This window comes from Mus caroli, unplaced genomic scaffold (genome assembly GCF_978045245.1).
Source record: "Mus caroli unplaced genomic scaffold, Mus_caroli_1 scaffold_5, whole genome shotgun sequence".
Taxonomy (NCBI): Eukaryota; Metazoa; Chordata; class Mammalia; order Rodentia; family Muridae; genus Mus; species Mus caroli.
The window spans coordinates 10,742,966-11,005,618 of record NW_028227260.1 but is presented as its reverse complement, the minus strand read 5'-3'; the positions used below and the strand labels follow the sequence as shown (position 1 = coordinate 11,005,618).

General features: G+C 39.4%; 1 protein-coding gene, 1 non-coding gene and 2 pseudogenes across 4 annotated transcripts; 1 reads left to right on the top strand and 3 right to left on the bottom strand.

The window, feature by feature from the left end:
• Positions 1-30,292: 30,292 nt before the first annotated feature.
• On the bottom strand, positions 30,293-30,738 carry LOC110286439 (large ribosomal subunit protein mL42 pseudogene; annotated as a pseudogene).
• A 25,083-nt stretch (positions 30,739-55,821) lies between these two features.
• On the bottom strand, positions 55,822-55,928 carry LOC115030246 (U6 spliceosomal RNA). Its single transcript, XR_003835838.1, has one exon. It is a non-coding gene; the product is annotated as a U6 spliceosomal RNA (small nuclear RNA).
• Positions 55,929-101,506: 45,578 nt separating this feature from the next.
• Positions 101,507-227,941, top strand: LOC110286769 (Scm polycomb group protein like 2). 3 transcript variants are annotated; one of them, XM_085837928.1, is made up of 31 exons: positions 101,507-101,553; positions 112,866-112,943; positions 122,014-122,091; positions 141,290-141,335; positions 146,992-147,062; positions 147,778-148,012; positions 151,224-151,312; positions 154,685-154,928; positions 165,664-165,747; positions 174,365-174,439; positions 174,771-174,845; positions 178,299-178,382; positions 180,201-180,284; positions 186,316-186,399; positions 187,627-187,710; positions 189,065-189,187; positions 190,432-190,515; positions 191,898-192,020; positions 193,260-193,343; positions 194,708-194,791; positions 196,076-196,159; positions 196,626-196,709; positions 197,944-198,027; positions 206,455-206,538; positions 209,321-209,595; positions 211,425-211,539; positions 213,709-213,912; positions 215,090-215,272; positions 217,648-217,758; positions 226,170-226,321; positions 227,693-227,941. In XM_085837928.1, the coding sequence occupies exons 1-31, from the start codon at positions 101,551-101,553 to the stop codon at positions 227,819-227,821; spliced, it is 3,417 nt and encodes a 1,138-aa protein (XP_085694054.1). In that variant the 5' UTR covers positions 101,507-101,550; the 3' UTR covers positions 227,822-227,941. The 3 variants fall into 3 exon arrangements, with proteins under 3 accessions (XP_085694054.1, XP_085694053.1, XP_085694052.1); XM_085837927.1 differs by lacking the exon at positions 226,170-226,321 and having other exon boundaries at positions 227,693-227,770; XM_085837926.1 differs by lacking the exon at positions 226,170-226,321 and having other exon boundaries at positions 194,708-194,830; positions 227,693-227,770.
• Positions 227,942-244,436: 16,495 nt separating this feature from the next.
• On the bottom strand, positions 244,437-245,065 carry LOC110286440 (vitamin K epoxide reductase complex subunit 1-like protein 1; annotated as a pseudogene).
• Between the last annotated feature and the right edge of the window lie 17,588 nt (positions 245,066-262,653).

The following is a 262,653-nucleotide window of genomic DNA, read 5'->3' as shown; positions in this document are numbered from 1 at the left end:
CCCACTCCCTGCCAGAAGTGATCAATTGTGGAGAACTATACTTCAGCATAGTTCTCACAGTTTTTAAGAGTTTTCTTCAGTGGTTTTCTGTCTTGGCTGTTCTTTTCTTGGCAGGGGAGAGGTTGTCACAGAAGCCTTCTAAGTCCCTCTTTCTCAACTGTGAATCTGCCATCATTAATCCCATGGCAAAAGTAGCTTCCTTGCTTTTTACAGCCAGCAAGAGGATAGATCATAGACTTCCACATGGTTTCTGAAGACATCCCAGACCATGAACATCTCAGCATGGTCTATGGTGGCAGTACAGACCACAGACAACACAGTCCTCTGCCACAGTAGGAACATAGACCCAGACATGGCCTTTGGAGTCAGCATGATCCAGACATCAGCATGGCTTCAGATGGTAGTATGGACCATGGACATTTGCATGGCCTTGGTAGTAATATAGGCCAATTAACACAGACCCTGGCTGCAGTAGTACCAAGGACCCAGACATGGCCATCAGTAGCAGCATGGACCCAAGCATCAGTATGGCCTCACCTGCCAGCAAAGGTCACTCACATCAGTGTGGCTCCCAGACACAGCAAAGGCTCACAGACATCAACATGGTTTTAGACTGTAGTACAAAACATGAACACCCACCTGGCCTTAGAGCTAACAAGATGCCAAGGACATCACCATGGCTGCAGTAGGGCCATGGACCAAGACATGGCCTTTGATGGCAGCACAGATCACTGTCATCAACTTGGAATACAGCACAGACCATGGCCTTAAGTGGTAACATGGGTCACAAATATGAACACATATCTCCACTGCAGTAGAACCATAGACATGGCCCTTGGCAGCAGCACACACTCAGATATCAGCATGGCGTCAGGTGGCAGGCCAGACCAAAGACATCTGTATGGCCTTCTTCAGTGGTACCTTGGGCCAGGGACATCAACACTGCTCCTGACTGCTGTAGGACCACAGACAACTATATGAACCTTGGGCTTTAATATGGCTTGGGGCAACAGATGATGGATACCAAAGTGGCCCAGACCATACAGGTCTTTCAAGGAGGTCCAATCTAGAAAATGATCCATGCTTTATCTTGGACATCCAGTCATTGCTCAGAACCAGGACTAGCATGGGGCTGGACAGCATGTTTAGGGGCTGAGTAGGAACATAAGCTACTCAGCAACAACATGTTCCCCTGCCCACTGCAGCCTTCTCTCACACCTATTAGTGTCATTGAGTCTCTAGTTTCACCTCTCTCTACTACTCACTCTCCTCTCCACTCCTCTATTTTTCCCACCTCTCTATCAAATATTTGCTCATCATAGTGGCATTGGAAACTGCACTGAATCACATAGTATATATACACATATGTATATATGCATGTATATATATTTATACACTCACATATATGTAGTATATATGTGTGTGTGTATATATATATATACTAAATTTATCTATATGTATGTGTATATACATATACATAAATACACACACACACACATATCCAGGCCAATTTGCATGCAAATACATTGCAACTAGTCATTGGTCGGATTCAAGGTTTCAGGTTTCTAAAGCACCACAAATACTGGGCCATCTTTGGTTATCCTGCTGAAGTCGGAGTCATGATGACCCTGCAGCTGTGGTTCTGTAGGAATGCCTCCTTCACATGCTCCAGCAGCTCCAAGATGGGTTAGATGTTAGGGTGGACAGACTCAAAAATCACTGGATCTGGGCTCAGATGGTAACTGAGTTGATCAGCTGGTGGCAGGGCTTGGCCCAGCTTTTTACAGAGACCCAGTCTCTTCATATCCCAGAGAATTGGGTCACTCATAGTTGGCAGGTCTTCCTACCTCAGTTAACCTAACTACAATAATCTCCCACAGGCATTCCTAGAACCTAGCCTAACCTAAATAATTCCTTACAGGTGTGCTTGGAGGCTTGCTGTCTAGGTAATTCTAGATCTTGTCCAGCTGACATTAACATTAACTGTCACAATAACTTTCTAATTTCTATAGGTTGATATCTTTTGGTTAGTCTGAAAGACTTTTAAGAATGCCTTTATTCTCAATTTTCTCTTTAGGAAGCTATATTTAAACACATACTAGATTGGCCTGTGGATGTAGCTAATAGAGTATTTACCACATATGCAAAAAGCACTGGGTTCATTACCCAGTAGTAAAAATACATGTATGCGTATATATGTATATATACATGTATATATGTACATACATATTCATATACATACATAAATACACACATACACACGTGCCAGATCTTACCTGACCTTTCACTTTCTTGAAATAATCTTCCATATCTCTTATTGTTCTAGTTAGGTTTTTGTCAACTTGACACAAGCCCAAATCATTTGGGAAGAAAGCATTTCAACTGAGAAAAATGCCTCCAATAAGACTGACCTGTGGGGACTTTTCTTGGTTGATGGGATATGGGAGAGGTCAGCCCATTTTGGGTGGTGCTACCATTGGGCAGCTTGTCCTGGAGTGTATCAGAAAGCAGAAGAACAAGCCCAGAGGAGCAAGCCAGTAATCTGTGTTCCTCCATGGCCTCTGCTTCAGTCTTGCCCTGAGTGCCTGCCTTTTCTTGATGATGGACTGTGATCTTGGAGGTGAAATAAGCCCTTTCCTCCCTAAATTTGCTTTTGCTCATTGTATTTATCACAGCAATAATATCCTAAGAAACCTTAAAGATATATTCAACTCTGGAAAAATTCCTTTATGTGTCTTCTAGTTCAACGGTCAGGTATTTTTTTCCTTCCCCTGCTTGCAAAACTGGACTGGCCTTTGCAAATCATAGGGTCCTGGAGTACTGGTCTGCTTCCTTTTTGACTTTTTCTGTTTTGTTGGAACACTGTTGGCTATCTGGAAGCCTGCTGTTTTCTCAGCTTCTCTGAGCTTTCCTGTGTTCTAATCAGGACATTCACTCAGCAGATTTGGCTGCTTTACCTCTTCACTATGGAGGTAAGTTGAACATTTTTAACGTTACTATAATGTCCTAAGGAGTCTGAAGTATTGTGGGTATGTGGGTCATCTTGAACTTTCTAGGTTTGGGATCACTTTTACCTCAGGCTTGGAAGTGCGTGAGTGTCACTTTCCCCAAAAATTACGTATTACATCTTTGAGACTATTAACTACATTTAAGGCACTAGCCTACCTACTGTGCTTAGTGAATAATTGTGATTTTTTTTTTTTTTTGGTTTTTTCGAGGCAGGGTTTCTCTGTGTAGCCTTGGCTGTCCTGGAACTCACCTTGTAGACCAGGCTGGCCTCGAACTCAGAAATCCGCCTGCCTCTGCCTCCCGAGTGCTGGGATTAAAGGCGTGCGCCACCACGCCCGGCTGAATAATTGTGATTTTGTTGCTTTTTTTCTTATTCATTTTTAGGAAGATGAGGGCATTTCTTCTGTAATTCAGGCTGACTGCCAAAGAACAATGTAACCCAGTAAAGCTTTGAACTTGAGCTGTTGGTCCAGCCTTTCCCATATGAGAATTATAAGCATGATCTACCAGTGAAGAATTTTCTAATTTTCTTCTTTTCCCTTTTATTTTTAATACAAAGACTGGTTATATAGCCCAGGCTGGATTGGAAATTTTCTCTGCATAGCTTTGAACTGGCAATCCTTCTGCCTCTTCATCTGTTCATCGAGTGCTTGGATTTTAGGCATATATCAGCCTAGTGGGGTTCAAAACCCCCTTTTAAAATTCTAACTTTCCTTCCTTCCTTCCTCTCTCTCTCTCTTTCTCTCTCTTTTTTTTAAATAAAAGGTTTATTTTTGTTTTGTGTATGCCTGTGTGTCTCTGTGTGGGTATGTACATGTAAGTTCAGGTGCTGGGCTGGGTAGAGATGGGGAGGCCAGCAGAGTAATTCTTATCCCGTAGGGCTGGAGTTATATAGGTCATAGTGAACCATCCGATGTCGGTGTATAGAACAGAATGTGATTGCCTGGAAGAGCAACATGTCATCTTAACTGCAGACATCTCCCTGCAGCTCCCCTGTTTAAAAAGAAAGAGAATATTTGTTTATGTATGTATACTCGAGTAGATGGTGCTCTTATGACAACTTGCTATAGTTGGTTCTTTTCTTCTACCATGTAGACCCATAGGTCCAACTCAGGTTGTCAGGCTTGGCACCAAGCACCTTTATTGGTTGAGCCATCTTAGCAGCCGTTAGTTTACCTTTTAATTAATAGACACAATGAGGGATTTTCTTAAGGCACCTTTGTAGCTGGTCTTTGCTACATTGTGGGTTCTTCTTTTCCCAGCCTTTATCACTGAATGGCCAACAACCACCCATCCCACCTAGCATTTATAGACACTCTGAAAAATTCCCAGAATTCCAAGCATCACACAATCACAGAAAATAGCTGCAGCTGGCAAAAGAACACCTTTGCTAGAGCACAAGGCAAATCATAGTCAGCTGCTGTGGTCAGTCTGAAGCAGCCCCATAGTCCCACACCTGGGATTAAAATGAAAGCACATTCTTATAACATTTCTGTGTTTTGTTTTCTTTTAAAAAAGAAAACAAAATTCCAGAATTCTGAATACAGCATTTCATATATACTTTGTTTTGGTTGGTGTTTCCAGACCCATGTCTCCCACCTCCTTGTCTCAAAGTAAATGCATATTTATATTTTTGTCAGCACTTGGTATTGTGAGACTTAGACTTTTGGGAGTTAATGAGCTTAAGTAGCATGTTAGTTTGAATTCTGATGATCATTAATAGTGCTGAGTATCTTTTTTTTTTTCTTTTCTTTTTTGTTTTTTTTTTTTTTTTTTTTGGTTTTTCGAGACAGGGTTTCTCTTTATAGCTCTGGCTGTCCTGGAGCTCACTTTGTAGACCAGGCTGGCCTCGAACTCAGAAATCCGCCTGCCTCTGCCTCCCGAGTGCTGGGACTAAAGGCGTGCGCCACCACGCCCGGCTTTTTTTTTTTTTTTTTTTTCTTTTCTTGAGAGCTTGTTTGGACATTCTATCAAGGGAGTGCAGCTCATGAAAAAATGTTCTTCCTTTATGGGGGAACAAGGATCCTCCTATATTGGTAATGTCCTTTTTCTAAAAAAAATTATACTCCAAATTTTATTCACCCACTCCTGTCCACCCCAGTCTGTTCCACATCCCATACCTCCTCCCTGCCTGCCCACCCCACCTGACCTCTAAACTCCCTGGGGCCTCCAGTCCCTTCAGGGTTAGGTGCATCATCTCTGATTGAACAGAGAGACCTGGCAGTCCTCTGCTGTATATGTGTTGGGGACCTCATATCAGCTGGTGTATGCTGCCTGTTTGGTGGTCCAGTGTTTGAGAGATCTCGGGGTTCCAGATTAATTGAGACTGCTGGTCCTCCTACAGGATTGCCCTTCTCCTCAGCTTTGTTTGTTTTGTTTTGTTTTGTTTTGTTTTGTTTTGTTTTTCGAGACAGGGTTTCTCTGTATAGCCCTGGCTGTCCTGGAACTCATTCTGTAGACCAGGCTGGCCTCGATCTCTGAAATCCGCCTGCCTCTGCCTCCCAAGTGCTGAGATTAAAGATATGTGCCACCAATACCCAGCTCTCTTCTCAGCTTCTTTCAGCATTCCCTAATTTAACAACAGGAATAAGTTGCTTCTGTCCAGTGGTTAGGTGCAAATATCTGCATCTGATTCTTTCAGCTGCTCGTTGGGTATTTTGGAGGGCAGCCATGCTAGGTCCCTTTTTGTAAGTGCCTCATAGCCTCAGTAATAGTGTCAGGCCTTGGGACCTCCCCTTGTGCTAGATCCCACTTTGAGCCTGTCACTGGACCTTCTTTTCCTCAGGCTTTGCTCTATTTCCAACTATGTATTTCTTTCAGACAGGAACAATTATGGGTCAGAGTTGTGACTGTGGGATGGCACCCCAATACTTCACTTGATACCTTGTCTTCCTGCTGGAGGTGGGCTCTATAAGTTCCCTCTCCCTACTGTTGGGGCATTTCATCTAAAGTCCTTCCCTTTGAGTTATGAGAGTCTCTGGAGGGTCTTCCCAGCTTCTACCTTGGAGGTTGCCTGTTTCAATTCTTTCTGCTGACCCTCAAGGCTTCAGTCCTTTGCCCTCACCCAATACCAGATCAGGACTTATTTGTGATAGCCAGAAGCTGGAAACAACCCAGATGTCCCATAACAGAAGAATGGATACAGAAAATGTGGTTCATTTACACAATGGAATACTACTCAGCTATTAAGAATGAGGACATTCTGAGGTCTACAGGCAAATGGATGGAACTAGAAAATATCATCCTGAGTGAGGTAACTCAGACCCAAAAGTACATGCATGGTATGTACTCACTAATAAGTGGATATTAGCCCAAAAAAGGTACAGAATACCCAAGATACAGTCCACAGAACTCAAAAAGGTCAAGAAGCTGAAGTGCCCAAGTGAGGATGTTTCAGTCCCACTTTGGAGGGAGAAGAAAGTGATCACAAGTGGGGAGGGAGGGAGGGACCTGGGAGGGAAAGTGGATGGGGTTGGGAGAGGGGAACCTGATCTGGTATTGGGTGAGGGAAAAGGATTGAAGCCCCGAGGGTCAGCAGAAAGAATGGAAACAGGCAACCATCTTCCTAGTATTGGGCATTATTTATACACAAAAACCTGTATCCCTAGTCCCTTTTTGCTTTTTATTTCTCAGTATACTCTCACTAGGCTACCCAGGTTGGCCTCCAAGTAGCTTTGTGTCCAAGGCAGTTCTTGAACTTGTGACCATCATTGTTGCTTCCAGCTCTCAAATGATTGGGTTTGCAGGGATTCTCCATCAGGTCTGGCCAAAATTCAGCTCTTAATTTTAGTTGTTTTTAACTTCTATAGCAGTATATAGCAAGTTGTTTATAAATTTGCACAGAATTATCACTTCTTGATTTGGGTTGCTGTAACTTCTTCATTTTGGTATGAAGTATGCTGTTTATACATATCCTCAGTGTATTAATTCTCTATCCTGTTCATGTTTTTTTTGGTGAATTTTCAGATTTGCATGTGACCTATTATGTACCCATATCTAGGACATACATGTTACAATTTCTCAGGGGTACATTTGTAGTGGAAATAGAGCATTAGAGGCTATGTGAGTGTTGTAGTATATAATAGAGGGAAAGCATTTTCTAAGGTGACTCTAACGATTTCCACTAAGAGCAATATGTAAAGAATTGTGTTCATCTCTATTCAACAGTTGGCATCATCACTCTTCCAAAATTCTGCCGAGTAATAAGCTTGAGTATCATGTTTGTGATATTGATTTGAGTTCCTGCCATTCAGGCTCCTCTTCCCCAACCAGTGATCCTAAGAGAGAAAGCACAGCAGGGAAGCTGGGAGTGGAAGAGACCTCAGGCAATGGGCACAAGAAAAATAGACTCTTGGTTGACAGCTCCAGTGAGACAACTCCTTTAATGGGGAGAAACAAATGCTACTTAAACCTTTAGGGTGTGGGTAGGTAGGGGCTTTTGGAATGAGTGATCATCGTTGGTCAGGTCCAGGGGTCTGGGAATGCCTCCTTTTGTGGAATGAGGAATTCCAGGTGCTGCTAGACAGACATGACCTTATAAGGGGAGAGGAAATTTACCATGTCTACTGGGCTATATGATCTCCTGGCGGGGGGGTGGGGGTGGGGTGGGAATCAAAGATAGGGGCACAGGGCTATATGCACAGGGACATGCAGGCCCAGGACATTGGTTTAGTGTCCTTCTGCCAATCTCAGGATGAGATCTGTGGGGTTTGGATAAGTCTTGACCCTACTCTTACTCCAGCTTTCCATAGTTCCATGCCTCCCCAGCCCCACATTTCTCCTTTTTTTGTTTTATAAAGGGGAGATATCATCATAGTCCTCAGTCTCCAGGTTGGGAATGGTTTGGTATTGAACCAATACCTGGTTGTCAGTGACTTTGGCAATGTTGCTTACTTGCTGTTTTAGAAATTTGATGAAATGGGGCCAGGAGGAGGAAGGTTCAATGTTAAGTATGAAGACAAGGAAAGGAGAAGCCAGGCTACGAGAAGGTTTGAGTATTATGGTGTGGAGGTACTCAGGGCACAGTGGGCTTGGAAATCTCACCAAAGATCCTTAAGCACCTGGATGTTTTGTTTTACTGGCTCAGATTTGTTAACATGGAAACAGCATTCTTTCCCCCAGTAGCACACAAATCCCTCAGCTATCAGCATGTCGAGAGCTCTCCTGTTTAGTAAGGCAACTCTGTGATGGATATTATCTGCTGCTGGAAGAACTTGAGGTTATCTGAGGTGAAGGCCATAGCCTGGTCAAGCTTGTCCTGAAATTTGTCAGCTAGATGTTGTGTCTGTGCAAGGGCAGCACCTGTTGCTCCTGCTGGGAGGGCCAGGCTGAGTCTGAGGAGCAGGGGGATGAAGATCTGGTTCTCTGGTTCTCCCTTAGCTGCTAGGTGATTTCTTCAGACTCATATAGGTAGATATGTGGAATAATAATTGCAGAGTGTGAAAACTTTGGAGAAAGGAGTTAGCACAGGGACTGATGTTATTGCACCAGAGAAGGGTGTGTGTGTGTGTCTGTGTGTGTGTGTAACAGTGACAGTTATGTTATAGAAACATACAGGAGGGAACCTGGAAGAGGCAAAGGGAAAAGGATTAAAAAGAGGAATACTTTATAACTTTCAGGTGGGTATAGACCCACGGGGTTCATGAAGCGAGATGTTAGTGGAAAGAGCTGCCAACAATGGCTAGAATAAATAGGCACAGAAAAAGCACTGGGAGGAGTTGAGATGAGTTGTTAGGGGGAGGAGATCAGTTTTGTACTGGGTGTATTGTAACCAGGAAAGGTTGGCTCGTAACTCCTTGGTGACTTTGATTTCCTGGTCCATTATTTATAGGTAGACTAAGATGGTGGTGGAGCAAGAACAGGTTGTTTAGAAATGTGTATGTCAGCAGTAGGGTATCAAGAAAATGGGTGGGAGTAGAACTTGCCAACTACTTTTGTCCTCCAATGTTCATTCTAGGGGTCTGGGATATATATCTCTGGGGGTTTGGTACTTTGATATATCAGGTATATATCAGATGTATATCAGATCCTGTTATTTCTATTCTGTAATTTCAATAGAGAGAGCTCCCATAGGTTTCAAGGTCTTGGAGACAGAATTTATCCCTGTTTGCTAGCCCATATGGAGAGGAAGGGAAGGGGCAATCAAGGCCAAGAGCATCTGGATATATTGGGATTCTTAAAGGCTCCTGGCACCATTTTGGTTGGCAATTCCCTGTTCCTATAACTTTGTTATGTCCATAAGACATTTCTCTAACAAAAACCTCCAGTAGTGGATATTGGGAAGATTAGGGAGGGGCCAAGTATTACCAGAGTTAGAATGGAGAATAAAAAAAACAGCCATAAGAATGGAGAAGAGAGGCCTTTTGGGGGGCACATGGTCTGTGCAGTGGCCACCAGGTCATGGATGTCCTTCTGGCAGATCTTGTTGTTCCATCAGGGGTGGCATCTCCTTAACCGCCTCCATCTTTGACCTGTCAGTGAGAGGAGGGCCATCTTCTTGGATGGTGGAGGGGTAGTCTTGGATATTTTTGGTTAGGACCCAAATAGATCTGGGCAGGTCCTGTGGAAAGACATGAATAAAACCCCTCCCATCATGAGGAAAGGGTCAGGTCCCATCCATAGTCCATCTAAGGGATCATGCAAGCAATCGTACCAGGATGGAATGAGTTACTCCTGGTGTGAGTATCAGTGAAAATAGGAGGATGACTGGAATTTTTGTATATATTAAGTATTTAGAATGGCTAGGGCCATTGCTAATTGTATGTTAGGGGATAGGTGATTGTTTTAATTTTTATGTAGGGCTTTTAGTGTTTGATATATATTTGTGATTCCTTGGCTCTGGGGATTGTAAGGAATCCCTGTGTGATGGGAAATATCCCATTGTGAGTAGAAGGTCTTGAATTGGGTGCTAATAAAGCAGAGAAATTAAAATGGAAACCTAAGGGTTTTTTGGAAAGTCAGTTATGTAGGATGCTGTTTTGCTAAATCAGACAGGTGAAGGAATGTTTCTCTGAAGCAGACACAGGTGAAAGGATGTTTTCCTAGAGCATGCAAATGAAAGGACATATGATGAAGGATTCTTTGCTAAAAATACGCATGTTTTGGTCCGACTTACATTGCATAATTAAGCTCCATTTGTTGGGATTCCATATAGAAAAATGCACCAAAAAACTTCTCATGGTATGCTATGGCTTCTTCTGTGGACTCAGATTGATTGGCAGAGTGATGTCAGCTGTTTTAGACTCACATGGAGTTTTGCTAAGAAAGACTCATGTGCTGAGGCAAGACCCGTGGAGGGCACGTGATGATTGGAGGGAGCATAGAGAGACCCATCAGACTGTGAGAGGGACTTGATGGTAGAGCTAGCCCTGCAATGCTTCTTGGTCTCAGCATCTTCATTGATTTTTGATTTGCTGAGAGAGGCATGGCAGAGAACTTCTCCTGGTGTCCCTGCTGGTCCTAATCCCTCCTGTTTCCTGTTTCTCCCTTGATAGAGGCATTGTTCAACTCAAGACTCATTGGATAGTCAGGGACAGATAGGGAGTGTTATATTTAACAGCTGTTATATATAACAGTTATATTTAACCCCTTAGAATTGGGGATAAAAAAAAACAAGGGAGTGTTTTTAAGAGTATAAGTATTACTAAGATTATAATAATTTATAATTTAAGATTATAATGATTACTGTCATCTTCTTTCTTGATTAGTGAGAGTATCTTCCAGAACCTCCAGATTGGTGGCAGTGTTGGCCACAAGAGGGCATATCATGCCTGTAGACTGTCAGCGTCCTCCCATTTATAGGCTTGTTTGGTGGTAACGTCTGGAGGGGAGGGGGGGCAACCTCCTATGCCTTGAAGCTGAGGTCTAGAAATCAGTTCCCAGTCTTTTGGGGCCTCTTTGTGTCTTAAAATTGTTTTATCTGATCCAGAATCAGTAAGGCATTTGAATTGTTTGCCACCTGTTTTCAGAGATAACCAGCCTTCTGAGATGCTGGACCCATAAAGCCTCTAGTGGTGCAGTTTTCCCATTTACTGTCTGGGCTGTGGGCTGCCCTGTTTTAAGTTTAAAGGTGCCAGTGGGTTGCTATCCTTGTCATAATGGGAGCAACAAACTCTTTTCCAGTGGAATCCCTTATAGCATTGGGGACAGACTGTTTTGGGGGTGTTGGCATTTCTGGTGGAGGGGACCCCCCCTTATGGCACTCACTCCCCCTTATGGACCTTTCTAGTGTCCCTTTTTGTCACATTTAAAGCAAGACCCCTTCTGTTTTTATTGCTAGTGTGAAAGCTTGGGCAATTGAAGCAGCAAGATGTGATGTTGTCCCAATATCCTGAGAGGCCACAATCCATGTTTCATAGTTTTTATCTTTTGAGGCCTTGGCAGTTGAGCCTGCATTCAGAAGTCATATCCTCCCAAATGATGTTTTTAAGAAGGAGGTCTCTGGCTGCTGGGTCAGGAAGTTTTTTTTCTAAGCTCATTTTAGTCCTAAGAATAAAGTCAGAGTCTCTTTTGGATTTTGGCAGAGGAAAAGCAGGGAGGAGTCAGGGTCTTGTGAGCAGGAAGGCAACATGATTCTGTCCTAGGCTTGAAGTGAGCAGAGACACACCTGGTCGTAATACTCTGCTGGCTCCTATGGAAAAAGCTGCTTGGCCAAAGCCTCGTCATAGCCCCATGTGATATCATTTCAGCCCTAATTCTGCCTGGCATGCTGAAGGCATTTGTCTCTGTAGAGAGCCTCCCATTATATGAAAAGTAGGCCCGGCATAGATCTCTGGCAGATATCTCACAAGTCCTAGTGTGTGTTTAAAGCAGTGACTTGACTTTGGAGGAGAGATTTATCCAATAGGCATGAATTCTGTCTACCTTGACTGCTTGTCTGAGTTCTTAAGTCTCTAGCCAGGTAAGGATACCAATTTAGAGGCTGAGCCCAGGTGGGGGTGGAAATGCCTGGATCTCTGGAACGGTGGCAGAGTCCTGGAGTCCTAGAGAGTTGCCAGGTAGTGGAAGGAGAGACAGAGGGAGGATTGTCCTGCAATGAAACAGGGAGGCAAGAGAGGGTACAGGGCAGATTGGATGGGGCCAGTGTGTGCTGCTGAAACTGAGAAAGCAATTGTTTTTGTGAATCTTCTCTATGGCCCTTTCTACGGTTCCCAGGTCTGCAACAGGATGGTCCTCAGGACATTCATCATCATCAGAGTCTTCTGATGGGAGTGGAGGGTTGAAGTGTTTGGGGGGACCCCAGCTTAGAGGGAACCATACATTAGTGGACAGTTGATATAATGGGCAGAAAACAGGAGGAAACTTTCCTTACTGGCTTTCTTGGAGGTGGGTGAGATAAATGACTTGAGCCCACATATCAGGGTTGTAAGGGTTACCTACCCCCATCCAGGGAGATGTCTCAAGAACCTCTAAGGCCAGAGATGAAAGTTAAGGGGTGGCGAGGCATATGGCTCTGTAGAGAATTTTCCAAAATTCTAGATGCAAGCCTGCCCACAAATTTCAGAGAAACTGACTATCACCCTAAGATCTCTTAACTGGTTGTTGCATTGCCATTTTTTTCCAAGGGTGTTATGGCTACCTAAATGGGCTACTGGGGTTTGGGCTCAGAGATGGGAGCCTTCTACCAATGCCAATGAGTAGCTTTGGCCAGAAGTATCAGTTCCCCCTATACCATACCCATTACTTCACACTGCTGTAAACCAAAAGTAAGAGAAGGAAAAAACCAGATTGTCAGCTGCCACAGACTGAGCTCAGTTGTCTCCCCTCAATCCATGTGGATTCAGGGGTTCTGGCAGGTGGACATGGAGAATTGACAGACAGACAGACACAGACTCAAGGGAGAGCTGAATCAATGTATTTTCAGAAAGCGAACACCAGTCTTATATAATACAGAAAACAAAGGAGTAGGGTGTCACAGCAGGCAAGGTACATTGAAGATATCTGACACAAAACAGAGGAATGGCTTCAAAGGACTGAGAGGAACCAGACAATATTTACAGTAAAGATAAAACAGCCCTGCCTAGAGTCAGCTAATGACAGGTAAGGATTTCACACCCTAGTCACAATTTGTGCTACTCCTTTGAGCCTTGTGAAAGCTATCACCAGGGGGTTCTGCTCTAGCAGACCTTCTCATATAATAATGCAATACCACAGCCCCCCTTTTTCCTAGGCCTTGGTAAATACTTGTATATGAGAGTAACTTGGCAATTCTTTTAAGTTTCTATAGTTTCAGTTCTTTTAATTTTCTGTTCTTTTAAGCTTCTCCATTTGTCAAAAGAATTCACCAACTTTCAATGTTGTCTGCTATACCTGGCTGTACTGAAGATTCTAAGTTTACTTTTGCTAAGCCTGCCCTGAGATTTCTAACTCTTATCCAGTAAAATACTGTCAGAACGCATGCAAGACCCTCCACAATATTGCAGGGACAAATCTGGGACATTCTAGCTATGGAAATGCCAAGGTTCTAGGAGGCTGAGTTTCCTTGAAACTCTTACCTCAGGACTGCTTCTGGGTGAGTCACTACTGGAGTGGATGTAGAAGCCAGCCCTCATCACAGGGAGGCCAGATTAGGTGGTGTTCCCTGGGAGGGATCAATCACCTTCCTCCTGCATGTTGTGGCTTGTGGGGAATTGCAGGCTGGTCTCTAGTCGAGCTGTGGTCTGAACCCCGATGGTCATAATTCACCTACATGACACGGTAGGCGTTCCCTCATGCTCTTGGAACAGCTATATAGGCTGTCAAGCATCTTTATTCATCCAATAGTTTTAAATTACGAAGCAAGGTCACAAACCTTGGTGTAGCCATAAATCTCTCACCTGGCTCAATCCCAGAATCCTTTCTCCTACCAGATGTCCTACCTTCCAATTCTTGCCTAAGTCATAGGCACTAGGCATTTTAAATGCAAAGTAATACATCCATACAATACACAAGATATTCTCTCTACAAGTCCCCTTTTAGTCCAATAAAAGGTTCTTTTTTGTTCAAATAGAAATTGAATAAAATTATAGAACATTGAAAACTATAAGGTATAATATACCTTTAATATATCTAGTTCATAGTATTGGCAATTAAAAACAGATTGCTATTATCTATACTATCTTGGTGTGTTTACAGTTTTGTACTTAACTCAATTTCTATCCTAATTTGCATTATTCTAAAAATGCAAATTTCTTTTCTTTGTCCTGGAACATATTCTTAAATTCTAGACAATTTAAGCTTATAATATGACTACGACTATCTAGTTTTCAACCCCATCAGAGACCTTAGAAGAAATAAATATTACCTGAGTATGTAGGAAGTGCAGGGACACAGCTTCCAAAAATTATAGAAATGACAAGAGACAGCTTACTGCCTGGACAGTCCCCAATATTGTCTCTAGAACATAGGAACATCCATCTTCAGCCTTCTGGCCCAGTATATCTGAGACTTTTTATGAAGCAGAAATTATGAAGGACATGCCTATCCTGTCTTCCACAAGCTTGGCAGTTGACTTCTCCCCATTCATTTCTCCTTTCTGGACAACATTTTGTCTGCAGACGAACTTAGCATTTTCTTTGTCCAGTGGCTAGCTTGCCACAATTGAAACAACTCCATATGGAGATTTTTGATGCTCATCATCCTTTCCCAACTCGAATGTAGTACTACTAGGAGTTGACATGTTTCAATGTCAAAAAGATCGTAATAAAATTGTTTAAATGCCATGTTCTGTGAGTCTCTGAGAGATTTGAATATCATCTATATATTTATAGCATATATGAACAAACATTGCCTGTCTTCAGCTACCTATTATTGTTTCAAACAAGGATGCATATTTCTGTGATAATCTGCACTAGTATCTAACATGACCATGAGTTTGATTGATTGACTATGAATCTGCATTACTTAATTATCTTAAACAGTTTGTAATCCCAACTATTAAAAGGACTAGGGCTAAACCTTATATTTCTAAATGAGTTGCATAATACCTATAGAAGAGTTGAAACATATTATGTTGTAACAAAATTAATCTTAAATTTTATATCAATATACAAAGATTTATACCAATGAAAACCTTAAATGTGTATCAATATACAAAATTCTGTACCAATGTAATAAAATATAACCTCAATTTTGCATCAAAATACATAGATCTCTATAAATGTAACATTATGGGCATAACATATATGGGTATACTCCTATTTGCTAATTGCTTATATTATTTCTATATCCCCTTTTTCCTTTTTTTCTTTTTTTTCACTTTCTTTTTTTTAATTAGGTATTTTCCTCATTTACATTTCCAATGCTATCCCAAAAGTCCTCCATACCCTCCCCCCCCCCACTCCCCTACCCACCCACTCCCAGTTTTTGGCCCTGGCATTCCCCTGTACTGGGGCATATAAAGTTTTCATGACCAATGGGCCTCTCTTTTCCAGTGATGGCCAACTAGGCCATCTTTTGATACATATGCAGCTAGAGACAAGAGCTCTGGGGTACTGGTTAGTTCATATTGTTGTTCCACCTATAGGGTTGCAGATCCCCCCCCCCCAGTTCCTTGGGTACTTTCTCTAGCTCCTCCATTGGAGGCCCTGTGATCCATCCAATAGCTGACTGTGAGCATCCACTTCTGTGTTTGCTAGGCCCTGGCATAGTCTCACAAGAGACAGCTAGCTATATCTGGGTCCTTTCAGCAAAATCTTGCTAGTGTATACAATGGTGTCAGCGTTTGGAGGCTGATTATGGGATGGATCCCTGGATATGGAAGTCTTTATATGGTCGATCCTTTTGTCTCAACTCCAAACTTTGTCTCTGTAACTCCTTCCATGGGTGTTTTGTTCCCAATTCTAAGAAGGGGCAAAGTGTCCACACTTTCATCTTCATTCTTCTTGAGTTTCATGACTTTTGCAAATTGTATCTTATATCTTGGGTATTCTAAGTTTCTGGGCTAATATCCAGAAAATTGGACATAGTACTACCGGAGGATCCCGCAATACCTCTCCTGGGCATATATCCAGAAGATGTTCCAATTGGTAAGAAAGACACATGCTCCACTATGTTCATAGCAGCCTTATTTTTTTTAAAAGATTTATTTATTTATTTATTATATGTAAGTACACTGTAGCTGTCTTCAGACACTTCAGAAGAGGGAGTCAGATCTCGTTACGGATGGTTGTGAGCCACCATGTGGTTGCTGGGATTTGAACTCCGGACCTTCGGAAGAGCAGTCCGGTGCTCTTACCCACTGAGCCATCTCACCAGCCCCCCATAGCAGCCTTATTTATAATAGCCAGAAGCTGGAAAGAACCCAGATGCCCCTCAACAGAGGAATGGATACAAAAAATTTGGTACATTTACACAATGGAGTACTACTCAGCTATTAAAAAGAATGAATTTGGGGCTGGTGAGCTTTGATTTGGCAGGAACAGCCAAAGTGTTAACAGCTCTCCAAAGGGAAGCCTATATAGAGCTGTCAGCCAGGGTCTCTCCTGCTACCATTGGCAGCGAGCTGCTGAGGGAGGCCAAAAGCTATAGCAATAGTCATTAAGCAAGTGGTGGGGAGTGGTTACAACCGAAGACAAACCACAGTGAGTAGCTATCTGCAGGCAGCCAGTAGCTACAGCAGAAAGTGGGGTCTCAAACCTGCTCTGCTGGGTAGATTGGAGGTCCAACCATTTCTGTAGAAGAAAGCTCTTCCCCAGAGTGTTACAGCTCAATTAAACAGCCACCCTCAGACAATGTTTGGTGAAGTAACTTGTGCACTTTATTCCATGTGGATATAGGGGCCCTATAAACCTTTTTAGGGTAAGGCAGGATCCAGGGGTAGATGCTTCCCATTGTCTCAGTCTGAGCACTTAGGGATACTCTATTTGCATTGGGAAGGACTTCAGGTGTCCTTACATGGCTGATTGTCACGGTCCTCTCGATGGGGTGTCGTGGTTCCAGGATAGGTAGAGCCGGGCAGGGAGCTGGTTCCATGTCTACTCTTCTCAATTCTGAGATTCCTCAGGGTTTTGAACTTGTTCAACCTTACCAGTTCTTCTGTCTTGTGGCATGTTCCACTTGCCCCACAACTTAGAACTTCTCTCTCAATATAGCATGCCTTTGGTCTAGCAGTTTGAAGTCATTGAAAATACAGACTGATTCAACCTAGTAGCCCTTTTTCTGTTTAGGTCTGCTTTATTTTGTCATCTCTCAAAGAGGCTGTACTATGTCATCAGAACCACTGAATTTTGAACCATCTTCATTTTGATAATTTAAAACAAATAAAAATATTTAAAACTATTATTATTATTGTTATTATTAATTGAGACAGAGTTTCTCTGTGTAGACCAGACTAACTTGGATTTGCTCTGTAGATTAGGTAGGCCTTGAACTCACAAGGAACCTATCTGATTTGCTTTGGTCTCTCAAGTATTGATATCAAAGGCATGAATTTAATTATTTAATATCTATGTACCCCCCAAATACTTAGATTAATTTTTATTTCTTATCCTTTCTTTGGAGATTATTAACTATATGAATTTCTGACCCTTTTCTCTCTTAATTTTTTTGTTTTTTTTTTTTGTTTTGTTTTTGTTTTTTTTGAGACAGGGTTTCTCTGTGTAGCCCTGGCTGTCCTGGAACTCACTTTGTAGACCAGGCTGGCCTCGAACTCAGAAATCTGCCTGTCTCTGCCTCCCAAGTGCTGGGATTAAAGGCGTGTGCCACCACGCCCAGCACCTCTCTTAATTTGATATCCTGTTCTGTGTTCATTTTCATTCAAATTCCCTTCCATTTAGTGTATGAGCATATTCCCAAGTAACATTGTATCTGTTTAGAGGCTTTGCCTTGGGTTTATGTGTCATGCCCTAGCTGTAACCAGTTCTCCCATGGGAGCCAAGTTTGAAGATACTAGTTGCTCAGAGTAGTGTTGACACCCTATCTACCTTATTGGGGGTAGATAATAAGTATCCAATCTGTGTCATTTTAAATTAGACCATTGTCTGTCAGTGTATCCAATTGGATATTCTGATGACATATCCCTTTTAGTCTTCAATTGGCAATAATTCCTTGTTTTTTTTTAAATTAAAAAAATATTATCTCCATGATATGTGTGTTTATCTTCTCTGACAAAAGCATTTGTATTATGTATTACCAAACTGATAATTATCATGAAATACAGTTAATAAGCTTAACAGTATTATTCTTTATTCTCCTGTCCAGTCGTCTCTGGATTCCTTACATTGACTTGCAGACTATATCTTGCCTAGGGCAAAATGCTTTTTGGCAACAGAGAAAGCATTAGCTTTTAAATAGAAATTATAAACATACCTTGTGTGATATAAATATACCTATATTATACTTTTTCTTAAAATAAATTTATGATTGGTGTGTACTAAGGACATCCCTAATTATTATTAAGCAAAATTTACATAGTACCTTAAAGAAAAAAATGTGTCATTTGAATTTTAGACTGTCCTTTGCCAGTGACTATATCTGTCAGCAGAGGGTCCTGCTCTGACTTTATTGCATACTGTTCTAGAATTCATAGAGATCTGCCTGTCTCTCTGTGTCTTCTGTTTTAGCTCAGATACTGTGCTGTACTTGGCCATGGCCCTGTCCCTTTGTTTACAGGAGGAGGCATGTCAGCCTTCTGTCTAATTCTGGCTGCAGCAGCCAAGTTAAGGCTGCATTTCCACACATCGTAAGTGCAGAGCATTAATTCCCATAGGACAGGTTTGGGCTGATTTGCTATGCCAAGCTTGGGAGAACTTGAAATGGCTTATCCTGTAACTGTGGTCTCCCAGAAGACTGCATAGGTTTTGCCATCCATAGCTATACCAGCTTCATTCAGCCTGTGTGTAACCCAGAGCTGGTTCCTCCCCCTCAGTTACTGCCACTGTGTTTTGCTCTTGAAAGAAACTTCAACTTCTGTGGTTTGTTTTTAAATTTAGTAGAGGCTTCTTTAGAAAGCCTCCTTCCATACTTTCTCTCTGTAGCTTCCTGCTCCCTGACTGGGAAATCTTCCCAGACACTTGTGCTGTTCTGAGAGGAAACTTTGACTTATGGTCTCTCTCCCTCTTCCCCCCCTCCCCTTAAAGAGACCAGACCTCTTATCTGGCTAGTCTAACTATTCCCTGCTTTGTATCTGGGCTCCTTTAGGCTGTAATCTTGGGTTCTAATTGCTATAATTTAAGCACTACTTTGTTGAAGTTATTGTCCAGTTCTTCCTCCCAGAAATAAGACTCAGATTCAAAATATATTTACCTTGGACATATAGCTAGACTCATTTCTGACTAGAATCATCATTTAAGATGATTTAACCCATTTAGCCGGGCGTGGTGGCGCACACCTATAATCCCAGCACTTGGGAGGCAGAGGCAGGCAGATTTTTGAGTTCGAGGGCAGCTTGGTCTACAAAGTGAGTTCCAGGACAGCCAGGGCTATACAGAGAAACCCTGTCTTGAAAAAACCAGAAAAAAAGATAACCCATTTATTTTAATCTACATTCTGCCATGTGGCTGGATACTTGTGCTCAGGTACCACGCATCTGCCTTCTCACATCTTCCCATATGAATCTCTACCCTCAATCTATCCTAGAATCCTTTCTCCTCCAAATGTGTACCACCTTCCATTTCCTGCCTAAACCATAGGCCACTGGCTTTTTAATTGACAGGTGATGCATCTATACAATATACAAGATATTCTCTCTACATCTGGTATCATCCTCAGAAACACTATCTCCTTCTTCAAGACAGGGTTACCTCATTGGCTGGAGCTTACTAAATTAGGCAAGTTAGAGTGACTGCGTGTAAGTGACAGGATTCCTGCTGTCTCTGCCTCTCTAGATTTGGGATTATGACCAAGTACCAATATGCCTGGCATTTTTAAATGGATCCAGAGTCTCAAACTCAAGTTCTCTTGCAAATAAGGCAAGCACTTTATTATGTTATTTCTACAGCCTTACATTCCCATTTTTGCCCACGATCTCTTTTAAGTTACCCAAACTACTCTTTGTAAAAGTATTCTTCTACTTTCCTGTTGGCATTTTCTTTTCTTTTTTTCTTTCTTTTTTTAAGCATTTAGTTTTTTTTTTTTTAAAGATTCATTTATTTATTATATGTAAGTACACTGTAGCTTTCTTCAGACACACCAGAAGAGGGAGTCAGATTTTGTTACGGATGGTTGTGAGCCACATGTGGTTGCTGGGATTTGAAGTCGGGACCTTTGGAAGAGCAGTCGGCGCTCTTAACCACTGAGCCATCTCACCAGCCCAAGCATTTAGTTTTTAATAGGTTAACCTATTGGCATTTTCATCTCTGAGGTTTACTACCTCTGTCTGCTAACCTTAGGGCTAGTCCTGGAAGCTTCTAGTCTCCATACAATCTCATCTAGGCCTAGATGTTTTCAGCCTCTGAGACTTGCTGCTGAATAAGCTCACCCTGTCTAGTTCTTTCTTCCTGAGCTCTAGCTGGCTGGTCCAACTCAGTTGTTTTGGCTCAAACTTCTCTCTAACCTGACTGATTCAAACTGGATTCTTTCTGCTTTTCACTGACTTGCCCTACTTGGCCTTAAACTAACTTTAGCAATCTGTTCTAATTTTTTGGCTCCTTATCATTCTCTGGTTTGTTCTGTCTTTACCAGTATCTAGGTTATTCTCTCTCCAACCTATCTCTGTAAAATTCTCTGAGTAAAACTGTCTACAAATAGAATGAACAGAACTGACTAGAACTTAGAGATCTGCATGCCTCTCACTCCTGAGTGTTTGTATTAAAGGCATGCACCACCAAGCCTAGACCTATACTTTTATTTACCTGAAACTTACTATATAACAGGCTAGCCTTGAACTCAAGAGATTTGCTTGCCTCTGTCTTCTGGAATTAAAGTTGTGTCTATATTCCAGCTCGATCACATAGACCTACAAGGTCCTTGGATGTGATCTCTTCCAGAGCAACCTTGTTCTGAATTAAAATTATACTGCAGTTATGGTTAAAAAAATCTATAATACAAATTTGGCCTAAAACTTATAATCTTAATTTGCTACAACTTACTATATACATTACATATATATATATATATATATATATATATACACATACACATATATATATGATTCAACTCATGTTTAGAATATACTATATATATAACTTAGATTAAACTCTTGTTTAAAAAATAGATAAAAAATTTGATATTTTAAATAGCAACCACATGATTGGCTGCCATCTTTACTAAGGTTAAAAGGTACATGACATGTGACTTCACCATTTTATGTCGACCAAATTGTATAAAACAACTAAGGCATCACTTATAAAACTTCTTAGTCCTAGTGAGCCCTCTGCATATCATTGTATCTCCTCTTTAGACTAAAGAAAGAACCGCAGGTCTCTGGATTTTTTTGTACAATGATAACATTTTAAAATTATAAAGTTCTACTCAGATTAACAGAAGCTAACTTCGAGATATACACCTAACTACTTAAATCTTTTCTAACTGTTTAATACCAGGCTTCTAGAAAATTTAGATAAGTAACAACATATGTTTTATAAATAAGCCATATTTGATAACTATATTTCATAAATGTCTAAGTCTACTAATCAGGTTCACAGTAATGTTTGTCCAGCTTCTCTATCTTTGCTCACTTTGTTAAGCTTTAGCTATTTGGATAAACTCAGTCGTAGATAAAAACTCCTGTGATGCTTTATAATGGTATACTATCAAAGGATCAAAAAGTTCCCAGTCTCCCTATGAAATGTATTTAGAATATAAACTTTACTGCATTCATGGTTTAATGTTTTATTTAGATACTAAAGGATTTTCAATTAAATCTACAACTGAGATTTTTAAGGCTGAAACTTAACAAGGAAATTCTGCAAATCACCAATCTCAGTAAAGCTTAAATTGTTAAAGATAATTAAGACATACAAGTTAATGTGTTTTCAAAGTTAAGTTTAAAGCAAGTAAATCAGGTATACTTAATAGATGGTCCTAAAATTCTTAAGAGATCTATTGAACATGGGATTTAAAATGTTTAATTCAAAATGGTTCCCATTAATATAGAGAAATGCCGCTTCCTAGAGGGAACCCTAGGGTCTCCAAAGAAGACAGATGGGGCAAAATGACTCCACCTGAATTATGACAATACTAAGCACTGGAAAACCTGTCACCAGAGTCTCCTCAAGCTGTGGATACTTAAGGATTGATTGCTCTACTCTGCCTGTTCAAAGTAAGGGCAGTTCTGTGCAAGTTCCTTCTCTCCAGGAAAATCTCTCAGACCCTGGTCTGGCAGCTGATGGCTGATGCTGCTCAATGTGGCAGCTGAAGAATAAAGGCTATTTTGTTTGATAGTCAAAGACCATAGTGGAAACAACTGCTCCCACCCCCCAAGGAAGCCATTGAGGAGGCCACAGTAACCTAGGACAACTGTTTAGGTACTTGGTAAGTATCTGTCATTTTAATTGATACATAGGGCATTTGCATTATACTTCTTACTATAATTCATCCTTTTCAGATCTCTGATGATATTAACTGATTAACTATAGCTTTCTAAGTTTAACAGAAACAAGCAATACTACAGCTGCCTTTCTCTTCATATGTAAAGATCAAGCCTCACCCCTCACTGGCTTTTAAACCCAGAATCATTTTTGGGTTTCTCAGAACCTCTCCTTACACAAAGGTGTGAGTCTACTGCCTTTTCTACAATGTGCATTTCAGTACAGATTACAAACAGTGGTAATAAGAAGACTAGGATGATTCCATGACAGGCTTCAAATTGGCAATTCAGGAGACTATGCCTAAAAACTGGGCAATTCTAGGCAAGTCAGTTACTAGAAAAAAAAAAAACCCAGACTTCAGCTAGCTACTCAGATACTGCCCTGCCATCAGAAGCTGTCCTGCCACCTGGCCTGAGGCAAGGATAATGGGAAAGCAGCAGTTTCCAGACTTCCCCAGCAACAGTTTCCAGCCTCCATGTCCCAATAATGGTTCTGTAATATCCCTAGAGATGGAGTCAACAGATTAAGATAGAAGTCATTTACCATGTAATTCCCATAGTGTGCTTTAAATCAGGCCTGCAAGCTCACTTTGGGGTTTCTCCATCTTGGTAGTAGGAGCCATCAGAGTGCTGGAATTCTGCAGAATAAAATATACTTTGCATTTACATATTATTTGAATCAGGGTATTATCCTTTAGAAAATCATGGACCCTTACAGTAATGCTAACTATACTGGCTGGTTTTGTGTGTCAACTTGACACAGGCTGGAGTTATCACAGAGAAAGGAGCCTCCCTTGAGGAAATGCCTCCATAAGATCCAGCTATGGGGCATTTTCTCAATTAGTGATCAAGAGGGGAGGGCTCCTTGTGGGTAGTGCCATCCCTGGGCTGGCAGTCCTGGGTTCTATAAGAAAACAAGCTGAGCAAGCCAGGGGAAGCAAGCCAGGAAGAAACATCCCTCCATGGCTTCTGCATCAGCTCCTGCTTCTTGACCTGCTTGAGTTCTAGTCCTGACTCCCCTTAGTGATGAACAGTGGATTGGAGGTGAAAGCTGAATAAACCCTTTCCCCCCCAACTTGGTTCTTGGACATGATGTTTGTGCAGGAATAGAAACCCTGACTAAGACACTAACATATCTCAAACTTTTTCTCTTTTTGAATACTTAAGAAAAGATTCTTGTAAGATGGTCCTATAGAGCTCAGGCAGCAATAAAACAGCCTGATCTTCCAGGCAGGCCTTGGTCACCATTTTAGTTGTTTTTTTTTTTTTTTTTTACAGTTTTCTAATGCCCCAAAGTCAGCAAGAAGTAGCCATAGAAAAGACTACATTGCCCGCTATAATTTATTTATTATCAACAAAAGGGCTAGGATGCTAGGTCTCAAACCTGGTACAAATGGCTGAGGTGCCCTGGAACCCTAACATACCAAAGTAGACTCTGACCCCCAGGTTTTCCTAATATCCCTCAGCATCCACAGGTTACAGGCTATGCCTGGCATACCCTGCCCGCTACCCTAAACTTTTCCAGCCCAGGTGCTGGGATTCTGTGTCCCCCATCCCTAGCTCCTCTAGCCCTTACACAACTCAGCCACTTTAGCTATGCCAGTCTCTGTGCTACATCCACTACAGTAGTGACTCGCATTACAGGATTAGAAACCTGAAAGCAGTCCTGAGGCAGAGTTTCAAGGGAACTCAGCCTTCTGGAACTTTGGCATCCCCATACCTAGAATGCCCCAGATTTGTCCCTGCAATATTGTGGAGGGTCTTGCATGCTTTCTTACAGTATTTACTGGATACGAGTTAGAAATCTCAGGGCAAGCTTAGCAAAGTATACTTAGAATCTTCATTATAGCCAGGTATTGCAGACTACATTGCATATTAGAATAAAGTTGGTGAATTCTTCTGACAAATGGAGATTCCCTAGATACTTAAAAGAACAGCCAAGTTACACTCATATGCAAGAATTTATCAAGGCCTAGGAAATAGGAGGTTTTTGGTATTGCATTATTCATGAGAAGGTCTGCTAGAGCAGAACCCCCTGGTGATAGCTTTTACAAGGCTCAAAGGAATAGCATAAATTGTGACTAGGGTGTGAAATCCTTATCTGTCATTGGCTGACCTTAGGCAGAACTGTTTTATCTTTACTGTAAACATTACCTGGTTCTGGCCAGTCCTTTGAAGTCATTCCTTTGTTTTGTATCAGATAACTTCAATGTACCTTGCCTGCTGTGACACCCTACTCCTTTGTTTTCTGTATTTTATATAACTGATGCTAACTTTGACGAAAAATACATTCAGATTCAGCTCTCCCTTGTGTCTACATCTGTTTGTCAATTCTCTCAGACTCTTTGCCCATCTGTCAGAAACCCTGATTCTCACAAATTGAGGGGGGTGTGGCGCAACTGAGCCTGGTCCCTGCCCCTCCTGGCCTAGGCCACTTATCTTTGTCATCAGCTTCTCTTCCCTCACATGCCCTGCAGGGCTCAGAGTCATGTTCCCCCCCGGACTCTCAGATATTACTGCCCTGGTTATGCTCTCCCCTTTATCTACAGTAAATCTTCTCCACCATACCTAGGAGCAGTCATGTCCTTCCTTTTTTACTTCTTTTTTTAAATTCATTTCTCTGATGCTATTGATGGACTTGGAAGTCTCTGTTCTCTTGTGGGCTCTTCTAGCGTGTTGTTGCCCCACGCTTATACTTCTACTGCCTACTTGTAATCCTCCTGCTCTCTCCTCCCTGGTGTTGGTATTACAGGAATGGACCATAGGGTATCATGATTAACATCCTCTACATGTTCATTGTTCACAGGTTTCTATGAGTGCCTTCAGCCCTTTTACCTTTCATTTATATGTGGTTTCTTTGACTTTTCATACTTATTTGTAGATGTATATTCTAGTGTATATATTGGATGGATCTTTTGCAAGTTTATATGTTAACAGGGTAATTTTCTGGAGTTTGGTAGTCTTATTTGGTCACTATATTTGTGTAAGTTTTATGTCCATTTTTATCATTGCTTTGTAGGAATATACAACTGTTATTGTCTATGGGAAGTAGATGGTTTCATCAGCCTTCTCATGTCTTGGGGGAATTTGGCAATGCTTCTTGTCATTTTTGGTTGTTATTGTGGTACAATAGGGTCCCTTGTAGCACCATGCAAGTAGAGGTCCTGATACTGCTAGTTTTTCTATAGCATAAATCACAGTCACTCAGCATAAGAAGTTATGCTGTCTGAAGTACCTATACTGCTCAGAGCACGAAATCCAGAGGGGAAGATAGAATTCAGGACTGGGAATGTAGCTCACTTGGTAGAGTGCTTGTCTAGCATGTCCCGAGTTTGATCTGTAGTACCATAGAAACTGGTTATCTTGGCACTTGTCTGTTATCTAACACTTCAGGATTGACTAAAATTTAAGGACATATTAAAGGGAAACCGCAAGTTGGAGTCTAGCTTACATAGATCTATAACTACATGGATTGTAGCAATTAGTTAGATTTGATAAGCCAACACATTCACAAGCAGATACTTGTACATTGTTTTCCATTTTATGAAAGAGACCTTCTCTGTATGATCTAGACAGAACTATGAACTCTCTAAGTAGCTCAGGCAGAACTGGATGTGGAAATCCTTTTGCCTTAGCTTCTTAAGTCCTGAGATTGCAGATATAGGTCACTAGTGATGAAAAAAAAATCAGTTACTTTCCTACTGTTATTTTTCTTTTTATTTTGCTCATTGCTCGTATATTATTAAATGCTAAGACTGGTCTGATCTTTGCATAGTCTACCTGGTCACCATGTTGCGTTTCTCCTGCCTCAGCCCTTTAAGTATTGGGATTATAGGCCTATACTACTACTTCTGATTGAAAATTTTTTTGGATCAGCATATCATATTGAGATCACTACTATGAACCAACTTGGGGATATATATATATATATATATATATATATATATATATATATAGACTTGGGTCTGAGGCATGAGAATGTGAATTGGATCCCAGTCTGCTTCACATAGTGGAGACTGATAACAAACACACACAAAAAAAACCCTACAACAATTAAAACAATTTGCTTTTCTTGTGTCCTGAGTGGGTTATGATTGCTTGACTTCTATATTTAATTACTTTTTATTATTTAAAACAATATTTACAATAAATATATTTTGATCACAACTAACCTTTCCCCCCCAAGTCTTTCCAGTTCTTCTCCCCATCCCTACACATCCAACTTTAAGTTTTCTCAAAAAAGCAAAGATCCAATACAACAACAAAGCCCTGCAGTGCTAGAAAAAAAGAATGAGATAACAGCCCAAAAAGAAAACAAATACAAAAACCAAAGAACATCAATATGTAACCAAACAAAAGCACCCAAAACATTTCGGAGTCCAATATATGTAGCTCAATTACTCCTGAATATGAAGCCTATCCTAAAGTGGTTGATATACCCAGTATCACTGCTTTGGAGGAAACTGGTTTTCCAGCTTTCAGCAGATATAAATAACAGTTTACTTGGTAACCTTTGCTCTAGTGGCTAGGTATTCATTCATTCATTCATTCATTCATTCAAAAATATAACAAAATTAAATATAATAAGATAAAACAAAAACTATCACAACAACATTGGACAACACAAACAAACAGAAGGAAAAGGGCCCAAGAGAAGGCCTAAGAATCAGAGACCTACTCTTTTGCACATGCAGGAATCCCATAAAAACACCATAACATAATTGCAGAGGACCTGGTACAGACCTGTACAGGTTCTGCGCATGCTGATTTAGTCTCTGTGAATTCATATGAGCTTTGCTCATGTTAATCCGGAGGGCCTTGTCTTCTTGGTGACCTCCATCCTCTCTGGTCTTACACTCTTTCTAACTTCCTCTTCCACAGGGTTTCCTACACCATGAGGAGAGGGATTTGTTGGAGACATCTGTTTAGGGTAGTGTATTCCAAGGTCTCTCACTCTCTGTGTAATGTCTGATTATGGGCCTCTGTATTTGTTTCCATCTGCTACAGGAGGAAGCATCTCTGATGGGGGTTGAACAAGGCACCAGTCTGTGAGTATAGCAGAATATAATTAGGAGTAACTTTTTAATTAACAATTTGAAATTTATTCTTCTCTCATATATTACAGCGTTACAACCCAACCACAATTCCCTTTCTTTCCTCTCCTCCTAGTCCCTCCCCTCTCCCTTAGAGAAACTCCTCTAGAGTCCTTCCTCACACACTTCTCAAGCTCTACCTAATGTTTGGCTGTGAGTTTCTGCATCTTCTCCTGTCAGATGCAGTTGGAAGATTCTCTGATGACATTTGGGCTAGGCAAAAATCTATGTGTATAGCAGAATATCTTTTTAGAATAATTTCATTGATTTTCTTCCCAGTCATGTTTGGTTCTATCCTAGATCTCTGGGATATCCAATCTCTGGGTTCTGACCCTCCAGGCAGTGTCAGGGGTGGTACTTTCTCATGGCAAGTATCTCAAGCTGAACTAGTCAATGGTTGTACACTCCCACAATTTCTGCACTTCCTTTATCCCAGAACACCTTGTAGGCAGGACAAATTTTATGTCAAAAGTTATGTGGCTGGGTAAGTATTTCAATTACTCCATTGAAAGCCTTGCCTGGTTCCAGGAGATGGACAGTTCATGTTCCTTATCCCACATCATTTAAAGTCTTAGCTAGAGTCACTCGTGTAGATTCCTGGGAATTTCCATTGTCCTAGGTTTCTATCTTATCCCCAAGATAAGCCTCCAATTCCAGTTGTCTCTCTCAGTATCCCTCCATCCTTCCTTGAACTTGATCCTTCCTGATCCTGTCCTCACATACCCCAGACCACCCACAATAGCTATTTTAATTTCCCTTCCTAGAAAGATGCATGATTCCCCCACTTGAGCTCTCTTTGTTACTTAGCCTCTCTGGGTCTGTGGATTGTAGTATGGTTATCCTGTACTTTACAGCTAATATCCACTTATAAGTGAGTTCATTCCATGTTTGTCTTTCTGGGTCTGGATTAACTCACTCAGTATGTTTTCCTAGTTCAATTCATTTACAAATATCATGATGTAATTGATTTTAATAGCTGAAGAATATACTCCATTGTGTAAATGTACCATGGTTTCCTTATCAGTTTTTCAGTTGTAGAACATCTACGTTGTTTCCAGTTTTTGGCTGATATGAACATAGTTGAGCAAGTGTTCTTGTAGTAGAATGGAGCAACATTTGGGTATATACACAGGAGTGATGTCACTGGGTCTTGAGGTAGATTGATTATCAATTTTAAGATAAAATGTCATATTGATTTCCAAAGTGGCTGTACAAGATTATACTCCCACCACAAATAGAGGACTGACTGCCCCCCCCCCCGTTTCCTCATCCTCATGTAATGAGCTGTTACTTGTATTTTTGATATTAGCTATTGGGACAGGTGTAAGAATCTGAGAGTCATTTTTATTTGCATTTCCAAGATGGATAAGGATGTTGAAAATTAAGTGCTTCTTGGCCATTTGATACTCTTCTGTAGAGAATTCTGTTTAGATCTCTTCCTCAGTTTTACTTGGATTATTTGATTGTTGATGTGTAGTTTCTTGAGTTCTTTATATATTTTGGTTATTAGTCCTGTGGCAGATGTGGGGTTGGTGAAGATCTTTTCTGATTCTATGGGTTGCTGTTTTGTTCTATTGACAGTGTCCTTTGCCTTCTAGACACTTTTAAGTTTCATCCTTTGCCTTCTAGACACTTTTAAGTTTCATGAGGTCCCACTTAGTAATTTCTGATCTTAGTGTCTGAGCTGTTGGTATTCTGTTCAGGAACTTGTCTCCTGTTACAATGTATCCAAGTCTGTTCCCCACTTTCTCTTTCATCAAGTTTAGTATATCTGTTTTTTTTTCTTCCAAAACAGGGTTTCTCTGTGTAGTCCTGACTGTCTGGAACTCACTCTGTAGACCAGGCTAACCTCGAACTCAGAAATTTGCCTGCCTCTGCCTCCCAAGTGCTGGGATTAAAGGTGTGCGCCACCACGCCCGGCTGTACATCTGCTTTTATATTAAGGTCTTTGATCCACTTGCACTGGAGTTTTATGAAGGGTGATGGATAGGGGTCTATTTGCAGGCTTCTACATGCAGATATGGATATGGGTCTGTTTGCAGGCTTCTACATGTAGATATGAAGTTAGACCAGCACCATTTGTTGAAGATACTTTCTATTTTCCACTGTAAAAATTTGTCTTCATTGTCAAAAATTAAGTATCCATAAGTATGTAGATTTATTTTTGAGTTTTCAACTCCATTCCATTGACATAACTTCTGCTTTTAGGCCGACACCATGTGTTTTTTTAGTACTACTGCTCTGCAGTACAGCTTGAAATCAGGCATACTTATTTAGAGTTCTGTGCTTATTATACCTCCCATGCATAAGTTGTATTTTTATTTCGTTGGCATGATTATATCATGTTTATCTCTTCTTCATCTTTGTCTCCCCTTTCCAGCATGCCTCTGGTTCCTTACTACTTGTTCCTTACTATTTGTTTCCCAGGCTCTATTAGTTATTTGGTTAAATCATGACTCCCTCTCATTCTCCTTCTTTCAAACTAAGCATGTCTTTTCATTTTGCCCATGGGTTTGTTTTGTCTTTTGCTATGTTTTTCTTATTCATAAGTGTACTGTTCTTACCAGAAAAAAAAAAAAAACTGAGGAACTTTGGAAAATTACATTTACATCTGTCTTTGTAAACATTACTATTTTTTTTTGCATGAAAGTGTATTTTTTTTTCCTATATGCCAACCACCTTAATGATGGTACCATGTACATTTTCTCAGCTGGCAAATAAGACACAAAACAAAATTTCCCGATGTTCAGGGAATCACGAGTAGTCGTCTGTCTTTGGGAGGATTCAGTTTCTTACGACGATTGTGATACTGTCCGTGCGGGTACCAGCGATGCTTCCTGGTGTAGAACACTTTGCTCAGTTGTTCTATCATGGGCCCTTGCTCCAGTTGCTTGTGCTTTCTAACTTCTAACTTGCTTTCAGGATCTGCTCGTGGGTTTCCTCATTATTATGCAGAAGATCTGGTTGAGGGATGGGTTTGGTGTGTTCATAGGGGATGTACACAGAAGGGTAGTAGCACACTATTGTCCTGCCTTCAGCTGTCAAGGTGCGGTCCACCTGGTAATTGTAGTCATCCTGAAGAGAAGAGTATGTAGATTTGTGACTAGCACTAGACAAAGCTCCGTTTTGGATTGGAAGTAAATGCTTCCAGATAGTTCTGTTCGATATCACCCATTTTACTGCAGCCGCCATGATCCTTAGCAAGTGATTTGAAAAACGATATTGTGAAATGAAAGCTGTCGCTAGGCAGAACAGATTTTCGTTCCGCGCGCTCGCCATCCTGCTTCCAACATTACTATTTTTGATGCAACTTAATATAATAAATTCTATAAAAATATTCCTTAAATTTCTCCAACACAAAGGACTGGACAGTATTGTTACTTGCAGTCCTAAAATACCAATATAGGTCTACTTTCTAGACCAAAGACTGCTTCACTAAAAAACACACTGTCTACTTAAGGAACAGGGTCCTTTTAAGCCCCGCCTGTAGGGGGCGGTAGAGGAAGTTTCTCACTTCCGGTTCCCAGAAATCCCTGTTGCCTGATTGGCAGCTTGGGCCGTTGGGTCCGAGGCTGAGGCGCCAAAGCACTGAAGCCTTAACGGCTTTCTCCCGTGGCTGGTGGGCTTTCTCGGAGTTGAGGGCCGGCTCCTTCGATTCCAAGTGTGGGCTTCGGCCCAGTGGACCCCTCTGCTCACCATGGCAGTGAGTAGAATGTTTCTCGGGATTCGGCCCAGCAAGTCCTCCTCTCCTCGGCCGTTTCCTCCTCCCCCTTCAATGATGGCCCTCGAGGGCTTCTGGAACCTTCTAGTTCCTTGACTTCTCCCTGAACCCCAGGGGTTCTGGTGGTGGGATGCTGAACCAAGTGCTGGTTTATTACTTACTCGCGATGTTTATAACCAGCCTTCTGCTTTGGAGCAATTTTTAAACATTATTGATTTTTGTTGGAAGATATCGGGAGTGGTTTCCCTCCCTTCTTCCCTCTTTCCATGGTCCATCCTTGTTCCCCTCTCTTTACAAGGGTTTTCACACCTTTTTGTTCTCTCCCACACTCTGCCTCCTCCCAAGGTCTGCCCCCCTTGCCTTTCCCTCCCCTTGTGTCATCATTCACCCAGGCTCCTGGGGAAGTTTATTTGCTTTCCTACTGCTCCACCTTATATCCTCGCTTCCCTCCTGCCTCTGTTCCACTTCTCCCCCTCACTATCCCTATTTTGTTCTGTCTTTCTCACCTCGTTTTTTCCTTCCCTGTCTCTTTAGTTTTTCTCCTGTATCTTTTCGAGGCTTTGTAATACACTTCTCCATCTTTCTCTCTTTCCTATATTGTTTCCTTTCGATCCTGCATTTTTAGACATTAGTTCCCCAATTCTAGGTCTCCAATGTTTTATGTATTGGTATCTTTTTGGAGCATAGGTAGTTTATATAAGGGTATGTTCCTATTGCTATTTATGATCGTGGACTGATCAGGTGTTGATAGTCAGTTTCCAGTGCAAACTTTCTTTAAATGTTTCTTTGGATCTATGTTTTTATGATCATTTCTTACTTGTGCTAGATTTTATGACTTTTGAATCATAGTTATCTGATAGCATTCGAGTGTGGTATTTAATTGAAGTCTGTATTCAGTAGCATCCAATGTCTTATTTAAATTTTGGTTAAAGTAAGTCTCAGTGTCTGCGTGTCTCTCTCTTTGTCTCTTTGTGTGTGTGTCTGTGTGTGTGAGGGGGGGAGGGAATTCCCATCCTTGTCCTTTTGCTTGCATGTCTGGTTGATTGACAGCCATCCTGCCTCTTTGTAGCAAGTGTAAGAGATACTCAGGTTTGCACACAACACAACAGAACACACGTAAAATCACACACACACACACACAAACACACAGAGTTAGAGAGAGCGAGATGATGAGAGTTACAGAGAGAGAGGGAAAGAGAGAGAGAGAGAGAGAGAGAGAGAGAGAGAGAGAGAGAGAGAGAGTCAGACAGACAGAGACAGAGACAGAAACAGAGCTGAAGCAGAGACACATAGATGGAAGGAAGGAGATAGTTACACAGAAAGACTGGAGTATAGTTTGTTGCATGTTTCCTCTTTTTAAGTGTGTCCCTGGGCCCAGTATCCCTTGTGCTTCAGACAAGTATAGAGATTTTCAGAGAGAGCTATCTGAGCTTTCTGGAGTTGACTCTTTCAATGTGCCCTGCTGGTTTTTGGATTGAAAATGTTTGCCATGTTTGGAACCAAGCCACTTATTGGTGTTGTCTCCTTGATTTTGGTGTGTGTTTGTGGTTTTCCCAGGTGCATAGATACCCCTGCATTTTTTTCAGCGTGGATGTCCAGTTTTTACATTGTTATTTTGAAAAAAGTCTTGGTTAATGTCCATGTCCATGAATCAAATTGCCCTGTAGCTAAAACAGGTAGGGGCATTGTCTTAATTGTTTCCTTGCCTGCAGTGAGGGTCCACATGCCCTCTCCACAGCGCCTCAAATGCTGTGATTTCAGAGTATACCACCATGACCAATCTGGATAGTTTTTGTTTTTCATAGGGAACATAACTGTGAGATTAACATCTGTGCTGATCTGTCCTGAGCTCCTGATCCAACTGCTGCCCCCTTTGTAGTAGAGGGATTGCATGGGTGTGCCTTCCTTTGTAGTACTAGAACTTCATATGTGAGCCTCATCACCCTGCACTGTTCATACTCTGCTTATAAGTTGTTTCTTGTGCTGTTATCTGTCCCCTTGTCTGGAAAGCCTGTGAGGAGTATCACAGGTTAGGTTTTTTTATTGAGTTGTTTGAATTTTCTGATGTAGTTGTTTGGCATTGCTTATATATTTTAGTTATGGGTATGTGATTAGTCATCAAAAATATGATATTTGCTGTATGTGTGTAAGTATTTTCTGAGCATAGGCACCATGGGCTTCCTGACTCCCACCTGTATTCTGCTTCGGAACCTTTCTTATAAGAATCCCATCTGTGCTTGCCTTTTAGGGAACAACAACAACTATTAAATACTTATTATGAAACCTCCATATAATGGTGGTGTTTGCCAGTGTGCATGCATTTTGGTTATGAGCAGATAATGAAGTTGTCTCCACTGATGAATAGTAAGAATGCTTTGGGAGGCTGCAAGATAAGTGAGACCAAGGAAGATAGTCCTTTGGAACTGAGAATTATTCCGCCCAAAGTACCAGACCTGCTGAGGGTAGAAGCTTCCAGTAGAAATAGGATTAGTCAGAGTGTTTTCCTTTGTGGACAAACTGTAACCTTGGAATGTCATAGGAATCCCAGGGCTTTTCCAGTTTCTCTGTGACGATCTGGATGGATGTGTGAATGTGTCCTGCTGTTCATTAGAAGCCAGGGATTGTAGAGCTTAGTGGCTTCATCCTGTGGTCCCTGTACATCCTGTCCGTGGAGAGCGCTTCAGATGAGGCTCAATTATGCTCATTTTGGAGCAACCAGCTTTCTACTGAGCCTGTGTCTCCTCCTTGTTTTTAATGTCTCTGACAGTCACAGTACTTTTGAGTGCTTCTTTCTACTCTTCATTTGTTTGTACTGTCTGCATCTTCTGAATTTGACAGAGTCTGCCTATTAGATTCATGTTGGTCTTCCTTCCTCAGCCTGTATTGCCATGCAAGTTATGTAGTGAAGAATAATGGGAGCCATACCTGCGACTTACTTATATTGTGACTTTTTATTCTGAGCACATATTTACTTATTTTCCTTATTCACACCCATATTGCTGTGCTGGTTACCTTTCCCCTCTTTTAGGTTGTTGGTGTTTGTCAGGCTTTTTGAATGCCCTTCTCTTAAAGCCTGTGACTCTGTGTTGCCCATGATTCTGCTCAGTTAGTTTTGTATCTGAATGCACATTTGGAATGAGAATGTTACTCTTGACAACTGAAGCAGTGATTTTTTTTTTATAATTCTCACAGTTCTGATCCTATTTCCATGAAAATCTACGACATTTTACGAAATAGGGAAGACCATGCATATTCATAAGTTTTTGGGTAACTATGGAAAAGCTGTTAGGAGATCAAGGGACTATTTGAGCTAGCTGAATTTAGGATGAGGAGTGTCTGTAGAATGTGGAGCATCACAGTAACCCAGGGGCCTCAAACCATAGTTGCCTTCATGTGTCCGTGACAGGAGGTCTCAGTTTCCCAGGTACTACTTTCATTCCTAGGCTTATCCATTCCTCCTTCATCAGCCTTCCCCATTTCTGGGACAAGGGAATCCTGGGAATTTTGAGGCATAGATATATGCAGAGTGAGCTTAGTTGCTAGTCTAAAACCAGGTACACTTATGCATCCTTGCTTTAAAGACTCTTCATCTGACTTCATTTCATTGTGTGGGAGCTTTGCCTGAAACGGTCCTGTTTTACCTTTCAAGAAAACTCTATATAAGATGCTAAATTTCCTAATAAGTTTTCCTCATCAGCAGTAGCTTTGTATGAGCACCCCTGATCTCAAACTTCCCTGACTCCTCTAACTTCTCCCCTTGTGATGTTTCTCTCAGGAGCCTGCCACTGGAGTGCAACTTGCTGGTTTTGGAGAGCTGGTTGCTGAACCTGGACCCTCCAGTACAGAAGGAAGGGTAATTATGGACCTCATACATTGGAGCCTAAGAGAAGTCATGCCAGACAGACAGAGTGCTGCCTAATAGGGTCAATTGGGTTTCATCCGATGGGTCTGTGCTGTCAGAATTAGATACATGATTGCTTAGACCCAAGGTATGACTGACTAACTTGTGCCTCAGGATGCCACCCAAAACCAGAAAACAAACAAGCATAGAATGGACCAAAAGGGACTGATGGTGAGGAATGGGCATCAGTTCTTGGATTACTTTGTTTGCTGGTGAATCAGAAGACAAGGAAAACAGTTGTTTCACAGTTGACCTTTCTAATTTTATTTTTGATAGTTTTTCATCAAATCCTTTAAAATGTCTATTGCCTATTTAGCATGGGCCTGGTGTTAGAAAAGGAACGGAGGTATTTCTCCATACATCAGGGCTTGTGGAAACACTCCAGACAGTCCTAGCTAGCCCTTAACAACTTGTCTGTAATCCATGGTACTCCCAGGACTGTACCTGAGCAAAAGCATGATCCTTCTCCATGGTTTTCCCTTTAAACCTTGGAGCTCCTTCTGTCAGTCTTCTAGGCAGACTGTATAATTGTTTTGTCCCTAGATAGGTGTGGAAGTTGCGATGTACTTTCTTGAACCTCTGAAGAGGCCAGAGTCCATCCAGTGTCACCAGCTTCAGATCCTGCCTCTCTCCTATTTACTTCTTGTTGTCTTTAAGGAAAGGTAGATTGCTGTTTTAGATAGTTATAATTCATTCACATTCAGGGAGTGTTATCCTGCATAGTATTATCCTTACTTGTTTTCCTGCCTGGTATAAAGACATAAACAATACAGAGAACAGGAGGAATAGGCTGAGGATATGGGTAAAGAAGGAGTAAGAAGGAGTGAACAGAAAAGCTGGGAGAGGAGGCAGCATAGGTCAAAAGATACAGATGTGATTTAAAACAAAAAAACACGAGGGGGATAAAAATAATAGGATGGGAAGGAAAGACATTGTGGAGAAGAATAGGGCAAGGGAGAAAAAAGAGACATCAGGAGACTACTAAATCAGGAGAACATGTAACCACTGCTGCCTGAAGCCACACAGCTCAGTGACCTAAGTGAAAACCCCAAGCTAGACTGCATCTTTCAGTGTACCATCAATGACTAGGCAGGTGTTCTTCAGTTGACACTACATGATCACTAAGGTCTGTGACAGGTTGGTGGCTCCATGTGGAGGCTTTTCTCCTCTTACCCAGTGAGGTTACTGATAAGATGCCCCTGGGCCAGCAAATAATCCCCCACCAGCACACATACAAGCAACCATAAATAAAATAGGTATAGAAGAGAGACAAGATTCCCAACTTAAAGGGCCAGTAAATATCTTTAACCAAATGATAGAAGAAAAACTTCCTTATCCTAAAGAAAGACATGCCCATAAACATAAAAGAAGGCTACAGAACTTATTCTTGGCCAGAAAAGAAATTCCTGCAGTCACATAATAGTTTGTTTTTTGTTCTCTGTATTGTTTATGTCTTTATACCACTTCTTATTGTACTTCTACACTTTGAGTGCCTGGCTTTATCCCTTCGGCCTTCATCGTCTCGCCCTGTTGTTACTGTATTTGTTTTAAAAGTTTTCTTTATTTATTCTCTGTAAGTACACAGTAGCTGTCTTCAGGCACTCCAGAAGAGTGGCCCAAAATCTTGTTACAGATGGTTGTGAGCCACCATGTGGTTGCTGGTATTTGAACTCAAGACCTTCAGAAGAGCAGTCAGGGCTCTTAACCGCTGAGCCATCTCTCCAGCCATGTTCCTGTATTTTTATCTTCCCATTTTCAACTCTGTAAACTATTGTACCTGTACAAGACAATTTTCCTTCATCACTACTTTCCAGATTCCTAAACCCATTTTGCTCTTCTAGAGCCCATTAGTTTTCCACTATTATCTTTTTTTGTTGTTGTATTCCTGTTGCTGTTGTTGCTGCTGCTGGTGGTTTTATTTGTAGTTGTAGAAATTGTCCTTGCAACCATCACAGCACTGTTAGTTGTTTCTTGAGATTGGGTTTCTGTATGACCAGGGTGGACTTGAACTCACAGATGGTCCTATTTCCACTTCAGGAGAAAAAGAATTGAATCTTGCTCAGTCATCGGGGTGAGATGTGTACTTTCAAAGAAATTCCATTTCTCCATTTGACAATATTTTACCTGGTGTCCCCCCCTCTTAGATTTTGTATTATGGAATTTATTCCTCCACTAATCCCCACTTTTTTCCTTTAAGGTGTCTTCTCCTCCAGATTCTTTTTTCTATACCCTTTACCCTTTCTCACCCTTCTGCCATATTTTCCAACATTCCCACACTCTCTCCCCATTGCTCCAAGCCTATTCCCACTCCTCGTTCTAGGCTGATCATGCTTTTCCATATCTTTATCAAGTTCTCACCCACTTTCTCTCCATGAACCATTTGTAAATAAAGGACCTCGTTTTTTCCAGTCTTCTCCACAATGATCTGTTTTTCTGTTCCAGCATCTTCCCTTCTCTCCCCTTCGCTCGTGTTAAATCTTTTCCTGGTGCCTACTTTGCAAGTAGAGTGTTTGTAGTAGAACCCTCAGAAGAGAAGGGATACGGAAATTCCTTCTTGTTCAATCCAAGTTAAAAGTCTGTTCCGTGCTTTACAACTAAAGCTTGCTTATCAGTTACATGTAAGTTCCTCCACTACCTCTGGGATGCAAAAGTCTAGCCTGTGTTGGTGTTTAAGTTTCCAACATCTTGGTAATGGGTGTCGCAGTACTTGGCAGCCGGGAGCCAGCATCCACAAATGGGCATCGGGGTTCCATTTCTGGTGCCACAGGCTGCTTTTAAGCCCCGCCTGTAGGGGGCGGTAGAGGAAGTTTCTCACTTCCGGTTCCCAGAAATCCCTGTTGCCTGATTGGCAGCTTGGGCCATTGGGTCCAAGGCTGTGGCGCCAAAGCGCTGAAGCCTTAACGGCTTTCTCCCGTGGCTGGTGGGCTTTCTCCGAGTTGAGGGCCGGCTCCTTCGATTCCAAGTGTGGGCTTCGGCCCAGTGGACCCCTCTGCTCACCATGGCAGTGAGTAGAATGTTTCTCGGGATTCGGCCCAGCAAGTCCTCCTCTCCTCGGCCGTTTCCTCCTCCCCCTTCAATGATGGCCCTCGAGGGCTTCTGGAACCTTCTAGTTCCTTGACTTCTCCCTGAACCCCAGGGGTTCTGGTGGTGGGATGCTGAACCAAGTGCTGGTTTATTACTTACTCGCGATGTTTATAACCAGCCTTCTGCTTTGGAGCAATTTTTAAACATTATTGATTTTTGTTGGAAGATATCGGGAGTGGTTTCCCTCCCTTCTTCCCCTCCCTTTAAAAGCCTTTTTGCACCTTTTAGTTCTCTCCCATACTCCACCTCCTTCCACGATCTGCTCCTCCTGCCCAGCCCTTTTTCTCCCTTTGTATCAATTTTCCCTGAGGATCCAGATGGTGGGTTTTGAGTATTTGCTTTTGCCATGCCCAGCCTTTCTCTCTCACCATCCTTGTTCCCTTGGTCCCCATACCACTCTTTCTCCCCTGTTGCCTGCCCCCACTGCCCCTATTGTTTTCGGTCCCTCTAAACTCATTTTCTCCTTTCCTGCACTTTAGGTTTTCTCTGTGTCTTTCCCAGGTTTTGTAATACTCTCTCCCATCTCTCTTCATTTCCTATATTGTTCCCTTTCTAACCTCTGCATTTCTCCACATTTGTTCCCATATGTAGGTCTCCAATGTTTTTTTTCTTTTTATTCAGTTTTTTTTCTTAGTCATCTTATTTTTTAAAATAAGGAATTTTTTTCATTTACATTTCCAGTGCTATCCCAAAAGTCCCCCATACCCTCCCCCCACTTCCCTATCCACCCACTCCCACTTCTTGGCCCTGGCATTCCCCTGTACTGAGGCATATAAAGTTTGCAAGACCAATGGGCCTCTCTTCCCAATGATGGCCAACTAGGCCATCTTCTGATACATATGTAGCTAGAGATATGAGCTCTGAGGGTACTGATTAGTTCATATTGTTGTTGTATGGGTTTATTTTTGGAGTATAAGCAGTGTATATAACGGTATATCCCCATTATTTATGATCGTGCATGTATCAGGTGTTAATAGTCACTTTCCAGTGCAAAGTTTATTTAAAGGTTCCTTTTGATCTATGTTTTTGTGATCATCACTTTTTTGTGCTAGATTTTATGACTTTTGAATCATAGCTAAATCATAGCATTTGCCTGTTGTTTAATTGAAGCCTGTTCAATCACATCCATGGTCTTAATTGAATTGTGGCAAAAGTAAGTCTCCCATAAATCTCCCTGTATTTCTCTCTCTCTCTCTCTCTCTCTCTCTCTCTCTCTCTGATTCTGTCTCTCTCTCTCTCTCTCTCTGTGTTTGTGTATCTGTGTCATTGGCTTGTATGTCTGCATGATTGAGAGGTTCAATGACTCTTTTTTATTGAGTGTGTAAAAGATACTTAGGTTTGCACAACACACACACACACACACACACACACACACACAGACGGACTGAGACAGAGAGAGAAAGAGAGAGAGAGAGAGAGAGATAGAGATAGTAGAGAAGAGAACAGGAGAGACACAGAGAGACACAGAAAGACACAAAGAGAGAGACACAAAGACATGTAGAAACTCAGAAATAGTGAGACACACATAAAGAGATAGACAGAGAGAGACAGAGCTGAAGCAGAGACACATAGTGGGTAGGAAGGAGATAGTTACAAAGAAAGACAGGAATAGATTTGTTTTATGTTTCCTCTTTTTAAGTGTGTCCCTGGGGCTGCTAGCACTTGTGCTTCAGACGGGTATAGAGATTTCCAAAGAGAACTATCTGAGCTTTCTGGAGTTGATTCTTTAAATGTGCCCTGCTGGTATTTGGATTGAAAATGTTTGCCATGTATGGAACCAAGCCACTTATTGGTGTTGTCTCCTTGATTTTGGTGTGTGTTTGTGGGTTTCCCAGGTGCATAGATACCCCTGCATTTATTTCAGCGTGCATGTCCAGTTTTTACATTGTTATTTTGAAAAAAGTCTTGGTTAATGTCCAGGTCCATGAATCAAATTGCCCTGTAGCAAAAACAGGTAGTGGTATTGTCTTAATTGTTTCCTTGCCTGCAGTGAGGGTCCAAATGCCCTCTCCACAGCGCCTCAAATGCTGTGATTCCAGAGTATACCACCATGCCCAATCTGGATAGTTTTTGTTTTTCATAGGGAGCATAACTGTGAGATTAACATCTCTGCTGATCTGTCCTGAGCTCCTGATTCAACTGCTGCCCCCTTTGTAGTAGAGGGGTTGCATGGGTGTGCCTTCCTTTGTAGTACTAGAATTTCATATGTGAGCCTCATCACCCTGCACTGTTCATACTCTGCTTATAAGTTGTTTCTTGTGCTGTTATCTGTCCCCTAGTCTGGAAAGCCTGTGAGGAGTATCACAGGTTAGGTTTTTTTATTGAGTTGTTTGAATATTCTGATGTAGTTGTTTGGCATTGCTTATGTATTTTAGTTATGGGTATGTGATTAGTCATCACAAATATGATATTTGCTGTATGTGTGTAAGTATTTTCTGAGCATAGGCACCACGGGCTTCCTTACTCCCAGCTGTATTCTGCTTTGGGACCTTTCTTATAGGAATCCCATCTGTGCTTGCCTTTTAGGGAATAACAACTATTAAATACTTATTATGAAACCTCCATATAATGGTGGTGTTTGCCAGTGTGCATGCATTTTGGTTATAAGCAGATAATGAAGTTGTCTCCACTGATGAATAGTAAGAATGCTTTGGGATGCTGCAAGATAAGTGAGACCAAGGAAGATAGTCCTTTGGAACTGAGAATTATTCCGCCCAAAGTACCAGACCTGCTGAGGGTAGAAGCTTCCAGTAGAAATAGGATTAGTCAGAGTGTTTTCCTTTGTGGACAAACTGTAACCTTGGAATGTCATAGGAATCCCAGGGCTTTTCCAGTTTCTTTGTGACAACCTGGATGGATGTGTGAATCTTTCCTGATGGTCATTAGAAGCCAGGGATTGTAGAGCTTAGTGGTTTCATCCTGTGGTCCCTGTACATCCTGTGTGTGGAGAGCTCCTCAGATGAGGCTCAATTGTGCTCATTTTGGAGCAACCAGTTTTCTACTGAGCCTGTGTCTCCTCCTTGTTTTTAATGTCTCTGACAGTCACAGTGCTTTTGAGTGCTTCTTTCTACTCTTCATTTGTTTGTACTGTCTGCATGTTCTGAATTTGACAGAGTTGGCTTATTAGATTCATGTTGCTCTTCCTTCCTCAGCATCTATTGCCATGCAAGTTATGTTGTGAAGAATTATACAAATGATAACTGCTACCGAGTTTGACTTCTTATTCTGACACAACTTTACTTTTTTCCTCATCCAAAACCCAAGTTGCTGTGCTGGATACCTGTCCCTGTGTCCTTTGTGGACCAGCCTATCAGTTACTGATAGCTGGTTGGTGTTAGGATTTTGCATGCCCTGCTCTCAAAGCTTGTGACTATTATTCATGTCTTATGATCAGTTAGTTTTGTAGCTGAATGTACAGTTGGAATTGGAATGTTACTTTCGAGAACAAAAGCAGAGATCCTTCTTATTATACTGACAGATGTCATCATATTTCCAGAAAAAGCTAGGGCTTGGTAAAATATAGGGCTGACCATGTTCTGGAGTAACTGTGGAAAACCTGTTAGGAGATCAAGGGAATATTTGAGGTAGCTGAATTTAGGATGTGTAGTGTCTGTAGAAAAATGAAGCATCATAGTAAGTCGTGGGCCTCAAAGAATAGATTCCTTCATGTGTCCTTGATAGCAGGTCTCAGTTTCCCAGGTAGGACTTTAATTACTAGGCTTAAACATTCCTCCTTCATCAGTCTTCCACATTTCTGGGACAGGGAAATACTGGGAACTTGGGTAGCCCATGTTTTAAAGTTTTCTCTTAATTTATATATAATGGAGTAAAGAGAGCTTTAGTTGTTTTTCTAAGCCCCAGGTTATATTCAGAGCCATTTTGCTTTTAGCCCTGTGGAAAATTCTATTAACAAGAAGATGCTTTTAAGAGTACTATCATTTATAGCAACCACTATATGCCATTTCGTCATATTATCATCCTAGGAAAATAAAATGGTCTGTCTATGTTTTTGTATGTCTGTATGGACAGAGGAATGTATCTCTTTATTTATCTGTCTAACCATCTCTGTCTCATTGTCTATTTATATCTCTATGTATTTATCTGTGTTTATGTCAATTTTTCTGTCTATCTCTATCTATACTCCTATCTACATTCACAGATCTACACTTCCAATAAACACTCACCCACATACATAAGAATACATTCAGACACTCACCTACCCACCCACCCACCCACCATCCATCCATCCATCCATCCATCCATCCATCCATCCATCCATCCATCTGTCTGTCCCTCCCTCTGTCCATCCATATACCTGCATGCATATATAAATATATGTATCCAAGGATGCATCTACTGTTTTCATGGTACTTGGGAGATAGACACCCCCAAGTGTTTTTCTCCTTCATATTTGTCCCTAGGGTCTTCTTGCTGTTCCCTTGCATTCAGGAATTTCAGGGCCAGCATGCCTTGGTGAATGTTTCTGTTTTATTTCCATCTCTTTCTAGCCTGTCATTGTGCTTGTCCAGTCTTGGATGTTCTTTGAGGCATAGATATATGCAGAGCAAGCTTAGTTGCTAGTCTAAAACCAGGTACACTTATGTATGTGTCTTTGTTCAATAGATTTCTGCCTGACTTTATTTTTGTGTGTGTTAGCTTTGGCTGACACTGTCCCATTTTACCTTTCAAGAAAACTGTATATAAGATGCAGAATTTCCTAATAAATTTTTTAGCATCAGCTGTCAGCTTATGCACACAACCGTTATCCCAAGCTTTCCTGTCTTCTCTAACTTCTTCTCTCTTGGTCATCTATCTCTCAGGAACCTGCAACTGCAGAAGGAACTTCTGGTCTTGGACAACAGGTAACTAAACAGGGACATCCTAGTACAGGGGAAATGGTAAGTATGGACCTCAAATATTGAGGCATAAGAGAAGCCTTATGCCAGATAGACACAGTATTGACTAATATGGTCAATTGGGTTTCATATTGATGGGTTTGTGAGCATTAGATACACACTTGTTCAGAACCAAAGTATGACTTTGATTTATTTTTGTTCCCTTACAATTCCCCCAAACCCCCAAAAAACAAGCAAGAAAGCAAACAAACAACAAAGCAAAAAAGGGCTGAGGATAAGAAATTAGCTTCAGTTCTTAGATTATGTTGTTTTCTGATGAGTTAGAGGCCAAGGGAAATGATTCTCTTTCAGTTTACCAATTTCATTTTATTTTTGATGTTATGGTCCTCAAATCACTTAAAATGTTATTACTTTTTTTTCCACCATGGACCTGGTTTTAGAAAAGGAAATATTTCCCTATATATCAGGGACTCTGGGAATGCTCCAGACAGGCCTAGCTATCCCTTAACTACTTGTCTGTAATCCAAGATACACCCAAGACTGTACCTGAGCAAAATCAAGATTCTTCTCCATTTCTCCCTTTTTAACTTTGGAGCTCCTTCTTGTCCGTCTTCTGGGTAGGGTGCATAATTGTTCTGTCCCTAGATAGGTTTGGAAGATGTGATGTGCTCTCCTGAACCTTGAAGAAACTGGAGTCCATTACAGTGTCACCAACCCCTAGATCATGCCGTTTTTTCCTTTTGGTTGTAGTTTCTTTTTCTTTTTCTTTTTTTCTTTTCCTTTTCCTTTTTCTTTTTTTCTTTTCCTTTTCCTTCTTCCTTTCCTTTTCTTTTCTTTTTCTATTAGATTTTTCTTCAATTACATTTCTTTTTTTTTTTTTTTTTTTTTTTTGGTTTTTCGAGACAGGGTTTCTCTGTGTAGCCCTGGCTGTCCTGGCACTCACTTTGTAGACCAGGCTGGCTTACGAATTCAGAAATCCACCTGCCTCTGCCTCCTGAGTGATGGGATTAAAGGCCTGCGCCACCATGCCCGGCTACATTTGTTTTTTATTAGATATTTTCTTCATTTACTTTTCAAATGCTATCCTGAAAGTCCCCTTTTCCCTCCCCCCACCCTGCTCTCCAACCCACCCACTCCTGCTGCCTGGCCCTGGCATTCCCCTCTACTGGGGCATATAATCGTTACAAGACCAAGGGCCTCTCCTTCCATTGATGGCCGACTAGGCCATCTTCTACATATGCTACATATGCAGCTAGAGACACGAGCTCTGGGGGTACTGGTTAGTTCATATTGTTGTTCCTCCTATAGGGTTGCAGATCCCTTCAGCTCCTTGGGTACTTTCTCTAGCTCCTCCGTTGTTCAAATGCTATCCCCTTTCCTAATTTTCTCTCCAAAAATCCCCTATACTGTCCCCTTCTCCCCCTGCTCCCTAAACTATCCAATTCTTAATCCTGGCCCTGGCACTCCCCTATACTGGTGCGTCTTTTTTTAGGGAAAGATAAAATGGTCTTTCAGATACTTGCATTCATACAAATTCTGGGAGTGTTATCCTATACAGAAACATCTATATTTGGTCTCCTGTCTGTAGTTTGTTTACACTGACAGCATTTGAATCCTACTATCCCTAGAATATATGTAGTCTTGGATTATAAAATTCCTGTTGTGAGGATTTTGATTGTTGCACAGGTTTGTCATTTTGACTTTTACCTGCTTTCCTTGTATAGGCCCCTGAGGGTAAAAGGCCTAGAGTAACAATTCCTCAGAGCTGCATTCAGGAGTGACTGCTGCCCCCTCCCTGTATAGCACAGGCTGAAAATCACTTCTAAGACCAGAACTGATTTTCCCATTGAGGAATATGTAAACATTATTGTTGAAGTGTTGTCTTGTCATCTCTAGTTGGTTTTTCTAAGCTGTGAGTGCTTTGCAAGTAGGTGTTAGTGGTATCATTTTGATTCTGTGACAGTTGCATGCATCTACAGCATAGGTTTTCACCATCTTCACAACTTCACAGACTTTCTCATTCCCATTTTACCCATAAAACACTTCCCATGAAGTTACCCTTTAGGCAGTGATGCATTTTCTCTGATTTTTCTAAATGTCCCACTGAATTTCTTTTGGGTTGCTTGCCTGTGTGCTGGTGGGGGATTATCTGCTGGTCCATGGGCAGCTTCTTACCAGGGAAAAAGAGGAAAGCCTTCTTGAGGAGCCATCAACTTGTCACAGAACTTAGGGAAGGGTTAGTGCCTCCTGAACAGATCTATACATCCATACATCCATTCATTCATAATCCACCCATCCATCCGCATATCCATCTATCTAACCATGCATGCATCCATCCAATTTTGCACCCAAGGAGCTAAAGGGGTCTGCAACCCTATAGGAGGAACAACAATTTGAAATAACCAGTACCTGCCCAGTTGTTGATGGTACATTGAGGGATACAGTGTAGTTTGGTGCTTTGAGGGATACAGTGTAGTTTGGTGCTTTTGCTTAGGTCGCTGATTTGCTGTGAGTTGGTAGATGTCTTTGGCATGCTTTCTTCTTAAAACACCATTTCCCCATATTTCTCTTTGTGTACCTTCCCTGTGTATATATTCCAGGTCACTCCCAGATTCAAGATGTGTTCAGTGATATGGATGTGCCATGCAGTGTAGAGTCATCCAAACATAGCTCCTTTTCTGCTTATTGACCATTTTGGAGCAAGTGATTTATTCTCATTTTTAAATATTGTTTCTCAGAAAAAAGGCTCAAGTTGTGCCAATATGCATGAACAATCATAGGTATCCAGCAGGCAGGACATTGTTTAAAAGTTTTAGGGTCTTCCTTAATAATATCCATACTCTGAACTTGGAATAAGCTTTTGGATCTTCAAAGCCCACTCCACCCATGCTGACACACTTACTCCAACCAGTCCAGATTTTCTAATACTTTGACATCATCCTACTTCCCGGTAACTAATTATCAAAATATTTGATCCTCTGTTGGCCAATCTCATTGAACCCTACATCCTTTCAGTAATTTTCTTCAGCATTTCATGTGTGTCGGGAGAGATGTGTGCCAGTGGGTCTCATGTGAGTGTGCTTTTGCAGGTCCTTCCGTTTTGTTCTTGTGTGTTTGAGTGTACATACTCTGTACTCATGCATGAACAACCCTTTGGTATCTCCCAGGTTTATATGAGAACTTGCAGGATAGGAGGCTATTTCCTCCCACCATGTACGTTTAGGTTTTTAACTCAGCCTTGGTGCCTAGGGTTTTTAATTGCCTCAGCAACGTGTTCTTGCTTCAGGCAGTCTTTTGTTATTCTTCTTAGTAGAGTGGCCAACAATTATCTTGCTTCTTGAATCTAGTTTCTACTCCCTAGGAGGATGGGTCTGCACCATCCTTGTAATTTTCAAACCTAATTTATGTTTTTTGGATATGGGGTACCCAGCCTGTATCAGCCTGTACAAAATTGGATGGATGCATGCATGGTTGGATAGATGGATATATGGGAGGATGGGTAGATGTATGAATTAATGGATGGATGGATCCATGGATGGATTGATGTTGATACTTTAAGTTTCTTCATTCCTCAGTTCATTGCTTAGTTATATCCTTTGTTCTGTGTGGCCAGAACTCATGGATTTCTTTTTTTCCCCTGGTGGCTGCTGCCTACAAAGTGATGGGTGCGGGTGCCATTAGGCAGCAGTGATTAAATTGTTCTCCTGATTTTATACTTTCAGTCAATGTCTTTCTGATTTTCTCCCTTGCCCAATTTTCGTCCACAATATCTTTCCTTACCTTTTTATCCTTTATTCCCCTCCTGTCCTTTCTTTTGACCATTGCCTTGTCCCACACCCTTGTCTTTTGTCCATTGCCACCTCCTCTCGTGCCTTTTCTGTTTACTCCTTCTTTCTCCCTCTTTCTCCATATCCTCAGCATGTTCCTCCTTTCCCCTTTAATGGTTATGTCTTTGTTCCCCTTTTTTATTGCACTTCCCCACTTTGAGTGCCTGCGTTGTCCCTTCTTTTATCATTCCCCTATTGTTAATAATGTATTTTTATCTTCCCATTTAAAACACTCTAAACCATTGTCCCATTTACAAGACCGTGTTCTATCTTCCTGAACGTGTTTTCACTTTCTAGACTACATTAGTTTCCCAGTATTGTTTTTTATTTGTTGTTTTGATGGTGGTGGTTTTGGTAGATGATGTCTTTGCCATCATCCTCATCATTGGTTTTGTTGTTGTTGTTGTTTGTTTGTTTGTATGTATGTATGTTTGTTTGTTTGTGCCACGGTCTGTATCCAGCCAGGATTGTCTGAAACTCTCATATGGTTCTATTTTTTGCTTCCAAAATACTGGGATTAAATCTTTTTCAGTCATCAGAGACAGATGTGCAATTTCAAAGCATTTTCATTTCTCCTTTTGACAATACTTTCCCTGTTGTCTACCCTTTTTATGTCTTCAAAAACGTATTCACCTTCCAGACCTTTTTTTACTCTTGTGTGTCTTTCCCACCAGACCCTATCCCTTCATTTTTTTAACCCTTCCCCATATATTCCCACTCTCTCCCCATTGCTCCAAGCCTATTCCCACTCCTTGTTCTAGGCTGATCATGCTTTTCCATATCTTTATCAAGTTCTCGCCCACTTTTTCTCCATGAACCATTTGTAAATAAAGGACCTCGTTTTTTCCAGTCTTCTCCACAGTGATCTGTTTTTCTTTTGGAGCATCTTCCCTTCTCTCCCCTTCACCCGTGTTAAATCTTTTCCTGGTGCCTACTTTGCAAGTAGAGTATTTGTAGTAGAACCCTCAGAAGAGAAGGGATACGGAAATTCCTTCTTGTTCAATCCAAGTTAAAAGTCTGTTCCGTGCTTTACAACTAACGCTTGCTTATCAGTTACATGTAAGTTCCTCCACTACCTCTGGGATGCAAAAGTCTAGCCTGTGTTGGTGTTTAAGTTTCCAACATCTCGGTAATGGGTGTCGCAGTACTTGGCAGCCGGGAGCCAGCATCCACAAATGGGCATCGGGGTTCCGTTTCTGGTGCCACAGGCTGCTTTTAAGCCCCGCCTGTAGGGGGCGGTAGAGGAAGTTTCTCACTTCCGGTTCCCAGAAATCCCTGTTGTCTGATTGGCAGCTTGGGCCGTTGGGTCCGAGGCTGAGGCGCCAAAGCACTGAAGCCTTAACGGCTTTCTCGCCTGGCTGAGGAAGTTTCTCACTTCCGGTTCCCAGAAATCCCTGTTGCCTGATTGGCAGCTTGGGCCGTTGGGTCCGAGGCTGAGGCGCCAAAGCGCTGAAGCCTTAACGGCTTTCTCCCCGTGGCTGGTGGGCTTTCTCCGAGTTGAGGGCCGGCTCCTTCGATTCCAAGTGTGGGCTTCGGCCCAGTGGACCCCTCTGCTCACCATGGCAGTGAGTAGAATGTTTCTCGGGATTCGGCCCAGCAAGTCCTCCTCTCCTCGGCCGTTTCCTCCTCCCCCTTCAATGATGGCCCTCGAGGGCTTCTGGAACCTTCTAGTTCCTTGACTTCTCCCTGAACCCCAGGGGTTCTGGTGGTGGGATGCTGAACCAAGTGCTGGTTTATTACTTACTCGCGATGTTTATAACCAGCCTTCTGCTTTGGAGCAATTTTTAAACATTATTGATTTTTGTTGGAAGATATCGGGAGTGGTTTCCCTCCCTTCTTCCCTCTTTCCATGGTCCTTCCTTGTTCCCCTCTCTTTACAAGGGTTTTCACACCTTTTTGTTCTCTCCCACACTCTGCCTCCTCCCAAGGTCTGCCCCCCTTGCCTTTCCCTCCCTTTGTGTCATCATTCACCCAGGCTCCGGGGGAAGTTTATTTGCTTTCCTACTGCTCCACCTTACCTTCCTTGCTTCCCTCCTGCCTCTGTTCCACTTCTCCCCCTCACTATCCCTATTTTGTTCTGTCTTTCTCACCTCGTTTTTTCCTTCCCTGTCTCTTTAGTTTTTCTCCTGTATCTTTTCGAGGCTTTGTAATACACTTCTCCATCTTTCTCTCTTTCCTATATTGTTTCCTTTCGATCCTGCATTTTTAGACGTTAGTTCCCAATTCTAGGTCTCCAATATTTTATGTATGGGTATCTTTTTGGAGCATAGGTAGTTTATATAAGGGTATATTCCTCTTGCTATTTATGATCGTGGACTGATCAGGTGTTGATAGTCAGTTTCCAGTGCAAACTTTCTTTAAATGTTTCTTTGGTCTATGTTTTTGTGATCATTTTTTACTTGTACTAAATTTTATGACTTTTGAATCATAGTTATCTGATAGCATTCGAGTTTGGTATTTAACTGAAGTCTGTCTTCAGTAGCATCCAATGTCTTATTTGAATTTTGATTAAAGTAAGTCTCAGTGTCTGCCTGTCTTTCTCTTTGTCTCTCTCTCTCTCTCTCTCTCTCTCTCTCTCTCTCTCTCTCTCTCTCTCTCTGTGTGTGTGTGTGTGTGTGTGAGGGGGGGGGAGGGAGTTCCCATCCTTGTCCTTTTGCTTGCATGTCTGGTTGATTGATAGCCACCCTGCCTCTTTGTAGCAAGTGTAAGAGATAATCAGGTTTGCACACAACACAACAGAGCACAAGTATAATCACACACACACAAACACACAGACAGAGTTAGAGAGAGAGAGATGGTGAGAGTTAGAGAGAGAGAGAGAGAGAGAGAGAGAGAGAGAGAGAGAGAGTCAGACAGACAGAGACAGAGACAGAAACAGAGCTGAAGCAGAGACACATAGATGGAAGGAAGGAGATAGTTACACAGAAAGACTGGAGTATAGTTTGTTGCATGTTTCCTCTTTTTAAGTGTGTCCCTGGGCCCAGTATCCCTTGTGCTTCAGACAAGTATAGAGATTTTCAGAGAGAGCTATCTGAGCTTTCTGGATTTGACTCTTTCAATGTGCCCTGCTGGTTTTTGGATTGAAAATGTTTGCCATGTTTGGAACCAAGCCACTTATTGGTGTTGTCTCCTTGATTTTGGTGTGTGTTTGTGGTTTTCCCAGGTGCAGAGATACCCCTGCATTTATTTCACCGTGGATGTCCAGTTTTTACATTGTTATTTTGAAAAAAGTCTTGGTTAATGTCCAGGTCCATGAATCAAATTGCCCTGTAGCTAAAACAGGTAGGGGCATTGTCTTAATTGTTTCCTTGCCTGCAGTGAGGGTCCAAATGCCCTCTCCACAGCGCCTCAAATGCTGTGATTTCACAGTATACAACCATGCCCAATCTGGATAGTTTTTGTTTTTCATAGGGAGCATAACTGTGAGATTAACATCTCTGCTGATCTGTCCTGAGCTCCTGGTCCAACTGCTGCCCCCTTTGTATTAGAGGGATTGCATGGGTGTGCCTTCCTTTATAGTACTAGAATTTCATATGTGAGCCTCATCACCCTGCACTGTTCATACTCTGCTTATAAGTTGTTTCTTGTGCTGTTATCTGTCCCCTAGTCTGGATAGCCTGTGAGGAGTATCACAGGTTAGGTTTTTTTATTGAGTTGTTTGAATTTTCTGATGTAGTTGTTTGGCATTGCTTATGTATTTTAGTTATGGGTATGTGATTAGTCATCACAAATATGATATTTGCTGTATGTGTGTAAGTATTTTCTGAGCATAGGCACCACGGGCTTCCTGACTCCCAGCTGTATTCTGCTTTGGAACCTTTCTTATAGGAATCCCATCTGTGCTTGCCTTTTAGGGAACAACAATAACTATTAAATATTTATTATGAAACCTCCATATAATGGTGGTGTTTGCCAGTGTGCATGCATTTTGGTTATAAGCAGATAATGTAGTTGTCTCCACTGATGAATAGTAAGAATGCTTTGGGAGGCTGCAAGATAAGTGAGACCAAGGAAGATAGTCCTTTGGAACTGAGAATTATTCCGCCCAAAGTACCAGACCTGCTGAGGGTAGAAGCTTCCAGTAGAAATAGGATTAGTCAGAGTGTTTTCCTTTGTGGACAAACTGTAACCTTGGAATGTCATAGGAATCCCAGGGCTTTTCCAGTTTCTCTGTGACGATCTGGATGGATGTGTGAATGTGTCCTGCTGTTCATTAGAAGCCAGGGATTGTAGAGCTTAGTGGCTTCATCCTGTGGTCCCTGTACATCCTGTCTGTGGAGAGCTCCTCAGATGAGGCTCATTTGTGCTCAGTTTGGAAAAACCAGTTTTCTACTGAGCCTGTGTCTCCTCATTGTTTTTAATGTCTCTGACAGTCACAGTGCTTTTGAGTGCTTCTTTCTACTCTTCATTTGTTTGTACTGTCTGCATGTTCTGAATTTGACAGAGTTGGTTTATTAGATTCATGTTGCTCTTCCTTCCTCAGCATCTATTGCCATGCAAGTTATGTCGTGAAGAATTATAGGAATGATAACTGCTACCGAGTTTGAGTTCATTTTTTGTTTTTTTTTTAGTTTTTTTGTTTTTTTATTGTGTATTTATTTCATTTACATTTCCAATGCTATCCCAAAAGTCCCCCTCATGCTCCCCCACCCACTCCCCCACCCACCCACTCCCACTTCGTGGCCCTGGCGTTCCCCTCTACTGAGACATATAAAATTTGCACGAACATTGGGCCTCTCTTTCCACTGATGGTCAACTAGGCCTCTTCTGATTCATATGCACGAGCTCCGGGGGATGGTGGGGGTATTGGTTAGTTCATAATGTTGTTCCACCTATAGGGTTGCAGATCCCTTTAGCTCCTTGGGTACTTTCTCTAGCTCCTCCATTGGGGGCCCTGTGATCCATCCAATAGCTGACTGTGAGCATCTACTTCTGTGTTTGCTATTCCCCGGCCTAGTCTCACAAGAGACAGCTATATCTGGGTTCTTTCAGCAAAATCTTGCTAGTGTATGCAATGGTGTCAGCGTTTGGAAGCTGATTATGGGATGGATCCCCGGATATGGTAGTCTCTAGATGGTCCATCCTTTCGTCTCAGCTCCAAATTTGTCTCTGTAACTCCTTTCATGGGTGTTTTGTTTCCAATTCTAAGAAGGGGAAAGTGTCCACACTTTCATCTTCGTTCTTTTTCACTTTCATGCGTTTAGCAAATTGTATCTTATATCTTGGGTATTCTAAGTTTCTGGACTAATATCCACTTATCAGTGAGTACATATTGTGTGAGTTCTTTTGTGATTGGTTTACCTCACTCAGGATGATGCCCTCCAGTTCCATCCATTTGCCTAGGAATTTCGTAAATTCATTCTTTTTAATAGCTGAGTAGTACTCCATTGTGTAAATGTACCACATTTTCTGTATCCATTCCACTGTTGAGGGGCATCTGGGTTCTTTCCAGCTCCTGGTTATTATAAATAAGGCTGCTATGAACATAGTGGAGCATGTGTCCTTCTTACTGGTTGGAACATCTGGATATATGCCCAGGAGAGGTATTGCGGGATTCACCAGTAGTACTATGTCCAATTTTCTCAGGAACCGCCAGACTGATTTCCAGAGTGGTTGTACTAGCTTGCTATCCCACCAACAATGGAGGAGTGTTCCTCTTTCTCTACATCCTTGCCAGCATCTGTTGTCACCTGAATTCTTGATCTTAGCCATTCTGACTGGTGTGAGGTCAAATCTCAGGGTTGTTTTGATTTGCATTTCCCTGATGATTAAGGATGCTGAACATTTTTTTCAGGTGCTTCTCAGCCATTAGGTATTACTCAGGTGAGAATTCTTTGTTTAGCTCTGAGCCCCATTTTTTAATGGGGTTATTTGATTTTCTGGAGTCCACCTTCTTCAGTTCTTTATATATATTAGATATTGGTCCCCTATCTGATGTAGGATAGGTAAAGATCCTTTCCCAATCTGTTGGTGGCATTTTTGTCTTATTGACGGTTTCTTTTCCCTTGCAGAAGCTTTGCAGTTTTATTAGGTCCCATTTGTCGATTCTCAATCTTACAGCACAAGCCATTGCTGTTCTATTCAGGATTTTTTCCCCTGTACCCATATCTTCGAGGCTTTTCCCCACTTTCTCCTTTATAAGTTTCAGTGTCTCTGGTTTTATGTGGAGTTCCTTAATTCACTTAGATTTGACCTTAGTACAAGGAGATAGGAATGGATCAATTCACATTCTTCTACATGATAACAACCAGTTGTGCCAGCACCATTTGTTGAAAATGCTGTCTTTTTTCCACTGTATGGTTTTAGCTCCCTTGTCAAAGATCAAGTGACCATAGGTGTGTGGGTTCATTTCTGCGTCTTCAATTATATTCCATTGGTCTACTTGTCTGTCGCTATATCTGTACATTTCAGTTTGTTATTCTGTTACATCTTTACTTTTTTCCTCATTTACAACCCAAGTTACTATGTAGGAAACCTCTCCTCCTGTCCTCTGTGCACCACCCTATCAGTTCCTGAAAAGCAGTTGGTGTTAGTTAGGTTTTTCCATGTTCTTCTCCTAAAGCTGTTGACTGACTGTTACTCATGTCTTTTGATCAGCTCCTTTTGTAAGTGAATGCACAGTTGGAATGAGATTCTTACTCTTGACAGTAAAAGCAGTGATCCTTATTATATTGAAAAATGTCATCATATTTCTAAGAAATTTAATGATAGAAATATGGAATAGGGATAAGGAATAGGAAAATTAATGAGTACTAATATGTATTGGTGCAACTTTGGAACACCTGTGAGGAGATCAAAGAAGTAATTCAGCCAGCTGATTTCAGGGTGAGGAGTGCCTCTGCTGGGTGGGCGCCTTCCTAGCTTCCTTTAAAAATAGATTACTTCACATGTATATTAGGGTATGTCGCAGTATTTTTCTCAGATAGGCTTAAGCAGTCCTCCTTCACAAACCTTCCACATTTTTGAGACTATAAGGGAATACCGAGTCCTTCTAAAGTCCCAATTTTAAAGTTTCCTCTCAATTTATATGGAATAAATAAAGCCTCAGTCGCTTTTCTAAGGTCAGGTTGTATTCAGAGCCATTTTATTTTAGCCCCTTAGAAATTTCTATTACAAAGTAGACTTTTTGGACAGTTCTGTCAGTTACAGCAACCATTTTATGCTATTCTCCCCCATCAGCATCCTGGGAAATTAAAATTGGCTCTCTGTGTCTCTATGTATAGATAATTATATGTGTTTGTCTGTCTAATTATCTTTCTGTCTACATGTCTCACAATCAATACATATGTCATGTATCTAATATTTTTTATCAATCTATGTGCTTATCTTTATTAACACCTCCATCCACAGGCATACATGTAAACATCCATCCATCCGTCAATCCATTCACACACACACACACACACACACACACACACACACACACACTCATTCTCCAACCCACCCGGCCATTCACCTACCCATCCATCCATCCATCCATCCATCCATCCAGATGTGCACACCTACACGCATGCATAAATACATAGATACATCCAGAGATTCTTATAATGTTTTCATGGTGCTGGAGAGATACACATTCACTGGCTCTTTTCTTTCTCACATTTGACCGTCTTCTTGCTGTGCTTATGAACTTGGGGATTACAGGCCCAAAATATCTTGATGAATATTTCTGTTTTATTTCCATGTCTTTGCAGGCTGTTGTTTGGCTTCAGCTGTCTTGGGCTGTCTTTGAGATACAGATACACACACACACACACACACACACAGGTTGTGTTCAGAACTATTTTATTTTAGCCCATTTTACTTTTCTGGAAAACTGTTTATAGGATGATGAATTTACTAAGAAATTTTTTAGCACTAGGAGTCAGCTTGTGTAAGCACCTATGATCCCAAACTTTCCTATCTTCTCTAACTTGTCCCCTTGTGATGTTTCTCTCAGGAGCCTGCCACTGGAGTACAACTTGCTGGTTCTGGAGAGCTGATTGCTGACCAGGGACCCCCTAGTACAGGAGGAAGGGTAATTATGGACCTCATAGATTGGAGCCTAAGAGAAGTCATGCACCTTATTGGGTCAATTGGTTTTTATCTTGTTGGTTTTTTGTGTTGTGAGAATTAGATACATGATTGCTTAGACCCAAGGTGTGACTATGATTTAGTTGTTCTCCAGTACAACTAAACAAAAACCAACCCAAAAAACAAACAATCACAAAAACGTGGCATAAAGGGACTGAGGATAAGGTATGGCCTTCATTTCTTTAATTACTTTTATTTCTTGATGTCTCAGAGGACAACGAAAATGATTCTTTTACTATTTAACTTTTTTGTTTTTAGTTTTATGCTGTAGTCCTCAAACTACTTAAAATGTCTCCCACCTTTTTAGCATGGATCTGATTTTAGAAAAGGAACTGTGAGGTATTTCTCTATACATAAGGGCCTCAGGGATCATTCCAGCCAGGCCTTGCTATCCCTTAACATCTTGTCCCTAGTCAAGGGTGCACCCAGGACTTTACCTGATCAAAATCATGATTCCTCCCCATTTCTTCCCTTTTTAACTTTGAAGCTCCTACTTGTCAGTCTTTTAGGCAGTCTGTATAAATGTTCTGTCCCTAGATAGGTTTGAAATTTGTGATGTGCTTTCCTGAAACTCTGAAGGAGCTGGAGTCTAGGCCATTATCACCAACCACACACAGATCATGCCCAATTTTCTTTTTTTTTTTTTCTTTTTTTCTTTTTTCTTTTTTTTTTGGTTTTTCGAGACAGGGTTTCTCTGTGTAGCCCTGGCTGTCCTGGCACTCACTTCGTAGACCAGGCTGGCCTTGAACTCAGAAATCCGCCTGCCTCTGCCTACCGAGTGCTGGGATTAAAGGCATGCGCCACCACGCCCGGCAAAATATGGAACGCTTCACGAATTTGTGTGTCATCCTTGCGCAGGGGCCATGCTAATCTTCTCTGTATCGTTCCAATTTTAGTATATGTGCTGCCGAAGCGAGCACCCAATTTTCTTAATGGTGGAGTCTTTTAAGGAAAAATTGATTGCTCTTTTTGATATTTGCATTCATTCATGTTCAGTGAGTATCATGTGTAGAATTTTCCTTGTTTGGTCAACTGTTTGTAACTTGTTCACATTGAAAGCATTTGAAACGTACCATCCTGAGAATGCATTCCTACTTGGATTATAAAATTCCTTTTATGAGGATTTTGATAGTTGTACAGGTTTGTTATTTTGACTCTTACATGTTTTGCAGGTATAGGCTCCTGAGCTTAAAAAAAAAAAAAAGCACAGGTAACAATTCCTCAGATTTGCATTCAGGAATGACTCATGCCCCCCCTCCCTGTGTAACACAGGTTGAAAATGCCTTCCAAAACCAGTATTGATTTTCCCTAATGAAAACCATGTAAAAGATATTGTTTAACTATAGTTTTTGATAGAACTATGCAGTGGGTCCCAACAAAATCACACCATACAATGCATGTCTCACGTGGATGTTGGGAGTGGAAATGGAGAAGGGAGGAAAGAACATATGGGGCAGGGAGAATGAAGCTATTATCAGGCCTGTGCCACATGAACACGATGCCTTTGCTACTCGGTCCACTAGAGATGATATCTTTCATCTTTGGTTCCCTATAGATCTGGCTGTAAAGATGCCTGATTGTTGTGAAGTCACCTTTATCCATTTATAGATGTTCCTGATTGCTAACCTTCCCCTCTTTTTCTTTTTATAAAGAGGGGAATTGAAAAGGGGGGGAGGGGTTGGTGAGGCAGGAATAGAGGCATCAGATCTCTTAAATTGCTTTCTACAGGGATGTCATCAGTTTTAGGGTGTAGCTGATCCTCACCATAGGGACTTTTTGATAGTTGTTAGAATCAGGCTCTTCTGTGGACAGTGGTTGGTAATCCTGTAATAGGAACTGATTAATTGGTTGGAAATTTTTTGAATTTGCCATTGGAAGAATGTGGAGAGGAAGTTAGTAAAGCAGGGAGCAAATTATAAAAACAGAAAAATGAGAAGAGGTATTAGGAAGAACAGTATCCATTTCCATATGGGGTTTTTGAAAACCCAGGGATCAGAGGCATCAAGTTGTTCCTTAAATTTTTGGAGGTCTGTTTGTAGTTGCTGGATTTTGTTTTGTACTATACCCCAGTGATATAGAAGCAGCATTCTTCTTCAAGAGAAAGGCAAAGGCCGCTCTCTTTAGCAGTAAGAGGATCTAGTCCTTGTCAGTTTTGAAGTACTACTGCTACCAGGGAATTGATCTGTTCTTGGAGAATGAGTATGGGTTGAGACACCTGTTGAAAATTGGGGATAAACTAGGAGGAAAACTGATTGTACAAGCAAGATTAGAGATGTAGTCAGTTCTGCTCTTCTGGTAGCAACACCTGTATTTATTCCTGCAATCATTAGGAGTGTCAGGATTTGAACTGCCCTTTTGATGTGTTGGTCAGCTATTGAGTCCACAACCAGAATTGGTAGGGTTCTCCATGAATTACCCTTAATTTATGGAAAAGAAACACCAATGTGCAAACTCCTGACCAGCTGGCAGGTAGATGATGATATACTTGAGTACCACAAAGAAATGAAGGGTTTTGGACGGTAGGGCACTGTGGCAGAAATGAGGTATCAAGCCTTATGGTTTTGTTGCAAGTCTAGGGAATTATGTTCTATGGAGCATGTCCCAGGTCCTGATTTCAAATTCCAGCAACCACCTCACAACCACCCATAATGAGATCTGACACCCTCTTCTTGTCTGAAGACAACTATAGTATACTTACAATAGTACACTGTATTTATAATAGTAAATAGTACAGTGTATTTATAATAGAAAATAAATTTTTCTGCATGGAGTGGGGTTGACCAGAGTGAGCAGAGGTCCTAAATTCAATTCCCAACAACCAGATGAAGGCTCACACCCATCTGTAAAGCTACAGTGCATATTCATATACATAATAAATAAATAAATCTTTAAAAAACAAAGTATTTCAGATACATATATTTAAGATATATATATATATATATATATATATATATATATATATATATATATATATACAGTCTTTTATGCCAAAGAGAGTGATAGAGAAAGGGTGTGGTGTCCTAGCGACACCAGAGTCAGGGCACCCAGAAATCTTTAAAGCAACCAGGTTGGGTTACATTAAGGAGTTTGTAGGCTGAGGTCAGGGTTTGAAGCAGAAGACAAAATGATAGGTTAGTGTTATTTATGAGGGGATATCAAGGAAGAAATTACCTTAGAGGAGTATTTAACTACTTTTCCTATTTCTCCAATTTCTGGAGGTTGGGAAATTGAGACACATATAGCTTATCAACAATACCTGTTTCCCACCTGGGATTCTCTGGGTCCTGAATATAGAAGAAGATGGTCTTGCATCATTGATAGAAGAGGTGATTGGTCTGTGATCCTAACATATATATCTGACAAGATCAATGCATTCCCCATATTCATCTGCCAATTTCTTACAATAATCTTTTGTGTGCTCAAAGAGGGAAGCAAAGAGGTCATGATATTTAGATAGAGAGGTAATATAGGGGTGACAGAAATTTTGAGTAGCTCCTGGTATCCAGCAGAGATTGGAGGAAAAGACCATATTTAATCTAGTAGGGTTGAGTGCAGCTGCTGGAATGGAGTCTCATTTTTCTGGGATTGGGGACAAGGTACTGATGTTCTCTGGAGCTTAAGGGGGCAGGGTCCTGTTGGGGTTGATGTTTTTGACAAAGAGTTATTTTGAGGTAGAGGGATAAAATATTTGAGGTGAGACAAGTGGTTCCAATGAGAGAGTCCCTCAAGCTTAGCAGCTGTGTGAGTCATGAGAATTACCTTGAAGGGTCCCTGCCATTTAAGAGAGAGGGGTTGGGGTCAATGGTCTGGAAGGGAGAGAAGGACCTGCCCTCTAAAGTTGACAGGGTGTGGGCAGGAGATAGTATGTGGCTGTGGTAGAAGGTAGTAAGCAAAGTTCCATATGAAGGAGCAGAGATGACTGAGTAATGGGGTGAGTAGGTGATCAGGGCGGGGAGAGTGTATGGGAGTGAAAGACCAGGAGTTAGAACCATTCATCCATACATGACCTCAAAGGTGGGAGAGCTCATAGCCTAAAAAGAGCCAAGGGTAGGAGTTTTACCCAATCAAGGTGAAGTTACTGTGGCAGTTTGGCAAGAGTGGTTTTTAGGGAGTGGCTAGTCCATTCTATCTTTCCTGAAGACCGAGGGTGATAGGGAATTTGAAAATATTATGGGATGTTGAGGGCTTTAGATAGAGTTTGAGAAACTTGGCATGTGAATTCGGGATCATTGTCTGACTAGAAGGAGGCTGGGATTCCAAATCGAGAAATGATCTCTTGAAGGAGATCAGAGACTGAGCCCTTTTGTTGCTGGTGGGGAATGCCTCCACCTACACTGAGAAGGTGTCCACCAAGACCAGGAGGTACTTAGAATGTCTGATGGTAGGCAGGTGGGTAAAGTCAAGTTGCCAGTCAGTCCCAGGGAGGGAACCTCTAGCTTGGTGGGTGGGAAAAGGGGTGCTATGATACCTGGAATTGGGGTCTGACATCTGACATTTTGCAAGACGCAGTGATAGATATTAAGACATATAAGTCCTTGGGAGTATGCCATAGGTGTGTCTTAACAAGATAAGACAATGCTTGGCTATTAGTATGGAAAAGCTGGTGGAGATAGGACAGAGTTTGACGAGTGTTGAGGTTAGAGAAGGGAAGTGGGTAGTAGTGTGAGAATGTCCTGTGGTGAGTGAAACTGCCATGGACCAGGCTCAGTTGCGCCCCCTCCCTCAATCCGTGGGAATCAGGGGTTCAGGCAGGTGGACATGGAGTCCTCAAGAATTGACAGACGGACGCAGACAGGAGAGATTGTGTAGAATCTGAGTGTACACCACAAAGTGAACACCAGTCTTACATAATACAGAAAACAAAGGAGTAGGGTGTCACAGCAGGCAAGGTACATAGAAGGTATCTGATACAAAACAAAGGAATGACTTCAAAGGACTGGCCAGAAGAACCAGGTAATATTTACAGTAAAGATAAAACAGCCCTGCCTAGGGTCAGCTAATGACAGGTAAGGATTTCTCATCCTAGTCACAATTTGTGCCTCCTTTGAGCCTTGTGAAAGCTATCACCAGGGGGTTCTGCTCTAGCAGACCTTCTCATGAATAATGTAATACCACAACCCCCCTATTTCCTAGGCCTTGGTAAATACTTGCATATGAGAGTAACTTGGCAGTTCTTTTAAGTATCTCTAGGGAATTCTCCATTTGTCAGAATTCCACCAACTTGCTTCTAATATGCAATGTAGTCTGCTATACCTGGCTATAATGAAGATTCTAAGTATACTTTGCTAAACTTGTCCTGAGATTTCTAACTCGTATCCAGTAAATACTGTAAGAAAGCATGCAAGACCCTCCACAATATTGCAGGGACAAATCTGGGGCATTCTAGCTATGGGGATGCCAAGGTTCTAGGAGGCTGAGTTCCCTTGAAACTCTTTGCCTCAGGACTGCTCCTAGGCTTCTAATCCTGTAATGCAAGTCACTACTGGAGTGGATGTAGCATGAAACGAGTCTGGACCATGAAAGGGCCACAACTCTAGCTTCCTCCGGAGTTTCCCTTGAACAATTTCAATAGCTTTGGGGAGATGGGAGGCTTTTTAGCATAGCCATAATTTGGTTTTCATTAGTTACTGATCCTCCTTTTGTCATAAGTAACCAGAGCTCCTTTCAGGTAGCAACATGGGGCAGAAGGATATAAAAAGCATATTTGGAGTCTGTTGTAGATGTTTAGTGATTATCCCTGTTCTAGTTGACAGGCTTAAGAGAAGTATTAGTTCAGCCTGTTGATTAGTGGTGTGCGCATGGAGGGCCTGGGCTTCAACCATCTTGGTATCTGACATTATAGCATAGCCTGCTCTTTTGGCTCCTTCATGAAAAAAGGAGCTGTCATCTGTATATCAGGTATAAATGGCCTAAGGCAATGTGCCCTCCTGTATGTGTGAAGGATGGAGTAATAGTTCCTCTAAAGTTTATGTGCAGGAGTGGGATAAGAAGAGGTCAGCATTTGGTCAAGGAAGAAGATTGGAACTATTACAAGGTGGGAATGATTGGAAAGTTAGTGTAGAGTCTTCTATTAATGCTACCTGAAGGAAAGAACCCTGGAGGGAGGTAGTGTTTATAAGCCCTTTTAAGTTAGGAACTGGGGCAGGTTATGAGAAGAGAAGACAGTGATAGGTGACCCAAAGGCTAGCTTTTGAACTCTCAAATAAGGAGTTCAGCAGGTACTGAAGTATGTATACAAGATGCTCCTCCCTGGATTGTCAGGTCTAGTTTTTTTTTTTTTTTGGACAATTATGCTACTGGTACAAAAGAGGGTCCTAGTTTGTGGCCTAGGACTCCAAGGGTATATTCCTATTTTTCTGTTACATAGAGGGAGAAGGGACAGATTAGGTCAAGGAGGTATAAGGCTGGGGTCTGAAGGCAGGCCTGTTGGAGCCTTTGAAAAGGCTTGGTAAAAGGTTTGATAAGAGGTTCATGGGTGAGACCTACTGCTTCATACAAGGGTTAGGAATGTAGGGAAAAGGAAGGAACCCAGCAACTTTAAAAAAAAACTAGTTATTAAAGAACCTAGTGGGGAAACCCCCATTCAGCTCCCGATTCTGCGTGCACCCAAGAATCACGAATAGAACACAACACCTTGATGTAACAACACGAGGTATTTTAATGGCGGAGCTCCGGGTCAAAACGCATCTCACACAGGAGACAGTGGATTTGACCACGAGGCTTGGAAGCTAGGGGGTGTTATAGAAAAGGAGTGGGACTAGGGGAGGAATTGGCGAGGTTTCCCATGATTGGTCCATTTAAACATCAGCAGCCTGTTAACATTTAACTTAGGTCAGAGGGGTGGGAGATAGGGAGGCCACTGGCCTGCCCGGGCATGTCCTGGTCTGTTCTGCTATGTTCTCAGCCCCAGGTTTCAAAGCTCACAAACAACTCTTTGGGCTATTTGACATACATTACATGAATCACAGGTCTCAAGTTTTATTTCCTTTCAGTTATCCCTGGGAATGATCAGATCTCTTCCTTTGTAAAGGGGACTGTTAGAGAATGAATTAGATTTTTTTCCTATCTAAGTAAATACTTTGTGGGTTTCTAGTCCCAAATAGGTGACCTGAGGGGTGGACAAGTAGAGTTTAGAAGGTGATAACTCCATAGCATTGACCGGACAGGAAATTTAGAAGATCATAGTTGTTAATTTTGCTATTTTCTAGAGAGGAACAACAAAGAAGAATATCATCAATGTAATGGATAATCTTAGATTTAGGGAGAGACAGAATAGGTCAGAAGCCAGTTCCTGGTCAAATAGGTGTTGGCTATCCAGATGAGTTGGGTAGGAAAGTGGGTGTCAGTGTTAGTCTAAGTAATGGCAAAGATTTTTTTGTGACTGCATATATAGGGGGATAGAAAAGGATGCATCCTTGAGATCTAGGATCAAGAAATGAGATTTTCTCAAGGGGACAGTAGAAAGAAGTATGTAAGGGTTAGCCACAACAGGGTGGAGAGGAACAACTGCAAAAGTAATGAACCTGAGATCTTAAACCAGGAGATAGGTCCCATTGGGCTTTTTTTAACTGCTAGTATAAGAGTGTTGAAAGGGGAAGAGGTAAGATAGAGGAGATTTTTCTTAGGAGGTTAGAGATGATAGACTTAAGTCCCCTGGGGGGTGGAGAGAGAGAGAGAGAGAGAGAGAGAGAGAGAGAGAGAGAGAGAGAGAGAGAGAGAGAGAGAGAGAGAGAGAGAGAGAGAGAATTCAGCTTGGGTGATGTACCTGGTAGGGTCCTGAAATTGGACAACAACAGGAGAAGAGAATGGTGTTTAGCAACAGAAGGGTCCTGGACATCCCAGACTTGGGAAAATGACATGTTATAGTTAACAGGTTGGGTGGCTAAAAGAAGGAGGAGAGAGGGTGCTGGCAAGTTTGGGTTTAGGCAAATTGTTGGGGGGGTGAGAAATAGAGGTTCCCACTTAAGCTATAAGATCCCTTCCAAATAAGGGGACAGGACACACTGGGAGTACCTAAAAGGAATGGGTGAGAGGAACACCCCTAAAATCTAACTAAGTTGGGTAAGGCAGTCTTACCCCAACAATAGGAAAATGAGGAGAGGTGGGTCCCCAAAATTCTTATCAGGTCCAAGTACAGGGCCCTAATGTCCAAGAGGAAGGTAATGGGCTGTCCAGATACCATAATGACCCCTTGGGGCTCCCTCTGGTGATGGAAGTGGTCAGGTCAATGGAGCTCAGGCCCCTTAAGTCGTCTATGGTCAAGCCTAGAAGATCAGCTAGAATGAAACCTGGGAGTGCTGTCCCTCTGTGGGCATGAGGGCAATCAGCCCAGTGTCCCTCTTGATGGCACTTTAGACATGGCCCTGACAGTTTGTGGGGGATAGGACAAGGCTATGCCCAGTGACCCTGTTGATCACATTTGAAACAGAGTCCTGGTGGTTCCTGAGTCTTAGAAGGCCAGAAAGCCTGCGTAGTGGCTGGAGCTAGTTGTACTGGCTTTGCTGGCATATTTTGTTTGTGGACGTTTCTGTCTCTCTGATGGTATACTTTAAAGGCCAGTGCCAAGACTTCTGCCTGTGGAGTTAGGGGTCCTCTCTCCAAGTGTCTAAATTTGGCCTTAATTTCGAGGTAGCTTTGGCAAAAGAAGTAGGTCACTTGGAGTTATTTACCTTCTGGGTTTTCAGGGTCTAAATTAGTATAACAGGGCCTTTGTAAGGCACTCTAAAAATTCAGACAGGTTTTCTTGTTTATCCTAGAAGACCTCTTGAAGCTTTTCAAAATTTACTGGTTTTAGGGCAGCCTTAAGCTAGGAGGCAGGTTGTGAATCAGTCTCTAGCTAAAATGCCACCTGGGGTGTTCTAATTCCATTGAGGATCCTGGTTAGGCACTGTCTCAGACCTAATTGGGTCAGTTTGGTGTATTTCATCTGCATGCATTCTAGCCTGTTCCCAAATTCACCTGTGCTTCTTGGGGAGTAAATTGTTACTGAGAATCATATGTATATTATGGGAAGTCAAGCTACAAGAATGAGTGATATACTGAAATTCTTTAATAAAGTTAGAGAAGTTAGAGGTATAAGATCCCAGTCTTGTTTGTACTTGAAAAAGTTCATTTAGCAAGAAGGAAACATATACACTAATTATACCATCTGTCCCAGTGACTTCCCTCAAAGGAAAAACTGAAGCTGGGTTAGGATGGGTGGAGGAAGGAAGTTATGTGTGTGTTTGTGTTTTGGGGGGGGGTGGCTGTAAATAGAGAATGAGTGGTTGGAGGGCTGAAAGTAGGTTGCCAATGTAGCGCTTCTAGAGTGGCCTGTAGTTGGGAAGGGAAGGGAAGAGTCTGGTGAATCAGGGTTGAGGAGGTTCTGGAGAAGTCTGGTGAGGAGAGGAAGCTGAGGAGGCCAGGAAAGCAGGAGAGTTTGTAGAAGCAGGTCCTAACCCAGCTTCAGTTTTTCCTTTGAGGGAAGTTACTGGGACAGATGGTATAATTAGTGTATATGTTTCCTTCTTGCTAGCAAGAAGGAGGTTCATTAGCTGGATCAAGGAGAGTAGAAGTTTTCGTCTGGATGAAATTTCATAGCAATAAAAAGTTGAGCTGGGGAACAGGAGAAGCAAAGGGAAGGTTTGAAGTAAAGATAAGTAAAAGAGAACCTCTTTCCATTTTCAGAATCTCTGGTAATAATTATAAAGATCCTTTAAAATAGTAGGGTCAAAAGGGCCATTAAATGGCCACTTAGAGTCATTATCTGATGACTATTGTGGCCAACAGTGATTGCAAAAGTGGCTAAGTTTGGAATTTAAATCAGGCTCTAGTTTTAGATGTTGTCCATGAGGCATCCCACTGGGGAGCCTAGAGATATAGAAGAAGACAAATACCTATTGAGTGAGAGTAGAAGTTATTAATTTTACCACTTGCAGCATTCTGAGGATAAATTTAATAACTAAGAGCAAGCAGCCAGGCTAAATTACCAGGTGTCATATGGCAACTAGGAGCCCAGCTGCAGGCCAGTGCCCAAGGAAGATGGTTTACCTAGGGTTAGGCTTTTCAAGCATTGAGAGAGAGCAAAACCATCTGACGAGAGATATATCTCACCCAAGGGAAGAGTCAATGAGAAGGGTCAGTCCTGAAGACTGTGGATACCTCCATCCCCAGGGACACTACAGGGTGGCCAGCCCTCCCTTGGGACCTGGGGTAATTTATAATGACCGAGGTGGGAAGCATAGCAATTCTCTGGTGATTGCATGGAGAACTATAGTGGTCTGATGGCTAGAATGTGAGCCTTGGTAGCAGCTAGACTTGTAGGGATAGGAGTCCCATTCTGTGGGCTTACCCCACATGGCAATGGTCATCCCATGTGGAAGCAGGACTGTGAAACTGGGCCCCATGTGGCAGTGGAAAAGAGAACACAGGAATCTACAATGGGAGGCTCAGATCCACAGATAGATCTATGCAGCATATCTGAACAAAATCACAACACTCAACACATCTTACTTGGGTGGGATTATCAGGAGAGGAAATGGAGGCAGGCTCTGGGAAAGGGAGGAAAAAAGAAGAGAGGGAAATGGAAGAAGGAGGCTTTTAATGTGGCAGGGTCCATGGTGCATGGGCAAAGGAACATAGTGATGCTGAACCACTTAGACAATTCGAGATGAAATGTATCTTACTGGTTCACTCAATAGCTGGCTGTAAGATATCTGATAGTCATGAAATCACATCTAGATGAACATGGATATCCTGATTGCCACCAGTCTTGTTATCTCTTAGTAGTATCAGAATATTTAGATTGTTTAAAATGTGAGCTTTTTGAAAGTAGGAGTTGGTGGCATTATTGTCTCATTACTTGAAAATTTCATACACGTATAGCCTAGTTTTTATCATTTTTCACAGCCGCATACACTTTCTAGTTCCCCACCTACTACTGTAAAACACTTTGCATAAAGTAACCTGAAGTGAGTAATAAATTTTTCTCTAATTTTCTATGTGTCCTACCTAGCTTATTTAGTTGCTTACATGTGTGCTGGTGGAGGATTACCTGCTGGCCCATGGGCAGCTTCTCAGTAACCACACAAGGGAAGAGGAGAAAAGCTTCCCCGGGGAACCAACAACTTCTCACAGACTTTAGTGAAGGGTTGTGCCTCCTGAAGAACACCTGCTTAGTCCTTGATGGTATACTGAAGGGTGCAGCCTCATTTGGGGTTCTTGCTTAGGTCTCTGAGCTGCTGTACATTGATAGATATGATTGTCTTGCTGTGTTCTTAAAACACCTTTTCCCCATATTTCTCTGCATGTACAGGCTCTGAGCCTATTCCCCAACCCACTCCCAGAGTCCTGATGTGCTCTGGTCTTTGGTAATTAAGGGGTGATATGGATATGTCATGCAGTGTAGAGCCATCTAAACTTAACTCCTAATCACCCTATTGAACTGTTAGGAACAAGTACATTTATTGCCACCCACTGAAACAGCTGCTACTCTGACAGAGGCTCAAGATGTACCAACATGCAGGAGTAATCCAAAGTGTTCAGCAGGGTTGCAGATGTCAATACGATGATGTTTTGAGTTCCCAAAAGGTTCTATAATATAAGCTCCAGTCTATAAATTCAGAATGGGCTTTTGGTAACCTCAAAGCCGACCCTACCTTCACAGACACACTTCCTCTAGCCAGAGAAGACCCTTTAATCCTTTCATAAAGTGCCACTGCCTAGTCTGTGACTATTGAGACCTTTGAGCCTTTGGGGGCCATTATCATTCAAACACCCACATGCTTTCAATTTCTTTAAAAAAACAACATTTCCTGTGTCTAGCACAGGTGGTGTTTGTGTGTCTAGGTGTGAGTGGGCTTTGGCAGGTGTATAAGGTATCTTCCCTATGTGCTTGTGTTTGGTATTGTAAATACAACATACACATGCATGCAGAGCCCTTTAAACCTGCCATCTTTATATGAGAATTTGTAGGAGGGTAGGCTATTTCCTTTCACCATGTGAGTTTCAGGTTTGAACTTAGACTCAGTCCTATTAAGTTTTTGAGGTGTGTAGTACCCCGCCTAGTTTGGACCTTACCGAGAGGGGTGGATATATATATATATACATATATATATATATATATATATATATATATATATATATGGATGAATGTATGTATGTTTGGATTGATGATTAACTAGTTATTTCCTTAATTCCTCAATTCATTGCTTGATTACATCTTTTGTTCTCTGAGGCCAGAGCATATGAATTTCCTCCTTTTCCCTGCTAGCTACTGCCTCCAAAGGGCTGTGTGGCTTCAGGCAGCAGTGGTTACATGTTCTCCTGATTTTGTAGTCTCCTGGTATCTCTTTTTCTCCCTTGCCCTATTCTTCTCAACAATGTCTTTCCTTCCCATCCTATTTATTTTTTATCAACCTTGTGTCCTTTGTTTTAAATCATACCTGTCTGTATCTTTTGACCTATGCTGCCTCAGATTTTCTCAGCTTTTCTGTTTACTCCTCCTTTCTCCCTCTTTACCCATAGCCTCAGACTGTTCCTCTTGTTCCCTTTAGTGGTTATGTCTTTGTCCCCCTTTATGATTGCACTTCCTCACTTTGAGTGCCTGCCCATTGTTCCTTCTGCCTTTATCCTTTCCCACAATGATTACTGTATTTTTATCTTCACATTTCAAACACTAAGCCATTGAGCCATGTGCAAGACATTTTTCCTTTATAGCCAAAATCCAGCTTCCTAAACCCATTTTGCTCTTCCAGAGCCCATTAGTTTTCTACTATTATCTTTTTTTGTTGTTGTATTCCTGTTGCTGTTGTTGCTGCTGCTGGTGGTTTTATTTGTAGTTGTAGAAATTGTCCTTGCAACCATCACAGCACTGTTAGTTGTTTCTTGAGATTGGGTTTCTGTATGACCAGGGTGGACTTGAACTCACAGATGGTCCTATTTCCACTTCAGGAGAAATAGAATTGAATCTTGCTCAGTCATCGGGGTGAGATGTGTACTTTCAAAGAAATTCCATTTCTCCATTTGAGAATAGTTTCCTGGTTGTATCCCCTTTTAATATTTTGTGTTCTGGAATTTATTCCTCCTCTAACCCCCACCCCCTATTTTTCCTTTAGTGTGTCTTCTCCATCAGATTCTTTTTCTTTTACATTTCATCCTTTCTAAATCCTCCCCCATATTTCCCCACATTCCCATACTTTCTCCCCATTGCTCCAAGCCTATTCCTGCTCCTCTTTCTAGGCTGATCTCATGCTTTTCCATATCTTTATCAAGTTTCAGCCACTTTCTCTCCATGACCACTTTGTAAATAAAGGACCTGTTTTTTTCTCTCCTTCTTCTCCACAATGATCTGTTTTTCTTTTCCAGCATATTCCCTTCTCTCCTCTTCGCCCTTGTTAAAACTTTTCCTGGTGCCTACTTTGCAAGTAGAGTGTTTGTAGTAGAACCCTCAAAAGAGAAGGGATACGGAAATTCCTTCTTGTTCAATCCACGTTAAAAGTCTGTTCCGTGCTTTACAACTAACGCTTGCTTATCAGTTACATGTAAGTTCCTCCACTACCTCTGGGATGCAAAAGTCTAGCCTGTGTTGGTGTTTAAGTTTCCAACATCTCGGTAATGGGTGTCACAGTACTTGGCAGCCGGGAGCCAGCATCCACAAATGGGCATCGGGGTTCCATTTCTGGTGCCACAGGCTGCTTTTAAGCCCCGCCTGTAGGGGGCGGTAGAGGAAGTTTCTCACTTCCGGTTCCCAGAAATCCCTGTTGCCTGATTGGCAGCTTGGGCCGTTGGGTCCGAGGCTGAGGCGCCAAAGCGCTGAAGCCTTAACGGCTTTCTCCCGTGGCTGGTGGGCTTTCTCCGAGTTGAGGGCCGGCTCCTTCGATTCCAAGTGTGGGCTTCGGCCCAGTGGACCCCTCTGCTCACCATGGCAGTGAGTAGAATGTTTCTCGGGATTCGGCCCAGCAAGTCCTCCTCTCCTCGGCCGTTTCCTCCTCCCCCTTCAATGATGACCCTTGAGGGCTTCTGGAACCTTCTAGTTCCTTGACTTCTCCCTGAACCCCAGGGGTTCTGGTGGTGGGATGCTGATCCAAGTGCTGGTTTATTACTTACTCGCGATGTTTATAACCAGCCTTATGGTTTGGAGTAATTTTTAAACATTATTGATTTTTGTTGGAAGATATCAGGAGTGGTTTCCCTCCCTTCTTTCCCCTTTCCATGGTCCTTCCTTGTTCCCCTCCCTTTAAAAGCCTTTTTGCAACTTTTAGTTTTCTCCCATACTCCACCTCCTTCCAAGATCTGCTCCTCCTGCCCAGCCCTTTTTCTCCCTTTGTATCAATTTTCCCTGAGGATCCAGATGGTGGGTTTTGAGTATTTGCTTTTGCCATGCCCAGCCTTTCTCTCTCACCATCCTTGTTCCCTTGGTCCCCATACCACTCTTTCTCCCCTGTTGCCTGCCCCCACTGCCCCTATTGTTTTCGGTCCCTCTAAACTCATTTTCTCCTTTCCTGCACTTTAGGTTTTCTCTGTGTCTTTCCCAGGTTTTGTAATACTCTCTCCCATCTCTCTTCCTTTCCTATATTGTTCCCTTTCTAACCTCTGCATTTCTCCACATTTGTTCCCATATGTAGGTCTACAATGTTTTTTTTTCTCTTTATTCAGTTTTTTTTTCCTTAGTCATCTTATTTTTTAAAATAAGGAATTTTTTTCATCTACATTTCCAGTGCTATCCCAAAAGTCCCCCATACCCTCCCCCCACTTCCCTATCCACCCACTCCCACTTCTTGGCCCTGGCATTCCCCTGAACTGAGGTATATAAAGTTTGCAAGACCAATGGGCCTCTCTTCCCAATGATGGCCAACTAGGCCATCTTCTGATACATATGTAGCTAGAGATATGAGCTCTGGGGGTACTGATTAGTTCATATTGTTGTTGTATGGGTTTATTTTTGGAGTATAAGCAGTGTATATAACGGTATATCCCCATTATTTATGATCGTGCATGTATCAGGTGTTAATAGTCACTTTCCAGTGCAAAGTTTATTTAAAGGTTCCTTTTGATCTATGTTTTTATGATCATCACTTTTTTGTGCTAGATTTTATGACTTTTGAATCATAGCTAAATCATAGCATTTCCCTGTTGTTTAATTGAAGCCTGTTCAATCACATCCATGGTCTTAATTGAATTGTGGCAAAAGTAAGTCTCCCATAAATCTCCCTGTATTTCTCTCTCTCTCTCTCTCTCTCTCTCTCTCTCTCTCTCTCTCTCTCTCTCTCTCTGTTTGTGTGTGTGTGTGTGTGTGTTTTTGTGTATCTGTGTCCTTTGGCTTGGATGTCTGCATGATTGAGAGGTTCAATGACTCTTTTTTATTGAGTGTGTAAAAGATACTTAGGTTTGCACAACACACACACACACACACACAGACAGAGAGAGAAAGAGAGAGAGAGAGATAGTAGAGAAGAGAACAGGAGAGACACAGACAGACACAGAAAGACACAAAGAGAGAGACACAAAGACATGTAGAAACTCAGAAATAGTGAGACACATATAAAGAGATAGACAGAGAGAGACAGAGCTGAAACAGAGACACATAGTGGGTAGGAAGGAGATAGTTACACAGAAAGACAGGAAGAGATTTGTTGTATGTTTCCTCTTTTTAAGTGTGTCCCTGGGGCTGCTAGCACTAGTGCTTCAGACGGGTATAGAGATTTCCAAAGAGAGCTATCTGAGCTTTCTGGAGTTGATTCTTTCAATGTGCCCTGCTGGTATTTGGATTGAAAATGTTTGCCATGTATGGAACCAAGCCACTTATTGGTGTTGTCTCCTTGATTTTGGTGTGTGTTTGTGGGTTTCCCAGGTGCATAGATACCCCTACATTTATTTCAGCGTGCATGTCCAGTTTTTATATTGTTATTTTGAAAAAAGTCTTGGTTAATGTCCAGGTCCATGAATCAAATTGCCCTGTAGCTAAAACAGGTAGGGGCATTGTCTTAATTGTTTCCTTGCCTGCAGTGAGGGTCCAAATGCCCTCTCCACAGCGCCTCAAATGCTGTGATTTCACAGTATACAACCATGCCCAATCTGGATAGTTATTGTTTTTCATAGGGAGCATAACTGTGAGATTAACATCTCTGCTGATCTGTCCTGAGCTCCTGATCCAACTGCTGCCCCCTTTGTAGTAGAGGGATTGCATGGGTGTGCCTTCCTTTGTAGTACTAGAATTTCATATGTGAGCCTCATCACCCTGCACTGTTCATACTCTGCTTATAAGTTGTTTCTTGTGCTGTTATCTGTCCCCTTGTCTGGATAGCCTGTGAGGAGTATCACAGGTTAGGTTTTTTTATTGAGTTGTTTGAATTTTCTGATGTAGTTGTTTGGCATTGCTTATATATTTTAGTTATGGGTATGTGATTAGTCATCACAAATATGATATTTGCTGTATGTGTGTAAGTATTTTCTGAGCATAGGCACCACGGGCTTCCTGACTCCCAGCTGTATTCTGCTTTGGAACCTTTCTTATAGGAATCCCATCTGTGCTTGCCTTTTAGGGAACAACAACAACTATTAAATATTTATTATGAAACCTCCATATAATGGTGGTGTTTGCCAGTCTGCATGCATTTTGGTTATAAGCAGATAATGAAGTTGTCTCCACTGATGAATAGTAAGAATGCTTTGGGAGGCTGCAAGATAAGTGAGACCAAGGAAGATAGTTCTTTGGAACTGAGAATATTCTGCCCAAAGTACCAGACCTGCTGAGGGTAGAAGCTTCCAATAGAAATAGTATTAGTCAGAGTGTTTTCCTTTGTGGACAAACTGTAACCTTGGAATGTCATAGGAATCCCAGGGCTTTTCCAGTTTCTCTGTTACAAGCTGGATGGATGTGTGAATCTGTCCTGCTGTTCATTAGAAGCCAGGGATTGTAGAGCTTAGTGGCTTCATCCTGTGGTCCCTGTACATCCTGTCTGTGGAGAGCACCTCAGATGAGGCTCAATTGTGCTCATTTTGGAGCAACCAGCTTTCTACTGAGCCTGTGTCTTCTCCTTGTTTTTAATGTCTCTGACAGTCACAGTGCTTTTGAGTGCTTCTTTCTACTCTTCATTTGTTTGTACTGTCTGCATATTCTGAATTTGACAGAGTTGGCTTATTAGATTCATGTTGCTCTTCCTTCCTCAGCATCTATTGCCATGCAAGTTATGTTGTGAAGAATTATACAAATGATAACTGCTACCGAGTTTGACTTCTTATTCTGACACAACTTTACTTTTTTCCTCATCCAAAACCCAAGTTGCTGTGCTGGATACCTGTCCCTGTGTCCTTTGTGGACCAGCCTATCAGTTACTGATAGCTGGTTGGTGTTAGGATTTTGCATGCCCTGCTCTCAAAGCTTGTGACTGTTATTCATGTCTTATGATCAGTTAGTTTTGTAGCTGAATGTACAGTTGGAATTGGAATGTTACTTTCGAGAACAAAAGCAGAGATCCTTCTTATTATACTGACAGATGTCATCATATTTCCAGAAAAAGCTAGGGCTTGGTAAAATATAGGGCTGACCATGTTCTGGAGTAACTGTGGAAAACCTGTTAGGAGATCAAGGGAATATTTGAGGTAGCTGAATTTAGGATGTGTAGTGTCTGTAGAAAAATGAAGCATCATAGTAAGTCGTGGGCCTCAAAGAATAGATTCCTTCATGTGTCCTTGATAGCAGGTCTCAGTTTCCCAGGTAGGACTTTAATTACTAGGCTTAAACATTCCTCCTTCATCAGTCTTCCACATTTCTGGGACAGGGAAATACTGGGAACTTGGGTAGCCCATGTTTTAAAGTTTTCTCTTAATTTATATGTAATGGAGTAAAGAGAGCTTTAGTTGTTTTTCTAAGCCCCAGGTTATATTCAGAGCCATTTTGCTTTTAGCCCTGTGGAAAATTCTATTAACAAGAAGATGCTTTTAAGAGTACTATCATTTATAGCAACCACTATATGCCATTTCGTCATATTATCATCCTAGGAAAATAAAATGGTCTGTCTATGTTTTTGTATGTCTGTATGGACAGAGGAATATATCTCTTTATTTATCTGTCTAACCATCTCTGTCTCATTGTCTATTTATATCTCTATGTATTTATCTGTGTTTATGTCAATTTTTCTGTCTATCTCTATCTATACTCCTATCTACATTCACAGATCTACACTTCCAATAAACACTCACCCACATACATAAGAATACATTCAGACACTCACCTACCCACCCACCCACCATCCATCCATCCATCCATCCATCCATCCATCCATCCATCCATCCATCCGTCTGTCCCTCCCTCTGTCCATCCATATACCTGCATGCATATATAAATATATGTATCCAAGGATGCATCTACTGTTTTCATGGTACTTGGGAGATAGACACCCCCAAGTGTTTTTCTCCTTCACATTTGTCCCTAGGGTCTTCTTGCTGTTCCCTTGCATTCAGGAATTTCAGGGTCAGCATGCCTTGGTGAATGTTTCTGTTTTATTTCCATCTCTTTCTAGCCTGTCATTTTTGCTTGTCCAGTCTTGGATGTTCTTTGAGGCATAGATATATGCAGAGCAAGCTTAGTTGCTAGTCTAAAACCAGGTACACTTATGTATGTATCTTTGTTCGATAGATTTCTGCCTGACATTATTTTTGTGTGTGTTAGCTTTGGCTGACACTGTCCCATTTTACCTTTCAAGAAAACTGTATATAAGATGCCGAATTTCCTTTTTTTTTTTTTTTTTTTTTTTTTTTTTTGGTTTTTCGAAACAGGGTTTCTCTGTATAGCTCTGGCTGTCCTGGAACTCACTTTGTAGACCAGGCTGGCCCGGAACTCAGAAATCCGCCTGCCTCTGCCTCCCGAGTGCTGGGATTAAAGGTGTGGGCCACCACGCCCGGCTAATATGCTGAATTTCCTAATAAAATTTTTTAGCATCAGCTGTCGGTTTATGCACACAACCGTTATCCCAAGCTTTCCTGTCTTCTCTAACTTCTTCTCTCTTGGTCATCTGTCTCTCAGGAACCTGCAACTGCAGAAGGAACTTCTGGTCTTGGACAACAGGTTACTAAACAGGGACATCCCAGTACAGGGGAAATGGTAAGTATGGACCTCAAATATTGAGGCATAAGAGAAGCCTTATGCCAGATAGACACAGTATTGACTAATATGGTCAATTGGGTTTCATATTGATGGGTTTGTGAGCATTAGATACACACTTGTTCAGAACCAAAGTATGACTTTGATTTATTTTTGTTCCCTTACAATTCCCCCAAACCCCCAAAAAACAAGCAAGAAAGCAAACAAACAACATAGCAAAAAAGGGCTGAGGATAAGAAATTAGCTTCAGTTCTTAGATTATGTTGTTTTCTGATGAGTTAGAGGCCAAGGGAAATGATTCTCTTTCAGTTTACCAATTTCATTTTATTTTTGATCTTATGGTCCTCAAATCACTTAAAATGTTATTACTTTTTTTTTTCCACCATGGACCTGGTTTTAGAAAAGGAAATATTTCCCCATATATCAGGGACTCTGGGAATGCTCCAGACAGGCCTAGCTATCCCTTAACAACTTGTCTGTAATCCAAGATACAACCAAGACTGTACCTGAGCAAAATCAAGATTCTTCTCCATTTCTCCCTTTTTAACTTTGCAGCTCCTTCTTGTCAGTCTTCTGGGTAGGGTGTATACTTGTTCTGTCCCTAGATAGGTTTGGAAGATGTGATGTGCTTTCCTGAACCTTGAAGAAACTGGAGTCCATTCCAGTGTCACCAAACCCTAGTTCATGCCATTTTTTCCTTTTGGTTGTGGTTTTTTTTTTCTTTTTCTTTTTCTTTTTCTTTTTCTTTTTCTTTTTCTTTTTCTTTTTCTTTTTCTTTTTCTTTTTCTTTTTTTTTCTTTTTCTTTTTCTTTTTTTCTTTTCATTTCCTTCTTCCTTTCCTTTTCTTTTTCTATCAGATTTTTCTTAATTTACATTTCTTTTTTATTAGATATTTTCTTCATTTACTTTTCAAATGCTATCCTGAAAGTCCCCTATTCCCTCCCCCACCCTGCTCTCCAACCCACCCACTCCTGCTGCCTGGCCCTGGCATTCCCCTCTACTGGGGCATATAATCGTTACAAGACCAAGGGCCTCTCCTTCCATTGATGGCCGACTAGGCCATCTTCTTCATATGCTACATATGCAGCTAGAGACAGGAGCTCTGGGGGTACTGGTTAGTTCATATTGTTGTTCCTCCTATAGGGTTGCAGATCCCTTCAGCTCCTTGGGTACTTTCTCTAGCTCCTCCGTTGTTCAAATGCTATCCCCTTTCCTAATTTTCTCTCCAAAAATCCCCTATACTGTCCCCTTCTCCCCCTGCTCCCTAAACTACCCAATTCTTCTTCCTGGCGCTGGCACTCCCCTATACTGGGGCGTCTTTTTTTAAGGAAAGATAAAATGGTCTTTCAGATACTTGCATTCATACAAATTCTGGGAGTGTTATCCTATACAGAAACATCTATATTTGGTCTCCTGTCTGTAGTTTGTTTACACTGACAGCATTTGAATCCTACTATCCCTAGAATATATGTAGTCTTGGATTATAAAATTCCTGTTGTGAGGATTTTGATAGTTGCACAGGTTTGTCATTTTGACTTTTACCTGCTTTCCATGTATAGGCCCCTGAGGGTAAAAGGCCTAGAGTAACAATTCCTCAGAGCTGCATTCAGGAGTGACTGCTGCCCCCTCCCTGTATAGCACAGGCTGAAAATCACTTCTAAGACCAGAACTGATTTTCCCATTGAGGAATATGTAAACATTATTGTTGAAGTGTTGTCTTGTCATCTCTAGTTGGTTTTTCTAAGCTGTGAGTGCTTTGCAAGTAGGTGTTAGTGGTATCATTTTGATTCTGTGACAGTTGCATGCATCTACAGCATAGGTTTTCACCATCTTCACAACTTCACAGACTTTCTCATTCCCATTTTACCCATAAAACACTTCCCATGAAGTTACCCTTTAGGCAGTGATGCATTTTCTCTGATTTTTCTAAATGTCCCACTGAATTTCTTTTGGGTTGCTTACCTGTGTGCTGGTGGGGGATTATCTGCTGGTCCATGGGCAGCTTCTTACCAGGGAAAAAGAAGAAAGCCTTCTTGAGGAGCCATCAACTTGTCACAGAACTTAGGGAAGGGTTAGTGCCTCCTGAACAGATCTGTACATCCATACATCCATTCATCCATAATCCACCCATCCATCCGCATATCCATCTATCTAACCATGCATGCATCCATCCAATTTTGCACCCAAGGAGCTAAAGGGGTCTGCAACCCTATAGGAGGAACAACAATTTGAAATAACCAGTACCTGCCCAGTTGTTGATGGTACATTGAGGGATACAGTGTAGTTTGGTGCTTTGAGGGATACAGTGTAGTTTGGTGCTTTTGCTTAGGTCGCTGATTTGCTGTGAGTTGGTAGATTTCTTTGGCATGCTTTCTTCTTAAAACACCATTTCCCCATATTTCTCTTTGTGTACCTTCCCTGTGTATATATTCCAGGTCACTCCCAGATTCAAGATGTGTTCAGTGATATGGATGTGCCATGCAGTGTAGTGCCATCCAAACATAGCTCCTTTTCTGCTTATTGACCATTTTGGAGCAAGTGATTTATTCTCATTTCCAAATATTGTTTCTCAGACAAAAGGCTCAAGTTGTGCCAATATGCATGAACAATCATAGGTATCCAGCAGGCAGGACATTGTTTAAAAGTTTTAGGGTCTTCCTTAATAATATCCATACTCTGAACTTGGAATAAGCTTTTGGATCTTCAAAGCCCACTCCACCCATGCTGACACACTTACTCCAACCAGTCCAGATTTTCTAATACTTTGAAATCATCCTACTCCCCGGTAACTAATTATCAAAATATTTGATCCTCTGTTGGCCAATCTCATTGAACCCTACATCCTTTCAGTAATTTTCTTCAGCATTTCATGTGTGTCGGGAGAGATGTGTGCCAGTGGGTCTCATGTGAGTGTGCTTTTGCAGGTCCTTCCGTTTTGTTCTTGTGTGTTTGAGTGTACATACTCTGTACTCATGCATGAACAACCCTTTGGTATCTCCCAGGTTTATATGAGAACTTGCAGGATAGGAGGCTATTTACTCCCACCATGTACGTTTAGGTTTTGAACTCAGCCTTGGTGCCTAGGGTTTTTAATTGCTTCAGCAACGTGTTCTTGCTTCAGGCAGTCTTTTGTTATTCTTCTTAGTAGAGTGGCCAACAATTATCTTGCTTCTTGAATCTAGTTTCTACTCCCTAGGAGGATGGGTCTGCACCATCCTTGTAATTTTCAAACCTAATTTATGTTTTTTGGATATGGGGTACCCAGCCTGTATCAGCCTGTAAAATTGGATGGATGCATGCATGGTTGGATAGATGGATATATGGGAGGATGGGTAGATGTATGAATTAATGGATGGATGGATCCATGGATGGATTGATGTTGATACTTTAAGTTTCTTCATTCCTCAGTTCATTGCTTAGTTATATCCTTTGTTCTGTGTGGCCAGAACTCATGGATTTCTTTTTTTCCCCTGGTGGCTGCTGCCTACAAAGTGATGGGTGCGGGTGCCATTAGGCAGCAGTGATTAAATTGTTCTCCTGATTTTATACTTTCAGTCAATGTCTTTCTGATTTACTCCCTTGCCCAATTTTCGTCCACAATATCTTTCCTTCCCTTTTTATCCTTTATCCTTTATTCTTTTGACCATTGCCTTGTCCCACACCCTTGTCTTTTGTCCATTGCCACCTCCTCTCATGCCTTTTCTGTTTACTCCTTCTTTCTCCCTCTTTCTCCATATCCTCAGCATGTTCCTCCTTTCCCCTTTAATGGTTATGTCTTTGTTCCACTTTTTTATTGCACTTCCCCACTTTGAGTGCCTGCGTTGTCCCTTCTTTTATCATTCCCCTATTGTTAATAATGTATTTTTATCTTCCCATTTAAAACACTCTAAACCATTGTCCCATTTACATTATAGACCGTGTTCTATCTTCCTGAACGTGTTTTCACTTTCCAGACTACATTAGTTTCCCAGTATTGTTTTTATTTGTTGTTTTGATGGTGGTGGTTTTGGTAGATGATGTCTTTGCCATCATCCTCATCATTGGTTTTTTTTGTTGTTGTTTGTTTGTTTGTTTGTATGTATGTTTGTTTGTTTGTGCCATGGTCTGTATCCAGCCAGGATTGTCTGAAACTCTCATATGGTTCTATTTTTTGCTTCCAAAATACTGGGATTGAATCTTTTTCAGTCATCAGAGACAGATGTGCAATTTCAAAGCATTTCCATTTCTCCTTTTGACAATACTTTCCCTGTTGTCCATCCTTTTTATGTCTTCAAAAACGTATTCACCTTCCAGACCTTTTTTTACTCTTGTGTGTCTTTCCCACCAGACCCTATCCCTTCATTTTTTTAACCCTTCCCCATATATTCCCACTCTCTCCCCATTTCTCCAAGCCTATTCCCACTCCTCGTTCTAGGCTGATCTTACGCTTTTCCATATCTTTATCAAGTTCTCACCCACTTTCTCTCCATGAACCATTTGTAAATAAAGGACCTCGTTTTTCCCAGTCTTCTCCACAGTGATCTGTTTTTCTTTTGGAGCATCTTCCCTTCTCTCCCCTTCGCCCGTGTTAAATCTTTTCCTGGTGCGTACTTTGCAAGTAGAGTGTTTGTAGTAGAACCCTCAGAAGAGAAGGGATACGGAAATTCCTTCTTGTTCAATCCAAGTTAAAAGTCTGTTCCATGCTTTACGACTAAAGCTTGCTTATCAGTTACATGTAAGTTCCTCCACTACCTCTGGGATGCAAAAGTCTAGCCTGTGTTGGTGTTTAAGTTTCCAACATCTCGGTAATGGGTGTCGCAGTACTTGGCAGCCGGGGAGCCAGCATCCACAAATGGGCATCGGGGTTCCGTTTCTGGTGCCACAGGCTGCTTTTAAGCCCCGCCTGTAGGGGGCGGTAGAGGAAGTTGCTCACTTCCGGTTCCCAGAAATCCCTGTTGTCTGATTGGCAGCTTGGGCCGTTGAGTCCTAGGCTGAGGTGCCAAAGCGCTGAAGCCTTAATGGCTTTCTCGCCTGGCTGAGGAAGTTTCTCACTTCCGGTTCCCAGAAATCCCTGTTGCCTGATTGGCAGCTTGGGCCGTTGGGTCCGAGGCTGAGGCGCCAAAGCGCTGAAGCCTTAACGGCTTTCTCCCCGTGGCTGGTGGGCTTTCTCCAAGTTGAGGGCCGCCTCCTTCGATTCCAAGTGTGGGCTTTGGCCCAGTGGACCCCTCTGCTCACCATGGCAGTGAGTAGAATGTTTCTCGGGATTCGGCCCAGCAAGTCCTCCTCTCCTCGGCCGTTTCCTCCTCCCCCTTCAATGATGGCCCTCGAGGGCTTCTGGAACCTTCTAGTTCCTTGACTTCTCCCTGAACCCCAGGGGTTCTGGTGGTGGGATGCTGAACCAAGTGCTGGTTTATTACTTACTCGCGATGTCTATAACCAGCCTTCTGGTTTGGAGTAATTTTTTTTAAAGATTTATTTATTATTATATGTAATTACACTGTAGCTGTCTTCAGACACTCTAGAAGAGGGCGCCAGATCTTGTTATGGATGGTTGTGAGCCACCATGTGGTTGCTGGGATTTGAACTCTGAACCTTCGGAAGAGCAGTCGGGTGCTCTTACCCACTGAGCCATCTCACCAGCCCTGGAGTAATTTTTAAACATTATTGATTTTTGTTGGAAGATATCGGGAGTGGTTTCCCTCCCTTCTTTCCCCTTTCCATGGTCCTTCCTGTTCCCCTCCCTTTAAAAGGGTTTTCACACCTTTTAGTTCTCTCCCACACTCTGCCTCCTCCCAAGGTCTGCCCCCCTTGCCTTTCCCTCCCCTTGTGTCATCATTCACCAGGCTCCTGGGGAAGTTTATTTGCTTTCCTGCCTCTCCACCTTACCTTCCTTGCTTCCCTCCTGCCTCTGTTCCACTTCTTCCCCTCACTATCCCTATTTTGTTCTGCTTTCTCACCTCGTTTTTTCCTTCCCTGTCTCTTTAGTTTTTCTCCTGTATCTTTTCGAGGATTTGTAATACACTTCTCCATCTTTCTCTCTTTCCTATATTGTTTCCTTTCGATCCTGCATTTTTAGATGTTAGTTCCAAATTCTAGGTCTCCAGTGTTTTATGTATTGATATCTTTTTGGAACATAGGTAGTGTATATAAGGGTATATTCCTATCGATATTAGTGATCATAGATGGATCAGGTGTTGATAGTCAGTTTCCAGTGCAAACTTTCTTTAAATGTTTCTTTGGATCTATGTTTTTATGATCATTTCTTCATTGTGTTAGATTTTATGACTTTTGAATCATAGCTCTCTCATAGCATTTGAATGTGGTATTTAATTGAAGTCTGTCTTCAGTAACATCCAATGTCTTATTTGAATTTTGGTTAAAATTAGTTTCAGTGTCTTCCTGTCTCTCTCTCTCTGTCCCTGTGTCTCTCTTTGTGTGAGTGTGTATGGGGAGATGTATCACATCTGTGTCCTTTTGCTCGCATGTCTGCTTGATTGACATGCCTCTTTGTCAAGTGTAAGACATACCCATGTTTGCACACAACAAAATACCACACACGCACAAATACACACACTCAGAGCAAGACAGAGAGAGAGAGAGACAGAGAGAGACAGAGCTGAAATAGAGACATATAGAAGGAAGGAAGGAGAGAGTTACATAGAAAGGCTGGAATAGAGTTTGTTTCATGTTTCCTCTCATTAAGTGTGTCCCTGTGCCTAGTAGCCCCTGTACTTCAGACAGGTATAGAGATTTCTAAAGACAGCTATCTGAGCTTATTGGAGTTGATTCTTTCAACGTACCTTGCTGTTTTTTTTTTCTCCCCGATTGAAAATGTTTGCCATATTTGGAACCAAGCCACTTATGGTATTGTCTCCTTGTTTTCTGTATATGTTTGTGGGTTTTCTAAGGATGATAGATACCCCTGTAATTTTTTCAGAGTAGATGTTGATTTTTTGCATCGTTATTTTGAATCAAGTCTTGATTAAGGTCAGGGCCATGATTCAAATTGCCGTGTAATTAAAGCAGTTTGTGGAATTTTGTTAATTGTTTCCTAGCCAACAGTGAGGGTCCCTATGCCCTCTCCACAGCATCTCTAATGCTGTTATTTCAGAAGTGTATCACCATGCCCAGTCTGGACAGTTTTTGTTTTTCTCATGGAGCATAACTGTGAGATTAACATCTGTGCTGAGCTGTCCTGAGCTCCTGATTCAACTGCTGCCCCCTTTGTAGTAGAGGGATTGTTTGGGTGTAACTTCCTATCTAGTACTAGAATTTCATATGTGAGCCTCATCACCCTGCACTATACATACTCTCCTTACAAGTTGTTTCTCATGCTGTTATCTGTCCTTATCTGGAAAGTCTGTGAGGAGTATCACAAGTTAGGTTTTATTCACTTGTTTGAATTTTCTGATACAGTTGTTTGGCATTGCATATATATTTTAATTATGGGTATTTGATTAGTCATCACAAATATGATATTTGCTGTATGTGTGTAAGTATTTTCTGAGCATAGGCACCACGGGCTTCCTGACTCCCAGCTGTATTCTGCTTTGGAACCTTTCTTATAGGAATCCCATCTGTGCTTGCCTTTTAGGGAACAACAACAATTAAATACTTATTTTAGAACCTCCATATTATATGATGTTTTCCAGTGTGTATGTATTTTGGTTATCTGCAGATAATGAAGTCGTCTCCCGGGAGGCTTAATAAGAATGCATTGGGCTGCTCTAAGATAAGTGAGACCAAGGAAGATAGTCCATTGATATTGAGAATTATTCCACCCAAAGTACCAGACCTGCTGAGGGTAGAAACTCCCAGTAGAAATAGTATTAGTCTGGGTATTTTCCTTTGTGGACAACTGTGACATTGGAATGTCATAGGAATTTTGTGGGTTTTCCAGTTTCTCTGTTAAAAGGTGGATGGGTATGTGAATCAGTTGTGCTGGTCATTAGAAGCCAGGGATTGTAGAGTTTAGTGGCTCCATCCTGTGGTCTGTGTACATCCTGCATGTGGCAAGCTATTCAACTGAGGATCATTTGTGCTTAGCTTGGAGCAACCAATGATTTACCGGGCCCTTGTCTCCTCTGTGTTTTTAATGTCTCTGACAGTCACAGTACTTTTGAGTGCTGCTTTCTACTCTTCATTTATTTGTACTCTCTGCATCTTCTGAGTTTGACAAAGAATTGGTTCATTGGTTTCCTGCTGTCCTTCCCTCCTCAGCATCTATTGCCATGCAAGTTATGTTGTGAAGATTAATGGGAGCTAAAACTGAGACCTACTTCCATTATGACTTCTTATTGTGAGAAATGTTTACATTTTTCCTTATTCCCAACACATATTGCTATGCTGACCCCTTTACTCAGTGGTTGGTGGTTGTCAGACTTCAAATAAACTGATCTTAAAGCTTGTGACTGTGTGTTACCCATGGCTATATAGCATGGGCGTATTTTAGAAAAGGTACTGAGGTGCTGGAGCGATGGCTCAGCACTTGAGAATACTGACTTCTCTTTTGAAGGTCAAATCCTGAGTTCAAATCCCAGCAACCACTTGGTGGCTCACAATTATCCATAATGAGATCTGATGCTCTTTTCTGGTGGTTCTGAAGACAGCTAAAGTGTAGTTAGATATAATGATAAATAATTCTTTAAAATGCAAATACAAGGAAATATCAGGAACTGTGGTATTTACCATATATCTGGGCACCAGGGACACTCTACACAGGCCTTGCTCTCCCTTAAGAACTTGTCTATAAAGAAGGGTACACCCTGTAGTATTCCTGAGCAAAATCATGAGTCTTCCCTATCCTTTCCTTTTTTAACTTGTAGCTCCTAGTTGTTAGTCTTCTAGGTAAAGTGTATGATTGTTCTGTCCCTAGATGGGTTTGGAATTTGTGATGTGCTCTCCTGAACCTCTGAAGGACCTGCAGTCCATTCTAGTGTCACTAGCCCCATGGTGTCTTTTAAGGAAAGGTAAACTGGTCCTTTGGATAATTGCATTCATACAAATTCCAGGAGTGTTTATTTTATACAGAATTATCCATATTTGTCTCCTGTCTGTAATCTGTTTACACTGACAGCATTTGAATCCTACTATCCCTAGAATGCATGTCTTCTTGGGTTATAAAATTCCTGTTGTGAGGATATTGATGGTAGCATAGGCTTGTTATTTTGACTCTCACCTGCTCTGCTGTACTGGTATAGGCCCCTGAGGGTAAAAGGCCTAGGGTAACAATTCCTCAGAGCTGCACTTAGGAGTGACTGCTGCCCCCTTCCTTTATAGCACAGGCTGAAAATCTCTTCTAAAGTCAGAACTGATTTTCCTACAGAGCAGTATGTAAAAGTTATTGTTGTACTGTAGTATTGCCATCTCTTAGCAGTGTCACATTATTCAGATTTGCCAAGGTATGAGACTTTTGTATTTAAGTGTTGGTGGTATTATAGTCTGGTTCTGTGACAGTTGCACATATGTAGAATTTAGCTTTTGGTTATTTTCACAGCCACACACCCATTCTCCTTCCCATCCTACCAATGTTACACCTAGGCAGTAATGCATTTTCTCCCGTTTTCTAAGTGTCCCACCAAGTTAGTATACAGTGCTTGCATGTGTGCTGGTGGGGGATTGCCTGCTGGCCCATTGGCACCTTCTCAGTAACCACACAAGGGAAGAGGAGATAAGCCTTCTTGAGGAGCCACCAACTTGTCACATACTTTAGTTAAGTGGTTGTGCCTCCTGAAGAACTCCTGCCTCATCCTTGATGGTATAGTGAAGGGTGCAGCCACGTTTGGGATTCTTGCTTAGGTCACTGAACTACTGGGAGTTGATAGATGTCATTGCCCTGCTGTGTTCTTAAAATAACTTTTCCCCTTATTTCTGTCCATGTATCAGTCCGGAGCCTATTCCCCAACCCACTCCCAGAGTCCTGATGTGCTCTGGTCTTTGGTAATTAAGGGGTGATATGGATATGTCATGCAGTGTAGAGCCATCTAAACTTAACTCCTAATCACCCTATTGAACTGTTAGGAACAAGTACATTTATTGCCACCCACTGAAACAGCTGCTACTCTGACAGAGGCTCAAGATGTACCAACATGCAGGAGTAATCCAAAGTGTTCAGCAGGGTTGCAGATATAGGTAAGATGCTGTTTTGAGTTCCCAGAAGGTTCTGTAATATAAGGTCCAGACTATAGACATATAATGTAATTTTTGCAAACTCAAAGCCCACCTCATTCCCATAGATGCACTTCCTCCCACCAGTCCAGACTTATTAATTCTTTCAAAAAGTTCCACTCCCTGGTGACAAAATTTAAATCTTTGAATCTTTGGGGACTATTATCATTAAAATCCCACTTCCTTTCAAAACTCTTTTTACAGTAACATTTTCTATGTCCAGGGTTTCTGTGGGTCTAAGTGTGAGTGTGCTTTGGTAGGTACATGAGGTATCTTTTCTATATGTTTCTGTGAGGTACTGTAAATAGAACATACATATGTATGTAGAGTCCTTTTTTTTTTTTTAGGAAAAAAACAACTATCAGTTTATTTGCCTTAGAACTAAGAGGTTGCAGATTCCTTTTCTTTTCTTTTTTTTAATATTTTTATTACATATTTTCCTCAATTACATTTCCAATACTATCCCAAAAGTCCCCCATAGCGCCCCCCACTTCCCTACCCACCCATTCCCATTCTTTTGGCCCTGGCATTCCCCTATATTGGGGCATATAAAGTTTGCAAGTCCAATGGGCCTCTCTTTCCATTGATGGCCGACTAGGCCATCTTTCGATACATATGCAGCTAGAGACAAGAACTCCAGGGTTCTGGTTAGTACATCATGTTGTTCCAACAATAGGGTTGCAGATCCCTTTAGCTCCTTGGGTACTTTCTCTAGCTTCTCCATTGGGAGCCCTGTGATACATCCAATAGCTGACTGTGAACATCCACTCCTGTGTTTGCTAGGCCCCGGCATCGTCTCACAAGAGACAGCTATATTTGGGTCCTTTCAGCAAAATCTTGCTAGTGTATGCAATGGTGTCAGCGTTTAGAAGCTGATTATGGGACGGATCCCTGGATACAGCAGTCTCTAAATGGTCCATCCTTTCATCACAGCTACGAACTTTGTCTCTGTAACTCCTTCCCTGGGTGTTTTGTTCCCAATTCTAAGAAGGTGCACAGTGTCCACACTTTGGTCTTCATTCTTCTTGAGTTTCATGCGTTTAGCAAATTGTATCTTATATCTTGGGTATCCTAAGTTTTGGGCTAATATCCACTTATCAATGAATACATATTGTGTGAGTTCTTTTGTGATTGTGTTACTTCACTCAAGATGATGCCCTCCAGGTCCATCCATTTGGCTAGGAATTTCATAAATTCATTCTTTTTAATAGCTGAGTAGTACTCCATTGTGTAAATGTACCATAATTTCTGTATCCATTCCTCTGTTGAGGGACATCTGGGTTCTTTCCAGCTTCTGGCTATTATAAATAGGGCTGCTATGAACATAGTGGAGCATGTGTCCTTTTTACCGGTTGGGACATCTTCTGGATATATGCCCAGGAGAGGTATTGCTGGATCCTCCGGTAGTACTATGTCCAATTTTCTGAGGAACCGCCAGACTGATTTCCAGAGTGGTTGTACAAGCTTGCAATCCCACCAACAATGGAGGAGTGTTCCTCTTTCTCCACATCCTCACCAGCATCTGCTGTCACCTGAATTTTTGATCTTAGCCATTCTGACTGGTGTGAGGTGGAATCTCAGGGTTGTTTTGATTTGCATTTCCCTGATGATTAAGGATGTTGAACATTTATTTTTTCAGGTGTTTCTCTGCCATTCGGTATTCCTCAGGTGAGAATTCTTTGTTCAGTTCTGAGCCCCATTTTTTAATGGGGTTATTTGACTTTCTGGAGTCCACCTTCTTGAGTTCTTTATATATATTGGATATTAGTCCCTTATCTGATTTAGGATAGGTGAAGATCCTTTCCCAATCTGTTGGTGGTTTTTTTGTCTTATTGATGGTGTCTTTAGCCTTGCAGAAGCTTTGTAGTTTCATGAGGTCCCACTTGTCAATTCTCGATCTTACAGCACAAGCCATTACTGTTCTATTCAGGAATTTTTCCCCTGTGCCCATATCTTCAAGGCTTTTCCCCACTTTCTCCTCTATAAGTTTCAGTGTCTCTGGTTTTATGTGAAGTTCCTTGATCCACTTAGACTTGACCTTAGTACAAGGAGATAGGAATGGATCGATTCGCATTCTTCTACATGTTAACAACCAGTTGTGCCAGCACCATTTGTTGAAAATGCTGTCTTTCTTCCACTGGATGTTTTGAGCTCCCTTGTCGAAGATCAAGTGACCATAGGTGTGTGGGTTCATTTCTGGGTCTTCAATTCTATTCCATTGGTCTATTTGTCTGTCACTATACCAGTACCATGCAGTTTTTATCACAATTGCTCTGTAGTAGAGCTTTAGGTCCGGCATGGTGATTCCACCAGAGGTTCTTTTATCCTTGAGAAGAGTTTTTGCTATCCTAGGTTTTTTGTTATTCCAGATGAATTTGCAGATTGCACTTTCTAATTCGTTGAAGAATTGATTTGGAATTTTGATGGGGATTGCATTGAATCTGTAGATTGCTTTTGGCAAGATAGCCATTTTTACAATGTTGATCCTGCCAATCCATGAGCATGGGAGATCTTTCCATCTTCTGAGATCTTCTATAATTTCTTTCTTCAGAGACTTGAAGTTTTTATTATACAGATCTTTCACTTCCTTAGTTAGAGTCACGCCAAGATATTTTATATTATTTGTGACTATTGAGAAGGGTATTGTTTCCCTAATTTCTTTCTCAGCCTGTTTATTCTTTGTGTAGAGAAAGGCCATTGATTTGTTTGAGTTAATTTTATATCCAGCTACTTCACCGAAGCTGTTTATCAGGCTTAGGAGTTCTCTGGTGGAATTTTTAGGGTCACTTATATATACTATCATATCATCTGCAAAAAGTGATATTTTGACTTCATCTTTTCCAATTTGTATCCCTTTGATCTCCTTTTGTTGTCGAATTGCTCTGGCTAGGACTTCGAGTACAATGTTGAATAGGTATGGAGAAAGTGGACAGCCTTGTCTAGTCCCTGATTTTAGAGGGATTGCTTCAAGCTTCTCACCATTTACTTTGATGTTGGCTACTGGTTTGCTGTAGATTGCTTTTATCATGTTTAGGTATGGGCCTTGAATTCCTGATCTTTCCAAGACTTTTATCATGAATGGGTGTTGGATCTTGTCAAATGCTTTTTCCGCATCTAACGAGATGACCATGTGGTTTTTGTCTTTGAGTTTGTTTATATACTGGATTACGTTGATGGATTTCCGTATATTGAACCATCCCTGCATCCCTGGGATGAAACCTACTTGGTCAGGATGGATGATTGTTTTGATGTGTTCTTGGATTCGGTTAGCAAGAACTTTATTGAGGATTTTTGCATCAATATTCATAAGGGATATTGGTCTGAAGTTTTCTATCTTTGTTGGGTCTTTTTGTGGTTTAGGTATCAGAGTAATTGTGGCTTCATAGAATGAGTTGGGTAGAGTACCTTCTGTTTCTATTTTGTGGAATAGTTTGTGAAGAACTGGGATTAGATCTTCTTTGAAGGTCTGATAGAACTCTGCACTAAACCCATCTGGTCCTGGGCTTTTTTTAGTTGGGAGACTATTAATGACTGCTTCTATTTCTTTGGGGGATATAGGGCTGTTTAGATCATTAACCTGATCTTGATTCAACTTTGGTACCTGGTATCTGTCTAGGAACTTCTCCATTTCATCCAGGTTCTCCAGTTTTGTTGAGTATAGCCTTTGGTAGAAGGATCTGATGGTGTTTTGGATGTCTTCAGGATCTGTTGTTATGTCTCCTTTTTCATTTCTGATTTTGTTAATTAGGATGCTTTCCCTGTGCCCTCTAGTGAGTCTGGCTAAGGGTTTATCTATCTTGTTGATTTTCTCAAAGAACCAGCTCCTTGATTGGTTGATTCTTTGAATAGTTTTTCTTGTTTCCACTTGGTTGATTTCACCCCTGAGTTTGATTATTTCCTGCCGTCTACTCCTCTTGGGTGAATTTGCTTCCTTTTGTTCTAGTGCTTTTAGGTGTGTTGTCAAGCTGCTAATGTGTGCTCTCTCTAGTTTCCTTTTGGAGGCACTCAGAGCTATGAGTTTTCCTCTTAGAAATGCTTTCATTGCATCCCATAAGTTTGGGTATGTTGTGGCTTCATTTTCATTGAACTCTAAAAAGTCCTTAATTTCTTTCTTTATTCCTTCCTTGACCAAGGTATCATTGAGAAGAGTGTTGTTCAGTTTCCACGTGAAGGTTGGCTTTCTATTATTTATTTTGTTATTGAAGATCAGCCTTAGTCCATGGTGATCTGATAGGATGCATGGGACAATTTCAATATTTTTATATCTGTTGAGGCCTGCTTTGTGACCAATTATGTGGTCAATTTTGGAGAAGGTACCATGAGGTGCTGAGAAGAAGGTATATCCTTTTGTTTTAGGATAGAATGTTCTGTAGATATCTGCCAGATCCATTTGATTCATAATTTCTCTTAGTTTCACTGTGTCCCTGTTTAGTTTCTGTTTCCATGATCTGTCCATTGGTGAAAGTGGTGTGTTGAAGTCTCCCACTATTATTGTATGAGGTGCAATGTGTGCTTTGAGCTTTACTAAAGTTTCTTTAATGAATGTGGCTGCCTTTGTATTTGGAGCATAGATATTCAGGATTGATAGTTCCTCTTGGAGGATTTTACCTTTGATGAGTATGAAGTGTCCCTCCCTGTCTTTTTTAATGACTTTGGGTTGGAAGTCAATCTTATCAGATATTAGAATGGCTACTCCAGCTTGTTTCTTCATGCCATTTGCTTGGAAAATTGTTTTCCAGCCTTTCATTCTGAGGTAGTGTCTATCCTTTTCTCTGAGATGAGTTTCCTGTAAGCAGCAAAATGTTGGGTCTTGTTTGTGTAGCCAGTTTGTTAGTCTATGTCTTTTTATCGGGGAGTTGAGTCCATTGATATTAAGAGATATTAAGGAAAAGTAATTGTTGTTTCCTGTTATTTTTGTTGTTAAAGTTGGCATTTTGTTCTTGTGGCTGTCTTCTTTTAGGTTTGTTGAGGGATTACCTTCTTGTTGTTTCTAGGGCGTGGTTCCTGTCCTTGTATTGGTTTTTTTCTGTTATTATCCTTTGAAGGGCTGGATTCGTGGAGAGATAATGTGTGAATTTGGTTTTGTCGTGGAATACTTTGGTTTCTCCATCTATTTTAATTGAGAGTTTGGCTGGGTATAGTAGCCTGGGCTGGAATTTGTGTTCTTTTAGTGTCTGTATAACATCCGTCCAGGATCTTCTGGCTTTCATAGTCTCTGGTGAAAAATCTGGTGTAATTCTGATAGGCTTGCCTTTATATGTTACTTGGCCTTTTTCTCTTACTGCTTTTAGTATTCTATCTTTATTTAGAGCATTTGTTGTTCTGATTATAATGTGTCGGGAGGTATTTCTTTTCTGGTCCAGTCTATTTGGAGTTCTGTAGGCTTCTTGTATGTTCATGGGCATCTCTTTCTTTAGATTTGGGAAGTTTTCTTCTATAATTTTGTTGAAGATGTTTGCTGGTCCTTTGAGTTGAAAATCTTCATTCTCATCCACTCCTATTATCTGTAGGTTTGGTCTTCTCATTGTGTCCTGTATTTCTTGGATGTTTTGAGTTAGGATCTTTTTGCATTTTACATTTTCCTTGATTGTTGTGCCGATGTTCTCTATGGAATCTTCTGCACCTGAGATTCTCTCTTCCATCTCTTGTATTCTGTTGCTGATGCTCGTATCTATGGTTCCAGATTTCTTTCCTAGGGTTTCTATCTCCAGTGTTGCCTCATTTTGGGTTTTCTTTATTGTGTCTACTTCCCTTTTTAGGTCTAGTATGGTTTTGTTCATTTCCATCATCTGTTTGGATGTGTTTTCCTGTTTTTCTGTAAGGACTTCTACCTGTTTGATTATGTTATCCTGTTTTTCTTTAAGGATTTGTAACTCTTTAGCAGTGTTCTCCTGCAATTCTTTAAGGGATTTTTGTGCTTCCTCTTTATTGTCTTCTTCCTGTTTAGCAGTGTTCTCCTGCATTTCTTTAAGTGTGTTATTAAAGTCCTTCTTGAAGTCCTCTATCATCATCAGGAGATATGCTTTTAGATCCGTGTCTAGCTTTTCCGGTGTGTTGGGGTGCCCTGGACTGGGCGAAGTGGGGGTGCTGGGTTCTGATGATGGTGAGTGGTCTTGGTTTCTGTTAGTAAGATTATTACGTTTACCTTTCACCATCTGGTAATCTCTGGGGTTAGTTGTTATCGTTGTCACTGTTTAAAGATTGGAGCAGAAGCTGTGTTCCACTCACCAGCAGTCTCTAAATCCTGCGGCGGGGGTCGTGGGTAGCTGACGGTACCCCGGTGCTGGTCCAGCCGGAAGAGGCCTGTGGTCCTACTCCGGCCGGTTTTCTGCTTCCCTAACTAATGCAGTCTCTGGTCCCGCGTGCAATTGGATTGGAGCAGAAGCTGTGTTCCACTCTCCAGAAGTCTTAAGATCCTGTGGTGGGTGTTGTGGGTAGCTGGTGAGTGTCAGCCGACCCTGCGCCCCAGCTGCCCCGGTGCTTTTCTGACCGGAAGAGGGTTGTGGCCCTATGTAGGCCGGATTTCTCTCTCCCCAACCAGAGCAGTCTCAGGTCCCGCGTGATTGGACTGGAGCAGAAGCTGTGTTCCACTCACCAGCAGTCCCAAAATCCTGCGGCGGGGGTCGTGGGTAGCTGGCGGGTGTCAGGCAACCCTGCGCTCCCGCTACCCCGGCGCTGATCCGGCCGGATCTGTAGAGTCCTTTAAACCTACTATCTTTATATGAGAATTTGTAGGAGTTTAGAATATTTCCTTCCACCAAGTGAGTTAGGTGTTTGAACTTAGCCTTGGTTTCCAGGGTTTCTATCTTCTGCAGCAACTTGCTCTTGCTTTAGCCAGCATTTTGTTATTCATTCCTGCATGCATGGATTCATTTATTTATTTTAACTGTATATTTTATTTACTTATATTTCTTTTTTCTTTTTTTTTTGTTTTTGTTTTTTTTTTTTTGAGACAGGGTTTCTCTTTATAGCTCTGGCTGTCCTGGAGCTCACTTTGTAGACCAGGCTGGCCTCGAACTCAGAAATCCGCCTGCCTCTGCCTCCCGAGTGCTGGGATTAAAGGCGTGCGCCACCACACCCAGCTTACTTATATTTCAAATGTTAAGCCCTTTTCCTGTTTCTCCTCTGTAATTTCCCTATCCCATCCCCCCTACCCTGATTCTATGAAGGTGTTCCCCCATGCCTCCACCTACTCCTTCCCCACTGCCCTAGCATTTCTCTATACTGAGGCATCAAGCCTTCACGGGACCAAGGTCGTCTCCTCCCATTGATGCCAAATAAGGCCCCTTCAGCTCCTTCACTCCTTCTCCTAACTCCTCCATTGAGGTGCATGTGCTCAGTCCAATGGTTGGTTGGGAGCATCTGCATCTGTGTAGGTCAGGATATGGCAGAGCCTCTCAGGAGACAACTGTATATCGCTCCTGTCAGCAAGCACTTCTTGGCATCCACAAAAGTGTCTGGGTTTGGTGTGTGCATGTGGGAAGGATCCCCAGGTGGGGCAGACTCTGGATGGCTTTTTCCTTCAGTCTTTGCTCCACTCTTTGTCCCTGTATTTCCTTTACACAGGAGAAATTCCGGGTTAAAATTTTGGAGATGGGTGGGCGGCCCCATCCCTCAATCATGGGGCCATGCATATGGATATGGCCTTGACAGGTTCTCCCTCCCCATTGTGGGGTATTTCTGCTAATGTCATCCCCCTGGGGTCCTGGGAGGCTCTTCCTTTTCTGGCATCTGGGACTTTCTGGTTGCTGCCCCCAGTTTCCCATTCCCTATGTCTACACACCTCTATTCAATTTCCTGACCCTCTGTACATCTCCTCCATCTCCTTCCAGACCTGATTCTGCTCTTCTTGCCCCCTCCACGTCTTCTCTTCCTCTCATGTTCCTTCTTTCCTCTACTTCCCTTGATTATATTGTGCCCCCTTCTTAGTAAGACTGAAATATCCACTCTTTGGTTTTTCTTCCTGTTGACATTTATGTAGTCTGTGAGTTGTATCATGGGTATTTCACACTCTTTCCCTAATAGCCACTTATCAGTGAATGCATAGCATGTGTGTTCTTAAGTGACTGAGTTACCTCATTCAGCATGATATTTTCTAGATCCATATATTTCGCTGCGAATTTCGTGAAGTCATTGTTTTTAATAGATGAGTAGTATTTCACTGTGTAAATGTACCACAGTATCTATATCCGTTCCTCTGTTGAGGGACATCTGGGTTGTTTCCAGCTTCTGGCTATTACAAATATGGCTGCTATGAACATAGTGGAGCATGTGTCCTTATTACAGGTTGGAGCATCATCTGGGTATATGCCCAGGAGTGGTATAGCTGGGTCCTCAGGTAATACTATGTCCATTTTCTGAGGAACTGTCATGCTGATTTCCAGAGTGGTTGTACTATCTTGCAATCCCAGCAGCAATGGAGGAGTGTTCCTCTTTCTCCACATCCTCGCCAGCATGTCCTGTCACCTGAGTTTTTGAACTTAGCCATTCTGACTGGTGTGCGGTGGAATCTCAGGATTATTTTGATTTGAATTTCCCTGATGACTAAGGATTTTGAACATTTCTTTAGGTGCTTCTAAGCCATTCGAGTTTCCTCAGTTGAGAAGTCTCTTTTTTAGCTCTGTTCCCCATTTTAAATAGTGTTATTTGATTCTCTGTAGTCTCAAGTTCTTTGTACATGTTAGATAGTCACCCTTTATCAAATGTAGGGTTGGTAAAGATCTTTTCTCAATCTCTTGGTTGCTGTTTTGTCCTATTGACAGTGTCTTTTGCCTCTCAAAATTGAGAGTTCATCTTGGCAGATTTTTTTTTCCTTTCATGAGTATGAAGTGTCCTTATCCTTTTAAAAAACATTTCGTGAAAGACGATTTTATTCGATATTAGATTGGCTACTCCAGGTTGTTTCTTGAGACCATTTACTTGGAAAAAATTTTCTAGCCTTTTACTCTGAGGTAGTGTCTGTCTTTGTCACTGAGGTGCATTTCTTGTATGCAGCAAAATGCTGGGTCCTCTTTATGTATCCAGTCTGTTAGCCTCTGTCTTTTTATAGGGGAATTGAGTCCATTGATATTATGAGATACCAAGGAATAGTGATTGTTGCTACCTCTTATTTTTGTTGTTAGAGGTGGAATTATGTTTCTATGGCTATCTTCTTTTGAGTTTGTTGAATGAAGATTATTTTCTTGCTTTGTCTAGGGTATAGTTCCCCTCCTTATGTTGGAGTTTTTGTTATTCATTATCCTTTGTAGGGCTAGATTTGTGAAAATATATTGTGTAATTTTTTTGTTTTTGTTTTTTTAATGAAATATCTTAGTTTTTCCATTTATGGTAATTGAGAGCTTTGGTGGGTGTGGGTATAGTAGCCTGGGCTGGCATTTGTGTTCTTAGGGACTATATGACATCTGTTCAGAATCTTTTAGCTTTCATAGTCTATGTGTTACTTAACCTTTCCCCTTACTGCTTTTAATATTCTTTGTTTTGTACATTTTGTGTTTGGACAATTATATGACTATTATGTGACTGCAGGAATTTCTTTTCTGGCCAAGAATATTTGGAGTTCTGTAGCCTTCTTGTATGTTTATGGGCATGTCTTTCTTTAGGATAAGGAAGTTTTTCTTCTATAATTTGGTTAAAGATATTTACTGGCCCTTTAAGTTGGGAATCTTGGCTCTCTTCTAAACCTATTTTCCTTAGGTTTGGTCTTCTCATTGTGTCCTGGATTTCCTGGATATTTTAGGTTAGGAGCTTTTTGCATTTTGCATTTTTTTAGACTGTTGTATTAATGTTTTTTATGGTATCTTCTACACACGAGATTCTCTCTTCTATCTCTTGTATTCTGTTGGTGATGCTTGTATCTATTACTCTGATCTCTTTCCTAGATTTTCTATCTTCAGTGTTGTCTCTCCTTTGTGATTTCTTTATTGTTTCTATTTCCAGTTTTAGATCCTGGATGGTTTTGCTCAATTCTTTCACCTGTTTGGTTGTGGTTTCCTGTAATTTTTAAAGGGATTTTTATGTTTCCTCTTTAAGGGCTTGTAGCTGTTTACCTCTGCTCTACTGTAAGGGATTTACTTATGTCCTTGTTTAAGTCCTCTATCATCATCATGAGATGTGATTTTAAATTAGAGTCTTGCTTTTCCAGTGTGTTGGGGTATTCAGGGCTTTTTGTGGTGGGAGAACTGCGTTCTGATGATGCCAAGTAGCCTTGGTTTCTGTTGCTTATGTTATTGCCCATACCTTTGTCCATTTGGTTATCTCTGGTGTTAACTGGTCTTGACTTGTCTCTGACTGTGGCTTGTCCCTCCTGTAAGCCTGTGTGTCAGCACTCTTGGGAGACTAGTTCTCTCTGGGAGGTATTTGGGTATAGAGAGATGTGGCACAGCATCAACACAGGGAGCAGATGGAAACCAGAAGAATCCTTTTCCAGGTTGCTCCTCTGTTCCTGTGTCCTGAGGGCTCTGGGCAGGTCCCTTGGAGCAGAAATGGTGGTCTTACTTGTGCTCATAGATGTGTCAGATCTCCTGGGAGACCAGTTCTCTCCTGGAAGTACTTGGGTACGGACTGCTATGGCAAAGGGCCAGCTCTGAGGCGCAGATAGAAATGGGAAGGCCATTTTGTTATTTTTATTAGAGTGGTCTACAATTATCTTTCTTCTTACTTTCTGTTACTCAGTCTAAGGAGGATTGGTCTGCCTGTATTTATGTTTTTCAGATATGGAATACTCAGCCTGTATCTGCCTGTACAGAGAAGGCTGGAAGGATGAATTGAGTGGATGGATGAATGGATCAATATTGTTAGTTTATTTTATTCTTCTGTCCATTCCTTAATTAGATCCGTTGTTCAGTGATACCAGAACTCATGGATTTTCTCCTTATCCCTGCTGGCTGCTACCTCCCAAGATCTGGGTGGCATTGGGCCACAGTGGTTCCATTTTCATCTGATTTTGTACTTTCAATATCTTTCTGGTTTCCTGCCTTCCCCTATTCTCCTCCACAATATCTTTCCTTCTCTTTCTATATTTCATCCCCCTATTGTCCTTTTTTTTGGGGGGGGGGCAATTGCCTTGTCTCACACCTGCGTATTTTGATCTGTGCTAATTCCTCTCCTGACTCTTCTGTTTATTTCTTCTTTCTCCCTCTTTCCTCATACACTCAGCCTATTAATTCTTTCCCCTTTAAGGCTTATGTCTTTGTCCCCATTTCCCCTTTTCTCTTCCCTACTTTGAGTGCATGCCCATGTCCCTTCTGCCTTTATCCTTTCCCCCCATTGTTACTGTATTTTTATCTTCCCATTTAAACACCATAAACCACTGTCCTATTAACAAGACAGTTTTACTTTCTTCCCACTTTCCAGCTTCCTAACTTATTTTGTCCTTCCAGCCTCCATTAGTTTTCCACTATTTTATTTTTTTTTTGTTGTTGTTTTCTTATTGGTGGTGGTGATGTTGATGGTGGTGCTAGTGTTGTTGGTGCTAGTATTGTTGTTGTTGTTTTTGGTGGTAGTGCCAGTAGTAGTGCCGGTCGTAATTATGGTGGTATATGATAGCATTGCCACTATCCATATCACAGTTGTTTCTTGAGACAGGGTCTGTATATAACTAGGCTTGTGTAGAACTCAGATGGCTCTGTTTTGCTTCAGGAGTATTGCTGTTAAATCTTGATCAGTCATCAAGGCCAGATGTACATGAAGTCCAGATGTATAGTTTCAAAGCATTTATACATGTTCCTTTCACAATCTTTTCCCTGTTTTCTTCCCTGTCTTCTGAAACTTATTCCTCTTCAAAACCCTTTTCTTCCTTTAGTGTGCTTTCTCCACCAGACCCTATCTCTTCATATTTTACCCCGTTTCAGCCATTCTCTAAATTTTCACACATTCTAACACTCTCCCCATTGCTCCAAGCCTGTTCCCTGTCCTCCTTCTAGGCTGATCTTATGCTTTTCCATATCTTTATCAAGTTCTCACCCACTTTCTCTCCATGAACCATTTGTAAATAAAGGACCTTGTTTTTTCCAGTCTTCTCCACAGTGATCGGTTTTTCTTTTCCAGCATCTTCCCTTCTCTCCCCTTCGCCCGTGTTAAATCTTTTCCTGGTGCCTACTTTGCAAGTAGAGTGTTTGTAGTAGAACCCTCAGAAGAGAAGGGATACGGAAATTCCTTCTTGTTCAATCCAAGTTAAAAGTCTGTTCCGTGCTTTACAACTAAAGCTTGCTTATCAGTTACATGTAAGTTCCTCCACTACCTCTGGGATGCAAAAGTCTAGCCTGTGTTGGTGTTTAAGTTTCCAACATCTCGGTAATGGGTGTCGCAGTACTTGGCAGCCGGGAGCCAGCATCCACAAATGGGCATCGGGGTTCCTTTTCTGGTGCCACAGGCTGCTTTTAAGCCCCGCCTGTAGGGGGCGGTAGAGGAAGTTGCTCACTTCCGGCTCCCAGAAATCCCTGTTGTCTGATTGGCAGCTTGGGCCGTTGGGTCCGAGGCTGAGGCGCCAAAGCACTGAAGCCTTAACGGCTTTCTCGCCTGGCTGAGGAAGTTTCTCACTTCCGGTTCCCAGAAATCCCTGTTGCCTGATTGGCAGCTTGGGCCGTTGGGTCCGAGGCTGAGGCGCCAAAGCACTGAAGCCTTAACGGCTTTCTCCCGTGGCTGGTGGGCTTTCTCCGAGTTGAGGGCCGGCTCCTTCGATTCCAAGTGTGGGCTTCGGCCCAGTGGACCCCTCTGCTCACCATGGCAGTGAGTAGAATGTTTCTCGGGATTCGGCCCAGCAAGTCCTCCTCTCCTCGGCCGTTTCCTCCTCCCCCTTCAATGATGGCCCTCGAGGGCTTCTGGAACCTTCTAGTTCTTTGACTTCTCCCTGAACCCCAGGGGTTCTGGTGGTGGGATGCTGAACCAAGTGCTGGTTTATTACTTACTCGCGATGTCTATAACCAGCCTTCTGGTTTGGAGTAATTTTTAAACATTATTGATTTTTGTTGGAAGATATCGGGAGTGGTTTCCCTCCCCTCTTCCCCCTGTCCATGGTCCTTCCTTGTTCCCCTCTCTTTACAAGGGTTTTCACACCTTTTTGTTCTCTCCCACACTCTGCCCCCCTTGCCTTTCCCTCCCCTTGTGTCATCATTCACCCAGGCTCCTGGGGAAGTTTATTTGCTTTCCTACTGCTCCACCTTACCTTCCTTGCTTCCCTCCTGCCTCTGTTCCACTTCTCCCCTTCACTATCCCTATTTTGTTCTGTCTTTCTCATCTCGTTTTTTCCTTCCCTGTCTCTTTAGTTTTTCTCCTGTATTTTTTCGAGGATTTGTAATACACTTCTCCATCTTTCTCTCTTTCCTATATTGTTTCCTTTCGATCCTGCATTTTTAGACGTTAGTTCCCAATTCTAGGTCTCCAATATTTTATGTATGGGTATCTTTTTGGAGCATAGGTAGTTTATATAAGGGTATGTTCCTATTGCTATTTATGATCGTGGACTGATCAGGTGTTGATAGTCAGTTTCCAGTGCAAACTTTCTTTAAATGTTTCTTTGGATCTATGTTTTTATGATCATTTCTTACTTGTACTAGATTTTATGACTTTTGAATCATAGTTATCTGATAGCATTCGAGTTTGGTATTTAATTGAAGTCTGTCTTCAGTAGCATCCAATGTCTTATTTGAATTTTGGTTAAAGTAAGTCTCAGTGTCTGCCTGTCTCTCTCTTTGTCTCTTTGTGTGTGTGTGTGTGTGTGTGAGGGGGGAGGGAATTCCCATCCTTGTCCTTTTGCTTCCATGTCTGGTTGATTGACAGCCACCCTGCTTCTTTGTAGCAAGTGTAAGAGATACTCAGGTTTGCACACAACACAACAGAACACATGTACAATCACACACACACAAACACACAGACAGAGTTAGAGAGAGAGAGATGGTGTGAGTTAGAGAGAGAGAGAGCGAAAGAGAGTGAGAAAGAGAGAGAGAGTCAGACAGACAGAGACAGAGACAGAAACAGAGCTGAAGCAGAGACACATAGAGGGAAGGAAGGAGATAGTTACACAGAAAGACTGGAGTAGAGTTTGTTTCATGTTTCCCCTTTTTAAGTGTGTTCCTGGGCCCAGTAGCCCTTGTGCTTCAGACAGGTATAGAGATTTTCAAAGAGAGCTATCTGAGCTTTCTGGATTTGACTCTTTCAATGTGCCCTGCTGGTTTTTGGATTGAAAATGTTTGCCATGTTTGGAACCAAGCCACTTATTGGTGTTGTCTCCTTGATTTTGGTGCGTGTTTGTGGGTTTCCCAGGTGCATAGATACCCCTGCATTTATTTCAGCGTGGATGTCCAGTTTTTACATTGTTATTTTAAAAAAAGTCTTGCTTAATGTCCATGTCCATGAATCAAATTGCCCTGTAGCTAAAACAGGTAGTGGCATTGTCTTAACTGTTTCCTTGCCTGCAGTGAGGGTCCACATGCCCTCTCCACAGCGCCTCAAATGCTGTGATTTCAGAGTATACCACCATGACCAATCTGGACATTTCTTGTTTTTCACTGGGAGCATAACTGTGAGATTAACATCTGTGCTGATCTGTCCTGAGCTCCTGATTCAACTGCTGCCCCCTTTGTAGTAGAGGGTTTGCATGGGTGTGCCTTCCTTTGTAGTACTAGAATTTCATATGTGAGCCTCATCACCCTGCACTGTTCATACTCTGCTTATAAGTTGTTTCTTGTGCTGTTATCTGTCCCCTTGTCTGGATAGCCTGTGAGGAGTATCACAGGTTAGGTTTTTTTATTGAATTGTTTGAATTTTCTGATGTAGTTATTTGGCATTGCTTATGTATTTTAGTTATGGGTATGTGATTAGTCATCACAAATATAATATTTGCTGTATGTGTGTAAGTATTTTCTGAGCATAGGCACCGCAGGCTTCCTGACTCCCAGCTGTATTCTGCTTTGGAACCTTTCTTATAGGAATCCCATCTGTGCTTGCCTTTTAGGGAATAACAACTATTAAATATTTATTATGAAACCTCCATATAATGGTGGTGTTTGCCAGTGTGCATGCATTTTGGTTATAAGCAGATAATGTAGTTGTCTCCACTGATGAATAGTAAGAATGCTTTGGGAGGCTGCAAGATAAGTGAGACCAAGGAAAACAGTTCTTTGGAACTGAGAATTATTCCGCCCAAAGTACCAGACCTGCTGAGGGTAGAAGCTTCCAGTAGAAATAGTATTAGTCAGAGTGTTTTCCTTTGTGGACAAACTGTAACCTTGGAATGTCATAGGAATCCCAAAGCTTTTCCAGTTTCTCTGTGACAAGCTGGATGGATGTGTGAATCTGTCCTGCTGTTCATTAGAAGCCAGGGATTGTAGAGCTTAGTGGCTTCATCCTGTGGTCCCTGTACATCCTGTCCTTGGAGAGCGCCTCAGATGAGGCTCAATTGTGCTCATTTTGGAGCAACCAGTTTTCTACTGAGCCTGTGTCTCCTCCTTGTTTTTAATGTCTCTGACAGTCACAGTGCTTTTGAGTGCTTCTTTCTACTCGTCATTGGTTTGTACTGTCTGCATGTTCTGAATTTGACAGAGTTGGTTTATTAGATTCATGTTGCTCTTCCTTCCTCAGCATCTATTGCCATGCAAGTTATGTTGTGAAGAATTATACAAATGATAACTGCTACCGAGTTTGACTTCTTATTCTGACACAACTCTACTTTTTTCCTCATCCAAAACCCAAGTTGCTGTGCTGGATATCTGTCCCTTTGTCCTTTGTGGACCAGCCTATCAGTTACTGATAGCTGGTTGGTGGTAGGATTTTGCATGCCCTGCTCTCAAAGCTTGTGACTGTTATTCATGTCTTATGATCAGTTAGTTTTGTAGCTGAATGTACAGTTGGAATTGGAATGTTACTTTTGAAAACAAAAGCAGAGATCCTTCTTATTATACTGACAGATGTCATCATATTTCCAGAAAAAGCTAGGGCTTGGTAAAATATAGGGCTGACCATGTTCTGGAGTAACTGTGGAAAACCTGTTAGGAGATCAAGGGAATATTTGAGGTAGCTGAATTTAGGATGTGTAGTGTCTGTAGAAAAATGAAGCATCATAGTAAATCGTGGGCCTCAAAGAATAGATTCCTTCATGTGTCCTTGATAGCAGGTCTCAGTTTCCCAGGTAGGACTTTAATTACTAGGCTTAAACATTCCTCCTTCATCAGTCTTCCACATTTCTGGGACAAGGAAATACTGGGAACTTGGGTAGCCCATGTTTTAACGTTTTCTCTTAATTTATATGTAATGGAGTAAAGAGAGCTTTAGTTGTTTTTCTAAGCCCCAGGTTATATTCAGAGCCATTTTGCTTTTAGCCCTGTGGAAAATTCTATTAACAAGAAGATGCTTTTAAGAGTACTATCATTTATAGCAACCACTATATGCCATTTCGTCATATTATCATCCTAGGAAAATAAAATGGTCTGTCTATGTTTTTGTATGTCTGTATGGACAGAGGAATGTATCTCTTTATTTATCTGTCTAACCATCTCTGTCTCATTGTCTATTTATATCTCTATGTATTTATCTGTGTTTATGTCAATTTTTCTGTCTATCTCTATCTATACTCCTATCTACATTCACAGATCTACACTTCCAATAAACGCTCACCCACATACATAAGAATACATTCAGACACTCAACTACCCACCCACCCACCCACCCATCATCCATCCATCCATCCATCCATCCATCCATCCATCCATCTGTCTGTCCCTCCCTCTGTTCATCCATATACCTGCATGCATATATAAATATATATATCAAAGGATGCATCTACTCTTTTCATGGGACTTGGGAGGTAGACACCCCCAAGTGTTTTTCTCCTTCACATTTGTCCCTAGGGGCTTCTTGCTGTTCCCTTGCATTGAGGAATTTCAGGGCCAGCATGCCTTGGTGAATGTTTCTGTTTTATTTCCATCTCTTTCTAGCCTGTCATTGTGCTTGTCCAGTCTTGGATGTTCTTTGAGGCATAGATATATGCAGAGCAAGCTTAGTTGCTAGTCTAAAACCAGGTACACTTTTGTATGTATCTTTGTTTGATAGATTTCTGCCTGACTTTATTTTTGTGTGTGTTAGCTTTGGCTGACACTGTCCCATTTTACCTTTCAAGAACACTGTGTATAAGATGCCGAATTTCCTAATAAATTTTTTAGCATCAGCTGACAGCTTATGCACACAACCGTTATCCCAAGCTTTCCTGTCTTCTCTAACTTCTTCTCTCTTGGTCATCTGTCTCTCAGGAACCTGCAACTGCAGGAGGAACTTCTGGTCTTGGACAACAGGTTACTAAACAGGGACATCCCAGTACAGGGGAAATGGTTAAGTATGGACCTCAAATATTGAGGCATTAGAGAAGCCTTATGCCAGATAGAAACAGTATTGACTAATATGGTCAATTGGGTTTCATATTGATGGGTTTGTGAGAATTAGATACACACTTGTTCAGAACCAAAGTATGACTTTGATTTATTTTTGTTCCCGTACAATTCCCCCAAACCAAAAAATAAACAAGCAAGAAAGCAAACAAACAACAAAAGCAAAAAAGGGCTGAGGATAAGAAATTAGCTTCAGTTCTTAGATTATGTTGTTTTCTGATGAGTTAGAGGCCAAGGGAAATGATTCTCTTTCAGTTTACCAATTTCATTTTATTTTTGATGTTATGGTCCTCAAATCACATAAAATGTTATTACTTTTTTTTCCATCATGGACCTGGTTTTAGAAAAGGAAATATTTCCCCATATATCAGGGACTCTGGGAATGCTCCAGACAGGCCTAGCTATCCCTTAACAACTTGTCTGTAATCTAAGATACACCCAAGACTGTACCTGAGCAAAATCAAGATTCTTCTACATTTCTCCCTTTTTAACTTTGGAGCTCCTTCTTGTCAGTCTTCTGGGTAAGGTGCATACTTGTTCTGCCCCTAGATAGGTTTGGAAGATGTGATGTGCTCTCCTGAACCTTGAAGAAACTGGAGTCCATTCCAGTGTCACCAACCCCTAGATCATGCCGTTTTTTCCTTTTGGTTGTGGTTTCTTTTTCTTTTTCTTTTTTTCTTTTCCTTTTCCTTTTTCTTTTTTTCTTTTCCTTTTCCTTCTTCCTTTCCTTTTCTTTTCTTTTTCTATTAGATTTTTCTTCATTTACATTTCTTTTTTTTTTTTTTTTTTTTTTGGTTTTTCGAGACAGGGTTTCTCTGTGTAGCCCTGGCTGTCCTGGCACTCACTTTGTAGACCAGGCTGGCCTCGAACTCAGAAATCCGCCTGCCTCTGCCTCCCGAGTGCTGGGATTAATGGCCTGTGCCACCACGCCCGGCTACATTTCTTTTTTATTAGATATTTTCTTCATTTACTTTTCAAATGCTATCCTGAAAGTCCCCTATTCCCTCCCCCCACCCTGCTCTCCAACCCACCCACTCCTGCTGCCTGGCCCTGGCATTCCCCTCTACTGGGGCATATAATCGTTACAAGACCAAGGGCCTCTCCTTCCATTGATGGCCTACTAGGCCATCTTCTACATATGCTACATAAGCAGCTAGAGACACGAGCTCTGGGGGTACTGGTTAGTTCATATTGTTGTTCCTCCTATAGGGTTGCAGATCCCTTCAGCTCCTTGGGTACTTTCTCTAGCTCCTCCGTTGTTCAAATGCTATCCCCTTTCCTAATTTTCTCTCCAAAAAACCCCTATAGTGTCCCCTTCTCCCCCTGCTCCCTAAACTACCCAATTCTTCTTCCTGGCGCTGGCACTCCCCTATACTGGGGCGTCTTTTTTTAAGGAAAGATAAAATGGTCTTTCAGATACTTGCATTCATACAAATTCTGGGAGTGTTATCCTATACTGAATCATCTATATTTGGTCTCCTGTCTGTAGTTTGTTTACACTGACAGCATTTGAATCCTACTATCCCTAGAATATATGTAGTCTTGGATTATAAAATTCCTGTTGTGAGGATTTTGATTGTTGCACAGGTTTGTCATTTTGACTTTTACCTGCTTTCCATGTATAGGCCCCTGAGGGTAAAAGGCCTAGAGTAACAATTCCTCAGAGCTGCATTCAGGAGTGACTGCTGCCCCCTCCCTGTATAGCACAGGCTGAAAATCCCTTCTAAGGCCAGAACTGATTTTCCCATTGAGGAATATGTAAACATTATTGTTGAAGTGTGGTCTTGTCATCTCTAGTTGGTTTTTCTAAGCTGTCAGTGCTTTGCAAGTAGGTGTTAGTGGTATCATTTTGATTCTGTGACAGTTGCATGCATCTACAGCATAGGTTTTCACCATCTTCACAACTTCACAGACTTTCTCATTCCCATTTTACCCATAAAACACTTCCCATGAAGTTACCCTTTAGGCAGTGATGCATTTTCTCTGATTTTTCTAAATGTCCCACTGAATTTCTTTTGGGTTGCTTGCCTGTGTGCTGGTGGGGGATTATCTGCTGGTCCATGGGCAGCTTCTTACCAGGGAAAAAGAGGAAAGCCTTCATGAGGAGCCATCAACTTGTCACAGAACTTAGGGAAGGGTTAGTGCCTCCTGAACAGATCTATACATCCATACATCCATTCATTCATAATCCACCCATCCATCCGCATATCCATCTATCTAACCATGCATGCATCCATCCAATTTTGCACCCAAGGAGCTAAAGGGTTCTGCACACCTATAGGAGGAACAACAATTTTAAATAACCAGTACCTGCCCAGTTGTTGATGGTACATTGAGGGATACCGTGTAGTTTGGTGCTTTGAGGGATACAGTGTAGTTTGGTGCTTTTGCTTAGGTCGCTGATTTGCTGTGAGTTGGTAGATGTCTTTGGCATGCTTTCTTTTAAAAAAACCGTTTCCCCATATTTCTCTTTGTGTACCTTCCCTGTGTATATATTCCAGGTCACTCCCAGATTCAAGATGTGTTCAGTGATATGGATGTGCCATGCAGTGTACAGCCATCCAAACATAGCTCCTTTTCTGCTTATTGACTATTTTGGAGCATGTGATTTATTCTCATTTCCAAATATTGTTTCTCAGACAAAAGGCTCAAGTTGTGCCAATATGCATGAACAATCATAGGTATCCAGCAGGCAGGACATTGTTTAAAAGTTTTAGGGTCTTCCTTAATAATATCCATACTCTGAACTTGGAATAAGCTTTTGGATCTTCAAAGCCCACTCCACCCATGCTGACACACTTACTCCAACCAGTCCAGATTTTCTAATACTTTGAAATCATCCTACTCCCCGGTAACTAATTATCAAAATATTTGATCCTCTGTTGGCCAATCTCATCGAACCCTACATCCTTTCAGTAATTTTCTTCAGCATTTCATGTGTGTCGGGAGAGATGTGTGCCAGTGGGTCTCATGTGAGTGTGCTTTTGCAGGTCCTTCCGTTTTGTTCTTGTGTGTTTGAGTGTACATACTCTGTACTCATGCATGAACAACCCTTTGGTATCTCCCAGGTTTATATGAGAACTTGCAGGATAGGAGGCTATTTCCTCCCACCATGTACGTTTAGGTTTTGAACTCAGCCTTGGTGCCTAGGGTTTTTAATTGCTTCAGCAATGTGTTCTTGCTTCAGGCAGTCTTTTGTTATTCTTCTTAGTAGAGGGGCCAACAATTATCTTGCTTCTTGAATCTAGTTTCTACTCCCTAGGAGGAAGGGTCTGCACCATCCTTGTAATTTTCAAACCTAATTTATGTTTTTTGGATATGGGGTACCCAGCCTGTATCAGCCTATAAAATTGGATGGATGCATGCATGGTTGGATAGATGGATATATGGGAGGATGGGTAGATGTATGAATTAATGGATGGATGGATCCATGGATGGATTGATGTTGATACTTTGTTTCTTCATTCCTCAGTTCATTGCTTAGTTATATCCTTTGTTCTGTGTGGCCAGAACTCATGGATTTCTTTTTTTCCCCTGGTGGCTGCTGCCTACAAAGTGATGGGTGCGGGTGCCATTAGGCAGCAGTGATTAAATTGTTCTCCTGATTTTATACTTTCAGTCAATGTCTTTCTGATTTTCTCCCTTGCCCAATTTTCATCCACAATATCTTTCCTTCCCTTTTTATCCTTTATCCTTTATTTTTTTGACCATTGCCTTGTCCCACACTCTTGTCTTTTGTCCATTGCCACCTCCTCTCGTGCCTTTTCTGTTTACTCCTTCTTTCTCCCTCTTTCTCCATATCCTCAGCATGTTCCTCCTTTCCCCTTTAATGGTTATGTCTTTGTTCCCCTTTTTTATTGCACTTCCCCACTTTGAGTGCCTGCGTTGTCCCTTCTTTTATCATTCCCCCATTGTTAATAATGTATTTTTATCTTCCCATTTAAAACACTCTAAACCATTGTCCCATTTACATTATAGACCGTGTTCTATCTTCCTGAACGTGTTTTCACTTCCAGACTACATTAGTTTCCCAGTATTGTTTTTATTTGTTGTTTTGATGGTGGTGGTTTTGGTAGATGATGTCTTTGCCATCATCCTCATCATTGGTTTTTTTTTTTGTTGTTGTTTGTTTGTTTTTTTGTATGTATGTTTGTTTGTTTGTGCCATGGTCTTTATCCAGCCAGTATTGTCTGATACTCTCATATGGTTCTATTTTTTGCTTTCAAAATACTGGGATTGAATCTTTTTCAGTTATCAGAGACAGATGTGCAATTTCAAAGCATTTTCATTTCTCCTTTTGACAATACTTTCCCTGTTGTCCATCCTTTTTATGTCTTCAAAAACGTATTCACCTTCCAGACCTTTTTTTTACTCTTGTGTGTCTTTCCCACCAGACCCTATCCCTTCATTTTTTTAACCCTTCCCCATATATTCTCACGCTCTCCCCATTGCTCCACGCATATTAACTCTCCTTGTTCTAGGCTGATCTTACGCTTTTCCATATCTTTATCAAGTTCTCACCCACTTTCTCTCCATGAACCATTTGTAAATAAAGGACCTCGTTTTTTCCAGTCTTCTCCACAGTGATCTGTTTTTCTTTTCCAGCATCTTCCCTTCTCTCCCCTTCGCCCGTGTTAAATCTTTTCCTGGTGCCTACTTTGCAAGTAGAGTGTTTGTAGTAGAACCCTCAGAAGAGAAGGGATACGGAAATTCCTTCTTGTTCAATCCAATTTAAAAGTCTGTTCCGTGCTTTACAACTAAAGCTTGCTTATCAGTTACATGTAAGTTCCTCCACTACCTCTGGGTTGCAAAAGTCTAGCCTGTGTTGGTGTTTAAGTTTCCAACATCTTGGTAATGGGTGTCGCAGTACTTGGCAGCCGGGAGCCAGCATCCACAAATGGGCATCGGGGTTCCGTTTCTGGTGCCACAGGCTGCTTTTAAGCCCCGCCTGTAGGGGGCGGTAGAGGAAGTTTCTCACTTCCGGTTCCCAGAAATCCCTGTTGTCTGATTGGCAGCTTGGGCCGTTGGGTCCGAGGCTGAGGCGCCAAAGCACTGAAGCCTTAACGGCTTTCTCGCCTGGCTGAGGAAGTTTCTCACTTCCGGTTCCCAGAAATCCCTGTTGCCTGATTGGCAGCTTGGGCCGTTGGGTCCGAGGCTGAGGCGCCAAAGCGCTGAAGCCTTAACGGCTTTCTCCCGTGGCTGGTGGGCTTTCTCCGAGTTGAGGGCCGGCTCCTTCGATTCCAAGTGTGGGCTTCGGCCCAGTGGACCCCTCTGCTCACCATGGCAGTGAGTAGAATGTTTCTCGGGATTTGGCCCAGCAAGTCTTCCTCTCCTTGGCCGTTTCCTCCTCCCCCTTCAATGATGGCCCTCGAGGGCTTCTGGAACCTTCTAGTTCCTTGACTTCTGCCTGAACCCCAGGGGTTCTGGTGGTGGGATGCTGAACCAAGTGCTGGTTTATTACTTACTCGCGATGTCTATAACCAGCCTTCTGCTTTGGAGTAATTTTTAAACATTATTGATTTTTGTTGGAAGATATCGGGAGTGGTTTCCCTCCCTTCTTCCCTCTTTCCATGGTCCTTCCTTGTTCCCCTCTCTTTACAAGGGTTTTCACACCTTTTTGTTCTCTCCCACACTCTGCCTCCTCCCAAGGTCTGCCCCCCTTGCCTTTCCCTCCCCTTGTGTCATCATTCACCCAGGCTCCTGGGCAAGTTTATTTGCTTTCCTACTGCCCCAACTTTTCTCTCTTACATCTTTGTTCCACTCCCCTGCCCACGCTCTCCCTTCCTCCCCCTCACTATCCCTATTTTTTTTTCTGTTTTTCCCACTCATTTTTTTCCTTTCCTGCACCTTTAGGTTTTCTTTTGTGTCTTTTCCAGGCTTTGTAATACTCTTCCCATATCATTCTCAATTTTCTAACTTATTTCCTTTCTAAATTCTGCTTTTCTTCACATTTTTCCGTTTTCTTTTTTAAACATTTTTTAACATTTATTTTTATTAGATATTTTCTTTATTTACATTTCAAATGCTATCCCAAAAGTTCCCTATACCCTTCCCCCCCCCCCGCCCTGCTTCCCTACCCACTCACTCCCACTTCTTGGCCCCCGCAATCCCCTGTACTGGGGCATATAAAGTTTGTAAGAACAAGGGGCCTTTCTTCCTAATGATGGCCCGACTAGGTCATCATCTGATACATATGCAGCTAGAGACAAGAGCTCCGGGTTTACTGGTTAGTTCATATTGTTGTTCCACCTATAGTGTTGCAGACCCCTTCAGCTCCTTGGGTACTTTGTCTACCTCCTCCATTATGGTCCTGTGTTCCATCCTATAGATGATTGTGAGCATCCACTTCTGTATTTGCCAGGCACTGGCATAGCTTCACACGAGACAGCTATATCAGGGTCCTTGCAGCAAAATCTTGTCGGCATAGGTAATAGTGTCTGCGTTTGGTGGCTGATTATGGGGTGGACCCCTGGGTGGGGTAGTCTCTGGATGGTCCATTCTTTTGTCTTAACTCGAAACTTTGTCTCTGTAACTCCTTCCATGAGTATTTTATTCCCTATTCTAGGGAGGAATAAAGTATCCATGAGTTGGTCTTCCTTCTTGATTTTCTTGTGTTTTGCAAATTGTATCTTGGGTATTCTACGATTCTGGGCTAATATCCACTTATCAATGAGTACATATCAAGTGACTTCTTTTGTGATTGGGTTATCTCACTCAGGATGATATCCTCCAGATACATCCATTTGCCTAAGAAGTTTATAAATTCATTGTGTTTAATAGCTGAGTAGTACTCCATTGTGTAAATGTACCACAGTTTCTGTATCCATTCCTCTGTTGAGGGACATCTGGGTTGTTTCCAGCTTCTGGCTATTATAAATAGGGCTGCTATGAACATAGTGGACCATGTGTTCTTATTACCAGTTGGAACATCTTCTGGGTATATGCCCAGGAGAGGTATTGTGGGATCCTCCGGTTGTACTATGTCCAAATTTCTGAGGAACCACCAGACTGACTTCCAGAGTGGTTGTACCATGTTGCAATCCCAGCAGCAATGGAGGAATGTTCCTTTTTCTCCACATCCTTGCCAGCATCTGCTGCTACCTGAATTTCTGACCTTAGCCATTCTGACTGGTGTGAGTTAGAATCTCAAGGTTGTTTTGATTTGCATTTCTCTGATGATTAAGGATGTTGAACAGTTTTTCAGGTGTTTCTCAGCCATTCGGTATTCCTCAGTTGAGAATTCTTTGTTTAGCTCTGTACCCCATTTTTTAATGGGTTTATTTGAATTTCTGGAGTTCAGCTTCTTGAGCTCTTTGTATATATTGGATATTAGTCCCCTAAGCCTCCATATTTTGGACAGTTTTTTTTTTTTTTTTTTTTTGAGTACAGGTAATATAGCATGGAGTATATCCCGACTGTAATTTATGGTCTTTGGTGGCTCAGTTATTGAGTTTGTCAGTTTCCACTGGCCTTTATTTATAAATGCTGCTCTGGATCTATGTTCTTTTTTTTTTTTTAAGATTTATTTATTTATATGTAAGTACACTGTAGCTGTCTTCAGACACTCCAGAAGAGGGAGTCAGATCTCATTACGGATGGTTGTGAGCCACCATGTGGTTGCTGGGATTTGAACTCCGGACCTTCGGAAGAGCAGTCGGGTGCTCTTACCCATTGAGCCATCTCACCAGTCCCCTGGATCTATGTTCTTATATATTCAGCACTTGATTGTGCTAGATCTTATTAATTTTGAATTACCTATGTCCCTTAGCAATTACTTGTGGTATTAGAGCATTAGAGCTCAACTTTAATAATGTCCAATGTGTTGTTTTCGTTTTGGATATCCAGACTGTTTGTATGTGTGTGTGTGTGTGTGTGGGGTGTGTCCTTTGGACTGAAAGTCTGCATGTTTGAATGCCTGCATGACTGTTTGTTATGTATGTAAGAGACATACACAGAGGTCCGTGTAGTGAGCAGGAGAGAGGCAGATAAAACAGGAAACAAGAATCACAAAGTGAGAGACAGAGAAATAGAAACAGGAATAATTAATTAGATAGAAAAAATTGTATAGAGTTTGTTTCCTGTTTCCTCTTTATGTGTGTCGCTGGGGCTGTAAGCCCTTGTACTTCAGACAGGCAAAGAGATTTCCAAAGAGAGCTTTCTGGAGATGGTTCTTTCAATCTACAATGTAAGTTTTAGGATGGTACATGTGTGCCATGTTTGATACCAAGCCCCCATGGCATTGTACCCTTGATTTTTCTGTGTATAGTTTTTTTTGTTTGTTTGTTTTTGTTTTTTGAGGCCAGAGATATACCTGCAATTATTCCTAAGTAGATGTCCTGCTTTTACATTGTTGGTTTGGATCAAGTCTTTGCAAATATCCGTGGCCATTCTTCACATTCCTCTGTAGCTAAAACAGGTTGTGCTATTGTCTTAATTGTTTCCTTGGCTGGAGTCAGAATCCCTATGCCCTCACCACATCCTCTATAATGCTGTGATTTCAGAATTTGCTACCATTCCCACTCTGGACTCCCTTTTTCCCTTCACAGTAAGCAAAACTTTGAGATTAGCATCTGTGCTGAGCTGTCCTGAACTCCTGATCCAACTGCTGCCTCCTTTGTAGTGGAGAGATAGCATGGGTGTGCATTGCTTTGTAGTACTCGAATTTCGGGGGTGGGTCTTATCCCTCTGAAATACACATATCCTCCTTACAAGTGTTTTTCTTATGATGTTATCCACCGTCATGTCTGGAAAGCCTGTGAAGAGTATCACTCACTAGGTTTTCATTCAGTTGTTTGACTTTCCTTATATATGTTTTGGCATCCCAAATGTGTTATATGGGTCTTAGATGCACTTTCAACAAAATGGTACTGGCTATGTGTGTATATATAGTTCTTGAGCATGGGTGCCAAGGCATCCCTGACACATCAGCAGCATTCTGTTTTGGTCCCTTTTCTATAGGAACCTGGTGTGTGCTTGCCATTGGCGAGGGGCGGGGGGTTGGAGGGACTTTTTTTTTTTTTTTTAGTCTTCCACATCATGGTGGCATTTGCCAGGGTGTGTGTAAGGTTTGATGTTTGTAGATGATGGAGAAATTGTCCCCACTGAAGCATAGTAAGAATGCTTTGGGATGCTGCAAGATAAGTGAGACCAAGGAAGATAGTCCTTTGAAACTGAGAATTATTCCGACCAAAGTACCAGACCTGCTGAGGGTAGAAACTTCCAGTAGAAATAGTATTAGTCAGAGTGTTTTCCTTTGTGGACAAACTGTAACCTTGGAATGTCATAGGAATCCCAGGGCTTTTCTAGTTTCTCTGTGACAAGCTGGATGGATGTGTGAATCTGTCCTGATGGTCATTAGAAGCCAGGGATTGTAGAGCTTAGTGGTTTCATCCTGTGGTCCCTGTACATCCTGTGTGTGGAGAGCTCCTCAGATGAGGCTCAATTGTGCTCATTTTGGAGCAACCAGTTTTCTACTGAGCCTGTGTCTCCTCCTTGTTTTTAATGTCTCTGACAGTCACAGTGCTTTTGAGTGCTTCTTTCTACTCTTCATTTGTTTGTACTGTCTGCATGTTCTGAATTTGACAGAGTTGGCTTATTAGATTCATGTTGCTCTTCCTTCCTCAGCATCTATTGCCATGCAAGTTATGTTGTGAAGAATTATACTAATGATAACTGCTACCGAGTTTGACTTCTTATTCTGACACAACTTTACTTTTTTCCTCATCCAAAACCCAAGTTGCTGTGCTGGATACCTGTCCCTGTGTCCTTTGTGGACAGTTACTGATAGCTGGTTGGTGTTAGGATTTTGCATGCCCTGCTCTCAAAGCTTGTGACTGTTATTCATGTCTTATGATCAGTTAGTTTTGTAGCTGAATGTACAGTTGGAATTGGAATGTTACTTTCGAGAACAAAAGCAGAGATCCTTCTTATTATACTGACAGATGTCATCATATTTCCAGAAAAAGCTAGGGCTTGGTAAAATACAGGGCTGACCATGTTCTGGAGTAACTGTGGAAAACCTGTTAGGAGATCAAGGGAATATTTGAGGTAGCTAAATTTAGGATGTGTAGTGTCTGTAGAAAAATGAAGCATCATAGTAAGTCGTGGGCCTCAAAGAATAGATTCCTTCATGTGTCCTTGATAGCAGGTCTCAGTTTCCCAGGTAGGACTTTAATTACTAGGCTTAAACATTCCTCCTTCATCAGTCTTCCACATTTCTGGGACAAGGAAATACTGGGAACTTGGGTAGCCCATGTTTTAACGTTTTCTCTTAATTTATATGTAATGGAGTAAAGAGAGCTTTAGTTGTTTTTCTAAGCCCCAGGTTATATTCAGAGCCATTTTGCTTTTAGCCCTGTGGAAAATTCTATTAACAAGAAGATGCTTTTAAGAGTACTATCATTTATAGCAACCACTATATGCCATTTCGTCATATTATCATCCTAGGAAAATAAAATGGTCTGTCTATGTTTTTGTATGTCTGTATGGACAGAGGAATGTATCTCTTTATTTATCTGTCTAACCATCTCTGTCTCATTGTCTATTTATATCTCTATGTATTTATCTGTGTTTATGTCAATTTTTCTATCTCTATCTATACTCCTATCTACATTCACAGATCTACACTTCCAATAAACGCTCACCCACATACATAAGAATACATTCAGACACTCACCTACCCACCCACCCACCCATCATCCATCCATCCATCCATCCATCTGTCTGTCCCTCCCTCTGTCCATCCATATACCTGCATGCATATATAAATATATGTATCCAAGGATGCATCTACTGTTTTCATGGGACTTGGGAGGTAGACACCCCCAAGTGTTTTTCTCCTTCACATTTGTCCCTAGGGGCTTCTTGCTGTTCCCTTGCATTGAGGAATTTCAGGGCCAGCATGCCTTGGTGAATGTTTCTGTTTTATTTCCATCTCTTTCTAGCCTGTCATTGTGCTTGTCCAGTCTTGGATGTTCTTTGAGGCATAGATATATGCAGAGCAAGCTTAGTTGCTAGTCTAAAACCAGGTACACTTATGTATGTATCTTTGTTTGATAGATTTCTGCCTGACTTTATTTTTGTGTGTGTTAGCTTTGGCTGACACTGTCCCATTTTACCTTTCAAGAAAATTGTATATAAGATGCCGAATTTCCTAATAAATTTTTTAGCATCAGCTGTCAGCTTATGCACACAACCGTTATCCCAAGCTTTCCTGTCTTTTCTAAGTTCTTCTCTCTTGGTCATCTGTCTCTCAGGAACCTGCAACTGCAGAAGGAACTTCTGGTCTTGGACAACAGGTTACTAAACAGGGACATCCCAGTACAGGGGAAATGGTAAGTATGGACCTCAAATATTGAGGCATAAGAGAAGCCTTATGCCAGATAGACACAGTATTGACTAATATGGTCAATTGGGTTTCATATTGATGGGTTTGTGAGAATTAGATACACACTTGTTCAGAACCAAAGTATGACTTTGATTTATTTTTGTTCCCGTACAATTCCCCCAAACCAAAAAATAAACAAGCAAGAAAGCAAACAAACAACAAAAGCAAAAAAGGGCTGAGGATAAGAAATTAGCTTCAGTTCTTAGATTATGTTGTTTTCTGATGAGTTAGAGGCCAAGGGAAATGATTCTCTTTCAGTTTACCAATTTCATTTTATTTTTGATGTTATGGTCCTCAAATCACTTAAAATGTTATTACTTTTTTTTTTCTACCATGGACCTGGTTTTAGAAAAGGAAATATTTCCCCATATATCAGGGACTCTGGGAATGCTCCAGACAGGCCTAGCTATCCCTTAACAACTTGTCTGTAATCTAAGATACACCCAAGACTGTACCTGAGCAAAATCAAGATTCTTCTACATTTCTCCCTTTTTAACTTTGGAGCTCCTTCTTGTCAGTCTTCTGGGTAAGGTGCATACTTGTTCTGCCCCTAGATAGGTTTGGAAGATGTGATGTGCTCTCCTGAACCTTGAAGAAACTGGAGTCCATTCCAGTGTCACCAACCCCTAGATCATGCCGTTTTTTCCTTTTGGTTGTGGTTTCTTTTTCTTTTTCTTTTTTTCTTTTCCTTTTCCTTTTTCTTTTTTTCTTTTCCTTTTCCTTCTTCCTTTCCTTTTCTTTTTCTATTAGATTTTTCTTCATTTACATTTTTTTTTTTTTTTTGGTTTTTCGAGACAGGGTTTCTCTGTGTAGCCCTGGCTGTCCTGGCACTCACTTTGTAGACCAGGCTGGCCTCTAACTCAGAAATCCGCCTACCTCTGCCTCCCGAGTGCTGGGATTAAAGGCCTGTGCCACCACGCCCGGCTACATTTCTTTTTTATTAGATATTTTCTTCATTTACTTTTCAAATGCTATCCTGAAAGTCCCCTATTCCCTCCCCCCACCCTGCTCTCCAACCCACCCACTCCTGTTGCCTGGCCCTGGCATTCCCCTCTACTGGGGCATATAATCGTTACAAGACCAAGGGCCTCTCCTTCCATTGATGGCCGACTAGGCCATCTTCTACATATGCTACATACGCAGCTAGATTCACGAGCTCTGGGGGTACTGGTTAGTTCATATTGTTGTTCCTCCTATAGGGTTGCAGATCCCTTCAGCTCCTTGGGTACTTTCTCTAGCTCCTCCGTTGTTCAAATGCTATCCCCTTTCCTAATTTTCTCTCCAAAAATCCCCTATACTGTCCCCTTCTCCCCCTGCTCCCTAAACTACCCAATTCTTCTTCCTGGCCCTGGCACTCCCCTATACTGGGGCGTCTTTTTTTAAGGAAAGATAAAATGGTCTTTCAGATACTTGCATTCATACAAATTCTGGGAGTGTTATCCTATACAGAATCATCTATATTTGGTCTCCTGTCTGTAGTTTGTTTACACTGACAGCATTTGAATCCTACTATCCCTAGAATATATGTAGTCTTGGATTATAAAATTCCTGTTGTGAGGATTTTGATTGTTGCACAGGTTTGTCATTTTGACTTTTACCTGCTTTCCATGTATAGGCCCCTGAGGGTAAAAGGCCTAGAGTAACAATTCCTCAGAGCTGCATTCAGGAGTGACTGCTGCCCCCTCCCTGTATAGCACAGGCTGAAAATCCCTTCTAAGGCCAGAACTGATTTTCCCATTAAGGAATATGTAAACATTATTGTTGAAGTGTGGTCTTGTCATCTCTAGTTGGTTTTTCTAAGCTGTCAGTGCTTTGCAAGTAGGTGTTAGTGGTATCATTTTGATTCTGTGACAGTTGCATGCATCTACAGCATAGGTTTTCACCATCTTCACAACTTCACAGACTTTCTCATTCCCATTTTACCCATAAAACACTTCCCATGAAGTTACCCTTTAGGCAGTGATGCATTTTCTCTGATTTTTCTAAATGTCCCACTGAATTTCTTTTGGGTTGCTTGCCTGTGTGCTGGTGGGGGATTATCTGCTGGTCCATGGGCAGCTTCTTACCAGGGAAAAAGAGGAAAGCCTTCTTGAGGAGCCATCAACTTGTCACAGAACTTAGGGAAGGGTTAGTGCCTCCTGAACAGATCTATACATCCATACATCCATTCATTCATAATCCACCCATCCATCCGCATATCCATCTATCTAACCATGCATGCATCCATCCAATTTTGCACCCAAGGAGCAAAAGGGGTCTGCAACCCTATAGGAGGAACAACAATTTTAAATAACCAGTACCTGCCCAGTTGTTGATGGTACATTGAGGGATACCGTGTAGTTTGGTGCTTTGAGGGATACAGTGTAGTTTGGTGCTTTTGCTTAGGTCGCTGATTTGCTGTGAGTTGGTAGATTTCTTTGGCATGCTTTCTTCTTAAAACACCATTTCCCCATATTTCTCTTTGTGTACCTTCCCTGTGTATATATTCCAGGTCACTCCCAGATTCAAGATGTGTTCAGTGATATGGATGTGCCATGCAGTGTAGAGCCATCCAAACATAGCTCCTTTTCTGCTTATTGACTATTTTGGAGCAAGTGATTTATTCTCATTTCCAAATATTGTTTCTCAGACAAAAGGCTCAAGTTGTGCCAATATGCATGAACAATCATAGGTATCCAGCAGGCAGGACATTGTTTAAAAGTTTTAGGGTCTTCCTTAATAATATCCATACTCTGAACTTGGAATAAGCTTTTGGATCTTCAAAGCCCACTCCACCCATGCTGACACACTTACTCCAACCAGTCCAGATTTTCTAATACTTTGAAATCATCCTACTCCCCGGTAACTAATTATCAAAATATTTGATCCTCTGTTGGCTAATCTCATCGAACCCTACATCCTTTCAGTAATTTTCTTCAGCATTTCATGTGTGTCGGGAGAGATGTGTGCCAGTGGGTCTCATGTGAGTGTGCTTTTGCAGGTCCTTCCGTTTTGTTCTTGTGTGTTTGAGTGTACATACTCTGTACTCATGCATGAACAACCCTTTGGTATCTCCCAGGTTTATATGAGAACTTGCAGGATAGGAGGCTATTTCCTCCCACCATGTACGTTTAGGTTTTGAACTCAGCCTTGGTGCCTAGGGTTTTTAATTGCTTCAGCAATGTGTTCTTGCTTCAGGCAGTCTTTTGTTATTCTTCTTAGTAGAGTGGCCAACAATTATCTTGCTTCTTGAATCTAGTTTCTACTCCCTAGGAGGATGGGTCTGCACCATCCTTGTAATTTTCAAACCTAATTTATGTTTTTTGGATATGGGGTACCCAGCCTGTATCAGCCTGTAAAATTGGATGGATGCATGCATGGTTGGATAGATGGATATATGGGAGGATGGGTAGATGTATGAATTAATGGATGGATGGATCCATGGATGGATTGATGTTGATACTTTAAGTTTCTTCATTCCTCAGTTCATTGCTTAGTTATATCCTTTGTTCTGTGTGGCCAGAACTCATGGATTTCTTTTTTTCCCCTGGTGGCTGCTGCCTACAAAGTGATGGGTGCGGGTGCCATTAGGCAGCAGTGATTAAATTGTTCTCCTGATTTTATACTTTCAGTCAATGTCTTTCTGATTTTCTCCCTTGCCCAATTTTCGTCCACAATATCTTTCCTTCCCTTTTTATCCTTTATCCTTTATTCTTTTGACCATTGCCTTGTCCCACACCCTTGTCTTTTGTCCATTGCCACCTCCTCTCATGCCTTTTCTGTTTACTCCTTCTTTCTCCCTCTTTCTCCATATCCTCAGCATGTTCCTCCTTTCCCCTTTAATGGTTATGTCTTTGTTCCCCTTTTTTATTGCACTTCCCCACTTTGAGTGCCTGCGTTGTCCCTTCTTTTATCATTCCCCTATTGTTAATAATGTATTTTTATCTTCCCATTTAAAACACTCTAAACCATTGTCCCGTTTACAAGACCGTGTTCTATCTTCCTGAACGTGTTTTCACTTTCCAGACTACATTAGTTTCCCAGTATTGTTTTTTATTTGTTGTTTTGATGGTGGTGGTTTTGGTAGATGATGTCTTCGCCATCATCCTCATCATTGGTTTTGTTTGTTTGTTGTTTGTTTGTTTGTGTCACGGTCTGTATCCAGCCAGGATTGTCTGAAACTCTCATATGGTTCTATTTTTTGCTTCCAAAATACTGGGATTAAATCTTTTTCAGTCATCAGAGACAGATGTGCAATTTCAAAGCATTTTCATTTCTCCTTTTGACAATACTTTCCCTGTTGTCCATCCTTTTTATGTCTTCAAAAACGTATTCACCTTCCAGACCTTTTTTTACTCTTGTGTGTCTTTCCCACCAGACCCTATCCCTTCATTTTTTTAACCCTTCCCCATATATTCCCACGCTCTCCCCATTGCTCCACGCATATTAACTCTCCTTGTTCTAGGCTGATCTTACGCTTTTCCATATCTTTATCAAGTTCTCACCCACTTTCTCTCCATGAACCATTTGTAAATAATGGACCTCATTTTTCCCAGTCTTCTCCACAGTGGTCTGTTTTTCTTTTGGAGTATCTTCCCTTCTCTCCCCTTCGCCCGTGTTAAATCTTTTCCTGGTGCCTACTTTGCAAGTAGAGTGTTTGTAGTAGAACCCTCAGAAGAGAAGGGATACGGAAATTCCTTCTTTTTCAATCCAAGTTAAAAGTCTGTTCCGTGCTTTACAACTAAAGCTTGCTTATCAGTTACATGTAAGTTCCTCCACTACCTCTGGGATGCAAAAGTCTAGCCTGTGTTGGTGTTTAAGTTTCCAACATCTCGGTAATGGGTGTCGCAGTACTTGGCAGCCGGGGAGCCAGCATCCACAAATGGGCATCGGGGTTCCGTTTCTGGTGCCACAGGCTGCTTTTAAGCCCCGCCTGTAGGGGGCGGTAGAGGAAGTTTCTCACTTCCGGTTCCCAGAAATCCCTGTTGTCTGATTGGCAGCTTGGGCCGTTGGGTCCGAGGCTGAGGCGCCAAAGCACTGAAGCCTTAACGGCTTTCTCGCCTGGCTGAGGAAGTTTCTCACTTCCGGTTCCCAGAAATCCCTGTTGCCTGATTGGCAGCTTGGGCCGTTGGGTCCGAGCGCCAAAGCGCTGAAGCCTTAACGGCTTTCTCCCGTGGCTGGTGGGCTTTCTCCGAGTTGAGGGCCGGCTCCTTTGATTCCAAGTGTGGGCTTCGGCCCAGTGGACCCCTCTGCTCACCATGGCAGTGAGTAGAATGTTTCTCGGGATTCGGCCCAGCAAGTCTTCCTCTCCTCGGCCGTTTCCTCCTCCCCCTTCAATGATGGCCCTCGAGGGCTTCTGGAACCTTCTAGTTCCTTGACTTCTCCCTGAACCCCAGGGGTTCTGGTGGTGGGATGCTGAACCAAGTGCTGGTTTATTACTTACTCGCGATGTTTATAACCAGCCTTCTGCTTTGGAGCAATTTTTAAACATTATTGATTTTTGTTGGAAGATATCGGGAGTGGTTTCCCTCCCTTCTTCCCTCTTTCCATGGTCCTTCCTTGTTCCCCTCTCTTTACAAGGGTTTTCACACCTTTTTGTTCTCTCCCACACTCTGCCTCCTCCCAAGGTCTGCCCCCCTTGCCTTTCCCTCCCTTTGTGTCATCATTCACCCAGGCTCCTGGGGAAGTTTATTTGCTTTCCTACTGCCCCACCTTACCTTCCTTGCTTCCCTCCTGCCTCTGTTCCACTTCTCCCCCTCACTATCCCTATTTTGTTCTGTCTTTCTCACCTCGTTTTTTCCTTCCCTGTCTCTTTAGTTTTTCTCCTGTATTTTTTCGAGGCTTTGTAATACACTTCTCCATCTTTCTCTCTTTCCTATATTGTTTCCTTTCGATCCTGCATTTTTGGACGTTAGTTCCCAATTCTAGGTCTCCAATATTTTATGTATGGGTATCTTTTTGGAGCATAGGTAGTTTATATAAGGGTATGTTCCTATTGCTATTTATGATCGTGGACTGATCAGGTGTTGATAGTCAGTTTCCAGTGCAAACTTTCTTTAAATGTTTCTTTGGATCTATGTTTTTATGATCATTTCTTACTTGTACTAGATTTTATGACTTTTGAATCATAGTTATCTGATAGCATTCGAGTGTGGAATTTAATTGAAGTCTGTCTTCAGTAGCATCCAATGTCTTATTTGAATTTTGGTTAAAGTAAGTCTCAGTGTCTGCGTGTCTCTCTCTTTGTCTCTTTGTGTGTGTGTGTGTGTGTGTGTGTGTGTGAGGGGGGAGGGAATTACCATCCTTGTCCTTTTCCTTGCATGTCTGGTTGATTGACTGCCACCCTGCCTCTTTTTAGGAAGTGTAAGAGATACTCAGGTTTGCACACAACACAACAGAACATATGTACAATCACACACACACACAAACACACTGACAAGAGTTAAAGAGAGTAAGATGATGAGAGTTAGAGAGAGAAAGCAAAAGAGAGTGAGAGAGAGAGTCAGACAGACAGAGACAGATACAGAAACAGAGCTGAAGCAGAGACACATAGATGTAAGGAAGGAGATAGTACCCAGAAAGACTGGAGTAGAGTTTGTTTATTGTTTCCTCTTTTTAAGTGTGTCCCTGGGCCCAGTAGCCCTTGTGCTTCAGACAAGTATAGAGATTTTCAGAGAGAGCTATCTGAGCTTTCTGGATTTGACTCTTTCAATGTGCCCTGCTGGTTTTTGGATTGAAAATGTTTGCCATGTTTGGAACCAAGCCACTTATTGGTGTTGTCTCCTTGATTTTGGTGCGTGTTTGTGGGTTTCCCAGGTGCATAGATACCCCTGCATTTTTTTTTCAGCGTGGATATCCAGTTTTTACATTGTTATTTTGAAAAAAGTCTTGGTTAATGTCCAGGTCCATGAATCAAATTGCCCTGTAGCTAAAATAGGTAGTGGCATTGTCTTAATTGTTTCCTTGCCTGCAGTGAGGGTCCACATGCCCTCTCCACAGCGCCTCAAATGCTGTGATTTCAGAGTATACCACCATGACCAATCTGGATAGTTTTTGTTTTTCATAGGGAGCATAACTGTGAGATTAACATCTCTGCTGATCTGTCCTGAGCTCCTGATCCAACTGCTGCCCTCTTTGTAGTAGAGGGATTGCATGGGTGTGCCTTCCTTTGTAGTACTAGAATTTCATATGTGAGCCTCATCACCCTGCACTGTTCATACTCTGCTTATAAGTTGTTTCTTGTGCTGTTATCTGTCCCCTTGTCTGGATAGCCTGTGAGGAGTATCACAGGTTAGGTTTTTTTATTGAGTTGTTTGAAATTTCTGATGTAGTTGTTTGGCATTGCTTATATATTTTAGTTATAGGTATTTTATTAGTCATCACAAATATGATATTTGCTGTATGTGTGTAAGTATTTTCTGAGCATAGGCACCACGGGCTTCCTGACTCCCAGCTGTATTCTGCTTTGGAACCTTTCTTATAGGAATCCCATCTGTGCTTTCCTTTTAGGGAACAACAACAACTATTAAATACTTATTATGAAACCTCCATATAATGGTGGTGTTTGCCATTCTGCATGCATTTTGGTTATGAGCAGATAATGAAGTTGTCTCCACTGATGAATAGTAAGAATGCTTTGGGAGGCTGCAAGATAAGTGAGACCAACGAAGATAGTCCTTTGGAACTGAGAATTATTCCGCCCAAAGTACCAGACCTGCTGAGGGTAGAAGCTTCCAGTAGAAATAGTATTAGTCAGAGTGTTTTCCTTTGTGGACAAACTGTAACCTTGGAATGTCATAGGAATCCCAGGGCTTTTCCAGTTTCTCTGTGACGATCTGGATGGATGTGTGAATGTGTCCTGCTATTCATTAGAAGCCAGGGATTGTAGAGCTTAGTGGCTTCATCCTGCGGTCCCTGTACATCCTGTCCGTGGATAGAGCTTCAGATGAGGCTCAATTGTGCTCATTTTGGAGCAACCAGCTTTCTACTGAGCCTGTGTCTCCTCCTTGTTTTTAATGTATCTGACAGTCACAGTACTTTTGAGTGCTTCTTTCTACTCTTCATTATTTGTACTGTCTGCATGTTCTGAATTTGACAGAGTTGGCCAATTAGTTTCCTGTTGCCCTTCTTTCCTCAGCCTGTATTGCCATGCAAGTTATGTTGTGAAGAATAATGGGAGCCATACCTGCGACTTACTTATATTGTGACTTTTTATTCTGAGCACATATTTACTTATTTTCCTTATTCACACCCATATTGCTGTGCTGGTTACCTTTCCCCTCTTTTAGGTTGTTGGTGTTTGTCAGGCTTTTCGAATGCCCTTCTCTTAAAGCCTGTGACTCTGTGTTGCCCATGATTCTGCTCAGTTAGTTTTGTATCTGAATGCACATTTGGAATGAGAATGTTACTCTTGACAACTGAAGCAGTGATTTTTTTTTTTTTATAATTCTCACAGTTCTGATCCTATTTCCATGAAAATCTACGACATTTTACGAAATAGGGAAGACCATGCATATTCATAAGTTTTTGGGTAACTATGGAAAAGCTGTTAGGAGATCAAGGGACTATTTGAGCTAGCTGAATTTAGGATGAGGAGTGTCTGTAGAATGTGGAGCATCACAGTAACCCAGGGACCTCAAACCATAGTTGCCTTCATGTGTCCGTGACAGCAGGTCTCAGTTTCCCAGGTACTACTTTCATTCCTAGGCTTATCCATTCCTCCTTCATCAGCCTTCCCCATTACTGGGACAAGGGAATCCTGGGAATTTTGAGGCATAGATATATGCAGAGTGAGCTTAGTTGCTAGTCTAAAACCAGGTACACTTATGCATCCTTGCTTTAAAGACTCTTCATCTGACTTCATTTCATTGTGTGGGAGCTTTGCCTGAAACGGTCCTGTTTTACCTTTCAAGAAAACTCTATATAAGATGCTAAATTTCCTAATAAGTTTTCCTCATCAGCAGTAGCTTTGTATGAGCACCCCTGATCTCAAACTTCCCTGACTCCTCTAACTTCTCCCCTTGTGATGTTTCTCTCAGGAGCCTGCCACTGGAGTGCAACTTGCTGGTTTTGGAGAGCTGGTTGCTGAACCTGGACCCTCCAGTACAGAAGGAAGGGTAATTATGGACCTCATACATTGGAGCCTAAGAGAAGTCATGCCAGACAGACAGAGTGCTGCCTAATAGGGTCAATTGGGTTTCATCCGATGGGTCTGTGCTGTCAGAATTAGATACATGATTGCTTAGACCCAAGGTATGACTGACTAACTTGTGCCTCAGGATGCCACCCAAAACTAGAAAACAAACAAGCATAGAATGGACCAAAAGGGACTGATGGTGAGGAATGGGCATCAGTTCTTGGATTACTTTGTTTGCTGGTGAATCAGAAGACAAGGAAAACAGTTGTTTCACAGTTGACCTTTCTAATTTTATTTTTGATAGTTTTTCATCAAATCCTTTAAAATGTCTATTGCCTATTTAGCATGGGCCTGGTGTTAGAAAAGGAACGGAGGTATTTCTCCATACATCAGGGCTTGTGGAAACACTCCAGACAGTCCTAGCTAGCCCTTAACAACTTGTCTGTAATCCATGGTACTCCCAGGACTGTACCTGAGCAAAAGCATGATCCTTCTCCATGGTTTTCCCTTTAAACCTTGGAGCTCCTTCTGTCAGTCTTCTAGGCAGACTGTATAATTGTTTTGTCCCTAGATAGGTGTGGAAGTTGCGATGTACTTTCTTGAACCTCTGAAGAGGCCAGAGTCCATCCAGTGTCACCAGCTTCAGATCCTGCCTCTCTCCTATTTACTTCTGGTTGTCTTTAAGGAAAGGTAGATTGCTGTTTTAGATAGTTATAATTCATTCACATTCAGGGAGTGTTATCCTGCATAGTATTATCCTTACTTGTTTTCCTGCCTGGTATAAAGACATAAACAATACAGAGAACAGGAGGAATAGGCTGAGGATATGGGTAAAGAAGGAGTAAGAAGGAGTGAACAGAAAAGCTGGGAGAGGAGGCAGCATAGGTCAAAAGATACAGATGTGATTTAAAACAAAAAAACACGAGGGGGATAAAAATAATAGGATGGGAAGGAAAGACATTGTGGAGAAGAATAGGGCAAGGGAGAAAAAAGAGACATCAGGAGACTACTAAATCAGGAGAACATGTAACCACTGCTGCCTGAAGCCACACAGCTCAGTGACCTAAGTGAAAACCCCAAGCTAGACTGCATCTTTCAGTGTACCATCAATGACTTAGGCAGGTGTTCTTCAGTTGACACTACATGATCACTAAGGTCTGTGAAAGGTTGGTGGCTCCATGTGGAGGCTTTTCTCCTCTTACCCAGTGAGGTTACTGATAAGATGCCCCTGGGCCAGCAAATAATCCCCCACCAGCACACATACAAGCAACCATAAATAAAATAGGTATAGAAGAGAGACAAGATTCCCAACTTAAAGGGCCAGTAAATATCTTTAACCAAATGATAGAAGAAAAACTTCCTTATCCTAAAGAAAGACATGCCCATAAACATAAAAGAAGGCTACAGAACTCCAAATATTCTTGGCCACAAAAGAAATTCCTGCAGTCACATAATAGTTTGTTTTTTGTTCTCTGTATTGTTTATGTCTTTATACCACTTCTTATTGTACTTCTACACTTTGAGTGCCTGGCTTTATCCCTTCGGCCTTCATCGTCTCGCCCCGTTGTTACTGTATTTGTTTTAAAAGTTTTCTTTATTTATTCTCTGTAAGTACACAGTAGCTGTCTTCAGGCACTCCAGAAGAGTGGCCCAAAATCTTGTTACAGATGGTTGTGAGCCACCATGTGGTTGCTGTTATTTGAACTCAAGACCTTCAGAAGAGCAGTCAGGGCTCTTAACCGCTGAGCCATCTCTCCAGCCATGTTCCTGTATTTTTATCTTCCCATTTTCAACTCTGTAAACTATTGTACCTGTACAAGACAATTTTCCTTCATCACTACTTTCCAGATTCCTAAACCCATTTTGCTCTTCTAGAACCCATTAGTTTTCCACTATTATCTTTTTTTGTTGTTGTATTCCTGTTGCTGTTGTTGCTGCTGCTGGTGGTTTTATTTGTAGTTGTAGAAATTGTCCTTGCAACCATCACAGCACTGTTAGTTGTTTCTTGAGATTGGGTTTCTGTATGACCAGGGTGGACTTGAACTCACAGATGGTCCTATTTCCACTTCAGGAGAAAAAGAATTGAATCTTGCTCAGTCATCAGGGTGAGATGTGTACTTTCAAAGAAATTCCATTTCTCCATTTGACAATATTTTACCTGGTGTTCCCCCCTTTTAGATTTTGTATTATGGAATTTATTCCTCCACTAATCCCCACTTTTTTCCTTTAAGGTGTCTTCTCCTCCAGATTCTTTTTTCTATACCCTTTACCCTTTCTCACCCCTCTGCCTTATTTTCCAACATTCCCACACTCTCTCCCCATTGCTCCAAGCCTATTCCCACTCCTCGTTCTAGGCTGATCTTACGCTTTTCCATATCTTTATCAAGTTCTCACCCACTTTCTCTCCATGAACCATTTGTAAATAAAGGACCTCGTTTTTCCCAGTCTTCTCCACAGTGATCTGTTTTTCTTTTCCAGCATCTTCCCTTCTCTCCCCTTCGCCTGTGTTAAATCTTTTCCTGGTGCCTACTTTGCAAGTAGAGTGTTTGTAGTAGAACCCTCAGAAGAGAAGGGATACGGAAATTCCTTCTTGTTCAATCCAAGTTAAAAGTCTGTTCCGTGCTTTACAACTAAAGCTTGCTTATCAGTTACATGTAAGTTCCTCCACTACCTCTGGGATGCAAAAGTCTAGCCTGTGTTGGTGTTTAAGTTTCCAACATCTCGGTAATGGGTGTCGCAGTACTTGGCAGCCGGGAGCCAGCATCCACAAATGGGCATCGGGGTTCCGTTTCTGGTGCCACAGGCTGCTTTTAAGCCCCGCCTGTAGGGGGCGGTAGAGGAAGTTTCTCACTTCCGGTTCCCAGAAATCCCTGTTGTCTGATTGGCAGCTTGGGCCGTTGGGTCCGAGGCTGAGGCGCCAAAGCACTGAAGCCTTAACGGCTTTCTCGCCTGGCTGAGGAAGTTTCTCACTTCCGGTTCCCAGAAATCCCTGTTGCCTGATTGGCAGCTTGGGCCGTTGGGTCCGAGGCTGAGGCGCCAAAGCGCTGAAGCCTTAACGGCTTTCTCCCGTGGCTGGTGGGCTTTCTCCGAGTTGAGGGCCGGCTCCTTTGATTCCAAGTGTGGGCTTCGGCCCAGTGGACCCCTCTGCTCACCATGGCAGTGAGTAGAATGTTTCTCGGGATTCGGCCCAGCAAGTCCTCCTCTCCTCGGCCGTTTCCTCCTCCCCCTTCAATGATGGCCCTCGAGGGCTTCTGGAACCTTCTAGTTCCTTGACTTCTCCCTGAACCCCAGGGGTTCTGGTGGTGGGATGCTGAACCAAGTGCTGGTTTATTACTTACTCGCGATGTTTATAACCAGCCTTCTGCTTTGGAGTAATTTTTAAATTTTCTTTTTGCCTGTTGAGTAATTTTAGGTGCCAGTTACTTCTCTTGGTGCTTTTCATAAATAGTTGCGGTTATATACCTTATATGTCTATAAGGTATTTTATGGGATAATCTTTTTGTTAAACAGAATGAATATTTTCATAATGTAGCCCTATGTAGCAATGGTAGGCAACTGAACATCTGTCTACCTAGCTAGACATGCTGAAGACACTTTGGATATCAGTCAAGGTGTGGCTGAAAAGTTATTTTTTGTAATTTTTAACCTAACTAATGGCTATCAAGTTTGTGTGGAATATTTCCATATCTCTGGGTTCATATTTTCTTTATGTTCTAACTTATATGTATTGCTGTAATTCATTAATTCTTTTTATGTACATATAGATTCCTCTTTTGTATCCCATTGATTAACACAGTGTTGTATCAGTGACTATGTTATTAGGCTTTTTATGGTTTTGAGAATGCTTAATGAGTTTATGTATTTGTCACTGGGATAAAATTTGAGGTGTTTTCTAGTGCCTTGTAAAGAGTATAATTAGCGAGAGTGACTTTTATACTTTATGATTTATCATAAAACTAATTTTTATGATTCTTTCACTTGTAGCCAAGAACTGTGTAATAGATTCTGTTTTCTGTATTCTGGAAGCAGCTATCATTACAGATTTAAAGGTTGACAAGAAAATTACTTCAATAACATATGACTATAGAATGTATTTGAATTTCCTGGATAATGTATCTCAGTATCCTTTTTCCTCTTTTTTTCTCCCCTGGTGTGCTTCCTTTGAGAATCTGCCAAATTATAGCTAATTTTGTATAGTGGAAGAAAGGTCTTGTATAGGAAGATTTTTTTTTGTTTTGTTTTGTTTTGTTTTCTTTTGTTTTTTCGAGACAGGGTTTCTCTGTATACTCCTGGCTGTCCTGGAACTCACTTCTTAGACCAGGCTTGCTTTGAACTCAGAAATTCGCCTCCCTCTTTCTTCCAAGTGCTGGGATTCAAGGTGTGTGACACCATGCCCAGCCTATAGGAAGATCTTTATGTTAAATAGAGTAAGTAGCTTCCTGAGGTAGCCCTTTGTAGTAATGGGAGGGAAAGGAACATCTGGCTAACCTAGCTAGATTATCTGAAGGCACTTTGGATATCAGTGCTTAGCAGATGTTATAGGTTGATTATCCTTTTGCGTGTTTAACAGAGATCCTTTTGCATGGGTAGTCTAGGCTAGCTTCTAATTCTTTGTCATTGTGCCTTGACCTCTTCAGTGCTGGGGTTATATGTGTAGACTAGTACCATCTTAAACAAAGAACCTTTAGTTTTTTGTTGTTGTTCATGACAGTATAGTCCTGTAACCCTGAATGTCTAGACGTTGTTATTGCAGGTTGGCTTGTACTTGCATATTTCTCCTGTCTCTTTCGTCATAGTGCTGTGATTGCAATTTTCATTCATATACACTCCATTCTCTTTGATAGATAGTTGCTGCATATAAGCTAACATTAGGAGTGATTTGGATCAATGCTTCTCCAACATTCATAATCCGCCCCCAACTTTTTGCAACTTTGAAAAATGAAATTCTCATTAAGTTTAATCTGGAGTCTGAGATTCTGTCTTTGCAAAAGCCAGTTTCTTGCTAGTAAATCATGATGGTCTATTCTTCAAATAGTAATGATTGGGAATAATTTTATCTAGTATGAAAGACAATGCTTTTCTTTCTCCATTTTAATAGGTACTAACTCTATTTAGCTATAGAGAATTTGAAATGAGACTGCTATGATCAACTGAATAGTTTTTTAATGATTACATTTATTTCACATGTCTTCATGGGAACAAATAGGGTAATTAGTCAAGTTTTTTTGCACTGATATCAAATTATTTTCATACTTATCTTTTATGGGATAATAATAACGTTACTTTGATTTTATTGTTTTCTTACTTTACTGAATTAGTCATTTCATGAGTAATTAATACTAACAAAATCTGGGTTTCTACAGTTTGAATGTTCTTTATGCATAGTACTTAAGAGTAGAGGGTTTTTTTGTATTTAGAAGTTTTATGATAAACACATGTAGATACTTAGGGTATCAGGTCTACATATGAAATTCACTGGTATATATTATATATAGTACAGTATTTTATACAATATTTTTAATAATGTGCATGAAACAGGTTTTCATGATGTGTTTTTTCCTTAAAGCAACATTTTGGCACTGGTTTTTAGATACTGGAACATTTCAGATGGTTGATTTCAAGGTAGAGTTATTCAGCTTAAACTATGCTAAAATAATAATGGAAACATGATATTTTTAAATAATTTTAAAGTTTCTTATGAGCTGCTTTATACTGCAGAACTATTTGGCATTGAGTATTCTTATGCTTGAGTAGTAAACATAATCTTTAGTCTAAATTTATACTCTAAAGTTTTCAAAAAATTTGATGCTATTTATATAATCAACAGTTTTAATAAGTTCTTATCACTGAGATATGTGGTTGTCTTCATTTGGGTTTATCTTGAATCACCTCATGTTGAAGTTCAATATTCCTACCACCACTGGGTTTTCACTTACTTTGTTCATTAGTCTTGACTTACTGTAGTGCTCTGACCTCATAGTCTTTCAAGAGAAGAGAGTTTTTCATTTTAGCTCCAGTTTCTTTTTTTTTTTTTTTCTACTTACTATATTACTTCAGGTTGAAGAGTATTTTTTTCTTGTTTTTCTCCTTTTTGTTGGATGTTAACATTCTGAAAGCATATTTTAAGCCAGGTATCACTAAATTATTTACTTTTCTGTTTGTTGCTATGGTATAGTTTTGTGGTGCCTTTGTCCAAAACCAAGTAAATACCCGCGTATTTGCCCTTCCTTAGTTTCTCTTTTTGTAGTAACCTTCCCAGTTTTCCAATGCTTGGAAAACATCTGCTATAAAACTTTGTCAAAGAAGATGGAAAGATAGATGCATGCATTGTATTGTTACTTGACTTTATCCACCAGTCATTTCTTCAGGTAATACAGACAAAAGAGATGCACGCCTTTAGTCCTAACACTTGGGAGGCAGAGGCAGGCAGATTTCTGAGTTCAAGGACAGCCTGGTCTACAAAGTGAGTTTCAGGACAGCCAGGGCTACACAGAGAATCCCTGTCTTGAAAAAAACAAAAAACAAAAAAACAAAACAAAAGCAAACAAAAAAAGAGAGAGAAAAGAGTGCTAAACCTTAGGTTCAGCCTAGGTCTAACCCTGATCTTTCTTCTCCTGCAGTGGCCTTTGACATCATAGGCTTAATGAGAATTAGGCACAGAGACCAGGTGGGAGCAATAGAAGTGTTTCTGGATCTTGTTGCTGAAATTTTAGTTATATTTGTGTGTGTGTGTGTGTGTGTGTGTGTGTGTGTGTGGTACCAGGGTTTGAACCTAGCGTCTCCTACATGGTAGGCAAATGCTCTACTACTGAACTAACTTTCAACCCAATTAAATTTAATATTAAATATCCACATGTTGGTAGTTCTGTTAGGATAGAAGCCACATTTAGATCTCATGTCAGGATACAGTGTTGAGGGAAAAATATTATTGAATCATTTCAGGTTCATGACGGTAGTTTTTCAGTTCTTCAATTTCAAAATCGGCATCCTCATGTCGTAAAGACTCTGTGTTCTCCCTGGAAGTCCCAATGGTATATTGTCTTTATAGTATGAGTTACAGGAAAGAAAATGTTATATCTCCTTATAAGGGTGAGTATGCTACTGTGCTCTTCTGAAACTCAGATGACAACTCTTAGGAATCCATTCTTTCCTGCTGCCTTGAGTGATTGAGCTCTAGGTCATCAGGCCTATGCACAAGCATCTCCAGTGGCCCAGACATTTATTCAACATTGCTTTCTAGGAAATTTTTATCTCAACTTTTGAAGTTTACATTCTAAAATTTGTTTCTCACTTACAAATTTTCCAAAGCCACCAATGTTTAAAGAGAAAAAGGATAATCCATTTACTTTAATATTTATTATTGAAAAAATCAATACTAAAATAATTTAGAGTATTCAGTTCTGAAATAGTAAAGTATACTTGAGACAGTTGGACACTTTGATTACCCAGGATTTAAACCACTTAAGGCTGTTCACACCAAAATAAAAATGTAGTAATTTTCTTAGAGACTGCTAGAAAACTGGCTTATCCCACAGTACCAAAACATTTTATGAAACTGCACTGCTTGCCTGCTATTTTGGAAATGATGCTAGTAAATAGTAGATGACAAGAACCTGACTGTTTCTGACATTAGACCTTTAATATGGTGTACATTGGAAGTTTGCAGGCTTAGGCTTGGTATGTTTTTGTTCAGTTTAGTAGCTCGTACATCATAATAAAACAGGCTTCATATTGAGCATCCCTTAAAGGTACAAATTTCCATCTTCTTTTCTCAATTGTGTGGGTTGAAAGTCCCCACCATAGGAGGGGAAAAGACAGAATAATGTGGTATTCAAGGCTGCAATTACGAAAATGTAAAATCCTGTTATGTGTTGATCATGATGTAAAAATACTATTTTTGTTAAAAATTAAAAGTCAAGCAAAGGGGTACTATGAAAAGGTCGTTGCCTTGCTCTAGAAAACAAAGAACATTTAAGGTTATCTGTTAATCTGTTTATATTTGTATTTATTAAGTTTATCAGGCTTTTGTGTTTATCTGTTTATTTGTATTTATCAAGTGATTTTCAAATTGTGAAGCAAATCACCAGTAGTAAGTTCACCATGTTTAGATCTTTCTTGAACTAGGTACATTACAGAAATCAAGAATATGTGAATTTGCATGTAGAAATAGGCACTGTATGTCCCAAGTTATCAGCTAATTTACTCCAAGAGAATATTGTATTATTTTCAGGGAGATAGTTTCCCAGTTAGTAGGAAGAGAGAAAGAATTTAATATCACATCATTCTGGAGATCTCTAGGTATTAGGCCTATTCAGTTTCAAAAGAATGAATATATGGGACTACATCCTATTTTACTGTCTTAGGCACTACTGGCTTCTTAGGGAGACCAAAAAGGCTTTCCCTTTTTCTCCTAAAACTATCTTCTAGCAATGCCTATTATATACAATGCTAACATTCTTGAAGGAGTGGCATTTATTTCTTACTGTAAAAGTTGCATATGAAAATTATTTTATATTGGAGGAAATGCATATACTCTTTGTTGCTGTGGATATATGCTTTTAGTTTAATCCATTCTACATTAAGGTAACAGATAGAAAACCTACACTGAGTTTTGGATAGAGGTATAGAGAGGAGAGGAGACTTAACTTTTACTTTTGGCTAACAGAGCATAGCGTGTATTTTTCAAGCAAACCTTTGAAATTGGATTCTTAACTCTGAACTAGTGGTGAATGTTTTCTATGGCATTTTGTGTGATGTATTTTGTATAGCTGGATGCTATATTTTAAGGAATTTTTTTCTTCCTCTCTTCTGAGTGATCTCCACTCATGCTATAGGTTTCTCTCAGGTGAGAAAGCACGTGCAGGGCAAACACAAGTTGAACTATGTATTCAATCCTTCTGGGATCCATCAAATGTGAGCAAACAGGATTTGTCACTAGGCCAATCTCGTGTCTTTAAGATTAAGCATAAATTAAGAACAATAAAATCCAGAAAGTGGGACTGGCAGGGCATTGGTGCCTAAAACCCATGGTGAAGAGGATTTAAGCTGAAGGAGTTGGAACCTCAGAAGGAAGGCGCAGCTCCAGTTCCATAGTAGGAGCTGAGTTTTCCTTGCTCCTTTGACTTGGTTTCTTGTGGAACTATTTTTTTTTTAGGGGGGGGGGGGGTCAGTGGCCAAATTAGGAGTTAGCCAGGGATCTAAAAGTCTAATGGCAGTGAGTACCAGCATGGAACTTGATGCTAGACCCCAGGGGTCTTGGGTACTTAGCCTGTTGCTAGGATTTTTGATCCTGAAGTATAAGGGAAAACTGCCAAAGGCTTTTCAGCATCACCACTTCTCCACGATGGCCATTGCTTAAACTCGTTCATGCAGGTTGCTGGGTCCTGGGCTCAAGCTCCACCCGCGGCAGCAGTCTTAGGGCGTGTTTGCAGCGACCACGGGCACACAGCCTGCTTTGGGAGGGCGGAGTGGCTGTGTCGGTTGTGGGGCATGCGCGGCTCTGCGCGCGGCTTCTCAAAAATGGCGGCTGCAATGTGAAGTCTGGTGCCTGCTCCCGGAGTTAGCATGACAGAAGTGCTTTTGCTCGGGCGGAGAAGACCTGAGGTGCTTGGTGGCCCTGGTCCCCCTTGGGAAGTGGAGATGGAGTCCTGATGTTGGAGTCCTGATGGCTGTCTGCAGGGCAAGGGAGCCTTAGGGGCAAGTCCTGCGCTGGGAACGCCCCCTTACTGCCGCGCCAGCGTCCCGCCTCAGTTTGTCCCAACACCCCTGCCTCACACCCCTGGACGCTTTACCCCAGATGCCAAGGCTGCAGTGTCTAAATTAGTGTTCTCTGTGGGCCATCTCCGCTGCTAGCACTCGCTGCTGACCTTCACACTTATTCGGACCCTCTTCACTGGCTCATCTTGCTAGAGGCGTTCGGGCCCCTGGCCCAGCTCCCCTCAACAGGCCCCCTCTCCAGGAGCACCGACAGCGCCCTCTGCAATTCTCCCCAGGGTAGGTGGGGCCAAGCTGCAGCCTGGGGGCTTTGCGGGAGCTTGGTAGGACTAAGGGTCAGGGATGACTTTGAATGGTTTTGAGACAAGCACTTGGGAAGTAACTTGGATTTTGGGAGGGAATATCAACCTAAAAAGATGTGCCTGTGGCCTGGAGCCCCTTGTGGGTCTGATGCCAGGTATGTGTTTTGGGGATCCTGACAGGTTTAGCCCTCCAGAGGGGATGACTCCTACATAAAGCTGGACAGGAAGGCTAGGACTAACTCCCCCCCCCCAGAGCCTTCAGGCAAGGAGATGTATTAAAGGAGATGATGGTCAGCAGTCATGTAAAACCTGAGTGTAGTGACCATTTGCTTCGAAACAGTTCTGTAAAGGTTCTTCTCCTTTATTGACTTTTTTTTTTAACCTGAATAGTACTTGTACTTCAAGAGTCAGAGAAAGAGATATTAGAATTTTATCGACTGTATTTTTAAGGGGGGAGGGGAGTGCCTTGAGCTATATATGTGGCTTCAAAAGCTGACTAGTAACCACCCATTTCCCCCTTCCCCGATTGTCCTGCCATGTATATATGTGGGCAGCTCACCTTTACTTACAGATTTCTATCTGAGGGTGTTGATGGTTTAAAGAAGGTTGTTAAACACTTGTCATTCATCACAAAGTATGGTTATAATTTGAAATCTGATTCTGTTTTTGAAGAATGAGAATATTAAGCTTTATGACTTGCCATTAGTATGACTTTAGGATGCCTTTTAAAAATAGATTGGTTACTAAGGGGAAACCAAGGCAGGGGAGATAGCTTATGATGCATGATTTTCAACAATATTGGAGATGCTTGTTTCCTTAAAGAGCATCAATTGTTGCAATTTTAATTTTTCCAGGGACAGTATCATTGTTTTCAATTTGAGGGAAGAATATTGTAAGATGTACTTGTGTATAAGCAGTTGTTTTATAGTGTTATTTCATTGGCATAACCTTGATTTTTTTCTAATTGTTTGGAAATGTTCTTTATTCCAAATGTAATGACAATTTTATCTTCTTTGCCCCCTCTTACCATTAAATAACCTATTTGTAATGATGGGTATTCTTCTAATCTGTTTGTGGCTTTCTGTATTTAATGGGAGGGATGTTAAAATGAGCTCTTGAAAGTAAATCTAAGATTTTGAGAAGACAGTGAGTTTATCCATTGTCTTTAGAATAGTTTGAAATTTATAAAAGAACTTAGTCAAACCATTTAAATAGCTTTGAAAAATTTGAATACCATGTATGTCTTCCAAGCAGAGGTAAGTTCCTTATGAGCCTGTTCACCCCAGAGGTCCTGCTCTGCTTTAGAATTGTAATTTGGTGAGGGGGATGTTGATAATGTTACTGGTATTGCACTATCTATAAGAGGATGTTTTAAAACTGATAAACAGTTGCTCCTTAAGCATCTTTTCTTATTTGTCATGATTTGGTCAGATATTTTGTCAGCCTTTTAGATTTATGGCTCAGTTAAGGTATTTATTAACCACCAGTGTGCGTTTATTTTCTAGAATTCACCCAGTTCAAAATATATTTATTCAAAGTCCATTATGCATTTTAGTTTCTGGTGTTTAAGGCAACCAACCCACCAGCATCTTTTCCTTGTATATTTCAAGGTTGCTAAGAACATCATAATTGATAGAGAACAAGCATTTCTTTGACTAATGGTCAAACTCAGTTACTTTTGCCACTGTTCTTTACCCTCTGCTTGTAACCAAAACATATTTCTGACTTCTGTGATTTTTGTGCACTTTGTTATGATTATATGAAGGTATATATTTTATGAGTTTATTTTCTGATTAGGTCTGTGGAAGACAGATATTTTGCAAGTGTTAGTTGAAATCAGTGTGCCCATTGGAAATTGGATATTTTTAATGCCAAGGAATTGCATATTTATTAGTAAGTAACTTAGGTTATAACTAGACTTGCAAAGTACTTTACCTATTTCAAAATATATCTTAAATATCTCTAAAGCCAAAATAATGATTGTGATGGTCAGCTACAGCAACCAATTCTAGCCTTAGACAATTCTAGCCTTAGAATTGTCTCTCGTTTTCTTTTGAGTTTCCTTTTTAGCTGCCTGCCTGTTCCTCCCAGATACTTCCTATCACCCCTTTTCCTGCCCCTGTTCTCTTCTGTTGGTGTCTATTTCTGCATCAGTGAAATGGTTGGATAACCCTGGGCTGTCTCACTAAGAAATAATTGATGATGGTAAAGTGCCTTGAAAAAGGCTGAGTAAATACTAGTCTTTTGGATAAAAATGTTTTATTATAAGTTAGCTTCAGATAATTTTTAGTTTGAATTCTTGGGAGTGGGGTATTTTACTTGAGATTTTTATTGCCCCTGTTCTTTGGGTTAAAGGGAATAGTGGGGTAGATTCAAGAGGATTCTCTGTTTGAATTACTAGTCACCTAAGAAAATTAAAATCATTATTAATATCATAGAAGTTAGTACATGAGATCTTCAGATTTGAAGTGATTGTAGACACAGAACACCTAGAAATCAGAGGACAGATGATGGTAATTGTAAAGGTTTACCTGTTTTAGAAGGTCTTGATATTTTTAACATTTTATCTTAAGGGAAATAGAATGCAAGTTTGATTTATCTTAAGTCCAAACTGCTATAATTTATTCATTTAATTTTTATAAATATAGACATTGTCTTAGTCAGGGTTTCTATTCCTGCACAAACATCATGACCAAGAAGCAAGATGGGGAGGAAAGGGTTTATTGAGCTTACACTTCCATACTGCTGTTCATCACCAAGGAAGTCAGGACTGGAACTCAAGCAGGTCAGGAAGCAGGAGATGATGCAGAGGCCATGGAGGAATGTTCCTTACTGGCTTGCTTCCCCTGGCTTGCTCAGCCTGCTCTCTTATAGAATCAAGACTACCAGCCCAGGGATGTTCCCACCTACAAGGGGCCTTTCCCCCTTGATCACTAATTGAGAAAATGCCTTACAGTTGTATCTCATGTAGGCATTTCCTCAACTGAAGCTCATTTCTCTGTGATAACTCCAGCTGTGTCAAGTTGACACAAAACTAGCCAGTACAGACATAAAATAGCTTAAGTAGCAACACTTAGTAGCTTGTGTTTTTGTTACTTGAGGTATAGAAATGCCTTTACCTGTATTTCATTTGCAAAAATCTAACACAGTTGAATAGTTTTTTTTTTAAAGCAGGATAACTTGAACAAATTTGAGAAACTATGTAAGATTTAAAATGAAATATGTTTGGTTTTCATGAGAAAGACATGATTATTTTGCCTTTGTTATCTGGTATAAGTAAACCTTGGTAGCCATAGAAATAGTAGTAACAGTGTTTATGTTATAATTTCTATTAAACATAATGTCCCTAAAGCTTTATCCTATTTTTGTTTTGAGGCATGTGTTAGGAAGTTTTTTAACAAGAAATGAGCATAACTTTGCACTTAGGTGAGAAATTGAAGAGTTTTCAGGACATATGGCCGCTGACTATGATGAGCCTTTCTAGACTAGAATTCTTTATTTTAAAGAGTTAAATGATAGAGTCAACTTGTTTGATTTTTGTGTAAGTAAGGAGTTGGGACAAATTTGAAGATAAAGACCCCTCAGCTCCCCTACTTGTGACTTGTGTTTATGACTGTGGTTCTGCCCCTTTCTGTTTATAGGACCAAATTGTTCTAAGACTGGAAAGACAGTGCTCACCTTTTGTAGCAATGTGCCATTGTAAACTTACAAAGAGACAGCTACTCTGCGATTCTATGATATACTTGAGAATATGTTCTTTTCTTAGGAAAAGACTTCTGTGAATTGATTGGGTCTTGCCTTCAGAATACATACTAGTTTCCTCAAATTTTGTTTCTCAAAAGGATTACCTAGTACAGAAATCCAGATATAAACAACTTTTTGATATGTACCTTGTAGTCTTGAGAAACTATTTAAGTATGAATATTGTCAAATTCCCTGATTTTAATATTTGTTCACTTTTACCACCTTAAATCAATTTTGGCTAGCTTTTATTTTGACTTATGTATATTTAAATTCAAATACCAATACAAATGTATTTAAGTTCTCTTATGTTTGAGCATAGAAATATACTTCTTGCTGTGAAGCTCTTGTGTTTTTTTTTCTTTGAAAAAATTAAAGTATATTATTTGAAATCTTTTACATTAAACTTTAAAATTACTTAGAAGTAATGTTCAAATTTTAACTAACTTGTTAGAGTTTCATAAATTGGCCCAGATAAAACAGTCTTTGTGGTCACTATTGAGATAAAAATACCTGATGGTGATAAGTGCATTTGTGTATTACTTCGTTTTAAATCACTTTATAATCAGACTTTTTCATTAAAAAATTCAGATTTTATAATCAACGTTTTTCAAAAGTTTTAGATATTTAAATGTGTAATTTATAGATACCTGCTACATGTTTGAATTATTATCAGGGATGGTTAGTTTCCTAGACACTTTAGATGGTAGTTTATTACATATTTTTTTACAGTCTGTTGTTTAGTAGGCACTGTTATCATTCCATTATTTTTTGTAGGACTGGTGTTAGAAACTATAAATCTAGGCTCACTGAAAATAGACGTAGGCTGTAACTTGATCTACTTCTTTTGTCAAAATATAGCACCATGAGCTGCCTATAGTAAATTGACATGCCCTGCCATTAACTCTAGCCCTTCACAAATGTCATTTGACAGCAGGTCTTTGAGCAATTAGCTTATGGATGTGTTTTAAAACCTTAGGAATTTACAATCATAAATTAATATTTTGTCAACCTTTTACTTGTCTTTTATATATTTTCTGAGATGAAATTCCACCATATATGTTTAGAACTTCCCCATAAATAATTTTAAAATGGTAACTTATATATAACTTATGAGTCTTTGTTTTCTTTTTTCTTGTTTTTTTTTTTTCTTTTATATATTTCATTTTTTGATCCAGGGTCTCATGTAGCTCAGGATGGCATTGGGCAGAAATTCAGGGGCCTCCTGTCTCCACTTTTAAGTGCTGTTGGATTTGTATTGATGTAGAAAAAGAGTAACTTCTAATTTGTTGTGGTAGATCTTACTAAAACATTATTAGGAATCTCTCTAGAAATTTTTATTTTATTCTTTTATTTTTGGGAGGATACAATTTGACACAAATCCTTAATACCATCATATTCTAAGTATTTCTGAGTCAACAATAGAATTTTTATATCATTTTATTCATAATATTTTTCTTTTGAGACACAGTTTCCCTGTTTGCCATTGGCTTCATTTAGCTTCTCATGTGTTGGGATTACAGGAGTGTGTTACCATGTTTGTCTACTTGTAAATATAGTTGTGACAATTATGCCTTAGGTTTTTTTTCTGTTTACTTTCATTTGTTTCAAAATGAGACTTTTATTATTTTAATAACCTAGGTGAATAAAATCAATAGCTGTAAATTCATAACATGATGAATCATACCCAATTCAACAAGTAACATTCATTTGCTTGCTTTCTTATAAGGATAGCTATCAACAATGTAAAAACTTAGTTATGTGAGGGTTTTTCTTATAACTTGTTAGAAGCACATTGCTACAATATATTTAAATTAAATGAAAATTTAATTTCAAGTCAAATGAAAAAAATTAGTGCTTTTTAAATGTATTTATTTACTTATTTATTTACATTTCATATTCCATTCCCTATCCACCATCTGACTGCTCCACATCCCACACCTCCTCCCCATCCCACCCATCTCTACGTGGATGCTCCCACCCCCAACCCCACCTGACCTCTAAACTCCCTGGAGCCTCCAGTCTCTTGAGGGTTAGGTGCATCATCTCTGAATGAACACAGACCTGGAAGTCCTCACTTTCCCTCCCCACTTGTGATCACTTTCTTCTCTCTCCCAAGCAGGACTGAGGTGTCCTCACTTGGGCACTTCAGCTTGTTGAAATTTTTGAGTTCTGGGGACTGTATCTTGGGTATTCTGTACTTTAAATTTTTTTTTTAACTTTTGGCTAATATCCAGTTATCAATGAGTACATACCGTGCATGTCCTTTTGGGTTTGAGTTACGTCACTCAGGATAATATTTTCTAGTTCCATTCACTTGCCTGCAAAACTCAAGATACCCTTGTTCTTAATAGCTGAGTAGTATTCCATTGTGTAAATGAACCACATTCTCTGTATCCATTCCTCTCTTGAAGGACATCTGGGTTCTTTCCAGCTTCTAGCAATTACAAATATGGCTGCTATGAACATAGTGGAGCATGTGTCCTTATTACATGTTGGAGCATCTTTTGGGTATGCCCAGGAGTGGTATAGCTGGGTCCTCAGGTAATACTATGCCCGATTATCTCAGGAACCGCCAGACTGTTTGTACCAGCTGGCAATCCCACCAACAGTGAAGTGATCTTTTTTCTACACATCCTTGCCAGCATCTCCTTTCACCTGAGGATTTTCTGCTTTTTTTTTTTTTTTCAAATATGGGTAACATTTCTGTGGCTCTATTTCAGTGGCATTTTTAAAATTTTTTATTAGGTATTTTCCTCATTTACATTTCCAATGCTATCCCAAAAGTCCCCCATACCCTACCCCCCCCACTCCCCTACCCACCCACTCCCACTTTTTGGCCCTGGCGTTCCCCTGTACTGGGGCATATAAAGTTTGCAAGTCCAATGGGCCTCTATTTCCAGTGATGGCCAACTAGGCCATCTTTTGATACATATGCAGCTAGAGACAAGAGCTCCGGGGTACTGGTTAGTTCATAATTTTGTTCCACCTATAGGGTTGCAGATCCCTTTAGCTCCTTGGGAAAGAAGTACCTCTAGCTCCTCCATTGGGGGCCCTGTGATCCATCCAATAGATGACTGTGAGCATCCACTTCTGTGTTTGCTAGGCCCCGGCATTGTCTCACAAGAGACAGCTATATCTGGGTCCTTTCAGCAAAATCTTGCTAGTGTATGCAATGGTATCAGCGTTTGGAAGCTGATTATGGGATGGATCCCTGGATATGGCAGTCTCTAGATGGTCCATCCCTTTGTCTGAGCTCCAAACTTTGTCTCTGTAACTCCTTCCATGGGTGTTTTGTACCCAATTCTAAGAAGGGGCACAGTGTCCACACTTTGGTCTTCCTTCTTCTTGAGTTTCATGTGTTTAGCAAATTGTATCTTATATCTTGAGTATCCTAAGTTTCTGGGCTAATATCCACTTATCAATGAGTACATATTGTGTGAGTTCCTTTGTGATTGGGTTACCTCACTCAGGATGATGCCCTCCAGGTCCATCCATTTGCCTAGGAATTTCATAAATTCATTCTTTTTAATAGCTGAGTAGTACTCCATTGTGCCACTTTTAAAAACATAATTTGTGGGGTTTTTTTTTTGTGTGTGTGTTTGTCTGCTGATTACCATTATGATGTTATGTGCTTATGCTCTTGGATTTCAAAAGGTGTCATCAAGCCCCTTGGAGCTCTAGTTACAGGCAGTATGAGTTCCCTAAAATGTTTGCTGGGAGCTGTACAGCGGTCCACTGTAAGAGCTATTAACCACTGAGCTATCTCTCTGACCCAGATTTCCAGACTTGATATAGTAGATTGTTCATCTCCCGTAACTTCTCCATCCTTTTCTTCTTTAGTCACAGCGTCTTGCTTGCTAGGCAGCAAATCTGGTATCAAATTCCTTGTTTGAGCCTCCTAAGTGCTGAGATTATAGGCATGTTCTCCCCTGCTGACTCTAGAGTATATATCTTCCTTCCATTAACATAGTACCAAGCACATCCTAAGAATTATACCAACATTTGTTAAGCAAACCAGCAACCAAACTGGAATCAGATACTTGTATTGAATAAAGTAAAGCTTTCAGAAAATAGGTTTCATTTATTGATGCTATCAAAGCACTGCTAATATTTCAAGAAGCAAAAGAAGAGGAAATTATATTTCATGTAGTCAAAATAATATGAGGAGTCCTTGAAACAAGAGTCTTTTGGGGTTAGGGTATAGGGTCTGTGTGAGTAAATATATATCTGGTAATTTTGAATTAATGGAGGATCTTAGTGTTACCCTACAGAAAGTCCTGGCTTTTTTCTTAATTGCATAGCCAGTTGTAACAAGAGGGTTATGTAGCACAAAAACAGCCCAGACTGTATCTGACATATAATGTATTATTAAGGTAGAAAAATATACCAATGGCAAAACAAATTAGGCAGCTGTTTTGGTACACTGAATAGAAATGAATGAAAGTGGTAACCAGTAAGTATCAAAGGGAAGGAAAATTATCTGTGTAGTCACCTAAGTAAGTTTTAGCCACTGATTGAATACATGAGTAAAAAGACACCAAATGTAAAGCTAAGTATTGAAAGAAGTATTGGTATTGATGAGGAAAAACTGTCAGAAGAAGCAAAGTTAGAGGAGGTAAGGATTTCAGTACAATTAAGTCTTGGGTTAGAGATAATAGAATTCTTTCTGGGTGAGTTCATGAGTATATTCCTTTACTTACCAAACTACATTTAGTTTACACATCATTATATTTTAACTACAGGAATATAGAGGATATGTTCTGTTACTTTTTTCTATACACCTGACTTTTTTATGTGTATTCATATGTAAATGTTGGCCTGGATTGATAACTTTTTAGGACAGTCCAATATCTTTGTTTTAGAGTATGGAACATGTTAAGGACATGAAAAAAAAAAATCTAATGAACAATAATGCCAGCTTCCTAATGAACAATTTCCCCCTAAAACTAATTTCCTTGAATTTTTGAGACAGAATCTCACTATGTAATCCAGGATCACTTAAAATTCAAGACCCCCTGCTACTGCTTCCTGACTATTGGGATGATAGTTCTATTTTACAGTACTTACTTGGCTCCTAACAAGTAATGTATCTTAGAAGACCTGATTCATGGAATTTTTCATTGTGTTCATGGTTTTTGTACTTCTCAGTCCTATTATGAGGGCTCTAGCATAGGCCTCAATTTGAAGACTAGTGGCTGCCTACTTACGATTACTCTGATTTTTTTCACTTTTGATTTCCTCCTAAAGGGAAGACCTATATTAACCAAGTTCCATTAGTTAACTATTTTTCTAGTTCACAGCTACCTTATTTTTATTCAGGGGGAAGCTATTAAAGTGATCTGACTCTCATTTTTATTACTATTACCTCTTAGAAATGTATAGTGCTTAAACTAAGGTATTATGTGTTTTTCTTTGTAGGAAAATACAGAAGAGGCGAATACCATGGGGCAAACAGCGAATGAAGGTAAGGTTTGCTTATCTAAATGTTGTCTTTTAGCTATTTGTTTGTAACAGGTATGTTATCTTATATTGAACTTTTGAAATAAAGCCTTTAACATGTTTAAAGAAGCCAGGGCAGTGGCGGGGCACACCTTTTTAATCCCAGCACTTGGTAGGCAGAGGCAGGTAAATTTCTGAGTTCCAGGACATTCTGGTCTACAGAGTGAGTTTCAGGACAACCAGGGCTACACAGAGAAACCCTGTCCCCCCCCCAAAAAAAAAAGTTTAAAGAAAACAATATTAAGCAACTACCTGCTCACTCAATTATATCCCCCTTTCCCTATTGAATAGTGTCATTCTGCTTTGTTTCTAGTGTTTTCCTCCTAGAATGATTTCTTATTAAATATTGGAAAGAAGAAATTCTTTATTAGATTTCTCTTTAGACATATTTTATCAGCAACTCAAGGTATTGAATCTCCCAGAGTTGTTGTTTCAGGCAGTTGTGAGCCACCTACTATAGATACTAGGAAATAAACTTAGGTTATCTACAGGAGCAGTAAGTGCTTTTACCAGCTGAGCCTTCTCTCTCACCTCTAAATACACTGTTTGTTTTTTTAGTTATACTAGAGATGTATGCTTAGAATTTTCAGCCTTAATTTTATATGTAAGAAGAGTATAAGTCATAGAGGTAACTGAACAGGTCATACAGTAATCTTTGAAAAAGCCAAGGTAAGAATGAAACTCTCCTACAGCAGCGATGTAAGTTCAGCATGAAGAGTAACTTTACTAGCATGTGAAAAGCAGTTTTTTTCAGGTCACCTCAACAAAAAATAAAATTAAAAATAGTGAAAAATAGAAAATACAAATGGAATAAATGCAATCCCTTTTCTTTTCCTTTTTTTTTTTTAATAATCATTCCATTCATTTACATCTCAAATTATATCCCCCTTCCTGGTTACCCTCCATAACTCTCCTCCCACCAAATCCCATATCTGCCCTGTCCTGATTCCCTTTCTGAACTATAATATGAATAATTTTCATCCTGTCTTTGTGTAGGTAGAAGTGTACTTTTTGACTCATTAATAGGTCATACTGGTTTATACTTTGTTATGCTTTATTTCCCATAATTCATTCTTCACACATTTGCTTCATTGTTTTTTGTTCAAGTCTTAAATATCTTACAACTTTTCTTCTGATTACATGTTCGAATATGCATGTTACCCTTTAATTTTGTTTAATTTGTATATTGACTGTATTACCTTGGTGTAGGATTTATAAATAGATTCTTGGTTTCCTTCCATTTTTTTTTTTTGACATTTTTTCGAGACAGGGTTTCTCTGGATAGCCCTGGCTGTCCTGGAACTCACTTTATAGACCAGGCTGGCCTCGAACTCAGAAAATGCACCTGTCTCTGCCTCCCGAGTGCTAGGATTAAAGGCGTGTGCCAACACCGCCCAGCTGGCTTAGAAATTCTTAATATAGAACTATTTTGTTAAAGTAAGTGTGGGTGATTTCTGTAGAAAATTTAAATAGAAATAAGGCTATATATTCCTCTAAAATTTCTATATTCTATGAATAATTTCTAACTGAAAACCTGAAAGACATACCAGTCATTACTGTATGAGAACTTTGAGTCCTGAGAATTAAGTATTCACACTTAAAATAATGAAAGCAGTTTGAGAAACAGTGATAACTGTTGATTATTTGATGATATTAAGGATTTAGGTTAATTTTTAGCATTATGCATAAGTTTTATATATAATTTTCTTATATATATATATGATAATTTGAGTGACATGATATATTTAGATTTGTGACAACTCAAGGATTTTGAGAACTTGAATTTAGTTTAGCATAGAGGAAAACCTGAGTAGTTTGTTGAAGTATGTTGTATTCTAGATTGCATGAAATGTTTTGAACACTTGAAAACATTTTATTTCTAGGAAATTATTTTAAGTAGTTTAAAGATCTGCCAGTAGTTTATTTAGATATATTGGCACATTTATTTAACAGATTCTTAAGAGCATTCCATATCTTAGGCCCTGGGATATGTTATAAGTGTTAGAAGGTTATAGCACCGAGCAAGACAGAATTAAATATCCGCTTTTTATGAAGCTTTCACTTTAATAGTGAAAAAATAAAATGAACAAGTAAAGTGTATACGACACTCAAAATTGTAGGACATATAAAATGAAGATAAACATAAAACTAAACAGGTTCTCAAAATTAAATTAATTAGATAATATTTGAAGTGCTTTCAGATTATTGTAGTGTTATTTTTTCCTTGTGGTTAGAATCAATGGATGTCAAAAATGATGCTCAAGAGGGAACTACTCAGTCAAGTACATCTGTACAAAGCAGTAGGTTTTTAAGAAATTTAATACATCTTTTTTGTTCCTCAGGGTTATAATGAACTCACGTTGCTTTTGATATAGTATGTATGTACTAACTCCTAATACCATAAACCTTAGTTGTAGAAAGGTAAAAAAATATTGTTAATACTTTAATTTTATTTAAAGATGAATTGATAGTTATTGCATGAAATTACAATTATATTTAAGTACAAATTTGTCCTATATTTAATGTTAGAAATTTGCCATTATTTAAAATTATCAGCCTTTTGATTTAAAAATGAGATAACTTTAACAAACTAGATAATTATATGAAGATATATTTCAGGACTTAGACCCTAGCATTTTCTTTTAGTAATCAGTGAGTGACTTTTAGACAGGGTTTTCACCTTTTTATCTCTTTTAAAACTCAAGCATCTGTAGTAATTAGGATAATTCTTGATACATATTAATGGCCCATGTAGGAATCTAGTACCAAACAATAAATATGATTTCTGCTTTCTCTAAGCTTAAGTGGGCTAATAGATAATAAATAATTATAGCTGTGATAAATGCTGTGAAGTAGTGTATGCTGATCATTAAACTGAGAAACTTCATCTAAGATATTTCCTGCTCATTGTCTTTACATGGCATATGAACCCAAACCTGGCACTTGTAAAGACATAATTCTAATTTACTCCAGAAAAAATCAAGAAGGTTGATATAGGTTCTGTTCCATGTGCAGCAATTTATTAAACGTAATGTATAAATTAGAATGGAGTCCAGGCTAATATGAAGGAGGACACCAAAAATGTATGAATAGAGCAATCAGATTACACAGTTATGTATGTGCACCTAGGTTTTGAAGAGATATATCAGTTTCCAGACATCAGTTCCAAGAGAGAATCACCTCAATATTCTCCTATTCTACTGAGAACATGATGCAAAGTCAGAACAAAAATTTCAGACTGACTTTTGGTTGCTGGTTAGGAATTCCAACTGTGGTCTTGTGTTAGGTGTATTAAATGTAATCTAGTAACGCTTGGATCCATGTGTGGTTCTATTTTGTTAGTGGAAGTATCACATGAGCAGTTGTGAATAGGTTTTCTAAAGGCAAATTAAGTCTCTATATGATCTATACTATAGACTGTCATTGGCTAACAATATGATAGAAAATAATCCTGTTAATAGTTTGTAAGGTTAGGAGATCAAGAAAATATTTTGACAATAATTTGTGTACCTGTGTATCTCACAGACAAAGCTAAATATTTCCAATTTTAGTGACAGTTGTAACATTAATCTTGCCTGGTACCATATATATTAATTTTCACATTTTGTAAATGAGAGAACTGAGGCTAAGAAAATGAGAGGCTCAGCATTTTATAATAAGAGGTAGAGCTGTACTGAAAAAAGGCATATCAGATTCTGAAGCACATGTTTTCAACACTGTGGTAGTACTACACATCATGTGGAAACAGAAGCAAACTGGAATTTTAGATCATTGGCTAAGCTTTTTATTTAAAAACTTCTATTATCTTATGTATGCATGTATAGTTCACATATATAGTTATACATAGAAAAATATATTATTTTATGGTATAAAGGTGTGTCTAATAGTGACTTTGAGATGGTAGTTGTGCATATCCAGGCTTTGGTTTGGTATTCTATAATCAGCCATGGTGTCATTATTTATATTGCAGAAATTCACAATTACTGTCAAGTTTTTTTTATGTGTATTTTCTAGAAAATTGATTGGTAAACAATATCTTTGTAGATCTGTGTGTTATCCTTTGAAGGATATGGTAATCCTTCCTTTGATGGAGGTATATTTGCTATATTCTATGATTCTACCCCAGTAGATGCTTGAAACTAGATATTAATGTATGTTTTACATATACATGTGTGGTAATCTTTGATTTGTAAATAAGGCACAATACAAGATTGGCAGTTGTTAGAATACATATCAGGAACTTCAACATATCATGTTTCATTCATTGTTGAGAGTTTTCACCTTTCCATGTAAAGAAAGAGGAACATGTTATGGCTTCTTTTTCATGTATCTGAATTACCAGCATCACTATACTTATACTTTGTGGCTATTGTTCAGTTGAAAGTAAGATAAACTATCTGAATACTGGCTGGTTGATGACTTAATTACCAAGTTGTGACTAAGTGATTAACAGTCTGGTTGCATTCATGGTATATGTCTCTTGAGTGGGATATAATGTGAGTGTGAGATTTCATCTCACTACTTAGAACAACTGTACACATTAAAACTTGGAAATTATCTTGGAGTTTTTATTTTAATTTTTTGCAATGCAGTTAAATGTAAATAATTGAAATCATACTTATTGGAGCCTAAGGATAAATAAGTACTATTGCATATCAGATCTGGTAATACAGATTAAACTATGGAAGAGAAGTACAAAAGTTTTTTTATACTAGTTAACAAGAATATAGAAAACTTCATGTTTTCTGAAAATTAAATCATCAATATATATATATATATTTTAATATTTTGAATCAGTTTGTCAGTGTATTGACAGTCTAGCTAGGACAGTGAATTGAGCAAATATGTTCAAACCAGACAGAATGCACTGCTTTTTGATGGCATTGTAGTATGCCATGAAGACTACATGGAAGAGCACAGTAAAATATATAGAAGATGTAACAGCCCTACAATAATCTATATCAGTGACTGCACTGTTCAGTTGCTTACTGCTGTGTCTTAGCACTATGTTCTTGACACTGTGGATGGAGATTTAAATAGTATATTAAGAACTGTTCTGGTTCTAAGAATTTTTTTTAAAACACCTTTACATCCCCATAATAAACAAAACACCTTCACATTTATGGGATTATACAATGTAAACAAAATTGTTAAGCAAATTTATATTTAACATGTGTGCAGATTTTCTAGTCTATAAAAATGTCGTAGGTTTCTAGTGTTCATATTTCTTTCTTGCAGTGTAGAGTATTGAACACTGGGCCTCTACTACTATTGCACACCCAAGCAACTTCCTTCAGAATCACTCTGCTTTATTCCACAAGTCACACCGAGGATCTGAGTTATAATTTCTGTCAGGACCGTTATTGTCAAAAAGTTGCTTTAATTTCATTCAGTACATGATTGAATGTAAACTGAGGAGTTATAACCTGGTTTGTAGGACATATTTTTTTCCTTTTATATTTTTGAGATTATAATGTAATTACAGCACTTCTCCCTCCCCTTTACTCCCTTCAAAGCCTCTCATACCCATAATTGCCTAGGGATGAACTAAAACATTTTATTCAGGATAAAAAGTTAACTACATACTCAAAACTCACCCTACTTGTATGTTATTTTTCCAGATCATTTTGACTGGGACAAGTACTTGAAAGAGACTGGATCGATAAGTGCTCCTTCTGAATATTTCAGACAGGTATGCCAAAATTCTCTTGATATTTTATACAGTAACATACATCATTACTTTGTAGAAGGGCGTCTGTGGTTCCATGGCTCTGATAGTATGAAGAGAAAGTGGGATGATGCTTGTGGCACTGATTATCACATCTATTTGCAGTAATTTTTAAATTGCCCATGTAGAGGGAAAGACAGAAATAGCAAGTAATTATAAGAAATAGAACCCTGTTTTGACAAGGCACATGAAACAGATGCAATTTAAGATTGTTAGAATGAGAAGAAAGAAAGCCAAAATAAGATGAGCATCAAGAGATGGCACAGAATATCTGGAGTGCAAGGTAGATAGAGGTACCCATGGGATCATGGTCAAAAGTATGTAGGGATGTTTGCAATGTGCTGGGGAGTTTAACTTTATCATATGCTTTGATAGGACTTCTAGTTTGCTTGTTTCAATAGGAATACCTTCATAAAATTCTTATTTATAAAATATTTCAAGATGCATCTTATAAGCTATAGCTGGGTTTTCTAGATGTGCTTATAAGTGAGGCTAGTGATGACCAGTGTTTTATGCTGCATTTCAAAAAGGGAGATTTTTGCCTTGAGCCTTGTAAACCTGACCTCATTCAACTTCAGCTGTGAAAGTACCTAATTTGTCATCTAGCTATTCTGGTATCATAATTTGCCATATATTTTCTTATAGTTTATGCATTTAACACATTTTTATTTATTTATAGTCTAAGACTCCACCAACTAATGAATTCCAAATTGGTATGAAATTGGAAGCCCGTGACCCTCGCAATATTGATTCTGTGTGTGTTGCTTCGGTCATTGGAATTACTGGAGCCAGATTACGTCTACGACTGGATGGTAGTGACAATAAGAATGACTTTTGGAGACTTGTGGATTCATCAGACATACAACCTGTTGGGACTTGTGAACAAGGAGGGGATTTACTTCAGCCTCCACTGGGTAAGGATAAACAGTACTTAAAATAACATAGTCTTACTAGTAAGCTATTTATTAGAGATGGCTTTAACTGTCCTTTTAAAGATCACTCAGGCCTTATTGTAAGTCAGGGAGTTCCTGTAAAAGATACATGATTGGAAAGGAACTCAGTACCATTTCACTTTTTTATATACTACTTAAGTGTGCTGAAAGGTCTCATTTTTGAACAGATGTTATATTAATCTTCAAATTTAAAATACCCAAAGAAGCTTTCTTAGATCATGCATGTAAATCCAGAGACTCTTCTAGAGAAGGAGCCTTTATTTTTTTTTTCATTTAAATTTCTTTATTAAACATAGCCAGATTTCTCATGTATGCTCCTAAATTGACTTTTTTCCTTAGATATTTTCTTTATATACATTTCAAATGCCATCCTGAAAGTTCCCTATACCCTTCCCCTGCCCTGCTCCCCTACCCACCCACTCCCACTTATTGGCCCTGGCATTCCCCTGTACTGGGCATATAAAGTTTGCAATACCAAGGGGCCTCTCTTTCCAGTGATGGCCGACTAGGCCATCTTCTGCTACATAGAAGCCTGTATTTTTATGAGGTACACACCTTTTGATGTTGTCCATTGAGCTATTCAACACTTTTGGGAAGAGGAGGAAAGTAGGAAGGATGTGAGGGTCTACATTATGAGAGGAGTACAAGAATCAGTATTTTCATTGAGCGAGTCCTAACCATTGGATACCAGTTATTCTTAGGCTTCAAAAGGGATGAGAAAATGGAACTTTTAACATAGGGTTTAAGTTTAAGTACATGTAGTTCTCAGTTTGGGTTGTGTTTTTAAAATGTAAGACAGTTATGACATACTTTGGGAAAAATCTTTTTAGAATTGCAGAATATTCTGATAATCTGTAGAAAATAAAGTGATTAGTTTATTTGGTCAATCTACACTCTTAGTGGATTTTGGATATTGATTTACATGTTCTTTACAATGCTTAAAATAATAATTGATGTAAAACCCAGAACGTTTTTTCCTTTTAATGAAATATTTCCCAAGAACCAATAATATAGAATACTGAGAATAATTACTACAATTTTTTCAAATTTTGTTAATTAAAACTGATGTAGTTTAAATACTAGGGTGCAGCGTGATAAGAACACATACTTAGCATTCACAAAGTACTATATTAAATTGTTACTACCAAAAACAATTACTATAAAGTAATTTTAAGGGGGATGCAGAGAAGCTTAGTGGCAAGGTACTTCATTGGTTAATGGCAGCCTTCATCCTTGGTTTTAAATTGGTCAGTGGTATATTTGTTTTTTCTTGTTTTTTGACTGTATCTCAGTAATGTAGTTGAGGTTGGCTTGAATTGTTGATCCTCCTGTGTCAGCTTCCCAAGTTTTGAAATTATAGATACATCCCACTACACAATTGTTTTATAGTTTGCATTTTTATTTCTTTTACATGTATTGATTGATTGATTGATTGATTTTGTGTGTGTGTGTGTGTGTGTGTGTGTGTGTGTATGTACATACACATATCATAGGCCACGAGACGGTCAGAGTCCAACTTGGGGGAATCAGCTATCTTGCTTGTACCATGTGGGTTCTAGATAACATAACTATAAAGTCAGATGGTTAGGTTTGACAATATTGAGTCATAAACCATGCCATTAATTTCTACTATTTGTTTTCTAGTTATATTTTGGGGGAGTTTCAGTAAAAGATTATTTTAGGATGACTTTGTCTCTCTCAGCATTTTGTATATGCTGCCCTGTAGATAGCTCTGTTGCCAGTGATTCACAAGCTTCCTTACCTTAGTGAATGCATTCATTAAGAGGGCATATAGCCATTTTCCAATTCTAACTTTGGGACAGGCAGGTTTTGAGTTAAAATGATTGCTTCAGAAAACAGTATGCCTCATGCTGATATAAGTTGGTAAAATTTCTAAACAAGCCTATTTTGGTAACTTCTCTTATAAATTTCAAGATTATATTTAGTACATATAAAACTACTAAAAGAAGCTAAGTCATTTTATTAATATTTTATGAAAAGTTTCCGACATACACAAATGAAAAGAATTTTATAGTGATTATCCCCCATAGACTCACTACTTTACTTACCTTATGTATCTCAGAGAAGTCATTTATATTAATATATTTTCCTTAAATATTTAAGCACGCATAGTGTTAACTAGAATATGTTCATAGTTTTTCTCTTTTAAAACTTATAAGATGCATTTTATTTTATTTTAAAAAAAATTTAAAGATATATTAATTTATTTTATGTATATGAGTACACTGTAGCTGTCTTCAGACACACTAGAAGAGGGCATCAGATCCCATTACAGATGGTTGTGAGCCACCATGTGGATGCTGGGAATTGAACTCAGGACCTCAGGAAGTCAGTGCTCTTATCTCCTGAGCAATCTCTTCAGTCCCATAAGATGTATTTAATATATGTAAATTTGTAAAGTTGAAAAGACATGGGCTTTCTGAAAGGATAGAAGTAAAGAGACTTCAAGAAAAAAGGGGCTAGAATGTTGTGTCTGGCCAGTAGATCACAACCTGGGTTTTAGCCTGGAAAGGCATTTTGGAAACCTGGAAGAGAAGAGGGGCTGGGCTGTGTGAGATAAGGAAGGAACCAAGACAAAAGTCTCTGCTCAAGGTTTAATTTTTACTATTCTGGCACTCAGTTATAAAGGAAGGGGGAGGGGCCCAATTCCCGCCAAATAATCTTGGGGTCCAGTAGCAGGGTGATCATGTGATGGCTTCGAAACAATAAAGCGACAGGTTCCAGTAGTGGGCGTGGCAGAACGATTGAGTGGGAAGCTCCATCCAGGTGTAAACAGTGGAACCATTAAGGCTGGTGGAGGGGAGGCTACACTAGAAGCCTTTTAGAACCTTTCCCATGCTTGTGTGGTTGGTAGACATAGAAGGAAAGCTCTCCTTAGCTGTGGTGTGGATTACCTGTATTATTATGGTCTGTTCCAAACATAAGCATGTTTGTTGGCAAATCCTAGCCAATGGCTGCTCTAAAATGAAAGTTCCTGGTTCCACTTTGACATTGGTGCCAGACATTAGAATGGTTGGTATAGCTACACAATTTATCTCTTTTGCTCAAGTCCTTAGAAAGTCATTCTCTGAAGAGAATCTGTAAATGTTACCCATTTGTTTCCATTGTCATAGTTTCACATGTTTTTAATGATATATAATTTATAAAACAGGGTACACAATGAATGCTTCATCATGGCCCATGTTCTTACTACGTGTACTAACTGGATCTGAACTGGCACCTGCAGTGTTCTTTAAGGAGGTAAGAAAAGCATTATAAAACATTTCTGCCCTCTAGAGCATAATTTTATTGTTTTAATTCGAATGCTTAACCACTTCTGTCTTTCCAACACAGGAATAAATCTTTTTTAAAATTATAGGCAAATATTTGTTAGGGTCATTATAACCAAGAGGAGTGGCTTATATAACAAAAAAATTCCCACAGTTTGGAGACTGGAAGAACAAGAATCAGGGTACGGGAATACTGGTCTCTGTTGATGCTCACTTTGGTTTATAGTTGAACAAATTCTCTGTGTTCTTACATGGTTTCCAATATATGCGTGCACATGGGTATCTTACTCTTAGTTAACCATACCAGTCAAGCTGGATTAAGGCTCTGTTTTAGAATGCATTCATATTGGTAGTATTTCAATGGAAATTTGGGGTTGAAGAAACACCATGGAGTTTATAATAACAACTACAGTTGCTTTGAGTTCATTAGTCTTACAGCCTCTTCACATCCAGAAAGATAATGTTTTGTTCTGGTTCTCTTTGACCTTTGACTCTTAGAAACTTCCTACCTCCCTCTTCCAAAATGGTTCCTGAGCCTTTTGGTAATAGAGGTATGTGATACGGTTATCCCATTTGTGGATGAGATCTCTGAGAACATTTATTCTCTGCACATTGAGCAGTTGGTTAGTAGTTTCCTTTGTAGTACAGAAGCCTTTTAATGTCCTGAAGTCAAAATTATTGTTATCTTTATTCCTGGGTAATTTGAGTGCTATTCAGAAAGTCCTTATCTCAGCCTATATACTGAAGTGTATCACGACTCTTCTAGAAGTTTCAGAGTTTCTGCTCTAGCATTGAGATTTTCTTTTATTCATTTGGCATTGATTTGTGTGCAAAATGAGAGAAAAGGATCAAATCTCATTCTTCTACATGTAGATATCCAGTTTTCTGCTAGTGTATGTTTTTGGCATCATTGTCAGAAATAAATTAGGTAGCTATAAGTACATGTAATTATAATCTGGGTCTTCAATGCTCTGTCAATGAGTATTGTGTCCTGTTTTTTGTTCTGGTACCATGCTGGGTGTACTACTGTGGCTCTATTATATAACTTGAAATCAGAACTAGAGACAGGTCCAGCAGTGTTTTGTTTTGTTTTGTTGTTGTTTTAATGGTTAAGGATTGGTTTGGCTTCCAGGGTTTTTTTTGGGCTTCCATATCAATTTTAGGATTGTTTTTTTCAATTTCTATAAAAAATCATGTTAGAATATTGGTAGAGATTGTATTGAATATATAGATTGTTTTTGGCAGGATAATCATTTTTTTTAAAATATCAACCCTACCATTCCATATGCATAGGAGGTCTCCCATACTGCTATCATCTTCAGGTTTTTTTTTCTCCAGTCTTTTAAAATTTTTACTATTGATGGCTAAGTTTATTTGAACATGACTTCTGGAAATTAGATGTCTGACATAAAGGTGTGGCCAGGACTTCCATCTCATGGCTCTCTTAGTCAGGGTTTCTATTCCTGCACAAACATCATGACCAAGAAGCAAGTTGGGGAGGAAAAGTTTTATTTGGCTTACACTTCCATAGTGCTGTTCATCACCAAAAAAGTCAGGACTGGAACTCAAGCAGGTCAAGAAGCAGGAGCTGATGCAGAGGCCATGGAGGGATATTCTTTACTGGCTTGCTTCCCCTGGCTTGCTCAGCCTTCTGTCTTATAGAACCAAGACTACCAGCCCAGGGATGGTCCCACCTACAATGGGCCTTTCCCCTTGATCACTAATTGAGAAAATGCCTTACAGTTGTATCTCATGTAGGCATTTCCTCAACTGAAGCTCCTTTCTTTGTGATAACTCCAGCTGTGTCAAGTTGACACAAAACTAGCCAGTACACATATCAAGCACTAATTAAGACAATGACCCACTCGACAATCTTACAGAGTCATTTTCTCAATTGAACTTTTCTCCTCAGGATTCTAGCTTGTGTCAAGTTGACATAAAACTAGCCAGCACAAGTTACTCTAGTGTGTGGGTTTGTGTGTTTTTGTAGAAGTCTTTAACTCCTTTGCTAGCTTAATGCCTCACATTTTAGGGTGTTCTTTATGGGATATTTTTTTCTGATTTTTTCAGCAGGCTTATTATTATTATACTTTAAAAGTACTTATTTTTCTATGTTATAGGTGAATCCCACTATTTTCTTGGTAGTGTGTATCAGACCTAAGAGTTTTATGGAGGAATGCTTAGGGTCTTTTACTGATAGATTATTTGAAAAGAAGGATTTTTTTGACTGTTTCCCTTCCTAATTGTATCCCTCTTTTCCCTCGCTGCTCTGGCTAAGCATCAGTCAATGCAGTTGAGTAAGAGTAGAGAGAGTAGAGGCATACTTCTTTCTCTCATTCTTGATTTTAGAGGGACTGCCTTCATTGCTTTCCTTAGTAACTATAATGTTGAGTATGGGTTATTATGTTTGTGCTTCTTCTATTTGTAGTTTGTTTAAAACCTTATTTATAAAAGGATGTTAAACATTATTAGAGTCCCTTTCTGTTCATGTTGAGTTGATAATGTGAATTTTGTCCTTGATTTTATTTCCTACTGTTATATTTAGAAAGTAGTATGTGTTGACCATTCTTATAATGCTGATACAAAACCAACTCAATCATGGTATATCATATGTCTAATGTGTTTATTAATCTGGTTTTGATGTATTTTGTTGAGAATTTCTGCATCTATGTTCACGGAAGAAATTTATTTTTGTTTACCTTTATTTGACTTCTATATCAGGATAATACTGGCTTCGTAGAATGAACTTGGCCATGCTTGATCCCTTTCTATTTTATGAAATATTAGAAGCATTAGTATTTGGTCCTCAAATACTTGTGTATTTCAGCAGTGAATCAATCCTTCTAGCCTTTGGCTTTTCTTAAAGTGTGATGGATGCCATTACTACTTTCATCTCATTGCAAATTTTAGGTGTGTTGCTGTCTTAAGATAACTTCTTGGTCCAATTTTAGTAGACAATAAACATCTAGAAACTTACCTTTTCATACATATTTTCAAATTTATTGGGATAGAAGTTTTCAAAATATTCTCTAATGAATCCTCTGTGTACCTTCCATCTTTTGGTTAACTTGACTGACAGTTGTTAAGGCTAGTCTCAAACTCAAGGCATTGAATTAAACTTGAATTAAAGGTGTGTGCCATGACACCTGGCCTAAAAAATTCTGAATAAATAAATAAACAAGTTTTTGCCAGGCCATTAATCCGAGCACTTTGGAGGCAGTGGCAGGTGAATCTCTGATTTTGAGGCCAGCCAGGTATCCAGAGTGAGTTCCAGGATGGCTAGGACTAGACACAGAAGTCCTGTGTTGAAAAAAATTGTCTCATTGATTATTTGTATTTTTAGGAACCACCACGTCCACCCCAAAATAATTTTATAGTTGGGATGAAGATTGAAGCTGTCGATAGAAAAAATCCATTTATGATCTGTCCTGCCACAATTGGAGCTGTCTGTGGAGATCAACTTCACATCACATTTGATGGATGGAGTGGAGCATTTGATTATTGGTGTGATTATGACTCCCGAGACATCTTCCCAGTTGGATGGTGTCGCCTCACAGGAGATGTATTACAGCCACCAGGAAAAATTGGTAAGCTAATACCCAATTATATATGATTATGAAAATACTGTGTTTAATAGTGGTGGTATTAGAATTTGATGTCAAATTGGAATGGCAGATAGACTAGTAATACCATTCTTTAGTCTAGGTAGTAGAGAAAAAGGAAGATTTAAACTAGATTAAAATTTTTGAGAGCTCCTTGGGAATCTTTTTTTTTTTTTTCTTTTTCAAAAAAGTTATCTTTAGTCTTTTTTTTTTCCGCAGTCCAGTCATTATCCTCCTCCTGGTCTACCCTCCAACAGTTCCTCATCCCATTTCTCCCCACTCCTGTGTTCAAAGGGATGTCCCCATGTCTCCCACCCTACCCCACCCTACTTCCACAGGCCTCTCCATTCCCTGAGGCCTCAAGTCTTCTCTGACTGAGGCCAGACCAGGCAGTCCTCTGCTGTATATGTGTTGGGGGCCTCATACCGGCTACTGTATGCTGCCTGGTTGGTGGCTCAGTGTCTGCGAGATCTTGGGGGTTTGGGTTAGTTGAGACTGCTGGTCTACCTATTCACCAGGAATCTGGGGATATAGCTCAGTATAGAGTGAGTGCTTAGCATGTAGGGCTCTGGATTCTATTCTTAACACCAAAACCTTTAAAAACCATTTGCATATATCATTAGCCACATTTCTACCATAATTTTAAAGGTTGAAAATAATAAGTATTATAATATATTTTACATGGTCCTGTTTATATTTTAAAGGTAAACTGATACTTTGATGTTTTCAAGTAAAATCTATGAAATGAATCAAAGTTTTGACTCTATGGAAGCTGTCATAGATTTCTGTTCAGTTATTCTAGTGTTTATCATTTATAATGGTGTTTCTAAATTTAATACTATGGTTATGTATGTATGTTCTTTCAGAGAAATGTCTCCAAGTAATCACTGCTAAGATTAACTGGTCTTGAGTTTAATACAAGCTTATTGGTAGAATGAAATGTAAACATAATTAATATTTTTACCCCACTAAATGTTACCTGCATCATTAAGCAGAAGAATAAAATGAGTAGGTAAGGTATATAGAGGAAGTTGGGAATAGAAAAGGGCTTTTAGGTATATTACTCTTGTAATTGAATGCTTCTGTGATTTAACACATCCCATTAAAGTAGAGTAATACATACCAGTTCTTTACTGCTGTTTCTATCAAGTAGATATTGGGTAATTTTGATAAATGTTTCTGTGATATTCATATCTGTATATGATGCTAAGACATAATATCTGCCTTCAGGAAGATTATCTTGTAGTGAGGTAAAATAGACTGGGGAATAGTGCTGTAAAAAAGTAACAAAAGTAGAGATGTATGATAAATATAAAAGTAACTTAAATTCTGTTGAGAATGGAGATTGAAAATAATATGATTATTCCGAGAGAAAAGGAAATTTTCTGTGCATAATGGGTATAGGTAGAATAGACATATCACAAGATAGAAACTTTGAATTTACTCTGTAAATTGATTTTTTTTTTTTGCTTAAGATATGGTAAGATTGAGATGTGCGATTTTAGAATGTACCCTTCGGTACCATTTTTCTTCTATATTGAGGTACATCCCCAGCTCTGTGATACTGGTTCTGGTTCTGATTCTATTTCTGGTGGTGGTGATGTTTGATTGTTTTTTGTTTGTTTGTGGTGATAGTTCACACAGGGCGTCTTTCATATGACTTTCATTCATAATCCCTTAAGGTTTTTTTTTCTTTTATGTAACAAGAATATACTTGTATTTTACTTTGTGTGTTAGTAACTTTCAGTTTGAAAGATGTTATCCTGAATATTCTAATATTTTGCATATTTTTCATACTATCTCATGACTGTAGATGATCCCTAACTTAGGATAACTAAATTTACAAGTTTCATCAGTACAATTCAGTAAAAGCATAAGCATGTAAGAGAAACCATACATTGAATTATAAAGTTTAATAACTTCCTAATCTAGTATGTGTGATAAAATATTTTTAGGCATGAACAATGGAGAACAGGGGAAAAACAACTGTTTTTCCAGTTGGAACTATTGTTTCTTCTTCTGGATACTGTATGTTTTCATAACGGATCATGTTTGCAAAATGTCCATCTTTGTCTCTTATATCCAAATACCTTCTGAGTTTTACATTGAATGCAGATTTCAATAAGATTTTATTTTAGTTTTTATTAAATTAATTTATTTATTACACTTCATATTCCATTCCTGTTGCCCCATTCACCCTTCGACTGCTCAACATCCCACACCTCCCCATCTACCCCGTCTCCATGTGGATGCCCCAACCCCCACCTCACCTGACCTCTAAACTCCCTGGGGCCTCCAGTCTCTTGAGGGTTAGGTGTATCATCTCTGAATGAACACAGACCCGGTGGATCCTCTAAGATGGATCAGGATATGGAGTCTTCAAGGGAGCAGACCAAATAGGGATCTGACTCAGCAGCAAGGACTGGGCAGAAGGGGTGGAAGGGATGGTAGAGAGGAAGGGGAGTGGTATTGGGGAAGGGCTGGGATTTGATGGGTGATGGGTCCAGAATACACCAGGCTCCCAGGAGCAGCTTAGCACCTCAGGCAGGGGTGGGGTGTGCACGTGGGTGTGCATGGTGTAGGGTTTCTTACCAACTGCTCTGAGTGCGGTAGGTCCTCTAGGATGGATCAGGATATGGAGTCTTAATGGGAGCATACCAACTAGCATAAGATTTTATTTAAAAATAAGATATTAAAGGATTTTTAAAATTAGAATTAAAAAAATTAAGTTAGGATTTTAAGTTAAATGATTTTATGTAGCTATAAGCTAATATAAATGATATAAGCATGTTTTAAGATAAACTAGCCTTAAATTTAAGTTGTGATGTTCAGTAGATTAAGTATATCAAATATATTTTTGATTTTATCAAAGTGCAATCCCATCATGACCTGAACAACAAATATATTCATGTCTCAAATATTTCCCTACAGATTGCAATTTAATTTTAATGCATTCAATCATAGAGGTACATAATTTACTTAACCGGATTTCTGTCTTGTTAGATACTGAAGTAATTTTTACATTCATGTTTCGAGACTGGACGTTATATGTACACATATTTCCATACTTCTGCATTTGGTAAAGTAATTATGCTGAAGTAGAGAATGTTTCTTTTAAGCTGGCAAATGGTCTTTTCAGGAAGTCAGACTTACCTATCTTTAGAAATAGGTCAAATTAGTTTTCTCTCTGCTGCTCAATCTTTGAAAAGATTTTGAAATTTCTTTATTATTACATTTTGATTAATAATTTGCTAAAGAGTAAAAAACCTCTTGTTTCCATGTTTTGAGCCTTAATATTTCTTCTCTTTTACTAATTTGTTTCATTTATTGGATAGTTCAAACCCTTGTCCCCCAATATAAATATTTTCCCTAGTCATTTGATTTTCAATATTATAGTCTTCTTTTCAACAGAAGTCCTATTGACTTAAATGTTACATAATTTAAGGACCTTATTGTTAACTGATTTCAAAAGACATAAGGGATAGTAAGCTAATCATATTTCATTAATTAAAAATTTATATATTTTTTGTATTTCTTAAGTATAATAAAAATGTTTTTCAATTTATCAACAATTGCTTTTCCATAGCATTTAAAGCTTTGGAAAATGATAATTAAAAACAATATAGCTGTTGTTTTAGAGAAGTACAGTGAGATATGAATGCTACTTGATTTGGAGAATAGTAATAATTCTTCCCTTTTTGTTTGTAAAACTGAACACTTCTATGATTAGAAATAATGAAGTTTTAATTTGGCTTAGCAAGGATAGAGAGTTTTGTGCCTATTTCTTATTTCCTGTCTTTTATATGACACTGTGTTCTTTCAAAGTCTTTGTTGATGTCATTATCAAATTTCCTTACAATACAGCCAATATAGGGTATCTTGTGAATAAAGAGGAGAGTTCCATATATGTTTCTGTGTCCTTAGCAAATTGTAGGAGACAATCAACTAAGTGAAAACAGGGCTTATTGCAGTTTAACAGTTTATTTGATCTTGCGGTTTTCTTTTTCAGCTTGTTTCTCACATTTTTATATCTTCTTCATAAATCTCAGTATTCTTTAGATTATTTCTGTAATGGTAGAATTTTAGCAATTCCTTATAAACTACTGTTTATTTTTCACATATTACCCTTCTCATTTTTCAAGAATGTTATATGAGTTCATTACCAGTCCTTATAATTTAACATAGGAAGGAACAAATACAGAAAATTCAGTGATTTAAGATCAAAACTGAAATGATGCATATTTTTCCCAAATGGGGACATGCATTTGTAATTTGAGACATTAAGAAAAATAAGATTCTAAAAAAAGAAAAGAAAAGAAAAAGAAGATTCTGTTAAAAATTTGGCCAAGGGTCTGGAGAAATTGCTCAGTGGTCAAAGCACAGTCTCCTCTTCCGGAGATAGCTGGGTTTTATTCCTAGCACCTACATGTCAGCTCACAACCATCTGAAACTCCTGTCCTAGGGGATCTGACATATGCACAGACATACATACAGGGACAATATACAATACAATACAAAATAATTAAAAGGATTTTTTTGCTTCATTATTTTTTCCTAAGATTATGAGAGTATTTTAAGAAATAGTTATATTGTGAACCTTTCTACTTTGCTTTAACAGTCCTTAATAACTTTAATCCTAAACTATATAAATAAAATTTGAACTTAAATAATTCCTAAACCAATAATTTCTTTGTTTTACTATATACTAGTATGTTGTTGATTGTAATAATAGTCTTCAGTTGTGCCAAGTTATTGTCTTGCAATATGATTCTTTAATTAAGTGTAACATTATAAACTATCTCAGAGAGCAGGAAGTAAACTTCCACATGATTTGGGTCTAATGTTGCAGGCTCTCTAGGGTATGGTAAAATTCCTTCTATCCAAAAGGAAAAGTGAAGGATGGAGCAAACCTAGACTCGGCAGGATGGAGCTGTGAATTGCTTTTTCATATGCACTGTTCCTAAGGGTAAAGTAAAAGAATGATGAAAATGAAAACCATAATTATCTTTCAATTAATTGCTATTTCATTGAAAGCTTATATTCTTTGATGCAGGAATGTATAAATTCTATTTTCTCTTAATTAAAAATCTTAGAGAATAGACTTTGATATCCATATTTGATCTCCTAAAAATGTATAGCTGATTCTTTTATGTAGTCTTTTCTTATTTTGGAAAGGTAGCATTTAGGATTTTTCTCCTTAAGTGTTCAACGTTTTTCTCTCAAGAAGTATTTCACATCTTTAATTTCCAAATAAGAATCAGCTTTATTCTTTGCTCTTTTTTTATTACCCCCCTCAGCAAAAATCCTAGAAATTGTTGCTATTTTCTTTGTTCAAAGGACAGTGTATGTTCTACAACTTATGCTTTACTTCTTTAAATGTCAAAATTAAGATTTGTATATACTTCATCCATTCATTCATTCCCTTTACATCCTGATATCAGTCCCTCTTCTCCCAGTGCACAGTGCCCCCGCAGCTCCTCCCCTATCCCCACTTCACCTTCTCATCTGAGAAGGAGGCCACCCCTGGGTATCACCTCACACTAGCACATCAAGTCACTACAGGACTAGGTGCATCCTCTCCCACTGAGGCCAGACAAGGGATCCCAGTTAGGGGAACAGGATCTACAAACAGGCAACAACAGTCAGGGACGGCACTAGAACCAGTTGCTGGAGGACCTGCATGAATCTCAAGCTATACATCTACATATGTGTCGGGAGTCTAGGTCCAGACTATGCTCAAGATTATACCTTTTAAAGCATGACTTTACCATTGATTGCATACACATTTGCTGAAAGGACCCTGATATAGCTGTCTCTTGTGAGGCTATGCAAACACAGAAGTGGATGCTCATAGTCAGCTATTGGATGGATCACAGGGTCCCCAATGGAGGAGCTAGAGAAAGTTCTCAAGGAGCTGAAGGGGTCTGCAACTGTATAGGTGGAACAACAATATGAACTAACCCACAGAGCTTGTGTCTGTAGCTGCATATGTATCAGAAGATGGCCTAGTCATCAGTGGAAAGAGAGGCCCATTGGTCTTGCAAACTTTATATGCCTCAGTACAGGGCAACGCCAGGGCCAAGAAGTGGGAGTGGGTGGGTAGGGGAGTGGGGGGGAGGGTATGGGGGACTTTTGGGATAGCATTGGAAATGTAAATGAAGAAAATACCTAATAAAAAAATAAGTAATTTTTGCACCCATTGTGAGGTCTCTTGTGTACTGTGTAAAGGTTGACTTTGTATTATTCAAATATTATAAACATTCTTTTCCATTAAAACAAAGCATGACTTTACCAACTTCATTACTGTAGGACTATGTGTGTTAAAAACCTGCAATAAGTAGGTTTTTTTTTTTAAGGTAGTCCAGAAAATGGCAGAGGTGTATATAATGAAGGCAATAAAAAGTTCAAGACAGATATGATCATAATACAGTTTATGCACATTTAAAATTCTCAGGAAAAATGTTTAAACAAAATTTAAGTGTGTCAGTCTTGTTGGACATCTAAACATCCAAATTTGTAATTCAGAATAGGTTAATATTACTTTGTACATTAAACATTCTTTTTGTTAGGTATAAATGAAATTGCTAGAGATACCATCAATCTAAATGGTTAACTGAAAAGGCATGAAATTTGAAGCATGATATTTTTTTTGTTTCATATGAATAACTTGGATCAAGTGTTCTGATTGTGTGAACAAGAAAGCTATTATGAGGCAAAGAAATAGATTGTAATTAAAAGTCTCTTCTCTGATTTAAATATTCCAGTTAAATATTAAAGTAATTACAAGCGTGTCTCTACTTTTAAATCTTACTTGGGTTCTGTGTTCTGATATATTGAAGTTCTCATAAAGGCTATTAAAAATGTCTTGGTTAAAAGAATATGTGGTTAAACAGGGGTAACTTTCTTGGTAGACACAATAGATTGGTAGTTAGATTTTGTGTATTTTCATTTCCTTCCAAATTCTCTGATCCAGGGTAACCTTTGATCCTTCTCTGAATGCAAGAATTAAGGGAGTTTGAGCAGGTGACTGATAATCCCTGTCTCAACAGCTCACAGACAATATACAAATTACATTACCAACTCCCTTTATCTATTCCTTTCACTCCCCCTTCCTTAAATCTACAATGCTCCACCCCCATTTGCTAGAAATTCAGGCTTGCTCAGACAACTTAGACTTTGTTGGTAAGTCCCTTTCTCCAGAAATTCAGTTTTAATCCTGCTAAGGAGTATGGCTATGAAGTGGGACCTAAGTCACCCTAATGGGAAATAGAGCAGCAGCTTGCATTTCAGGGGTATTCATAAAGGTAGGAATTATCTTTATATTGTAACTAATGTCTGGTGAAATAAATTTATTGTCTACCTTGTTAGTTTTTATTCAAGATAACCCTAAGATTACAGTTACTCCAGACAGTCCTGCCTTAAATATTACTTATTGAAACTTTTATCACTATTATTTGATTAGTAACTTTGAAAAGTTGTTTTTAAAAGATATAGGGAAATATCAGTCTTTGCTTATTTCAACCATAAAAATCTTTGTATTTATAAAACAAACAGCAATCTGATTATTAAAAATACGGCATATAATTATTTTGCATTTAATATACTTTTAGTATTAGAAAATATGTTGCTAGTTCCTAGATGGGCATCTACATAGATCATCAAAATGACAGAGGAGCTAAGGTCCAGACTTGTTACTATTATTATAGTAGTAGAGTATAGGTGATAGACAAGTGGGAAGTGAGTATAAGTCTTCTGATTAGAATTGGGAAATTGATGCAAGATCCACCAAGTTTTAAATTAAAAACTTGGACAATTACCACTACATTTTAGAAACTAATTTTCTATTGTAGCTTAGTTCTTTTTCCTTGTAAAATCAGTTTGTAAATAAATAATAAATAGTTGAAAATGAGAAAGGAAGGAGAGAAATTTTTTTCTTGTTGAGGACTCTGTAGAAAAGTAGAAGGCAAAGTGGAAAACTAGTATCCAGAAGTCTTTAGATGATGATAAAGAATATGTGATAATCTGTGGAATTGTGTTGTATATGTGTAAATGGATGGCTAAAACATACAGACCGAGGGTATTCTTGTGACTAGAGGTAGGTAGTATTGTGTATTTCCAGAAATTAACTACCTGGACAACAGAGAGACCTTTTCATTATGGCATGCCAACAGGTTTTCTGAAGGACTTCTACCTGTGATACATAAAATAATATACCTTTAAATTCTGAGATTGCTTGAGACTGAGTTGAAGTTTTGAGGATTCTAACATTCATTGCTGACAGTGAGACTATATATCTATTAGTTTTAGTTAATTCATCCCTCAGTCTCAAGGACTAGTTCTCTGGCCTCTAGAGATAGCAAATCCAAGAATGATGAAGTTCTATATATAGTGGTAGAGTATTTGTGTATAATCTATGCATACCATCCTTTGTATTTTAAATCATCACTAAACTACTTAGTCCTAGTCCAAATGTGCTACAGAAATAGTTGTATTGTGTCATTTAAGAAATAATTACAAAGGTCTGTATATGTTCACTGGTGGTACAGATTTTTTTCCTTAGTTTATTGGTGGTCAGATCTACAGATATAGGGCAGGCTGTATGACAACTCCAAAAGTTACATTCCTTCCTATGTAAGTGAAATATTATGCTTATATCAAATAGGTTTTTTTCTCTAAAATAGTTATTCTTGCTGTTATTTACAGAAGTGTTTAGATTGTTTATCTATTTTGACTCTCAGGAGACAATTATTCTAGGTTCCTGTCTGCAACCATAAAAGTATCATTAATACTGTCGGGTTGGTTCTCTACCTTTGGGATGTTATTTGGTCTTTTTCCCTTTCTGCTTTTAATATTTTCTTTCTTTCTTTCTTTCTTTCTTTCTTTCTTTCTTTCTTTCTTTCTTTCTTTCTTTCTTTCTACCTTTGGGATGTTATTTGGTCTTTTTCCCTTTCTGCTTTTAATATTTTCTTTCTTTCTTTCTTTCTTTCTTTCTTTCTTTCTTTCTTTCTTTCTTTCTTTCTTTCTTTCTTTCGTCTTTTTCCCTTTCTGCTTTTAATATTTTCTTTCTTTCTTTCTTTCTTTCTTTCTTTCTTTCTTTCTTTCTTCTTCCTTTCTTCCTTCCTTCCTTCCTTCCTTCCTTCCTTCCTTCCTTCCTTCCTTCCTCTCTCTCTCTCTCTCTCTCTCTCTCTCTCTCTCTTTCTTTCTTTTTTTTTTGCAGATTTTGTGTTTAGAATATAATGTGGTGGGAGGATTTTGTTTTCTTGTCCAATCCAATTGGTATTTTGTAAGCCTTTTGTGTGTTTATAGTCAAGTTTATTTAGGTTGGGGAATTTTTCTTCTAAATATTTTTTAAAACTATTTTCTGGTTCTTGGGGCTGGGACTCTTAACCTTTCTATTCCTATTATTCTTAGGTTAAGAATTTTCAGAGTGTCCCAGATTTCCTGGATGTTTTATATGAAGAATCCCTTTTTTTAGATTTAACACTTTCTTTGCTGATATTTTATTATATATGCTTTAGAATATTTTAATTAATAATTGGAATATTAGTTCCCTATACTCATAGAGACCAACTAGAGACGGAATATTAGTTCCCTATACTCATAGAGACCAACTAGAGACATCTTACAGAACATGCATTGCATTTTGTTTTCATGTTTATAGAATTGTATTGATTTTTTTATTTACTTAGATATTCTTATCCTTTTATTGCAGTAATTACTAGGAAATTGCCAGAAAGTAATCTTTCAAATATTTGGTACATATTTTTTCCCCTTGAAAGTATATAAAGGTTGAATTTTTCACTTCAAGGTTGAAGCCTATAAAATTGAAAACTTAGTTATTTTTATTCAAAAATAACTGAGGTCAACCAAGATAAATGTTTTTATCAACAAAATCCAGGGAGGAAAATTAAATCACTACATTGGCTTACTGAGAAAAAAAATGATGCTTGTTTTTACCACTACTTTAAATTGTAGTCCTTTGAGGTTTACTTGTAAGCCTTCTTAAAAGTGAACATAAAATGTATTTACCCTCATTACTTGATTCTGTATTTTCAAATCCTTTGGAGTTTGTTGCTTTATATTGCAATATTACCATTTTCATCTCTTATTTTACTGATTTGTTTATTTGTTTTGGTTAGTGTAACTAAAGGTTTATCAGTTTTTATATTTCAATAAAGTAAATATTTAATTTTTTTTTTTTTGCTTTTTGCTTCAGTAATTTTAGGGTTAGTCATTTTCCCTTCTGCAAATATTTAGTTGGCTTGTTTTTATTCTTCTAAGACCTTCAGAAACATCATTAGATTATTTGATATCTAATTTTAATATAGATACCCTTATCTATAAAATTCTATCATGTATCAAAAATGTGTGTAATATCAGCAATAAAATTTTTTATTTAGAATTGGTAATTTATGCTATATAAAATGTTTTTCTATTAAAGAAATTATTGATGCATGTTTACTGCAATATCTGTTTTTAAACTGTTAATATATAGACATAATCTGGCAAGTTAACTTCACATAAAATATTAGTAGTGTAGTATCTAAATTAATTGGAAACTTACGTATTACATGAGAATGACTGTGGTCTTTTTATGATAGAAATATATTAGTGTATAACTTATAAGAATCTTTAATATTAGGCATTAATATAGAAATATAATTTGTTCTAACTTTTAAGTGCCCATAATTTTTATTCCTCTCTTTGTTTCTCAAAATAGTTGAAAAAAGACCAAGGCGCAAAAGAAGGACCAGACTATGGAGACTTAGAACTGCTCTTTTGGGAAATGAAGAAGAGGCCCCAGGTGATTGTCTCACAATATGATTTTTGTACATTGAATAATAGTTTGGTGCTTTCAAAAGGAAAGACTTTGGTGTTTTAAGAAAACAAATACAAAAGGTAGACCAATGTTAAATTGCTAGAGATTTTCACTGTGAGGAGTAAATTATGCTTGTTACTTAATGAAAGCCTACTTTTGAGAAAATTAGACTATTTCCTGATGATATGAAATTCTGATGTACCTATAACTTCAATTTAAGTAGTACCTTTGTTTAAAATATTTGTTTTCTTTTTAAATTGCTGTTCTTTTTATTTTAATTTTACTTTTAAAAATTTTATATAATCTTTTTTTAACACTCCAGATTTTATCTGCTTCCCAGTCCTCCCTCTGAATGTTCCACATCCAATATCTCCTTCCCTACTTGTCTCCATGAGGATATCCCCACTCCCCAACTCTCACCCTACCAAACCTCTCCATTCCCTGTGGCCTCTGGTTTCTTGAGGGTTAGGTGCTTCTTCTCTGACTGACTCAGACCTGACAGTCCTCTGCTGTATATGTGTTGGAGGCCTCATATCAGCTGGTGTATGCTGCCTGGTTGGTAGTCCAGTGTCTGAGAGATCTCATGGGTCCAAGTTAATTGAGACTACTGGTCCTCCTACAGGGTAGCCCTCCTCCTCAGCTTCTTCCGGGCTTTTCCCTAATTCAACCACAGAACATCAGCTTCTGTCCATTGGTTGGATGTAAATATCTGCATCTGACTCTTTCAGCTGCTTGTTGGGTCTTTCAGAGAGCAGTCATGATAGATCCCTTTTTGTGAGCACCCCTTAGCCTTAGTAATAGTGTCAGGCCTTGAAGCCTCCTCCTGAGTTATATCCCACTTTGGGCCTGTCACTAGTGAGGACCTCCTTTTCCTCAGGCTCTTCTCCATTTTTCTCCCTGCAGTTCTTTCAGAGAGGAACAATTATGGGTCAGAGTTTTTGACTGTGGTATGGCAACCCCATCTCTCACTTGATGCCCTGTGTATCTGCTGGAGGTGGGTTCTATAAGTTCCCTCTCTACCTTGTCGGGCAATTACAAAAGGATGGACCATCCAGAGACTATCCCAGCCAGGGATCCATCCCATAATCAGCCACCAAACTCAGACACTCTTGCATATGCCAGCAAGATTTCTTGTGTGAGGCTATGGCAGTGCCTGGCAAAAACAGAAGTGGATGCTCACAGTCATCTATTGGATGGAACACAGGGCCCCCAGTGGAGGAGCTAGAGAAAGTACCCAAGGAGCTGAAGGGGTCTGCAACCCTATAGGTGGAACAACAATATGAACTAATCAGTACCCCCAGAGTTCGTGTCTCTAGCAGCATATGTAGCAGAAGATGGTCTAGTCGGCCATCATTGAGAAGAGAGGCCCCTTGGTCTTGCAAGCATTATATGGCCCAGTGCAGGGGAACGCTAGGGCCAAGAAGTGGGAGTGGGTGGGTAGCAGAGCAGGGTGCAGGGAGGGTACAGGGAACTTTCGGGATAGCATTTGAAATGTAAATAAAGAAAATATCTAATAAAAAATAAAGTCCCTCCCTTTGGGTCCTGAGAGTCTCTCACTTCTCAGGTCTCTGGTAGATTCTGGAGGGTCCCATCACCTCTTACCTCCCGAGGTTCCCTGTTTCCATTCTTTCTGTTGGCCCTTCATGCTTCAGTCCTTTTCCCTCACCTAATACCTGATCATGTTCCCCTCTTCTCCTCCATGTCCCCTTTCCTACCCAGGTACCTCCCTCTCTTCCACTTCCTGTGATTGTTTTCTTTTCCCTCCCAAGTGGAATTGAGGCAGTTTCACTTAGACTGTTTGGCTGGTTAACCTTTTTGAATTCTGTGGACTCTATCTTGGATATTCTGTAGTTTTTTTTTTCTTTTGGCTAATATCCACTTATTAGAAGTCCATATCATGCATGTCCTTTGTGTCTGAGTTACCTCACCCAGGATATTTTCTTTCTTTCTTTCTTTTCTTTTTCTTTTTCTTTTTTTGTTTGTTTTTTGTTTTTTGAGACAAGTTTTCTCTGTATATCCCTGGCTGTCCTGGAACTCACTTTGTAGGCCAGGCTGGCCTTGAACTCAGAAATCTGCCTGTCTCTGCCTCCTGAGTGCTGGGATTAAAGGCTTGTGCCACCACCCCCAGCTCTTCTTTCTTTTTTTATTAGATACTTTCTTCATTTACATTTCAAATGCTATCCCCTTTCCTAGTTTCTTCTTCCAAAATCCCCCACCCTGCTCCCCAATCTACCCACTCCTGCTTCCTGGCCCTGGCATTCCCCTTTAGTGGGGCATATAATTTTTGCAAGACCAAGGGTCTCTCCTCCCATTGATGGATGACTAAGCCATCCTCTGCTACATATGCAACTTAGAGACACAAGCTCTGAGGGGTACTGATTAGTTCTTATTGTTGTTCCTCCTATAGGGTTGCTGACCCCTTTAGCTCCTTGGGTACTTTCTCTAGCTCCTTCATTGAGGGTACTGTGTTCCATCCAATAGATGACTGTGAGCATCCACTAGTGTATTTGACAGGCAATGGCATAGCCTCAAAAGAGATAGCTATATCAGGATCCTGTCAGCAAAATCTTGCTGGCACATGTAATAGTGTCTGGGTTTGGTGGTTGTTTATGGGATGGATTCCCCAGGTGGGGCAGTCTCTGGATGGTCCTTTCTTCCATCTCAGCTCCAAACTTTGTGTCTGTAACTCCTTCCATGGGTATTTTGTTCCCCATTCTATGAAGGAATGAAGTATCCACACTTTGGTCTTCCTTCTTCTTGAGTTTCATGTGTTTTGCAAATTGTATCTTGGGTATTGTAAATTTCTGGGCTAATATCCACTTATCAGTGAGTGCATATCATGTGTGTTCTTTTGTGATTGGATTACCTCACTCAGGATGATATCCTCTAGATCCATCCATTTGCCTAAGAATTTCATAAGTTCATTCTTTTTAATAGCTGAGCAGTACTCCATTATATAAATGTACCTCATTTTCTGTATCCATTCCTCTGTTGAGGGACATCTGGGGTCTTTCCAGCTTCTGGCTATTATAAATACGGCTACTATGAACATAGTGGCGCATGTGTCCTCATTACAAGTTGGAACTTCTTCTGGGTCTATTCCCAGGAGAGTTATTGCTGGATTGTCCAGTAGTACTATGTCCAATTTTCTGAGGAACCGCCAAACTAATTTCCAGAGTGGTTGTACAAGCTTGCAATTTCATCAGCAGTGGAGGAGTCTTCCTATTTCTCCACATCCTCCAGTGTGGACTAATCTCTGAGAGACCCGGGATATAAGATGGCACTCTCACCTGAGTCCAGGGGTCAGAGCCCTCCCTGAAGGCCGACTCTACTCTGGCAGGGATGGTGCACAGAGATCAGGATGATATTTTCTAGTTCCATTCATTTGCCTGCAAAACTCAGGATGTCCTGGTTCTTTGAGAATTTGATACAGTTTATTTTGTTCATATATTCTCTCTGCTCCCAATTCCTCCAGGATCTTTCCATACCTCACTATTCACCTGATTTCCTGTTTTTTTTTTTTTTTTCTGCTATTAAGTAGAGAAAGCCTGGTTTTACATGCCTTTAATCCTAGCACTCAGGAGACAGAGGCAGGTGGATTTCTGTGAGTTTGAGGACAGCCTGGTCTACAAAACAAATTCAAGGACAGCTGGTACTATTATATAGAAAAGGCATGTCTTGAATAAAAGGAGATTAAGAGGAACACATAAAAATACGAGTTGTGCATGTGTTTTCAGACTACTCTTGAACAGGCCTCTCTGAGAGTGATACACAGTGTTATTCCACTGAACAAATATGATCTTCTCTCAGAGCAGTACCTGGCTAGTGCTGAGATTTGTTACTATTTCCCCTCTTTTCATTCTAGAATTTTGTCAGCCTTGATCTTCTACAATTATACTTTTTTTTTTTTTTGCAATCTTTGTGAGTTCACTTATGCATCTTTCCTGCTTAGCCTCGAAAACGCTGTCTCTTTGAATACTTTTTACCGTCTATGATTCTTCTAATTTTTTCCTGCACTTTCACATAGATTCCTGAGCCTTGATAGTAGGGGTGTAATACAGACATGCCATGTACAACCGGTTGAGTAGTCCAATGTCTTTTACTTTCTTCCATGTAGTCCACTTGTAGGTCTCTATGTTCATTACCATCCACTGAATGAAGTTTCTCTGATAAAGCTTGAGGGATGCAAAGATGAATGAATATTTCATTATGAATCACTTTATTGTATTTACCAGTATAGCAGTGCTACATTTTCCCCCAGAGCCCCAGTCCTATCTTTTCATAGGTTATTTGTCCCATTGGCAATGTCATTTATAGGTTCCATTTCATGGGATGAGTCTTACTTAAGTCTACCGAAAAACTAATTCATTCCATAACAGTCTTACCACCATTGTGTCAGTTAGCATACCTTGAAAGTAGGTAGTTATTATAGCTCAGAGGGTTCATAGTTGTCTGGGGCTGACGATCTTTTTCTTATTGTGGTTGTGTCTGTAGTATATTTTAGTACTGTGAACCCTTGCTAGTAAGGGTGAAGCTTCAAGTTGAGTTCTAGCTGGGTTTTTCCACCACATAAGTATGTGATACATTCAGAAAATTAAAACTACTTTGCTAAATCACTTTTATTAGTACCAGATTCTTGTTTATCCTGCCTAGCTCCCAAGTGAATGAGATATAGACTATAAGATTTATTTAATCAAGCTTTTGTGGCACAATAGCTGAGCAATTATTAATCTATTTTAGTCCTCTAAGCTAATCTGACTACCTCCCAGTCCAAATCTCCAAGATGTTTGCATTTTACTATTCATTTTGCTCTCTATGCTCCAGGTGTTATTTCATGGTATCTCTGGGAGCCTCTCCATGTGGTGAATCCTTGCTCCTCTTTCTTTCTCTTCACTTCTTCCTGGAATCTGAAGTCTAGCCTTAATCTTTCCCCTGCTCAGTTATTGACTGATCAGCTCTTATTGACAATTAAGAGAATAAATGGTGAGCAATGTTTACATAAACTTGAGACAGGATATTTTTAGAATAAGCATTACAATTTCATGCTTGGATTTGTCATTTGCTTTTCTACCTTTCTATCCCTGTCTCTCTGTCTCTGTCTCTCTCTCTGTCTGTGTGTGTGTGTGTGTGCGTGTGCGTGCACGTGCACGTACGTGTGCGTGAATGTACTTAACATCAGTCATTTTCCAATAGCATTTATAAATGTGCCTATGGACATTTGGTTTGTTATAGACTTTCATCATTACACAAATACGTGCTTTGTAACCGGTGATTTCCGCTGAAGGAGATGAGTTGTGATACAGTCCTCCATCTGACCTGAAACTCTCATCTCCAAGCTGATTCCTACTTTTTCTACCTTTCTGGGAACAGTGATCCACTGATTTCAATTTTTGATTTCTTCAGTTTTTCTTTACCTGGATCTTTCTTTGCAGAACCTCTGCCTGATACATTTTGTATCATAGTTGCTGAGAATCTCATTCTATCCTGGAACTGACAGCTGAATTTCTTTACCTGCTTATTTATACTCACTTTGGGTTTATTAATAATCCATAAAAGTGGACTTTTGAGTCCTTTGTCATTTTTTTAGCATTTCAACATCTTGAATATGGTTATGTAGGAATTAGGAGTATAAAAATTATTTTTTACAATTTATCTGTACATGTGTGTCTGCATGTGTGTTTTTACATATTCATTCATTTGCAGAGACAGAAGAAGCCATTGGATAATCAGCAAATGCAGATTCAAGCAGTTGGGAGCCACTTGATATGGGTGTTAGAAACTGAACTCAAGTTCTATGGGAGGGCTTTTGAAAGTACTGAATGTTGAACCATTTTCTCAGGCCCCAAAATAATTTTAAGATGGTGCAATGGAATATGTAAACTCACTTCCAGAGACAGCCTTTAAGCTTAGTATAAAGGTTGGAACATTTACTGAATGGAGCAGAGAGAGATAGAAGTGGGAACTTAAACAGAAGAAAACATTGTAACATGTGAATATAATTAGAAATCAGATGACACTAGGATTTTTTCATAGAGATTAGAGTGGATAGTGCAGAGGGCCATATTCAGGCCATGACAGTGTTTGATGAACTTGTTTTTTATATTCTTTGGTTAGTTTGGCTTTGCTTTATTATTAAAGCATAAAAAGAATATACAGACATAGAGATCTTATGTAGTCTCCAGAATGTCTTAGCTCCTTTCCAAAAAAACAGTCTAATTTTTTTTGGTAACCTGGATTTTGTTGTTTATGACTAGAGAAATAGATGAAAAAGTGAGTTAGCAGCAGTAACTGAGTCACTGCTCAAGGGTGATATAGGAAGGAGTACTTCATTGGTAGAGGTAAACACTTTGAAAAGTTGCATCAGGTGTAGAGCAAAGCCAGAAGAAACCCAATGGATTGAATGAAAATAGACAGAATTATGGACAAACTTCTAAGTGAGTGTGTAAAACATGATTAGAGCACGTGAAACTAAAGATAACAAGTAAGGGACTTGAAATGTGGATAAAGGGACACTGTTATAAAGTAGGCAGTGGAAGGTAGTTGTTCAAAATAAAAAGTCTGGTTTATATGGGTGAATTTGTTGTTAAAGCAGGGTAAAGTTATGTTGACAGTTAAATGATTTTATTTTTGAAAGAATTTTCTTTTTGAACCTGGAGTATAAGGCAGTTTTTAAAAGTGAAGTAATAGTTTGGTGAGTAAAGTTGAACTATGGTCAGTGAAGGCTAAGTTTGTGGTAGCAATTAAGTTTTGTTAAATAATTTAAAAAATCTTTTATTTGCCCTGGTAGCTGTATACAGACTACATCCTTCTCTGTGAACAGAAGGAGTGGCATAAAAAGGTTCCAGAAAGATGGGACAGTTGGTTTGGTTTCTTTCAAGACAAGGTTTCTCTGTATAGCCCTGGCTGTCCTGGAATTCACTTTGTAGACCAGGCTGGACTAGAATTCACTGATCAGCCTGCCTCTGCCTCCCGAGTGCTGGGATCAAAGGCGTGCACTATCACTGCCCAGTGGGACAAGTTTTTTTATTCACATTATAATATGTGTTCTATTTTGATCCAGAAGTAGCAATTCTGTAGACTGTTGTATGTTTGAAAAAAACTCTCAAAAATGAGAAACTGAGGTTGGAACATACATATTTCTATTTGTATATTTCATATCTCACCCTGCAAAGAAATTTATTTAGAAATAGTTGTTTTCTTCTATTTTTTTCTTTTTTTAATATTTTTATTACATATTTTCCTCAATTACATTTCCAGTGCTATCCCCAAAGTCCCCCCTACCCTCCCCCCCATTTCCATACCTACCCATTCCAATTTTTTTGGCCCTGGCGTTCCCCTGTACTGGGGCATATAAAGCTTGCGTGTCCAATGGGCCTCTCTTTCCAGTGTTGGCCGACTAGGCCATCTTTTGATACATATGCAGCTAGAGTCAAGAGCTCCGGGGTACTGGTTAGTTCATAATAATGTTCCACCTATGGGGTTGCAGTTCCCATTAGCTCCTTGGGTACTTTCTCTAGCTCCTCCATTGGGGGCCCTGTGATCCATCCAATAGCTGACTGTGAGCATCCACTTCTGTGTTTGCTAGGCCCCGGCGTAGTCTCACTAGAGACGGCTATATCAGGGTCCTTTCAGCAAAATCTTGCTAGTGTATGCAACGGTGTCAGTGTTTGGAAGCTGATTATGGGGTGGATCCTTGGATATGGCAGTCTCTAGATGGTCCATCCTTTCGTCACAGCTCCAAACTTTGTCTCTGTATCTCCTTCCATGGATGTTTTGTTCCCAATTCTAAGAAGGGGCACAGTGTCCCCACTTTGGTCTTCATTCTTCTTGAGTTTCATGCGTTTAGCAAATTGTATCTTATATCTTGGGTATCCTAAGTTTTGGGCTAATATCCACTTATCAGTGAGTACATATTGTGTGAGTTCCTTTGTGATTGTGTTACCTCACTCAGGATGATGCCCTCCAGGTCCATCCTTTTACCTAGGAATTTCATAAATTCATTCTTTTTATTTTTTTTTTTATTTTATTTTTTTTTTTTTTTGGTTTTTCGAGACAGGGTTTCTCTGTGTAGTCCTGGCTGTCCTGGAACTCACTCTGTAGACCAGGCTGGCCTCGAACTCAGAAATCCGCCTGCCTCTGCCTCCCAAGTGCTGGGATTAAAGGCGTGCGCCACCACGCCCGGCAAATTCATTCTTTTTAATAGTTGAGTAGTACTCCATTGTGTAAATGTACCACATTTTCTGTATCCATTCCTTTGTTGAAGGGCATCTGGGTTCTTTTTCTGTTTTCTAAGTAAAATCAGTTTTTTCTAATACTGAAATTGTGAAGGGATTGATTGCACAATATTTCTCTTGTTAAACTATTGATATTAGACACAAATGTCCTGGCAAGTATTCCTTGCAGATAATACTAAAGTTGTCAGAATTGGACTAGCAGGCAACTTGAGCATGATGGTAGCCTTTTTTTTTTTTTTTGACAACACTATAGGGGATTCTGTGTTTTATTATAAGAAATGCTTTATTATTTGGCATATATAAAAGAACATAATATGTTTTTACTTTTAATGTACATCATTTTTATTTTTTTATTTTATACTTCCAAGAAGCTGCAGAAGAACCTGGGACCAGTGTATCTACTTTTGGAGATGAAAACAAAACAGTGAAAGATTGCCAAGGAGGTATAGTTCTGTTTTCTAAGTAAAATCAGTTTTTTTCTAATACTGAAATTGTGAAGGGATTGATTGCACAATATTTCTCTTGTTAAACTATTGATATTAGACACAAATGTCCTGGCAAATATTCCTTGCAGATAGTACGAAAGTTGTCAGAATTGGACTAGCAGGCAACTGGTAGCTGCATATCACTTGAGCATGATGCTAGCCTTTTGTTGACAACACTATAGGGGATTCTGTGTTTTATTATAAGAAAAGCTTTATTATTTGGCATATATAAAAGAACATAATTCTTTTAATATTCATCACTTTTATTATTTTATTTTATCCTTCCAAGAAGCTGCAGAAGAACCTGGGACCAGTGTATTTACTTTTGGAGATGAAAACAGAAGTTTGAAAGATTGCCGAGGAGGTGATTGCTTTTATTTTTTTATTTTCTATATTGATTTATAAGGTAATTACTACACACTGAATAATAGTGTAATGTTTCAGAAGGAAAGACACTTCAGTTTCATGAAAGTCTATAGAAAGCAGCCCAATGATAAATTGCCACAAATGTTTAGTGTTCTCGTCCAATGCTTCTGGTTGTTTTAAAGCATCCTTTTGGAGAATTATACTATTTTTGATCATATGAAATTTTTCTGTCTGTAAATTTTCATTTTTGTGGTAATATTGATTTGAATTATTTTTGCTTTATGCTTTTATTTATTAATGGTTGGTATATTCAGTGTTACTACATTGAATAAAACGGACTTTCCTTTTCCCAACAGCTATCAATTCTTAGATAGGGGTGGGACTGTGCCCATTTCTCCACTCCATTCTAGGATTTTGTCAGGCTTGAATTTGTAAAAGGCATGTGCATCTACTTTGTTGTGTTTTTAAAAACGTTGTTTGATGGAAGTCTTTTTCCAGCTCTAGTTCAACTAACTCTTTCTGCCTGCTCTTTGATATAGATTCCTGAGTCTTGAGGGGAGGGCTTTGAAACAGACATCTCATTTAAGGTTGAACACTGCAGTCTCTTGTTCTGTGTATGTCGTCTACTCATAGGTCACTGTTTTAACTACTAACTACTGTAAGGAGAGTCTCTGGTGATGCTTGAATGAACCACTGATCAATGAGTATAGCAGTCTATCATAGGAGTCATTTTATTTTTATGTTCATTCAGTAGAATCATAGTATGGTTTCCCTTAAGGCCTTGGACCCATCTAATTATAGATTCTTGCCCAATTAACAGTGTCAAGTATGGGGTTCATCTAATGGTGTGAGCTTTAAATCTAGTCAAAAAGTGCTGTGTTAATCCCATAACATCTGTGCTAGTTTTGCACCAGTATATTTTGCAGGAAACTCAATTTTGAACAGCACAAGGTTAGTGTGTGAGTCAAATTGATGAATCCTTTGTACTTCTGATAGTGTGTAGTACTTTATGACACTATGAAACATAGATAGTAAGGGTAAATCTTCCAGTTCAGCACCATTTAAGTTTTTGCATGATGTATTATGTAAGTTTGTGGTGCATTCCCCAAATTAAAACTACCTTGAGATCTTACTGCCATGTTTTAGCAAGGAACCAGTAGCATTACCAGTGGCCTGTAGTGTTAGGGGAGAAGTCTATGCGGCACTATTGACCACTTTAGAAAGTGATAACCCATTCTAAGTCTGGATTTTATTGGGTAACAAATGATGTCTTGGAGGGGGCAGGTGTCCCTCTATTATGTGGTCACTCCATATTAACTATTTTAGTATACCTATTTTCAAGAATTTCTATTGCAGTAGGTTTTCATACAACATTTGTAAAGGCTTTCCTTGTTAGATATCCCTCCCCCACAATTTTATCTCTTTTCTTAAAGCCAGCCCCACCCCATTCATTATGTGTATTATTTTTTGTTGGTATGCATGATTCATCTTTTAAGTATTCCTATGGCCATTGAGTTTGTTGCAGGTTCTTTTCCTTATTCAGAAATGAATTATGGAACTTGTAATTCAGTCCACACCACCCCCCCACCAAAAAATACGAGGTGTGACACTCAAAGTCCTTGGTTGTACAACCTGCTGCACTCAGAGACTTTATTCAGATCTATATCTCTTCCTCATTTCTGCCTGGGACCTGTTGTCAGCTGGGTTTTAAATTTTGATTTATTTTGTTTACTTTGCTTGGCACTTTTTATTCAGAATCACTCTTGGTTTTATTTTCTATATAAGTTGCTGTTTCTTATCCTATCTCTGAACGGAGTATGTGAATTTATTCTTCTGTTCATTAGATCAAATTAGAGATCATTAATCTGGGATTCTGAATTATTTTACCATTTAACTCTTTGGGGTCGTGTGTGTGTGTGTGTGTGTGTGTGTGTGTGTGTGTGTGTTTTGCATGTATCCCTAGAGGATAGAAGAGGGTGTTGAATATTTCTGGAGCCGGAGTTGCAGGCAGTTAGTTGTGATTCATTTGATATGGGTGTTAGAAGTGAACTCCAGTCTTCTGGAAGGGAAGCAAGTCATCTTACCTCTTAGTATCTTAATCAGCCCTAAGCAGAGTTTTAAGATGGTATAATTGGAATAACTCAAGTCATTCCCAAAGACAGCCTTTAGTCTGCTTTCCTATAAAGACTAGTGTTGAATGCTTTGATTAGTTGAGAAGAGAGAGATAGAGGTGGGGACTTAAGCAGAATCAAACATTGTATGAAACTACTTAGAAATCAGTTACAACTGACACTCTCCTATTGAGATTTCCATGTATGTTACAGAGAGTGAACCATATATCTCCCACAAAGCTGTATGATAAAATTGGTTTTGATGCAATGACTTGGAGGTGAGAGCTGACTCATGCTCAGGAATGTTGAAGGATAGGATATTATTTAGAGGCATTGATTGAAGTGGACAGTTGAATGCAAGCTTCATCAAGAGTAGAGGAAGAAACCTAATGGATTAGATGAAAACAGGAAGCTATGGCTAAACTTTGCAAAGAGTGTGTAAAACATGATCAGTTGGTCTGAAACTAAAGATAGTAAGTAAGGGAGTTGAAAGTGAACGAAAAGACACCTTTGTATTGGAGATAGAAGAGTTTAGGAATTGCCAAGAAAAACCACTTCAGGGTGTTAGCTGGAATCTTTAATGATGATATGAATAAAATGAAAAACATTTCAAGAGTTCTTTAAATTGGGAGTTTTAAATGTGGAGTGTAACGAAGTTAGAAATGAAATATGAAGAGTCTTGTATATAGAGTTGAAGTTATAAGTATACAGTTTTGGCCAAAATTAAATGATCTTATATTTGTCCTAGTAACTAATGATAGATTACATCATTTCTGGTGAGTAGCAGTACAATAAAAATGCTGTAAAAAGATGGTATAGTTGTTATTTGCCCCATTTATGAATACCTTTAAGCACAACAGTAAAATTACAGATTGTTTTAACTTATGAAATAGAGCCCACAAAATGATAGTAGTTACTCTTTGAACACAGTTATATTAGGGTATGTACATGCTTATTTCTGTTTCATCTCTTACCCTGTAAATTATTTTTAATTTAGAATTGATATTTTGCTATTTAAAACCCTTTTATTTCATAACCAAATTCTGAAGGTGTTGATATATTTATTTAAAATATCTCTCTATTTAAAACTATGACGATTAACACAATGAACGTGGCAGATATTCTTCATGTTAAGCATTGAAATTGTCTAAATTAGTTTGCCAGGCAACTGAAACTGTGTATCATGTGAGCATCATAGTAGCCTTTTTTTTTTTCATGACAACATAAGAGAGTCTGTGTTTCATTATAGGAAGTTTTATTTGAAATCCATACCTGAGCATAATGTGTTTTAAATTTAAATGGGAACCATTTTTATATATTACTTTTCATTTCCAACAAAGGTTGGAAAAAACCCAAGGGCAGAGGATTCATCACACCTAGACAAGATGAAACCAGACCTGGGAAACATGACCAAGGAGCCCCAGGTGATTGCTTTGTCTATTTTGATTTGGAAGTTATTTCCTCTATATTGAATAATGTGGCATAGTGTTTCAGAAGTAAAGACTCTTTTCTGTTTTAAAGAAATAAATATAGAAACTAGTCCATTGATAACCTGCTAGAAATTTTTACTGTGCTACTCCAGCATTGCTGTTTGTTCTAATAAAAGCCTACTGTTTGGAGAGATTTAGACCATTGTCTTCAGTCTAGAAAATGAAACGTACCATATATAAAACTTTGATTTCATAGCACTTTTGGTTAAAGAGTATTTTTCTGTGTTTAATTATTTTAATTTTTCTTTGAAAATTACATACAATTTTTCATCATATTTCCCTTTTCCCCTAACTCCCCTCAAATTGTCTTCTTTCCATCCTATACAGTAAACTTCATGTTGTTTCTCTAAAAACAAAATATAAAGAACGTAAAAGAATGAGAGTATGACTTTTGTTAACCATTCATTTTTGAACACGAAGCCTGCTTTGGAGTGTGGTTGATATACATGAAAAGTGTTACTTCATTGAAGAAAACTGAATTTCCTTTTCCTAGAAGCTATTAATTGTGAATCAGTTTGTGAGGACTGGGATTTGTGCCCAATTTCCCTCAACCAGGCTGATAATTTGTCAGGTTTGAGCTTATACTACTCTTGTAGAGTCAGTTGGAGTCCTTCTGAGTTCATAAGTTTGTCTATTCTGTTGTTTCTGGGAAAATGTCTGATGGAAGTCCTTTTCTACCTCTGGCTAGAATCTTTCCGCCTCCTCTTCCACATAGATTTTTGAGCCTTGAAGGGAGCAGAATGATACAGATGTCCTATTTAGGGTACAACAATCCAAAATCACTTGCTAAAGCTTGTCTAGCTGTTGGTCCCTGTATTAATTACCATCCACTGCAAAAAGAGCATGTGTATAATAAGTCTTTAGGAGTGGTTTTTATTACTGTGTTAGCAGAGTCAAACTAGTGGGTTTTTCACTAAGTCTTAGGATCTTACTCACATAACCAGGGTCTGGTATGGCTTCCATATCATGGAGTAGGCCCTAATTCCAAATTGTAAATATGATAGCTTTTTCTCTTAACAGATGTAGCTATTGCAGCAGTGTATGTTGTAAGTCACAGGATTAATCGGTGATCCCAGACTGATCCCTTTTCCTCTCTGGTAGTCTGTATAGCACCTTTCAGCACTGTGCTTCATTGCTACTAGTGTTGAAGGTTCCATTGGAATAGTAAATTAGTTGTAAATGAGGGATAAAGTTATGATGACAGTTAAATGATCTAACATTTACCCTGGCAACTGAAGATGGACTATGTCCTTTTTGGTGAGTAGCAGAAGTGGAATAAAAAGGCTGTAGAAAGATGGGATTTGTGCTATCACAAGTCCTGTTTATGCAGACTGTATGGTCTTTGGGTACTGAACAAACAAAGCAGTATACAGTTTCAACTTAAAATATATAAAGCCTTCAAAAAGTTAATATTTTAGTTTGGAGTGTGTATGTGTGGGAGTTATCTCTCTACTTGCAAATAATTTTTAATTATAATTAGTATTGGTTTTGAATCCATCGATGCTGATATTTCTTTTTTAAATTATTAACACTTAAAAACATAATCAGGTGGTTAAAATTATCTAAACTGAAATACCAGGCACCTAGAAACTATATCCTATGAGCATGATGGTAGCCTTTCTATGACAGCACTTTAGGAGAGTATACATTTTATGACAATAAACTTTAATATTTGATACACATACAGGAACATGATGAGTTCTAGCTGTAAATTTCCATACTTTTTATTTTTCATTTCATGCCTCAACAAAGCTGGGAAAAAACCCAGGGGCAGAGGATTCACCCAACCTTTGGAAGATGAAGCCAGACCAGGAAGAGATGTCCAAGTAGCCCCAGGTGAATGTTTTTCTCTATTTGCAAGATGATTCTTGTACATTGAATAATAGTGTGGTATTTCAGAAGGAAAGACTTTTCTGTTTTAAGGAAGCAAATACAGAAAGTAGCCCAATGATAAATGAATTTTTCACTATCCTAGTTCAAAGTTGCTGGTCATTTTAATAAAAGCCATTTGCAGGTGTGGAATTAGGCTATTTCTTGACTTTATGAAATTCTAATGTATTTAAATTTTCACCTACATGGCATTGTTTAAAATTATTTTATTTTTCTTTGTTTAATGCTTTCATTCATTTTTTGAAAATTTCATGCAATGTATTTTGATCATACTCTTTTCCTTCCCCCCAATTCTTTCAAATTGTGTTTCATACCACTCTAACATAATGTTCTTTCTCTCTTAAAAATGAGCCGGGCAGTGGTGGCCCACGCCTTTAATCCCAGCACTTGGGAGGCAGAGGCAGGCAGATTTCTAAGTTCGAGGCCAGCCTGGTCTACAAAGTCCAGGACAGCCAGGACTATACAGAGAAACCCTGTCTCGAAAAAACCCTAGAAGTCTGGTTTGTATTAAACTACTACTTTTGAGCATGTTGCCTGTCTTAGTGTGTGGTTTATGTACTTAGTATTACTCCATTCAAGAAAACTGATTTTTCTTTTTCTAACAACTATGAATTCTTACCTAGGATGAGAATTTGTCCACTTTCCCTCCTTTATGCTGGGGTTTTTTGAGGCATGAGCTTATGCAAGACATGTGTAGTCTGTTGTGGTCTTTCTGAGTTCTTTCTTATATCCATCTTCTCTGTTTGTGAGAAATGTTATCTGAGAGAAGTCCTCCTGCCTTGATCTTTCTGCCTGCTTTTCCACATAATTACCTGAGCTTTGAAGGGAAGGATGTGATATAGACAGCCCATTCAAGGTTAGGTATTCCAATGTTTCTCAGTCTATGAAGCTTGACCAATTGCAGGTCTCTTTGCTAATTACCATTTACTTAAAGAAGATTCTCTAAAGAAGTTTTATTTGAAAACACTTTTGAGGTCATTAATCATCTTTAAAACTTGTGTCATAGAGTTTCTAATGCTGTGATAAAACACCATGACCAAAGCAACTTGGAAAGGAAAGGGCTTATTTGGCTTATTCTTCCACATTTACTGTTCATCTTTGAAGGAAGTCAGGACAGGAACTCAAACAAGGCAGGAGTCAATGTAGCGGATATTGGGGGAGTGCTGCTTCCTGGCTTGCTTGACATGGTTTTCTCAGCCCTCTTACAGAACCCAAGACCACCAGCCTAGGAGTGGTACCACTGACAGTCCAATTAATAAAATGCCCTACAGTCTTGCCTATACTGTAAACTTTGGAGGTATTTTCTCAATTGAGAAAATTATGTCAAGTCAGCAAAAAACTAGCCAGCACAGCTAAAGTTTTGAATTCTTAGTACGGATATTTTGATTTGCATATGGAGGAGTGAGGACCATAAGATGATGTTTATTTTTATTAATCTATATCTGTTTCTTTTTAATTAGATATTTTCTTTAATTGCATTTCAAATGTTATCCCTTTCCCTGTTTCCCCTCTGAAAACCCCCATCCCTTCCCCACTCCCCCTTCCCCTCTCCCCCCTCCCCCTGCTCCCCAACACACCCACTCCTGCTTCCTGGCCCTGGCATTCCCCTACACTGGGACATCGAGCCTTCCCAGGACCAAAGACCTCTCCTCCCATTAATGCCAGACAAGGCCATCCTCTGCTACATATGGGGCTGGAGCCATGGGTACCTCCATGTGTACTCTTTTGTTGGTAGTTTAGTTCTGGGAGCTCTAGGGGTACTTACCTATTTCTACATGTATGTTTTGTACTAAACATGCAGGTGTCCTCAAGGCAGAATGGTGCCTTAGATCCTCCATCTGTGGTTAACACTTGATAAGTGTTAGGAGTGAATTCTTCTTCAGGGAGGGCAGCAACAAGCACTCCTAATGCTGAACTATCCCCATCACCACCCAGGAATATTTGAAGATGATGTAATATAATGCTTAAGGTCATTTACAGAGAAAGCCTTTAATCTACTAAAGTTGAGCTTTGGATCTTTTGCTCAATGGAGCAGAAAGGGATAGAGGTAGGAACTTAACCAAGAGAAAACATTATAGCAAAGAAATATATTTAAAAATCAAATGCAACATGGATTCCTCCATAGATGTCAGAGTCGATATTATAAATCATAACCAGTCCATGTAGTTATGTGATGTGATTGGTTTATATGTTCTCTAATTTTGAGTTCTTTTGCTTTTTAAAGTAAAGAAAAATATGTGACACAGCAACCATATGGTTGCCTTCACAATGCTTACTGTCTAGCTCTTTACAGAACAAAATTGCTAATATTTATTCTGTTGCTATTTATTTAAAAACAGTTGATGAGTGTGACTTGGAGGTAGGAGCTGATTCCCTAATTAAGGGTAATAGCAGAAGTGATACTTCATGTACAACTATTAGAAGCGGCCAGTTGAGTATAAGGCAAATCACATTAGGAGCAGAGCAAAACTAGAAGAAACCAAATGATTTGGATGAAAATAGAGTGAAACTGGATAAACCTAGCAGTGAGATTGTAAAACAAGATCAATTGGTCTGAAACTAAAGATAGCAAATATGGGAGTTGAAGGTAGAAAAAGGAAAACTAGTGTTGGAGATAGAGGAGTTCCAGAAATTGCCAAGAATAACCATTTCAGGGCCTTAGCTGGAGTCTTTAATGAACATATGAAAATGATGAGGTATCAGTGATTAAAATCCTGAAAATGATGACAGGGCTATTGTATAAGAAGAACTAAGTAATGTGAATGATATTACTAGTGACATTAAAAATTAAGGAAAGTCTTAAATGTGGACTATAAAGTTGTTGTTAAAAATAAAATAAGAAGCTGGCTGTAAATAGGTGACTTGGTTATAGTGGCAGTAAAATGTTATGTTTGCCCTGATAGCCCAGGATAGACTGTTTCCTTGGTAAAACGTAAAAGTTGGATGTCAAAAAGTTGCAAACATTTTTGATATTTGTATTTAATATTGTGAGTTAAATGTATGCATATGTTTGAATATGGAAAAAGCAAGGAAGTAGACGGACTACTCTTACATTTGTAACATAAAACACCCCAAGCAAACGTAGTTGAGCATTGAATATGTTTATGTCCTTCATATCTCTCCTTCAAAAGCTAGTTTATTTAGAATTAATAGATTTTACTATGTAAGCTTCATTTTTTTTATAAGAATCTTGTTAAAGTGTTGATACTGAAATATCTAATTGGTTTCTCTATTTGCTGTGGACATAGTCAAAATTAACATGACAATCAATCATCATCCAAAATATTAAAATTGTCTAAATTTAGCTTCTAGTTGAGCATGTGTTAAAGCTGCATATCACCTGAGACTTATGACAACAGTATAGTAGAGTGTATACGTAATGCTTAGAGCCTTTATTATTTGGTATATATATACACAACATAATATGTTGGAGCTTTTAATGTACATTATTTTTGTTTTTCATTTCATAACACTACAAAGTTGAGAAAAAAACAAAGGTAAAAAGAGTTACCAAACCTTGGAAAGATCAGGCCACATCTTTTGAAGAAGAAGCAGAAGCCCTAAGTGATTGTGTTGCTTTCTTCATCTATACTGACTTAAAAGATGATTCCTGTATATTGGATAATAGTGTGATTTTTTTTTCAGAAGGAAAGACTTTTTCATTTTAAGAAAATATGGAAAAAGTAGCTTAGTGATAAATTGATAGATACTTTTCACATGCAAATTCAAATTAGCTGGGTATTCTAATAAGATCTTCTTTTTTGAGAATTAGATGGTTTCCTGATTATAAGCTCTTCTAGGTTTAAAGAAACGTTCTTTGTTGAGGTAATTTAATATCGACCTTTTTTCCCTCATTTTCTTTTCTTCAGAATCTATTATATACCCACCCTGCTCTTCAAATTCAAATGTTTGCTTTATGTTGAATAATGCTGTAATGAATTACAAGACTAGTTTTCAATTTATAAAAAACAAGTACAAGAATTAGCACAATAATAAATTAATAGAAATGTTCACTGTAGTAATTCAAATTATCTGATTATTCTAACAAGTCTATCCTTTTGGAGAATTAAATTGCTTACTGATTATAGTATTTTTCATGTTTTAAAACAGAAAATTGTCATTTTATCTTTAGATTATAATTTTTCAACCTTTCTTATACGCTTCCCTACATCTGAAACTACCATATAACCCTCATTTCTCACTGCCAATTGTATGACCTCTTTTCTACTAATAGTGCTTATATGCAAGAATATCTATGTATATACATAGTTAATAAATACAACATGTTCTGATTATAATAACAATTGCATGCATGATTTCATGGATGCTTTTTTTAAACTTAGGTATTTCTTCATTTACATTTCCAATGCTACCCCAAAAGTCCCCCACACCCTCCCCCCCATTCCCCTACCCACTCACTCCCACTTCTTGTCCCTGGCGTTCCCTTGTACTGAGGCATATAAAGTTTGCAAGACCTAGGGGCCTCTCTTTCCAATGATGGACGACTAGGCCATCATCTGATACATATACAGCTAGAGAGGGGCAGAGTGTCCACACTTTGGTCTTCGTTCTTCTTGAGTTTCCTGTGTTTGCAAATTGTATCTTGTATATTGGGTATTCTAAGTTTCTGGGCTAATATCCACTTATCAGTGAGTACATATCGTGTGAGTTCTTTTGTGATTGTGTTACCTCACTCAGGATGATACTCTCCAGGTCCATCCATTTGCCTAGGAATTTCATAAATTCATTCTTTTTAATAGCTGAGTAGGACTCCATTATGTAAATGTACCACATTTTCTGTATCCATTCCTCTGTTGAGGGGCATCTGGGTTCTTTCCAGCTTCTGGCTATTATAAATAAGGCTGCTATGAACATAGTTGAGCATGTGTCCTTTTTACCGGTTGGGACATCTTCTGGATATATGCCCAGGAGAGGTATTGCTGGATCCTCCAGTAGTACTCTGTCCAATTTTCTAAGGAACCGCCAGACTGATTTCCAGAGTGGTTGTACAAGCTTGCAATCCCACCAACAATGGAGGAGTGTTCCTCTTTCTCCACATCCTCACCAGCATCTGCTGTCACCTGAATTTTTGATCTTAGCCATTCTGACTGGTGTGAGGCAGAATCTCAGGGTTGTTTTGATTTGCACTTCCCTGATGATTAAGAATGCTGAACATTCTTTTCAGGTACTTCTCAGCCATTCAGTATTCCTTGGGTGAGAGTTTAAATACAGTGCAGTGTGTTCTTCACTGGCTATTCCCACCACGCCCTTTGCCAATTTTCCTCCGTCTTTTAGAGTTCTTTATGCAGTATTGAAGATTTGTGGGCTATTCTCTGTCCAGTTTGTATACATATGGGTTCATTTTTCTTCAGCTCACATTTGGACAGTAATGTTGGTGGGATTTTATGTATTGCTCTTGATAGTACAAGAGCAAACTCCCTGACTCTCTTTGACCCTTTTCAATCTTCATCACCTCTTGAGAAATGTGCCTACCATTTAGCCAGAGATGTTCTGTAGATTATATCCATTCTATTTAGGCTTCTTCACTCTCTGCTCGGATTGGTTGCAGTTTCCTGCAAAGGTTTCTGTCTGTTGCAAAGAAAAGTTTTCAGGGTGAACAGTGAAGAATACATTTACCTTTGGGTGTAAGGACAGTGTTTTTCCATTGATTTTAGAGACTATGCTGAAATAAGTAAATTAGAGTTTGTAGATTCTTCAGTAACCATGGCATTTCAAACACAGAGTCATTAGCTGTGTTTCCAGTAGCAGGCATGCTCTCCCTCCAAGTACAGTGTAAATGATGGGAATTGTGACATATCACATGAACATGGTGATAGCCTATGTTGTTACAAGTCTTTATTAGACCACTGAAGTATAGTATATAAGCTTTATTATTGGGAAAGCATAGTGGATTAAACAAAGTGTTCTCACTTTACATGTGAATAAATTGTGCTTTTCATTTCATACATGAATAAAGCTGAGAAAAAACGTAAAGACAAAACAGCCACCACACCTTGGACTGAGGAACCCAGACTTTTCCCAGATCAAGGAGATGCCCCAGGTGATTGCTTTCTTCTTCTATGTATCAGTGTACATTATTATTATTTATTTGCTGTGTCTAAAAGTAGTACAGTGTTTTCTATTAGAAAAATCTCTTTTTTTCCCTAAGGAAAAAATTGCAAAAAGCAGCACAATTGTAAATTGTTAGAAATTAAACTGTGCAAAGTAAATTTTTCTCTTATAAAAAGTTCATTTTATTGGAGAATTAGATTTTTCCTTATTATTATTTAATTTTGTCCTTTATTCCGTCAAATGTCTCTTTCCTTTCTCCTAATTTATGTAATCTCTTTTCACAGTTCAGATTTGCATTTAAAATATTTCTGTATGTGTGTATGTATATATATATATATTTTTTTTTTCATTCTTACCTATCACCTCTTCAGTCTACTTTAGGGTATGGGTGTGTGTGTGTGCACGCATTTGCATGCACAAATTTATGTGTTATTTTGTCTGGGTTGGTGGTGGCACCTTACCCTGAATTGGTGTGCTTTTCCCTGGATATTCCCTTCACTTCCTTCCTAAATCTCTTCTGTGTTATATGCTTTTTTGTCTAGGGTTAAGACCTCACATGCTTTTCTCTGTCCAGTGTGTATATTTATTGCTCTCATTTTTGTTCAGCTCAGATTGGGTAGTGTTGATGGGATTGTATGTGTTGCTCTGTATTTTACTGGGTGACAGAGTCATAGAACAAACTTCCTGACACTCTGGTTCTTTCTAATCTTTTTCCCACTTCCTGGTCCTTACCTTTTAGGCAGGAATTTCCTGTAGATTATATCCATTCTATTTAGGCTTCTTCACTCTCTGCTAGGATTGGTTGCAGTTTCCTGCAAAGGTTTCTGTCTGTTGCAAAGAAAAGCTTTCAGGGTAAACAGTGAAGAATACATTTACCTTTGGGTGTAAGGACAGTGTTTTTCAATTGAATTTAGAGACTATGCTGACATAAGTAAATTAGAGATTGTAGATTCTTCAGTAACCATGGCATTTCAAGCACAGAGTCATTAGCTGTGTTTCCAGTAGCAGGCATGCTCTCCCTCCAAGTACAGTGTAAATGATGGGAATTGTGACATATCACATGAACATGGTGATAGCCTATGTTGTGACAAGTCTTTATTAGACCATTGAAGTGTAGTATATAAGCTTTATTATTGGGAAAGCATAGTGGATTAAACAAAGTGTTCTCACTTTACATGTGAATAATTTTTGCTTTTCATTTCATACATGAATAAAGCTAAGAAAAAACGCAAGGGCAAAACAGCCACCACACCTTGGACTGAGGAACCCAGACTTTTTGCAGATCAAGGAGCTGCCCCAGGTGATTGCTTTGTTATGTTTTTTAAAAATCTATATTACTCACAGTATATATTCTGTACATTTAATAAGAGTGTAATGTTTTCAGGGGAAACTATCTTTCTAAGAAAACAAATTCAAGAAGAATTAAAATGATAAATTGGCAGAAATTTTCACTTTGCTCAATCAAATTTGTCTCATAATAATTTGATCCTATTGGAGAATTGGATTTTATACTGATTATGATTTAATTTCAACTTTTCTCCCTATCCTTTCTTCCTTCCAAAATCTCTCATTGATTCCCTCTCTTTTTCTTCCCCTTTTATGGCTCTTTTCTCATAATTTTTGCTTGAATTTAAGAATATATACATACACATATATTCTTACATATAACCTGTACAAACTCTCCCTCTCTCTATATATGTGTGTGTGTGTGTGTGTGTGTGTGTGTGTGTGTGTGTGTGTGTGTGTATGTATACACATATGTACACATACACATATGCATATATTCACAAATGTGTACATATGTGTGTGTTTACTTGTTTTGGTGTTTATGTATTTCTTTCTTGATTTGTAGACCTTTCCATTATCAGTGTACTTTTCCCTGCTTATTCCCAACTCTCTCTTTCCCAGCTTTCCTCCATTGGTATAGTCCTTTGTGTTGGGTTGAGGCATCACATGCCTTTTTCTTTGTCCAGCTTGTACATGGATTGTTGTCATTTTTGTTCAGCTCACATTTTGGAAGAAGTGTTGGTGGGATTTTATGTACTGCTCTTGATATTACTAGGAGCCAGTCTTGGAACAATCTCTCCAACTCTCTGACTCTTTCCAGTCTTTCTGCCACTTCTTGAGCAGGATTCCCTGAGCCTTACCTTAGGTATAGTAATGTTCTGTAGATATATCCATTCTGATTGGGAATCACAACTGTAGCCTTTGATTGGTTGTTGTTTCCTGCAATCATCTCTGTCTTTTGCAAATTACAATTTTTTTGAAGAAGAGTAAAGACTCCACTTGTCTTTGGGTATAAGGATAGTGTTTATACATTCTTTTTAGGGATTATGCTGGGGTAGAGTACTACTGTTTGTAGATCCTTCAGTAACCATGGCATTACAAACCCAGAGTCATTAGCTCTGTTCCCCATAGCAGGCATGTTCTCCCTCTTGTTGAGCTGAGTCTCAAATCCAAGTGTAACTGATGAGTATCGTGACATACATACGGTGTGAACGTGGTGATGATAGTCTATATTATGACAAGGCTTTATTAGAGCATGTGCAGAGTAGTATATAAGGTTTAGTTTTGGGAAAACATTGTGGATTAAACAAAGTATTTTAGCTTTACATGTGAATAATTTTTGCTTTTCATTTCATACATCAATAAAGCTGAGAAAAAACGCAAGGGCAAAACAGCCACCACACCTTGGACTGAAGAACCCAGACTTTTTGCAGATCAAGGAGATGCCCCAGGTGAACCCAGACTTTTTTCAGATCAAGGAGATGCCCCAGGTGATTGCTTTTGTTCTTCTATGTATCAGTGTACATTACTATTATTTATTTGCTGTGTCTAAAACTAGTACAGAGTTTTCTATTAGAAAAATCTCATTTTTCCCCTAAGGAAAAAAATGCAAAAAGCAGCACAATGGTAAATGGTTAGAAATTAAACTGTGCTAAGTCAAATTTTTCTCATATAAAAAGTTCATTTTATTGGAGAATTAGATTTTTTTTCCTTAATAAGATCTAATTTCATCCTTTATTCATCAAATGTCTCCCATTGATCTCTTTCCTTTCTCCTAATTCATGTCCTCTCTTCTCACAGTTCATATTTGCATTTAAAAATATTTCTGTATGTGTGTATGTATATATATATATATATTTTTTTCATTCTTACCTATCACCTCTTCAGTCTATTTTAGGGTGTGTGTGTGTATGTGTGTGCAGGCATGTGCATGCACATATTTATGTGTTATTTTGTCTGGGTTGGTGGTGGCACCTTACCCTGAATTGGTGTGTTTTTCCCTGGATATTCCCTTCACTTCCTTCCTAAATCTCTTCTGTGTTATATGCTTTTTAGTCTAGGGTTAAGACCTCACATGCTTTTCTCTGTCCAGTGTGTATATTTATTGCTCTCATTTTTGTTCAGCTCAGATTGGGTAGTGTTGATGGGATTGTATGTGTTGCTCTGTATTTTACTGGGTGACAGAGTCATAGAACAAACTTCCTGACACTCTGGTTCTTTCTAATCTTTTTCCCACTTCCTGGTCCTTACCTTTTAGGCAGGAATTTCCTGTAGATTATATCCATTCTATTTAGGCTTCTTCACTCTCTGCTAGGATTGGTTGCAGTTTCCTGCAAAGGTTTCTGTCTGTTGCAAAGAAAAGTTTTCAGGGTGAACAGTGAAGAATACATTTACCTTTGGGTGTAAGGACAGTGTTTTTCCATTGAATTTAGAGACTATGCTGACATAAGTAAATTAGAGATTGTAGATTCTTCAGTAACCATGGCATTTCAAGCACAGAGTCATTAGCTGTGTTTCCAGTAGCAGGCATGCTCTCCCTCCAAGTACAGTGTAAATGATGGGAATTGTGACATATCACATGAACATGGTGATAGCCTATGTTGTGACAAGTCTTTATTAGACCATTGAAGTGTAGTATATAAGCTTTATTATTGGGAAAGCATAGTGGATTAAACAAAGTGTTCTCACTTTACATGTGAACAATTTTTGCTTTTCATTTCATACATGAATAAAGCTAAGAAAAAACGCAAGGGCAAAACAGCCACCACACCTTGGACTGAGGAACCCAGACTTTTTGCAGATCAAGGAGCTGCCCCAGGTGATTGCTTTGTTATGTTTTTTAAAAATCTATATTACTCACAGTATATATTCTGTACATTTAATAAGAGTGCAATGTTTTCAGGGGAAACTATCTTTCTAAGAAAACAAATTCAAGAAGAATTAAAATGATAAATTGACAGAAATTTTCACTTTGCTCAGGCAAATTTGTCTCATAATATTTTGATCCTATTGGAGAATTGGATTTTATACTGATTATGATTTAATTTCAACTTTTCTCCCTATCCTTTCTTCCTTCCAAAATCTCTCTTTGATTCCCTCTCTTTTTCTTCCCCTTTCATGGCTCTTTTCTCATAATTTTTCCTTGCATTTAAGAATATCTACATATACATATATTCTTATATATAACCTGTACAAACTCTCCCCCTCTCTCTCTCTCTCTCTCTATATATATATATATATATATACATATATTTATATATATATGTATATATATATATTTGTGTGTGTGTGTATGTATACATATATATACACACACACATATGCATATATTCACAAATGTGTACATATGTGTGTGTTTACTTGTTTTGGTGTTTATGTATTTCTTTCTTGATTTGTAGACCTTTCCATTATCAGTGTGCTTTTCCCTGCTTATTCCCAACTCTCTCTTTCCCAGCTTTCCTCCATTGGTATAGTCCTTTGTGTTGGGTTGAGGCATCACATGCCTTTTTCTTTGTCCAGCTTGTACATGGATTGTTGTCATTTTTGTTCAGCTCACATTTTGGAAGAAGTGTTGGTGGGATTTTATGTACTGCTCTTGATATTACTAGGAGCCAGTCTTGGAACAATCTCTCCAACTCTCTGACTCTTTCCAGTCTTTCTGCCACTTCTTGAGCAGGATTCCCTGAGCCTTACCTTAGGTATAGTAATGTTGTGTAGATATATCCATTCTGATTGGGAATCACAACTGTAGCCTTTGATTGGTTGTTGTTTCCTGCAATCATCTCTGTCTTTTGCAAATTACAATTTTTTTGAAGAAGAGTAAAGACTCCACTTGTCTTTGGGTATAAGGATAGTGTTTATACATTCTTTTTAGGGATTATGCTGGGGTAGAGTACTACTGTTTGTAGATCCTTCAGTAACCATGGCATTACAAACCCAGAGTCATTAGCTCTGTTCCCCATAGCAGGCATGTTCTCCCTCTTGTTGAGCTGAGTCTCAAATCCAAGTGTAACTGATGAGTATCGTGACATACATACGGTGTGAACGTGGTGATGATAGTCTATATTATGACAAGGCTTTATTAGAGCATGTGCAGAGTAGTATATAAGGTTTAGTTTTGGGAAAACATTGTGGATTAAACAAAGTATTTTAGCTTTACATGTGAATAATTTTTGCTTTTCATTTCATACATCAATAAAGCTGAGAAAAAACGCAAGGGCAAAACAGCCACCACACCTTGGACTGAAGAACCCAGACTTTTTGCAGATCAAGGAGATGCCCCAGGTGAACCCAGACTTTTTTCAGATCAAGGAGATGCCCCAGGTGATTGCTTTTGTTCTTCTATGTATCAGTGTACATTACTATTATTTATTTGCTGTGTCTAAAACTAGTACAGAGTTTTCTATTAGAAAAATCTCATTTTTCCCCTAAGGAAAAAAATGCAAAAAGCAGCACAATGGTAAATGGTTAGAAATTAAACTGTGCTAAGTCAAATTTTTCTCATATAAAAAGTTCATTTTATTGGAGACTTAGATTTTTTTTCCTTAATAAGATCTAATTTCATCCTTTATTCATCAAATGTCTCCCATTGATCTCTTTCCTTTCTCCTAATTCATGTCCTCTCTTCTCACAGTTCATATTTGCATTTAATAACATTTCTGTATGTGTGTATGTATATATATATATTTTTTTTCATTCTTACCTATCACCTCTTCAGTCTACTTTAGGGTATGTGGGTGTGTGTGTGCACGCATGTGCATGCACATATTTATGTGTTATTTTGTCTGGGTTGGTGGTGGCACCTTACCCTGAATTGGTGTGCTTTTCCCTGGATATTCCCTTCACTTCCTTCCTAAATCTCTTCTGTGTTATATGCTTTTTAGTCTAGGGTTAAGACCTCACATGCTTTTCTCTGTCCAGTGTGTATATTTATTGCTCTCATTTTTGTTCAGCTCAGATTGGGTAGTGTTGATGGGATTGTATGTGTTGCTCTGTATTTTACTGGGTGACAGAGTCATAGAACAAACTTCCTGACACTCTGGTTCTTTCTAATCTTTTTCCCACTTCCTGGTCCTTACCTTTTAGGCAGGAATTTCCTGTAGATTATATCCATTCTATTTAGGCTTCTTCACTCTCTGCTAGGATTGGTTGCAGTTTCCTGCAAAGGTTTCTGTCTGTTGCAAAGAAAAGTTTTCAGGGTGAACAGTGAAGAATACATTTACCTTTGGGTGTAAGGACAGTGTTTTTCCATTGATTTTAGAGACTATGCTGACATAAGTAAATTAGAGTTTGTAGATTCTTCAGTAACCATGGCATTTCAAGCACAGAGTCATTAGCTGTGTTTCCAGTAGCAGGCATGCTCTCCCTCCAAGTACAGTGTAAATGATGGGAATTGTGACATATCACATGAACATGGTGATAGCCTATGTTGTGACAAGTCTTTATTAGACCATTGAAGTGTAGTATATAAGCTTTATTATTGGGAAAGCATAGTGGATTAAACAAAGTGTTCTCACTTTACATGTGAATAAATTGTGCTTTTCATTTCATACATGAATAAAGCTAAGAAAAAACGCAAGGGCAAAACAGCCACCACACCTTGGACTGAGGAACCCAGACTTTTTGCAGATCAAGGAGCTGCCCCAGGTGATTGCTTTGTTATGTTTTTTAAAAATCTATATTACTCACAGTATATATTCTGTACATTTAATAAGAGTGCAATGTTTTCAGGGGAAACTATCTTTCTAAGAAAACAAATTCAAGAAGAATTAAAATGATAAATTGGCAGAAATTTTCACTTTGCGCAGGCAAATTTGTCTCATAATAATTTGATCCTATTGGAGAATTGGATTTTATACTGATTATGATTTAATTTCAACTTTTCTCCCTATCCTTTCTTCCTTCCAAAATCTCTCTTTGATTCCCTCTCTTTTTCTTCCCCTTTCATGGCTCTTTTCTCATAATTTTTGCTTGCATTTAAGAATATCTACATACACATATATTCTTATATATAACTTGTACAAACTCTCCCACTCTCTCTCTCTATATATATATATAAATATATATATATATATATATATATATATTTGTGTGTGTGTATGTACACATATATATACACACACACACACATATGCATATATTCACAAATGTGTACATATGTGTGTGTTTACTTGTTTTGGTGTTTATGTATTTCTTTCTTGATTTGTAGACCTTTCCATTATCAGTGTACTTTTCCCTGCTTATTCCCAACTCTCTCTTTCCCAGCTTTCCTCCATTGGTATAGTCCTTTGTGTTGGGTTGAGGCATCACATGCCTTTTTCTTTGTCCAGCTTGTACATGGATTGTTGTCATTTTTGTTCAGCTCACATTTTGGAAGAAGTGTTGGTGGGATTTTATGTACTGCTCTTGATATTACTAGGAGCCAGTCTTGGAACAATCTCTCCAACTCTCTGACTCTTTCCAGTCTTTCTGCCACTTCTTGAGCAGGATTCCCTGAGCCTTACCTTAGGTATAGTAATGTTGTGTAGATATATCCATTCTGATTGGGAATCACAACTGTAGCCTTTGATTGGTTGTTGTTTCCTGCAATCATCTCTGTCTTTTGCAAATTACAATTTTTTTGAAGAAGAGTAAAGACTCCACTTGTCTTTGGGTATAAGGATAGTGTTTATACATTCTTTTTAGGGATTATGCTGGGGTAGAGTACTACTGTTTGTAGATCCTTCAGTAACCATGGCATTACAAACCCAGAGTCATTAGCTCTGTTCCCCATAGCAGGCATGTTCTCCCTCTTGTTGAGCTGAGTCTCAAATCCAAGTGTAACTGATGAGTATCGTGACATACATACGGTGTGAACGTGGTGATGATAGTCTATATTATGACAAGGCTTTATTAGAGCATGTGCAGAGTAGTATATAAGGTTTAGTTTTGGGAAAACATTGTGGATTAAACAAAGTATTTTAGCTTTACATGTGAATAATTTTTGCTTTTCATTTCATACATCAATAAAGCTGAGAAAAAACGCAAGGGCAAAACAGCCACTACACCTTGGACTGAAGAACCCAGACTTTTTGCAGATCAAGGAGATGCCCCAGGTGAACCCAGACTTTTTTCAGATCAAGGAGCAGCCCCAGGTGATTGCTTTTGTTCTTCTATGTATCAGTGTACATTACTATTATTTATTTGCTGTGTCTAAAACTAGTACAGAGTTTTCTATTAGAAAAATCTCATTTTTCCCCTAAGGAAAAAAAATGCAAAAAGCAGCACAATGGTAAATGGTTAGAAATTAAACTGTGCTAAGTCAAATTTTTCTCATATAAAAAGTTCATCTTATTGGAGACTTAGATTTTTTTTCCTTAATAAGATCTAATTTCATCCTTTATTCATCAAATGTCTCCCATTGATCTCTTTCCTTTCTCCTAATTCATGTCCTCTCTTCTCACAGTTCATATTTGCATTTAAAAATATTTCTGTATGTGTGTATGTATATATATATATATATTTTTTTCATTCTTACCTATCACCTCTTCAGTCTACTTTAGGGTGTGTGTGTGTATGTGTGTGCAGGCATGTGCATGCACATATTTATGTGTTATTTTGTCTGGGTTGGTGGTGGCACCTTACCCTGAATTGGTGTGTTTTTCCCTGGATATTCCCTTCACTTCCTTCCTAAATCTCTTCTGTGTTATATGCTTTTTAGTCTAGGGTTAAGACCTCACATGCTTTTCTCTGTCCAGTGTGTATATTTATTGCTCTCATTTTTGTTCAGCTCAGATTGGGTAGTGTTGATGGGATTGTATGTGTTGCTCTGTATTTTACTGGGTGACAGAGTCATAGAACAAACTTCCTGACACTCTGGTTCTTTCTAATCTTTTTCCCACTTCCTGGTCCTTACCTTTTAGGCAGGAATTTCCTGTAGATTATATCCATTCTATTTAGGCTTCTTCACTCTCTGCTAGGATTGGTTGCAGTTTCCTGCAAAGGTTTCTGTCTGTTGCAAAGAAAAGTTTTCAGGGTGAACAGTGAAGAATACATTTACCTTTGGGTGTAAGGACAGTGTTTTTCCATTGAATTTAGAGACTATGCTGACATAAGTAAATTAGAGATTGTAGATTCTTCAGTAACCATGGCATTTCAAGCACAGAGTCATTAGCTGTGTTTCCAGTAGCAGGCATGCTCTCCCTCCAAGTACAGTGTAAATGATGGGAATTGTGACATATCACATGAGCATGGTGATAGCCTATGTTGTGACAAGTCTTTATTAGACCATTGAAGTGTAGTATATAAGCTTTATTATTGGGAAAGCATAGTGGATTAAACAAAGTGTTCTCACTTTACATGTGAATAATTTTTGCTTTTCATTTCATACATGAATAAAGCTAAGAAAAAACGCAAGGGCAAAACAGCCACCACACCTTGGACTGAGGAACCCAGACTTTTTGCAGATCAAGGAGTAGCCCCAGGTGATCGCTCTGTTCTCTTTTTTTATTAATGTGTATCATTCGAAATCTATTTGTCGGATGTTGAATAACAGTGTAATGTTTTTAAGGAGTCATAAGTCTATTTTCTAAGATAACAAGAGCTAGAAGCAGCACAATTATAAGGTGGTAGAAATTATCGCTGTTGTCCTAGGTTATAATTTTCTCTTCTAAGTTCATTCTTATGGAGAATTTTATTACATTTTTATAATGATTTAGTTTAACCTTTTTGTGTGTCATTTCATCCTTCTACAACCCTACGATTTATCACCTCCTTATACTGTGTCCTAAAATCATTAGTGCTTCCATGTATTATTTTCTATATACATATATATTTTTAACTATAAATTGCTCATTCTATATGATAATATATACACACATAAATGTATGTATGTATGTTCTAGCTTTACCTGTGAATAATTTTTCCTTTTCATTTCATACCTCAATAAAGCTGAGAAAAAACGCAAGGGTAAAACAGCCACCACACCTTGGACTGAAGAACCCAGACTTTTTGCAGATCAAGGAGCAGCCCCAGGTGATTGCTTTGTTCTTCCATGTATTAGTGTACATTATTATTATTTATTTGCTGTGTCTAAAACTAGTACAGTGTTTTACATTAGAAAAATCCCTTTTTTCCCTAAGAAAAAAGTTGCAAAATGCATCACAGTGGTAAATTGTTAGAAATTAAACTGTGCTAAGTCAAATTTTTCTCTTAAAAAAAGTTCATCTTATTGGAGAATTAGATTTTTCCTTATTATTATTTAATTTTGTCCTTTATTCCTTCAAATGTCTCCCATTGATCTCTTTCCTTTCTTCTAATTTATGTAATCTCTTCTCACAGTTCATATTTGCATTTAAAAATATCTCTGTATGTGTGTATGTATATATATATATATTTTTTTTTCATTCTTACCTATCACCTCTTCAGTCTACTTTAGGGTGTGTGTGTGTGTGCACGCATGTGCATGCACATATTTATGTGTTATTTTGTCTGGGTTGGTGGTGGCACCTTACCCTGAATTGGTGTGCTTTTCCCTGGATATTCCCTTCACTTCCTTCCTAAATCTCTTCTGTGTTATATGCTTTTTTGTCTAGGGTTAAGACCTCACATGCTTTTCTCTGTCCAGTGTGTATATTTATTGCTCTCATTTTTGTTCAGCTCAGATTGGGTAGTGTTGATGGGATTGTATGTGTTGCTCTGTATTTTACTGGGTGACAGAGTCATAGAACAAACTTCCTGACACTCTGGTTCTTTCTAATCTTTTTCCCACTTCCTGGTCCTTACCTTTTAGGCAGGAATTTCCTGTAGATTATATCCATTCTATTTAGGCTTCTTCACTCTCTGCTAGGATTGGTTGCAGTTTCCTGCAAAGGTTTCTGTCTGTTGCAAAGAAAAGTTTTCAGGGTGAACAGTGAAGAATACATTTACCTTTGGGTATAAGGACAGTGTTTTTCCATTGAATTTAGAGACTATGCTGACATAAGTAAATTAGAGATTGTAGATTCTTCAGTAACCATGGCATTTCAAGCACAGAGTCATTAGCTGTGTTTCCAGTAGCAGGCATGCTCTCCCTCCAAGTACAGTGTAAATGATGGGAATTGTGACATATCACATGAACATGGTGATAGCCTATGTTGTGACAAGTCTTTATTAGACCATTGAAGTGTAGTATATAAGCTTTATTATTGGGAAAGCATAGTGGATTAAACAAAGTGTTCTCACTTTACATGTGAACAATTTTTGCTTTTCATTTCATACATGAATAAAGCTAAGAAAAAACGCAAGGGCAAAACAGCCACCACACCTTGGACTGAGGAACCCAGACTTTTTGCAGATCAAGGAGCAGCCCCAGGTGATTGCTTTGTTCTTTTTGTTTATGATTCTATATTATTCATTATTTTTATGTGTGTTAAATGATAGTGTAATGTTTTCTGGTGGAAAGTCTCGTTTTTTATTACAAAAGGAAAGCAAGAATCAGCTCAGTGGTACATTATTAGAATTTTGACTGCTAAGTCAAATTTAACTATTATATTTTTGAGAATTAGACAGTTTTTGATTATAATTCAATTTTAACTTTTCACAGTACCCCTTCTTCCTTCCAAAACCTCTCATTTCCGTCCTTTTCTACACAAAATTCATGGCATCTTTTTTCACAGTTAGTGCTTATATTTAAGAATATCTATGTATACATAAATATATTCTTAACTATTACCTCATCAATCTATAGGAGAGAGAGAGAAAGAGTTTGTGTGTGTGCGTTTATGGTTGAATTTATTATACCTGGAAAAAGGGAGTTGTGTTTTTTACTTGTCTATTCCTCTCTCTCCCTTTTCAAGTCTTCCTCAGGTTTTTTTAATTAGATATTTTCCTCATTTACATTCCCAATGCTATCCCAAAAGGCCCCCATACCCTCCCCCCCCACTCCTCTACCCACCCACTCCCACTTCTTGGCCCTGGCGTTCCCCTGTACTGGGGCAAAGTAACCACACTTTTTTGGTCTTTTTTGTTCTTCAGTTTCATGGGTTTTGCAAATTGTATCTAGCATTTTCAGTATTCTAAGTTTCTGGGCTAATATCCACTTATCAGTGAGTATATGTCATATGAGTTCTTTTTTGATTGGGTTACCTCACCCAGGATGATACCCTTCAAGTCCATGCATTTGCCTAGGAATTTCCTAAATTCATTATTTTTAATAGCTGAGTAATATTCCATTGTGTAAATGTACCACATTTTCTGTATCAATTCCTCTGTTGAGAGGCATCTCGGTTCTTTCCAGCTTCTGGCTATTATTTTTTCTTTTTTTTTTTAATTAGGTATTTTCTTCATTTACATTTCCAATGCTATGCCAACTGTCCCATATTCACTTCCCCCCCCCACTCCCCTACCTACCAACTCCCACTTCTTGGCCCTGGAATTCCCCTGTACTGAGGCATATAAAGGTTGCAAGACCAATGGGCCTCTCTTTCCAATGATGGCCGACTAGTCCATCTTCCCATACATATGCAGCTAGAGACATGATCTCCGGGGGCTACTGGGTAGTTCTTATTGTTGTTCCACCTAGAGGGTTGCAGACCCCTTTAGCTCCTTGGGTAATTTCTCTCCCTCCTCCACTGGGGGCCCTGGGATCCATCTAATAGTTGACTGTGAGGATCCACTTCTGTGTTTGCTAGTCCCCAGCATAGCCTCACAAGAGATAGCTATATCATGGTCCTTACAGCAAAATCTTGCTAGTGTATGCAATGGTGTCAGCATTTGGAGGCTGATACTGTGATGCATCCCCAGGTGTGGCAGTCTCTAGATAGTCCATCCTTTTGTCTCAGCTCCAAACTTTGTCTCTGTAACTCCTTCCATGGGTGTTTTGTTCACAATTCTAAGAAGGGGCAAAGTGTCCACACTTTGGTCTTCGTTCTTCTTGAGTTTCATGTGTTTTGCAAATTTTATCTTATATCATGTGTATTCTAAGTTTATGGGCTAATATCCACTTATACTTGAGTACATATCATGTGAGTTCTTTTGTGATTGGGTTACCTCACTCAGGATGATACCCTCCAAGTCCATCCATTTGCCTAGGCATTTCATAAATACATTCTTTTAAATAGCTGAGTAGTAGTATTCCATTGTGCAAATGTACCACATTTTCTGTATCCATTCCTCTGTTGAGAGGCATCTGGGTTCTTTCCAGCTTCTGGCTATTATAAATAAGGCTGCTTTGAACATAGTGGAACATGTGTCCTTATGACAAGTTGGAACATCTTCTGGATATATGCCCAGGAGAGGTATTGCTGGATCCTCCGTTAGTACTATGTCCAATTTTCTGAGGAATCACCAGACTGATTTCCAGAGTGGTTGTACCAACTTGCAGTCCCACCAACAATGGAGGAGTGTTCCTCTTTCTCCACATCCTCACCAGCATCTGCTGTCACCTGAATTTTTTATCTTAGCCATTCTCACTGGTGTGAGGTGGAATCTCTGGGTTGTTTTGATTTGCATTTCCCTTATGATTAAGAATGCTGAACATTTTTTCAGGTGTTTCTCAGCCATTCAGTATTCCTCAGGTGAGAATTCTTTGTTTAGCTCTGTACTCCATTTTTTAATGGGGTTATTTGATTTTCTAGAATCCAGCTTTTTGATTTCTTTATATATATTGGATATTTGTCGTCTATCTGATTTAGGATTGGTAAAGATCCTTTCACAATCTGTTGGTGGCCTTTTTGTCTTATTGACGGTGTCTTTTGCCTTACAGAAGCTTTGAAATTTTATGAGGTCCCATTTGTCGATTCTCGATCTTACAGCACAGGCCATTGCTGTTCTATTCAGAAAAAATTTTCCCTGTGCCCATATCTTTGAGACTTTTTTCCCACTTTCTCCTCTCTAAGTTTCACTGTCTTTGGTTTTATGTGGAGTTCCTTGATCCACTTAGATTTGACCTTAGTACAAGGAGATAAGAATGGATCAATTCACATTCTTCTACATGATAACCGCCAGTTGTGCCAGCACCATTTGTTGAAAATGCTGTCTTTTTTCCATGGTTAGTTTTAGCACCTTCGTCACATTTCATGTGACCATAGGTGTGTGGCTTCATTTTTGGGTCTTTAGTTGTATTCCATTGGTCTACCTGTCTTTTGCTATACCAGTACCATGCAGTTTTTATCACAGTTGCTCTGTAGTACAGCTTTAGGTCGGCCATGGTGATTCCACCAGAGGTTCTTTTATCCTTGAGAAGAGTTTTTGCCATCCTAGGTTTTTTTTTGTATTCCAGTTGAATTTTCAAATTGCCCTTTTTAATTCGTTGAAGAATTGAGTTGGAATTTAGATGGGGATTGCATTGAATCTATAGATTGCTTTTGGCAAGATAGCCATTTTTTACTATATTAATCCTGCCAATACATGAGCATGGGAGATATTCCCATCTTCTGAGATCTTTGATTTCTTTCTTCAGAGACTTGAAGTTTTTTTTTTTTTGTTTTTTTTTTTTTGTAGTTTCCATCTTACGGTCAAAATGCCCTTCTTTTTATTTTATTTTATTTTTAAATAATTTTTTATTACGTATTTTCATCTATTACATTTCCAATGCTATCCCAAAAGTCCCCCATACCCTCCCCCCCACTCCCCGACCAACCCATTCCCATTTTTTGGCCCTGGTGTTCCCCTGTACTGGGGCATATAAAGTTTGTGTGTCCAATGGGCCTCTCTTTCCAGTGATGGTCGACTAGGCCATCTTATGATACATATGCAGCTAGAGTCAAGAGCTCCGGGGTACTGGTTAGTTCATAATGTTGTTCCACCTATAGGGTTGCAGATCCCATAGCTCCTAGGGTACTTTCTCTAGCTTCTCCATTGGGAGCCCTGTGATACATCCAATAGCTGACTTTGAGCATCCACTTCTGTGTTTGCTAGGCCCCGGCATAGTCTCACTAGAGACAGCTATATCTGGGACCTTTCTGCAAAATCTTGCTAGCGTATGCAATGGTGTCAGCGTTTGGAAGCTGATTATGGGGTGGATCCCTGGATATGGTAGTTGAAGTTCTTATCATACAGATCTTTCACTCCCTTAGTTAGAATCACGCCAAGGTGTTTCATATTATTTGTGACTATTGTGAAGAGTGTTGTTTTCCTAATTTCTTTCTCAGTCTGTTTATCCTTCGGGTCGAGAAAGGCCATTGACTTGTTTGAATTAATTTTATAACCAGCTACTTCACTGAAGCTCTTTATCAGGTTTAGGAGTTCTCTGGTGGAATTTTTAGGTTTGTTTATATATACTATCATATCATCTACAAATAGTGATATTTTGACTTCTTCCTTTCCAATTTATATCCCCTTCATCTCCTTTTGTTGTCTTATTGCTCTGCCTTGGACTTCAAGTACTATATTGAATAAGTAGGGAGAAAGTGGGCAGCCTTGTCTAGTCCTTGATTTTAGTGGGATTGCTTCCAGCTTCTCACATTTACTTTGATGTTGGCTATTGGTTTGCTGTAGATTGCTATCATATTTCAGTATGGGCCTTGAATTCCTGATCTTTCCAAAACTTATCATGAAGGGGTGTTGGATTTTGTCAAATCCTTTCTCAGCATCTAAGGAGACGATTATGTGGTTTTTCTCTTTGAGTTTGTTTATATAGTGGATTACGTTGATGGATTTCCATATATTAAACCATCCCTGCATTACTGGAATGAAACCTACTTGGTCAGTATGGATGATTGTTTTGACGTGTTCTTGGATTTGGTTGGTTAGTGAGAATTTTATTGAGTATTTTTTGCATTGATATTCATAAGGGAAATTGGTCTGAAATACTCTATTTTTGTTGGGTCTTTCTGTGGTTTAGGTATCAGAGTAATTGTGGCTTCATAGAATGAATTGAGCAGAGTACCTTCTGTTTCTATTTTGTGGAATAGTTTGAGAAGAACTGGAATTAGATTTTTTGAAGGTCTGATAGAACTCTGCACTAAACCCATGTGGTCCTGGGCTTTTTTTTTTTTTTTTTTTTTTTTTTTTTTTTTTTTTTTTTTTTTGGTTGGGAGACTATCAATGACTGCTTCTATTTCTTTAGGGGATATAGGACTGTTTCGGTCATTAATCTGATCCTGATTTAACTTTGGTACCTGATATCTGTCTAGAAATTTGTCCATTTCATCCAGGTTTTCCAGTTTTGTTGAGTATCGCCTTTTGTAGAAGGATCTGATGGTGTTTTCGATTTCTTCAGGATTTGTTGTCATGTCTCCCTTTTCATTTCTGATTTTGTTAAGTAGGATACTGTCCCTGGGCTCTCTAGTGATACTGGCTAAGGGTTTATCTATCTTGTTGATTTTCTCAAAGAACCAGCTCATCATTTGGTTGATTCTTTGAATAGTTCTTCTTGCTTCCACTTGATTGATTTCCCCCCTGAGTTTGATTGTTTCCTGCGTCTATTCCTCTTGAACAAATTTGCTTCCTTTTGTTCTAGAGCTTTTAGGTGAGTTTTCAAGCTGCTAGTGTGTGCTCTCTCTAGTTTCTTTTTGGAGGCACTCAGAGCTATGAGTTTTCCTTTTAGAAATGGTTTAATTGTGTCCCATAAGTTTAGGTATGTTGTGGCTTCATTTTCCTTGAACTCTAAATAAAAAGTCTTTAATTTTTCCTTTATTCTTGACGAAGGTGTCACTGAGTAGAGTGTTGTTCAGCTTCCACATGAATGTTGGCTTTCTATAATTTATGTTGTTATTGACTATCAGCATTTTTCGATGATGATCTGATAGGATGTATGGGACAATTTCAGTATTTTTGTATCTTTTGAGGCCTGTTTTGTGACCAATTATATTGTCAATTTTAGAGAATGTACCATGAGGTACTGAGAAGAAGGTATATTCTTTTGTTTTAGGATAAAATGTTCTGTAGATATCTGTTAAATCCATTTGTTTCATAACTTATGTTAGTTTCACTGTGTCTGTGTTTAGTTTCTGTTTCCACGATCTGTCCATTGATGAAAGTGGGGTTTTGAAGTCTCCTACTATTATTGTGTGTGTGAGGTGCAATATGTGCTTTGAGCTTTAACTAAAGTTTCTTTAATGAATGTGGCTGCCCTTGCATTTGGAGCATAGATATTCAGAATTGAGAGTTCCTCTTGGAAGATTTTACCTTTGATGAGTATGAAGTTTCCCTTGTCTTTTTTGATAACTTTCGGTTGGATATCAATTTTATTGGATATTAGAATGGTTACTCCAGCTTTTTTTCTTCAGACTGTTTGCTTGGGAAATTGCTTTCCAGCCTTTCACTCTGAGTTAGTGTCTGTCTTTTTCCCTGAGATGGTTTTCCTGTAAGCAGCAAAACGTTGGGTCCTGTTTGTGTAGCCAGTTTGTTAGTCTATGTCTTTTGATTGAGGAATTGAGTACATTGATATTAAGAGATACTATGGAAAAATAATTGTTGCTTCCTATTACTTTTCTTGTTAGAGTTGGCATTCTGTTCTTGTGGCTGTCCTCTTTTAGGTTTGTTCAAGGATTACTTTCTTGCTTTTTCCAGGGTGTAGTTTCCGTCCTTGTTTTTTTTTTTTTTTTTTTTTTTTTTTTTTGTTATTATCCTTTGAAGGGCTGGATTCGTGGAAAGATGTTGTGTGAATTTGGTTTTGTTATATGGAGTACTTTGGTTTCTCCATCTGTGGTAATTTATATAGTCCTTTGTGTAACTTTAAGTCTGCATGGGCTTTTCTCTGTCTAGGTATGTGTGTTCGTGTGTGTGCGCACGCTGCACACATGCTTGCACATGTTGGTGCATGTGTGACAGAGAATGATTGATTCATTGATTTTCATTCAGCTCACTTTTGGGCAGTGACATTTGTGAGATTTTATTTGTGAGATTTGGTGATGATACTAATAAGGAGACAAAGTCTTAGAGCAAACTTCTAGACTCTCTAGCAATTATGATCTTAGTTCCTGAGGCAGTGTAGTCTTACATTATGTACAGGAGTGTTCTGTTAATGTATCCATTCTGGTTGTGCTTCACCACTCCGTTTTTCTTGGTTGCCTTTAATTGTAATCAAGTCTTTGGCAGTCAGATATTTCCCCATTGAAGACTAAAGACTATGGTTACCTTTGGGTGTAAAGAAAGTGTTTATAGAAGGATGTTAGGGATTATTCTGGTTTAGCAAATTAGTTGTAGATTTGCTTCTAAAACCCATAACATCCCTATACAGAGTTTTAACTGGGTTTCCAGTGCCAGGTATGCTGTCCCTCTTGTAGAATGGGTCTTAAGTCCAAGTAGAGAACTGTTGGTTACTTTCAAGGTATGTGTACTGTTACTTCATCCTAAGAGTTACCATGACTTGGTTTTCATTTGTACATCCCATCAAAGCAAAGTGAGAACTTTCCATGACTAATTTATATTAAGGGGTTTATTATTTGTCATATGTATCAAAATATAGCATGTTCTAGCTTTAAATGTGCATACTCTTTTTTTATATCATACCTCAACAAAGCTGAGAAAAAACCCAAGGGCAAAAGAGTCACCAAGCCTTCTAAAGATCAAGCCATACCATTTCTCTTTGAAGTAGTAGGTCCCGGTGATTGCCACACTTTTCTTTTCCATATTACTTTACAAGATGATTTTTGTAGATTGAAAAATGGTATATTTTCTGATAGAAATACTTAATTTTTTATAGGAAAACAAATACAAAAAGTAGCAAAATGATAAATTCATCGAATTTTTTCCTGTGCTAAGTTAAATTTGACTCTTATTATAAGTTCATCCTTTTTATTTCATGTTGAAAGATAAAACTGTCGTGTTTGAAATTATAATTTAAATTCAATAATTCTCCCTTCCCTTTCCTCCTGGAAGCCTTCTATATACCCCTCCATCTCTCTGACAGTTTATGGGCTCTTTTGTCACTAATTTTCAGTGCTTATATTCAAAAATATATGTGTACATATACAGTCCTAAATATAACTTATTTAGTCTGGAAAAAGGTACCTGTATGTATGTTTACATGGGCTAGGTGGATTTTTCACACCAGACAGTGAATTGTCCTCTTTCCTGTGTATTCCATCTCCGTTTCCCAGCTTTCTTCAGTTTTGTATAGTCCTTTGTGTGAAGTTGAGGCCTTATGAGCATTTCTCTGTCCAGTTTGTATATGTATTGGTATTATTCTTGTTTAGTTCATGTTTGTGCAGTGATGTTGATGAGGTTTTATATGTATTTCTCTTTATTACTAGGAAACACAGTTTTAGAGCAAACTCCTTCGCCTTCTTGCTTTGTACAGGATTTCTGCCTCTTATTGGTCAATGTTCCCTTACGTGAAGGAGTGCTCTTTAGATATATTCATGCTGACTGCTTTCCTCCATTCTCTGTTTTCATTGGTTGTAGTCTATCCTAATGGTCCCTATGTATGCCACATTTTCTAGATGAAGAGTGAAGACTATAATTATTTGTATAAAGACAGATAGATTTTTGTTATGGCCTATCATTCTTTAGTTAAATTAGTGGTTGAAGATAGTCCCTCTAATAACCATCACTTTCCTAACACAAAATTTAAAACTGTGTTTCCAATACCAGACATGTTTTCCCTCATATTGAGTAGATTCTATGTCCAAGAAAAGAGCTTTTTTTGTTACTGCTGGAGGTATGCATGCTACTACTGCATTCTTAGAGTTATCACATCATCCTGTGCATTGTTACACATCATGTAAGCATAATGTGATCCCTTCCAAGAGTATGTTGCATTAGAAGCTTTGTTATTTAGCATGTAGAGTGGAAGATAATGTATTCTAGCTTTAAATGTACACAATTTTTGTTTTCATTTCATAACTCAACAAAGCTGAAAAAAAAACCAAGGGCAAAAGAGTCACCAAATCTCGGAAAGATCAAGCCCAGTTTTTAGCTGATGAAGAAGCAATGCCAGGTGATTGTTTTGCTTTGTTTGTTTTTTTTTATATTGTTTTTCAAGATGATTCCTCACTGTTGAATAATAGCATAATGCTTTTAGAAGTGGGTTTTTGTTTTAAGAAAACATACAAGATGTAGCACAGTGATAAATGGATAAAAATTGGTTTTAAATCAAATTTGTTGGCTGTTTTAATAAATTTGTCTTTTTAGAGAATTAAATTGTTTCCTGATTATGAAAAATTATTGTACCTAAAATTTCATTTTCACTAGCATTTTTGTTTAAAATAAGGTTTTATTTTTAATGATTTGTTAAAAATTCATACCTTATATTTTAATCTTACTGTGTTTCCTCCAACTCTTCCAATATCTGTCTTTATCTTGATTTGTATAGGATATCATGTTCCTTCTCTTTCTTAACAAATAGGAAATGTTTTCTTAAAGGTGCCTAATTTGTGTTTACATACTACTGAACATTGTCCCTGCCATAGAGTGTAGTTGATATGCACCCTGTCAGTCTATTGAAAAAAAATTTTTTTCTTTAATAGCAGCTATCAATTTTGAATATAGATTCTTAGCTAAGGGCTTGGGCTTTGTATCTACTTTACCTCATCCATGCTGGTATTTTATCTGGCTTGAGCTTGTGTAGGTCCTGTGTATTGTGTCATTTTCTTTGTTAGTTTGCAAGTGTGCTTCTCTGTTGTTTCCTAAAAATACTCATTCATTAAATTCCTTTTCTACCACTGTTTATAATTTTTCTGTCCGATTTTACACATAGATAACTGTATTTTGAGGTCATGGGAGTGATACAGATATCTCATTTATGACTGAATACTCCAAAGTCTCTTACTCTCTGCAAGTGGTCATATTGTAGGTCTCTACTAATTACCACTAGAAGAAGCTTCTCTCAGAGGGTGGAGGAAATCACAGTGATGATTGATCATTACTAATCAATACAAGTATGCCATTCATTACAAGTCATTTTATATACTGTGTCCACTTACCGGAATGATGCTAGTAGGATTTTACCTAGGACATTTGACCTATCTTGTCACAGATACTTCGCCTTATTACCAACATTAATTTTGGATTCCATAAGATAGAACCCCAATATTATTTGATTAACCCCCCAAATTATGTCACTAATGTGCCAGTGGATATATCTTGCAGAGAGGTGGTTATTGCTCAGTTTGTTGAGATTGTGGTCACTTTTCTTCTCTGGTAGTGTGTATATCATCTTTTCATACTCTAAGCCATAGCCAGTTGAAATGAAGCTTCCTTTTGTATATCAGTTGTTTTTTTCCACATTCCCTGACATAATATGTGGTGTGGTATTATGACTAAAGTTGTAGTGATCTTTGTAGTAGGTATTATGACTAGAGCTGTAGGGATCTGTGGAGTAGGATGTAGAGTCCTTTGAGTATATATCCAAGACTGGCATAGTTAGAGCTTGAGATAGATAGATTTCCATCTTTTTGAGGGACTACCACACTGATTTAAATAGTAGCCTTACAAGTTTGTGCTTCCACCAGCAGTGGGTGAGTATTCTCCTTACTCTACCTCCTTGCCATGACAAGCATAAGCTGTCATTTGTATTATTAATCTTGGCCATTCTGGCTAGGGTAAGGTAAGACTTTATGTGTTTTCCTGGTGTATGTGAATGTTGATCATTTTCAAAGGGTTTCTTGGCAGAAAATATAGAACAGATTTTCATTCTGTTCTATATCCTCCCTTTTTTTAAAAAAAAAGGGGGGGTAATTGTTTTCTTGGTGGCTAGCTTTTTTTTTAGTTCTTTGTATATTCTAGATATGCTATCCCTCTGTCATATCTACAGCTGGTAATGCGTTTCTTGGCATTTTCTGGTCCTTTTTGCCCAAATCATTATGTCCTTTGCTGTACAGAAGCTTCTTAGCTTCATGTCATCCCATTTATTAATTTTCCTTTTAATGTATGACCTACTGGATCTTTCTCAAAAAGTCGTTTGCTGTGCCCAGTGAGTGTTTGCCCATGGAATGGGTCTCAAGTTGGGCCAGTTCTTCATTGGTCATTCTCTCAGTCTCTGCTCTATTTTTATCCCTGTATTTCTTGGTAGAGAGGAAAATATTTTGTTCAGAAATGTTGTGGGTGGGTTGTTGTCATTATCCCTTCCCTTGGGGTCCTGCCTGGCTACAGGAGGTAGCCTCTTTAGGTTCCATATCATATCCCCATTGCTGTATTTCCGAAAAAAAAATGCTTGTAACTGTTTATACTTATGTTCAGGTTTTTAACCTTATTCCATTGTTCAACATGTCTACTTAGTTGATAGAATTTTTCTTTTTTCTTTTTGTGTTTTGTTTTGTTTTGTTTTGATTTTTCGAGACAGGGTTTCTGTGTGTATTCCTGGCTATCCTGGAACTCACTCTGTAGACCAGGCTGGCCTTAAACTCAGAGATCCACCTGCGTCTGCATCCCAAGTGCTGGGATTAAAGGAGTGTGCCACCACGCCCAGCCCGATAGATTTTTAGTTACTTCTTATATCTCATTGTGGGTTATGAATCTATTTAAATTATATTTGCTTTATCTTGATTTAACATTGATTACATATTTCAAAAAATGTGTTGATTTCTTTTAGAATTTTTAGTTTAGTAAAATATAGATTTTTTTTTAAAGTAGAGCTTTATGATTCTCCTTTTTATTTCTAATTTTGCTAGTTTGGATCTTGTTTAAAATAATTTTCATGAATAATCTTTGGGAAGTTTTAACAATAATCTGTCATAAGATAATGTTTGACTACATCATTTTCTTTAATTTTTGTTGCTAAGCTCTTTTCTCAGCTCTTAGTGTGAGCAGTACAGAGAAAACACCACCTTCTTCCTCTGAACAACCAAAGTCTTCTACCTCCGGGAAAACAAAATCCACCTCCAAAGGGGCTCAAACTTCAAGGAAGTCTCCACGGAAAACAAGTGTGCAACCAGTACCAAAGACAAGCAAGAAAGCAGGAAAATCTAAGTCTACTGGAAATACTTCATCCCCTAAGAAGGGCATTACTATTAAAATTGTCCTACCAAAGAAAAAGGGTGGAAAGTCTGGAAAAAAGGTTAGTCATATTTCATGCTAATTTGTATTGTAAGTCTCTATATTACACTGTTTTTAAATTCAGTTTAGCAATTTACTAAGACTATGCTAAGGTGGTTTTTTTTCTGTTTTTGTTTTTTTTTTCGGGTATCAAACGTATAATATTCTTTTTGTCTTAGTTAGGTTTTCTATTTTGATGAAACAAAAGCAACTTATGAAGAACTTACACTTCTGTATCACAGTGCATCATCAAAGCCAGTCAAGGCAGGAACTAAAACAAGGAAGGGAGGGGAGCTGGAGTTGGGAGTCAAGTAGGAGTAGTATGTAAAGTAAAATTATCACTAGACAAACTTAACTAATATTGACTGGTGAGGCAAGAATAAAAAGTACATGTCTTGGAGAATAAAAGAGAATCTAATATGAAAAACTGAAACTATTAAAAACTAAGAAAGACTAAGTTGAGATTTTTTAACGTGTAGTTAGTCAGGAAGAAAAGAGGGAAGGATAGATTCGGGCAAGAAAATACTGAAGAAAAATTTATACAATCATTGTTAGGTTTATATTTTAGATATAAATGCATAAACTAGTTGCATTATGAAAGCCTGGGTGTGAAGGATAAGGATCTATATAAGTTTAACATTTTATATAATATGGTACAATATGAATTTTTATATGCAAAGTATGGAAAGTTATGAATGAACTTTTATTCTAATGTAAAAAATACTAAGTATATATAATGGATTTTAATTATTCAAATAATCCCTCAAAAGATAGGATGAGTAGAATAAGAACAACAAAAAGAATGAAACAATCAAAAACCACATAATAAAATGGTTTACTCAGACCCAAATATAATAATAGTTACATTAAACATTAATAGATTATAAACTAAAATGCTGAGATATTAAAATGCAATTTTGAAATGATTCAAATATATAATGTCTATACAATGTGCATACTAAATATAAAGGCAAAAATCTCAGCAATATTATCTTGCATATCTAGTATCTCAGTGGTATATCAGTATAATCTTTATTTCAGTGAATGCTTAACACATGGAAGAAAATAGTATCATCTTGTTTTTAAGATATTGTTATTTCTATTTAACACATCTAAATTTTATAAAAATTAGTATGAAATATTTGTAAATATATTATGATAAAGCATATGACCAGGTTGTTCTAAACCAGTAACAATAATATGTTAATGGTAAGAAACAATGAACTTGAAATTTTATGTGAAATACTTTTTTTCCCATCACAATTCTTTTTTATTAGATATTTTCTTCATTTACATTTCAAATGCTATCCAAAAAGTCCCCTATACCCCCCCCCCCCTGCTCTGCTCCCCTACCCACTCACTCCCACTTGGCCCTGGCTTTCTCCTGTACTGGGGCATATAAAGTTTGCAAGACCTAGGGGCCTCTCTTCCCAATGATAGCCAACTAGGCCATCCTCTGCTACATATGCAGCTAGAGACAAGAGCCCTGGGGGTACTGGTTAGTTCATATTGCTGTTCCTCCTTTAGTGTTGCAGACCCCTTCAGCTCCCTGGGTACTTTCTCTACCTCCTTCATTGGGGGCCCTGTGTTCCATCCTATAGATGACTGTGAGCATCCACTTCTGTGTTTGCCAGGCCATGGCATAGTCTCACAAGAGACAGCTATATCAGGGTCCCTTCAGCAAAATCTTGTTGGCAAGGATGGACCATCTAGATACTGCCCCACCTGGGGGTCCATCCCATAATCAGCCACCAAACGCAGACACTATTGCATACGTGAAATACTTTTTAATGCATTTGAAAACATATACTTGTATATAACTGTATTCTTCATACCTTTTATTTTTAACAGGAAAAAAGTATTCCAGTTATTTCTTCTACATCTTCAGCTTCTTTAAGTACACTGATAAAAAGTTCTTCATCTAATAAGACTTCTGCGGGGCCATCTAAAATAGTGATGTCTACAGGTAAGTTAGTGTTTTCAAAACAGTGATAAAATTTACATATTTTTCAGCACTAATTTCAGTATTGTTGAAGTCCTGGAAATACGTAAAATACTAATACTTTTTGGTATACTGATAGTTCAGTTTAATGTTAGGCAAAACTTGTCTATTTAAATCCATGTCACCTCAAAATCAATATCTCACATTTTGAATGTGGCATTATTAAATTCTTTCTTTTCACAATATTTTATCATTTTTTATTATGTGTTTTCCAAGGTAACTCATGCTTTTTGAAAACAAATTTTTCTGTCAAAGGACCTAGTGATTTTATTTTTTATACATTTGAAAGAGCACAGACCCAACCAAATCCTTTTTTATCAACTCCTATACATTTTTAAAATTTTTTCCTATTTTCCTATATGAGCTTTTTGCCTATACTTGTATCTCTGGACCATGTGTGTATATCTAGTTCCCAGAATAAGATGTCTGATCCCCTGGGACTACAGCTAATAGACAATTGTAAGCTACCATGTGAATGCTAGGAAGCAAACTCATGACCCCTGGAAACAGCAGCGAGTGCTCTTCACCATTTGAACCATCTCTCCATCCCCCTTCCTGTTTAAAAAAAAGTATGTCCTATTCTTTATATCCTTAATTACTACTCTTATACTCTTATATTTCTTCCTACTTACAATTTTTCTTTCTCACTTAAAGGAAATTATTTTTCAAAATATTAATTGTTTTTCAAAGTCTATTTTTGTACACCTCATTTTTATTTTTTCTCATTTTTAATGAATACAAGTTAATCTATCTAATCCAAGAATTTAAAATCTGAAACTTTGGAGTACTGACATGAAGTAAAACCCATCTGACTTGATAAGATGGGTTGCAATCAAAACACAAGTGCCCCCAAATTATTGTATAAAGCCACCTCCAGGCTCTGTGTATAACATGTATATGAAGCTATACATGCATTTTATGCTCAGACTTGTATCCCATCAACAAGTTATCTCAGTATGTTTATATTACTATTTTAGTCCCAGTGATTTCCTCCAGGGGTGTTGGACATGTGCAGTAGACAGATGGCAGAATATTGAAGTCCTTCCTTTGTGAAGTCTTTCCTTCACTTCCTGGGTGTATATGTAACATTAGTACCTTGGGTTGAATGTTTAATCATGATTTCATTTTTTTGTGACAGAGCCTATCCTTCCTCCAACTGTTGGGCCAAGTCAAATTGTCACATATTTCAACACAGTGAAGTTTTTCAGTACAAATTAAAATACGCTAAAATGTTCTTGTTTTAAGAAAAGTAAACCTGTATTTTTTTTAGTATACATTGTTTTGCAGTTGATTTTTGTGATGAAAATATCTTCACTAATACCATGATTATAAATGAGAAATTTTTGTACAAAGAAAAAAGTCTAAAATTTTCTCAACAAGCCTAGGCATATAAAGAAAGAACATTTTTCTTTTGATATTTAAAATTCATGTCATTAGAATTTACTATTACATCCTCAAGTCACTTGATTATTTTAGAAAATGCAATTGACATACACTGTTGGTGATGTAGAAGATAGTTATAAGTGAATAAGGATGATGCCCCTCCTCCCAGGCCCTTCCTCACACAGTTCCTACCCCTAGCTTTCTTAGACTTCACCTCTGAGAAGGGTGAGGTCCCCCATTAGTACCAACCTACCCTGGTACCTCAAGTCACTGCAAGACTAGGTATATGTTGTCACACTGAGGATAGCCAAGAAATCCCAGTTTTCAAAGGGAATGCATGTTTTTTGCACAGTGAAGTAGGGTGGGTAGAACTCTAGGAGAAGTTAGGGGAAACATCTAAATTTAAAGAAAGACATGAGACTACTCTTTCATTTTTGTAACATTTGTTGTATAATAAACTAAAAATGATTTTATGATGCCCAAGTCTTCTCAATCATAAATTTTATATAATCCATTTGAATAGTATTATAAAATGTTGTGTAAACATTTTTTTTTACTATTTGCATGTTTATTACTTTCACATAAACATGTTACTATATCTGCATGCTTTCAGTAGCAGACATGGTCATGAATCTGAACTATATTTAAGTTTCCTTTAAATGAAGTCATGAGTATGATATGGCAATTATGTAATATTTTCACAAAATTAATCTTAACTCATCTAATTATTAATATATATTTTCTCTTAAGTTTGTGTGTATATAAATAAACATGGAGATTATGGCCCCTTCCTGGATCCACAGAAGGTTCAGCAACTACCTAACCACTTCGGTCCAGGCCCTGTGAATGTCATTCTCCAGCGGATTGTGCAGGCCTGTGTCAATTGTGCCTTTCAGGCCAAGGATGTGTTTCTATTTCTTAAAACAGATAATAGAGGAGGAGAAATGATAACTGGTATGCTAACCTAATTCTTTTTCCATTAATTAATTTATTTGTTCACTCTAAATTCCAGTCATAGCCGCACCCCTTCCAGGCCCTTCCTCACAGAGCTCCTACCCCTATCTTAGGCTTTACCTCAGAGAAGGGTGAGTTCCCCCATTAGTACCAACCCACCCTGGTACCTCAAGTCACTGCAGGACTAGGTATATGTTGTCACACTGAGGATAGCCAAGAAAGTCTAATTATGGGGACAGGATCCACAGGTAAGCAACAAAGTCAGGGTAAGCCCCAAGTTGTTGGGAGAACCTGATCAAGACCAAGCTGTACATCTGCTACATATGTGCAAGAGGCCTGGATCCAGCCCTTGTATGCTCATTTGTTGGTGGCTCAGTCCATGGAAGCCCCCTGGGGCCCAGAATAGTTGAATTGACTCTGTTGGTCTTCTTGTGGAGTCCCCATCCCCTCAGGGTTCCTCAATCCTTCCCCAAACTCTTACACAAGACTTCCTGAGCTCTATGTGATGTTTGCTTGTGTGTCTTTGCATCTCTCAGAGGACAGTTATGCTAGGTTTCTGTCTATAGCAGAACTAAGTATTATTAATAGTGTCAGTGTTCTTGCTCTTGGGATGGATCTCAAATTGGCCCAGATACTGGTTGGTCAGTCCCTCAATCTGTGCTCAATCTTTGTCCCTGTACTTCCTGTAGACAGGACAAATCCTATGTCACACAAAAACCAAAATAGATAATTCATGTCAGTATAATACTATAAATTTTAATAAAAGGTACAGAACAGTGTGACTCAAAAAGAAACCTTGTGGAGGTTAAGTAAAAAGGCTAAAGATTGTAGCTCATAGTGTATGCCCCTTGCATGTGCAAAGCCCTGAGTTTAGTCTCAAGCACCATAAATATTTTTTTTTAAATGGAGTAGGAGAGAGGTAATTTGTAGCTGGTGTCTACCGTGATTTTATACTATAACCTTTGCACTCATGGGATGTTTAGAGTAGAAAGATTACTGTAAATCAAGCCATTTTTTTTAAATCTTGTTTGTAAATATTTTAAATAGAAATTGCTGTCAATGCCTTTTAAGTTTCAAAACCCAAAAGTAAACTTAAAGCACACTTCCTGAATTGATTCTTCTGTTACTGTATTTCTACAAAATGACTGATGACTGCCATTGCTTTCCTACTTCATAGCCTTCTTTGATGGGAAAGTTCATACTGTTCAGCTCCCTCCAGTGAATAGTGCATCATTTGCACTTCGCTTTCTTGAAAATTTCTGCCAAAGCCTGCAGTGTGATAACTTTTTGAGTAGCCAGCCTTTCAGACGTGAGGCTCAAGTTCCTACCCCAGATACAAACACTGATCAAAGCAAACCAGGTAAGAAAATAGACCTTTTTAAAATATATATACTAAACATTTAAGAAAGTGTGTGTGTGTGCACACATGCGCGGTTCACATATGTGTATGAATATGTGGAGGTTGGAAGCAGTGCACAGGTGGAGGTCAGAAATTAAGTTTATGGAGTCAGTTCTCTCCTTCCATATTTGCATGGGTTTTAAGAATTGAACTCAGATCACCAGGCTTGCACAGCAAGTGTTTTTATCTGCTGACTCATAATATGTTATTTTGCATTTTATACTTAGGAAATAATGTGGTTATTTCAGAGTTTCTCTTTCCTCAGGATTTAGCCACACTGAACTAACGGAAAAAAATGTATATAATTAGACTTTGTTCACGTAAAGTGAGAAACAAATTTCTTACTGTATTCCTAATGAACTTGAGAATCAAAGCCATTGCATTATGTTTTGCTTTTTTGTGACTAATTGATAGACATTTTCTGTTAGGCTAGGGCATATCTTTAACATTACTAATCTAAAGAAATAAGTAAAGACTATTGAGCCCTTAAATTATAAAGAATATTATTCTCAAAATTAGCTCTTGTTACCTGTCTTCCATAAAACTCTCAAACTGAAGGCTGAATAAAAAGATGAGTGTGATGTTGTCCTATAGAACCAAAGGTGGTATTCTTATTTCCGATCTCTACAGTTAGAAAGCTGTCTGAGCTTTCTGGCCAATATTTTGGAAATAAAGTTTGTTGCTCTTTCATATGACTATGATTAGCAAAGTCTCTCCTGTCTGTTCCTTCATTTTCTTTCTACTTCCCATTAGACCATTCACTGGTTTAGTAAAGTGATCTCCTACTTGAAATACTCTTTCTGGTTTTTCCTTCTGGTATAACTGCCAAGTCATTATTTTGAAATAAAGTTATGATACAGAATGTCCTTGCATGAAAGTATAGTACTCATGAGGTATTGAAATTTATCAAACCTGGGTTTCAGTGCTGGCTCTGTAACCTGTATACTAAAAGGACATGAAGTCTGGCAGACCTAAATTTTAGTCCAGTGCATACTGTTAATTAGTATTATACTTTGTGGGCAAAATTACTGATCCTCCTTGATTTTCAGTTTGCCTCTTTGAAAGGTTCTGAGTTGTGAGGAAATATTGAACAGCCATATCTATTCCCACAGACCTCTAAACTCAAACACGGAAGTAGTTAAGGTAGTCCAAGTTCTGTATGAGACACAGTATTGATTGCGTTCAGGTGTAGCCTGGGCAGCTTTGTGAGTGAGATCCTTTATTAAAAATTGAAGGTAGAGACTGCCCCACCCGGGGATCCATCCCATAATCAGCCACCAAACGCAGACACTATTGCATATGCCAGCAAGATTTTGCTGAAAGGACCCTGATATAGCTGTCTCGTGTGAGGCTATGCCAGTGCCTGGCAAATACAGAAGTGGATGCTCACAGTCATCTATAGGATGGAACACAGGGCCCCCAATGGAGAAGCTAGAGAAAGCAACCAAGGATCTGAAGGGGTCTGCAACCCTATAGGTGGATCAACAATATGAACTAACCAGTACCCCGGAGCTCTTGACTCTAGCTGCATATGTAGCAGAAGATGGCCTAGTTGGCCATCACTGGGAAGAGAGGCCCATTGGTCTTGCAAACTTTATATGCCCCAGTACAGAGCAAGGCCAGGGCCAAGAAGTGGGAGTGGGTGGGTAGGGGAGCATGGCGGGGGGAGGGTATAGGGGACTTTTTGGATAGCATTTGAAATATAAATTTAAAAAATATCTAATTTAAAAAAAGAAAAAAAAATAGAAGGTAAGTCATCTGATATATAACTCAGTGGTAGAGTGTTCTCTCTCTCTCACTCTCCCTCCCCACCCCCGTGTGTGTGTATGTGTGTGTGTGTGTGTGTGTGTGTGTGTGTGTTCATCTGTGCCCATGTCTGTAGGCTATATGAAATATAGGCGTATATTTCTCTAAATTCTTCTAAATTATTGAAAATGCACACACAGAAACATAAGATTGTATGTGTGTGTATGTATGTATGTATGTATTTGAATGAAAGTGCCTACAAAGCCCAAAGAGGGGCATCATCTCTTGGAGCTTACAGACATTTTTAAGCTGCCTGATGTGGGTGCTGGGACCTCTTCTCTAATGATTTGATAAAGCAATAAGGGCTCTTAGCTGCTGAGCCATCTCTTTGGTCCAAGTGTTTAATATTATATTTTAGTAGAAATACCTAATAAGATTCAGGGAACCTGGTATGATAATCCAATAATAATTGTCAGGTTGATGAAATTATAGTATACAAATTACTTTAAAGCAAATTCTCCATACAGATAATATAACAAAATGACTATAGTAATTGTAACATGTACTTTTTTTAAAATAAAAAAAAACAGAAAATGGGGAACCAAAGGAAAAGAGAAGCCTCAAACGATTGTCTCTGCATCCTCACCGTTCTGCTCCTGTCTCATCTAAGGTTCCCAGAAAGTCTGGGCAAGCCTCTAAAGGTAAATAGCATTCACACACACAGAATTGAAGAACTCTCAGTCACCACCTATGATATATGCTCTTCTTCGTTTGATAGTGTTGAGTGTAGGAAGTAAAATTCACCCATATCTGACAATTTGTTTATTACTTTGGTCACTTGAGCACTGCATTCCTTTCAGAAATGTACTATTGTCATGTTTTTCCTATGGATTAAAAAAAAAAAACAACTTAGAATGGGCCCATCTATTCTGCTTTGCATTGTTACAAACTAAGAGAAAATGCAAGCAAATGTGAGAAAACAACAATCTGGTCATGAGCAATAGTTCTGAAAAATTATGCTTCTAAGAAATGATGTTTTCAAGAAGTTTACAACTTTGGTGGTAAGAATGGAAAGATACACTTAAATTGTTATAAGAAACATAGATATGGATAAGAATCAAGTATTTCAGAATATTGTATATTACTATGTATGATGAAAAAGAGCTGGCCATGTACTTTGTGTTAGAAGCTTATTCAGTATAGCATGAATTAAGTGAACTGTTGTTGGAAATAAGATATTTTTCTTAAGAATTTCATATATACTTTTAGTGTCTGTTGATTAAGCCCCACATCATTCCATCTCCTTACATTTTTACTATTCCTTTCCAATTTCATGGGTTCACTCTCTATTATTGTTGTTCTTTAAACCCAAAGTCCATATAGTTCTGCTAGCATTACATACATGGAGCATAGGCTGTGAAGGGCTGCATCCCTCCCCCCACAAATATCAATTGCCAGTAGTTCCTTAATTTGGGGTGAGACCTCCTTTCATACCCATGCTGGGATTTTTATCTGGTTTGATCTTGTGCATAAAGTCACAGCTGTTGTCAGTTCATATATACAATTGCCAAATTATATCTAGAAAATACTGTTTTATTGCAGTTATCCACTTTTCCCGATCATAACAATCTCTCTGCCCCCTCTTCTGAGATGATCCTAAACCTTGAGGGTACAATATAGTATAGATTCCCAATTAGGCTGAGCACTCTGTAATTATTCTCTATGCCTTGATTAGTTATGGGTCTCTGCTATTTTCCATCTACTAAAAAACAAAAACAAACAAAATTACTTATCTAGGGAGAGTTGAGGGATATATGCATAAATCTTTTTAAGAGTCAGTTTAATACTATGTCTACTTAGCAGAATAATAGTACGTTCTCCACTAGGACCTGTGACGTATCTAGATTCAGGTCCTTGCCCTGTCGAACATGAGTTCTATCTTCTGAAGGCTCAAATACAATCAGAAAATGATTGGTTACTCCCTACCAGTCATACCACCATTGTAACAGTAGATGTATCTTGACAGACCATAATTATAGTAGTTTGCAGGGCTCAGATCTGGGTAAGACCAGTGACTACTTTTCTTCTTAATAGTATACCTAGTACCATCTAGCACTATGAAAGCTAGCCAGTAGCTTACAGGTCAGAACCGCTATATTTTTCTATGCCCAATGTGGTATCTTTACCAAGTAGGTTCTTATTATCAATTCTGGGTAATAACTAAGAGCAATAGTAGTAGCCTCAGTTTAAATATTTAATGGTCTGTGAAGCTCCACTAAACAACCATTTCAAAAGAGGTAACTCTTTCCTGGCACTAAGTTTTTATTTAATATTCTACCATGTCCATGAGAAGCCCATTTGAACTTTTTATATATGTATATATTTCAGGAAACTTGTACAGTTGTAGGTTTCCATCTGGCTTTTTCAAATGTCCTTAGGTGTTAGTTATCTCTCTGAAAATTCTCTCCTCTATCCTGCCCGTAACCCACTTAACCCTTCTTGTTCCATTATTTTCTATTACCCTTAATGCCACCTGTATTCTTTGTCCCTTCTTTTAAAAGTACCTGCATTGACCCCTTACTGTTTTTCTAACTTCTATAAGTGCTGTAAGTTAAACACACATATGTGAAAATTCAAAGCGAGAGTTCACATATGAACAAGAATGTGCGATATTTTTCTTTCTAAGTCTGGGTTGCCTTATTCACGGTAAATTCTGATTCCATCCATTTTTTTATGTGTGTAAATTTCCTGAATTAATTTTTCATAACAGCTGAATAATAGTCCACAGTGCGAGTGTACCTCATTATCATTAACCACACATCAGTTGATGCACATCTAGACTGTTTCCATTTCCTGACTCTTGTGAATATAGAGCAGCAATGGACATGGATGAACAAGCATCCCTGTGATAGGATATAGAGTCCTTTGAGTATATACCCAAGAGTGTTTTAGCTAGGTCATATGATCAATATATTTTGGAGGCCCATCTGTACTGATTTCCATACTGGATGTAACAGTTTACACTCCCACCAAAATTGAGTGAGTGTTCTCTTTTCGCCATATCGACACTAGCATTTTTTGTCCAACTCCTTTTTTCTTTTTTAACTTTTAGCAGTACAAACTTGGGTAATACGAAACCTCAATGTAGCAGTAATTTCCATTTCACTTATGGCAAAAGATATTGTAGAGCTTTTAAATTTTTCTAAGCCACTTGTACTTTGTCATTGAGAACTCTTACTTAGCTATGTGCCAAAATTCTTGAGTTTATTTTGTTGATGCTTAGGTTTGAGTTATTTTTATATTCTAAAAAAAAAAATAGCCTTCTATGAGATTGTAAAGAATTTTTCTCATTCTGTAGACTGTCTCATCACTCTGATGGTATCCTTTGCTGTACTGAAGCTTTTTATTTCAGGGGGTCTCAGTTAATACCTGCAACTACTAGAGTTCTGTTCAGAAAGTCAGTGGTTGCATCTAAAAGTAGAAGTATATCCCCTTCCCTTTTCTCTAGCAGATTTAGTGTATTGAATCCTACGTTGAGACCCTTGATCCATTTAGAATATAGTTTTGTCCATTCTACATTTCTATATTCTTCCATATTTCATTGAAGATGCTACCTTTTTTTCCAACATATAATTTTGGCTCTTCTGTTAAAAGTGATGTAGGTATAAGAGCGTAGAATTGTATCCAGGCCCTAGGCTATAATCTGTTTTTATTGGATTTTGAAGGAGATTACAGATTGCATTGAATCTGCAGATTCATTTTTGGCAGGATGGACATTTTCGCTGTATTGTTCCTACCAATTCATAAGCATGTAAAGTCTTTCCATTTTCTTTCATTTCTTTCAGTCTTAAAATTTTTATTATATAACAAGCCTTTCAAATCCTTTCTTATATTTATTCCAAGGTTATTTATTTATTTATTTATTGATAACATCTTACTTGTAACTCTAGTGGCTTGTAACTTACTATATTGGCCATTCTGCCCTCAAACTCACAAAAATATGCCTGTCTCTGTTTCTTCCGTGCGAGGATAAAAAAATACAGTAGGAAAACCAAGACTTTTCTTATTGTGGAGATTGACCTCATAGGCTCAGATATTTGAATGTGTGATCCCTAGTTGGCAGAAGTATTTGGGAAGGATTAGGAGTTATGGCATTGTTGAAAGAGTTATGTTACTGGGGCTCGACTTTTCACAAGAGAGATCCATACGCTTTGCCTTCTGGTTGTGTTTCAAGATATTTTCTCAGCTACTGCTCAATGCCATGCCTGCCTATTGCCAAGCTCCCTGCCATAATGATTATGAACCCTATCTCTGTATAACTATAAACCCCATATTAAATTCTCTCCTTGGTAAGTTGCCTTGGTCATAGCTGTTTTGTCAGGGCAATAGATAAGTAACTAAAATAGAAGTTGGTACCAGGGAGTGGTTTATTGCTATAACAAGCCAGGCCATTCTGGTTTTTGGAGGGATATGGAAGACTTTGGGACTTTGGATTAAGAACACTACACATTAAAACCTATAAATGCATTTTAATGAGCTATCCTAGTAGGAGCTTAGAAGATAATAGCACTGAGAGTGATGTGAACCAACTCATAAGATTTCAGAGAGAAACAACATTAGCAACTTCTCTAGTAATATTTTGTGTAAGCTTAAGAGATTTCAGATAGAAACAATATTAGCAGGTTGGCTACAGGCTGTTCTGGTAATATTTTGGATAAGATTGTGGCTGACTTTTGCCCTTGTCTCAAAATCTCCATGAAGCTAAATTGAAGAGTTTTGGATTAATTTCCTTTGCAGAGGAGATTTCAAGACAGCCAAATATTGACTCTGTTATGTGGTTAGTAGTGATCACTCTTATGCAAATCTACAATGAAAAAGAACAAGGAGGGCTACAAGAAATAAAATATATACATGTGGTTTGAAGAGAAAATGACCACCAGGAAATTTTATGTTGGAACCTTGGTTTGTGCTGAAAGAGATAAGGAGAAATGGAAGAAAGGGGGTGGTAACCTCTGGGCAAGATCCCACCGCACTAATCCTACAACTTGTGAAAAGTTTATCTGTTCCTAAAGAGCAGCAACAAATCAAAGCTTTTTAAATAAAATACCAAGGAGGAGGCCAGGTTCTCTACCAAGCAGGCAGCAGAACTTGACAGCTTTGCCCACATGGTCTGGCTTTAGATTCAAAGACACAAGAGTAAAGGGTTTGTGGAGTCCTCTTACACCATTAAAGAAAGCTTCTGAGGCCAGGAATGTGACAGGGAAGTCCCTGCATGGAGGCCAAGAGAGGCCATTGCATGAAGCTATGAAAGTGAAGCCTGGACTGTATTGGAGACCTCAAGATATTGGAGATGACAGAGCTGTAGTATACCTGCCAAGGACAGCTGCACACAGGGAGTGGAACCAGTTCAAGAGATAAATGTGTTGCAGTCAACAAAGCTGGAAGGGCAGAGCCATCTGATCCTTTTGACATCCTAACAACTACAAGATTTGGAATTTGCCCTGCTAGTGATAGTATTTCATTACTGTGTCCCATTCCTCCCTTTGGAATAGTAATGTGTATTCTGTGCCATTGCATGTCGGGTGTATGTAATATCCTTTTAATTTTACAGGGGCTTACAGTTAAGAAATCGCCTCTAATCTCAGAAGAGACTTTGGACTTTTAAATAGTCTTGATATTGAAAGACTATTGGAGACTTTGGAAGTTGAACTAAATGTATTTTGCATAATGGCTACAAGCCTATGGGGACCATGAAGTGGAATGTGAATGTCACCCATAGGCTGATAGAGTTGAATATTTCATCCCCAGTTGCTGGAAATGTTTGAGAAGGATTTGAAGCTGTGGCCTTGTTGGAGAAGATGTGTCACTGAGGGTGGACATTGAGGTTTCAAAAGCCAATGCCATTCCTGGTTAGTGTGCACATGCTCTCTTGCCCCCTCTCTTACTCTGCCTGCCTGCCTGCCTCATGCTCATGGATCAGATGTAACCTCTCAGCTACTGCTTCAGCACTATGCCTGCCTGCCTATTGCCATGCTCTCTGCCTTGATGGTCATGTGCTCTAGGCCTCTGGAACTGGAAGCTCCCATATTAAATACTTTCTTTTCCCTTGCTCATGGTATTTTGTCATGGCAATAGCAAAGGACCTAAGGCCGTCTTCTAATAGTATTTGAGCTGGTGAAAATAGTCTCTTTTCCTACTGTAGTGTTGTCTCCTAAGGGACCCAGCATGTCTAAAATGAAGTTTCCCTGAAACTTCTGAGAATTCATCAGTGGGTGATGCTTTGTATCCTGTACATACTTCAGTTTCCACAGGTGTTTCTGAGATTGTGTCAAATATCTCAAGCACATCTGTAGTTGTAAAAAAAAAAGTCATCTACCTTAAAGACTTTTAAGCACATTAAATTCCAATGGAAGAAGAAAAATGAAGGTATATTCAAGAACAGTGTTTCTCGGTCAATGTGTTTATCTTTTTCCTTAAAGATTCCATGTCCAACTATACCCCAGAGTATTTTTTAAAATGGCAAAATTATAGAAGTCAGGTTCTCTTTCATAACATTGCTAGCAACAATTCTGATGTGGCTGTTCCTATCTTTGTAGCATCTCGGAAGTGACTGGCAATTTGGATCACCAACCATATTTGATAGCGACTTCTTGGACTTTAGTATTTCTCAAGCAGTTTTAAACAATTCCTGAGTTACTTTGAGGACTCGAAATACTCTCAAGGCCAAGAAGGACACATTACTTCTCATTTCTGAAGTGCTGTCTTATCTGTTGAGACCTTTCCTTGTACCAGCCTATGTGTGGCTCTTGGATCAGGTCTCAGGCATCCTGTTTTTATAACCACACCATTTCCCTATTTACCATATCCTCTGTCATTCTCACCAAGAAAAGGTGGCATCTTAATTCTGTAAAAAGTTGACATAGCTTTTTCTCTTGCTACAGTTTGCCACTTTAAGTATTATTAGTACAGGAGAGTAAAGAAATGTGTTCTATCTATTTTCTCTAGACTGGGTGGAAAAGTGAAGGATGTGGAAAGCAGGTATTCTACTTGGCTTTTATATCATGGATGTTATCTAGGATCCATCCTCACTGTACACATCTATAGCACATTGAATGGTTTTTTTCTATCCTTCCCCATCTTCTGTAGTATTTTTTCTTTTTTAAAAAGTGATATTGTTTAACAAGGGTCTAAAGATGGATATCTGTTTCATAATTAATATAAAATGTTATTTCTAAGTATGTTTACTAAATATCAACTTGTAAAAAACATTTTCTTTGTAAAAGAATTTAAAATATTATTCCTAATGATAGTTTCTGATTTACAGACATATGAGGAATACTACTGGTATGCCTAGGAATGGAGAGACATACATTGACATTGCTTGTTAGTAGTTTATGAAATCATTATGGAACATTATATGACAGGCACATATTTTATATGGCTACATACATAATACCATTTTTAACTTCCTTGAATAATAGGTACTGGTAAACATTTCAGTGAAAAAGATCTCAGAAGTCACTTGTCTATGATCCCCAAAAATAAAGGTAGCTGGGAAAATTCTTGAATCCAGACACTGCCTGCAACTCTAGAGAAGACATAACTTATCGTTTCATTGCAAAGATGTTTAGAGTTGTCATTATAATTTTCTTTCAGGTCCTATAAATTTAATTTAAGCTGAATTTGTCACTAATGGTCACACAATTGCTAATAACACCCCCCCCATTATTTGAATAAGAAAAATTGTTGACCTTTATAAAAGAACTTCAGTAACAGGAAAAAATCAAATCACTTTATTTCAGATATATTTATTGATACCGTAGTCTATACAGCCAGAAAAAAAGTATGACTGGACTTTGACTTATTCTCATGAGTAGTTTTTTTCCTATATCAGTTGAGTAATAACTATGTAGTGTTTACAATCTCATCTGATTATTAAAGATACAGTCTCAATTTTATTTCATTAATAGAGTAGTAGAAAGAGAAGATACTAATCTTATTTCTATTTAAAATTAGTTTCACCTTTACCTATATGCCTTTACATACAGTTAATCTAATCTGTAGTTAACATTTTTTGGAAGATATACCAAATTATGATGACAGAAACATTTTTAAAACCTAGGTTGATTTAGAAATATGATTAACCTTGTATTTTAATGTTTGTGCCATTGGTGAGTTAAAGTAATGTTGTAATTGTCCTAATTTCCAAATGGTATAACACTATCTGTAGACTTACTTGTCCAGCCAAGTTTCCCAGGAGAGCTGAGAATGTGACCCAGCAGAGTTGCAGATGACTTCATACTGCAGTGTTACATGTTGGACACTGCTGGCTACATTATCACCACTTTTACCTGCATTAATGAAGTTGAACAAAATTCAATTTATTTTTTATCACAAGATAATGGGGTACCCTGGTTATTTTATCCTTTTTACTAAATATATAAACATATTTATTGCTATGCAGTAAAGAATGGAAGAAGGATCAAATAAAAATTCTGAAACAACTTTCTGACCTAACTGAGCAGGAAATAATTTTGATTTCTTTAATCACTGTGATGGCAATCTAAAGTATAAAAGAGATGCTAACAATATCTATACTGAATAATTGAGGCAAACAGTCCAAATTATTAATGTTCCTCTCTCTCAAACATAATGGGGTTACTGAAATACATTTGATTAAAATATAAATAAATTAGGGGATTATAAACTTTTAAACTTCAGAGAGTCCCAGCATATATATCAAAATAAAGTCAACATAGAAGAAGAGATACTAAAAGAGCAGTTTGTGAGAAATTTTTTTGGATCTATTCTTGCTTGGGACCTAAGAGGCCTTGGATTGCTACAAATGTTTTATGATTGTTGAAGCTTTAAGGTACCTTCTAAAGTAAAATTGTTAATGTTCTTTGTGGGAGGCCCATTAGCACACTCTTACAGCAGCAGATCATCTTCATTCAGGCACTCATGAGATTTTACAGTTGGAATCTTGAGACCCTTCTTAGTTCCTTAACAGAAGGTTCCAGGAGTGAGAGCATTACTTTCTACCTAACATCTCTTCTTTCAGGATTATGATCAGGTCAAGTATGATTTGTTTTTTTTCCCCCTCCCGTTGAAGCTTCAAGTTATATAACTGTACCTGACCCCAGTGTCCTGAAACAAGGCTTCTGTAAGGACCCTTCAACCTGGTCTGTGGATGAAGTGATACAGTTTATGAAACATACTGATCCTCAAATATCAGGCCCCCTCGCCGACCTCTTCAGGCAACATGTAATGTATCTTTTGATCCGGTTTTCCTGCTGCCCTAATGCCTCTAAATGACCACTGTGCAGGCCTTTCAGTTTGATACTGAGTTTTATGGATGGTGGGGGAACCCTATCAACTGATCTTTTTCATTTGTGAGAAAGATTAATTTGCCCAACATTCAGGCCTTCAATGATAGATTAATTGCCTAATTCTTTAAATGGGTGTCCAAGTATCTAGTACACACAGCTTCAGGTTTTCAAGAGTCGGTATTACAGGATTACCATTCTCATGCAGACCACCCCTTCTTGTAATAACAAACATAAAAATCCTCCCCCAACCTGCTACCTGTTCTACTCTAGGACTATGAGTAGGAGGGGTTGACCTACAGCATATACCAGGGTGGCCTTCTCGTGATACCCAGTGAAACCAGCAACTCCATTATGATTTGAATACCAAATAATAGGCTTCTATAACATATATTGTATAATACAATAATAAAGAATTTTAAAAGAATTCCTTGTCACTGTTAAATAATGTGTTCACAATATTTTCTAACATAAAGTTATTGATTTAATGTCTCGTGTACACTATTTTATGCGTGCGTGTGTGCACATGTGTGTGCAGGTGCAAATACACATGTGTATTATGTCTATGGGAACCCAAAGACAAAAATCTCAAGTGTCATCTTCAGGAAGGCTATCCAGCCTCCTTTGAGACAAGGTCTCTCACTGCGATCTAGGGTCTCATCAGTTACATTACACTGACTGGCCAGTACACCCCAGAGATTGTCATGCCTCAACCTCTTCAGTGCTGGGATTAAAGTAGATGCCACCATGTCTGGCATTTTTACATGGATTCTGGAGATCCAACTCCAGGCTTCATGTTTTCAAGACAAGTGGTTTACTCCCTGAGCAATCCTTCCCAGCCCTCAGCCCCTGCCTCTTTTCAATATTTCAAGTAAATCATTATTTGTTTCAGCAGTTAACTAGCTTCAGACAGCTTATACCTTTCAATATGATGATGAAACTGAACAACACGTTTACAGTTTGCATGGATACTGACATACTCCTTTCCCTTCTCAGAAAGTTAACATACGGAATTCACTTCTATTCTCAATATTTAACCATTTATCATAGATATGTAGTAGTATTTTATTCAGTACATAGTAAAGCCAGATAATTTGATACTCTGGACATTTGTTTAAAATACTTGACTAGTTTCTTAATTTAAATTTACAAATTATCAGATAATGCTGTTATGCAAATCAGATTAAGTTTTTATAAGTATATAAATATATATATATATAATATATTGGAAATATTTTATACATTCTTATATATAAATAGTTTGATCAGCTATGAAAGAATTCTTACTATATTTTTCTTTTCTCTGTAGGAAATTGATGGGAAAGCTCTGCTACTACTGAAGAGTGAGCTGCTGATGAAGTATATGGGGCTGAAACTAGGACCAGCAGTAAAACTTTGTTATTACATTGAAAAACTTAAAGAAGTAAACCATAATTGAAAATGTGCAAATTTAGTTTAGAGATAATTCTCAGGTATACTGAAAACATTTTACTTTAATAGTAGTTTTCATCTCATCCTTTTTTTTTATTTTATAGAATGTTTTTATAGAAATATTTTATGAAAGTTGTAGTACATTAATAGTATACTCTTATTCTTTAAATACCATCTAATACGTTTGTATTAGCATAATTAAAACTGGCTGTTCATTATTTATGTCTTCAGTTATTTTTATTGTGTTTACAAGTGTTCTTCATGTGGCAAATAGAAGAAACGCTTTTATTTGGATTAATCTTTATATCTAGAACCAAACAGCTAAGCCCAAGGAGGAAAATACCAGCACTTCTAAAAACAGGAGAATTTTTTTCTTCAAAAGAGAATTTCAAGATGCACTTAAACTCTCCTCTGCTCAGTTATTTTAGTATGGTTTTACGGTGTTTTGTTCCTGATCTAGTAGTAGAGAGGGAAGAGCCATCTAAATTATTCTCTTCTGTCAGTGCCCTTTTTTGTTCATACTACAGGGGGAAAGCAATTTTATAAGCTTATATAAAGTGTTCTTACTAGTTTTTGATATTTTTAAACTGTGGGCTAGATTAAAATTGATAATTTTGTGCAGGAGATGTTTATTTTACCAGAGTGAATTGGAGAGAATTGGATAAATTTTATACCTATTTTACAACTTTCTCTATTTTTGCTAAACTTGAACATTACACACCCAATTCTGACATCTTTATTTTCTAAGATATTTGTGTCCAGATTTTAAATTTGTTTTATTTTGTGTTTATTACTCATACAGATACTTTAGCATATTTATATACTATTGTATATATGTGAGAAGACACAAGTGACTTTTTTAATTGAATATGGCACTTTACATTGCCACAGAGGTAATAAAGGTATATATAGATGTTTAATCCCTGAAAAAATGTATACATCATTTTCTATCATCAGTACCTCTCAGCTTATTATTCAGGTGATAAGAAACTGCCCATAAATTGGCTCCCACATAGGGAAGCTCTTTATCCTATGCAATATTTCTAGTTATTTTTCTTACTTAGTTCTGAGCCATCGACTTTGCTACATTTTGAAAGGTACATTAATTCTGACATCGAGGAGTTTGTTTTTCCAAATAATAGCTTTCAAAGTAAAATGGTGCTGCATGTTAAAACTTTATATGATGGTGTAGTGCATATAAGCTATGAGAAACAGTTATACATGTATTAAAGTCAGTTATACATGTATTATCTATTCTAAATCTCAACAAAATGTTCAAGCAGACAAGAATGTAATTTTCTCTTTAGAATACCAAATGTGCTTTAGACAACAAAGACTATTTCACTTATGTCATTTCTGACACAACTAGAATACTTAAACTTGATCTTCTTGCAAATTGTTTGTATGAAGATGCTATTTACAGTTGATTGGACCTCAGGTGTTTATAATATTGTTTATAACCTTAAGATTCTAAGAATATAATAAAGTTATTAAATAACCACAGCAATTAACAGCTAAGCCTTGGATTTTATTTTGCTTATTTTTTCCACAGTGTATTAATTAATATGTGGGCTTGGTAGTCTCACAAAGAAGGACTTGGAAGTCTACTTAGTAGTGTACCTAAGAGTATAGTCTTTCATACTACAGAGGATATTTTACTTGCAGTTTACTGAATAAGTGAATTAGACCAAAATGTCTGCAACACATTCTACAGGCTAAAATTGTCATATCTTATGAAGTTCCCAGAGACTGATTCAGTGTGGGACAAAGTAGGATGTAGGATTGTGTGTGTGTGTGTGTGTGTGTGTGTGATGCCTACCATCGGAATATATAGCAGACAGTCTTTCCTGTAATTCTTATTTCAGAATTTCACATGAACAATAAATATTTAGGATAAGCAAGGCATGGTGGCACACGCCTTTAATCCCAGCACTTGAGAGGCAGAGGCAGGCGGATTTCTGAGTTCGAGGCCAGCCTGGTCTACAGAGTGAGTTCCAGGACAGCCAGGGCTATACAGAGAAACCATGTCTTGAAAAACCAAAAAAAAAAAAAAAAATTTAGGATACCTTACTCAAGAGTCCTCAAACCCAAAATGATCTATCACTAAAGTATATCCGCAACCATTAGCGTTTTCTGTCACTTGTGTAACTTAAATTGACTTTGAATTCACAATGCCTCTAGCTTCCCTGATGCTAGAATTGAGTGGGTGTGTTTATTCTCCACTTAGAGACTTGATAATATTAATTTTTTATTTATATAAAAAAGGCAAAGTGACATAGAGAAATTGGAGCTATATGTATTGCTAGGGGGAATTTAAAATGTAGCTACTGTGTAAAACAGTTATACTGTATATCAAGTCTCAAAACTTGAAAAAGCAATATCAGTACACCAGTGCTTGGGATATTATTATTATTGTTAACAGTCAAAATTTTGGTAAAATACACCTCTTATCAGATGAATGAAGTATGAAATGCACTGTATATATGTGTGTGTGTTATATAGACTTTAAAGGGAATGAAATTCTGATGTGTACTGCCACACAAGTTACATTCAACCAGGTACAAGGGTGGGTATTGTATGTATCATTTACATGAAACTCAGGGAGAAAATAAGAGTTACCATGGTGTTGTTGAAAATGGAATGGGAATTTAATGTTTAATTGGCCCAGGATTTCAGTATGGACTGAATGAAAAATTCTGTACTCAGTAGTAATAGTTGTGCAACACTGTACATGTAATAAATACTCATTGCATATTTATAGTAGGTAAAGTGATAAATTTGTGTATGTTAGAATAAATTAGTATAAAATAAAACATGGTTGAAGTTACAGACATGGAATGATATAAAGCTTAAAGCATTTCTTTCTCAGCAAGTACTCTCATAAGTCATGTAGAAACTATCACAAAGAAATAAACACATAAGAGAATAACAGTGCGATTAAGTAAGTGTGCCTCCTATTGCTATATGTATTTCAGACATATAAGCTAGAATGAGCAGTTGTCAAAAAGGGAAGACCCTCATCACCACCTAAACCCACTGGACCATTTCAGCACTGGCCAATCCTTCCATGTACAAGATTAGGTGGCCTCTCAGTTATCACGATTTTCTGTTTAGTTAGACAGTTAATTCATACTTAATTTTTAGAATATCTTTAATTTTTCCATATTTTGTACTCTCTACATATACCTGAAAACTTTATAACTCACATTTGTAATATACCCTCTTTTTCTTTTTACTGTGTCCTCAATACAATTAGTAAGTTCCTCCATGTACAAGAAACTTTCAGATTCATATTTGTAATATGCCCTATGTTGCCTTTTTCCAACTCCTCCAAGGAGAACCCAGTTCATTCAGTCTCACCATAAATGATCTCACAACCAGGTAAATTTTTGTTCTTTGTAATCTATTTTCACCTTGGTAGCTTACCCATTTTCTAAAAGTATAGCCCTAGCCATAGTTGTCCTAATTAGCCCTGGACATCTTTTTAGTACTGGGACCACTTTTACTTGATATGTTGATATTTAGGAAGTGGGTGTTCTTAGTATACTCCTAACACCACTCAGGATTTCCTCTAATATAAATGAAAGACCTGGGTTCTCTAGGCTATAATAAATCCACAGGGTACTGTATCCCAAACACACTGTAGCTTTCCTCACAGTCTAAATCAGCTTATCCTTCATAGTGATTTGGACTCTCAGACTTCAACTTGTGGTCCATCATTCCCTTGGGCCTTGGGATCCTTCCAGGTATCTATGATACATGTTACCTTTGTTCCCATTGCTGTGGATTTTGGTCATATGCCCATTTTTTTTTTTTACTATAATAGTGTCTGACCAAGAAGATGAGGAAATAGGTCTTAGGTAAATAGCAGTCTCAACTGCTATTGATTCTAATAGCATAATACACACCACAAATGCTTCCTTAAACCTGTCAGTCCCCATTTCACTTCCAATGTACCAGTAAACCTGACTCCTTCCAGCCTCTTCTTGACTTCATTTAACCTTGTAAAAGTTGTATATTATAGTTCCCAATCAGTATTGCATCCCATTAGGAACTTTTGTTTGCTTACTGGGTCACATGGCTCAATGAGTGAAACTTGGGTGTATTTTCTTCTGATACAAGAACAGTTTATACCAAATGGTTGCAACCTTAAGACTGGAGTGTAGTGTTGACAGCAAGGAGGCTAAGCCAAAGGCATTCTGTCATCCTCATATTACATGAACAATGCCAGTGATTATATGTCATTAGGATTTGGGGAGTTCTATAGCTCAAAGACACAGTAATAAGTAACTTATACACTTCATTACATCTTTGATTGTACATTGACTGTCTCTTTTCCCATTAGGATGAACAATTCAAGGACAGTCGGTTTCATTAGTATGATTATTGGTACCTCCCACATAGCACAATCATACATTAAATAAGTAATCTTGAAAATAATATAGGTTGGTATTTGAGAACCAAATACATAATTCTTCCACATATAAGTAAGGCCATAAGCAATTTCATCTTTAGATTATGTTCTGAATGGTTTTGCCTAATGTTTTATATAGTACTCAAAGGCCCTGAAACAGGAAGAAGGAGGAAATAAAAATCCCAGTCAGACATCTGGCTTAACAGAATGTCTTACTGGCAACTATTAAGGCACTCTTGCATTCTCACTAAATACTTGAATGAAAACCAAGGTGGGCAGGCAGGATTTTGCTAACCTGGGAAATATTCCTATTAGCACAAAGGTTTATGGTGCCAGATTGAGAAGATACCTGCACCATCAATTCGGAGATAGCTCCCACACCGAGAGTGTCAAGGAAGTAGGATATGGGTTAGTGAACTTGTTGGTATGACAAGCAACAAAAGGGGAAAAGGTCTATTTCCACTATATTTTGTGTTGATTTAGAAAACTCATTATGGTGGGAACGATGTAATAACAATAGTTCACAAAAACCCAATAGTTCATGGACAGCTATGCAGATACAACTTCCTGGTGTATGGTAAGATCAGGAAACATGTTAGGACCAGGATATAAACTTTAAAACCTACCTTGAAGTGACCCACTTTTTTCCAGTTAAGCCACACTCCCCCAGGTTCCATAATCCCAAACATTGTTCACACATGTGAGCCTATAAGGGACAATTCACATTCAGACCCCAACTTTAAGGTTGGAGAAATTGATCCCATGAAGGTACTAAATAATGTCTGGCAATTAGCGTATAGACATAAAACTGGCTCTCTCACCCCAGGACACATGTCGTGGGTCTTGAAAATCACTAAAAATAAAAAAACATAAGTAATTTGTAAATATACAAAAGTAGCAAAAAAATGGAGGAGCCATGTAAAGGTGACCTTCACATGGTGTACAGCACAATGGGCTTGCCTGGGTAAGTATTGCTTTCACTAAGAACTGCAGGACAATGGGCAAGTGCAAAGCAGATGTGTATTGAAGGCAATGGCCAGTGAACATGAGAATTTCTATTGGAATAACCTCTGTCTTCCCTAGTAGGTGTGTGGATTTCCTTTGAAGGAGTCATAAATACATTCAGTGATAAATTTGCAAACATTTTCTATTCCCGCCCCTCCCCATGGTAAATCAGGATTCCTATGCCACTGAGTGAAAAGTTCACCAAATGTTAAATAATTCTAAAACTACACGAGACTTATATGAATAAGGCCTTTAGGAAAAGTGTTTTCTCTTTGAATTAGCATACAAAATACTGGGTTCATTAGGTCTTACAGTGTTCTTTGCTCATATTCCCCCCCTTACCCTCTTTTGTTCCCATTCTCCTTTCACTAGGGCTCCTTCTTCCTCCCCAGTAGTCTTCCCTTTATTTTAATATATTGTTTGGTTGAATCTTGACTATTTCTTTTTTTTTTAATTTTTAATATTTTTATTACATATTTTCCTCAATTACATTTCCAATGCTATCCCAAAAGTCCCCCATAGCGCCCCCACTTCCCTACCCACCCATTCCCATTCTTTTGGCCCTGGCATTCCCCTATATTGGGGCATATAAAGTTTGCAAGTCCAATGGGCCTCTCTTTCCATTGATGGCTGACTAGGCCATCTTTCGATACATATGCAGCTAGAGACAAGAGCTCCGGGGTACTGGTTAGTTCATCATGTTGTTCCAACTATAGGGTTGCAGATCCCTTTAGCTCCTTGGGTACTTTCTCTAGCTTCTCCATTGGGAGCCCTGTGATCCATCCAATAGCTGACTGTGAGCATCCACTCCTGTGTTTGCTAGGCTCCGGCATCGTCTCACAAGAGACAGCTATATTTGGGTCCTTTCAGCAAAATCTTGCTAGTGTATGCAATGGTGTCAGCGTTTAGAAGCTGATTATGGGATGGATCCCTGGATACGGCAGTCTCTAGATGGTCCATCCTTTCATCTCAGCTCCAAACTTTGTCTCTGTAACTCCTTCCATGGGTGTTTTGTTCCCAATTTTAAGAAGGGGCACAGTGTCCACACTTTGGTCTTCATTCTTCTTGAGTTTCATGCGTTTAGCAAATTGTATCTTATATCTTGGGTATCCTAAGTTTTGGGCTAATATCCACTTATCAGTGAATACATATTGTGTGAGTTCCTTTGTGATTGTGTTACCTCACTCAAGATGATGCCCTCCAGGTCCATCCATTTGGCTAGGAATTTCATAAATTCATTCTTTTGAATAGCTGAGTAGTACTCCATTGTGTAAATGTACCATAATTTCTGTATCCATTCCTCTGTTGAGGGACATCTGGGTTCTTTCCAGCTTCTGGCTATTATAAATAGGGCTGCTATGAACATAGTGGAGCATGTGTCCTTCTTACCAGTTGGGACATGTTCTGGATATATGCCCAGGAGAGGTATTGCTGGATCCTCCGGTAGTACTATGTCCAATTTTCTGAGGAACTGCCAGACTGATTTCCAGAGTGGTTGTACAAGCTTGCAATCCCACCAACAATGGAGGAGTGTTCCTCTTTCTCCACATCCTCGCCAGCATCTGCTGTCACCTGAATTTCTGATCTTAGCCATTCTGACTGGTGTGAGGTGGAATCTCAGGGTTGTTTTGATTTGCATTTCCCTGATGATTAAGGATGTTGAACATTTTTTCAGGTGCTTCTCTGCCATTCGGTATTCCTCAGGTGAGAATTCTTTGTTCAGTTCTGAGCCCCATTTTTTAATGGGTTTATTTGACTTTCTGGAGTCCACCTTCTTGAGTTCTTTATATATATTGGATATATATATATATATATATATATATATATATATATATATATATCCCTTATCTGATTTAGTATGTGAAGGAAAATGTTATATTGTCTTACTGAATGTGCTTTATTTCACTGAACATGATCTCCAGTTCTAGCCCCCTTCCTGCAAGTGATATAATTTCCTTCTCCTTTGTGGCTGTGTAAGGTTGTGCTATGTATAGAATAGATACATTTTCTTGGCCCACTGATCTTTCCTATCTGTCTAAGGTAATTTTGTATCTTAGTAGCGTCACAAAAACATGGGTATAGTTATCTCTCCAAGATGCTGACTTAAGATTTTTGAGGTATCATCTGCAAATAGTGATATTTTGACTTCTTCCTTTCCAATTTGTATCCCCTTGATCTTCTTTTGTTGTCTAATTGCTCTGGCTAGGACTTCAAGTACAATGTTGAATATGTATGGAGAGAGTGGGCAGCCTTGTCTAGTCCCTGATTTTAGAGGGATTGCTTTAAGCTTCTCACCATTTAGTTTGATGTTGGCTACTGGTTTGCTTTAGATTGCTTTTATTATGTTTAGGTATGGGCCTTGAATTCCTGATCTTTCCAAGACTTTTATCATGAAGGGGTGTTGGATTTTGTCAAATGCTTTTTCAACATCTAACAAGATGATCATGTGATTTTTGTCTTTGAGTTTGATTATATAGTGGATTACTTTGATAGATTTCCATATATTAAACCATCCCTGCATCCCTGGGTTGAAGCCTACATGATCATGATGGATGATTGTTTTAATGTGTTCTTGGATTCCGTTTGTGAGGATTTTATTGAGTATTTTTGCATGAATATTCATAAGGGAAATTGGTCTGAAGTTCTCTTTCTTTGTTGGATCTTTGTGTGGTTTATGTATCAGAGTAATTGTGGCTTCATAGAATAAATTGGGTAGGGCACCTTCTGTTTCTATTTTGTGGAATAGTTTGAGAAGAGTTGGAATTGGGTCTTCTTTGAAGGTCTGATAGAACTCTGCACTAAACCCATCTGGTCCCGTGCTTTTTTTTTAGTTGGAAGACTATTGATGACTGCTTCTATTTCTTTAGGGGATATGGGACTGTTCAGATCATTAATCTGATCCTGATTTAACTTTGGTACCTGGTATCTATCTAGGAAGTTGTCCATTTCATCCAGGTTTTCTAGTTTTGTTGAGTATAGCCTTTTGCAGTAGGATCTGATGATGTTTTGGATTGCCTCAGGTTTTGTTATTATGTCTCCTTTTTCATTTTTGATTTTGTAAATTGGGATACTGTCCCTGTGCCCTCTAGTTAGTCTGGCTAAGGGTTTATCTATCTTACTGATTTTTCTCAAAGAACCAGCTCCTTGATTGGTTGATTCTTTGTATAGTTCTTTTTGTTTCCACTTGGTTGTTTTCAGCCCTGAGTTTGATTATTTCCTGCCCTCTACTCCTCTTGGGTGAATATGCTTCCTTTAGTTCTAGAGCTTCTAGGTGTGCTGTCAGGATGCTATTGTATGCTCTCTCTAGTTTTGTTTTGGAGGCAGTCAGGGCTATGAATTTTCCTCTTAGGACTGTCTTCATTGTGTCCCATAAGTTTGGGTATGTTGTGGCTTCATTTTCATTAAACTCTAAAAAGTCTTTAATTTCTTTATTTCATCCTTGGCCAAGGATCATTGAGTAGAGTGTTGTTCAGTTTCCATGTGAATGTTGGCTTTCTATTATTAATGTTGTTATTGAAGATCAGCCTTAGTCTGTGGTGATCAGATAGGATGCATGGGATAATTTCAATATTTATGTATCTGTCGAGTCCTGTTTCGTGAACAATTATATGGTCAATTTTGGAGAGGTACCATGTGACTTTGAGAAGAAGGTATATCCTTTTGTTTTAGGATAAAATATTCTGTAAGTATCAATTAAATCCATTTGTTTCATAACTTCTTTTAGTGTCCATGTGTCTCTGTTTAGTTTCTGTTTCCATGATCTGCCCATTGATTAGAGTGGGGTGTTGAAGTCTCCCACTATTATTGTGTGAGGTGAAATGTGTGTTTTGAGCCTCACTAAAATTTCTTTAATGAATGTGACTGCCCTTTTATTTGGAGCATAGATATTCAGAATTGAGAGTTCATCTTGGTTGATTTTACCTTTGATGAGTATGAAGTGCCCCTCCTTGTCTTTTTTGATAACTTTGGGTTGGAAGTCAATTTTATTTGATATAAGAATGGCTAACTCCAGCTTGATTCTTCGGACCATTTGCTTGGAAAATTGTTTTCCAGCCTTTCACTCTGAGGTAGTGTCTGTCCTTTTCCCTGAGATGGGTTTCCTGGAAGCAACAAAATGTTGGGTCCTGTCTGTGTAGCCAGTCAATTAGTCTATATCTTTTTATTGGAGAATTGAATCCATTGATGTTAAGAGAAATTAAAGAAAAGTAATTGTTTCTTTCTGTTATTTTTGTTGTTAATGTTGGGATTCTGTTCTTGCAGCTGTCTTCTTTTAGGTTTGTTGAAGGATTACTTTCTTGCTTTTTCTAGGGTGTAGTTTCTGTCCTTGTGTTGTTCTTTTCCCTTTATTATCCTTTGAAGGACTGGATTTGTGGAAAGATATTCTGTGAATTTGGTTTTATCATGGAATACTTTGGTTTCTCCATCTATGGTAATTAAGAGTTTTACTGGGTATAGTAGCCTTGGCTGGCATTTGTGTTCTCTTAGGGTATGCATAACATCTGTCCAGGATCTTCTGGCTTTCATAGTCTCTGGTGAGAAGTCGGCCTGCCTTTTTATATTACTTGACCTTTTTCCCTTACTGCTTTTAATATTCTCTCTATATATAGTGCATTTGTTGTTCTGATTATTATGTGTCAGGAGAAATTTCTTTTCTGGTCCAGTCTATTTGGAGTTCTGTAGGCTTCTTGTATGTTCATGGGCATCTCTTTCTTTAGGTTTGGGAAGTTTTCTTCTATAATTTTGCTGAAGATATTTGCTGGCCATTTAAGTTGAGAATCTTCATTCTCATCTACTCCTGTTATCCATAGGTTTGGTCCTCTCATTGTGTCCTGGATTTCCTGGATGTTTTGAGTTAGGATCTTTTTGCATTTTGCATTTTCTTTGATTTTTTTGTGCCCATGTTCCCTATGAAATCTTCTGCACCTGAGATTCTCACTTCCATATCTTGTATTTTGTTGCTGATGCTAGCATCTATGGTTCCAGATTTCTTTCCTAAGGTTTCTATCTCCAGCATTGTCTCACTTTGAGTTTTCTTTATTGTGTCTACTTCCCTTTATAGGTCTTGGATGGTTTTGTTCAATTCCATACCTGTTTGGTTGTGTTTTTCTGTATTGTTTTTAAGGACTTCTGCCTCTTTAGCAGTGTTCTCCTGTATTTCTTTAAGTGAGTTATTAAAGTACTTCTTGATGTCCTCTACCAGCATCAAGAGATATCATTTTAAATCAGACTCTTGCTTTTCGGGTGTGTTGGGGTATCCAGGACTGGCTGAGGTGGGAGTGCTGTATTCTGATGATGGTGAGTGGTCTTGGTTTCTGTTAGTAAGATTCTTACATTTGCCTTTCACCATCTGTTAATCTCTGGAGTTAGTTGTTATAGTTTTCTCTGGTTTGAGCTTGTTCCTCCTGTGATTCTGTTTAGCCTCTGTCAGCAGACCTGGGAGAGTAGCTCTCTCCTGAGTTTCAGTGATCAGAGTACTCTCTTCAGGCAAGCTTTCCTATTTCAGGGAAGGTGCACAGATATCTGGGGTTCGGACCTGCCTCCTGGCTGAAGATGAAAGCCTGAAATAGGGCCTGTCCCAGAAGCTCTGTAGCTTCTGCCTGTCCCAGAAGCTGTGTAGCTTCTTAGTCTGTACTCTCACCTGTGCAGACTAGTCACTGAGGGATCTGGGACCGAAGGTGGCTCCCCAAGGTGCTCTGCGGCCCCATTTTTATTTTCAAGGCTAAGGATATTGTATAGTTTTTTTCTCTAAGAGGTAAAATGTCGAACCATGTTCTCTTCCCAGTTGCACCTACCTCAACTAGGGACTTGTTGGACTTGTTTCCATAAATTGTCATGCCCCATCTACTTGTGGAATAAGACAGTGTAGTGGAGCCAAGGAATCTGCTATAAGCCCTCAAGGAATTCTCATGGACCACCAAGTGTGACAACCATTCCTGTGGTTTAGAAGCCATAAAAGATTTAAATGTGCTTTCCCTCAAAAGCCCAAATCCTCCTATTTGGGACAGTTTGAGTGAATTTTCAGGATATGATGCTAAGGGAGAGGAATATGTAATCAAATATGATACTTCTGATGTGTGCAATCTAAAGTAATAAAACTCACCAAAAAGTAGAGTAGTCAGGGACCAGAGGAATGATAAATTGGATACATTATGCTGAGGGTATAGTTTTAGTTGTGAACTGTGTAGTCCTGAGACCTAAAGCAAAGCATAATGATCATAGTAAATAAATACTGTGCTGTGCAGTAAAACACTCGCTAATAGGATACACTTTTTTTCTGTCTTTCTTTTTTATTAGATATTTTCTTTATTTACATTTCAAATATTATCCCCTTTCCTTGTTTCCCCTCTCAAAACCCCCCTATTCCATTCACCCCCCTTGTACTCACTAACTCATCCACTCCTGCCTCCCCAACTTCTCATTACCCTACACTGGGGCATCATGCCTTCACAGGATCAAGGGCCTCTTCTTTGATGTCCCACTAGGCCATCCTCTGCTGCATATGTGACTGGATCCATGAGTCCCTTCATGTGTACTCTTTGGTTGGTGGTTTAGTTCCTGGCAGCTATGGGGGATCTGGTTGGTTGATATTGTTGTTCTTCCTATGGGGTTGCAAACCACTTCAGCTCCTTCAGTACTTCCTCTAATTCCTCCATTGGGTGCCCTGTGTACAGTCCAATGGATGGCTGTGAGCATCCACTTCTGTATTTGTCAGTCACTGGCAGAACCATTTGGTTCCTGTCAGCAAGCACTTGTTGGTATCCACAATAGTGTCTGGATTTGGTAACTGTTACTGTGATGGCTGAGACCAAATAGCTGACTAAAAGTAGCTTTGCAAATCAAGAACTTATTTATGCTCATGGTTTCATACGTACATTTAACAATAATATTTAAGCTGGGGCAGGCATCTGAAGTGGAAGAACCAGCAGATAGGTGAGCCAACCAGGATTGTGACCACCCACACTCCACCTTGCCACACCGTGATGACAATGTCTCTAGCACGTTATTACCCAGGGCCATGCAGATGTCCTTGGTCAGCACTTCAGTCTGAAGCTATGGCTTTAGGCTCTGCCACTGGTGGTCAATATTGGTGTGAGTGGCCTGTGCTGCCACTTGAGGCCATGTTGATGGCAATGGTACAGACAGCATCTAAAGGTCTTGTCTGTGCCTGAGCTCCTACTACATCTGGGGACCAAGTTTGTGGTCTGTGCTCTTCCCACAAACCTTGTAGGAGGCCCATGATCCCTGCCTTAACTGACCGGAAAGGAGGCTACTTTAGCTGTGATAGCAATGACTGCAGATGCACTGGTGAAAGACACATAGAAACATGGAAGGCTTCTGTGACAAGCTGCACCCTCCAATACGCACCGCCACTCCAAATGTAAATGTCTAGTCAGGAAGCCACAAAAGAGACTCTTAAAAGTATGGCACAGATGCCAAAGAGTAGTTGTCCACAGTTGGTAGCTTCTGGCAGAAGTGTGGGAGGGGAAGGATTCAATTCTATTTAAGGGACAGACCACTAAGTGGACTTGCTTGGGTTTTGTTGTTTTGGTTCTCTTTCTCTTTTTTACTTCTTTTGAGGGGAGGTTACAAGGAAAGATGGACCTGTTAGGACAAGGAAGGGATCATGATCAGGGTGCATGATGTGAAACTCCCATGACAATAAATAAAAATATTATGTGGGAAAAATGAACATGGTTAAAGCAAAACTGGAGGGATGAAACCTTAAGAATACAAAACTCAGTAAGAATGAGGTTTTTCAGCTGGGCAGTGGTGGTATGCACCTTTAATCCCAGCACTTGGGAGACAGGCAGGCAGATTTCTGAGTTTGAGGCCAGCCTGGTCAACAAAGTGAGTTCCAGGACAGCCAGGGCTACACAGAGAAACCCTGTCTTGAAAAAACAAACAAACAAAAACCAAAACAAAACAAAACAAAAAAAGAAGCAGAGGCAGGAGGATCTCTGAGTTTTCAGGCTAGCCTGGTCTATAGAGTGAGTTCCAGGACAGCCAGGGCTATACTGAGAAACCCTGTCTCAAACAACAACAACAGAATGAGGCTTATCAGTGGAGACACAGTAGGGGAAAGCATGTGGATATGCATGGGAGTGAGAGCTGGTGGGAACCAGAGAATGAAAGGGAATCATTCATGGATTTGGGGATCTGAAGCCCTATTGATGATAGTCAAGTGGCCATTGAATATTGGGGATTGTTTTCAAGTACTGTTGATTCCAGAATTGTTTCTATGAATGCCTCCCTAAGTTAGTAGAGGATATAAACCTAAGTAATGTACTAAAAGGGTGGAGTGACAGTAATTTGAACATTTGGTTGTCCAGAGAAGAAAAAATGTAACCTAAAAGGAGCAAAACAAGCCTTTGGCCAAAATATAAATGAAAGAAAACTCAAGCCCTTGTGGCAACCTGCACAGAGGCAATGAAGGCCTGAAGAAAGAACAGAAATGTATACTGAAAAGCTGTGCAAACGGATGGAAGTGCACCCGCAGCATGGGAATTCAATACTCTTATTATATACCATTGAGAGAGAAGGTGGGATTGTTACAGAGAGCTGAAGGAGAGGGAGGCTAATCTCAGAAGGAGATCTCTGTAGGGGAGTAGTTTCAGGTTACAGTCATTTGTGAATAAAAAAGCCTATGGTTCTTTCCAGCTTCTGGCTATTATAAATAAGGCTGCTATGGACATAGTGGAGCATGCGTCCTTATTACAAGTTGGGGCATCTTCTGGGTATATGCCCAGGAGAAGAAGTACTAGATTTTCCAGTAGTACTATGTCCAATTTTCTGAGGAACCACCAGACTGATTTCCAGAGTGGTTGTACAAGCTTGCAATCCCACCAACAATGGAGGAGTGTTCCTCTTTCTCCACATCCTCGCCAGCATCTGCTGTCACCTGAATTTTTGATCTTAGCCATTCTGACTGGTATGAGGTGGAATCTCAGGGTTGTTTTGATTTGCATTTCCCTGATGACTAACGATGTTGAACATTTCTTAAGGTGCTTCTCATCCATTAGGTATTCCTCAGTTGAGAATTCTTTGTTTAGTTCATTTTCTAATAGGATTATTTGGTTCTCTGGAGTCTAACTTCTTGAGTTCTTTGTATATGTTGGATATTAGCCCTGTATCAGATGTAGGATTAGTAAAGATCTTTTCCCAATGTGTTGATTGTCATTTTGTTCTTTTGACAGTGTCCTTTGCCTTGCAGAAGCTTTGCAATTTTATGAGGTCTCATTTGTCGATTCTTGATCTTAGAGCATAAGCTATTGGTGTTCTGTTCAGGAAATTTTCCCCTGTGCCCATGTGCTCCAGGCTCTTCCCCTCTTTCTTTTCTATTAGTTTCAGTGTATCTGGTTTTATGTGGAGGTCCTTGATCCATTTGGACTCGAGCTTTGTACAAGGAGGTAAGAATGGATCAATTTGCCCTCTTTTACATGTTGAACCAGCACCATTTGTTGACAATGCTGTCTTTTTTCCAGTGGATGATTTTAGCTTCTTTGTCAAAGATCAAGTGACCATAGGTGTGTGGGCTCATTTCTGGGTCTTCAATTCTATTCCATTGGTCTAACTGCCTGGCGCTGTACCAATACCATGCAGATTTTATCTTGATTGCTCTGTAGTGCAGCTTGAGGTCCGGGATGCTTCCCCCAGAAGTTCTTTTATTGTTGAGAATAGTTTTCCTTATCCTGAATTTTTTTGTTATTCCAAATGAATTTGGAAATTGCTCTTTCTAACTCTATGAAGAACTGATTTGGAATTTTGATGGGGATTGCATTGAATCTGTAGATTGCTTTCAGCAAGATGGTCATTTTTACTATATTAATCCTGCCAATCAATGAGCACGGGAGAACTTTCCATCTTCTGAGGTCTTAGATTTCTTTCTTCAGAGACTTGAAGTTTTTTCATACACATCTTTGACTTGCTTAGAGTCACACCAAGATATTTTATATTATTTGTGACTATTGTGAAAGGTGTAGGATGCTAAGCAGGCGCTGTTTATTCAGATCACCTCTGGATTTCATCTCACTGCTTCTGTGTGGCTACTGGAGTGAGACAGTTTCCATATTTCTCTTACAGGTTCTTCTTTGTGTTGCATTTCTTCTGAGTCAGCAAATGGTTCCTCATAACAGCCCTAAGGTTTACAAATTTACTATGTGATTCTGAAACACTTACTGACCCTCCTTAGTGCAAGAAGAAAGGAGAAGGGGAAACACTATGGACCGACCTCAGAGCACTCAGCTTGTGCCTACTTCAGTCATAATGCCGCTCAGCTGACTGGCAGTGGAATCAAGGGAGCACATATGTATTGAGAGCTCAGCTACTGTTTAAGAGGCTTTGCCCAGAAATGCCATAGTGGTTTCAGTTTTTCTCCAAAGATTACATCTACTTCCCACCATCAGTGTCCTGAGAGCCTTGGAATTAAAAGGTCTAGTCATGTGGCATCCTGTACAGTTACTATCCATCCAGTTCTGATTAGTGAAACTTAACTTGAATGTTCAAACTTAGTTTCTTCCTCTCAGAGTGGGCAATGAAAGGGAACCAACCACCCTGATTCTGCTGTCAATAATGCACCAGGGCTGTCAGCACATTTCCCAAGATCTTCTCTTTGCCTCTACACTATCTCCATTATTCATCAGTTACAATGAGCTGACACTACAGTAAGTTCTGCAGGGATGGATCCAATGTTTCTACCTTTATTTACAAATATCACACAAATGGACTCTAAATGAATCAACAGGTTAAAATCCATTGGCTAAAAACATATTACATATTGTAAACATGGCAATATTTAATACAGTATCTATTCCAAAATATTTTTATGTTCATGATTACATTTGCTACACCTGAAATTGAATTTATACACATTAAAGAATTACTAGCAATGGCTGCTCACGTTAAGATTGAGGACTGGGGGCTAGGGCTACATTTTATTATCTCAGAAACATCTTCAAGGTAAAGTTAAAACTTGTCTTTGATTGGCTCAGCATATCCTTTTTTTTGTGTCTGGAATTAAAAATGAAGACTGACACAAGAAATAGCTAGGGCCCCTTCTAATTTACAATATTATAAAACAAATCAGTTTAAGATTCTGAGGGAAAGTGTCTGTTGTGAATTAAAAAAAACAAACAAAAGAAAAAAAACCTTGCAAAATAAACTTAAAAGAAGTGTTTGAGAAGGTTGGGTGGAGACCCGCTGGCCATCAGTCTTCCTTAGGCTTCAGCTGTCGCTTCCAGGCCTCATTCAAATAATCTAGTCGTTTGTAATTGATGATGATGAGGAGGAGGAGGAGGAGGAGGATGTTCAGCACATATGTGGTGACACAGATGATGCAAAACTCCTTCAGCACAAAGTACAGAATGTAGGCCAGGTACAAAGAGCCCACCACAGACACAATGGAGGAGGTCAGGAGGACCAGAGTTGCAATCTGCACTGGCTGGTCGTCATGTACTAACTGTACTGTATAAAATATAAGTCCGAAGACATTGTTTGGCTGGCTTAATACACCATCTTTTCCAAAACTGGAACCCAAAAGACCAAATCCTCGACCCCATCTTCAGGACTGGACAAGCCTACTCAGATAGACAGAAGAACTCGGGAGTGGGATATTTCAGGTCAGCACTTGGTAAAGTGAAGTCACCTAGTGAGGACTGGAGGCCAGGAAGGCAGAGCACTTCACCCAGGGCCCCTGGTCACAGAAGGCCCGGTGCTCAGGGTCCCTCTCCTTCTCCTGCTCCACATGGTAGGCCTAGATGGAGAGCAGGATCCTGCAGCACACAGTGCAAACCAGGCCACCAGTTCCCACGGCAGCACGGACACTCTCAGTACCATCTTCCCCTTCTCTGCAGCCACCACTGAGGCCCCGCAGCAGCCACCACCTCCCTCCCTCTCCACCTCAGATGCCATCCCCTATGTCAGGGCCGGACTCAACCAACACCCCACAACACAGCCACCGCCACCACCGCTGTCCTAACTGTTCTTTTTAACTGAAGCATCTCAACATAGGATTTGGTTTTTTAATTAAATTATTTTATTTGTTTACATTTCAAAAGTTTTCCTATTTCCCAGTACCCCCTTCCCAAGTTTGTAGCCCCATCCTCCTCCAAGAGGGTGCTCTCTCACCCACCTCACCACCCCACCCCCACCTCACCCCCACCAGGATCCCTCTTACCTGGGGCATCAAGTTTCCACAGAATTAAACATGTAAGTACCCACTGAGGCTGAGGCGGTACAAGGCAGTCCTCTGCTACACTTGTGCCCTGGGGCTACAACCAGACCAAGTATGCTCCTTGGTTGGTGGCTTAATCTCTGGAAGCTCCAAGGGGTCCAGGTTAGTTGACACTGTTGTTCTTCCTATGGGGTTGCCATCCCCTTCAGCTCCTCTAGTCCTTCCTCCAACCATTCCATATTGGTCCCCAACCTCAATCCAGTGGTTGGCTGTAAGTATCTACATTTGTCTTAGTCACTTGCTAGTAGAACCTCTCAGAGGACAGCCATTTCAGGCTCCTGTCTGCACGCACAATATAGCCTCAGTAATAGTGTCAGGATTTGGTGTGCATACATGGGATGGGACCAGTCCAATACAAGTTGGACTGGTCACTGGGTGGCCTTTCCTTCATTCTCTGCTCCAGTTTTGTCCCTGCATTTCCTTTAGACAGGAACAATTCCGGGTTAAAAGTTTTGAAGATCGGTGGGTGGTCCCCTGCCTCAACTGGGGGCCATGTCTATCTATTGAAGGTGGTCTCTTCAGGTTTCAACTACCCACTGTTGGACATTTAGTCTAAGGTCAGCCACATTGAGTCCTGAGGCTTTCTAGAAGTACCCCCTCAAATTGTTGCATATTTCCACTCATTCTCCTGGCTCTCTGGGCATTGCTCCTGTCTCTACCCACACCTGATTCTACCCTTCCTTTCCCCTCCCTCTCTCCTCTCCCACCCAGTTTCCTCCCTCTCTCTGCCTCCCATGACTATTTTGTTCCCTTTCTAAGTGGGTTTCAGGTATCAATCCATCGCTGGGCCTTCCTTCTTGTTAAGCTTCCTATGGTCTGTGAGATGTATAGTGAGTACATACCATACATGTCCTTTTGGGTTAGGATTACCTCACTCAGGATGTTAATTTCTAGTTCTATCCCTTCACCTGCAAAAATGATGATGTCCTCATTTTTAATAGCTGAGTAGTACTCCATTGTGTAAATGTACCACATTTTCTATATCCATTCCTCTGTTGAGGGGCATCTGGGTTCTTTCCAGCTTCTGGGTATTATAAATAAGGCTGCTACGAACATAGTGGAGCATGTGTCCTTATGACAAGTTGGAACATCTTCTGGATATATGCCCAGGAGAGGTATTGCTGGATCCTCCAGTAGTACTATGTCCAATTTTCTGAGGAACTGCCAGACTGATTTCCAGAGTGGTTGTACAAGCTTGCAATCCCACCAACAATGGAGGAGCGTTCCTCTTTCTCCACATCCTCACCAGCATCTGCTGTCACCTGAATTTTTGATCTCAGCCATTCTGCCTGGTGTGAGGTGGAATCTCAGGGTCGTTTTGATTTGTATTTCCCTGATGCCTAAAGATGTTAAACATTTCTCTAAGTGCTTCTCAGCCATTCAATATTCCTCAGTTGAAAATTCTTTGTTTAGCTCTGTACCCCATTTTTAAATAGGGTTATTTGGTTCTCTGGAGTCTAAGTTCTTGAGTTCTTTGTATATATTGGATATTAGCCCTCTATCAGATGTAGGATCGGTAAAGATATTTTCCCAATCTGTGGGTTGCCGTTTTGTCCTATTGACAGTGTCCTTTGCCTTACAGAAGCTTTGTAATTTTATGAGGTCCCATTTGTCAATTCTTAATCTCAGAGTATAAGCCATTGTTCTTCTGTTCAGGAAAATTTCCCCTGTGCCCATGTGTTCAAGGCTCTTCCCCACTTTCTCTTCTATGATATTCAGTGTATCTGGTTTTAGGTTGAGGTTCTTGATCCACTTGGACTTTAGCTTTGTACAAGGAGATTAATATGGATCCAGTTGCATTCTTCTACATGCAGAGCAACACTCTTTGTTGAAGATGCTTTCTTTTTTCCACTTTATGGTTTTGGCTTCTTTGTCAAAGATCAAGCACCCATAGGTGTGTGGGATTATTATTCTGTTCCATTGATCTACCTGCCTGTCACTGTACCAATACCATGCAGTTTTTAACATGATTGCTCTGTAGTACAGCTTGAGGTCAGGCATGGTGATTTCCTCAAAAGTTCTTTTATTGTTGAAATTAGTTTTTGCTATCCTGGGTTTTTTGTTTTTCCATATGAAGTTGAGAATTGTTCTTTCCATGTCTGTGAAGAATCCTGTTGGAATTTTGATGGGGATTTCATTAAATCTGCAGATTGCTTTTCATAGGATGGTCATTTTTACTATGTCAATCCTACCAATCCATGAGCATGGGAGATCTTTTCATCTTCTGAGGTATTCATTGATTTCTTTCTTCAGAGACCTAAAGTTCTTGTCATACAGATATTTCACTTGTTTGATTAGAGTTACACCAAGATATTTTATATTATTTATGACTTGTGAAGGTTGTTGTTTTCCTATTTTCTTTCTCAGATCATTTGTATAGAGGAAAGGCTACAGATTCCTTTGAATTAATTTTGTATCCAGCCGCTTTGCTGAAATTGATTATCAGCTATAGAAGTTCTCTGGTAGAATTTTTGGGGTTACTTATGTGTATTACAGTATCATTTGTATATAGTGATACCTTGACTTCTTTGCCAATTTGTATCCCCTCAGTCTCCTTTTGTCTTATTGCTCTAGCTAGAACTTCAAGCACTATATTGAATAGATACAGAGAGAGTGGGACGCCTTGTCCCTGATTTTAGTGGGATTGCTTCAAGTTTCTCTCCATTCAAGTTTATATTGGCTGTTGGATTGCTGTATATTGCTTTTATTATGCTTAGGTATGAGGCCTTGAATTCCTGGTCTGTCCCAGACTTTTGATATGAAGGGCTGTTGAATTTTGTCAAAGACTTTTCCAGCATCTAATAAGATGATCCTGTGATTTTTTTCTTGAGTTTCTTGATATAGTGGAGTATGTGGATGGGTTTTCATATATCGAATCATCCCTGCACTTCTGGGGTGAAGCTGGCTTGATCCGGGTGAATGATGGTTTTGATGTGTTCTTAGATTCGGTTTGTGAGAGAATTTTATTAAATATTTTTGCATCGATATTCATAAGTGAAATCGGTCTGAAGTTTTGTTGTGTCTTTATGTGGTTTAGGTATCAGAGTAAGTATGGCTTCATAGAATGAATTAGGCAGTGTTCCTTTTGCTTCTATCCTGTGGCATAGTTTGAGGTGTATTGGTATTAGCTCTTCTTTGAAGGTCTGGTAGAACTGTGCATTAAAACCGTCTGGCTCTGGGTGGTTTTTTGGTTTTTATTTTTTTGTTTGGTTGGAAGGCTTTTAATGATTGATTCTATTTCCTTAGGATTTATGGAACTATTTAGAAATTTACCAGCTCTTGATTTAACTTTGGTATGTGGTATCTAGGAAGATCTGGTGATTTTTTAAAATTTTCCTCCATTTCTGTTGTTATGTCTCCCTTTTCATTTCTGATTTTGTTAATTTAGATCTGTCTCTGTGCCCTCTGGTTAGTCTGGCTAAGGGTTTTTTTGTCTTGTTGATTTTCTCAAAGAACCAGCTCCTGGTTTATTGATTCTTTGTATCTTCTCTTTGTTTTTAATTGGTTAATTTCAGCCCTGACTTTGAATATTTCCTGCATCCATTCCTCTCGGGTGTGTTTGGGGTTTTATTGTTTTAGAGATTTCAGGTGTGCTGTTAAGCTGCTAGTGTAGGATCTTCCTAATTTCTTTAAAGGACACTTAGTGCTATGAATTTTCATCTTAGCACTGCTTTCATTATGCCCCATAAGTTTGGGTATTGAATTCTAGAAAGTCTTTGATTTCTTTATTTCTTTCCTGACCAAGTTATCATAGTGCTTAAAAGCTCACCATAATAAAGGCTCCATGCAGCTGAAGGGGTTTGCAGCCCCATAGGAGGAACATCAATATGAACTAACCAGTACCCCCAGAGCTCCTTGGAACTATACTACCAATCAGAAAAAAACACATGGTGGAACTTGTGGCTCTAGCTATATATGTAGCAGAGGATGGCCTAGATGTTCAGCAATGGGAGGAGAGGCTCTTGGTCCTGTGAAGGTTCTACGCCGCAGTATAGGGGAATGTCAGGACCAGGAATGGAAGTTGGTGGGTTGGGGAGCAGGGGGAGGGGGTAGGGGAATTTCAGAGGGGAAACTAGGAACTGGGATAACATTTGAAATGTAAATAAAGAAAATATCTAATTTTTTTAAAAAAGAGGGCTGGAGAGGCGGCTTAGTGGTTAAGAGCACCGACTGTTCTTCTGAAGGTCCTGAGTTCAAATCCAAGCAACCACATGGTGGCTCACAACCATCCATAACAAGATCTGATGCCCTCTTCTGGAGTGTCTGAAGACAGCTACAGTGTGTTTACATATAATAAATAAATTAAAAAAAATAACTTAAAAGAAAAAAAAGAAAGGCTCCATCCTATACTAGGATCCTGAACACCCAGTGAATTTGCTGGCTGGTTAATAAAGATTTTCTGTTGGTTTAAACCTGTGTCTCAGTAGTCTTCTTTGGTGAATACCCACATTTCTCAAGGTTCCACAAACCTCAGAAATCAGACCTTGAGACATGGGGTAGGGGTGTCTCAGAGCCCTCATCAAAGAATGGAAGAGTGTGGTGGTCAAGGAACCTCTAGGGAATGCACAACTTGGGATGTTCCAAGTCCCCAAGACTCCCTTTTATTAATCTCTGACTAATGTTTCAGAGGAATCTGACACCTCTACCCTAAAAAGAAACAAATAGCTTTGTATGTCACCCCAGGGCTAAGTCTGCTTAAGGTGCGTTCAGTTTGGATACATAGGTGATTTCACGGCTGATTCAGTGTGTCTAGGATCTGTATGTGACACTACCAGGTTCCCCCTGTCTTCTGTTTCATGTATTTGGATGTGTCCTGCCTTTGAGATGTGCGGGTACAAAGATAGAACAGAGATAGAGAGAATGGCCAATGACCGGCCTAATTTGAGACCCATCCCATGGGCAAGACAGTGTTAATGATACTCTGTTATGCTAGCAGACAGGAGCCTAGCATAAAGGTTTTCTGAGGGATCCTACCCAGTAGCCAGTAGAAACAGTTCCAGAGACACACTACCAAATATTAGAGCTCAGGGAGTCTTGTAGAGAAAAAGGATTGAGGGAGCTGAAGATTACAAGTGTTCCACAGGAAAAGCAACAGATTCAACTAACCTGGACCTTTAGGGGCTCCCAGAAACTGAACCATCAACCAAGGAGCAAGCAAGACCTAGGGTCTCTGCACATATGTAACAGGAGTGCAGCTTGGTCTTCATGTAGGTCCCCTCAAAACTGCAGCCTGGGCTGTCCCTGAATCTGTCGCTTGCCTATCTGGGCTGCCTTGTCTGGCCTCAGTAGGACAGGATGCAACTAGTCCTGCATTGTCTTGATGAGTGGGTGGGGGCAGGGTTAAACCTGGAGGGGGCTCCTCCTCAGAGGAGAAGGAGAGGGGAAGGGTGAGGATCTTGTGAGGGGGTACTGGGAGTAGAGGGAGTCTGATATTGAGCTGGAAAGTGAATAAATAAATTTAAAACTAAGAAAATACCCTGACATTTTAAAAAATAAAATAAAATAAAATAAACCCTTTCCTCCCCAACATGCTAAAAAGCATGGTGTTTCATTGCAGCAATAGAAACCCTAAGACACCATCTCTCGTTGTTTTTACTGTGTGTAAAAACTGTGTGTACTCTGGTTGTTTGTGTGTGTGTTTCTTTCTATGTGTTTCTGTCTGTTCTGCTACCCTGTACTAACCAATGGCTTTCTCTGGTATGAGAATTTCCTTGGATGAAGACCTGTCTATCTTGCTGGGAACCTGAATCCTTTGGCTTTGCCAGGTCACTCAGAAAAGTCAACAAACAAACAACAACAAACCTTTGGTCTATCTCACTCCCAGAGAGAGAGGGGTCACTTATTTCATTCCTCAATTCATGTTCATCCTTCAGATTGGTCCCTGGGTGGAGGGATAAAGGGCCCAGGCCTCAGGCTCCCTGCCATCTAAACTGGATGCATACAGGGAGCGGGGGAGTAGTTACCCATGGTGTATGTTACTTTTGTTTCCTTGACTGCGCTAAGCAGTCCCAGGAAAGGGGACAAGAGCAAGTTCTGCTTTTCTTTCCTGGTTTGTTACTTTTCCAACCAGTGATCAATTGGAAAACTCAAACCCCACCATTCTCTGTCAGGGTTCGTGGGTGTGCATTGCTCTTGGACAACTCAGCCTGGATATAATGGATTTTTCCTTCGTGCAACACTGACAAAGGAGGCAGCAAACTCTTTTCACTGGGTCCTTTGAAAAGGATTAAAGACTGCTGCTAAAATGATTTCTTTTGTTACCCGGTCAGCCCTAGATATTAGGAAAAAATATAAACACTAGAAAAATTTAAAGATATAAATCGGTCTTAGTTGCTGGAGGTAGCTCCAAAAGTGCTTAACAACAGCTGACTGAGTTTTGAGAGACAAGAACTTCTGCATAAATTGAACTCAACCATCACCTTCTCTGATGATGAGACATGGACCTATAGATAACCCAATAATAGTTTTTGGTGTTTTTTTCCTCTGTCAAAATAATATCTCCTAGCTGAAATTTCTGCCCAAATCAAAAGATGCACTTGGACTATCCTCTCAGATTTACAACAAAGATTCCCTGAATTATGGGCAAAACCCAAGCCTTCAGGACTAGCCTAACACCAAGTTCCTATAATGATTCAACTAATTAGTTCAGCTACCCCTGTCCAGATTAAACAATACTCAAAACCCCTGGAAACAAAAGGGGTATTTCAGTCCATACTGCCTGGTTTAGAGAGATGGACATCCAGAGTAGGATTGCTACAGTCCGTCAGATCGTTATTCCAAAGCCTTAAGAGGCAGGTAAGAGAGTTCCTAGGTAAAGCAAGGTGTCATTGCCCCTGGATATCAGAGTTTGTACAAATAACAAGGCATCTAAAGGACTGGCACAAAAGAAGACACAGAGGCCCTAATCTGGACTGAGACTAAAAAGGCATTTGAGACGTTTCTTTTAAGAATTATTATATGTAAGTACAATGTAGTTGTCTTTAGACACCAGAAGAGGGCGTCATATGTTACTACAGATGATTGTGAGCCACAATGTGGTTGCTGGGATTTGAACTCAGGACCTCGTGAAGAGCAGTTAGTGCTCTTACCCACTGAGCCATCTCACCAGCCCCACATTTGAGACTTTTAAAACAGCTCTGGAGTCTCCTGCTGTCTTCCCTCCACCTCCATCAGACTTCTGAACCATAACAGGTAAGCTTCCGATCCTCTACCCATCTTCCATGCTCAGCCGGCCCCGAGCAGCCTGCTATCCCAGGGAGACCTCCATTTTCCAGTTGCATCTCCTCCACCTCCATCAGACCCCTGAATCACACAGGAAAGCTTCCCATCACACCCCATCATCCATGCTGCCTGAGCCATCTGGGTCAAGCTAACCTGTCCCGAGCAGCCTGCTATTTTAGGGGGAAATCTGTTCTCTCTCTCTCTCTCTGCCTCTCTTCCACCTCCACCAGACTCCTGAACTATAAAGGTAAGCTTCTCCCCATCCCCATCATTCCTGCTCTCTGCACCCTCTGGGACAAGCCAATTTTCCCTGAGCACTCTGCTGTAGCCTCCCCCAGCCTGAAGCGGGCTGGTGCAGACCTTGTTGCCACTGAGGTGGGGCCACCTGCGGTGCAGCTTTCAGACTTGGCTGGCTCCCTTTGAAGTTGTCAACTGCCCTGCTCTTCTCCAAGATGCTGCTACCTGCCAAGAGGCTGAACCTGTCTTCCTGAGACATTCTTGAATAAGCAACAGCCTGGCAACCAAGTGCTGACAGCATGGCAACAAAGCACCAAGGATGGACTGGCGGGGGTGGGGGAAAATGAGCCTTCCTCCTTTTTTTTTTTTTTTTTTTTTTTTTTTTTTTTTTTTTTTTTTTGGTTTTTCGAGACAGGGTTTCTCTGTGTAGCCCTGGCTGTCCTGGAACTCACTTTGTAGACCAGGCTGGCCTTGAACTCAGAAATCCGCCTGCCTCTGCCTCCCGAGTGCTGGGATTAAAGGCGTGCGCCACCACGCCCGGCAGCCTTCCTCCTTTTAAGCACAGTCTCTTAGTAAACTCACGGACCTTGATCAGAGAAAATTTGTCTTGAGCAGCCAGCAATCTCAGGGGGACTCTCCTGCCACCCCTCTGTCTACCTTCATTGAACCTAATGCTCCTGAGCCATACAAAACTGCAGGTCTGCAACCATACGGCCCAAGGAGACCGATCAGCCCCAAATTTATCCTGTTAAAAAGAAATGCAGGCACAGGGGATGGAGCACAGACTGAGGGAATGGCCAACTAATAAGGAGCCCAACTTGAGACCCATCCCTAACACCATTAATGATACCCTGTTATGCATGCAGACAGGACCATGTTGTCCTCTGAGAGGCTCCACCCAGCAGCTGACTCAGATGGATACTGACACCCACAGACAAACAGTGGATGGAGCTTGGGGATTCTTATGGAAGAATAGGAGGAAGGATTGCTGCCCCGGAGGGGATAGGAACTCCACAAGAAGACACAGAGTCAACTAACCTGGACCCTTGGGGCTATCAGTGTCTGAACCACCATCCAAAGAACAGACAATGGCAGTACCTAGGCCTCCATGCTCATTATGTAGCAGATGTGCAACTTGGCCTTCATGTGGGTCCTGACCAACTGGATTTGGAGCTATCCCAAAAGCTGTTGCCTGTATGTGGGATATATTCTTGTAGTTGGGCTGCCTTGTCTGGCCTCAGAGGGAGAGGAAGAACCTAGCCTCAAAAAGACTTGAAATGTCAACATGGGGAGATACCCAGGGGACCCCACCTGCTCAGGGGAGAAGAGGAGAGGAGATGGGGGAAGGATTGTGGGAGAGAGCGACCAGGAGCAAGGCAGGGAAAGAAAAACGCTCTGACTTTGGCTCCAGCTCTAGCACTTCCAGATGTCTCAAAAACTTTTCATCTGTCCACAATACAATAGACAAGTACAAAAAAGAGATTTTAACTCAAACTTTGGCGCCATGGATAGGACCTGTGACATACTTTCCTAAGAGCTGTGGTGACTGCTGCTAGTCTAATAAAAATAAAAAGCAAGTTAGCTCTGGGTTAGGATCTTACACTCACAGCACCCCCACAACATGGCTGAGGCCCTCCTCTGAGGAATAACAGAAGACTGGCTGTCTAATGCCTGTGTGATACATAATAGGTATTAGGCAGTCCTACTCCTGGTCTACCTTAGAGTCCTATCTTAGTCAGAGTTTCTATTCTTGCACAAAACATCATGACCAAAAAGCAGTTGGGGAGGAAAGGGTTTATTCAGCTTACACTTTGTACTGGCTAGTTTTGAATGTCAACTGGACACAGGCTGGAGTTATCACACAGAAAGGAGCCTCAGTTGGGAAAATGCCTCCATGAGATCCAGCTGTAAAACATTTTCTCAATTAGTAATCAAGGGGGAAAGGCCCCTTGTGGGTGGGACCATCTCTGGGCTGGTAGTCTTGGGTTCTATAAGAAAGCAGGCTGAGCAAGCCAGGGGAAGCAAGCCAGTAAAGAACATTCCTCCATGGCGTCTGCATCAGCTCCTGCTTCCTGACCTGTTTGAGTTCCAGTCCTGACTTCCTTTGGTGATGAACAGCAATGTGGAAGAGTAAGCTGAATAAACCCTTTCCTCCCCAAGTGCTTCTTGGTCATGATGTTTGTGCAGGAATAGAAACCCTGACTAAGACACACTTCCACACTGCTGTTCATCACCAAAGGAAGTCAGGACTGGAACTCACACAGGGCAGGAACTTGGAGGCAGGAACTGATGCAGAAGCCATGGAGGAATGCTGCTCACTGGCTTGCCTTCTCTGGCTTGCTCAGCTTTCTTTCTTGCTTACTTGCTTGCTTTTTCTTTTTCTTTCTTTTTTTTTGTTTGTTTTTTGTTTGTTTGTTTGTTTGTTTTCGATACAAGGTGCCTCCCAAATGTTAGGATTAAAGGCGTGCGCCACCATGCCCGGCCTCAGTTTGCTTTCTTATAGAACCCAGAACTACCAGCCCAGGGATGGCATCACCCACAATGAGCCCTTCCACCCTTGATTACTAATTGAGAAAATGCCTTACAGCTGGATCTCATGGAGGCATTTCCTCAAGGGAGGCTCCCTTCTCTGTGATAACTCCAGCTTGTGTCAAGCTGACACAGGAAACCAGCCAGTACAAGTCTCACTTGAGAAACCCATCACCATCAATGCTGCTACCCTCTTGCTTGATGACAACCAGCATGTGTTCACCCATGGCAGTCACAAGTTGAAAAATGAATCCAGGTAGGTGAATGGGAGTCACAGTAGCTACTTTAAATGAAACAATTTGGGCCAAAGCCAGCTAATTCAACCCAGAGAGCAGAACTGAGCGATCTAATGCAGGCTCTAAGATGAGGGGAAAAAAGTCTACCACCATATATACAAATAGTGGCTATGCATGTCCATGGTATGATCTATAGAAGGAAAGGAGTTTCCCACCACTGGAGGAAAGGACATTAAAGCCAAAGAGAAAATCTTGGCCCTCCTGGAGGCTATCTGGCTTCTCCTATGAGGCAAGAAGTAACTGGGCTGCTGACCTGGATGCCAGACATAGAGGCCAGGGGGGCCTATTGATATTCTGATGACACGCCCTGACCAGGTGTTGCCCGAGACTCTATGGTAGTAACCCAGGGGACATAGAAGATACAGAAGAAGAAATGGACAGCCAAAGCCATAGGCTGGTGGAGGATACCAGGGGAAAAGATCATTCTTCCAGAAACAACTGGCAGGACCTTCACCAGGCTACTCCCCTGGGGGCCATGCAACTTTCTGGGTTGCTCAGACCAAGGTGTGCTATACTTACAGTGGACAGCCTGGAGCAGAGAACATCTCAGCCAGATTGCCAGGTTTGTGCTCAGAGAAATCCAAAGTAGAGACCCCTTTCCCAGGAAGGGTTCCAATGAGAGGCCAACACCCTCACAAATTCTGGGGAAACCGACTTCACCAAAATCAGCCTGCCTGAGGAGGATACAAGCACTTGCTAGTTTTTAAAGTACCTTTTCTAGGTGGGGTGGAAGCATTCCCCACCTGGACTGAAACAGCTCAGCGAGTAACTACAAAGCTCCCTCAGAATCCTGGCCCATAATGCTGCCTCCCCATAGCAATGGGGTCTGACCATGGCCTGGCTTTCATAGCCAAACCTCTCAATTAATAGCTAAAGCTTTAGACATAGGTTGTAAATCTCGATTATGCATATAGACCTCAGTTTGTGGTAGGTGAAAAAAATAAACAGGATGTTAAAAAGTACTTAAAAAAAAACCTCTCACTAGAGTCTAATGAAGGGTGGATGGACCTCCTTCCTTTGCTTTGCTTTAGGCCCCTCACCCACATATAGGGAGGGATTCATAAATTATGGGCTTATGCTTGGAAGATCTCCTCATTCCTTTCTCAACTCAATATAGGTCCTTCAGTGCTCCATAAATGCTATTCATTGGTCTGTCTAAGAGACACAGCTGATTTCTGAGTCTAAAACAAGTTTCCCCCGGTGATATTGGCTAGGTTACAGCAGCATGTAGCCAAAGGGACAGTGAAACCAACTTGGAAATGACCATACACAGTGATTCCCTCCATCCTATGGCTGTGAAGGTAGGTGGCATTACACCGCTGATCCACCACACCCAAGTTAAGGAAACAGAAGTGTTAGATGCTGATGCCAAATGGACTGCTTCCTAGGTGATGGACCCATTAATTAAGGTTTCATTAATCCCCGGGTCCTTATTTCCTTCCCCTCTAATTCCTCCTGATTCTTATGTTCAGTATGAATCACAATCCTGGTCCAATCCCCATGGTCCTCAGGCCTAAACCTGGGAACTAAAAAAGACAGATACAGGCACAAAGTGATAGCTTATGTGGCTATAGAACAGCAACCCACATTCCACATTGACCTTTGCTTACTGGTACCCATTTTAACTATTGTATTGGAAAAAGGAAAGATATATATGGGGATTTACCTTTTAAGATAGGAACACAGAGATACAGAGTTTACAACTCTCTCTCTCTCTCTCTCTCTCTCTCTCTCTCTCTCTCTCTCTGTGTGTGTGTGTGTGTGTGTGTGTGTGTGTGTGTGTGTGTGTTTTACGAGCTAGGCTTTCTCTGTGTAACCGCTCTGGCTGTCCTGTATTTAGCTTTGTAGACCAGGCTGGCCTTGAAGTCCCAGACATCTTTCTGTCTCTGTGTCCCCAGAGTTTACAACTCTATGCACGCCCTGAAGCTAGGCCTTCTGGTTGCCAGGAACAAGGGAATTTCCATTACAAAAATTTGGGTTTTGAAATTGGGGCTTCCTGAAAAAAAAAATCTTTTACAAAAATTCTAGCCACTGGGAAACAGGGAGAACGTGGGGAATTAGATTTTGTGCCACAGGAGGTGACTCTGGGGATAGATTTAAATGGCCTTTCAAGGTCCCCAGACATTTGGGGACTGACAAAGATCTACTTCTGCCAAGGCCCAGACCAATTCTCCCCTCCAAGGCACCTGCCACACCATTTAGTTAATAATTCCTAGCCAGAAGTCATGTACGATTACTGGTTATGCTTAGACCCTTGGCCCCTTTTGCTATGGAGAGAGAGGAGCTAACAAGACTATCAGCGCATTGACTGCTAAAAATCACTGTGAGTGAGGGCAGTCCTAATTAATATTAGGGGACATACAAAGGGCTGGAACTTGTTTAATATCCAAACCTTTAACCTAGACACTTCGCTTATTCTGATAGCTGCCATTCTACCTTACAGGTGAAGTCATCTGAACAACAGCAATATTACTGCATCCCCAAGACTACTTGGTGGACATTTACTAGTGATTTAACTAAATGTGTCTCTTCTAATGTTTTCCAAATTTATATGTCTTAGTACACATTCTTCCCCAGGTATACCTCTATAATGAGGATTAAAGGAAAATACACTTTAATATAGACCCTACACTACAAAAAAAAAAAAATAAATAAAGAGCTGTTCCTATTCTCTTCTCACTCCAGGCTGGAGCCTTTATCGTATAAAAAAATAAAATCTAATTATCCAGGTTAATCAGGACCTAGAGGTATTAAAAGATTCCATTTATAAATTAAATCAACAGTTAGATTTTTTGCAGATTGGTCCTACAAAACAGAGCGAGTTAGACTTGGTTCTCATGATACAAAGGGAGCTTTGGGAAACACCTGCTGTTTCTATGCTAATTGATCAGGAGTAATGAGAAAAATTCTTGCCATAGTTGGGGGGGACCTCAAAAAAAAGACAATGACTTGAATCAGATAATTGGTACCAGTCTCTGTTCTCTTGGTCCCACTCAGGAGCTACTCTGCTAGCTATCAACACTGGCTGGGCCTTTAGTTCTCATTCTGATTGGATTAATAGCAGGGCCCTGCATCTTAAACTGTATGATACCTCTGTAGAGCAGGATAAGTGCACAATTTGACTCATTCACTGGGGGATATTGTCAGTCCTCAAACCTTAGTAGTCCCCCACATATTAGCACAACTGACTCCATGATTGAAGTACCAGCATGCAGATAGTACCACCTGCCAAAATGAAAACAAAAACCTAATCCTTCAAAGTCCATAGTTCTAGGAAAGTCTCTAAACGGACTAACCTTGCTTTTTAGCTTCTGTAGTTCTGCTTCTAGTTAACTGTTTTTGTTAACTGAAGCATGTTAACCCAGACTTTGGCTATATGGCCTATTAACTGCTTTCTCATGAATGAAGAAATCACATAGCATGAAGAGCATCACTTTCTAAAGGGATGTAGAAGTTCAGAGAGGTGTGAAGAAGCAGCATCTTGAGGCAGAGGTCCTTGAACTGATCCCTTATCTGTACTTTCTTTTCTCTACCTTTAGCATGTTGAGATTAATGGTGGGCTGCCGCATCCAGGTGACTATTATACCTGGGTCCTGAGCATCTGAACTCAGATCTTGGTCCTCGTGAATCCTTTGCCCACTGAATGATCTCCCTACTCTCACAGATCCAGCCTGGATATAAAAATCGCGCTGCAGAATCACAGGCTTGAGAGCCTGTTTCTCAGGTGTAGTTGGCTTCTTTTCCCTATGGTGAAAGCTCCTTGCTAAGGGCTCGAACATTTTAGGACTTTTGATCTGAATGGTTGTTCTAAGATACTAATTAGCTTCTTTCAGAGGACCAGAGACACTGGCCAGGATAGTGTTAGGTCAAACACTTTCTTGTGATTGTTTAGTAGCAAAACAGAGTGAACCAGGAGACTATATTTCCCCAGCATCCATGCATTTATTACTTCTTTCTCTTACAGTGGCTTTACTTTGTTTTGAAACTGGATTTCATGTATCCCAGGTCCTTGGGCTCCTGGTCTTCCCCCCTCCCTCAATATCCTAAGAGCTTTGATGATAGGTATACACTGTTCTTCTGATGTCTTCTCAATCTGGTTTTCTTTCACTTCATGCTGAACATTTTACCTAAGACTTATTGGTAGATGTAAATTGACATTCTCATCATAGGTGAGTTTTTGCTTGCTTTCTATTGCGGGGCTGAGACCCAAAGACCCCCCCTAAGCAGGACCAAAGTCCAAATTGAGAGTCTTTCTTAAGCTGCTGGTGACTGCCCTAGAGAGAAACACTTCTTGAAGAGCAGCCTCGAATGCATTTTACAGAGAGGTTTGAAGGCAAAGAACACAGAAAAACTACATCCTGATTGACAACTGCAGGGCAAGTAAACTAAGGGATCATGAGGTTTGAGAACAGGGTTGGGTACTTTCCCAGTGCTCTTTGAACAGAGGGATAAGAAAAAGTAGGCGATCCAGATTCAGGTTAAATAAAGAATGGCTTCAGCTGAGACAGTATTGATGAACCTTTTGTTCTGCCAGTCATTTCATGACCAAATATTAATAATTTTTATTTGGAATTCAAATCTTTTTCTGGTCCCAGTCTGAGACAGAGGATGGCTTGCCAGCTTCTTTCCACTGGTGACTCCCAGATTTTGACATTGATCTCAAAGACTGACTGAAAAAGAAAGCCATCCTCCTTCCTTTTCAGCTTGGCCCAAGAGTAAATGCTGTCTTTTTAGTTTTATGCTTTTCTTTAGATTTCTGGTCTTTCCCAGTTCTTATCTCAGTAAAATCACCCATAGGTTTGTGTTTTTGCTAATTTTATGTTCTTCTTTAATGTTATAATATTTTAGAATATGAGTTGGTTACATTTATGGGGTTGGCTATTCTTTATGAGACAGTCCAGCAAAATAGCAGAACTCCTAGGTTCTGTGACTACCCTGGCTATTGACCAAACACCTGCTGTTTGTTATCTAAGTGGCCCAACTGGTACCCGAATAGCTACCTAGTAAGTGTTGCACACATGCACCTCTTCCTACTTCTCCCAGGGTTGGAAGTTTTCCCTTATTTATTGGTCACCATTCTTCTTCTATACTCAGGTTAGTATTTTAGGCAAGCCTTGAAAGGGAAAGATAGCCTTAGGAATTACAGTAAGGAAGTCGGTTGCTTTCCTCCATTCCACCTCCTTCATTGGAGAAGAAGAGCCAAGCAAATCCATGCAGAGGACTGAGCAGAAATAAAAGTGCAAGGGACTATTGGGTAACTTGGACTTTCAATCATATTCCATGAAAAATCAGTATGTTTCTACCGAGTACCATATGCCAAGAGGAAATCCAAACCAGCGAGTGGGTCAGTTTGTGCTAATATGAAAAACAAACACGCAGTAATTTGGAGAAGGAAAGCTTAATATGAAGAGATATTAAGTAGAATAGAAGATTGGAGTATACATTGAAATTGCTGTTGATTTATAATAAGTACCTGAAGGTTTATTACACTATCTGTAACTTCAGACCACTTCTAATTTTTTCATAATAAATGCAAGATGCAATTCACAACTATAAAATTTTTGGGTGATTTCTTTAGCATAAAGACTTAAATATTTTATGCAATAAAAATGACTATTAAAAATTAATTGAAGGAACTAGAAAATGCCTCACATGCTAGCTGTGTCAACATAAGGACCTGAGTTCAGATCCCCGTGGGAAATGCACTTGTTTGCCACAGTACCTGGGGTAAAACTCATGTACAGCAGCTGTGAGCCCAATGCTGGGGAGGTAGACACTAGAGGATCTCTGATGCTTACTGGCCAAGACAGTATGTCTGAATCAGTGAGCTCTGGGTACTATGAGAGATTCTTTCTCAAAAGAGGTGGTGAGAATGCATTCAATGTTGACCTCTGGCCTTCACCCAGGTCTTAGGAGTTTTACTGCTGTGAACAGACACCATGACAAGGCAACTTTTTTTTTTCCTGATTCAAAATAATATTTTTATTGGATATTTTTTACTTACATTTCACATGTTATCCCCTTTCCTTGTCCCACCCCCAGAAATCCCCTATTCCATCCTCACCTCCGCCCCTGCTTCTATGAGGGTGTTCCCCACCCACCCACCCACCCACTCCCATCTCCCTGCTCTTGCATTCCCCTATACTGGGGCATCGAGCCTTCACAGGACTAAGGGCCTCTCCTCCCACTGATGTCCAACAAGGCCATCCTCTGCTACATATGGGGCTGGAGCCATGGGTCACGCTTTGGTTGGTAGTTTAGTCCCTGGGGGATCTGGTTGGTTGATATTGTTGTTCTTCCTATGGGGTTGCAAAACCCTTCAGCTCCTTCAGTCCTTTCTCTAACTCCTCCATTGGGGACCCCATGCTCAGTCCAGTGGTTGGCTGTGAGCATACACCTCTGTATTTGTCAGGCTCTGGAAGAGCCTCTCAGGAGACAGTCATAGCAGGCTCCTGTCAGCAAGCACTTGTTGGCATTCACAATAATAATGTCTGGGTTTGGTGACTGTATATGGATGGATCCCCAGGTGGGACAGTCTCTGGACTGCCTTTCCTTCAGTCTCTGCTCCACACTTTGTCTTCATATTTGCTCCCATTATTATTTTGTTCCCCCTTCTAAAAGGACCAATGGACCCACAATTTGGTATTCCTTCTTCTTGAGATTTATGTGATCTGTGAATTATATCTTGGGTAGTCTGAGCTTTTGGGCTAGTATCCACTTATTAGTGAGTGCATATCATGTGTGTTCTTTTGTGATTGGGTTACCTTACTCAGGATGATATTTTCTAGTTCAATCCATTTACATAAGAATTTCATAAAGTCAATGTTTTTAATAGCTGAGTAGTACTCCATTGTGTAAATCTACCACATTTTCTGTATCCATTCCTCTGTTGAAGGACATCTGTGTTC

What these genes read in the sequence shown, in the direction of transcription:
- LOC110286769 (XM_085837928.1), top strand. An exon ending in AGATCAAGGAGCTGCCCCAG is followed by an intron (nt 193,344 to 194,707) that starts GTGATTGCTTTG and finishes ACATCAATAAAG; the next exon opens with CTGAGAAAAAACGCAAGGGC. An exon ending in AGGAGGAGAAATGATAACTG is followed by an intron (nt 213,913 to 215,089) that starts GTATGCTAACCT and finishes CCTACTTCATAG; the next exon opens with CCTTCTTTGATGGGAAAGTT.